Source organism: Calonectris borealis, chromosome 1 (genome assembly GCF_964195595.1).
Source record: "Calonectris borealis chromosome 1, bCalBor7.hap1.2, whole genome shotgun sequence".
NCBI lineage: Eukaryota > Metazoa > Chordata > Aves > Procellariiformes > Procellariidae > Calonectris > Calonectris borealis.
The window spans coordinates 79,682,023-79,907,586 of record NC_134312.1 but is presented as its reverse complement, the minus strand read 5'-3'; the positions used below and the strand labels follow the sequence as shown (position 1 = coordinate 79,907,586).

Here is a 225,564-nt window from a genome sequence, read left to right as displayed (position 1 = left end):
ATACCAACCAATAAAAGGCAGTATAAACTGCAGAAAACAGAAGCTAACAAAAGCCCTCACATTTATTTAAGGCTTTTTCAGACTATTTCAAGCTGGTTCTGGTCACAGCCCAACTTCTGAACCGTTAGTGCTGCTCCAAGGTCTGTCCCAAGCCGGGCCAATACCCAGTGCTGCAAGAATCACTTGATTTAGTAAGTTAATTCCCAATTTTAACACCTACGTATTTCCCCGCAGTCTGTGTGTAACAGAGCTCAGCTGATAACAAGGATCAGGGACTATTTCTATAAAAGATGTGATCTGAGCAGACAAGTTTTTCATTCAGTTTGGTTTTTCTTTCTTTCTTTTCCCCCTGAAATATACACAAACAAAATAAGCTTCTGTGCAGTTACAAATATATATTGGTTTTCTTTGGGTATGTGATGAGCTCTTAAAACGGCTTCCCCTCTTGTTTTGGCAAGGAAGCTGTGGAGAGTGAGGACACTTGTGTTTGAGTTTCCATATCGAACTTTCAGACTGCATTTAGGACGTCTGTTTGCATATGTGTACTTGTATTGCTGGTCCCTGAGGTGACATTGTACAAGTGCTGCGGTACAATTCTCAAAAGTAAGATCTTGGTATGGTTGCGGGCTTTTGCCTTGGGAATATACACATTTTGAGGGATTCACCACATTAGAGCTTCGCTGTTGCCAGTGAGAGGCATGCCAGGCTGTCTAGGCTTTAACCTAGCTCAGCTAGCTTTTCTGAGGGGGAAATAGATGTTTCATACATCTTGTCCTGGCTTGCACACCAACGCTGTCCCAAAGGCAGTAAAAACACAAAATACTTATTGGAATTTAAAATGAGTTGTGGGCTGTTCCCTGTTTGTGAGCTGTGGGCTCCCCATCCCACACTCGCTGATAACCAAACTCATAGCAACCTCCGTCTTCAGCATGGTCAGCGAAGAGAACTGTGTTATTCCAGACGTGGAGAAGAGCTCTCTTAATCCCTGTTTTGGAAGTGTTTTCTTCTAAAGAAATTGCATACATTTTGTCCATAAAATGGCTGGTGTTGCAGAAAGTATCTGTAGTGAAGGAGGAGAATGTATCCTGCATTTAAAATGTTTATCCAGGAGACCATACTGATTCCTTTTGTACCGAAAGCACTTTTTAAGTGTAGATTACTGACTGGATTGTGTAAATTTGTATCACAATTCAAATCTTAATAACATACTAAATATCATAAACATCCATTAGCTATTTAAATGTGCTTTTAGGAATCAGAAATTAGATTATTTACTAGGCTTTTAGCTGGAATAAGCTTTAATTAATGTATATTCTATTAATATGCAATAACCATATTACTATTGCCTAACAGCCTGACAGTTGCGAAACAAGCAGCCAGACTTCTGCAGTCGTTGATTTTCCATCTTTCCAGTAGCCAGCTGGCTTTGTCAGAGGTCTCCACAGTCATGCGCAGCATTTCTGTCACAAAATGTTTTCATTTGCAAAACAAAAATGCCTTTCCGTTTATTTAAAGGGCAGATACGGAGCCTCTTGTAACAGTTCTGTGGAAGCAGATGAGGAGATCCAAGTCAGCACAGGCTCATTCAGAAGTTTGGGAAACGGACTATACCAGCAAAAATTGGCAGCGCCTTCACCACCTCCTCCAACTATGGGCAAAACGCAGGAAGTGGGCTGACCCCGTGCTCAAATATTTGCTGTGGTTTCTCTCGCTGATCTGATGATAGAGATTTTAACAGACAGTGTGCCTCGTTTTTGCTGGGTCATCATGAAAGACTTTCCTGACAAAGCCGATATAATAAGTAAAATAGAGCCTTCCCGTTTAGGTATTTGATCGAACGGGAACTGCAGAGACCAAGCATCGTAGCCAGCATTTTATAAGCTGAAATAGCATACGTATGGTTCTGTTTCTCTTTGTGTGACTACTGAAGTTTTACTGAACTAACACGTACTAAATGAAAATTATTTTAATGTTATTGAATTACTCTTCTTAAAAGAATAGAAGTGGCTGGACTGTCACGAGAGAAGAAGTTTTATGAAGGGAGGTCACTAACAGAAGTATAGAAAACTATTCAAGTGTAATTTAAGACTTTTTGCGTATAATTTTGTGCATGCTGAATCCTGCCCATTTGTGCCTGGTCAAAATAAGTTGAAGCCAAAAGTCCCATGTGATAATGAACAGGAGATAGATTACATCTGATTTATTTACATTAATACGTGGGTTACATGCATGCACAGTATGCAAATTATTGTTAAAAGAGCAGTTCTCTCTCACCTAATCAACTCCCTTAAAAAAAAACAACAACTGAGCAAACTGGTGAAACAGAGGAGACCTGTGAGATTTATCCATCCTGACCTTTCATTATGAAGCTCTGTCCCAGCATAGCAGTCTTGTTACAGAAACGTCTGTGCTACTTTGCTTTGTTGTTGGTTTTAGGGCAGGTTGGTTTTGAGCGTTGGTTGTCTTTACATACACGTCTCTCTGCTGGATTAGAACAAAGCTCCAAGACTAAAGGTGATAAATGAAAACGTTTTAAGATAAATCATATGAGGCTAATCTGCCTCGTTTTAATATGACAGGTTTTGGATGGAACCAGGATACAAGTTACAGGTTTACACAAGTCTAATGTTCCACAAAACTATTTAGACATTGGATTTTTTTTTTTAAATCTAAGCTGAGATTTTATTTCCCAACAAAATAAGCGATTAAAGTTGTTACTTACATTTAATTTTCATTAGAGATGTTTACCATGTCATCCCATCAATGTAAGTAAGGTATGGACTCAGTCATCCAGATCATTTCTGTCCATATTTGAAAGTGACTTTGCTCTTTACTCTTTACTTACTAGGGAAATAATTCATTATTTGTCAGTGTCAAGATCAAACATTCCAGATGTCCATGCTTCTCTTCCTGTGTCAAAAAGACTAAGAACAGTTGCATATAAGATGATGGTGCTTTAATTAACCCTTCTTAACCCAAAATGTTTAGAATTTCTCTAATAACTGATATTCTTTTTATGCTGGTGCTGTCATCATCGCTATGGATAGCTATATTATTGGCAGCAATGTTGAGAATTGTTGAATTAACATTTTTTAAATGTGACAGTTCTCTCCCCCCCTTGTTATTTATGTCAATCTGTTTCATTTCTCCATTTTAGTAAAATGGTTCTTCTTTAAAGAAAAACTATTAGCAGTGAGCAAGCACCTTTCTTACAGTAATGCAGGATGCACACCTTAAGGGTGGACTGAAAGAGAGGGGAAAACCAGTACCCCCCCAAGCTTTTTCTGAGGGGAAGCCCACACTTGAGCATTCTGCAGGATGTGAAGGAACCATAGGGGAAACTATCAACTTGAGAACAGTTTATGGGAATAAGCAATTACTCTTAAAACTCAACTGTGCTGTTCCTTTCCAAATCCCCCCTACCTTCTCATCTGAATCATTTCTTCCTCCAATGTAAGATGCCTTTTCTATACATTTCTTTTTGTTCTGGACACTGTATTACCAGATTCAGCAGGATTTGGCACATTTATTTATGGTTTTATTGTCTCTGAGAACTGCTAAAAAATGAGTTAGACTTAGTATAATAAAATTACACAATTTTAGAAAACAAATCACTGCTCGGCATCTTGAACTAGGGAGAAGTTTTTTTAGTTTTGTTACTGGGTTTTTTTGCTCCTTCCTTTGATGCACATGGTACTTGCCATGATGTGTCACTAAAGGGACAACAGTTTCCTCCTATATGTTTGTTTCCTATTATCCTTGGAAATAGATGTACTCTTAATTTAATTAAATCTCAATTTAATTGCTTAACCCATTTTAATTTATCGATCCCTGTATTTCTATTGAAATACTGTTTCTACTGAAATTCTATTTCTGCTGAATACTCTTTGAATGTTTCCTATTTCAAAGAAAGAGTTTCTTTTCTTATCCGGGCTTTTCACTTCTTCCTACTTGTGCTCTGTTGGCTCAATGAAGTCTTTGTTGCCTCTTTTTTCCCAATCTCAGATTCACATTCGGTGTTTTATCTATCTCACTGAGATTCCCTTCTTGGGCGACATCTTTAAAATCTCTCCCTGTCATCACCACCATAACTGTGATTCATATCTTATTCATTAGTTGACTATTGCAACATCTTTTCTGGCCTCCATTCTTCCCCCTCTCCAGCTAAAGCTATCTTTTACTGTCCCTCTCAAATCTTTTTACTATTTATGTCTCTGACGTCTGCTTCCAATTCCCAACCCCTCTTTCCTGTAATACCCTGTGCTTTTCCTACTGTCTAATAATCATGCAGAAAATATGCCCTTTCCCTGAAGAGCTTGTATATTAGCAAGACATACTAAAACAAAAAAGCAAGAAAGAACGTATGGTAGAATGTGTTTTGTAATGCAATTATTAGCAACTTCTGCTTGGTTTTGTTTAAAATGTGTCCTCCTATATGCTTCTGCAGCATGTATATACTCTCTTGCATGCCTAGATTAGCTTACGCTGTAACTGGTAAATTCTCCCAGTATACTTTGATCAATACTTATTTATTCTTGTCTGGCTTTAGTTGTAGCCTTAATCTAAGCTTCAGTAGTTTCTGCGCCTTTGCTCACGTTTCGTGCACATTTCAAGAAGGAATTACCATGTAAACGTCAGCTTGCTGTGATCTCATCTCTTTGTAAGTAATTCAGTCCAAGTGCAGAAATTAAAACTGAAGTTTGCCACCATACTAAGTATGTACCCTTCAGACCAAGTTCTTCATGCACGTTTATTTAGCAAGCAGATGCAGTGATTTTAAAAGTTGTGTTATTGCCAGAGCACCCAAAGGGAGTCAGTGTGAATCATGTGCATGTATATTTGTTTTGGTGCAAAATCCGGGGGCTTTTGAAGGTGAGTTTAAAGCTAAGCTGTTTTGGTTTTATTTACTGAGGCAATTAAAGGGAAAGTACAGGTTGCGTGCTGCCTTCAGAGTGGTAGCACGTGGCGAGCAGGTAGGATACGCACTACGCGGCACTGGTACTTTGTATGCACTCCAGTGCATTTTCCAGAGCTCACCTAATCACAGTTTTGCAGTCCTCCAAGATCCTTAATGCAACCAGTTTCTTTTCCTGTTCGCTTGTACTACTGCAAATGCAGTTTTAGAAAGCCTCTACGATTCCCCCCCGCCCGGAGAAAGGGCAAGTATTTGTCTCGAACTATCAAGTAAAAATTTTGAGTTTGGGTTCTAGGGTGTGTAAATCTGAGACTTACTCAAAGCAATTAGCTGAGTAACTATTCGGCTTGAATTGTTTTCCTACGCTGCTTCCAGGCCATGACTAACACTCACTGTGCTACACCCTGTCTTTTCCAGCATTCACAACTGATACACTGAGCGTGTGCTGGAACTGCCTTGTATGAAAAACAATCACGTATTTCATTTCCGGGCTCTTTGCTCAATCATTGCATATCTACAAGACAGATTTTTAAACAAAAGCAACACACGTATAGTTGGGCTGATGCTTTGCAGGTACCAGTTTTTCCCTTACCCTTTGACTGTCCATGTTCTCGTTCAAGTATTTCTCACTATTCTTTACACTGCTCAGCTTTGCTGTGTGAATAGGAACTGCTCATAACTAAGTCCTAGATAGATTTTTTTGAAGCAAGACTGTACTTCTAAAATTGTTTAAAGTGTTTGATAAAATATTTTGCAAACAAGACATTAAATAACACAGAAAGTAAACAGAAGAGGGAGCTCAGATGAGATTTGAAAACACAGGCAGATTTAATGTGCTATAAGACATATTAACAAGCTTGCTACTTGCTAGACATTGAGGGAAGGCTCATCTCAGGCCAGTGGCAGAAAGACCACAGTTTTCTGATCCTGTGGCCTCAGAAACATCCCAACACCCAGTTCCACCTTTTTTGTCCTCATGCAATACTGCACCATTCCTCAATTTCCCCAACTCCAGCTCTTTGCAGTGCCGTGCTGTGAACCTGATCAGGGGACCTGTTCCACTGAAAAATAATAAAAAAGAGCAGCAGGAAATAAAAATGATTTCCTGATCTAATTCACAGCACAGCCCCATGTCCTGGAGAGGTGGTGTGCTGTGATTAAGGGGCGCTGGCTGAATTCCTTCCACCTGCACTACCTCTGAAATCAGCCTGGCGTCAAACCACAGTCCAGCCTGACCAAAGAAACAGAGAAGATGACTGTAGCAGGTGATCTGAGGGATAAGGAAAGAGAGTAAAGGGCTTATTTCAGTTAGAAGGCGGCTATAGGGAATCCTGGAAGAGGAGGTGATTTTCAGCTGGATCATGAGGAGCAAAGCCAGAAGATGTCTGTAGGACTGGAGCGTGGGCAAGTGCCAGTTGTTTGGACATGAGGAATGCAAGCAGCAGCAGGAGTCTTAACATTGAAAGCCTTCTGAGCTTGGAGAACTGGGGAAGGACGTCATTTCAGCAACACGAAAGCATCAACTACTAACGCTGTATTTATCCAAACCGTAAAGAACAATTTTAAATAAGAAGAGGTTTCGGAGCTGTGTTTAGCTGGAAGATCTGTGTGGGAGAGGGGTGGATACCTTTGGACTTTGTTAATAATTAAGTGGAGAAGTGTGTTAAAGCCTATGGAATGGATAGCATGATAGTAAAAATACCGTGACTCACTGAAGTTGGAGGTTAGCAAACAGAGAGAAGTAAACAAAATCACACATGACAGATCCTTGTGCAGCTAGACCTGTCTCTCTTTAGTGAAACCGTGCCTGAAATGCTCCATTCATTTCTGGAAATGGAAACCTCATGGAAATAATTTGATAGTGAACCTGCAAGAAATAAAAATTGTTGCCTTCAGAGCTGGATGCAAATCCAGCATGTTTTCCAAAGCTATCCTATAATATTTGCAATATTCAGCATATTTTCCAAACAGTTTTTTTTTCTCGTAATAATCCCTGAGCTAATGTCTGGCCAGTTAAAAAAAAATACACGAAGAAACCTTTTCTCAGATCATTTCACTCACTCCAAATGCAGCGAAAGCCAGAATAAAAATCTGGATATATGATTTAAAAAAGGCAACAGCAAGGACTTCTATAAGCAGCAGGCCTTTGGAGTCTGCTTTTCTGCATACTAGTGTCACCAGATGTTTAGTTTTTAACTGAGTTATTTTAAAGGACTTCCCTCATTTTTAAAAAAAAATTGTTATCAACTTTTGTATTTATTGATATAATTCTCCTCCTCCTCCCTTTTTACCTCCTGTTTATGGCTTGAGGTACATTTGGTTCTAGAAACTGGCAGACAAAATTCATAATGTTTGAACGTAAAGCAGCAAATACTCAAAAGCTGGTCTCCTGCCAGCTGCCTACCTCTCGGGGTTCGCATACACTTGTTGTCGGGGTTCCCTGTTTCGACAGCCATAGCTGGAGACCCCAGAGGTTCCCAAGCCACTGGGAAACGTCGAAGACGGGACAGGCAAATGCACCAGGTGGATCACTGATGCCGTTCGAGAAGAAGCTAAGTACAAGAAGCATCGTACAAGAGTGTTTAATTAGAGCTGTATCATAGAGTTTTGCATCCATTTTGAGTCGTGCTACCTGATTCCAGTTTCTTTGATTACCTAATTCATCTGTGTGTAACTCTGCAAATATTTGCTAAAGAACACAAAATATTTGCTGTTTATCTTGGGGTTCAGCATTACAAATATTTGTTTAATGTCCAGACTGGGATTTCAAATGTATCCAATAGCTCAGTACACCTCCAATTTATTTCTCTTTAATCTGGAAAGAAAAAAGTCTTGTCTCTATACCTACCCTATGTGTCTCGTCTTGAAATGTTTACATTCTGGGAGTTTACCTGTTGAAGCTATGTAAAAGATAAAGTGCGCTGTCACTCTCCCGCGTGTCAGCAGGTTTGTCATCACAAACACACAGACAGACAGACAGACACAAAAAGCCTTTCATGCAACATACGCAGAGCGAGCTACCCGTGCCACTGAAAAAGTGGGGTGATGGCAAGGCACTGTTATGTTATTATAGGATAAATGAGGCTAGATTAACCAAGGGTGTGAGTGTGCTGACATCACCTAATGGCTTGGTGGTAGAATGACAAGTGCTGTCTCTCCACTTCAGATTTTACAGTTAGATTAACTATTACATATTACTGTGCTCTAAGACAAGTGCTCTGGTGTAAGTAAAAACAAACCCAAGCCTTTTTTTTCAACCCAGTAAAACTCTAATTGCAACACAAAGTGAAAATGCGGTTTTTTTCTTATTAAGGGTAATGCCATAGGCTAATTTTAGGACTGGAAACTGAGTCAAGAGAAATCCTCAAACCGAGGTGTCGCAGGCTACAGAACCATATTTTCTGGCGTGCTGGCAGCAGAGTAGTCTTTTGGGATAATGTCGATGTAGCCACTCAGCGTTGCTGAAAACAGAAAATCCTATTCCCTCCTCCTACCCCTTCCTTCAGGCACAGGTTCCACCATTTACCTTCTTCGGGCTTTGGTATTTTTCAAACCCCTTAGTGAGTCAAAATTTGACTCACTGACCTGCCAAAAAGAATGGATAGTTTTCTGTAGGTTAGTGAGGTGAGTGAGGTGAGGTGAGGTGAGTTGACTCAGCCGGGAGCCAGCGAACACCGGAGCAGGCACAAGGGCGAGGAGAGGACCTCAGAAGAGGGCAGGAGGAAGCGAGAGCTTCCCCCTTGTAAGGTATTACATCAGTTCAGTTGTTTGTTAAACCACACCTTGGGAGACGGTGGTAAAGGCCACTCGCTTTGGATATTTAAAAGTAGATCAAGAAATGGCTGAAATCACAATTGGGTCGTTTGGTTTCCCATACCACCAATATTAGTTTTATTCCTCTTTTCTTCCCTGCTATCTTCAAACCCCTTGACTGGGGCACTGTCCCTCTTAACAAGCACCCACTGTCCTTTCCTGCCGTCTTTATATCAGTCCTTAAAGCCCTATTTCTTTTGCAAACTTTTTTTTTTTAATTAGTCAACTCTTCATTGACTGCTATCAACATAATTATACTAGAATTCTTGCTCCTGTTTACCTGCGTATTCAGTTCTTTGGGGCAAAATCTTACCATTTCACTTAATTTTGTAGAGTTCTCTTTGCCTGTACATAGCTAAAGATCATAAGACAGTTTAACAACTCTCATTTGGTCTTAGAGAAAAGACAAAGACTCGAATCAGTCATTATCCCACTATCAATCCCATGAACGATATTCAGGAAAATATGTATTATTAAGTAAATACAGGTGAACTATACATTTAAAAAAATCAGATTGGAATAGTGGAATCAAAATGTACTTAATCCAAACCCAATTAATCTCTGATTAAAAATAAAATATTAATACAGTGCTGATTTTCTTTTAAACTCTGTAATTCCTAGAAGAGCCCAGTTGGAACAACTAACCCTTTTTCGTTATTTTTTCTGTTTCTAGCTCTTACATTGTTGTTTTCACTGCAGAAACAGAAACTTTACAGCTGGTATATATATTACACTAATGATGCTTTGATTTAGAAACATACCTACAGACGTTAAATTAACCTAGTCGGATTGTAGTTGCCTTTGAGACCTAGCTACAGTGTTTTCTCTGGAAGGTATTCACATTTTATTTGTCCCCGTGGTTAATGAAAGTCAGGCTGCCTTTGGATAAATTATGGTTGATTTCATGTTTTTCTCAGGTACCCACCCATGTCCATAAATTTGAAAGATGTGTATTGTACTACCGGAGAATGTACTTTGAAATCAGTTTTAGATTTGGTTGCTAACCTGGTGGCCCGGCTTTTCTCTTCTGTAAACAATGTTAAGTAGTGTCCAATGGGCCCAAGTCCAGCAGGGCTGTTCACTAAATAGCCTCCAGGTAGAGTTGCTCCATGGTGAAGGGACAAACCTTACATTAAAAGAGAAGCTTGACAATACAAACGTATGAAAATCTATGCTGAATGCTTCTTGCAATATACATCTGTTTGCAGCTTTCTGAATTTGGATAGCTGAACTGGATACCGTTCCAGTGAGAAACAACAGGCTGTACCCAGAGCAGCCTGTACCTGATACGAGGTTTCTGATAAGCTCCTGGATACCAATAAGATTATTGAGCAAATATGTTTGATACAGTAGTCTACTATTTTATATTGTTTTTCCATTCCTGATCACAAGTCATCGTAGGGTTAGTAAAAATTAGGTAATTCAGTTCTAAGGATTTGTTGCTCCAGCAGGATTAAAACTTACTTTTAAAAAATATTCATGTGCCTTGGGAAAAAAAAACACTTTTATTTGCTGGATTAATCGCTTGGAGCAATGGGCTAAATACACTGAGCCGTTCTTTTTGTGGAACGTGAGGATCAAGCCTTCATTCTTGGCAGCCACATCCTTCATGCCGTGCATACTGTAACCCACCGTTGTTATTTTTTATTCATCAGGGGAGAGCAGAGTGCTTTACAGCAAATAAAGGGATAGCTCCTCCCGGAGGAGCTTATGCTACAGCAGGAGATAACACCCAGGAAGAGCGGGGGAACACAAGGGTCACAATAAAGGTCACGATGAAAGCTTGACGTGGCACGTATGTTCTGTTAACGCCGCTTTGGACTTGGCATGCTTCATGGATTTTTATGGGTGGTATACAAATTGAGGCTCAGGAGTGGGAAGCTGGTATAAATAAAAAAGGAAAACAATGGACTGCTGAGACGTACCAGATGCAGAGACATCGTGGAGGAAAGAAACGGAGACCTTCAAATTGTACTTTGTTGACAGTGAAGAACCTTGAGTGGAGCCTGCAGGCAGGACAGCTATCGACACTTCTGCCCTTTCGTCTCTATTAGTACCATGCAACTTGTCCATCCCATACCCTGTGAGCAGGTTTTATCTCTTTTTTGGGGGGTTCTGTGAGATAAAAGTGTTGTGATTATTTTTGCCTTGCCAGATTCACTGGTGTAGAAGAGAGACAAGACCAGAAAGTTATTAAAAAAACCCCCAACAAACAGCAAAGTTACGGTGCACCGTCTCATGCACCATCTGCACGAAATGAAGATGAGTGCTTACCTTCCGAAATTACATTCAGATTTGCTGGAAAGCACACCATGACTTTCAGATTTAATAGAACCTGTTTTCTCTCATTTAAAAATATTTCTCCTTGCATTTTTCTTACAGCATTAAAAGAATACTAATAGGTGATTTCCCTTAAATTAATATATATTTATTCCTAATAAAATTTTGTTTCTACAAATAACAAAGAATATCCCCCCTGGAAATTATTTAAACCTAAAAAAGAAACATTTTTTGTTTAGATTACTCTCTGATACAATCAAAACATTGTAGTCCCTCTTCTGAGGACGTTCTCAGAAGCAGACAAAGCTTTATGGCACAGACAGCAGAATCTGAGCAACTTAGCCATCAAAACCACTAAAGTAAACTCTAAATCCAGTTTTAGCAAACCATAAAGTAGGATTTTACAGTACTCTCTGAATAGTTTCGTATTACCAGCAGCTGGTTTAAAATAGTAACAGGACAATTATGCCATCTTCTAAAATAATGATTCTATCATAACAAAAATATTTACATGAAGTAAATGGACATTGAGTAACTGCGGACTTTTGTACCGGTGATTACGTTGCATCAACCCATGTTAAACACAAGGTGGAGAGACTAGAAAAAACCTGGACATAAAACAGCTTGCACCCTTTTTCCATTCTGCTGCTTATAAGAATATCCATTCGTCCTTTGAACAAGGACAAAAAGACTGACTTCTACTACCAAAAATCCCCGCCACCAAAACCCAACCCTTCAAAACTCCAAATAAACTTGTAGCACCAAGTTCTTCCTTTAGTCCTAAATCATTTGACTGGTACCCTAAGATTTGTGATATTTATTCTTTCTTCTGAAATCATCAAAGAGACTTTTGTAGCAGAGAAAGCAACAGTCCGTCTCTGATATTGTCTGCAGTTCTTCATATTGGGCCAGATCCTGAAAGATGTTATGAGCCCACGATCATAACATCTGAATCATAACCCTTACAAGAAAAATTGAGCGTATCTGTCTCTTGAAGAGAGGGAGACTGACATGTCCAACACAAAGAAATCTAAGATACAGTCTCCCCTTGTTTAGACCCTGAAGCTGGAACCATGTGAATTTGATGTCTTGATTCAGTTTCTGCAATGTAAAAATCACTCTTACATTCCTCTCTGGGATTGTAACTCCAGGAAATGACCAGCTCCAGGTGGCTTTTTTTTTTTTAAATGAAAAAGGCTTAAAATCTCTAACAAAATTCACAATTCACCTGTGAATATGATTGATTTTACCGCTGTCTCTAAAGCTCACTGATTGCAGAGATTTGGTGAATATCAAGGCTCTCTGAGTATTCACTGTATTGTTTCTTTTAAATGTGTAATTCCATGTAAAGTTCAAAAAGAAAAGCCAGACTCTCATATAGATGCAGTATTGAATCAAATAAGCACGATGGACCTTATCTTTTTGCAGAGCCATGGTGTAAAACACCAGTGAAGTTACAGGAATCCTTTCACCGAGTGAAAAGCAAGTTTTAAAATATAATCGGGTAACTTAGAAGAGACTTGAGCCATCAAGGGAAATGGACTGCTGCTTCTGTATGCTCCCTTGCGTCATGACGGCTAACAGCACGGTTACAGGTTTACCTTTTCACTACTGGTAACCCGAATGATGTATCGCAGAGCTCCCCTGAGCTCTAGAGCAGCCCCGAGGTTAATGAGGTGCGGTGATGAAGATTTCAAAAAATACATATATAATGGATTTACAAAGAGATTCTGAAGTGGCCTGCATTTCTGAGAAGAAAAGTACCATTTTTGGAATTACGGTCTTGAAAATGATAAAGGTTTGTTTTAATTCTGGCCTATGACTTCCCACAGTAATTTCAATCTCTCTTATGTTGTTCTGGAGCTTGGTTCTCTCTTGATCAAAATGAACACAAATTAGGAGAAAGTCTAGGAAAAAGAAGAGAGTAAGACCCTTTAAAAGCTGGCTGCCAGGTGTTTAATCAATTACTGTGTTTATCTAGTTGATGATAAAGCTGAATCTCTCCGAAGTTCAGAATCGACATGCTTTGAGTTTTTCAGTGATCATCCCTCAGCCTGGCAGGATTCTAAAACATTCCACCGAAGGTCCCCTGCAATTTTGCATGGAGGTACAAAGTGCATCACAAATTCAAATTACGTATTTCAAACATACCTGGAAAATATTTTTAAAACATAATGATGACAATGCATAAAAGGCTGTGCTCCAGGACATATATAATGATTGTTGTTCCCATCACAGAAATCTTTGTAAGAGAATTTATGCATTCTGAAAGAGGTAGTGAAGGAAAGAGTAAGCTTTGAAGATCGTCTCTGTGCAGTTTACGCGAGATATTCTGCATATCAGGTGGAATACATTTTAAAGAGAAGCTGGATTCTCTCCAGATTTTCCTGGGGAAAAATGTCTCCAGTGAAAAGCTAGCAAAACCAGAAGTTTAAAGTGCTGGAATGGCGGCGATGCTTGGGGCTGATTAGCATACACCCAAAGGGCTGCATCCGGATAGCCTAGGGCTCTTTTTTTACTACTGAATGGTTTCTGACAAACTATTGAACCCAACTGTTTTATTTAACAAGGGAAGGATGGCACAGACGATTTTTTCTCTCTTCTATAAAAAGCAGAACAACCTGCTCTTGCTTAGATCTGTGGAACAGGGGCACGTCATGAAAGGAGTTTGATGAAAGAGAAGGTCAAGTAAGGAGTAAGGAGTAAGTTCTTCCCTCTCGCTGCGCTGTTTTGGTCCTAGGTCGCTTGGATGTAGTCTGCGTGTGTTTCCAAGTGACTGTAGGGCTGCTTACTAAATACCTGTTGCACAGGCTATCGCATGCCATTGGCCTATAGATGGCATCACCAAGATCTTTTAATGAGTATTCCTATGGAGACCTGGTGTTGGGAGAGCAATAGCGTAGGTGGAGTTCTGCAGAGCTAGATGCAATTGCAGTGATGTCACCGCCTTGTGCTGGTTTAGTTAATTGATTTAAATAACATCTTATTGTAACAAATTAAGTTCTCGGTTTTTCTTCGGCACTTCTGAGCAATTGATATGCTCAGCAAATCATTATGTTATGATCCTGTATAAAAATATGTACGTGTTCATGATCTGTGAAAAGATTATATATTTGGACCTGGAATGAGTGTTCTATTTGTGTTAGTCTATATGAATATTCACTGCATTCATTGGGAAAGACCAAACCCAATAAACTTTTTACATTCTTTGCATTTTTATACAATGTAGTATTACCGATTGTGTAATTAATAAAGAGCTTGGGAACAAGCTGGAAAAATTAAGAACTTGCTTTCGTAGAACTATTTCTATACATACACACATTGTATGGTTCCTATGCTCGTGCTGCCTGCCCAGCTGGCTACTCGCATTTGCAGTGGTAAGAGACCACATCACTAGGCAAACACACTAATCTGTGTTACTTTTGACTATTCAGTTGCCAATTTTGATGTAATTTGTAAGGACTTGATTTCTTTGAATCTAATATGCCTCTGGCAATTTGGGTTTAAGTCAGACTGTGGGTTCTGTGTTGCTAGGTCCACATCATCTCACTGTTCACCTACCAGAACCCAGTCTAAATGCAAGGGAGAGGAGAATCCGTCACCAAATGAGAAGTGTATTCATCCACTTTGGGCTGATACAAATTACTGTAAAAAACTGCTGTACATGATTCAAAAAGTACAAATCCTGCATCTAACAATTATTTTCATCACCATTACTAATACGCAAACTATAGCTTCTCTGTTATTTTTGGTACAGCAATAACTCAAATCAATGAATGTTTCTTTGCGTGTTGGGAAATTGCATCTTTGTACACAGCACACTAAAACCTACAAATTTCTTACACGAAATTCTAACTAAATTTTAAGTGTTCTGATTTCTAAAGCTCGGTGTAAATTCACAATTCATCTTTGCTCTGATTTCTAATTTGTATTTATATCTACATATAAATAAATAAGGAAGAGAATAATTTTAGGCAGTTTGCAGTGATGTTATTTTCAAACTGTACAGCACTGATGGTTATTGGTGACACTGAAGAGAATGATAAACATCTGACCTCTAGTGGCAGCTATCTCATGAATAGCACGAATATCTCACGAAAGCACACTTGATGTGGAGGAAGCGAGGGAGTTGGAAAGGGGGGAAAAAAGTGGTTATAGAGTAAGCTGGAATTGTGAAGTGGAGCCTGAACTTTCATTAGTTGCTTTGTTAGTTCTTGTTTAATTATCTTTTCCATCGAGATCCCAGTTCAGAATTCAGGATATTTTTCCTTCTGAAATTTTTATTCTTGAATCTTCAGAGTTTATTACTGTGTTTAAGCAGCTTGCGCGTGGTCTTCCAAAAAGAGGTTTTCCAAAAGAAATACAGCAATATTCTAACAGGTTTTATATCTTCATATAGGAAGTTTTTGGTAAGTTTGTCGCTTCGGTTGTTTCCCCTCCATGCACACATGGTTATTCAACAAGCACATTGGGTTCCTCATTAGACTTCATTCCTTCTCCTCAACTGACACATAACATTTCCCCATCGAAAATACACACTTCGCTATCAGCACTCTGTACATCAAAGCTTTCTTTCCTATTGGGCTAAAAATACAGAAGCTATTCCATAAACAAAGGTCATAACCTTTCTAATCAAGTGGTTAATCCAAATATTAAATCCCCTCCATGAGAAACAACAGTCTTGTTTTTAACCTCCACAGGATTAAATTTCAAAGCGCTGGTTTACACAAACTTTCTCCTAAGCCAAAAACATTATCTGCGAGCTAAGGTTAAACCTACTTTTCATTACAGCATTGTGAAGCCTTCAGACCACAGATACCGTCTTTTTAACGTGATGTTGGCAAATCTGCAGGAGGACTAGAGCAATATCAGTTTCAAAAGGTCATTATTTTTTGAGTTGGAGTTAGAATAACTTACGCTTATTTCCTGAAGCCAGAATGAAAATGAAATTACGTACGACTCAAATAATTTTGTACATTAAAAACAAGTTGATACAGCTATATGAAGATATGATTTCCGTAAAAACAGCTGTGATGATAGTAAATATTTTAGCCCATTTAAATGATCAGTTTAATTGGGACATAATAGGGGTAAATTTGTGTTTTCCTTATGGCTGACAAGCGCTGATTTGAGAAGGGCATACACCAAGTACTATATTATTTAATTTTAATGTTTCTCATTAAAAAAAACATTAAATTATCATAGTTATATTTAAACATCCTTTTATGTTTGAGCCATTTCTATGTTTTCTATTTATCAGAAAGATCTCTGTAATATTTTTCATCTAGAAGCCTTGGAGAATCAGATTTTTCTTCTGTTTGTTGGGACTAGTTCAAAATCCTCTTCCTTATCTTCAGGGTGCTTTGGCATGAGCCCAAGATAGCCAATGGCTTGTCCTACACAAGATGGCATAGAATCACAGAATCACAGCATGGTTTTGGTTGGAAGAGACCTTAAAGATCATCTAGTTCCAACCCCATGCCATGGGCAGGGACACCTTCCACTAGACCAGGTTGCTCAAAGCCCCATCCAACCTGGCCTTGAACACTTCCAGGGATGGGGCATCCACAGCTTCTCTGGGAAACCTGTGCCAGTGCCTCACCACCCTCATAGTGAAGAATTTCTTCCTTATATCTAATCTAAATCTACCCTCTTTCAGTTTATAGCCATTACCCCTTGTCCTATCACTACATGCCCTTGTATAAAGCCCCTTTCCAGCTTTCTTGTACCTCTTCAGGTATTGGAAGGCTGCTACAAGGTCTCCCTGGAGCCTTCTGTTCTCCAGGCTGAACAACCCCAAGTCTCTCAGTCCATCTTCATAGGAGAGGTGCTCCAGCCCTCTAATCATCTTTGTGACCCTCCTCTGGACTCGCTCCAACAGGTCCATGTCCTTCTTATGTTGGGGGCCCCAGAGCTGGATGCAGACACTCAGGTGAGGTCTCATGAGAGCTGAATAGAGGGGCAGAGTCACCTCCCTCAGCCTGCTGGTCACGCTTCTTTTGATGCAGCCCAGGATACGATTGGCCTTCTGGGCTGCGAGCACACATTGCCAGGTAACGTTGAGCTTCTCATCAACCAACACCCCCAAGTCCTTCCCCTCAGGGCTGCTCTCAATCCATCCTCTGTCCAGCCTGTATTTGAGCTTGGGATTGCCCCAACCCATGTGCAGGACCTTGCACTTAGCCTTGTTGAACTTCAGGAGGTTCGCACGGGCCCATCTCTCAAGCCTGTCAAGGTCCCTCTGGATGGCATCCCTTCCGTCTGGCGTGTCGACTGCACCACACAGCTTGGTGTCGTTGGCAAACTTGCTGAGGGTGCACTCGACCCCACTGTCCATGTTGCCGACAAAGATGTTAAACAGCGCCGGTCCCAATACTGACCCCTGAGGAAAGCCACTCGTCACTGGTCTCCACTGGGACATCGAGCCGTTGACCACAACTCTTTGAGTGCAACCATCCAGCCAATTCCTTATCCACTCAGTGATCCATCCGCCAAATCTAGGTCTCTCCTATTTAGAGACAAGGATGTCGTGCGGGACAGCATCAAATGCTTTGCACAAGTCCAGGTAGATGATGTCAGTTGCTCTTCCCTTATCCACCAACGCTCAACTGACAACACCAATTCACGTCAAAGTGAACTAACAAAAAAAGATGTGAATTTAAAGTGAATATAACTCAAACATATATAATTTCTCTATAGACACTCATTTAGGAGTCAGCTGGCCATAATTACCTTAACTTAATTCACAAAGTGAATTAAACTGAAGTGAACTAATGGTTTATCAACATGGGAGAGACACTGTACAATAAGCTCGGTGTAAATTCACAATTCATCAGCTACTTTGCTCTGACTTCCCTTGTGGAAATACAGCGTGCCCTCAAGGAGACTTTGTATGAGGTAACTTAATTTTTTTTAGGGGGAAAAAAGCTATATATGGAAGTGTAGGCTGATTGATAGCAGGTGCAGAAGTGATTGTATTTCAATGGTGCTACGTGTAGAAAGAAGGTCAGTGTATATCATCTGTGCAGTTGAAGTTTCTCTACCGTTTTGAGACCATAATGGCACTGTCTGTGCTATAGGCTCTATTTTGAACTGAAGAAAGCCAAATAGCATTTTTGGTGTTTCCATAGCAGGGGAACAGGCAGCAGATTAGTACCGAGTACCTGGTGTACCATCAATTCATATTTTTATTCTCTGTTCAGTAACTTCACCACATAGGAGTGTAGAGAAGCCTTAACCATTTCTGAATGAAAACATCCAAAAGCAGTTATACGCTTTAAATTTACACCGTTACCCAGCTTGGTTTAACTTTACTGGGTATCTCGGTATAAATTTTCCCCTAAATGATTTCCCACATTCCTTTATTCATTAGATTTAACAGCATTTTCTGTTAGCATAAACGAAGCAAAGCAATAAGGAACACGGAGAAATATCCCTACTTGCAGTACCTCCTTTAAATTTAATCAGCATCGTCAGGCAGTCTCTGACATTATTATCCAGTTATGAAAACATCCCCAGCCCTACTCATTCAGCCATTTCTGCTCATTTTTCCAGGCACAGAAAGTTTGCGCCGTAGCATGCCTTGTCAGATTTGGAGCCCTTCCAGTACCTGATGAGCATATTAACAGTGCTCCCATTCATAAACGAGAGCCTGCCAGTTCTATCTAATTTTAGTTAAGTTGCTATTTATAGTTAGATCGCTGTGTTTTCTCTTGTGAAAGCCTTGTAACTGCTAGGCACGGAGGGAATATAGTTTTGGGCTGTTTTAGTTGGCATACAAAAAGTTCACGGTTGTAATTTACCTAAGTCTAAAATACTCTGCAGTCCTCCCAAAGTAATAATGATGGTCCACGTACCGATTTACACCAACAATATGACATCTTTGGCTATTTGTTTCTCAGTCCACTGAGATGCTTACTATGTAAATAGTATAGGCATCCCAGAAGTCAGATGATAGTACAAAACCATAGTCTTTGCTAAATATTACTATATGCAGAAAGGTTTCAAGGTCCAAAGGATGGGGAAGAGGGGGCAAAAGGAGAATTTTGGGTCAGATCTCTCTGTGCTGTAACACCTGTATATATCAGTCAATTGAACTGAATTCTTTCTGCCTTGTGTCACTGTATAAGAAAGAGCATATTAATAACAATAATAATACCTGCAAGAATACCTGCCCTTTTGCCACTGTATTTTGTTAGAATTTATTCACTAACTTTGCAATTAGTGTTAAATACCAAGTAATGTTACGGGGAGGAGATTCTCTGCTTTAGACTTGGTAGTCAAATGTGTATATATAGGTTGTTACAACTTGGGTATTTCATTAACGTACCAATAATTTATGCTCCATTATGAACAAATATTCCTACGAACATAAATACATGCCTATGTATATATGTACATATGTGTATATGTGTATATATACGGGAAATTGAGAGACAGCTGAGAGGAAATCAACATTACAGTTCATTTTATATTGCAGCAAAACATGCATATGAAAAGTGAGCACTTTGAAACTATTTTATTTAGAAATACAGTGTTCAAATCATATGTAAGTCTAGTGCTGCAAAGTTGTATAATGATCCCTGGGCAAACACAAGTTGGCCTCTTCCAATTAAAAAAGACACGTCGTTATGTGTTTTAGTAATTGATAATTTGTTCCCAGTTTTGTTGACATGACAGTATGGTGATTGAAAAATTAAATTTATTTTTTGTAAGTTGAAATTGGGGTTCATCTCATCTTGGAATTTCAAAATGAATTCTGACCTCAGTAGAGGGAGGTTCGGGTCACAGAGTTTCAGTCCAGATTGGAGCGTTTTGGCTTCAAAACAGCCAAAGTTGATAGTGTCTACTCTTGTTTTGTCGCTATATGGGCCTCTGATATTAGTAATATATGTCTCCCTTATTTGTAAATGGTGCTTGCAGGGGTCGTTTAGTGTCTTTCTGATGTCGTATCTTGCTTACATAGAATATATGTTCTGATCATCCCTCACTCTTGCTCTAATAGCCATGAAGACTTAGAGGTTGGAACGGATACAACTATGAGAGCCACAGAAAGTCAGAAAATAATCTTCGTGCTCATCAATCTTAATTGCATTCTGATTCCTAGATAACCACAAGAAAGGTGTATCACAACAAGAAAGAGGCATTGAACCAGCAGAGATTTTGGTTCAGCTGAAATTCATATTCAGCCTGGCTGGGATTAGGCCGAGGCGGAGTTGAACTGGAACTGAACCAGAAAAGTAGTTGAAGAAAGAAACAATGGTGTAAGTCTGCGGATAACATGGTTCACAGGACAAAGAATAATTTTTTCTCTATTAATTTGTAGCTGACTGCTCCACATGATAAAGTCCATACCCACCAATCCAGAGGTCACGGGCTGGCAGAGGACTGTCGTTTCTCTAACTTTCAGAGGCAGAAACGTGTTTTAGCTGCAGAGTTACGTCAGTAAGACTGTATGTCTCCCTCCCTCCTCCTCCAGCTGAGCACAGATGTTCCAGAAAAACGACCAGTTTAGATGTTATTGCAGATACAAGCTGCAGTGTTGCCTAATGAGAATTACAGGTAAAGCTGTAACACAGCTTTAAAAGGGCCCTAGATTAACAAATATTTATATTAGTTTGAGCACGATTTATGGCAGATGAGCATGTTCCTTGTGTGTTACTGGCAGGATAAAATTGAGAAACTCTTGCAGCTGCAGGCGTATTTGGTTCTTTTTTTTTTAGGGGATGTAGAAAGAGAGGCGACGCAGCACGCGGTAAGTAGGGGTGACAGCATCGGCTGAGGGTTGGGGGTCCAGAGGGCTTTGAGCTCTTGTGTCGCTGGCAGACCCAAACATCTGCACGGTAGGTAAAGCACATACACGTGTGCTTGGCCAGCCTGTGGCTGGCATCGTACCTGTCTCACTGAAGTCCTCAAAATCTTAAATGGGACCAAGAGGTAAGTAGCCCTTCTGCCAGATGCCCGCACCACAGGTTGCCCCTTGTGCGGTCTGGCAAAACCGCCAGCCCCTCACGCCTCGGTCAGACCACAGCTCCGGCTCCTCCGGCAGAAACCCACCCCTCCTCGCAGCCCACGCGCTCTTCCGAAGGCTCCTGGGCTCATACTTTGCTTTTCCCCCTCCCTGTAGCTCATTGCAATAGATTACTGACGCTCTTCTATAATCACAAATCAAGATTTTGTTTTTAACGGACCTATTTCCTAATGCTTCGATTTAGTCACTTCTGACAACCTCCTCCAAACATAGCTCTTCACAAAAAAACCCCACCACAATTGGAGAGACTCATTCTTACTGCACAGGCTGTCAAATCTCCCTCCTTGCACCACATCAAACTCTCGTTTGCTTATCTTGTGTTGCTTTGTGGTGTCTATCAAGCAAATTAATTATACTGTCCTTGTTTGCATTACTGTATTTTACATGTCTCTGCAACCCTCCCAGAATGAGCTGATGCGTTACTGCTGCTTCCATATATTGTACTTTCTTCCACGTTTTCTTGCGGCCCATGGAGACATTATGCTATTTTTCATTGTTAGATTCGGGCCCAATGTGACTTGTCTTCATAAATGCCTCTAATGAAACCTAATACATCATCACCTGTTGCTCTACACCCTGTGAGAGCGAGTAAAAAAATTGTACGTGGTGACCAGCCTTGGAAGCTTCTCCTGCCACCACCTGGTGGGTCAGGGCTGGGTTTTGCAGGCACGGAAACATAACGTCTCCATCCTTCTTCTTGCATTTTATCTGGTGTCAGTACTCCTATTCATCCCAGGCATTTAAAGCATTGGTGAGCTTAATTACAGTGACATTATGGAATGATTTTGAAATAATTGCCCAATATAAAATTGGTGACATTTTTCATACACCTGCGGCACTTGAACTGCAGGTGAATTGTACTTTATGAAGAAGATCTGGCTGATAGCGAGGCAGGGCTTAGAACTTCAGGGAAGGTTTTTACCTATGTGCTGAAATAAGACATTTTCTCTACAGCTAATCTTTGCCTTTTCTAGTTATTGTAAGGTAAAGCTTCCGTCCTTCCTATTCCCACCCCAACTCCTTAGGTTTTAGGTCTATTTGAGCTTATTGTTCCCAAACCAAGAGCAGCAGAATCATTCTGCAGAATCTTGACTGATGCTGTGTCCCTAGAAAATTTAGTCTTGCATAGTAATAACCTTCACTCTCTCTTATGGCCCTCATTTTTGGGTCTATAAGCACTAGCATCTGTATCCAAAGTAAAAGAAAATTTGAAATACTGGAAGGACCCATGGCTCCACGTCATGGAATCTTGACAGCTTTTAATTTCTAAACAATCTTTTAATTTCCTTTTGCAAGTTCCTTGCTGCTGCAGTTCCTCTCCGCCGGTATGAGCCAAAGCAGTCGAGTTTTTTTGTTCTTCCATATTTCTTAGGACAGTTTCTGATCAGTGGCAGCCAGCTGGCTGGTGACTTTATCTATCCATCTTCTCTTTCTGAGCTGGCAGCATTGCAGCTGGGCTTCCTGATCTGCCCAGACACCATGCAGCTTCCCCGAAGGTTTTATCTCCTCAATTCTGTGTCACCTGTAAGCTCATCTGGGGAAGCTACCTGCTCTTACTTTACACCTTTTTAGAAAACATCCAGCTCTTATTTAAGATTATTTTGGTCTTTTTGATTTCTGAGGGACTGTCAGAGTTTATTCTCTAGCCCCAGCAGTTAATCAGCTTTCTACGTCTTGCACGTTGTTTGCATTGGGAAGGCTAACTGATGGTGGCACAACCTCTATGTAATTTCTTTTATATAATCCTGTTTATTTACAAAGAATGTACTCAACATGCTGTTTCCCCCACAACACCTCTCTGCTTGCATTTCTGGCTTTTATCTTGGACGCATCCAGCTCCGCCAAAACAGCGCCTGGCTCCCAGATCTGCTTTCAGAGTCAGGAGATCTCTTTTTGAGGCTTCAGCTCACAACCTACCCCAGTATTGCCATGCTGATTTGCAACCCTCGTAGTAGCACCTCTACTTCAGCTTTCATTAGCAAAACGGATGACAGGAGCTGTGATACCTACAAGTTTCAGTGAGGTTTGTGGCTTCCTAAGGATCAAAGCTGCTTGTGGGAGCTACCCAGCTTCAAGCATAAATATTTATTACCGCTCTAAAATATGATGCACACCGAACAAATGACCGCAGAGAGTTAAAAGATATGACAAAAATTGACTGTAATGCTTACAAGGTATTCAGTATCTTGCTACTGTGCAGAGCATTGCTAAACATCCCAAAAGCAAGGCGGCCGGTTCAGACGACTACGTTCTGGATGCGTTATCTGGAAATAAGGCATTTTGGTTCTCCCTGCGCAGCGTTTCTCACTCCAGCCTGCACGTGCAGTTCACCTAACGGGCACATTAAACGTCGCTCTGCAGCCCTTCCCTTCTCGGTGGCGAAGCCTGTCTTTTCCATCCTGCCTGCTCTCTCTTCGCGAAAGCGCATTGTCTTTTTAGACAAGAACACCAGTTCTGTAACATTTTTCCCAACCAAACTCATTATGCATTTTTTCCATGAGCATCTAACTGCAGCTTTTAAGATTTCATGCTGTGTAATTCATTTGTGAATAAACTCTTCCCCTGAAAAGTTAAAATTAAACCAAGCAGCTTACTGCTTACATCAAAGCCAATACAAATAGGCCTCCACCGGGGACTGAAGGAAGCAGCTCTGCAACTCAGATCTTGGGGGGAAAGGAGCACAAATTTGAAACAGAAATATTTAGAAGTGCCAAAAGGGAAAGTAACTCTTCTTTCAAAGAGCGGCTTTATATTAAGTCAGTAACACTTGCTGCAAAAGAGTTGAAACTTCGTATAAAGGCACTATTGTACGTGGAAAATATGTTAAGTGAGTATGAAGCAAGGAAGGAAGATGTTAAGACAGATTCATATCGGGGGTTTGTAAGACATAACTAAAGTTTCAATGCTTCTCTTTTCTAATTTCTACTGCTCCTTTATGGATTTTCTTAAATAAAATTTCCTGATATTTTAGGTGTCTCAGTTTCTGTCTTCTGCCAGGGAGCTTCACGTGCATCTCCCAGAATCTCAGATGAGTCTAGCAGCTGAAGCTCTGAGCCAGATTCCCAATGTTTAGAAGTTGAAGTCCTCATTTTATATTTCTAATGCATCTGTAGATACAATACTTCCACATCCCTGCTGTGATCACTGATGCCCCAGTCTCATCTTTCTCCAGCCTCTCTTCAGTTTATTTCAACTTGATGTGTTATATTAATCCAGTATTTCATTTTTCATCCTTGCCATATTTAATACACACGCTGACAATTTTGACAGTGTTGAAACATTATCTTTCTCAGCAGCTTCCGTGTTTGTCTCCAAGTCCTCTCTGCCAATTCCCCCATATTTACTTCAGTCTTCAGTGGACATTTACACCTGCAAGTCAATAACAGTGCTTCTAAAATCTCTTTTCCCCTGACTCTTTTTTCCATGACTCCCTTTTGCACATCAGAAACTTAAAAGCTTCAACAGCTGCTGAATATTGAATTTCAGGAGACCCTTCTGGCTCTCGCTTGGCTTGCAGAATCTCACACACTCGAGAGTTCAGATACTGTTTGAGACAAACCCTTAGTTTGAAGACCAATTCAAATGGACTTATTTTAAGCGAATGTATACTCCGTTCACTAGATAATGCCCCGTTGAGCAGGAGGAATTTGCATTTTGAAAAACTCAAATTGGATTGATCAGGCTCAGCTTCAGACTCTCTCCAGCATCAGATTTCTATCTCCTGACTAAGCCGCCTTCTTCTACTACAGGTTCATTTTGCCTCCCAGCTCAACTAATTACTTTTCCAACCTGATCATGTTGCATATATGCAATCTCAGTTTCATTTTTGTCACCTGTTGAGTCACTCCCTACATCCTCCCTTCCTCCTGCATCTAATTTTCCATTTTCAGGATTCCCTCCTCCTTTAGGAGAAAATGGACAAGTATCATCATATTGGATTTCAACCTTATTTTGGCTTGCAGTACTTTTAGCCACTAAACATTTGATTTAGCATCAGGCTGGACACATTTCAGGGTATTGATTATGAACACCAATCCATTAGTGCATACTCAGACCTTATTCTGCTTTTCAGGAACTCCTGTTACGTAGTTAGTCTACGTTAGATAATGCAAACTTAAAAATAAATAAATGAATAGACTTTAGTACATTGACTCTATTGTTCAATCAGAAGGAATGTAAAAAGAGACAGGTAGAATTTTCTCTCAAAAATTTCCATTAAATTTTGTATTTTACAGCAAATTACTGTGCTTTGAATATTGGGACTTCTTATGATATGGTTTGAACTCATTTCCCCTGCTTTAGTCTCCATGTCACTCTACTCATGGCAGGACAATCTCATTCATTGCCACGAATAAGATGAAATAGGCAAAATAAGTAAGACGAAAAAAGCAAAATTTGCTTTAAGGCCTATCTTTTGATGAAATAACTGCTATTCAGGGTTTTTTGTTTTGCTTTGGTTTGGGTTTTTTGAGGTATCATCTTTGTATTAGTATCTTGCAACAGGACTGAGTTAATCTATGGTTCTGAACTTGTTTTGGTGCAGAAAGAAATTCATTCTGTATTTCAAAGTTGAGTTTTAGACGTTTTCAGGTGGCAGCCTTTTATTCTTTTATTCCACACGTTTGGAATTTTACTATTCTATATGAAAACAAACTTAAAGCACAGTTAAAGATAACTCTTTTAACTGTAGGCTGTATCTTTGGTTGCTTTGATTTGTATGATCACTACTGCAGTAAACAAAGCCTCAGTTAATAAACAGAAATTCTAGGGGTTTTGTTTTGTGGTTTTTTGTTCTGTTTTAAGAACATCCCCTTGCAAAATGCCATTGTCTCTTTCAGTTTAAGAATAGCTGATCAGGATATCCCTAATTCAATAATCTGCTGGAGGTCTCCTAATACATCCATGAATGCAAGATTTATCTTTATTGATCTAGCCGGGTACACATTGGCACCAGATACATTACTGTGTCTCCTCAAGAGCACAAGAAAAGTTTTGGCTATGAAGACTTCATAGTTCACTTTTGTTTAGCAATGCATCAATAGAGTGCATACCAGCCAAAACACCACATGGATGTAAGTCAACAAAGACCACTATAAATAAAATGGGATGAATAGATTAATTTTTGCTCAAAGATATAAGGCATAGCGATTTGGTCCCCAATATACATGACCTCTAATTTTTGAGAACTAGTTAGAACTGTTTATTTCATATTGTGTCAGAAGCTGTTTTGCCTCTAGAATATTGCTTTAATGTATTTTATGCCAGAACTCATTAGCGTCACATATACTTTTTACATAGTTTTATTTTCTGAGGAAAAAGTATTCTTATTTTCTGAGAAAGAAAAAACAACTAAGCCTTTATTATTCCCAAATCCCATAGCAGTTGTCATCCTCCTCCTTTTCCAATTCAGAAAAATCAGCATCAAAGTATTGTTGGTCCAAAGCCACACAAACGGCCAGTGTCTGCATGAACATACTAATTAGGCCAGCCAATGTATACGTAACTCTGCTCAGGACTTGTTAGGCTACACCTGGAATTTAATGTCCACTTTTGGCCCTGCAGCTCAAGACGTTGAAAGACATTGAAAAACTGGAGAGGGTCCATTGGAGGGCCGCCAAGATGATTGGAGGGTTGGAGAACCTGGCATATGAAGAAAGGCTAAAGGAAGTGGATTTGTTCAGCCTAGAGAAGAAAAGGCTCAGGATGGACCTAGTCAGTGTCTCTAACACCCAAAGACAGTAGTTGTGGAGAAGATGGAGATACTCTTTTCAAAAGGATTCCCAGTGGCAGGACAAGAGGCTGTGGGCACAAGTTGCTTTAGGGGAAACTCCTTCTGGACATAAGAAAAAAATAATTCTTCAGCCAGAGAACAATTGAGCATTGCAATAGGCTTCCCAGAGAAGCGTTGGGACCTTTCTTCACAGAAATATTCAAGGCTTTGCTTGACAATGCCCTGGATAACCTAATCTAAGGCACTGCTTTCAACAGCAGTTTGGACCAGAAGATCTCCAGAGGTCCCATCTAACCCAGACTTTTCTGTGAATCAACTTCAAGGCATGCAGCGTCCTGTCCAGCAAAGAGCTACAGTACACGGGGGTATGGAGGGAGAAGGGGCGAGTTCAGGCTGAAGTGTGTAGTGCTAGGATAGACTTAGGACACAAATCAACAAGAAACTGCATTTCATTAAATATTTATAGAACAGCTTGTCAAACGTTGCTAACATGAGCAGAGCTTGTCTGGTGCTAAAGCATCAGTGAGACATTTCCTCAAAGTTGCCAAGTTTACTCATAGCCAAAATATAATCTATTGCGCTAGCGCCGTCGTACCCATCAACTGCCAAATGTAGTTCCTCTGAAAAGTTCAGAGATGCCTGGCTATTTAGAGCACAGGAAAATGTTGCCGAGTCTCTTAAATTAGGCAAATAAATCAACAGCTGATATACTAGGCCTGTAAAGCAATGGGAGATCAATGCATTTAGCTAACAGAAAGTTTTTATGTAGTGTGTACACAGACACTCGCTGGATAGTATTAGTTGAGAGGCTTCTTAAGTGAAATTGAAGTCTAAATCATCCCGTGTCTCCAGGAAGAGGCCTATATATATTTCAGATGCAAGAGTGAGAGATTGCGTCAGCAGATTTATACGTATCAGTTTGCTTTTAATTAAACTTTTTGCTTGGCTCTGGAGTCTGCAGCATTTATTGCAGCTAGGGAATTGTGGTTTACTACAGCCCCTGGTTGAGATTAAGTACGCTATAGAGCCAGAAGAGTGTTTACAGGCCTTTGTTATTGATTCATGGGTATTTTCTGCTTGTAGCTAGGAAGTAGAAAACTAAAGCTATATTTAGGAGGTTTTGGTTTCTTCCACATACAGAACCTGGATCTAGATTTGCCACCAAAAGAAGAATGAACATTTTCAAAGTTTAGAACGGATCAGTAATTTCTGTAATTACTTTATCAGCAGTACGGTCTATACTTGAACCTTTGGTTGTGTAGGAAACAAGAGGCTGCATTCATCTGAAACTGTTCAGCGTAAAGCAACAGCAAGCGTAAAAGGTTCAGTCCCTTCAGCTACTGTTTGAGAGTTAACCAGTATCTGCCAGTTGTTACAACATATCCTAGCCACGCTAAATAAAAACTTCAGGTTTTGTGCCCTTAATCTTATGGTAAGTCTTGGTATATAAGCATACAGTATTATCCCTATTCTACAGATAAAGACATCATGTGCCCCTTTCTGTGGTGGTGCAGTATTTTGACCTTTCTTTATTTAAATATGCATAGCACAGCCCAGCAAGAAGTGCAATACAGTTTAAGCTATGACTTTATACTTTCATTCTATCATAAAATCTGAGTTATGTGCCCCACTGGAATGGTTATAATTGAGCATACAAATCAAGTGCAAGGGCAAAAGGCTCCCGACAGGAAGAACAGAATCTGAGGAACATCTTCATGACTCCTGCATAAGCCAAGTACATTACATTAAAAAGGTACTGAAACTTAATGCAAAAATGACTAACTTTTACCCCTAGCAAAGTCTGCTATCAACTCGAGACTGCTTTCAGCTGGATGACTACCCCTGGCCAAAGTGGGGGACCCACACAAATGCAGCAGCTTTGAGATTTATCTTCACCATGTTTCTCTCCACAATCTTCTCTTCAGGCCAAGTCACTATTGCAAAGCAAGCATATCAAAGGGAAAACCATCTAAATGAAAGCAAGTTTAGTACTGTGGCAACTTCTTGCCAAAACTCTTTCGAGGCAGTGCTCCTACCGTAAGAAAAGCCTTTCACAACTTTTAAACTTAAGTGAAAAAGTCCCGTCATAAAATTAGACTCTGTCCTTCCAAGGATCCATCCTTAGCTGAGACAGGAGTGCTACATCTGCTGTGGTCATCCACATACGTCTCTCACTCTTACTGCTCTTTGAGCTGCCAAGGGCACCGTGGTACACTCAACAGAAAAGATCTCCACTGTTTAACCATAACAGCTTGGGAAAAAGTATCTCTTTTTGATCATTTTGAATCTGCCATTCCCTAGGTCTCTTACTGCTTGAGGCAGGACGCAGTTGTTCCCTGCTCACCTTCTCCACATCATCAAGAATCAAAAACTAAGCTGAGGAAAACCACTTACCAAATACATAAGATCTTCTGATGAGGAAAGTCATGAAAACAACATTGAAGAAAAAAAAAAAAGGAGGTAGCACGTTCATATGGTACGAGGTCTTGCCATATGTCTTAGTGATATAGCATATTCAAAATACACAAGGACTGATTTAGATATTACACTTAAACACAGACTGTAGTGTTAATGTTTCAAAAAGAGGTTGTTTTTGATGCCGTCATAAACAGCACATACTGTGAGGAAAGAAGCATGAGCAATTCAGTAATCAGTTGGAAAATAGAGAGCTGGGGAACGCAAGGATCCCAAGGTTAGTGGGAAGGCAGGCATACTCCCCTTTCCGGCAAAGTTACATCACTCACCCTTCTTTGGATGCCATTTTGGAGGAGACCATGTATCTCAGGAGAAGATCCACAGCTGCCCCAGGCTTTGAGGCACTACACCTGGGGAAGAAATGGCAGCAGTGGTGAGTCACTGAGCAATGTAACAAACCTCATGCAAATTATTTCTGATAACTGGTTTACTTGTCTTAAAGATTCTGTGTTGAAAACTAAAGAGGTGCTGCTAAATTTATAAACTTGACTCACCTCTGGGCCCAGGTAAACAAATTTGTCTGCAGAAGACCCCAGGGAGGCAGTTTTGTGTTGACCATCAGTTCTGATGCCTATCTTGCGTCTCATGAGAGTCCAGACTTCCAAAGAAAAGATGCTTCAGATGTGGACTAGTGGCCAGTGAAATTACCAAAGAGTAATCCAAGGCACGACCTGTTTTAACTTTCTGTGCTTTAGAAAGGGCTTACAGCGTGACCAGCGTTAAGCAGCTGGAGAATTGGAGAGTATGTTGCTCTGGAAGTTTAGAAGAGTGGGTGTGCTATTATTTGGACTGTTGGGCGCCTTTCAAAAAAAAAGAAACCAAAAAAACCCCCACCAAAAAACACAAGCCATGGGAGCCTTGCTATAGCCCTAGCCTGTAACCAGAAGGGAGACAAATTTCTTTCCTTTGATAGCGTAACGATGATAATAAATCTGAGTGAAAGGGAGCACACCAGAGCTTGTCTTATTAATGACGGGAATGATACTGTAGCTGGAGGGGATTACAGCACTCACCTAGGAGGGAAAAAGCTCCTGCTCCTGGCTTCTGTTTCAAGACCAGGGCCTCAGCAGTAAGTGTTGGCTCAGGACTCACTTGTTGGCTGTAATTACAGCTTTCTTCCCCCTTGCCAGCTGTTTCGCTTTGCATCTTGATGTAGAGTGTTTAATGCAGGCCGTGGTCCCGCAGGTGACTCCGTGCAGCTCTGCCCTTGTGCTTGTGTCATCCTGCGTGTGCAACCAGGTCTCAACTTATCCATCTGCAGAGTAAGGGCAGTGCCTGTATTTTTCCTATGCGCTCCAGTTTTGGAATAATTGACGAATATATGTAAATAATGCTATAAAGTAGACTTACTTACAGCATTACTTTCTTTGCCACACCATTGTATCGATGCAATCAGGCATAGCTTTTGCTCTGCTTCTCTATGAAAGACTATCCCAAATTATTCTCCTTCAGCACCAAAAGCAGAGGAGCTCTGCAGGACACCATTAACCTAGAAGAGCGTAGGTCGGTGCCACAGTAAGAGATGGCACGAGACAGAAAGCCTGTACAGATGAACGTGGGATTCCTACCTACCCTGATGCTATGCGTCTTTCTGGCACTCTGTGTCTAAAATTCATTTAATTCACCAACGGTATTTTGGGATTTCCTATGGCTGCTAAATTGTAATAAAAGACATCCGCTGATGGCGAAGCGTCTCGGCTCAGTGGATTACAGACTCCTCTCCAGCCATTGGGTAGGGCCGCCTGAGACAGCCAAAATCCACTTGAGATCGAAAAGGTGTGAGCAGTAAATAAAAGGAAATCCTGGATCACCGTATAGCATTCAGCTCCCACACTTTGACCTCCTTTAGTCCCTTCTATATTTTGTTAAGATCATATTTCTTTACGTGCTGCCTGGCTTAAAAGCCGTCATAAATCTGTGGCGCGCAGTAAGAATAACAGAGAAGGCACGGTGTAATACAAGGGGCTATAACTCCATCCCAGGCACTCGGAGGGAGTCGTAAATCAGCGCGGCAAAGCTTTAGCTGGGAGGAGCGGGGGCCGAGGCTGGGAAGGCGGCGGCAGCCTGGCCCCTGCTCGCCGCACGGCAGCCACCGCACCCCCCCAGCCTCCCTCGGGCTGAGGTGCGGAGCCCACCTGCCCCGGTGCTTCCTTACCGGGGCCAGGGGGCTTGCCCCTGCCCTCTTCCCCGTTAGTGGAGAGCTGTGCCCAAAACCCCGCGCCCTCTGCCAGCACTTTTTTGAGGGAAAAGCGCACCTTACCTCCTTTGGGGAAAATAACCTGCTGAATGCAACGTACAAACCTGCAGGTTTGCGTATTGGCAGGTCGGAGCAAAGCCCAGGCGCCACTCACGTCGTGTGCGCTGAGGTGTTTACCTCCACTTGGCATCATCTGTAAAAACGAAGTCACCACGTGTTTTGGCTCACATATGGTCAAACCACACCTTGTCTTCCAGCTGCAGCCGCCGAGTGTGGCTCAAGTAGCTGTAGGCAGGAATACGCCATCATCAGCTGAGGGCGGTTTCCTTTTGTAGCTGTTTCAGCTTTATGTGAGCAATGACCAGTTCTTACCGTGTGTTCACATACTTACCCAAACTAATGTAGATGTGGCTCCTCCGTTAGAAATTTGGGAATAGCTTGAGCTATGGATATACTACCATATACTGGATAATACAATCTCTTTTTCTTTGCTCTAGTGTGAAAAATATTCTTTCAAGCGTGGAAACTTTCTGAGGGAGATTTTCCTAATTCTCATTTTGCTCAAATTTTGATAAAATTTGGGAATGATCACTTTTTCTTTTTTCTGTCAGCTAGTACCATATGATGAATGTCTGAAATGTAATGTACTTATAAGGTTTCTTTTTGCTATGGTTAAAACTTCTTAAGCTTTGGAAAAGCTGCTGAATTGCAAAGGGAAACGAAATGGAAACTAATTTGTCCATTCAAACTTCCAAACTCAGGATCTCAGTTTTGATAAGATGGGGAAATAAAAGGTAAATCATTAAATCCTGGGCCATCAATAATTTTAGTTTACCCGTGGTAAATAGCAAAAAAGGGGAGAGAAAAAGAAAATATAACCAAAGTTTTGGACATGTTGAAACTTTAGAGGGAAAAAAGTTTTTATATTGTAACCATGCATATCATATGCCTAGCCTCAGCGGAGGTCACTGGAACGAGTCAGCAAGCCAAGCCTAAATAAAAATAAGACCTATGGGATTCCCCATCTGATTTTCAAATAGTCACTGCTGCAACACCATTTGTCAAGCTCACAGGGTAGCTTTTTAACAGATGTAAGAGAGACAGTACCAAATTCAGGTTAAATCCAGAGCGAAGAGCCTGTATGTGTCCACATAGGACTAATCTGCTCAGGAAGGACTGTAAAGACCGAGATTAGCTTGAAGTCTCCCAGACCCTGCAGTGCTGCACACTGTGTTTTACTCTTAACAGTTCCACAAAAAGTGAGATGCTTTCATCACCGAAAGCGCGATGTTCGAAAGACCTGTCTTGCTGTGTAAAGGAAGGATTAAGCTGCCATTTTTCACAAAGGTAAATGCCAATTTACTTTATCAGGATTTATTTTATTTTCAGTTTAGATGTTTACATTGAGAAACATTAAGAAAGGTACTTTTATTTGTGTAAGTTCTAAGTGCATCAACTGTTTCTCGCTCTCTTCCAAGTGTTAATTAAAAACATATACTAATATGCAAACTGCTGCACACTTTCAGCTGATGGAGAGACCTTTTTAACACACTAATGCCTTTGTTTGCATTATAAAATCTCACTTCGGCTCTTCAAGGATGGAAATATGATTGTTTACATTTGCATATGCAAGCTGGATAGAGAAAATCTTAAGTAAGAGCCTCAGGCCCTGGCTGGAATACAAACATAAGCCACATCAGGGAACTTAGTTACAACTTGGTTGCCTCTTAACCTGGTTACTCATCTGGTTTTGATTCGTGCTGGAGACTAGGCATGAACTGTATTCCACAACCAGACAAAAGCCTTTATACCATCAAATGCTTAGCATGACTGGTAATCATTACTGTTAATTGTAAAACAATTAAAAGTGCCAAAGTGACTTAGGAACACAGATCTATTTGAAAATCAGTGGGTATTTTGGCCTAGGTTTTTTGATGTCTTTGTCTGGCTCTGTTAAGCAGTGCTGGAACCCAATTTTTTTTGTGAGATCTGGGCATCCAAGTCACTGAATCCCAGATCCTCGTAGACATCTTCAAAGGCTCCCATCTCCCATAGTTTTTGTAATGGAAGTTAATACCTGCATACCTTTATGGATGGTTTTGAGCCACACGGATCAGAGCCGTTGCAATCTGCAATCTGCATTGCAGCAACGAAGATCTCTGCAGCTCAGCTGCTTGCAGCTCTCCCGGTTCTGCAAAACCTGCAGTGCTGGAGGCTTTTTAGCAGGAGCCCAGATTTGCTTCCTTGACATTGCCTCGGTGAAACTCCAGCAACGCACAAGGAGAATAAGCCAGGCAGACACGACTGTGTGCTTCAGCGTTGCTGCAGGCAGGTGTATCTATGAGCCTGGAATAAAGGAGCTGGGCTGTGCTACAGCCGAAACCTAAACACAACTTTGGGTTCAAGCACTATGGAAGACAGCTGAGGTTGTACTTAATCAGGGCTAGAGGCTGTGATGAAGGCCCTGGAGCATATCCTGGGTGGTCCTAGGGGAAATCCCTCTCTGCCGAGAAGAGGCATGCCCATCTTGATGTCAGTGCAATTGTACCAAAGGCCTGGCTGGGCTGGGGGCTCTAAGAGAGGGGATATGAGCAGAGACGCTCCCTAAGCTGATCTTACACGTAATTAAACAGTCTTTTTCAGTGTGAGCTACATCCCCCTCCCCCCCCTCCAAGTTGCACCTGTGTAAAATCAATGGCATCAGCAGGATTTCCTGGGTGCAGCCAGAGAGGTTGTTGCCTTCTTAGAGCTAACATCCTAGTGAAGTCTCTGAATCTCAAAAGCAAATTGTATGGATTTTTTCCTAGTAAATTTTTGTAGAGTTGGTGCCATTCTTTTTGCTTCAAAAACCTTCCAAACATTACCAGTGAGCAGGGCACAATTTGGTGCATCCCATTATCGACTGGCCCCTGTACGCGCCTAGGTGGGCTTCAGCTCTCACACTTCCATTAAGCGTATTAATTAACGTAGTAATTCAGACCTGCGCAGGGGAGAAGCCCAGCAGAGCAAACACCTCTCGCGTAGAGAGAGACTTGAAGATAAAAACACTTCTTGGTGTCTGTAACTCCGCTCCGCCTGCAGTGACGCAGCACGTGTGGGGAGCTGCTTCCCGCGCTCCTGCCATGCAAAAGCACTTGGCGGAGTCACAGCTGGACTGCTTCTGCCCCTCTGCCTGCCTGGTGGAAAAGTGAATTCAGTGCCAGGAGGCAGCATCTTCCTGCTTGGATGATGGTTTGTTGGTATTCCTGGTTTTGTTTTTTTCCTAAGCATATATAGTTTAACCATGGAGTCCTGGTCAAATTCCAGTTTGTAAAACCACCACCCTGCTCTTACCAGTCCCTTTTGCAGTTTTAATCCAATTCTGTACCCTCCCTCCCTTCCCACCTTCTATTTGCTGTTGTATTTCATGACAGAAATGACTTTATTTCATCAGTAATCCTGGTAACCATTATTCCCATAACTGGTATGCATTCATACTGTGAGAACTGCATAGCGTTAGTTACAAAAACCCCTCCAAGCCCAAACAGGTTTTAGCTACGCCATCTCTAGGTAACTGCTGTGCGCAATCACATTCGTGGTAATTAGCAATATGCTCAGACTACCGATTCTCTGAATGGTGCATTTTGCTTTACCACAGATGACTTCTGCTACCATTTTATTTTGTTCTCATTTAATATTTGTCTCCCAGTCTGAGCATAATCCTGGGACCAGGCCCTGTGTGGGGAATCTCTCCAAGCACAAGGGAAGGCAGGCAATTTTTCTTTCCTGATGAGCACCAGCTCCCTCTCTGCAACCGTAAGTGCCGCTCTTGTTTAGCAATATGCAGTGTGTCATGTTGAATCCGTACCAGCACAGACTGGCATGCCAGCTACGGTCTTACTGCATTTTTGGATTTTCTCCCAGTATAAATTCCCCTTTGTAATTTGCCCTTTCCGTGGAGCGCCCAGGAACTACTTCTGTGTTCATTGTCTTTGCCCTCTCAAGCGCAGCCACGGAGGAACAGCCCCAGCAGCTGGCACGTCGTCGTACCTACGCACAGTCGCAATGCCAGATTTTCACAAGTGGGGCTGGTAGCACAGCCTGTTATTAGGGTTATCCAGATTGTCTGAAACATTTAATTTTGCTTTAGTGTTTTGCCACATGGAGTCAAAATTTTCAGGCTGGGCATCTGGTTTTAGAGAATATGGAGGTTTGCTCCCATTAAAAAAACCCAACAAAAACCTAACAGCTTTGAACAGGATCATGGAAGAAGAGGTATAATGCTCCACGTATCCATGCAGCAGAGATCTAAAATTCAGCAACAGTGGCTTTAATGTCAGGGATCTGCTCGATGTCTTTTTCGTACCTTGTCTCAAAACACCACTTATTTTCTTCAGGGCACAGAAGGGAAAGTAACAACTGAAATCCTGACCTCACAGAAAATCCCACGCCCACTGATTTTCACCTGGTCTGTTCTAAGCAAATGTACAGGCTTTGTTCCAGCAAGATGTATTACGCTTCTGCTCATCGATTAAAGCTGTTGTTACACTAAAAAAAAAAAAAGATGTTTAAGCAGACACAGATTATAATAAAGTGTATGTTATGATATATAATTATCATGTGTTATGTAATGCATACTCATGATTATGCTTTTTCCTCACACCTAACGTGCGCCACACAAGAGCACATGGCCTCAAGAAGAAGTAATGCTGACTTGAGTTTTAAAAAAACAGCTTGTTTTTCATCACGATTCCAGCAGCCCAAGCTACTACATTTTGATACAAACATTTTCAGTATACAGTTCTGGAAAATATTTGGTACCACAGAGTTGTGCTTTAAAGTTTCTATTGGAGTTCCCATTAGCTGTAATGACACCTACTGCTAAGGACAGACCTGATTAACTGCAGGCTTGCACACTGCTAAATATAGGCACATGTTTTTGCACTTACTGTAGATCCTAGCGAAGAGAACACTATGGATTTTTTTGGCCCTTTGTTTTAATGGGATTGCCAGAATGACTAGAATCTGAAAACTCACAGCTCATTACCAAGAACAAAATGCTGACCCAAGCAGAGCCAAAAGATTTTAAAACGACTTCAGAGACAAGCTCTAACAGGCTGTTGTAGAACATAGAGAGCGTTTTCCCTCTTGTCACCCCTTTCTCCCATACAGAACATTTGCTATGTATTTTGTGAATTTAAGACTAAGCTAGAAAATTCCAGCCAATTTTGTATCCTGGAGAGGAGCAGGATGTTTTAAGCTACACACAATGCAATCACTACTCACGCTCATCTAAGATGTTTATGCTGCAGCTGTGAGTCTGCATTTTCAGCAGAAGAAAGAGAGCTCAGAATCTGCAATGCATGTCCCGCAGCCCTTGAACATGGCCAGCATGGTAAGTATCCTTACAGCAGTTTTAAATTAAGAGATTCTCTTTAAACAGCAAGAAGAAAAGAGAAGATTAAAACCAGCCTACTCTCCTATGTTTTTCAGACACGCAGCAATTTTTCCTCTTCTACCAATGGCCTTTATCCCTCTTCTCTATGAACATGAGTCAAATAACATTCCTAACCTTTCATTAAAGGTATTAACAAAAGGCCCTGTTTTGAGGTGTTGAATGACCTCAAATACCATCTGACTCCAGATACGTGTGATATTTTTGGACCAGAGAAGCAATAAAATACCCAGTTTTGCTGTCGAGTGTAACATCAGTTTTTTCCTTTGCTCTCACCATGGATGTCTCAGCTTGCCTAGCTACAGATACGAGGGAAATGCTTTTTACATGAGCAAGGCTTTCTTTTGTGTAGCATGTGAGATAGGAATAGAGGATTATGACTAACTTATATTTTCACTCCAATCTACAGTAATGAGATACTGTATGATCAAACGGTTATACATAACCAATTCGATACCCCTGGTCTTAAGGTAATCTTAAGTTTTACACGATCCCTCTTTCCTGGTGTATTTTGCATGTGGGAGAATGATTTCTATGTACGCAACCAAAACCAGCACCTTGTTGTTATATTCCCTTTTTTCCACAGTTTTTTAGTGTAAGACTCTATAGTTTGTATTCTCAAAATGTCTTTAATGGACTTAACATTTTCTGTCCATGGTTTTGCAGGTGCAATTTGTGCCTTTTAGATGGGAGAGAATTCTCTTTTGGGGGCGTTTAAATGTCATGAAATGAGCCTGCTTATGAGAAACTGAGGGTAAAAAATCAATGTCTGGTTTTGGGTTTTTTTTAAATCTGGGCCTTGATTTTCATTGTTACAGCTTTTTATTTGTAATGTAAAGTTGACCTGCTGAAGAATGTTGTGTGACTTAATCTGGTCTTAGTTGTAAAACACTGGAAGATTCCTGAGGGGGAGGTAAGACTGAACAAAAACAGTGCATTGCTAGTAAAATTTGTTGCACTCAAACTTAGATGTCAAGGAAATATGAACATCTCGAATGCAAGGTCACCGCATTTTTGGAATCATTTCCCATGATAACTTCATTCCACTGAAATGAACCAGAAATGAAACAGATGAAGAGCAGACAACTTTGACATAAGCAAAACTTCTTTAATTCAAATTTTCAAGATAAAGACTTTTAAAAAGATAATTATTTTGTAGGAAGTTATTAAAAATAATGCAAGACACTAAATTTAGAGCTATTAGGGACAGGGGAACAACAACTGTATGTAGACTTACTTTGCTGGTCAGAGAAGTATATTCTAGCCCTTGCTTTTCTGTGAATTAAGCCACTGATGTTGTTATGCTGCTTATCAGGGAAGGCAGTAGGTTGTATAGTTATCTCCTGATTGGGGCAAAATCACTACCCTGAAACCACACAACCTACTACCTCATCCTGTTAGAGCATCAAGCGCATCTTCCAAAGAAAACTAGCATTTCACCATTTGCAAGTAAGATTCTCTTAACACTTTCTAGCCCACACATTTCTTAGCCTTAAAAAGACCATAATTATGCCCTGTTGGCCCTTCCTCACAGTTCTTCCTGGAAGTCAGTCAGAATTGGTAGGGCAACTCCAGAGACATAAGAACCGCAGTGGCAAGCACTGTCCCTCCCAAATTAGCATTATGTAATAAAAAAGCAAGTTAAATCAGCATAGAAAAACTGATTAAAGAAACCTCTTTACTTAGGGCTCAAGCATTTACCAGTTCCAGGGCAGAACACGAGCAACTGTAAGACATCCTCTTTGTTTTTTGTCCAACTCATCACTTCATAGTTTCTCAAACAGCCTATGCAAAGAGGATTTAAATAGCTGCTGAATCCAAAGTGGCATTTTCCGTTGAATATAAACACAAATGCCACAAAGTAATGGAGAAATGGGTCAGCTGTTTCCAAACAGCCACTCTCACGGCAGTCCGAGAAAGCGGGGCTTGAGCCAGCCCATTGCAGACTGGGTCGTACCTCTATGCCCTGTCACTTACATCGCACCTTCTCTGAGAAAATGACAGAAAGGAAATTGCTTTTGAACCTGAATGAGAAATACAGGAATCTAAACACTGTAAGGACATTTGTGTTCTTTTATAACCCTGCTACAAGAACCAAATCCAAGATGTAGACAGAGCCAGAGAATGTTACAGTTGAAAAATCTTTGCTTTGTCTTTTGAAGACATATCCAACGATGATATCACAGCCACTTCAGGAAAGACAGTAGATTGTATAGTTATCTGACAGGCAGGGCATAACCCTAAAACTATACAACCTACTACCTCACCCCAAAGGACAGTCAGACTCTGAACAGATGAAACACAAGCTGTATTTCCAGACAGCTGGATTGCTTGTTGACAACCTAGAAGACAAAAAACTCTGGAGACAAATATTAACAGTCTTGAGCCTGAAACAGTTTGCTATATACCAGTCGACATTTTGCTTAATGAGCTCTGGTTTCATGTTTGAAACGTTTAATAGATTTGCAACTTGTGAAGTCATGTCAGTGACAAGATACACGAGGGGAACGAGGATACAGCATTCATTTTTAATAAATGCACTTTTGTACTTCCAGCTCTGACATGACTGCGTCTTATCAAACCAGTTTTGTCACTTCAAGAAAGGCATCGCTACCACTTACGAGAGTGGATGCTGACTTAGAGGGATTGTTTAACGTGCTTCTAGATATTCCTCTATTATCCTAATCGGGAAGAGCTAAGTTTCTCTAACTGAACTTCCCAAGTTCTTATGGGTAAATCCATAAGACTGAACAAAGAATTTGTCAAGACTGTGAGGAAATGTTATGGCCTACTTAAACAATATGCTACTCCTCAGTGAACAGTAACCCAGCTCTGAATCAATGGCCAAACTAAATATATCCTACCGTACTACACAGACTTTGGTTAATATGACTAGCGAAATTGCCACTATAGTATAATCTACTCTAACCTCACACTTACACTAGAGTTTGAGGGGGTTGTTCTTCCCCACCACCTGGTTTGATCGACCACAACACTTCTCATTCAGGGCAGATCTAAGAAGTGGAAATAACTGAGATACCAGTCCATAGTGTAATATAAATACTGCTTTAATAAATAAGCAAACTTTTAAAGCAAATACCCTAACTTAATCAGCTAACTTACTTTTTGTTAACAGTTAACTAAAGAAAACAATAAATGATACATACAGCAGCCACACACAGATAAACTAAAGTGATGTTTCACTATAAAGCAGATCTCACCCCAAAAGCGGTAGGTCACATTTCAGGGTAACTGAAGTGATCTGCCACTGCTCTCAGCATAATTGATATGGGGACCTAAAAAGAGAGGAGCAAGAGAAAACACATACATATCAATTTCAGTTCACTGCATACTGAAACAATTATAAGGTGAGTGAGAGCACGTGCAAAAGCAGAGAGCAGCTTCTCTGCACATTTTCTCAAGGAGAACCATGCATAGCACCAGCTTTCTCATTCAGTTGTTACTACCACAATTATACAATGGCCCATGGGGACCCTCAATTTGAAAGTGACAGGCAAGAGGCAAAGTATAGTGGAAAAAAAGAAAAGGTATTTTTTTAGATTGACTTAAATGTTAAGAGCATTGCAGGGACAGGCAGAGAGACGTATCAGCTACTTCACCTTCAAGGAACAAACACACTTTTAAACGAAGCAGAGAAGGAAGGAGAACGCAGATGTCTAACCAAATTAGATAGCAATGTGTTAATCTATAAAAGGCAATGTTATACTGTCAACTTCAAAGATATTTCACTGTAGTAGACTCAGACCACATGTAGAAAGAGGTTAGTGGTTGTGGTGAGCTGTACATGGTGCACATTTATTGCACAGAACAGGAACGGTGCAAATCTGTCCATTCTGAGACCACTGTATTGGAGGAAATACTGTACAACCCCAGATTTCGCATCTCGTAACATCAATGCCCTCAGGCCAAAAAGCATATAAAATATTCTCTGTATATTATACATAAAGAGTAGCATGAGAGATTTCAACATCTCATTAATGTAAATGGTAAAAACTGGTAGCAGAAGCTGCTTTCTAACCACTATCAAAGAAACTCATTTGGAAAGCTCCGCAGCAGAAAGCATGATAGCTTTCTCTATGTACTTAAGGGTTTATAAATGTCTGCATTTTCTGAGCACCAGCTTTTTGGCAAGGTCAATTACTCTCTTGAAAAAAACCTACCCTGTACCTCTGTTTTTTAGATAAAATATTTAAAAACAAACATCATCTTTACACGTGTGGTCAGAGATCTCAGTATTTTTCCTAAGAGCCAAGAATTCGTATTGGAGCTTTGGCTAAAATCCTATGCAGAAGTCGGTGAATTTTAGCAGTGCTGGGTGGGTACCTGTGTATTGTGCAGTCACCTCACAGAAAGTGCTTTCAGTGTAAAATAAACCCTATCCTTATGTAAATATAACAGCGCTACATAACATAATTGGAGGAAAGCTGTGTATTGTGTGCTTTACTTCAAAGTGAGACTTTTGTATAAGCATTTGCTTTATAGTGGAAGAATAAAAACAATGTAACCTTTCAGTGTAGCAGCTCTTTATGCTGGATGGTCCAGTGAAAACAGTTCAAAGGACCAATCTAACATTAAAAGGATGTGTCCACAGTAGTGAAAAGCCTGAAATACCCACAGACCCAAACACCTCCACCCACTGGAAATTTCGGATCAAGATCCTACATGTACAGCTGACTCCAGTGACTCTAAGAGATACAAGTGAAAATATAGATCCAAACAATGGCAACATTTTGGAAAGCCTGAGTATGTTCTAGAGATTTACATTGCCTGCCTATCTTCAATATATCTTGACTTCATTTTCACTTTTAGGTGCAATGCTAAGTGGGAGATTGGAAAATGTTCACCCTTGTTGAAAAAAAGGTGAGCTTTTTTATTAACCATTTCAGAAGGATTCTCTTATTTTCTACGATGATAACAATGTTAAAGTTTCTTTTCTCTATGTGCAGTTCTGATATCATGTTGCCTTAATGTAATATTTTCCCACAAAAATAGGAGTAGTTTGTTAATTCACAAAGACATTGAGATAATTATTTGTAAAGTACCATAAACTTTGTGTAATACTATTTTCTATAAGATCTGTTATTATGGGTATTAGTAGTACTCATTAGCAGACAAAAATGGAAAAGAACGTGCTTTATCCAAAACCTAAAATTAATTAGTCTTCTGCTCTCACAAGCTGCTCATAAACTTATTTTAATTGACTAGATCACCAAACAAGACTGAACTTTAAAATACTTAATGAAAGAAAAATGCATGTTCGTTTTCCTTCTATCAAGAAGACATGCATACAAATAACTATCTGGCAAGAGTTATATTTCTAGTTTAACAACTGTTTAATACTAGGAAAAATATGACATTTCCATATTCCAACTCTCACTGCTCATTGAAAAATGTCTTGGAACTGATGTTGATAAATACCTCAGCAGTCACTTTTAAAAAGACACAGGGCCAAGCCTGCTATTTCTATGATGTAATAGGAAAGAGGACAGTTTTAAAGTAGGGTTGTTATATAATTAAAAGCTTTACTAATTAACAGACTCTGAGACAACATAGACCAAGTGCTTTGCGATTTCAGAGCACCTTCTACCCAAAAACTCAGAATGATTTACAAACGCAAAACCTCACTGGGCTCCGAGGAGGAAGGTGAGTGCCCCGGGTGCAGGCTGCAGGTGGTGCACCGTGACTACACTGGGGAAGGAGATGGCTCAGAGGCTAGTGACAAAGTAAGGATATTGCCCAGGAAGGCTGAGGGGCTGGATGCAGGCCAGATCAGTGGTTTCCAACACGTCTCCATATAATGATTATCTTCTGGCATCCAAAGTGGTGTAGAGTCACCGCTCTGCTCCTACAGACTATTTATTCACTATTAAAAATGTCACAAACATTTGCTGGCAAGAGCAGTTGTGGGGTAAATGGCTGAGGTTCTGCTAAGGTGGATGCTGAGGCCAAGGGAAGCTTTCCAATTGAATTCAACAGGCCCTGGATCAGGCCCTGGGCAGGAATTTGTACTACATCATCCTTCCAGGACAGGGTTGTGACAGAGCAGTACCATGGCAGGTAACTTTTCTGGAGATTTCAGACAGAAATTATTTGGTGGAGGGAAGGATTCGGTTTCCTGTGACCTACATGAGACAAACTTGACACACAGTATTTTCAAATATATTTTTAAATAAATGTAACAAAAATGACACACTGCCTTCATACAGCTTGCATCCTTCAAGAAGTAAAAAGTATTCTACAAACACAGATTCTGTGACTCCTGTGAAGTACGACGTATATCACGATCTTACCCTCTACTGAAATACAGGTGCGTCTAAAATGGCAAACGACAGCTCTTTCCCCAGTTGTGAAACTTTACTGTAATTTAATAATACAGGACAGATTCTGCCGGAACTTCAGGCAGGCACAATGGGAAATATTCACAGGACCAACCTTCCACGGTCTCCTCCTACATTCAGTGGACTGGCACAGGTTTTTCTAAAATTCAGTTCAGTTAGGCTCCTGCTCTAGACAGTTCTCTGTACAAGTCTTTGTCTTTCTCAGTTGGCTACAGAAGAACATTAGCCTGCGTACACTAACTTTATAATACCTTTAAATAGGCAGTAGTATAGCCAGACTGTAACTAGGAGATCAAATTTATCATTCTCTACCTTTGTGATAACATCCAAATGGGTGATCAACTTTGGTTGTGATGTTTGCTCACCGATGAGGTTAACCCGGTGCTGTAACATTCAGGTGTGCTGTTCTGGTTTCTACAAACCCTATTCACAGTTTTGCCTGGAAACATTCTCCTCAAAGTCATCAGGAGACTTCTTTTAAGAAGGGGAGCAATCCACATGCTACTGAAATCAACAGTACGCCTTCACTTGGCCTCAGTGGCTTTGAAGAAAGTCCTGATGATCCAATACAGCACAAATTATGGGGCGCAGAAGGTAAAAGTCAACACTTCTGGATCCTGAGAAATCTTACACATCAGGAAAGAATTTAGAAGCCAACAACTACGTGCATTGAGCAGTAATTCTATTAAAATCAGTTATATAATTTTTGTTCACCTTTGTCTACTTTTTTATTACATCGTAGGTACTGTAACATGGTTCTACTTAATAAATAATTTTACATATTCACTGAAACCATTGTCTTTATCTAATTGTTTGCAAATATTTGGGAAAAAGGAGCAGCTGTGAAATGAGTCAGAACTCTGGCTAAATGTCTCTGAGCTCTGCAATAATTTATGTATGTTCCTAAAATCTTGAACATTTTATGTATAAGGGAAAAAAAAAGCAACGTAACATAAAAACATACATTAGTTTAAATAATTCCATCTCACATACTGTAGCCTGACTACTAGCCCAGACCTGCACAGGAGCTTCCTTACTCTCATATGGATCCATGCAAAAGTCAAGGAAATTCCTCCATAGAAATGACCGCTCACGTAGCATGTTTCAGAAAAGGTTTACAATGGTATAAAAAAAAGGGACATGCTTAATGATAGCTGCTTCAACCTACTGAAGGGGTGTATAGAGAACTGACTAGCAGTAAAGACAAGGAGCCGCGGTGGGTATACATCAAAGGCATTCTGCACCTTCACAGACACGTTCTATACATATATGTTAGGCATTTCATAGCCTTACTGCTGTAAAATGCCTTGAATGTTAAACAGATGCTTCAAAACCGAATGCATTAGGAAAAAGACAGTTTTCCATCAAAACAAGACCTCATTTTTCTTGGATGTGGGATCGTGTCTTCTGCTTATGCAAACTGCAGGACCTACACTGACAAAATTTTATTTTTCCATTGCATTTATTTCTGAGTTTTGCTTGTGTAATACTCTGAACGCTAAAAAGCCATAAAAGATAGTATTCAAGAGAATGATGAAAACACTCAGAATTTCTCAAAGCCTCCGCAAAAAGAGAAATTAAACCAGGGCTAATCACTGGCTGCTCTGTATGTTGCACTTGTATTCTTAAGCAAATATTTAAGGAGATACATTTTTCTTAAATAAACTCCAAAAGGAACGCAGAACTGTTCAGTGTATTACAAGCTATTTGTTTTGTATGACTTAAATATTTATCTTCCGTGTTTTCCTAGCATAATCTTTCCGTCTACTTACTTCCCAGCCGAGTTGTTGTGTTTGCCCCGATGGGCTTTCTGCCCAGGTCTAAGATGGCTGCCAGGCGTGACACAGACGGCTGCGAGAGCAGCAGCAGCAGTAGCAGCAGGAACTCACACTGGGCTGCGTTTCGGAGCTCTCCGTGGCAGAAATGATGATTACCAGATCCTAATGCCCAGAAATCAGGGTGAGGCTGGCGTCCAGGGGAGATGAAACCTGTGTGGAGATGACAAATCCACCGGGGGCAAGTGAGGTATGTCTTATGAAAAAGAAATGTTACAGGTACTCTTGATATCTTACCATACCTAGAAGCAAAAAAGCAAGGGCTGGGTTATCTGGGAGATGAGTGTCTGCAGTAAGAGGAGGCGACACTGTGACAAATTAGGGATTGTTTCTCGTTAAGAAAAGAGCTAAGAATATGTATCAGTTTTATTTTCTCTTGTCAGAGATAGCTAAGAATAAGAGAGGCATATAACGCCTTTCTTACAGTAAGCATTTCCTAAACGTTCATAATTTATCTCCACACTCTAATGCAGACTGTATTCATGCAGATGACACAAAAATGAAATATTAACGACAACCCCCCCAAATATTTGCGTATTTTAGGATGTTGAACATTGGACCTTATTTTTGGAAGAGTTGAACTCGCGTAACTCAGCTGACATTATCTGGATTTGCTTAACATCTTTGAACACAAAATTGGACACTTAAATTGAGCACCCTTATCTTTGATTGGATATGTGATATCCAACTCTTCAAAATTGTGTCTTTCCCGCTTCCCCTCAAGCCCCGTGAAAATAAAGAATGCAACTTGGCACACTCACTGATGCAGAGAACAGTCAGGATCACAGTCTTCCAGTCTCTCTAGCTAAATACTCAGCCATCTCACAAGCAATTATTTGAATAGCATTTTTAAGCATTTTTGGACAGAAAAAACCCTTAATACACAGAGAATCTTAAATAAGCCATTTGACTTTTAAGTCTACCAGATCTGGCTTTTTAATATGTGCAATTCATACAATGTCACACCTAACCTATGCGATACCACTGATAGGAAGTGTTATTTATTTCAGTTCCTTACGTGAGCTAGGAAAGTAACATTAACCGGAGTCACAAGGCTGTGGAAACAATATTCAGCTGACATCTTCTTAAAAACCGCCATCTCCAATCTCAACCCACAAATTCCTTTTTTGGAAAACTGAATTTTCACTCTGAAATGGATTTAAATTCCTGGAAATGGTTTTCCTTTTTAAAAGACATGCAATAAACTAGTATGTGCAAGTCCTAACTTAATTAAGCACCAAGAGGGAATGTCTGTCAGGGTATATTCTAAGCCTCAACAAGAAACTAAAATTCATTTTGCAGAAATGCAGCTGTGCCAATAATTCTAGTTGGTAGAAAAATGTCTTCTGCCCTTTGCCCCGTAGGCTTTCATTTTAAATTTTAGCCTTTAGTGAGACCAAGCAGCTGACAAGTAGGAGTGAGGAAATTAGTAGCCTGGGCCACAGGATTAGACCAAAGGTCTGAATAACCCAGCATTACATGGATTTAGCCTATAATTCTGTATCTGTGTCAATGCACACTTACATTTGCCATCATCACAAACAGGACAAAGTTACTCAAGTGCTAACAAAGAATAAGATTTGTATTATGGTAGACAAGCAAAATTTATCATTTACAAACTGTTGCATTTCTCATGATCACTTTAGACCCATAGCATTTGAAATCGTTCATAGCATTATATGAAAAGCTGGCATAAAATCACCAATCTATGTAGGATGTTTGTTTTAAAATATTGTTAAAAGCTTAAAATTCGTCTCCATTTTAGAACGATGTTCTGAGGTCTGGACTGTATTTTGGCTCAAGCCACTGGGCTTGGTTCAACCTGACAGTCAAGAAGCAGAAGCCTGGAAGTTGACATTACATTATTAACACAGGGAAAATACTTGTACAGGCCTTGCAAACCAAAACCGCAGCAGGCTGTTTATTTCTGGTTACTTTTTTTTTTTTTTTTGGGGGGGAGGGGGGGTGGAGGGGAGGCTATAGACCTGCTCAAAAAAGTCCTTTTGCAAGAGGAAGTATTTTCGCTGACCCTGTTAGACATTTTCATGTCCCTGTTAGGACGTGGCTTTACCAGGCCGTGGCACACCAGCTGACAGCGAGAGGCCTCCACCTGCCAAGGGACACCCTGCAGTAAAGGCCTCCACCGAGCGCAGCTGGGGCGGCGTGCCCGCCTCTGGAGGTGCAGTGCCTCCCCGGTCCGTGTCCTGCCTTGCGTCCCCTTCCTCTGCTGTCCTTCTGGAGCCTGAGCCGGGCCCTGCCTCTTGCACGCCTCTAACTCCCAGGGACCTCCATGAATTTGCCGCTAACAACACTGCTCATTATTGAGATCCCTTTTTCCTTTTAGTTATTGTTTTTCTTTGGTTACCAGCAGACGATCTCTGTGCACAGTAGCAGCTTTGTTACCACCCTTTGATATTGTCTCAAGTTGTGTTATGATTAGAAAAATATACACAGGTGCTTTTGTCACGATTACTTTGCCTCTGCTCTGATCACTTGTTTTCCATTCGGAGTACTCCATGCTGTGGGCACAACAAAGACACCGACAAGAAGGCTTATACACATACTCGCTGCACGCGCTAATGAGATTACCAGCCTCACTAGCCGTCCAATGCAAAGACCCAGACCAGGTTTACACAAGACAAAAAAAAGCAAAGTAGGAACCACCGAATATTGCCGTTTTCACCGCAAGGGCCTGATCTGACCATCTGCACCCATGCACCGAGGGGGGTGAAGGTTTCTGGAGTGCCGGGGGTGACGGGGACGGTGACACCAATACGGTGCTCGCTGGCACAGGTAGCACTCCTCATGAATTACAGGCGAGGAGCTCGGGTGGCCAGAAACACAGCACTGCCTGTTTCGGCTCCCTCTGTACAATCTTTTGTTTTCTCAGGTGACCGGGGCTCTCCATAGATTTACTCTAGTGCAAGTCTTTTTACCTGAGACTAAAGCTTTCACTGGTTAAACATTCATTAACAGACTTAAAGCAGGGCTTCAGGTGGTAGAGCGTGAGCAAAGATGCTCGACGGTGTGTTAGACTCTTTGTGTCCATTATTCATGACGCTGTTGCTACAGGCCCTAATTTTACATAAATGAAAGTCACAAGAGAACTGTTAGGATGAGCAACTAGGAAGAGCACAGGAAAAGACCGCCTCGTCAGTTGGTATTAAAGACACAGTTTAGTATTACATTTTCTGATTTTGAAGCCTCTTGGGAGTGGAAATATGCAACACATTTTCTCTGAAGAGTGACAAGCTGAAACCTAAAATCTTGAAGATGGTCTTTAAAATCAATTTCTTCATGTCCTCTGCACAACTCCACTCCAGTTCCCCACATATGAAAAATACATAATCTCTTATCTCCAAATTCATATCCCTTACAGTTCCTTTTAGGTCCTCCTTAAAAACTACTAAAATCTTATCTTAGCTATCATGTAAGCTATTGTTCTGCGCCTGCTCTGGGATGCTGGAAGATTTCAGAATTTAAAATCTATCAGGCAAGGAGCATATTATACCTTCTCTGAAGATAGAAACGTGCACGCTATTAGTATCAACCCAGCAATACAGCAAGCAGCCTTGACGCAACTGAAATAATTAATTCCCCTCCACTTATCAACATAAAAAACAGAGTAATATAAAAATACCTACTTTTCTATCTCACAGCATTTATAGCAAACATACTGGACAGTATTTCAACATTTTCCTGTAGGAGAAATGACTTTGAAATAAGCTTCAGGCACAGGATCCATAACATGTAAATTAAGACATACTTCACAAGATATATCTTAGTTGTGAAAGTAGGTCATACATTTAAGGCATTTCTAGACTCTGTTTCTTGATGTAAATATTCTGAAAACATTCTTGTGTGTATAGAATAATATTTTAATTATTTATCAGATTTCATTCTCTAAGAACAGTAAAGGAATGGGTATTTCTAAGACTCCTCATAGGGTAATAAGTATAAGTACTACTTTGTAACCTTTTATAACTTCATGTAGCATATACTCAATCCCTAAGGGAATTGCATGTTTGAAGCACACCACAGAAAAGTTGATACAGTAGAAAAAGTTGATGTGTGAAGATCACACGCTGCACACGTAGGGATCCTGACTAAACAGTATCATGAAATTTTCAAATGTTTACTACCTTGTATTATTTTGGGACTCTTGGAATTTCCTCAAGAAATTTCCCCTGGTGTGGGGTATTTGTTCACCTGGCTATGAGCAAGTTATTCCATGAGCAAAGTTAAAGAGAAAAAAAAAGGAGAGAGAGAGAAAGTATGAAAGCAAAAGAGTCTATGTGTTTGTAATGTGAATTGAGTTTCCAGGCCAGAATGTCTATCAAGAGAATCTGAAAAACCCGAGGAAATTCAAATCGGCACTACTATCAATTCATCCACTAGGTGTCACAAAATAATCATACAACCAGATGAAAAGCAATTATACGTAAAATGTGTCAGTGTACTACATCAATGAAGTGCTGCTTTGAAACGAAATCTGTTATAAGAGCAGATGCAGGAAAATGTCATGAATCTCATGAATATACATACTGTCAAGAGTGTATGGGAACCTGAGCCATGATACACAAAAGCTGTTGCTAACCACGGTGTATGTCATGTAATGGATTCACATACAAGCATACAAATGTTCCATTAAAAAAAATCTTCCTAAATCCTAAAAGCAGTATTACCAGTTCTCAGAATCACAAGTTCTGTTTCTTGCTTTTTAATGCTCCAGCTACTGGACTAATGTATTATGTCAAATTCTCTATAAATATGTAAAATCCCTCAAGACTACAGGGGATTGCAAAGAAAACAAGTTCTGAAGGCTAAAATGTATGAGGAAAAGAAAAAAAAAATATTATTAATATTACTATAAAATCACAACAAATGCCAAACATTGGAATTGGCAATAACATGCTGATAGACATTCCTTAGATACAGACTGTTCTTAAGGAAGGGTATATTATGAAGGTTAGGGTAGAAAATTACAAAATCGTTCTGTAGCCATTATTCACGAGAAATTAACCTCTACACTGGAGGTATTTTTGTTCTTAAATATTCCTGGACCATTCTAAATTCATAATTACATGTAAACCTGCACTCATCCAAAACCCTGACTACATTAAAGGACCAAGGCTGGGCGTTGAAACAGGCACTTTGGTTTCCAAAATTGTTCTTTAATAACAGTAACTTTTCCTCAGAGTTGCATAAAATTTTTACAGGCCAAGTAGACTCCAGTGTGAATTTATCATTATGTGTATTCACACATAATCCACACAATTAAAAATATTGATCAATAGTATATGCAACATTATAAATTAGAATAGGCCAGTTAGATAAGAGGAGGAAACATACCCTGGACGTTTTTTATCATATAAACGTAACAGTAACAGGGCTATATACACTCTGCTGACAAGTGCCATTTCATAAAGCCAGCCTAAGCAATGTTAAAAACCCTTCTGCCTTTTCAGAAACGCAATGAAGGAACACATGCCCTAATACTGCACTGTATGTTTATACTGCATTTTATATGTTTTATCATGGTTGTAAAAAGCAAGCATTTTCAGGGTGTAATTAAGCTCACATGATAAGGTTTGGACTTCTTACATACTTCCTTTGCAAGATGAGTTTTCTAAATGTCAGAGCTGGCCAACAATTTTCAAAGCTTTGAAATACTTTCTAACTTGGGGATCATAGGAAGGAAGCTTTTCTTTCCTCCAATTTTAACTCCTTCTTTGAGCAACTCAATTAAATACTTGTGCTTATAGAAACACAGGTACAAAGCTGAGAGATAAATATTGGGGTTTTGCTTCCAATACTAGCATAACTTTATCCGTATATGCTAAAGAAATCTGGTGGTTGTGAAATATACTTTCAGAAAAACTGAAAACTATTCTCTGAAGTTCTCCCCACATTACAACCATTATCTGACTTTAAAGAACCCTCCTATGATCTCCATTTAAGCTGACAGAATTCAGAGCCTCTTGAAGTCAATGAGAATTTTATCTGACTTCAATGAAGCTGTGATTTCACTTTAGGCAGAAACATACAGAAGAAATGCTGAGGTAACTATTCATTACATAAACCCCTGACTATTTTGATGCCAGAAGGTGAATTGATCAGATGTACAATATTATTAATTCCACTCTGATTTTCAACAAGTTGTTCCTTTTTGATCTTCCAGTGCTCCAAGTCTGCAATATCGTTCTTGTTTTAGGCCTTGTTGTAATAGAATCGAAGAACCACAGAATAATTCAGGCTGGAAGGGACCTCTGGAAGCATCTATCCAACCTCCTGCTCAAAGCAGGTCTAATTAGATCAGGTTGCTCAGGCACATATCCAGTTTAATCTTGGACACCTCCAAGGATGGAGAACCCACAACCTCTCTGGGCACCTGTCCCAGCGTTTGACCATTCTTCGGTAAAAAGATTTTCCTTGTATCTGACTGAAATTTCTCATGTTCCAACTTGCGGCTGTTGGCCCTCGTCCTACTGCTGTGCACCTCTGAGAAGAGTCAGGCTCCATCTTCTCCTTACCCCTGCGATCAGGTCGTTGCAGACAGTAATAAGGTTTCCCCTTTGCCTTCCTTCTTCCAGCCTGGACAGACCCAGCTCTCCCAGCTTCTCCTTACTTACCATGTACTCCAGCCCTGACTAGATTGGTGGCCCTCCACGGGGCTCATGCCAGTATGGCGGTATCTTTCTTGTACTAGGGTACAAACTGGACGCAGTACTCTAAACGCAGTCTCACAAGTGCTATAAAGAGGGGAGGATCACTTCTCTAGAGCTGCTGGCTGTAGTTTTGCTAATGCAGCCCTGGATGCAGTTGGCTCTTTGCCGGAAGGGCACACGGATGGCTGACGTCAACTTGTGCACCAGGACCTTCAGATGCTTTTCTACAGAGCTGCTTCCTACACAGTTGGCCCCAGCCTCTTTCATTAACATCTCAGTGATGGCAGAATATACACCATTTCTCAAATTATCAATATTAAAACTTTTTTTTTAATTTGAAAGCTCATCTATCCTAGGCCTCACTTGGCCTTGAAGTGCCACAAGTAAAACAGCTTAGGAATGTGAATGTACAGCAAATGTGCTTCCCATTAGCTCTTAATGCCATAAATCTAAAATCCTTGATACTACTGCTAGAGCAGTGCTTCCACTCAAATCTTAAAGAAGCTTTAAACAAGATAGTAAGTCTCAACAGCAGCATACAAGACACTTACTTTTGCGTAGGACAGGCACACGGTTCAAAGGTCCTGCCCTTGTGCATCAGTATTTTACTTACAATGGAATAATTTTAAATTACATTAAGAACTATAATCATATTCTACTATCATTTACTTTTTCATATCCTCTGCCACTAGAAATAAGCTTGAAGAAAGACATCCAGCCCCAAGTGCACTATTCTGGGAAAGTTTAGATTTAGATGAGAACATTTATGCTGATAACTACATGATTTTTTTTTAAGCTTAATTCAATGTGAATAACTGGTTCAGCTTGGTTTCTGCTCATTAGTGAGCAGTTGGAAGGAACTGGTTAATCATTGTTTGCCATCTGCTTTGGAGAATCAACACTGTACAGAACCTTTTCTGCAGCCAATGTAAAACCACAATGCACAAAGAGCACTAAAGGAAAATCCTGTTTTCAGCTATGTTTTTTTTTTAGTGCACACTAAAATGGTAAATATTTTGTGGTTAACCCCCTCTCACTCTTTGACAGCACTTTCCTCTGGACAGTGGTCTCTGTGGTACATACCACATCATTTAGCAGTCCCTATAAAGGTACAGCAATAGTGCTGTGGAGAAGCATTAGTGGTCTACTCAGTAACAACTTACTTATGGAGAGCCAACCTATCAAACCACAAGGTCACCTTTCAGAAGGAGGTCAGAAGGCTGCAGGCCACATACAAGATGCCACCTGTGGACTTTGCTGTAATTTACATTGTTAGAATACAAACCTAGAGAAATATTAGCAACATTATTAGTTTCAGCTTCCCCCCCCCCCCCATCTTTCTTCACATATGAAGAGTAAACTGCTCCTGAGCACTCCCCACTGGATTTCCTGGCCAAAAATGAAGGCAACCCCTTTTGGATATTTGCAGTTCTCTCAGGAGAGGAATTCTCTAAAGTTCTCCAGGCTGTTTTATTAAAACCAACTCTTAAGTTCTTCTGAACATAGAGGCCAGGACTTAAAATGCCGTACTGAGTCAAAAAAAGCATTTGCCTCCTCACAGAAAAAGTGAAAATGAAAGAATAAAATTGGTTGACTATCCATGCTACTTTCTGGCTCATCTTCCCCATCTGGTGGGACTGACAAGAGCTGTGTCATAATTAGAGAGGGAAGGAAGTTTCTGTTTTTAGATTAGTTTTGGAATCCAGAATCTTCCTCAAAAAATGCATTTTCTTCAAAATGAGGAAACATATATGTGAAGGATGTAAAAACGTTCCACTTAAACATAGAAAGACTGCTGGGAAAAGACACTTCATAAACTGAGGTTTTATTAAAATATACATTGCTAACAAGTGGCAAAAATATCAGAAGAAATGCTGAGCATGAGAAAATCAATACTGCTAGGCTCACTCTCCTATCAAAGATCTAGCACTGGGGGCCATAATTCAGGTTATTAAAGTCTTTTTTCAAGATTGATTAAAGTTCATTTTAGTAACATCAGCAGGGAACCCTGGCTCCAATGATCTTAATATTGAGAGTGCTAAAGACTGCAGTCTTCCAGCAGAAAATAAAAGTGTGTTCCTCTAGGCCTTCTTGCAAATACAGAACTCACAGTGTATTCAATCATTAGAAAGGCTTGTCAGTGAAAAATATTTTTCCTTTAAAAAACCTCATAAAAAGAACATTGGGAAATGTTCCCTCTGACTTCTTCTTGCTCAAGCCATAAACTTTAATCATCCTCCTTTTCTTTGCAGATCTCCTGGGATATATAACAACTGGAGAGACCTACTCTTGCAGACTTCTGAGACCTGCCAATGGTTTGTAATTTGAGATAACTGGTACCAACAGAGGTCTTAAAAGGAGAACATCCAGTAAGCCTTTGGAGACTTCAGGGTTCAGGACCCAGTATTGTCTAATGTGCACTACGGCAGTACTGTTGGGAGTCCCGTCTATTACAGCTTGCAGCAAGAGAAAGAAAGATTTAATGAGAACGGTTCACAGAAGAGCTGCATTGTCTTCCAAAAACTCAGCAAAAGTCAGAGAAGAGAGTAAGGTGGGAGGGAGGAAGGTCCTTTGGGTATGCAGAAATTTGAGATAGCTGGATTCATTTCACAACTGTACCACATATTTTCTTTATGATCTTGGGCAAAAAATAAGTTCAGTTCTCCTGGCTTCTTTAGATGCTAAAATAACTAGTCAGACTTTCAAAGGCAAACTGCAACCTGGCTATTGGTATCCCTGAAAACATTACAAGATTAACTGACCCACGCTGAATGCTTTTAAATATCCGGCCTCAACTGTTGGGGCTATACATCTTAAAGTATTCACATCTGTGCTTCACTTCCACACCTGTAAAATATTACATTCCTACCTCTAAGAGCTGAGGAGAACAAATTTGTAATGTCCATGCACCAGCTTTGAGAGTCTTCAGTGATAAGATCATATAGGTATGTAGACTGATAGAGGGAATCTGTTTCCTGGGGACCCATCTACTTCTGGCTTTGACAAGAAGGAAACTGATTCTACAAACCCCAAACTCATGATCATGAGATGCCACAGATGACAGAATAGGTTGCTCTAAACTTTGCTGGGAGTCTGGCAAGTCATGGGAAGGAGGAGGGCACTTTTCACTCCTTTCTTTAACCGAGAAAAGTGCCCGTCTAACATGTGTCTGTGTTGAGTTCAACTGTTCGCTGTGCAGGTTAATATTATACAGTATCTCATTATAAAGCAGAGATATTTAGATCAAGATCTGACTTCCCTTCCTAAACTCAGTAATATTCTTTGACAGCAACAGGACACTCAACCAAACAATTCAGATCCTGGTTTTGAGAGATTAAGACTATGTCAATACTGACATCTTAATGTATCTTCAAACTCCTAAAGGTGTCTTAAAACAACCCCACACCTACCATAAAGGTCTCTAGCTTGCTTAAAATTTAACTAAAACATTTGGACTTGGATGTGTTAGGATTAATGGACCCACTCTCAAGACCAAACTCCTGGCATTCCAGATCACCCTTGTAAGCATTCCCTCTGAAGGAACACAGTGTTTCCTGAACTTATTTTTCCAGGACAATTTGGAAACACTTTAATTCACTGCTCATTAGGGTGAGATTGGCACAGGTAATGACTTGAAATACCTGCAAAAGTTCTCTCTTTCATCCCTCAGCTTGGTCCAGCAGAAGCCGCAAGTCAAAGGCCTTGCCAGCAGGAATTTCACACTAATTGACTCCACATTCTGCAGCCATTTTTTCTACGGAATTATTACATTTGATAAGTTTGATTTAAAAGACCTATCAGGAAGACGTATCAATAGTTTTCTGCAGATATGTAAGAGTAGAGGGAAAGCAGATTATTAATGCTAGAGTATCACCCTTAATCTGGGCAGAAATCAGGCACAATAAAACATAAAGTGTGGGCAAGTACCTTCAGAATTATCTATGCCAAGACACAGCTATATAGGGCTGTACTCTTGCAGACACAACCAAAGACAGACATAAGTCGCCTCTACTCCGATTTTTTTCCTATGGATATATCCACATGAACGTTTTTGGTTGAGGATCATGTATTTTTTATATACATTTTCCATAAAAATCAACAGCCTTTCTCTAGCATTCAACTCATTATCCACACTCCCCACAACACCACATCAACATTTTATTTGAAGTATCAGTAATAGCATCCCATCAAAATTTAATAGCCACTTTGTATAATTGAAGTGTATTAACTCTTGGTTTCACCTATGCTAAGGTCTTTCCTTCTCCTTCTTTTAAAATTCTAATGATATTAAAAATAAAATACCTTTCTACAGCATGACTCAGAAATGCATAATATTTCTTTCTTCAACTCATGGTAAAGGAAACAGATACAAGCAAAGGCAAAAGAATTCTCTATTCCAGTCTATAGCTTTGTACTGAATCTCGAGTGTCAAATGAACAGGGCTTTTAAGGAAAATGTCAACAACTGTAAGAGTTACATAAGATATAGTTAGAAAAATATTTTGCAAGGGAAAATGACAGTTTCTGTCACTTGAGAAGATGATTTATACTTCAGTTTTAGAATGCAAGCAGCCAACATGTGACCTGACATTTACTAAAGGAAATCAAAGAGACGTTCAGCAAGATTACAAAAGGAAAAGCTTTAATCGTCCTATACCAGCAGTTCCTTTCTGTACTACAGAAAGATCTGCATAGTCTTCCTCTCAACGTTATGCAAAAAAATAGAAAGAGAGGTCACAGTAACAGATCTCCCTTTTGGCATTTTGTGCTAACTTGCTCAATTTACGAAGGCCATCTGGTGCTGTTTATGCTGGCCTTTTTGCATTGTGTCTCATATTGTTCTTTATGGATGAGCATGATTCACGGTTCACATTAACTGTGTGTTTTAAGTTACTTTGCAAGAGAATTTGATAGTTAAAACTGTGCATAAAGAATGTATAGATGTTGATGTACACATTCCACGCATGACAGAACACAGTGAAAATGACACCAAATGCAGGGAAGTCCAAATAGGAAGGATGGCAGGTCAGGTGAGCTGGCTTTCATTGCTGGCTCTATTATATACTTTCTGTATGACTTGAAATGATTACACGAGCCCTTTGGGGCTCACTTTTATCACTTGTTAAATGGAGATCATAATTCCCTATCTCACAGTGATACTGTGAGGCTTATTCATTAATGGGTTCAATTCAATGCTGGGCAGATGGTCAATACAAATTTTATGCATCACTGAAGTAACATTTAACCTCAGAACTTAAGTGGCATATAGCCTTGTGCCAATCTCTTAGCAGTCACTGTGTAAATATTACACATTCACATTACTGAAAATATTTGAGAGACATGAGTTGTTAGTAGTGCTGATTTTGCATTCCTCAAGTTACAAATCTACAGGATGACAAATGTAAAAGAACATATTCTTTAAATGCAGTGCAAAACAGGTACTAGCACATCTCCTTGTAATGGTTATAAATGACAAAGAAAAGAGAAAATGGTACAACTCCTGAACTGAGTGTACAGTGATTTAAATGAATCCATGAAACGATTATTTTAAAGTCTCAAGAATGACCATTAATAGCGGAGGGATTTCAGTTTGGTGTTGGGAGAAGTGTTGTTTTTACTGGCCTCTGCCAAAAAAACAATTCATGCATGTGACTGCCATTTACCTGTAGAAATACAGCTACAATTCAGCATAGCAACGAGTTTAAAAGTGTATCTTAAAGATATTTATAAAGATATAAATACTTACTTTGCTTATTCTGGCAATCAAACAGAAGAAAAAAGTTCTTTTCAAAACATCTTTTTCAAGGTTTATGAGGACTATTTTTAAACTTTATTGCCAGAAGTAATCTACCATGAAGACCTAAGCACCAGCAAGAAATGAATCTCCAGTGTGATTGCTATGCATACCTTGTCATTTCCTCTGCATAGATGACCAATCTTCGCTTCTTTCATCTTCTAACTTGGTTTCCCAGTAAGTCATTCTTTCTGTTTCAAAAAAGAAAGAAGAAAAAATGATAAAATTTATATATTATGATTGTGAGGGAAAAAAGTGAGAAACAGACATACAGATATTAAATGCAGGCCTTCCAAAGTCTTTTCTGCATGTGACGAATGTGCTTCAATAGAAGGCCAGTGTCCCACTTCAAACTTATTTTGGAAGCGTTAATCGAGGGTAAGTGGGGCATGAATGGCACTTTGTAAAGGGATGACTTTGCCCTCAGGGAAGCACTATGACTTAAGATTTCCGAGACTACTCAATTCAGCTGCCACAAACCTTGAAAGATTCAAGGGAAAAAAGTCTCCTCTACTTTCACAGCCAAGCAATTTTAAAGAAAAGTTACCAGAAATTACTATACCAATTGGTAGTAGAAAGATTAACTGTGCTCAGACTAGTCAACGAAGCATGGACATCAATATATCAGGTATAAAAGGTAGTATTCAGCAGTTTAGTCTCAGTAGCCAGTGATACTAACATTTTTTGATAATGCATTTGTGTCAGTAACACCTTTGCATATGCTTTGTAATCATAGTTAAAGATAGAAACCACTAATTACATATAAAAATATATACAGTATGGTGAAATAACGATTTTTGTTTTCTTGTATTGTGATAGCGATAGAACTATGGGGAACGTGAAACAACACTCTAGATAAATTATTCTGGGTCATCCCAAAGAAGTGATGCTATGACTGTTCTCTGCCTATTCATCAGACCGCATGCTAAATCTATTCACTTCTTATTGCTTCTAGTCTTCTTCAGCTAATTCTGCTGCTGTTTTTTGAAGAAAGGTTACTTTTGTCCACGTCCTTAAAATTTGTATATATGCAACAGTCCATCAAATCTCCTTGGAACACTTTTCCTCCAACAAAAGACAACTCCCATTTTGACGTTTCTCAATCTGTGACCACCACAATATGCAAGTGCTTCGCAACTCCTGTTGAATGCTATCCTCACAACATCACAGAAGAAAAATTATTGCCTTCATTTATAGAATAGGGAGATAAAGAGACAGAGAGAGGATACAGCTCACTTTAACTGTCTAAATTAAGATGACAGAATCATATATAGTGTCAGTAGATACAGGGTCCTTCAGAGAGAAATCTGTAGTACATATCTAACATAGGTACCCTGAACCAACCCCTTAGGAGCCTCTCTCTTTTCCTCTCTCCATAGCAGCAGCTTAAGAATAACAATTACCTATACACGCACCTAAATTAAATCTAAATGCAAGTGAATATTCTGTTCACCGCCAAGTCTAAAAGCAAAGTCCTATAAAGACTTAAGCATCCTAAAAATTAGGTTTGGGTTATCCACTGTGAGATATCTGGCCTTGGAATGAAATACAGTAAGGCATCAGAGTTCTCCACACAATCTACAAGGAGAGCTAAAGACTTCAGACTGGTATTCCCACGCTTGGATATCAGACAGGTCTTCATACCAATGCCTATTCACTCCTCATTCCAATCCTCTCTTTCTTTGAAGATATCAATCATGTTAATGTTATGGCTTTTATAAGCTTCCTCCCCCCCCTTTTTTTCTGCTTTATGTCCTGAACTGATTTTCTATTTTTTTCCCACCTATTTCAATATTGCTTTTTCACTCCACAGTACACCTTTATACTTTTCCCACATTTTTCCTTTGGTAAGATTTTTCTCTCTTTTGTTGCTGCTTCCATAGTTCACCTAAGTAGTAGAATAGTCTGGCTTATTTTTCTCAAAGTCACCGTCTTAGCACTGCTTTATTTTGCTTTAGTGGTCAGAGACCAGCTCCTCTTCTTCTGCTCCTTTGGTGACATAATACTTCGCTCTCTATTTAACTTACTCTGCAATGTGCCAGTACATCTGTGTACCATTCTGAATGGCTGAAAGAATTTATTTTAAATTGTCACTCAGTTTATTAATAAAGAAGAAAAATGCATGTGTATATTTTTCCTTAAAATAGAATATAGGTACTGTACAAAAATGTACACAAAAATAATCTTTAGCCTCAGTGAGACATGTGGCCAATGGGAACCCACAGGCAGAAAAATGTCCAGACACAAGATGGGATAGAAACGCTACAGATAAAGAAACTCTTCAAACCTGACTGCCTTAGAGCTGTATAAAGAATATGTGTTGATACAGTGCCATATTGAGATTTTTATAAACATGGTTTTTAGACTATTCCATTATTACAGTAGGCTACAATCCTGCAGATGTTTAGACATGAAGAACTTTACTCAGTCATGTCAGTGTTTTCATGATTGGGTCTTAAATTCCTTCTCCTGAGAGTTAATAAGAAAACCTTCACTCTTAGATTTATCATAGAAGAGCAGCAGTTGCCAGCTATATTTCTGTTGATAATGTACAACAAGAAACACCATATTAAACTTGTGTCCATTTTCTGAAATGCACTATGCCCATGCTTCAAGGGCTTCAAGGACTTACTACTTAAATATGAAATTCAAATTAAAGATGTGTTTATGTATTGTTCTGAATTGGGGCATTACTGAACACCAGATATATTGTTCCCCAAGCAACAAATATGACCTTCTTTAACAAGAACTGTATGCTAACACTGTGAGTAAAAACAGAAAGAGAAGGCAAACAGCAGGAGCGTGTTAACTACCGTATTTGAGACAGCGAAGTGATACAGCCTGAAAGCCAGAGAACTAACGATAATGCATCTCTAGAACAGAGAGTAAAATTGTCCTTTGTACTTAATATCTACACATGGAGATAGTTAAGCAAGTCTACATCTAGTTTTAGCCAAAGTCACAGAGCTGGTGGTTCCTCACTAATCCAACGGACCAAAAAAGGGTGCTAAAGATAACCTCAAGGATTAATGGCTGACAGTGGAAATCAATGTACCTGTTTTAGCTTAACCTGAGTATATATTTTTGAAGGCCAATGGGATAAGCCACCCTTTTACCATGGCAGGTTTCAATACGACAGGATTGCTGTTTTAACTCATGGTTTTTTAAATGTAATTCTTACACATAATGACAGTAGTGCAATGCAAAACGCCAAACACTGTATAACTGACCCGTAATGTCCACTAAAATGGAAAAGCCACAGTTCACTGTATAGCAATGCAAGATGTTTACTTGATGGAAAGAAAGGAGAGATTACCTTTCTAATTGATTAAAAATCCCCAAAACAACATGACTGACTGGAACCCCATTGCTGTTTTTTTTTTGACCACTTGAACAATAGCATGCCAGCATTTTTTTGAGGACTTGCCACCAAGAGCAGTAGGTTTCAATCTACATTACCTCTTAGCTCACTTCCAGAAAGTGGAACTCCATTGCCCTACTTCTACATGAATTATTTCCTCCGTGCAGCAAAACGTTAGTGAGCTGTAATTTACAGCGAGCCTTAACTAGACTATTGTGCTAATTGTCACAACTTTTACAGGTTCTCCTTCCCTCCTCCTCCACCCTGTACCAGTCAGACTGCTGACTCATCTTTCTTGAGGAGTTTTAATGTTTTTCCTCTCCGATATTCAAAGATCCCTGTGTATGCCACCTGATTCATGGACTGAAAATATTTACTTTTCTTAATTGGAAAATCCGAGATCTGAAACTAGCAGCAAATTCCTACAAAGAATTAAAAGCACTTGCTCTGAGTGGTTCTCTTTAGGGAAATATTTCCTTTCAGAAACATACTCACAATACTAACATAGCTTATAGCAACTAGGTTTCAATAATCTAATATATCACATCAAACTTTCAAAGAGTCACTTCCTTGTTGATTGTCTGACCATAGAAAAAGTCTTGCTCCAACTAACTACAACTAAGAATACTATAAAAAATTCCTGAACTTACCCAACTAATAGCACTCTTGTAAAACAATCAAATGCTCATTTCTGTTTCACGTGTACTAAAGCATTTGTTCATTGAGAAATACTGTTAAAAAGCAACCTAACCACAACTGGAAGTACAGGCCTATGCTGCCCATTACGGAGATATCACCTCTACCATCATATCCAGAGTAGAGTTTTATTCCTTTAAAATGGTTAACTAATACTCGCTATCTTGAAATAGGAATCTGATTTAATAAAAACTAATTTGAGCTCTAAATGGTCCTTGAACAATCTAGTGTCCTCAGTGCTAGCTTGCTGGGTCTGATACTTTTCTTTTTAACTTTATGAACCTTATTCAACTTTGAAGAAAAGAAGTGAGTATCTCCTAAATGTATCTTGGAAAACCGTAACTCATTTCTGCTTCACCTGTTCAAGATAATCTTGGTGGTAAGAGAATATATGAAAAGCATAAAATAGCATTCGTGGTCAAATGCAGTTACATGACTGACACTTCAGAGGTGAACCCTACTGAAACACAATAGATAAGGCTGAAGTGGGATCTCTATGAAGTGGCACCACTAATCTCATTTGAGGAAAGTATTGGCTATGAATCTTTTTTGGAATAATTTCATATTTGCCAAAAGACATCCTAGGTGTGGTAACTACAGCTATTTCCTATGCCCATAAGCTCCACAGCCTGACTGTGCAATTTTACTAAAACACTTCTATGCAAAATGCAAATTTTTGTGACATGATGCCACAGAAAATTGCTTCATCGAAGTCCTCAAAACACCTGCAAAGAATAAAAGAATAGGGTTTATGCTGAAGTAATATGGAAACAGTCAAGGCAAATCAAAACCATTATGTAAAGAAGCAGGTTATTAAAAATAATTAATAGTTATTGATTGTATTTGAACAATCTTGTATTTACTGTCATTGAAGATGAATCCTCATACAATTAGATCATTTGCAAATGGCTGGATACATGGACTTAACTCCAGCCTTGTCTGGTGCTTGACAAGATGCACTGTGCAGGCCCATATACTAAAATATGTTATTGTGAATCCAATCATACAAATTGCAGGTTTTAGCATAAGAATGCTCTGGCCTATGGCAACTATAGTCCAGGGTGATTTTCCACATGCAGTGTGACTAACTTGAATAACTTCTGCCTATTTATTCCATATACATACCACTTCTATTTTTTCTATAACTACAGTCTACTAATCACTGCTGGAAACAAGACAGTAGGCCAGACAGACCCTTGGTCTGGTCCAGACTGTTAATTCCTAAGTTCTTACGATTTTTAACTAAGGAGACTGTGTTTCTCAAAGTTTAGTTTAATACACATACATATTGAAATTGCCACATTCTTCTCAGGCTATAATAATTCACAATCGAATGATGCAACACAGTATGAGCAGGAAGAATATCACTGCAGATGGAGAAGTGCTGATTCAGTTCCTCCAGTGCCTCTCTGATTCATTACAGCACATTTCACAGTAGAACTGCTGGCTACTGTTAGCCATCAATATCTAGTGCTAGGATTCATACCTTACTGAAAATTTCCATGGAAAAAGCTTTGGAAACAAAAATAAAACACAGACATTATCAACTGTGCATTGCGAAAACAATTATGGAAACTGTGAATGCAATAGCAGATGTGCCTGCTTACAGAAATTTCGCTCCGCGCATGATGTAACAGGAGCCACACAACTACCAGAAGGGTGTCCCCCGGGGACCAACCTGTGTGCAGCTAAGAGGGCGTTGCTGGTTTCTGGGCGAGAGCCTCAGAACATCACTGCTTTGCAGCATCTTTGGACCTGCTTGGGGGAACAATATACTTTCCTTGAGAGCTATGTGAAGCTAACTTACTGCTCTTCTATGGAAAATATGGCAAGGGCCTAGAAGAAGTACTGACACAGATGATTCCCAATGCATTGGTCAGGAAAACCAAGCTAGGTAGCCAGAAGGTACACGGCTCAGTGGGTATGCTAAGATCTTGTTCCTGTGCTGAATCAGCAGTTGTATCTGATACTGCTTTGGATACTTTTTTTGTCTTTAACAAAGGAGATGTGTAACTTTTGAGGTAAACCCATATTCTGGAATGTGCTGAACAAATATTTCATAAAAGGGGAAAAGTTTATCTTAGAGGCATTTTGCTGTCAAATGATTTATTAGAACTCAGAGCCAAAACAGGTAAAAGCCCTAAGGAAGTGCTGTATCTTTCAAGTAATTCAACTCTAAGAGGAGTTAAACTCTATACACAAACAGGAGGGCTGGAGTTTGGGAGGAAGGTGAGGAGAGACTTTTGCCAATCAAATAAAGATTTCCCACACATATGTCAAAGCAATTCTCTGCAAGAATACCTGAGAAGGGAGCAGGCCTTAATGAAATGCACACTTAAAGAGCCTACTAATGAGGTTACTTCTGTATCACAAAGTCTGGATTAGCCAGTGAATCTTTCAAACTATCTAACTTGAAAAATAGTGTTTGGCAAAGTCCACTGACATCTGCCACAACTTTATTTAGCCTTCTACATTCCCTGGAGGTACTGCATACGAGTTGCTCTGCAGTACCGCACTAGAGCAACTGCAGACAGAAGGGAATGTAGACAGACATGCAAAGTGTTTAAAATAGGAAACACAGGCTCTGTGCTGGGGGCTGGTATAACAGGTGTATATATATTGGGAGCTTATATTAATGAGGCTTCTGTTACACATGTACAAGGCTGCCCGCAGCCTTTTCAGAAGTAGATGGGTATTTTGGCTAAAGTCAGACAGAGTAACCTCGTAGTAACCTCTAGTCTGGCTCACAGCCACTAGTGAGGACTCTGAAGGACTGTCCCTTGGTGCTGCATTGATTAGATTTCTTCCCATAATACATCCAGTGTTTTTGCCCAGTAAACCTTACTAACAATTGAATCAAGAATAAAGAGTGAGAGGGGAAATAAAAGCTGATCTCCATGTGAAAATGGGCCATAAAATTAACAAGGTTCTCAACATCAAGTAATGCTGTCTGCTCTATTGTGGTCAGAAAATCAGAGCCTGTAAAATACATAAGCAAGCAAAGAGAAAAAAACAAGCCAAAAAATCCAGAATTTATACAACACCAAAGTCGACTATTTAAACATACAACACCTAAGAAATCTAAATGCTTAACTTTCCCTACTAACATTTAAATATTTCCTTGTCCAAGTATTGTACATGCATCATCTTTGGACACTAGTTATGTTGGCAAATGCCCATTTTCCACAATCATTTATGGTGCTGTGGAAACGTTAATATACAAGTTTCCTGATTTCCATGTCTTGCAGCATCAACAGTGCATAGAAAGCACCTTTACAAAAACAAACAAAAAAGCCACACACTCTTAAATAAAATGTGGATAATAAACTGGGACATAACAAATCTACAGTGGAGAAATTTTTCTTCTAAGAACATTGGCATCAATGCACTGGGGTACTACAATCCCAAAACACACTCTAATCTCATTGCTGGATACTGAAAATGCCCTGTGATCAGTTGGACAGTGTGGCCGATTTATTTCAGTGAAGGCAGACTGAGCCTGTCCAGTAGGAGACATTTTGAATGTACAATACTTCAATTACAATTGTAAACAAATTTTCACAGAAAATTTTCACGTGAATGAGAATTTGCAAATGCAAAGATTCAGCACAAAAGTCTCTCAGACTTGCTGAATTCTTTCATGACATTTCAGTCTTTTGCCTTTTGCAGCATGCTAATCTGCCTCCTCCAAAGATAGCTGATATTGTCTATATGAAAGGTTGGGCTAGTAGAAAACCAGGAACCTCCAAAGTTTGGTGGTGGATTACCAATATTTTCTGTTAGAATGATTCTTAATTGCTAAAAAAGAAACCAAACCCCAAATCATCATCATTGGAAAGACAACTGTATCACTGAATGTTCCAAATAAACATTTAAGAAAGGAACACCACTTTCTATCAATAATGAATCATCTAAGCTCTGAGTAACAATTATAACACTCACCTACTTGTTAATTCATGTAAGAAAAACTATGATCTTTCTAACATAAACATAACGTACCACCAAGTATTAAAGTAGAAAGGAAGAATAGGATTGTCATTACTTCAACTATTCACACTGCATGATAAATGATAAAGCAAGTAAACTAAGTATTTTGCAATATCTAGAGTAAGATGGCGACGTAATACATAGGATTGCTTTAATAAAGCATCTGAGAATACACAAATAATTCATTTATATCTTCTCTAATGACACAGGTGCTCTCAGAATGGTCTGTTATCCAAAAATGATCAATATAGATAGGAAGACTGGTATAGCATGCAATGTAATTTTTAAAGGTTTATAGCTGTATCTGGATACCAGACTAGATCTTAAGTATATCTACTCAAGCTACACATGGGACCTGATAAAGTAGAAGCAAAAAAAGCTTCTTGCTACATGAAAACAGGTGTCTAATATCAAAGGGAAACAATGGTAATGACCTTTGAATACTGGCATTTGTCTGAGGTCTTCTCCCTGAGATCTGGTAAAGTCAAGTCTCTGGCAAATTAATGTCAAGAAGCAACAATCAGACAAAAAATACCCAAGTACAAGTCATCACCACAAGAAGCCTAACACTAAAGCTGATGCAGAATGTTAGTAAGCCTTTTCGCTGCTGGAAACATGGGCAGTGCAATTTTTACAATTTTGTTTAAAAAACTGATCTGATCATTTCTGACCCTTTGACATTAACTGTGGGAAAGGAATGAAAGCCGGCCATTCACCTGGCACTAGCTTACATTCCTAGCCACTGCTGATCTGAAAGTTCTTTTGAGTGTCCAAACACTGTCCAAACTAATTGCTTGCAAACTACTTGCAGAAATTTGCAATCTAGAGGAGAGGAGAAAGGTCTTACTTAAAAATAAAATAAAAATCAATTACAAAATAAGCCCAAGCACCTTCATGAAAGAAAATGAGATTTTTCATGGAGGTTCTTTATGTGTTTTGGAGCTTAAAACAATTGTGTGGTAAAACAATTGTGTGGCAAAATGATACATTTTGCACAAATGGCACTTCAAATATTCAAATACGACTTAAGTTTTTGAGTGCGACGTCCTTCCTATATCCAACATCTCCTTTTCAGAAAAGGCTCAGAAAAGAATCAGATGCTTGATACACTCCACTGTGTTAGTTTGTCCTCTGCCATTCAAACAAGCAACGCATGGAACTCTAGGATGAATTCCAAAACATACTCTAACAACACACCCTGCTAAGAGGCCTATTAAGTCTTTCATTTATGCCATAAGTATTTAAGTATGATGAACTAAAAGCATATATACTTATATATGTATTTGACATATAAATGTGCAGTAAGTTACAAAAGCATGAGTATCAACATCACTAAAACCAAGCTGCTTCCGCAAACCTCTGAGAAAGGCATTTTCATACAGAAATGGAGACTGCAAAGTTTTGCAGGGAATCTACACAGTTTTTCATCCTCTCCACTGCCCTAGCATTTAGGGAAACTCTAGGCCTTTCCCTGGCTTTGGGCAGAACAACAGTCAACAGGCTTTCTTAGAATTACTGGAAAGCTGCAGACCTCAGCTGAGAGATCCCAAAAGAGAGTTATTAATCTATTCAGTTGTAAGATGCATTGTTCATATGTGTGCTCTGCTGGTGGAGTACATCATGTCTGCTATTTTAGAACGGGAGTATTCTGGCCAGCATTGTCCTCCAACGTTCATTATATGCTCCCATGTGCCATGAGGATAACAGAAAGGACAGTGCAAGTCCCACTTCTCTTTCAGTTTCTTTGTCAACTCTGAATACAGTTTGCAACATTATACTAATGAGACGGAGGCAGGTCATGGAAGATACGCGCAGATAACTCACCCCCAAGCACTTTAAGTACCACACAGAGAAGTCTTCCTTTCTTCTTGGAGCGTCTGTCTACAAGCCACACTCTTGTGGCTCACACACAGTAATCTGATGTACAAGAGTTCAATTAAAAATAAGATGGCAATAAAGTTCTGCCAAAAGAAGTGTCTGCTCTAGATCGTTTCACCAGCAAATGGTGTTTCCAAAAACTACGTGTGGAACCCCGTATGGCTGCTTTCCAGATGTCAGCAATGCAGACACATCTCAAGGAAGCAGCGGAACATGCTTGCTGCCTGTTAAAATGAAACATGCAATGGGAAGGGACCTAGTGGACCAGAAGAACACAAAATATAAGCCCTCGTTATTGCTACTTTAAAAAAAAATCCTGTAACATATCGCCTAAGATATGGCTTATCAAAGCGGTAAACATTTTAAAGAAGTCTTGGCATGAATGTTTGTGTTCTGCTTGCCAAGGCAGCTGTCCCTAGGATGGATGTATTTATAAGTAAAAATCACAAAAATACGCTATTGCAGGTATGAATGCATAAGGCTAAGGAAGTACTATCATAAACTGCCTTGTAGTTCCAAGGTGGTTATTTTGAATTAATGCAAAAACACTTATTAATCCCCAAGGAACACAGATGTCAGACACTGAGTAAAAAATGCTCTTCTGTAAGAAGCAAGCAAACCTTATTAACTCCTTCACCTTCAGAGTTACACCTTCAGAGAATTGACTGGAAATCCAAATGTCTTCTCTCTGTAACCTATGATCTGAGTCCAGATCATTTGCGCCTTTGTCTGCAATTTCACCTCAGCTATGGTGGATGCTACTGTTCAACTGAAACTGAAAATCTCTTTCAGAACTTCCCCCTTTATTTATTGTTGAATGTCTGAAATTAATTCGTAATTCACGTGAGATGATTTCGGGCACTTTTGGTCCAATGCGATGGTCCTACCAGCTTTATGACTGAAAACATCACTGTTTCTTGCTGATCCTTCAAAAAAAGCAAAGCCTTTGATCAGTACAACGGGTGAGGGTCAGTCTCAGAAAACGAGTGACCCAAAAAAAAGCTCACTCATGAGAAAATCCACATGGAAGTGAAAATATAGGTAATATAGAGGTATGCTCTCACTGTAGTTGGTTATTTGCTGGAATATGGTGCTGATGCTTTTATATTCAAGTTGTGTTAAAAATCCTCCCAGGTAATACACTGTTAACATGACCGAGTCATGTAGTTCACATCTTTATCACTAACAACAGATAGGTATATTGGCAGCATATTGGAGGAACTTCAAAGTAATTTATAAGCATTAATGATAAGGAAGCATTAATCCTTATTTTGCAGGTGAAGAACATATGTACAAGACACTTCTGTGCTTTTGTGTGAATCACTGTGGCAGAGGCAGAAACTGCAATTGAATTACCTACAACCTCTATTATATCTACATGAACAGCTTTCTGAAAGAGCATGGTAGGCATAGGAAGCTGTCCTGAGAAGAAAACAGAAAGAAGCAATTTTCAGTGTAATCCTCTTAAAAGAAAGTCTAGCATCTGCATGCAACTCCCACCTCAAAAGCCAAAACCAAAACCCAACAAAACCCAAGAACAAAACAGCACGTGCTGTATTTCTAGAAAGAACTTTAGTCAAGTGCGGCAATTTCTCTGTCCTTCCTCGCTCAGTCCGTAACAGCAATCCCCACGCGGCAATCGGTCTTGTTTGGAGGACTTACTCCCTGTTACGTTAATTCCAGATTTTTCTTGCAGCTTTGAGATTTCGCTGTACATGTATGGGTGAGAAAGAAAGGAAGAACGACCCTACAGAAGGAGTTTCAGATGCTTTATTTTTACTGCCGTACACACCGTTTTCTGAGGTGTTTGGCACTAAGGGCGCAATGTATTAAAATGATTGATTGATTGCATTTTAAAAATAGAAGTACTGTTCTGATACTGGGATTAACTATTATCATTAAGATATGGCAGAATTTTAAACAGCTTTGAAGCTGCACTCTAGCGTGAATGTAAAGCGTCCTTCCCCATCCCCCCTTGCCCACGTTATACACACAAAACAGAGTGTTTCATAAAGGAAGAAACCAAATGCCACTAACTTCACTTCTCACACAGTGAGTACTGTATCCATAGGACCACAGTAACAACTCCATAGTGTCCTTTCAACTCCCATCGTGCATTTTCAGTTTGCTTTCAGCAAACTTGTAGCCTCCCCCCCTTTTTTTCCCCGAACAACATTATGTGTTGCTCTATGGAAGAAGCTTAATCATAACTTATTTTTAAAAATCCTATATATTCTAGATCAACTCTTGGTTATTGAAAGGGCTGCAAATAACATTCAGAATAAATGGTGTAATTTGGTGGCCCAGTACAGTGTAAGCAGGTTCTGATTCAGAGCTGGGTGAGCGACTGCAGCTACAGGGAGACCCTGCCAGCAGCACGTTCGTGCCAACAGAAAAGAACAGTTGATGGCATCTACCCAAGGTCAGCTCCTCAAATTCGGGAGCTGGTTTTCTTCCAGACACTGTAAAGTCGCTTGTTTAAATGCAGCCAGTCGGCAACAATTAAGCGTCTAAATAAAACATGCAGATTTTGTACTCCTTTTGAAATCTCCTCCATGCCACGCTGTTTATTTTCTATTTCTCACAGTCTTCATTATCCAACAATCAGGCTACAAAATGGCGGTCAGAGTGAGGCAGACATTTTGTAACTGTCTCATTAAAAGCCTAACAGAACAATGAAAATGCACCGAATGAAAAGAGGCAATCCGAGGAGCCAAAAGGAGCATGTAGCATTGCGATGACTGAGCTTTTAAGCAAATCCTTTACCTTATTTTGTAGCGAAGTTAAAACAACGCCGCACTGAGAAGCAACCTGACCGTATTTTACCCCCGTGCAGGCAAAATATAGTCTAGCACGGCCCTTTCCAAACACTTTCACTTCAGTGAGTGCAGCTTGTCACCTATCTGAGCAAAGGCTCTTCTGTGTCCCTGTCTACTGTGTGCCATATGGACTCAAGACCACCCATTGACAGTGACTCAGTCGCTATAATCTTAACCACATTCTTGCCTTGAAAGTCCAGACACTAATGTTTTCTATTACAGCTCCAGGAACTTTACAGTCTTCAGCACAGCTTTTAAAGCACTTGCAACAAAATCAGCAAACGAACATTTAAAGAATGGAGCCTACCTCCACCTCTGCAGATAACTTTTCATTCAAATTTAACTATCTAATGTGAAATAAGCTAGGGACAGCAAAGGCAGAACAAAGTAATACCGTAGCTGATAAAAGCAAAAAACTCCAAGAATTAATAAGCATGTTCCTTTTTTTTAAATTGTGTGCCCACCAGACTGCTGCTAGAAGTATTAGCAACTGATGTATCCTAAGAAGCAAATATGCAAATCTTTAGAAAAAAATGCAAAGCACATACTACGCATTAGAGGTTTAGGTATCTGCCAAATTTCAGGTTTAAGGATTCAGACGATTTTACACTGTTCCCTGAGGAAAGAAAACCAAAAACCAAACCTACAACAACTTTTAACACAGAAAAACTGTTACCCTCCCATAAATAAAAATGGCTGAGGGAATCTTGCTTACATTTTTTAATGATACAAAATGACCAAAGAGTCTGGGCTAATGTTATATTTGAAAAGGGGTTACGGGTTTATAAAAAAAAACCCCAGGAATTATATATTTAAAAAAAAAATCATTATTAATTTTCATGCATCTCTGCTTTTGAGGGACTTGTAATATAGAACTTAAACCAACAAAATAGGTAAGGAATAATTACATAGGCATGCTGAAAACACAGGCATTACACAGATATACTGATGTTAGAAGAGATTAGGCTAAAGCAATGCATCTCTTTTCCCGCTTCTCTTTTCTTACAAAGACTCGCACTCCAGTGTGATGCTGCTACTTGATATTCAACGAACCAGGTCATGAAACAGGCAACTGAATGGGAAGAAATGGCTGGCACTCAAAAGCCAAAGTTAGGTAACATACTTTCCCAGAGTGCAGGTGGCAGAGTGAACCAGTACCTGGAAAAACAGCCTGGAGAAGCTTATTTTGAAACTTTATCTCTTGGTGGTAAATGGAAGAAAGCTGGTCTGCTTGACTGTGTTGAAAGAAAACTTACTCTGAGCTCCCAGAGCGAGCAGGGTAAAATGTTCTCAGAAACGGGAAGAATTTAGCCTGCAGTTTACATACGACTATGACGCATTTGCCAGTAATACTGTATCTCTCTGTGCTTTTACATGTGAGAAATTTCCAAGCTACAGACTGACCCTTCCCTTAAAGCAAGTAAGAGATACAGCAAGTGAAAGGTGATTTGTTTGGGCCACCTAGACCTGTAGTATATATAAAAGGACAGGAGGAGAATTATTATCACAACCTGTACCCTCGGCGGAGCCAGAGCTGCCCGGGACAGGCACATGTGCGATGCTGTTAACATATGGTGGAGGTCCCACTCCAGACTGTGCTACAGTAAGCCCTGAGAGAGACGCGTCTGAAGAGTCCAGCTGCTAAACGACCCCCTCCAGCGCTCACATGAAGGCTGTCTCTTACAACACAATATAGCCCTCTGTGTTTTATGGGAGATGTTATTTCTCCGAGACATATTTTGCAGCGTCCCGTATCTTTGTGGTGGGGCTAGCAATCTGCCGCACTGCTGTGACAACAGGTGGGACAGCTCTTTCAAAACTTGAACAAACCTGCCAAAATCCGGATGCCTGCCAAGCTTGCTACACAGACGCTATGTTCAAAGGTTATGACCCATCTGTAAAACCACCAATTTAAAAGCAACGTTGATTATAGTTGTCCTTTGCTTTTGTTACAAAACCCCCAAATTGTGGAAAGAATTCTGAGTTTTGTTACAAACTTGAAAACAGGCCGAAGTTCATGAAGAAGTTCCCTAAGGGTCGTGATCCTTCAGCGTGAAGCTAACTCCAATCTGAGCTGGAAGAAAAAAGCTCTGAGTTAACACAAGGTTTCACACCGGAAGCGTGGGAAAGGCGTGGTTTGACAAGATTTCCTTGCAAAGTCAGGTGAAGTTCAGAGCTTTCTGTGATATTTCACAAAGAGTGTCTGGGTGCCTTTGAACTTGAAACTCAAAGCAGAAGCCAGCAGCTGCAAACTTAAACACAGCAAGACAAAGATTAAGAAAAAAATGTTTGCATGAGCTCCTGGGAAGAATATACTGAGTTTCACCTGCTGACATTTGAAAAAGCGAAAGTCTACACACCTTACTGTTCAACTTCAATTTAAATAAAAACATTAGGGAGGTATGGTGGAGGCACGGTTGCATTACCCTTCTGACTTACCTAAGCGAGTACCTGTGGGTGGACTGCAGAGTCCCTGTTAACACTGCTGCCCACTGCTGCTCTTGCAACTACTCACATTGATTTCTAGAAGTTATGCAGTGCCATCCTTGCAGGCTGTATGACAGCCCCTTTTCTAGAACCACCAAAGCTACCAAGGCTTGCTTTCAACAATCAGGAGGGAATGAAAGAGAAGTTGGTTCTAGCCCTTAAATTGGCAGAACTGGAATTGAAAAGACAAAACAATCATGTGGGTTTAAGATTTGAAGCAGTATTTTTCTTCAAATAGCTCTTCTCAGTCATCTCCTCTACAACTGCAAGCTTTCAAGGCTGATGAAACAAATGGCTTGGAGTCACTTCCATGAGGGGTATTATATTAGTTCACGACAGTGTGAATCTCTGTGCTATCTGGCGTCTGTTAGCTAGCTGATGCAGAATACTTTGAGCAGCCCCAGTCTTCTGGTCACAATAAAGAGCAGCTTGTAAGCAAGAGGGGGAAAACAGTGTGGAAGAATACCATCCACATGGGCATCAGTGGTCTACAGCCATATAACTTACCAGCTTTGGTTTGCTGTATGTTATAATAGGAATAATCTTATCCTGTAGGGGATTTATAATATCTTATATTTTGAAAAGGCTTTTCTTAATAGCACTGAAAACAGGAGAATCTACACGCAGCGCACACAGTTGTAAGGGAAAAAGTGAAAAATTATTAGGCATGCAGGAGACAAAAGAAGAGTAAAGAACTGTAAGAGGAAAAAAGAGAAAGGTAAAACAGGAAAGGAAAAACGAGATGATTACAGACAGGTGAGAGTACAGATCAAAAACCAACCGGCAACAATTGGGACAAAGGTTTAGAAATCATAGTAAAAATCACGTAACGGGGATAAAAAGACTAAGCGTGTTAATTATGGCACATTTCTCTGACATATTTTTTTCTTAAGTGTAGTAAACTTTTTGAGCAGTAAAGAAATATCAGTATTGTTTAATTTTGATTCTACTGTTAAATTACTAGAGAAAGAGAAAAAATCCTAAATTTTGTCAGCACAGTTTTGGTCTTTGGGGTTCCACTTCTTTGGTGAACTATTCCTTAACCACTTGTAAATGCTGGAAATTATATATGATGATCCTAGAATAAAATCCCTTGCCCCCCCAAGTCTCCAGTTATCCTTTAACACAGCCAAAATGTAAGAAAATTAACCATTTGTATTAAATGGTTAATCAGATCACCTCAGGGTCACTGCAGTATTCTCCCTAATGTTGTAGTTTCTGCGTATCTGACTAAGTGAAGTTTTGGAAAAGAAGGGCAGAAAAATGTTTTGCGGAGAATCACAAAAGTATCACATCTGGCTTTTTATTACATAGTTCTGCGTCCATTTTTGACAAATCTATTTCCTAATATAGGAGCTTAATAGTTATATAGACAAGAGAGACTCAAATTTATACAGTTGTGAGCATACAAGTGCTGTGGTTTTTGACTGTGAACCTGGATAATACTGAAGTTGTAAAAATCATCTGGAATAAAATGAACTACAGCAACAACAAACCTCAGAATGCTTTCTTGTTAGTTTAAAAAGTACTGGATTTACCATTATGACCTAATGTATCCCTTCGTATACATTCCTCTTATCTTCATCATTTATGTAAGAGCAGTTGCCGTGACAACTAAAAGAATTGTTTTAATAAAGCCATGTCCCCCTATATTTTAAATACTGCAGGTTCCTGAGACAAAGAAATCCACGCCACAACTCCAAAAATACTAAATAATACAACACAAAAAGAAGCTGAGGAAAAAAAGGGAGAACCCGGCACACAGAATGAATTTTGCATGGAAGTGGTATTTCTGGTCCACAACTCCAAGCATAAGCTTACTGCTTATTATAAGCTTTATTACCGATACCTCCTACATCCATAACAACTTCCTTCTGTGTCCCCATGGCAAACTGATCAAAACCTGTGTCTTTTAATTGGACTCCAATAAAATAAGCATAACACAATGCACAATGCAGGTATTGTGACGATACAGTCTTAAATGCTAAGAGCTCTATACCTACTGAGACCAAGGCATCAGTTAAAATCTGATGTGAAGTAGAGATGAAAGGCTCATGAAGTGCCACGGGAAAGCAGATCCTGTACATCTGAGCAAACAGTCTTCAAACAAGACTATACAGATGGCCCAAAGGAGGTATGTCTTTGCAGGATCAGGCCCTTGCAGTGTAAGTAGCAATCCTAAAGTTTACTCTTAATTACAGAGACATGGAAGTGTATTGGTCAGTACAAATAACAAGAACCTGGTGGGAAATTCTGGGAAGGAAAACGTAAACATCTTGGTTCACTGGAGTGAAATGCTAACTCTCTAAATTCTCCCTGCATGTTGGCATTCTTCAAATAGGGACTTCTGTGTGCCTTGTGCTGGTGTGGAGTGACTTCTACCTATGCCACAAAGTTATCCAGACCACTAATAGTTAACAGAAAATGTACAAAAGAGAACAATCACACACTGTCAAGGGAGATGAAATTAAATATCCCAACAGACATTCCTGTTCATACGACATTCTGGCCAACAGGCTTCCTCAGATAGTACAGTGATAACAATACAATTAGTTTCATTATTAATGCTAATTCAATGGGAATTTAATGGAATAATTAGTTCAAATTAGCAATTTCTTTTAGGAATACTGGGCTGGCAACAGTAACATCTGTCTCTCTGTAACGCGACAACAGACAGCTTAAACTTCAGGTTTGCCTCCTCTGCAACATTAGGCATCACATTACTAACCTGGAGCTAGGTAATCATTCTCCTGCCAACCTTAATGAGTTTTCAGCTACCTAAGCAGGCTTCAAACTAACAGGCATGGGTAGTATTAGCAGCAGCGTAGCCACTGCAGCATGGTGTTTGCAAGGGACTGGTTTATCCACCTTAGAAGCTGATCTCTTGTACTGCCACATCTAGGCAGTGTCTGGGACCCAGACCAGCCAGCCAGAAGTTGGGTACGTTCCGCTAAGATACAGTTCTGGCACGGGCTTCAACCTAGTTCTTACTTATATGACAGTGACTACACCAAAAACCAGCACTTGGACTACCAGGATGATTTGATTAGTGGCACAGCATGACTGGATTAGCAGCTGATGCACTGTGTTAACTCAACTTTGAAGTCTCCCACCACTTCTCTATTGCATTACCAATTTAAACATCGGTAGCACTTGTTCTTCAAAACAGGCTCCCAAAGGACTAGCTGACTCAAGTGAAAAGCACCACTCCACAGAACCAGAGGTTTTTGTGGGTGAATGAAGTCAAAGTCCCAGTAACACTTGAGTTGGGTCTGTAGTTAACACTTCAGTGAAGACAGATCTTTATTTTACACATGCACACTCAGAGTTTATAAGATTTTTATGCTCTTTTTTTCCCCCCATAAAGCATTTATTTTCTGAAATACTTTTAGAACTCTGTAATTAACACCATGTTTCTGATTTTACATGGGAGGCTGGTTCTTAAAGATATTCTGAAGCATAAATTGTGCACAAACTATTCCATATATGTTTTTTACTTTTAAAAGCTTCCCTCTGCCACATTACATATTTCTGAGTAAGAATCGTATATAGATTACCCAGTTTAGAATCATTGTTTACAGGAGTCTTACATTCAAAGTTTCAATCTTTTATTCCTTTGCAACTGTGAAAGAGTTAATCTCACATCTTAATGGGAGTTTGCCCTTAATAAGAAAGCATTAAAGCAAGCCAACAATAACAAGCTAAATGAAGGCCATTCTTTTGCCTTTTGTCAATATTTTCATAGCGACAAATAGATCAAACACAAGATATTTTTTAAGGCTTTTATTTTTTCCCTCTTTGTAAATCATAAATGCTTTGGTATATTTAATTTCAAAATGAGTTCCCTGTGGATTAGGCTAACACGACGGATTAAAAAAACCTTCCCAAACCCTGCAATATCTTAGATGGAAAAGTACACAAAATGTTCTTTTGCTATTTCCCCCTGCTCGTTTTCTAGCTGTTCCTCTTTCCCCTACGTCTAAAGACCAAGCTGTCTGTGTTAATTAAAAAAATTTCATGGTCCTGTTATGAGACTTCAAAACACTGTAACATATTTTTCTAAATAAATGAAGGATTTTAGACTATATTCAGAGGAAAATACTCAAGTGCCTAAATATTTGCTACACCACAGATATAGCTGGCATATTCACGTGGAAGAGGTAGAAAATTCCCCCCTGCAATAGGAACTCAGCCTTTGAAAAGCAGAGGGAATGCCTGCATTTTGTGACAGTCTGCACAGGCACTACTTGGTGCCTGTTTGTGGGAGAAGGGTTTGAAATGTGTCTGAAGACCAAACAGACTGTTACTCTTGAATCTGTACCAGTTTTAAACCTTCCTAAGCAAGGTCAGAAGACAATTCTGCCCAGTGAGAGGTATTTGTTAAGACCTGACTAACTTTTCCATGCAAGGGCATTGGCCAGACTCTGAAAATATTCCTCTGCAATACTTGCTTGTCAGAGGACTTGAATGTCCTTTCTCCTGTCCTTCTGTCCTCACTGGTTATACACGCCCAAGGGCTCCTCAGTGAATCGCAGAGTACAGCTGTTAACAACCGCTTTAACATATGGACACAAGCCTTCCGTTGATGTAATAGGCTGGGGCTTGGTTCCGCGCCCCCCCGCCACCCCATTAAATCTGTTTGATGGTAAGTCCTTTTCCTGGAAAAAGCTTTTTGTATAAACTGTGGACTCTGGTCCAGTTGCGGACGGGAGTGAAGGCAGCAGTGGCAGTGGTGGCAATAAGACAATTTATGGATGGGGTTATACCATGGCCTCAATCCAGAGGGGAGGTCTAGGCTGAATCAGAGAATGGAGTCTTAAAACTAAAAGCAAAAGTGACAGAACAAGCTTTTTGTTCCATAAATCATCAACTCTTCCAGCTGTCCCCAAGCAGCTGTGATGTCTACCAGCACAAAAAGAGCCCATCAGGAGAATGCCACGAAAACAGCCTTGGATCACCACTTCCTTAGGTGTTTGGTGCCCCACCTGGCCCTCGTCCAAAGTGAAAGTGTCCCCTTTAAAAATTTTGCAAGAACGGTAATAGTAGTGATGAATTACTTACAAATGGCATCCTAAGTTTTAACAAATTTCTTTGGAGAGAGAGGCAGGCATGCAGCGTGAACACAAAATAATGAATGCTATCTCTCAGAGAACCAAAAGTCCCACTTGCAGCTCCCAAAGATTATGAATCTCAGCTTTAGCATGGACGCAGTTTTGGTTACTTACCACGTATTTGAAACAATTGAAGTGGGTTTTTTCTGTGTTTATTTTGGAGCCGGCTATTTTTAAGGTCACAGTCCCTGCTAAGGGAGGAAACTGTGTCTCTAGGGTATTGGGAATTAAACAGAGGAAAGAAAAAGGCACAGAGAAAGTAGCTGCCTTACAGAGAAAACTCAAGTGTTTTGTTTCCTTCCTTCAGTTCAGTCTGTAGTCAAAAAAGAACTTTACAGAAAACATTAACTCATTTTTTTTTAAAAAATGAATGTAATTCTGAATTTCACAGGAATTCTTTTTTAACTTTTTCCCTCCTGGAATCCCTTCTGATAAACTGCAATATAAAAGGACATTACCACTTGTCAATCGGCTTTTACAGCTTCAGAGGTTAGGCTTACCACTACCCTGTCTGTGGTGGCTTATGTCATGGGACCTACGTCAAGCCAAATATTTTGTGCAGGCAGTGTTCTGACTTGGAGATACAAATGAGGAGGTGCGGGGAAGGCAGCAAATGTTTTGAGAGCCTTGGAAAAGCCAATCAAGACATCAGCTGCTACAGAGGGCACATATTGCACTGAGACCACAAACTTCTGTGCCAGGAACCAGAGGAAACCAATGCTGAAGGAATGGTGTGGGAAAGGACGGGAGTGAGCGAACAGAGAGGCCGCGAAGACAGCCAAGGCGATTCCCCCACAGGGAATCAGCTATCAGCCTGCAGTCTGCTCTGTCCCTGCTCGAGGAGGTCACGCGAGGTGTTACCACAGCAAAGCTACACTCCATATCTGATAAAAGGAATTCACTATGCAGTCTTAGCAAAGAAGGATCAAAGCCAGCAGCTATATGAAAAGAGGCTCATTTGCAAAATACTAATGTTATTTGTTTAAGCAACTATGACCTTTTTTGATGCACTGGTAATGTAAATGCTCATGTGTTGGTGTCAGAAGAATATCATGATAATAAAATACTAATACCTTAAATCAGGAGTTGCCCAATTTATTTTGTTGGGATAGCATCCCTATAGAAATAGAGCTATATTGTACCTCGCTGAGGCAGGGGTTACAGCTGTTTCTAATCCTGTCCCAGGCTCCGCGTTTGCGGAAGGGAAATGCATTTGGATGCATTTTTCAGATGTCTCTTTCTCATGTGCGTACCATGAGAAATACACCAAGATTTTGGGAATCCCTCCTTTTAGCTAGCCTCTGCTCTTCTTGTCGTATCCCAGATTATGGTAGATGTCAGGTATGTTCCTCCAACCATAGCGCCAAGAAGCATTATTTTGAGGTGCACAAGATGGCTTCCATGGCTCTAATTAAACAGATAAAACATATACAGGCAGGGAACAGCATGTGCACACCAGCCCAGAGGCCATGTAATGTCAACTAGAATTGGTTAGGGAACAGTGTGACTAGAACTACATCAAGAAGGCTAGAAAGTGAAGGAAGACACTCCCATTCCTTAACAGTGGTACAACACTAGACATAATCTATTCCTTACTTACAAAGATGTCAGCAGTAAGATAAAATGATTAAGGCAAAGTTTCTAGTCTCTACTTATTACGTGGGCCCAACTGGGATAAAGAACACCAAGAAAGTGCAGCAGTTATTTAACCAGCAGAAACTCTGGGAAAAAAAGGGGGGTAGATATAAGAGTTCTACAGAGTGGAAAAATAAGGAAGAATTTATCCAAATTATTATTAGACAGTGTTATTTTGCTTCAGAAAGGGCACGCTCTGTCTCATATAATGCCCAGGCATTATAGTAAGAAACTATCTTTTGTTTCAGTTAGGATTCTCAAATTTGGGACATTAATAAAAATGGGACAGGAGCCCATGACAATACAAAATCTTCTCTTCAGAAATTGTCTTGTAGATGTATATGTAATTTATCTTCAGGTGATATCTATGTGTTCATATGCAGCCTGACCTGAGTAGGGTACATACCTGTACCCTACTTTTCAGTGACACAAAAGAGCTACACAGCTTTTTCTTTTAATCACCTGCATAGATATTCTGTAATATACATTAATGGAAGTATACAAAAATACAGATCAGAACTGACTGCTACTGGTGTGAAGGGAAACGGCATGACCTCTCAATCCCATTTAAGCACACTAGTAGGCTTTAATAAAGTCAAGCAATATTGTTAGCTATATTAGCACAACTAAACAGTCCTTGAGGTATAGGAGAACTGTGCATGCTAGAATGAGAGTATCAGTAAATTTAAGAACTAATAGTATTAAAGCCATATGGTTACCACATTAAAAAACAAGCTTTTAAGAGTTCAAGAAGGAGATTAAAAGCCTGTAAAGCATATTTAGATAGTGAATACACAAGAATTAGGTGTGTGTTTTGGGACTTGTATTATTTAAATTCTGCTGTAATCAATATTTTGGAAGGCATTGAGAAACTCCTCAAGCAGATGATGTTATTCAATGGAGTTAGAATATGAGAATATTCCTTCTGACATGCCGAGGGAACACAGGCTTACCAAGAAAGATGTTCTAACTGAAACATGCAAATAATTAACTTCGAAAGAATGTGGAAGCTGCATAGATAGGAAGAGCACTGTGTTACACTTGACCAAAAACAGAACATAATGCTGAGGAACTGCAAAGTTTTCCAGAAGTTTAGGCTGTGGCAGGATATTCTAACTAAGCATACCTTGCAGGAAGGTACTGGGTTTGATTTGCTAGCCTTCTAAAGGAATAAACACTTTCCAAAATGTGAACAGCCTACTGTGTTTTTAGCAATGTTTCTTAAAAGCATGCTTTAACTACAAAGGAGCAGAAAAAAAAATCTATTCAAGTGAAAGATCACTTTCGCAACTTCTTAATGCACATTAGGTGACTGACTTACCAAAATACTTCTTTTTTGAGTCACACTGCTTCTAAGTCTCCCTTGCTTGCTTTGACATCATCTTTGGAACAGACAACAGTAAGCAGACTCTGGTTTGCATGTTATCAGTGAATCTGAAATAAGAAAATAATTTTGTTCAGAATTACTTTTATTCTCCATGCCTCAAGGAACACAAGTGGTGTCAAACTTCACTACCGACATATGTGAAAATCCCACTGAGCTGTCAAAGACAACATCCCAACTCATCAGAAGCCAGTACCAAATGATTCCATACAAGATGGATTTAAGTGAGGGCAATTTTAAAATAAGGTCTCATCTACAAAAGTTTCTTACCCATAACACTTAGAATTCAGCTGATGTCCAGGAATAAGTATGAAGCTCACTTAATTTTTTCTTGTTAGGTCTGTTTTCAGTGCCATGCTGTTCAAAATACGACCACTGCTTAAACAAACTGGAAAATTTTCTATTTCTGAGTCTCGGATTTTCACTGCAAGTATTTCAAAAACTCTCCCTTACGAAAGAATGCCACATTTGTATTTATTAACAGCACAGCTCATGCACTTTCATATTGACTGGAATATGAGTTCATAATGGAATAATGAATCTCTGTCACTGCATGGCAATGTCAGACTGTATAGAAAGAATACAGTATTTTGATGATCTCTGCAACAATTATGTAACTTATACCTTCTGGTTTTCATCATCAACTGTTTTCTCAGTTGCCGTAAGATCCAGCAAAAGTATGAGAAGCAAAGAAATCCTGTTGCATTGAATGCAAGAAACTAACTGGTGGAAAAAAATAATCTACCTTTTACACTATGCTTTGTTATCTAGGAATAATCCCAAATTGCCCCACAGGACTGTTCAAGGATTCTACCAGAACGGTTCAGTGCATTTAACATTACATCACTGAGCTGCAAAATCCGATCATGGAGATAATAACGTTTGCTGTGTTTGTGATTACTCCAAGCATCCTGGTACCGAAAGCAAAAACACACCATCCTCCTCTGTTAGAAAGTTGTTGAGATGGTAGTTTTAACTTCAGGAAACTAGGACCACTCTTGTTAAGTAGGACACGTTATAATCATGGTCTTTTCTGTCACCCTCCACAAATCTTGCTTTAAGGAAGACCTGGTGCCAAAATCTACGCTGAAAATTCTAACCATCTTCTGTACAGATTAAGTTATATTCAGGACACGATACCTTCCTTCTTCAGTGACTGAACTTGCACTTTATACCTCTTCACAAATTAAGTTATGCAGAAAAATGTTTCCTCATTCTTCCCGTGTGAGAGCTGCACAAAAATCTACTGCTGACACAAGCAGCAGCATACCCAACAGTGAAAAAGCCTGTAAATGTCATTTGCAAATATCTTTTAATTAAGACGGAAAGCACACCCATGACGGAATCTGATTTGTGTTTTGCTGCTTTTAAAACTTCACAACTTTCCAATTCCAAGTAATGATGTGCCTACCATTTCGGTAAGGAAGTGCAGCTTTTTAACATATCATCAGCTAGCTGTAGTTGCTGTATTATTCACATATTCTTTCACCTTTCCCAAAGTATGGCTCATTAAAAGGGAGTTTTGATGGGGCGTGCTGTCTTGAAGAAAAAGGTTTAAATAACACTACAGCAGCAAAATATAACTTCCCTCATATTTCCGTTTCTCAGGTTTCTCCATCTCTGAAGACTAAATAAATTTCTAAAGACTAAATACTTTCTAAAGTAGTATTAATAAAATACTCCAAATAGCAGCTGCTGTAATAATTATTCCCCTGAAAAAAAATGTTCTGATACAGCTTAAAATGTATTAAACCCATTCACAATTAGCCTGATTGTGTCCTTCAAGTAAAGGGAGTAAACCAGGAAGCTGAGTTCTAAGGTATAATTCATTATATAGTTTTTATTAAGCACCTGCTGCTGCAGGTAGTGAATAGACCCAATATTTGTTGTTCCTCAAAGCACTGCACCGAAAATGCACATATGAATAAAGAATCATACAAAGTTGTGTGTGTGCCTAACTAGGCTTGCCCCCGTGCAGAGAGAGATCAGTATATTCCTCACCTGGACTCTGACAGTTGCCCATGCACAGTTATGGTTTGGCTACGAAGAGCAAAACTCTCTGCAGGGTGCTTTACTGTGATTTTATTTTCAAGGGAGGAGTAGTATTTAGTCTTGCTAATGACATTTTCCAGAAACTGCTTCAGATACATTCTTTCCCTCCCCAAAATTATTTATATGATCATCAGTACAAATTTGGCTCCCAAGAACAGACTGTCTTCTTACACATACAATGTCAAATTGAACAGATCAAAATCTAATCTATTTTCTTTTCTTCATAGTTTTTTTCCTACAATGGATCTATATGTATTTGCATATTATCTGTACTGCAAACATTACTCTATTATTTTAAATAATATTTTTAAAATATAATGTAAAATAAATAATAAAAACTTTCTAAATTATAAATAATAAATTAAAAAGAAAACCAATACTCAGCTTCCACCGTCAAACCTATCACTTCAAACTACTCTGCTTCTATAAGAAAATTAAAGTTTTATGCCGCCAGTACTGAGAATCCAATATGAGCCTGATCCTTTGCACATAAAATGCCTTGCCTTTGCTTCAAACTCTCAAAGCCAGCTATGTTCTGGTTATCTCCTGGTTAAGTACCACAACTTCTTGCCTCCTCTTGAAAAGGCAGTGCCAGCACTTACACTGTATTTTGCATGCCTACGAACAGCAAGTGCTAATTTTACAGATTAAACAGGTTTTCTCTAACTGTAACCACAATCTATGCATTGCAATGCCACTAGGGATTTCTTTCCGCTTCACTTGATCCAGAGCTTTACTATATCGCTATCCATTACAACTGATGTACATTTATCTGTGCACATACATATCCATAAAATAAGATAATACGTTCTATGTTTTTATCCTCTGAAATATGAATTAAGGAATTGTCTTTGGTGACAGTCTGCTCTTTTGTCTGTGCATTACCAGCAAAAGAATAACAATTCTCAATGGATTTCAATCAAGAATTAACAAGAGGAATGAAAAATATTTTATGTAGCTCCCTTTCTTCATATGCACAACTAAATCATGCGTGTCTTCTCGGTATTTGTGCAGATAGGCACTGTTTTCATACAGTTATAAATAATCGCAGAGATTATCATCACAGAAAGAAGTTAGCAGGGAACAAACACATAAAAAGCCTTTCTGTTTTTGTTTATTTATACACTGTATTTCACAGCACTTTTTCCTATCGTAAGTCAACCAGTTAGAAATTGCTGAAAGAAACCTTGTCCAACAACAGCAGGAAAAGAAAAGAAGCTTTGGAATTATTTTCTCAAAGAAACTAAAAGCAAACCAAAACAGGGCATGATATTCAAACGACATTATATTAGAAATTATATACCAAATTTTACCAGCTGGGGGAAAACCATCAAGCTAAGCATATCCCTTTAGCTCTCCCATTTTGTTAATTCTTCACTAGTACACGTACCTACAAAAGACTTAAGCTGAATTCCAGTTTAATCTCTCCCTAGACTGTCCTGGAGATATTCTATTTAAATATGTTCTCATTTTCTTCATGTCATGTTATGTGTTTCTTCCCTGGAAGTGCAGTGTGTTGTCCTGAGAGGGTAATACAGGTAACATTTAATATATAATTGTAAAATAATAGTAGCATTTATCAACTCTGTATTCCACCAGCACTATTAATTCTCACAGAATATACCCACATAACTGAGGCCACAAGCTCTGGGACTCCAAAATCCTGCAAACCATTTTTAGCTCCAACAGCAGGGAAGGAGGGAAGACAAGAGAAGTCAATTTGCGCAAAGACCAGTGACTAAACCAAGTCTCCGTCCTATTTCAGAGACTTGCCCGTAGAACTTTATCTTACTCTCCCAAATATACAGTGTTTGTGTAATCACAAAGAAGCAAGAAAAACAAATTATCCATAAAACGTATTTGAGTGTCCCTTTCAATGGCATCAAAGTTTTCACTTGCAGTTTTGCACTGAGCATTCATTAATTCAACAGCAAAACAATGGAAGAACCGCAAAGTCCAAGAAGAAGTCTTCAAAGTCAATTTTCTTTGTCTAATCGTTGATAAAAATATCCTCAAAGTAGACACTAATTAAAAACTACAGACTCGTATCTAGTTCCAAGGATGTAGATGAAATATGTAAACTAAATGATGTACCAACTAATATGTACCACTAATGCAAGTATAAACTTAAAAAACACAAATTCTGTCTAAAATCCAGGAAAAGTCACACCATCTTTGCTTTTTACTAGCTAATGGTATATGCTGCTTTCACCTGAAATATTGTTGCATTTTCCAGAATCCTACATTGAATTAAGTGGCTGCTTTAACACATGCACTCTAACTAATACTATTTCTGCAAGTGTCACTGGAGTAGCGCAATGCCAATAGAACTTGTATTCTCATCTCTACTTCTAAATTGTACTCCTGCCCTGCAAAAGTAGAATGCATGTGACATTCAGTGCACTTGGTACTTTTCACCAGTAACACAATGACCTGAGAAGGTTAGGCATATGACTAAAATTATGCATGTGAGTGGTTCTCCACATCTCAGAAAAGCCTATGCTGACCAGTCACCAAAAAACCGCTGAAGCCCAGGTAAGAGAAAAACAAACGTCCTTGCAATGAGTCTATCTGTCACCCAAATCCAGTTTCCACTTCCACCACTGAGAAAAGCTAGCTGTGGTGGCCTACATGGTGGTCTGTGCGTAAGAGCCTAGAAAACCACATCTTCTTTGCTTCTGTTTCTCTCAAAGGCTGCGGATTATCAGCACTCTGCTTAAAAAGCTGGGTGGCGTGAGGTCTGCAGCTCACAACCTGCGCTGGGTGGCCCAAGGAGGACACAGAAATTAACTCTGTGGCAGGTGGCTCAGAGAGCAAGTTCATACGTACTGGACAGAGACCCAATCTTTCTAAAGACTTAAGAGGATCTAAATATCCACTCTTCTTTTGGAATTTGTTTAGCAGTCACAAACCTAAAAGTCTGAAAACTACTCCTTTACACAAAAGCTAATCCACTGGCACGTGTGATAGGATGCTCAGGTTTGCTCACTTCATACTCCCAGGCTAAACAGCTTACTTGGCCCTGGCACCCAAAAAAAGACTTAAGAAAGCCTTCCTATAGTTGGATGCATATTTTCTTCCAATATTAATACATTAATCCAGAACAATACAACATGGATGAACATCTGAAAACAGTATGGCTATGTGAAAATGGTATGCCTGCATTTTACACATTTTTTTTTTTTTTTCAATTTAATTATCAAAGCTGAAAGAAGTTTAAGTATCAAAGGTTATAAGTTTAAATTCATTAAACTTATAAGTTTATTTATCTAAGCAGAGAAAAATCAGCAAACTGAAAAATAACTGAAAAATATTTTCAGTAATCAAAATTAAGTAACACATTAAGTAGGGAAGGGAAATTTGTATTTTGTTTTAGTATGCAATTTTAATATAACACCTACTTAGGATGGTATTTGAGAGTTCACATAAATATTTTAACATTCTAAATTCCATCTTTACTGAACTGTACATAATCACATTTATTATTATCATTTTCACTGAAACAGAAACCTAGTAAACATACATTTAATTTCAGTACCTTAAAGCAATAACAGAGCTGTACCTTTGCGTGCACTCTATGTCCGTCTTCGCTGTGCCCAGGACTATTTTCAACTGCAAATGATTCCTTAAGCTATAAATGCACAGTAAGATACATAACTGGCTGCACGATTGAACTGGCTTCCGGAAGGAGGATGCAAAATCTGAACTGTCACCTCCAACTCTGTTTCTCAGTGACATGGAGGCAGAGTTCCACAAATAGCTGGGAATTTATATTAAGAGGTTGTGTGATGTCCTGCCAGGGTCTTTGCTAGGCTTCTGGAGTACAAAGGTCATATATTACTTATTTATAGAGAAGGAGGATATTGTACAAACCATACAAGGTTTTAGGAAGCTTGTACTTCTAACCTAAATGATTCTGTGAAATAATGCAATGTACGCCACATTTTGAGAAATGGCATTAAAGTACGCTTATAATTGAAAGGTGTCCTCTTTAACTCATATATGGTCTTGACTCAAGAAGAAAATCAAGACACGTGCTTAAATCTTGCTCAGTTGGGACAGAGCTTACCTTGTTTTATGGTTTGAAAGAAATTTACAGGAGACTTCCGTCTCTTCCAGATAGACTGAGCAGTGCCGAGATGAGGATTCCTCTTTGTGTTTGCAGAGCATTTAGCACAGCTGTATCTTTTTCCTCTATACATAAAATGACTCTCTTCTGCATTTGCGTAGCACACTGTATGAGATGTCGTAAGTACAACCACTATGAGTCCATCCTCCTCAGCCATAACGTACATCACTTTATCATAAAGGGGTTGATTAGGATTTGATTCTCACCCCACTTCTGCCATCTAGTAACTGCAGTCGCTTGGTCAAATCACTCCTGCCTTGCCTTGGCTCCCCTGGGACCAGGTAGTAGAGCACTAATGTTTGCCAGGCAGCTGTTGTGTGGCTTAATTATCTCCACAAAGGAAAACAGAATTACTGCAAATTGTTGTTCAATGACTTGAAATGCATGCCCTGTCTGTCAATAATATCAGCAAATCAATCAGTATTTTGAGTACATACAAATACAGGCTGTTCTCTAAAAAATAAACACCTTTTTCCCCTTTCCACTTAAAGAAGGGACTAAAGTAGCCTTCAGTCCTGTGGTGAACCCTCTCTTCCCTCCCACTCTTCACTTATTGACAGGCTGGAAAACTAAAGCATATTGTGCCTCTCTCTCTAGACACTGTTTTTATTTTAACATTACTGATTTTCAAACTTGACAGAGCCTTTAATAAGACATAATAGGAAAGCTGAATGTCAGTCCCAAGAGTCAGAAAAACACTCCATTTTAACCCGTCTGAAATGCAGCAAACAGCTTCAAGAAAGAAAATGAACAGACAGAATTACTTAAGTATTCCATGTTAAGATACTTCTATTGCATCAGTACAAACCTTGAGTATACACGGGACATATATGCCCTCTGGAAGATGTGTAAAGTCACTGATTTTAGAAGTTTATATTTGAGATTTTTTGGTTAGGCTGCATTTATTTTGATTATAAACAGTATTCTGCCAATTCAATTTAGAAATAAACTGATTTCCTACCTTACCTGAAAAATACAGCTATTAGTGATCTTCCTAATACAACAAAGCTGGTCATTGCCAGCCCACACCAATCCCATAATGGTGGGTTTTATGGTGTCTTGATGGGCAGTACCATTCTCTGAATGTATTGATCCTCACAGTTTCCTTCTGACTTCTGCTCAATGGGAGCACACTGCAGGAATAATAATTCCCATTTTTTATCTCTTCTGGCATCTCAAGCTACTGTTGAAATTTCTTTTGATGGATACCATCTTTCACTGTCAGCAATGTACTGTCCATAGCATTTTCTTACATCTTCTCTCCTGTTGTCTTTATTCCTCTCCACCATTATGATGGCTTTTTATTCTTTCTGTTTCCTTCCCCTTTACTGTCTGTCTCTTAAAAAAACCCTACCAAACCCCAGAAACTTGTTTTCTTTAGAACACTGGATTAAGCTTGAGTATCCAGGTTTATTTCCTGCACTGAAACAGATTTTCAAAACAGGTTCTCTATTTTCCAGTGCTAAAAGCCCACCACTGATGTCAGATTTTCAAGCGAGCTTAGCATCAACTAGTTCCTGCTTCAGTTCTTATGGTCAGATATTTGGAATAGCTCAGGGCCAATAGAGCTGAGCATTTTTGAAAGTCCAGCCTTTTCTTCTGCTGCCTAAATAGGACTTCACAATTTTTGACATTCTGCCCTAATCTTTCAGTGCCCCAGTATGTCATATAAAAAGAAAAAAAAAAAGTATTTGTCTTCTCCCAAGCTTTATCTTTGCATAAAAGGAATTTAGGATATACATGATCAAATAGTGTACTATACACAGCTTGTCTTGAATTTTAATCTGGAACTCTTCTATAAGACTCATTTAAGAACACCACTGTTATGTCATGTAATGTCATACATTATATTTACTATAACAATTTGCCAAAAAGAAGATTTTACATTTAAGACAGCTCAGTTTCAGTGGACTAAAACGTGCAAAGTCTGTTTGCATTAAGAAACCTTCTCAAAATGAAACCTAGTAAGGAAAAAATCCCACGGGCAGCAAGACTTTATGGTGATTCAGTTAAAATCAATCTCTCAATATCATGACTTTGTATGTTTGTTCGGCTGGTCGTTTGGTTTTGCAGGAGTAATCAGCAGTCTCCAAAACTTGGAGTAAATAGTAATTTTAATACTTTGCTCTTTCCATTGCTTTCCATTTGAAGCTCTTAATGTGTTTTACAAACACAGCAAAGAGCTCTTCTTTTTATTTAACAGAAGATGCTACAAAGGGGCGACCGCATCCGAGGACAAAGAACAGCTCAGGCAGTTGCAACTTGCTCATTTCCAACTCTGCGCTATGCCCATTCTGAAGGATAGATAAATCTGCTGACTCTTTTCATCCCAAAACCTGAGGGTTCGGTGATGGGCAGAGGCAACATGGAACCTGTAGTACATTATATGTGTTCTACTGTTATGCCCAAAAAAGTTTAAGAGTCTAACCTTAAACACACCTTGTGACTTCTGGCAATGTCCTAACTCATTAACCACAGATGTGTTTATAAAACACTAAATTTACCAGGAAAGAAAAGGTACCATCAAACTCTTACAAGGTGGATAATTTGACAATTTAACTCTTAAAGTCTTTCTGATCTCCTTTGTCTATTTAAGCAGCATTTAAGCATTTATTAGCTCATTCCAAGGAGATCTTGTGTCTCAATATGTAACGGACTGATGATTCCTGTTCTTCCTATCTTCTTTAAATGGTAGGTAGGGTTCATCATGCACCTTTCCTCTCCTCTTCCCACTTTTCTCTACCATTCATCTCTTATCCCTGGAAAACTGAAAATCACTGAACACGTTGATCTCAATGAGATCCCAATTAGGATCAGTGCTCTACACAAAATGAAGGATATCCAACACATATCAAATGATAGCGAAGTCAAAAGCATATGGTGATTATCAAGCCAATATTTTAAAAAAAAATTAATATACGTGTTCCAGCAGCATTACATTTTAGAAATAGAGAGGTACCTCAAGAATAACAACCAGACTCAGTAAAGTACCTGAGCATATACTTAGTCTGAAACATGGCAGTGGATTTAAACATATGCTTAAATGCTTCCTTTAACTGGAACCTATTATGAGTTTTTCTGCTGTTACCAAATATGCTCATGCTGCTAAGACATGGCTTATTTCTCTTGAAGCACAGACCTTTTAGGTTAGCAGTTATTTCATTTACAAGGCTACTCTGTCCTGGATTACTTAACTGTGTTCTACCTACCACACTGATCTAACTTCCAAAAATGAATCACACTTCAAAAATACAATCTCAATAATCCTTTACCAGCTTTGCTGTCAGATTCCATAAAGCATCCTTCCATCATGAACTAGCAAGAGGTGGTTTCAAAACACACAAAAAGCAAGTGGCTCTTCAAAAGACATGTGTTAAGCTGTGGGACTCCTTGCTACAGAATAACGTGGACGCTCGGAGTTTGCAGGGCTCAGAGGGAGACCACGCAAGTTTACAGAATATAAATCCACTGCGGTTACTAAATAGAAAGAAACTATGCCTGGCTGCATACAACTCTGGGATGGCTGAACACCAAGGGATTACTTAGCCGAAATATGATACACAATTTCCTTGTTCTTACACACTTCCTTAGGCATTCAGTTTTGGCCAGGGCTGAGGACAGGTGACGATCTGAGCGGCTGGACAATCCACCCGCTGTTGGACGAGTCCTGGGACTAAGCTCACGTGCTCATTCTTACGCTCAGATGTTCCAGCCCTTCCTAAAGGGTACTCCTACTCCTTGCACACTGCTGTTGAGTGAATGATCAGCAATAGTTAAACAAAATGTAAAATACTAGGGACTGAGGCTTAACCAAATCCTGTTGCAGCCTACTGGCTCAAATTGAGCAAAAGTGTTTCAGCATTTTTTACTTTTCCTGTTTTAAGGAAAAAAACTATCAACTTTTTTCAGTTCCACCCCAAACTTAATAGCTCCAGAAACAGTTTTAGAATAATAGAGGTTTCATGAATTTTTAATGTAGTTCACTTTTATTTTCAAAATTAAATTTCAAGCAAAAAGTTAATGACATTCAATAAAATGGCTTTTAATTCAATCTGACCAGCAGCACAAATGTCCCCTAGTATTCTTAGCTAAGACACGGGAGCAAAAATGATTGAACTTGTGAGAAACACTCTTTTGCCTCTTCCCAATTCCTATCTACTCCTATCAGAATCAGATCTGAGAAGAAATTCCACCAGAAAAGTTTTTCTCATGAGACTGCCAACTGATTCTGCAGATTCAGCTAAATAACAGACTTCTGTGCACTTCTCCGAACAGATCCTCCTAATCACTCTTTATATACGAGATACGAGAACAAAGTTAGAAAAGGGACGGGGGAGGCAACTAAAGTAACACAGAAACTTCACAGATCTGTATGTGCCATTTAATACTTTGTGAGTAGCCAAGTATTTATTTTCATCTTTTAGGTGGAAATTTTAAGATGCTGAATCTTGAAATGGATTATAATTGTGCCAACTGAAATTTCATTCAAATAAACTTGGCAATCAGTTCCACCACTTATAATCCATAAGAAATGCTTTGGCTGCAGTGTACCATGAAGGACGTTGTTACTTGGAAACGTGCTTTCAGCTTCAGGAATGAAAGGCAAATTTTAACGTTTTAAGAAAACTACTGCATTGTTTAGATTGAAGGTGAGAATTTTGCCTCCTGTCTTTATTCTAAGGAATGCAGCAGTTTCCTTAAAATGCTGAAAATTGCCTTGCATTACCAAAATTGAAAGCATCTTTATGCAGTTTTAGCTAGGTGAGATTACCATCAAGGTGCATGGTCTCCACATACTGTTGGAGGCAGAGGGTCATCCCAACTGTCATTTCTTTGTTTTTTGAAGTGTAGTGAGAGAAAAATCAAGCCCCTCTGAGGTTTGGGATCTAACCCATCTTTGTATCATTTTTAATACTAATTTTCCTGGGGCTTAAATCAATCCTCCCACTATCTGCAAGAGGCTACTGGGATCTGTCCTGTGAACCCTCTCCTTTTCCCCTAGCATAATTCTTCGTGATGATCTCATTCTCCACTCATATATCTTCACATTCCATCTGTAGGCCGATAACTCATAAATCTGCCCCTTCTTTCATGGCTTGTCTCATTTCATCTCATCCTGTCTCATGTCTCTTCTTGGGTGTTTTGTTGTCAGTTATGAGTCATTATAACTCAGGCTTAATTCACATCTGAAACCCTCTTCCCTCCCCAGATTACTGTTCAATATATGCTACTTAGGTCCAACGAATGCCCTGCCTCCAGGAAAAAAAAGGAAAAAAAATCAATTCATGTTTTTGAACATTATCAAGGAAACCAAACTTTTAGATCACAAGTTTAGGAACTTCCAACATGAAGGCTGTCAGCTAAATCATCATTATGTCTTAGCTTTTTTTTTTCCTCCCCAGTGTCTTCATCGCATTTAGATTTTACACATCTGACATTCAACTAACCACTGCTACCTAGTCTTCATTTTGCAGTATGAGCTGCTCATGCCTGGGCTGCATAATAGGTGCAAAGCTGTCACTTTGAAACAAAGGCATCCAAACATCACCATCAACTTAACAGCACCCAGACATCACTGTCACCACTCAACGCAGAATCAACGTTCAAAAAAAAGTTACCGATACTCCTGCACTTTCTGAAACCATTGCCTTGGTTACAAGATGCAGCAAACAGGAATGAAAGAAGTGGTTAACACAATTAACTGGAATAATTCTGTACCACATTCTCTATTAGTATTTTGGCACTAGTTCTTCCTATAATCAATGCAGAGTGTTTTGGAATGAGAAGGACTACGGTTTTGAGAGTTTCGCAGTTTTCCCATTAGGAAAAGTTCCTTTTAAAATGCCATCATCTTCTAGAAATACTGACTGTGATAATATACTGATTTCAAGTTTTTCAGGTCTCAAAATTACAGAAAATTTGTGACATAGAAGTACTTCTTCTGTGAAAACCAAAATGAATTAAACTCTGCATCTCTCAAATACAGCAACAGTTGTAAGTAGCTTTCTTATATTATAATTGTAATTTATTTAGAAAATAGTGTATCGGGACAGTGTTAGAAACATGAAAGGTTTGCAACGAGTATTAAGTTTTATTTTTTCCCCAAAGAAGAAAAAAAAAAATCTTCCCTTCTAAAGTCGCTTGTTACTCATAGTTATTCAAATCATATATAGTTTGAAATTCCTAAGAGTAAAATCTGACTTTTAGATTTTTCTTCTTTTGAGGGAATTAGAAGTATTGGAATGATCACAACCTGAAATTTGAAGTTAAGCCTATTTTCCCCATAACTATGAGTTTTTAGAACATTAAGTAAGGTCAGTAATTCATATCTAAAATACTGGATATTTGATTTGACCACCACCTTTGGGTACAGAATTAGTGCTTAAGTTCAGGTTATAAAATGTTCTCAGGCACTATTCTTCCTATCTGTTGTCAATAAAATTTGTATAAGGCTCATATCTCCTGTCTTAGAGTGTTAACTCTTCTGAAGGAACTGCATAACCGAGTAGTTAAACACTTTTTAATCTCAAGTGTACTTACTTTCAAAAGGCTTAAAAGTTAAAATGATTTAGATACAATTAATCTTCTTATAGGAAAATAGTATCGCTCTTCAAAGTTGAAGAGAAACCTTTTCTACTTCTACATTAGGAGATTCTGACAGCAGTTTCCTGTTCTTACAGAGAAAACTGTAGCTCCAAAGAGAGACTGAGGATGTTTCTGAAGGCCAATGATCTGACTCAAGGTTCAAAAACACTTGGAAGAAAACCAAGATTTTTCACCACTGACATTACATTTTGCGATGCTGCTGCTAGCAACTACTTGCATTGGAGGACCAATGTTACAAAAAAAACAGCCAATGAAGACAAAATAGTGAAATGAAAAGTACTACTCATGCTACACCATCATTCACTGGTCCCATGTGTTACATCCGCATTATGTGTAGCAAAACGTGGTGCTCTGGGATTTAATAACAATTTTGCGTATGAGTTATCTGAGGCTCACTCAGATGAAGCAAACTGCACGACGTCAAAGAAGCAGTTTGGTAGCAAAATCCGAAAAAGTACATCAATACTGTCTACGAACACGCTACCAAAACCACGGGAATGCACACATAATAAAATACGCACTTAAATATCTGGAAGCTGATACAGGGTGTAGTTCAGGAATTAAAAAAATATTGAGTGACTTTGCTGTTTACTCATATTTGCTTTTCAGTCACATATGGTATAACATTTAACAAGAGTGATTTTTCACATATTAGTGACATAACTGTTAAATATCTACCCTTAGGAGGCACCTCTGCTTTTGTGGTTTTTTTTAAAATATTTAACTATGAACAATAGTTTGCAACATTAATTATAACAATTTAATGATTGTAACGAGCTAACATAAGACTGTAATGACTACACAAGTAAACGTTTTCTCTGAATGCACTGAATGTATCGATGCATTCTGCAAACACAACTCTTACCTTTCGGCCTGTTAGCAATCCCATTTGCTTCACTGAATTAATCAGCTATAAAGGGACCTAGCTGTGTACAGTCAATATCTCTACACTATTATCATAATATAAAAATGTATGTAATTACTTGTTGCTATTAAGTTATCAGTTTGCACATCTATAGCATGTCTGTCATCACCTGCTCACAAAGAGCTTTGAAAAGTAATCACACAATTGTTCTCCTTGCTTCAGAGATGCATAACATAGGCTAACCAGATCTGTATTACTTTTCCTTCTATGTACTTGTAAAACAAAAATCTATTTTCCTATAACCTAGAAATTGACAACCTTTCTCTAGATTGCCCTTGCTATCCAGCTAGAAAGTCCCATTTCTGCACTGGGAAGAACTGCAAATGCCTTATTTCCTTTCAACTGTATACAGGACATATACACTATTTAAATCTCACTAAATTCCTTGAGGCCTGGCAAGAGGTACACAGGACCTTCTGTCACCTCTGGGAACCAAAATGAATTTCACCCTCACTGTAGGCGTAACCAAGGGCTTACACAGTTCCCAGGATCTAATTCCTGAGGTCGCTGGGAGTTTTATAGTGCCTTAGCCCATGAGTAGAGGAGAGCCAGTTCACTTTGCTCCACTGAACATCAGAAAAGAATCTGCTTTCTCCACCATTCCTCAAATGGCTATCAATGCTCTGGGTAGTAATAGATGGTAAAATCTGACTCAGCTAACAGATGGGATGGAACATCCAGAAGCATCAATGTGTGTTGAACTTCGAGCTGCAACTCTGACACACTACCTTTTTAACCCTAGCTTCATCTTTAAGTTGCGTGGTGGCATTCTGACTGAACAGCTTTAATCCTTCTTGTGACTTTTTCATTTATTTTACGCCATTTTATCACCACCTTGCGTGAGTTAACAATAACATTTTCCTTCAAGTGCATAAACTGCAGAGTACCCCACATCGTGCACCAATTACTGGTATACATAACGAAAGCGCAAATACCTGAACACCTTGCAGATTAGCCTCGAATGTCTTCTCTTTGTGTGTCTTGAGTTCATTTTGCCAGATTACTACTTCATCTTTTTAGGGGCAGCCTGAGACAGATATGCTGTAACAGCAGAAGAAAAAGCTACCTGAGTATGCATTTAGCCAGAAAATAAACACAGCAAAAACCAAAACATCATAAAATAAACATTTAAGTACTGTTACCCCCTGCAGTCTGTTTTACTGATAAATGTGACATATCATGCAGAGCAGATAAACAAGAAACAGTAAACAAACCATGTCATTTCATAGAAAAGGATGGAAAATATTTGCACTGCTCCTTTAAGCAGTGTTTTTAAACTTTTTGAACTGAGCTGCGCTCACGACTATTGGCAGTGCTCAATGCTTTGCTAGATTTAGTGGCTTCTTTGCCAACCCCTCTCCTTCTCCACTTCTTCAGTTGAACCAAGGAAGCATATTAGCTCGAGTACATCATCTCCGTTACGATATACAGACACCTCACTGGCTTGGGACTACTCACCCAGAGTATACACATTATAGCAAAACTACTCTCAAAACCTAGTGAAAACTTTCCCTCTATCAGTTGCTCAGGAATTGGGAGAATGAGAAACAAACCATTTGTTGTACACTGAGGTCAAATCATCTGCCACGTAAACTGGCATAAGGTTGCATTGAGTAGAGTGATGCTGTGCCAGTTCATACAAGCAGAGAATTGGGCCACTGCGTGTGTAAAAATCTCTATGAAATATCTTTAAATTCATTAGAATAAGCACCAGAGAACCCTTTTCTCTCCAGGCCAGCAATAAAATGTTTGTTCTATTTTTGTTCACTGACATTAACATAAAGATAAATCAACACACACAAATATTGCAACTACATGTAAATCTGGATGAGAATGAAATTGTTACAGAATGTCCAAAGTATACCTCAGTTCTTCTTCTTCTTCTTCTTCTGTATTTTCCTTGATTCTCCTCATCTTTCCAAAACCCAATCCAAAAACCTGTCTTCCCCTCTAACATCCTTAGACCTTAGGCCACTGTGAGCCTTTCCCTGGCTGAAGCAACTTGGATATGGCCTCCTCAAAACAAAATTTTCAACATCAAATAAAATGCATTCTCCTTCTTACTGCTTCTTCCAAATCCTGCTAGCCTGTGGTATGGAGTACACAGTACACATACCTGGTGCAGGACAGAAACACTCCGTCACTGGAGGTCATCTGGCTAGTCCAGTTATCACGTGTATCATAACTGCTTCTAGTTTCATTGCATCAATTTACCTACATCAGCAGTTATTGCTGACATGCTGTCTCAATTTAAGGTTCATTTAAGGTGTATCTTAAAAAACAACGATCAGTATGATCCAAGTTTTAACACTCCTTACTCTCATATCTACTGCAAGTGATTGCATTGTTAAAAAAATAAATATTCTAAATTACAATTAGTAGTTGTGTACAATACTCAGTTTCTTCTACCTTCAAAAAATATCTGGATGAAAATTAGTGGTCATCAAAGATAAGCATCCTTACCAGCCAGACACTATCATAGGCCTGTAACAGGCACAAGTCCAAGTCTCCACTACCCCCTGCTTCTTTCAGGTCTCTACCTCTCCTTATCATTCGATACCGATTACAGCACCGATGGCAGACTAATGTGTTACGTGGTCAAAGGACACACAGTAGCATATAGGTCTAATTCAAATCCAGTTCCAGTAGCAGAAGACGGACATTTTAGTCCCCAGTTTCAAATGCTTCTGTTTGTTTAGTTTTGCCTTTCTGGTAACATCAGGATCTACGCATATGTTTCAAATGGGTTCTAAAATGCATCTATTGTGCATGTAAAGTACTTTCCATAAAGGTATTCTTTCATCAAATATTGCTGAGCTTGGATCTCTCATGAATATTGATGCAAGACTGAAATTTTCAAAACTTGGGGCAATATGATTTTAGAAGATACAATTTTCCCTAACAGCAATTTCTGAAGATTTTGGGTCCCTTTGAAGATTCCTGAAGCTGACCACCCAAAATCACAAATTATTTTCAAATCTTAAGGCAAGGTATATTGTGAAAAATGATGGAGTGGCCACTGTTTGGAAGAGATCAGATGATTTACACATCAGTAACATCCCACGGAGTTCGAAACCATGTCCCTTCCTAGTAGCCAAATTCTGCCATTATTAGCAAGCACATAATCTCATTAAAGTAAACTGTAAGGCTAGAGTAGAAAAGGATAGATAAAGAAGATTGTGCACTGAGTAACTGCAGGGAGCCTAAAGCTGCGAATCTAATAGTTAGTCTTATCTCTATCAAGGTGCAACAGAATAAGCTGAGAAGTGCAAGAATGCCTGACAAGGCCCTAGGGCCCTTCACAGCTGCAGAGAAACCTCATTGTTCTGGAGAATTTTAAGGACGATCTCATGTGGAGAAAACATGAGAAATTTCTTTTTCCTGTCATGCTGCTGATGTGGGTATCTGGAAGGTACATTTATCTACACACTTTTCCCTTCATACAAGCCACAGCAATGCCAAAGGTTCACTGCTGGGTTCCCCTTTGCACATCTGCTCAGGCACAGTGAGCAGTAGGTGCACAAAGAACAGCCTCTGGGGCAGCCAAACTTCTGCTGTCTTGCGGCGGGGAAGCCCAAGGGAAAACTCACTTTAAAGAGAGAGACCTCTTCCTTGAAGTTCTTACATTTCAATCTCTGCTTTGCACAAGCCTTATTCAGGACACATTAGTTCATTAGGGCAAATATTTAGATTTAGAGATTTATTAATGATTATTACACATTCAAACAGTAGCTGGCACTTCACCTTCCAAACTGAAGGAAACACCCAGGAAAAGAAGGTGGTCTTTCCTTCCCTACGCTCTAATACAAACTCAGACAAACTACTAGCAGGTAGGAATGCAGTCACACATTTCATGTCTTTCTCTGGATGACATGAAAGTGCCTGAGTAACAGGGGACTGTTCCTCCAAAAACAGAGCAGGTTCTCTCTGAAACGTGCAAATGATATGGCACCAAGTTGATAGGGATCATATATGTCTAAAAGTTAAATTTCATTGTCCTTCTATTTTAAGACATGGTCATAACTAGAATAGACATGATATGATTGCTTCTTCCTAGTGTTTACAGTTGCTCCCCTTTTGCATCAATGTTTTGCTGAACAGGCAGGGCAAATATTTTAACAGCGAGTCCTGACTGCAATGTCCTACACAGGCATTAGGCTCGTTTTCTACAGACAGCAAATTCTTGTTTTACGGGCCATCCCTTCAACTGTCTGGAAGAGTAGGGGTGTTTCAGCAATCCTTGTTACAGCTATTTTCTGCGACCAACCACTTCCATATTCTCTGAAGAAAATAATCAAGGAATTAGTTATGCTGAAACCAAAAGGGAATGTATGCATTTTACATTTGCATGGTACTATGGACTCAGAGCTTTCCTCTACTCTGACAGAAACTGCACATGGGTCTTTTGCAAATTCCCATTGAAAGCAAGTGGAATTTTGCCACTGGTTTCAAGGAGAGCTGGAATGGCTTCTGTGTTATTTTAAAGTGCAGCAAACAATATGCTTTTCCTTGGGCAGCATAAAATACTGCACTTGGGATATAAAAATTTGTTTGACTATGAAAAAAGACCCAAAGCTTCTATTTTTAATGCCCCAACCCTTTCAATGCCTACAGCCCTCTAGCCAGCTGCACTACTTTAACAGAACAGCGGTGGAAGAGAAACTGGAAAAAACACCGTAACTGAAATATAAGCAAATGACCTAATCTACATGGATCTGTAGCTAGCCTGATTCCACTGCCAGTGAAGTCCAAGACAATTTTCATCTTCAAAGAAAGCAGCAGCAGATCTTTGCTCAGTATAACAAAGCCTGAGCCATTTGCAATTTCATATAGTTTAAACATGTTGACCATTGTTGGGTCAAGTGAGTGGTTATGCCACGTGATTTTTTTTCAAGTTTCCTAATGCTCTCACAAGGTCCAGAGTTTTCCTTCTGCATTTTCTGAGAGAGACAAAAAAGAAACGGGGTCAGAGGGGAAGTAAATGGGAGGTTTGGGTTACCCTACACCTTCCTTTCTCAAGCAGATGACAAACTTTATCATTCTTACTTCATGATTAAGTTTTATTACCTGGGATATTGTTGAGGCTTTCAAGTCTAACTTAAATCACCCCAACAACAACTGACAAAGCAAAATCAAACCTTTATTTACATAGACTGCAAAAAAGTATTACTGGCAGGCCGAAACACACAGACAAAAGCAAATACCTTTATTTGTTTCATGATTTGTACAAACACACCCTTTGCAGCCTCTAGTGCACACCTAGCAATTCTGAAAATCCAACAGCTGCACAGTACCACCGATATTTACACTAGCCTGGGTGAAGAAATCCGCAAGGAATACCATTTAAGTAGAAATTCCGACCCATAAAGCGACTATCATACTCCATAGATCTGTTCTCTGCCAAACGCAACTAGTTCAAGTCTGCCATCATGTGTCCCATCTGCCTTTCCAGTGATCCTGTACCGGTAACCTCACGCAGATAAATCACCCGAGGAGCCTGTTCCAGGAAGGGCCTCTATCACTGCACGCGGAGAGGGCAGATGGGATTTGCAGCAAGCCACAGCTTGATCATCCTGAGAAAACACCACTCCTTAGCCAGCCCCTTGCCTGTAATTGTAACACGTACAAGGGACCTAACCGTAGCCATTTGTCTCCAGTCCATAAAACAGAATAACAGTACTGCTCTACCTTACAGGGTATTTTCAATCGTTGAAATGAACAAGGCTTTAAAGGCTATGAAAAACTCAAATGCTACACGAATAACATCCAAGAGCCGCAGGCACAGTCTTTATTAGTGCTGAATGCAATTATTATGATGATTTGAAAACGCCGAACTTAACATTTAGAATCTGACCAAAGGGATTCGGACCTGACTGGAGAGTTTAAGTTAGAGGATAGATCTTACAATAACAATGAGACTGTCTATATCAAATCCGTATTGCTATTTTTATTTCCACAGTGGAACTGCACTACCAAGAATACTGACTTGAGATGGCCACAAAGAAAACATGCTAGCAAAATTATTCAGGAATAATTTTAGCCGTGTAAAATGCCTACGCTGCTCTGGCATGTTCCATCAAGAAATAGTTCACAAGATTCTGCCTTGAAGGTTACACTTATTACTCACATGTACAGCAAACAGGACTTAGGACAAACTGTCTGTATTTTAAATACAGTGGACTGAGGCATGGAAGAAGAACAATGTTCATCCTCTCCCAAGAAATAGTGCAAAAGACTATCCAAAGTAAGTAAATAATTTGTGAATGATTATGCATAGGATTTCTTTTTTCAGTTAAACATTTCTTTCCTAATCCTTTTAGGACTAGAATATCATTAGTCTAATCCAACACTATGCGCCTTATTTCCTCCTTCCTCCTCAGAACAAGGCCATATACCAATCAGTGTGTGAATCTTGCAAATCAGTTTTGCCGAACGGCTGCTTTTCTCAGCAGCTGTATGCTGGCTTCATCATGGAGCTGAAGTCAGCTGCTTTGGTACTTGCCACTAAAATGCAGAATGTCAATCACTTACACTACTCATGAGAATTAGCACAACACAAGTCTAATTAGAAACTAAACACTGTGTTATCTGCAATGATTCGGAGATGGGGTAAGTTGATGCATGTTTTAGGAACCTTTCTTGCTGCACAGTAGTTCATGATAACACCCACCTCACAGCTCATTAGCGAATCAAAATATTATACTGTATAAATACTACTTTGCTCTTTTACATTTTACAGAAGCCCCAGGTCTCAAAAGCCTCCATTACGGAGTATATGTGATTTAGTTATATTGGAACATTGTAGGAAATGGAAAGCAGCCCTGACTGTCCAAAAACAGCAAAATGGAAGCCAATATACTGTATATTTTGGTCCTCTCTCTATAGAAATAGTCCCAACCAGCCTCAAGACATTTTAAACTGAAATACATATTGGCAGAACACAAAGAAATTATATACTGTATGACGCTGTACATGAATTCTCAGTACTTCTGCGCTGGGTTTCTTTCTTTCTCTCGCTCTTTTCTGCAGAAAACAATGTAACCTACTATAAATCTAGACAGCACTACTGCAAGCTTGAACCAGAAATCCAAATGCAAGGAGGGGGAAACCTGGCAAAGAACTGAAATCAAACATGTAAATGTTTAACAGCAAAAGAAGGACATGAAAGGATATGCAGCTGGTTTTCTGCACGGTTTCTCGAAATGGGAATTGGACAGCACAAACGTAGACCACGTTCTCACTTCTAGTTGAGATAAACATTTACAAGCTATTCATTTTAAACAGGAAGACATAACGTTAGGACACGACCTTTAATTTCACTGAGCCTGTGAAGGCAAACCACCACAGCTCTACTGCAATGCAGTTAAACATCCAGGAAGAGATGCATATTATTCCACGGCTTTGTTATTACAGGTGTACTTGATTTTATATTGAATGAGAAAGGTGCAATTTTACGGCTGTGTGGAAAAATCTTTAAAGTGCTTGCGGGTGGATGTCTAATGATGCCAGACTGGTGTTGCAAAACATAATATGAAGATAAAGCATCGAAGAAATTGTCTATGTGCCAATGAACGAGCTTTTGGGTAAATAATACTAAACCATACATGCACAGATTTGGTATCATTACACGGTTATTACAGATGTGTACCCTACTTTTGTTCTTTTAAAAGGGTGCAATTCTGATGCGTTATCATTAGCTTTCTAGCTGGAAGCCGATAGAACTTGAAAGACACCAACAAAAGATAGGTGAAGATTAATTTACAGAGAAAATCTGCAGATTTTGAAAAGCCGCAATCTACTTGTAGCTTGAAAGATGAAACACATTTCTTGTTTGTATAACATTCCCCACATTTCCCATATAGAAATATGTGCAGACAATTTTTTACTGTGGGAAACTATTAAATATAGAAGACATCATTTTGTATGATGTACATATATATATTTATAGCATTTTCTTATAAAAATTAAAGTAGGTCAATGGCTGAAAAATGACAAGTTTAGACTTCTGTATCCCAACCTGAGACACTTTATAGGTGGATCTCCTGCGCAGAGCTGAATGCCTTGAAACCTTTGGAAGGGGTGTTGGCGAGGTCTCAAGTTTGGTTTTCCAACACTGACATTTCCAGAATTACTAGTCATTTTTAAACCTTGGCTCACAATCTTTAAAAAAAAGTTTTGTAATATCCATATAATCCATGATAGAATCTGGTAATTCTGTGGGGAACAAAAAATATTGTACACATATACTAAGGGCAAAATTCTTCCCCATTGTATAACTGGTTTCTCATCGTTAAGGGCCTTAAATAGACCCTCTGCTTTAGCTTACTGTTATTTTCCGTCGGGAGAAGACTGAGGATCCCTTCAAGAGGTTTATTTCAGGCTTAGAAAACAGTTAGTTCCAACACAGGCTGCAACAGAGTACCAAAGCTCTGGAACATGCAATTCCGAAAGCTTGAGAAATTATTTTTAAAGAAGCACTAAACACAACCATGACTTGGAAATACAAACTAACTGCACCAAACTAGAAAAACTCTTTTGCATTATTTAACCTGGCAAAACGCTAATGCTGTATTTTATTTTTTAAAATTATAAATACTATTTATTGAAAGGCAAGTATACTGTTTTCTACGAAACAAATATACAGTGCTTTGTGAGGTTCTGTAATTTTCACATAGGTCACTTGAATAAACATGATTTTTACTAGAAAGTTTTTCTCCATTCTAGAATACTTTTATTGTCATTTAGTTTTCCTCAATAATAACATGTGCAAAACAAATATTGCCTGTGACTCTAGGAACTGACTTGGACATTGAAACCAGGATTGCAATCCACAACCACAACACACTGGACTGAAATCTCGGATCCTAAAGCATACGTTAACTTGATGAAAATCAAAACTAGTGCTTCTATCGCATTAGATAAAATGCAAACAGCCTTCTTGCACATGATTTCTCAATGCATTGCGGGCAGCAAAGAAGATTTAGGAATAGTATTTCATATTTCTGTCGTCTTCCACCTGAAACGTCCGTGTGCTCAACATTAACAAAGAGATCTTTCACAAAGTAGCAGTGTATATGTGATGGTGAAAGGAAGGTACAGAGAGATAAGTGACCTACAGAGGCCGTCAGGAAGGCTGTGGCACAGCTGAGAGCAGAGCTCTCATTGTCCCGGCCCCAGCCTTCTGCTTCAAGCACAAGGTCAGTTTCCCTGGTTGGAGAAGCACGTAGGAGGTGTGACAGAGAAGTCTTCTATCCCACCTTTTAGGAGGATAACTGTTTGAAATCTTACGAAGAGAAAACCACATTCAGCTGTTATCAGGTTTGGTTGCCAACCTAAAACTTGACAAGCTAGTTGAGAATTACGAACGTGTTTTAGAGTATCTGGACGGCATCTCATTGAAAGCTGGGGTACAGATTTCTAACTTCAAACGTTTTACACAATTCTAAGCAGGCACAGGAATTACCTGAAAGCTTCTGCTAATTTTCAGTTGACTTCCAACTGACAACATGCGATAACTGAAATTACCTAGCTTGCCATAACATTTGAAGAGAGTATGTTTCTTTGACCCAGGTCTATTAAGGGACAAAAATGAAGACAAGAATCCAAATTTAAAGCAACACTCAAGTGCTGGGAACCTATTTGAAAGCACTATGACAGCAAATATATCAGCATTAATTTATAATTAAAAATTCAGGAAAAAGTAAGGTGAAAAGAAGGAAAAAAGAGGCTTTGGGAAACACGTAACAGTCACCAAGTTTGCCTTACTCTAATTAGAGAATGGTCCTGGCTGGCATTTCCAGGCTCTGTAATGGCACTGGCATGTCTGATTTTGCTGTAAAATTCTGATCTTATTTTTGTTTAATGAAATTTACTGTCCTTGGTTAAAAGGGTTTTTTCCATAATAGATTCACCTTCTATTTATATGTAGATGAAAATGATCTAACTTGAGATGGATTAGTCCAGAGACATTAAAAAAAGGGGGGTCTGTTTTGTGCAGAAAAACTAGTACAGTCCATTTGCAGTTTAACAAAACACTAGGATCTTGTTGCAAGGTGTATAAAGCTAGATGTTCTTCTTTTAGTTCTAGGACTGCTTTCAGGTTATAAACATTATGAGCTGTTTTTTCTGAAAATTAATTGCTATGGATCCAGGCCAGTGTGGTCAGGTGAAAAGCAGCACAGGGCAAGACTGAGTAATGAGAATTTCAGTTAAGCCTTGAAACACATTAATAAAGGCAACACCTTAAAAAATATGTACATACATACATAATGTATATATGTATGTTTTAGATAGTTTTGTATTTCTGGCAATAACTGTGGTTATTGCACAGAGAACAGTAATTTGTCCAAACCAAACCATAAATAATTAAGGCCAGGATTTCGAAATCGGATCTGTGTGGGTGGATTTTTGCACCCCCGCGGATTCAATGGCAGGATCAAAGATTAGGAAAGCCAGAAATACACTCAGAATCTGAATATTGCTGAAGTACAGCACCTGGCATTTCCAGTGCTGGGAAAGGTCTGTTTTCACTGCCACCCTCCCACCCAAATGCCTGACGAACAAACACTTTCAAAGCAGCAAACAATCATATTCTTGTCTCACCCTCCCCACAGGAGCCAATTCTTACCGCATCCATTTCTTTGAGTTACGAGTTAGGGCTAAGAAACAACAGAGCTGGCATTTTGAGTTTCACTTCTCCTTACTAGTCTAGTTAAGTTTAGCTTAAAGCCCTCTTCCCCAGCTACATATCAAGCACTGATTTTTTTTTTTTTTGACTTTCTAAAAAATAAAGTGTTTATTTTTATTTCAGCTGTTCTGAAAGTCATCAGAGAAAAACTACACCCATTACTAGCTGATAGTACAGAGCAGGAGCAGATCTGCTTGCTCCTGCTGAGGAAGTTGTTGACAGCTGTCGCACAAGAAGTCACTTGATGCTGACAACTGGACCATAACTGCCCACAGACTGAACTTCCACTTTTGGACAAAATTACGGAGGATGCTGTCAGGTTCAAGCATCTGAACAGAGTAGCTCTATTTGCCCAAGTTGATCAAAGGACAGACACGAAGAGATCACAGCACTCTGTTGTTACCCTGGTATCCTCCTTAGATCTTGGTCAGGTATTACGTGATTGCAGCACATCTATGAGCTTTTAACACTGGTCATCAGGAGACACTGCAGTCACTGTCCTGTCCTCTACAAATCTTAAGAGTTGCTGACTTGTTTTTTCTCTTCTAGAAATCTGAAGAAAATAAAAATCTGCTATTCTCTTCAACAAGTCTTGGTCACATTTTCCTCTTCCTGCTCAGTATGTCCAGAAGGTAAACGAGGGAGGTTTATGTCCAGCAGGCCTTTATGTGGATGACACTCAGTCCCTTTCAACTCAAATATGTCTGTCAAATACTCTAGCAGTAACTAGAAGAGAAACAGGCTATGAATGAAGGCTATACAGCTGCAAGTCAACCTCACTAAAAATGAGGCAAATACTGGTTGTAGAAACTTAAAAGGTAATCGTGATGATGACTGCAGCTGTCCCTGGGGGTTTTTTGAGCGTGCGTACGTTGCCAGGGTGTCACGCACGTGTGTACATGTCATACTATTTTTTTTGCATTTTTGGTAAATTTGTGTTTCTCTTGATACAAGAAAATTTGTAATTTTGGGGAATCTTGACTTAAATCATCACCGGAATACAGCTCCCATTAATATGGGATAAAAGGGAAAATACTATGGCCAACATTACGGACAGAAACAGTCTAGATGGTGTCCTCCAGTTGCCTTAATTTGTGGGAGAAATTCAAAGCTGATCAACAATTCAGCTGATTTCCATGGAAACAGGATTTCAACTCATGAATCAAAATCATTTGAGGGCCAACAATCCCAAACACAGATTATAAAAATATTTTTACACATTGGGATTCTGAAAATAAAAGGCAAATATTTAAGCAGAATAGGAATAATAAATTCACAAGGGACTTGTTTTTCATCATCCACACTATCTTTGTTTTGTATAGTGCATATCTACCTTGTATCTATACACGTACATTCTTGGAAGATTTCATTAAAAGCCCTAAGGATCAACACATTTTCATGGTTTTAATATCTTAAATAACTTAAAAGCCAAAAGCACCTATATGTGGAGAAGACACATCAGCATTAAGTTTAGTTCAGCGCCACACCACAGGCCACCTCAAGATCTGGACTTAAACTCCGCTGGTTTAGGGAACAGCTAAATACATTTTTACTACCCTTCCTAGTGGAAACATTATCAATAGCATTCTCTGCTTCAGAATTATCACTTCTCCTGAATACCCACAAAAAATATATGATTATTTCTCTGGAATACATTTGGAGTATATGATTTCTCTAAGCAAACAGGGCTCGCTGTTATACTTTTCATAGAATCATAGAATGGTTTAGGTTGGAAAAGACCTTTAAGATCATCAAGTCCAACCGTTAACCTAAGACTGCCAAGCCCACCACTAAACCATGTCCCCAAGCACCACATCTACACGTCTTTTAAATACTTCCAGGGATGGTGACTCAACCACTTCCCTGGGCAGCCTGTTCCAAGGCTTGACAACCTTTTCAGTGAAGAAATTCTTCCTAATACCCAATCTAAACCTCCCCTGGCACAACGTGAGGCCATTTCCTCTTGTCCTATCCCTTTTTACTTGGGAGAAGAGACCAACACCCACCTCGCTACAACCTCCTTTTACGCAGTTGTAGAGAGCAATAAGGTCTCCCCTGAGCCTCCTTTTCTCCAGGCTAAACAACCCCAGTCCCCTCAGCCGCTCTTCATAAGACTTGTGCTCCAGACCCTTCACCAGCTTCTTTGGACACCCCAGCACCTCAATGTCTTTCTTGTAGTGAGGGGCCCAAAACTGAACACAGTGTTCGAGGTGCGGCCTCACCAGTGCCAAGTACAGGGGTACGATCACTTCCCTAGTCCTGCTGGCCACACTATTTCTGATACAGGCCAGGATGCCGTTGGCCTTCTTGGCCACCTGGGCACACTGCTGGCTCATATTAAGCCGGCTGTCGACCAACACCCCCAGGTCCTTTTCCTCTGGGCAGCTTTCCAGCCACTCTTCCCCAAGCCTGTAGCGTTGCCTGGGGTTGTTGTGGCCGAATTGCAGGACCTGGCACCTGGCCTTGTTAAACCTCATACAGTTGGCCTCGGCCCATCGATCCAGCCTGTCCAGGTCCCTCTGCAGAGCTTTCCTACCCTCCAGCAGATCAACACTCCCACCCAACCTGGTGTCATCTGCAAACTTACTGAGGGAGCGCTCGACCCCCTTGTCCAGCTCATTGATAAAGATGTTAAACAGAACGGGCCCCAAAACTGAGCCCTGGGGAACACCGCTTGTGACCGGCCGCCAACTGCATTTAACTCCATTCACCACAACTCTTTGGGCCCGGCCGTCCAGCCAGTTTTTTATCCAGCGAAGAGTACACCCATCCAAGCCACGAGCAGCCAGTTTCTCCAGGAGAATGCTGTGGGAAACGGTGCCAAATGCTTTACTAAAGTCAACATCCACAGCCTTTCCCTCATCCACTAAGCGGGTCACCTTGTCATAGAAGGAGATCAAGTTAATCAAACAGGACCTGCCTTTCATAAACCCACGCTGACTGGGCCTGATCACCTGGTTGTCCTGTACGTGCCGCGTGATGGCAGTCAGGATGATCGGCTCCATAACCTTCCCCAGCACTGAGGTCAGGCTGACAGGCCTGTGGTTCCCCGGATCCTCCTTCCGGCCCTTCTTGTAGATGGGCGTCACATTTGCTAACCTCCAGTCAACTGGGACCTCCCCGGTTCGCCAGGACTGCTGATAAATGATTGAAAGTGGCTTGGTGAGCACTTCCGCCCTCAGTACCCTTGGGTGGATCCCATCTGGCCCCATAGACTCCTGTGTGTCTAAGTGGTGTAGCAGTTTGCTAACCATTTCCCCTTGGATAGTGGGGGCTTCGTTCTGCTCCCCGTCCCTGTCTTCCAGCTCAGGGGGCTGGGTACCCCGAGAACACTGGTCTTACCATTAAAGACTGAGGCAAAGAAGGCATTAAGTACCTCAGCCTTTTCCTCATCCTTTGTCACTGTGTTTCGCCCCGCATCCAATAAAGGATGGAGATTCTCCTTAGCCCTCCTTTTGTTGCTAATGTGTTTATAGAAACATTTTTTATTGTCTTTTACAATTAGAATCATAGAATCATAGAATCATACAGGTTGGAAAAGACCTCTAAGATCATCGTGTCCAACCGTCAACCCAACACCACCATGCCCACTACACCATGTCCCTAAGGGCCTCATCTACACGTCTTTTAAATACCTCCAGGGATGGTGACTCCACCACTTCCCTGGGCAGCCTGTTCCAAGGCCTGACCACTCTTTCAGTAAAGAAATTTTTCCTAATGTTCAATCTAAACCTTCCTTGGCGCAACTTGAGGCCATTTCCTCTTGTCCTATCGCTAGTTACTTGGGAGAAGAGACCAACACCCACCTCGCTACACCCTCCTTTCAGGTAGTTGTAGAGCGCGATGAGGTCTCCCCTCAGCCTCCTCTTCTCCAGGCTAAACAACCCCAGTTCCCTCAGCCGCTCCTCATAAGACTTGTGCTCCAGGCCCTTCACCAGCTTCGTTGCCCTCCTCTGGACGCGCTCCAGCACCTCCATGTCCTTCTTGTAGTGAGGGGCCCAAAACTGAACACAGTATTCGAGGTGCGGCCTCACCAGTGCCGAGTACAGGGGCACGATCACCTCCCTATTCCTGCTGGCCACACTATTTCTGATACAGGCCAGGATGCCGTTGGCCTTCTTGGCCACCTGAGCACACTGCCGGCTCATGTTCAGCCGGCTGTCAACCAGTACCCCCAGGTCCTTTTCCTCTGGGCAGCTTTCCAGCCACTCTTCCCCAAGCCTGTAGCGTTGCCTGGGGTTGTTGTGGCCGAAGTGCAGGACCCGGCACTTGGCCTTGTTGAATCTCATACAGTTGGCCTCAGCCCATCGATCCAGCCTGTCCAGGTCCCTCTGCAGAGCCTTCCTACCCTCCAGCAGATCAACACTCCCGCCCAACTTGGTGTCGTCTGCAAACTTACTGAGGGAGCACTCGATCCCCTCGTCCAGATCATTGATGAAGATATTGAACAGGACCGGCCCCAAAACTGAGCCCTGGGGAACACCGCTCGTGACCGGCCGCCAACTGGATTTAACTCCGTTCACCACAACTCTCTGGGCTCGGCCGTCCAGCCAGTTTTTTACCCAGCGAAGAGTGTACCTGTCTAGGCCGTGAGCCGCCAGCTTCTCTAGGAGAATGCTGTGGGAGACAGTGTCAAAGGCCTTACTGAAGTCCAAGTAGACCACATCCACTGCCTTTCCCTCATCCACTAGGCGGGTCACCTGGTCATAGAAGGAGATCAGGTTGGTCAAGCAGGACCTGCCTTCCATGAACCCGTGCTGGCTGGGCCTGATCCCCTGGTTGTCCCGGACATGGCTCGTGAGCACCCTCAAAACCAACCGCTCCATGATCTTCCCCGGCACCGAGGTCAGGCTGACCGGCCTGTAGTTCCCCGGATCCTCCTTCCGGCCCTTCTTGTAGATGGGAGTCACATTGGCGAGCCTCCAGTCGTCCGGGACTTCCCCAGTTAACCAGGACTTCTGGTAAATGATGGAGAGCGGCTCGGCAAGCTCCTCCGCTAGCTCCCTCAGAACCCTCGGGTGGATCCCATCCGGCCCCATAGACTTGTGAACATCCAGGTGGCATAGCAGGTCATGAACTTCATCCTCTTGAATTATGGGGGGTTTATCCTGCTTGTCGTCCCTGTCTTCCAGCTCAGGGGGCTGAGTACCCTGAGGATAACCATTCTGACTACTAAAGACTGAGGCAAAGAAGGCGTTGAGTACCTCAGCCTTTTCCTCATCCTTGGTGGCAACGTTCCCCCCCGCATCCAATAGAGGATGGAGATTCTCCTTGGCTCTCCTTTTGTCATTAACATACTTATAAAAGCATTTTTTGTTGTCTCTCACGACAGTGGCCAGGTTGAGTTCTAGCTGGGCTTTTGCCTTTCTAATTTCCTCTCTGCACGACCTAACGCGATCCCTGTACTCTTCCTGAGTTAGTAGTAGATTAAGTTCTAGTTGGGCTTTGGCCCTTCTAATTTTCTCCCTGCATAACCTCACGACATCTCTGTAGTCCTCCTGAGCTGCCTGCCCCTTCTTCCAAAGGTCATAAACTCTCCATTTTTTCCTGAGTTCCAGCCAAAGCTCTCTGTTCAGCCAGGCTGGTCTTCTTCCCTGCTGGCTCATCTTTCAGGCGCGTGGGGACAGCCGGCTCCTGCGTCTTTAAGATTTACTTCTTGAAGAACATCCAGCCTTCCTACGCCCCTTTGCCCTTCAGGACGGCCTCCCAAGGGACTCTGTCAACCAGTCTCCTAAAGGGGCCAAAGTCTGCCCTCCAGAAGTCCAAGGTGGCAGTTCTGCTGACTCCCCTCCTTACTTCTCCAAGAATTGAAAACTCTAATTTCGTGATCACTATGCCCAAGATGGCTTCCAACCATCACATTTTGTCTCAGCAGTAACTGAGGCTCTTGCAATAAATACTTGCAGTAATATTTAACATTGGCAGTGACAAAGCTATGTAAGAATTAGGTTATTCCATAATTTTCAATATTTCACTGAAGGAGGTTTTACCATCCTCTTTCAGTTTATACAATTTCTCATAGTCTACAGAATAAAACCAAATCTGCAAATACCCAGTTCAGCTCCAAGGATACAGAACAGTGTGTGGTATTCTGCGTTATACCAAAACTGCTTAATTTGTTAACGTTTTACTGTCTAGGAAGAACTTTTTCAGATCACATAACTTGGAGAAATTTTAAAACCTCTATAAAGATTGTGTAGTGTTAAGAACATGACATAGCTCAGATTTTAAATATATGAAAATAAGAGAAAAAGTTTAGCAAATTGTTTTTCAGCTCTTACAATAATGAACAGATTCCCTTCCAAACTGAAGAGTAGCAAAAAAAAAAAAAAAAAGATAATTAATTCAATAGCTTTAACTGAAATTACTGGGAGTCCTTCCATTCCATTCAATGAAAATTTCATCTGGCACATATCTGGTGGTTTGTTCATTTGCTTTTTCTTGCAAATATCTTTATTATTTAGTCAGATCTTGAAGATGGTTGAATATTTTTCCATTAACTTTTCAGTTTTATGCCCAATTTTCTTTTCAAATAAACCACACGTACTGAAGATATATAATGAAACCTAGCAGAATACTTCAGAAATGTGTATTTGTTCTGCTATGGTTTATTTATTCTTTCTACATATTCCTGGGTTTAAGAAACCTTCAAAGCACTACCAAAAATAAGACAGCAATGTTACATGTAACTTTTTACACAAGTAATCAGGATTTCCTAAAGATAGCTTCTAATGAAAGTCAGGGTGTTTTTTTTTTTTTTACACCACCTTTTCTGATGCAATTATATTTAATCACTGTTAACAGTCAAGATTTTTAGCAGCTAAATGAAGTATACTGTATTAGCTTAATAGCCATATCTTTCTCAGACTTTTTAAAACCTGTTTTTCTTTTCTATTGGAGCAGAGAGCTAGGGGATTGCAAACTGCCAGGGATTCTTTTGTAGACTGAAATGGTTTAACTATGTCTGCTCATATAAGAAGACAACTCTAATTCTCACAGGTCAAGAAAGAGAACAAACAGAAACTACATTACCTTTCTACCTTAGCCAGAAGCACATATTCTCAGAAATGAAACAGGACAGAAAACATTAGCTGCTGTACCAAAAATATACAGACATAAAATAAAATAATTCAGGAAATTTGAGACCCAAATCTCTTCAAAATTTTCTAAAAAAGAAAGCCTGTGCATTTAGAGCTAAACTGGATTAATCCATCACTTGACTCAATACCCCAAAGAAAATGTGGCACATAGTATATTAAGTTAATAAAAAACAAACAAATGTACAGCTAATAAGTCTGAAAATTCAAACCTTAAGTTCCTCATTATAAAAGCCACAAGTGACTTTCTAAGCAGAACTATCCAAACCACTATGCTTTGTCTCTTGGGACATCAGTTTTCCTTCTCATCTTCTTTGCTGCTTTTGTACTGATGTATAAAAGTTTAGTTGTCTGGGGCCCAACCATTTTCGGGAAGCTTTGAGCAGTCACCAGTCTAGTGATGAGATGATCATACGTGATGAAAGGACAAGGTTAACTCACAATTTCTGAGTTAGTGTTAGTGTTTCATGTACCACATGATGAATAACAACATCAGAGGCCCCTATTCTTCTAAAACGTAATTGGCCTTTCTTTAGAGAACCGTGTACAGAAACACAAAAAAATGGGGGTAACATTCAGGTCATGCTCACATAGATTAACTCCCTGGTGCCTCTTTCAAATATTATCTTCCTACTTGTCCTCCTCTCTCTGAATCGCAGACAGGTCACCACAACTTTCTTTTTGACAGCTGTTGTGCTTTTCATGCAAACATTTGGTGACTAACTAGAGGTTGCTAACCTAAAGACACCTAAAGGCTGGCCTTCATCGCCACCAGTTTGATTTCATATTCCTTCACACACGTTGAACTGCAGAAGTGTCTCTTGTTTCCTGTTCTACTGAAACAGAACGTGCTTTCACCTTGCTGAAGCCCCGCCATACTGCCTGTTAGTTTCCTTCTGCCTCCTCTATCTCTGGCCGAGGACGAGAGAGCCCACGAGGCGTCAGCCAGACACACACGGCACAGTCTGGCTGCTCACTGAATTATGCTCTTGTGACTCCATTCCTACCAGCCCCTAATGTTACTTTGCTTTCATACATTGCTCACAGCCTTCATCTCACCACTGGCCCGGATGGTTGCCTCCACACAACCTGGTCGCACCCGTCCTGCCCTCTGCTTCCCAGCGGTGCCTTGCTGTCACTCCCCGCAGCAGTGCTGCTGGCTGGCTCCACGTCCTCACCGCCATGCGAGTGGCTGCTGATCCACGAGTGTAAGGCAAGTACAGTTGTTGCGATCAGTAGCTTAAAACATATGCGGCAACCACTTTCTGCAGTGGACACGTGCTACAAGATGTTGAATTTGCTTAAGCCTTGCTGTAAATTTCCTCCTGTACCTTGGAAATTTCTCTGTAACTTTAAGTACAGCTGCTTTTTCACAAAAGAGGCTGCATGCAGCACTGAGACCTCAGTAATGATGATTTCCACGCTCCTTCCAGTACGTGTTCAGAGGAGCGTACCAGCACACTACCACAGCGGCATACTTCATGAGCCTGTCTCTGCCCCGTTTCCTGGATTCATTTTAAGCGTAGCTTATGTATTGCAAGAGCAGCCGTCGTTTTGCTCCTTTCCCTGGACAGTTCAGCTGTTCTTGTTCTTTGATTCATTCCTTTAGGGTTAGATGTCTTTTTCTCAGCAATTCCCCCTATAAACTGGAATCACATGTCCCACAAATGATCCTGTCTCTAATTAGGAGATCTTTTATGTCTCTAAAGTACATGTGCATGCCAGAATTCTCAGCAACACGATGCAAGCATCTATCCTCTTCCCTGCTTCTTGCTTTTGGGATTTAGAGAAAAGTATCCCTCTGATACCTTGTGTATATTTTCCTCAAATATTTTCCTCAGCTGTTCCAGAGTTTGTGTATTCATTCCTGGCAATTTTATTTCACTTTTTCATTTTGTCCTGTGAAGATGTGAAAAAGCTGTACCTTCTCTTTGTCATTTTTATTCCCTTTGTCAGGTTCATATACAGACACAATTCTTCCACATACACATGAAATCTTCTTGGCTTGGAAGTTTCACATTCTAGTGCTCTGATTCCTTGCAGGGGACTAATTTGCCCATTTCTAGGTGCTGTTAATCAGCTTTTTTCCTCTCTGTGGGTCTCTCTCAGCCTGCCTGATGCTAACCATGTTTCTATACACAGTATGCTAGCTAAATAACATGAGGGCTCCATATTTTTGCAGCCAACTTTAATACGGGTATTTGGAGAGCGTTACTACATATAATATGCGGATATTTCAGTCAGGTGCAATGCGAATAAAATATCCAGTTTTTCAAACTGGCAAACTAGGCTCCTCTTTCCAAGTTCCAGTTGAGTTGCCACAGCCACAGTGACAGGAGGTTGTTCTGACAAGCTTGGCAGACACCTCCAAATCTTCTGAAGTATCCTCCCTCACCTCCCTCCTGCCTAAGTATTACAATTCTTTTCCTAGACTTCTAACAATAGTGTTTAAGAAAACTACAACATTCTCTAATGGAGAGTTTCGTAAGAAGAAGTGATGGTGTCAGTCAGCCCCAATTGCAGATAAACATTCCTGCTTGAAAATTTCTGGAAGCATTGCTTGAACCTAAACAAATCACCTAGCAGAATGATTTTTCTCTTCTGCAGCACAGCTCCTCGACTCTGTAGCAGACACAACCTGTGTCCCCATTAATTTGTGCCTCTAAGAGCTTCTCAGCTCCATAAGCTGAAGGGAAATTATGTCTTAATCAAGTACATAAGCTCTGAAAAATAGTCAGCGGCTCTGCTCTGGGAAGATGCTAAAACCCGTAGGAACAGAGCTCCCTCTCAGTCCCTCCTGCTGGGCTAAGTTGCTTTGCAGGTGCAGAGTGCCTCGCCGCCTCGGGTTGAGAAGCTCCACTGAGTCACCACCAAGGGTGCTCCTGCCTGAGGCATGGCATTGAAGTGCTCTCCGACCATCCACCCTCATTTCGTAGGTGGAGGTGGCCATTAACATTCACATGACAGCCAGCACTTCAAAATGGGTCACACACAACCACCCCCGGAGGGACTGACTGTAAAGCAGACACAGGATCCTTAGATCAAGTACACGAGCCAAACAACGCTACACCTCAAAGAAGTAAAAACATTGTTTAATGTACTTTAGGAGAGTAAGTGAAAATACTGCAAACAAAGACGTGAGAATTGAAATAGTTTTGTGAGGTTACTGTATGCTTAATTCAACTTGGCCGTAGAGAAATATCATCAAGCCACACCACCAAACAACGCCTCACCTCCAACTGCTCTTCTCTCAGCAGAACAAAGGTGCTGGAATTCAATCCTCTTGGAAGCGTAAGTGACAGCAAATTTTAAGGGCTAAGATCAGGGATTGGTGCAGGCCTTTCTTTTTGCAAATGCAATTTTAAGGCTCGATGTAATTGTTGCTAAAAATAAGGTAACAGAAAGGTTCCGGTCTTGCACTATAATGAACTGCAGGCTCAATTGTTTGAAGAAGTAAAATTGCATTGATGAGACTGGATCAAAGACAAATGAAAAATCAGGTATTTCCTCTTGAGGGTAAATATTTTAGGAGGGTCATGCTTGAAAAATCAAGCAGCCCTTACTGCGGTTTAAAGGCAGAGAGGTTTTGTAGTCAGATTTATTATCAAAACAACAACAAAAAAATGAAATGGGCACATAAAAATGCCAGTGTCAGAAAATGCTCAAAGAAAACCAAACGTAGCAGTTCTATTACCAAGTGGAATGTGCGACCAATCTTGCTTTGTTTTAGAAATTAGCTGCAACATGGACAACAGAACGGCATTAGTAACAGCTACAACTGTCTACCATCCCCAGGCAGTAAACCTCCTGCAAAATTTCAGAGGCACCACTCATTTTTAATTCCTTGCCAACATACACACTTGTCATGATTGTTGGGATGCCAACCATTTCATGACAGAATCCAAACAGCAAGAATTTTTAATCCGGGGAATACTCAGAGCAACTTACGTCAGTCCCAGCTCCTCATTCCAGAGTCTGAGAATAATATATCGCACAGCTGTTACAATTAAATCTAATATACACTTAAAATTATTTATTCTTTCATGCTTTTATTTATAAATAATTGTTTATTGTGGCCAGTTTACTAAATCTGAATTTTGTGGACACAGAATTTCATTGTCTAATAATACTCAAGAGAACAGAAATTAAAAAAAAGAGCAGGAACGCCAGATAATTGCTTGAACCCAGATTGTACAAAACCAGTTTTATAGATGTACCTTCTGATTATGTCAACCATCTTGGTAGCCCTAGACTCACTCGTGATTTGTGGAGCTCTTCCACAGAGAGCTGAGTGGTCAAATGGCATTGATTAATTTCATTTCTAGCTGCTAAACCATATCTAAAATTGGGAAAAGGCCACATTGCACTTTCTTTATATTATTATCCTATAATCAGTATCTGTAGTCGGAGCAGTAGTGCTGCTTGAACCTATGAATTTAGAGCAGTCTGTGCACCCATGACCACAGCAGTTCCACATTTCCATTAGAAATAACATGCCCTTAAATTTACTTTTCACCAACAGCACGCACTCTGGAGCCTTCATATAGCAGAAGCCGTTCTCTCCCATAAAAAAAGAATTCATTTAAAAAAACCCCAACAAAATAAGAATCATATCCTGTATATCACATGTTCAGATTTAATCAAAGAATACCAGATATCACCTGTAAAAGAGCTCCAATATCTTCAACGTACCACCTTCTCCTATTCTGCTATCAATCTCAAGAATTGCTACAGCCCCCTGATAGGCAGCACATCAGGCTGGAACTGTCTAAAGTCTTCAAAAATATGAGACGAGAGATAATGACCTCAAAACTGGTAGGGTTTTACCCACCATCTAAACCTGGTTTCTTAAAAGCATACCCAAAATGTCCCTCCTCTCAGGCCACCTGAAGAGAGATATTCTTCATTCAAGGTCCAACGTAAAGGAAAAATTAAAGACTAGCCTCTGAGCATGTATTATGGGCCAGGCTGTCAGAAGCAAGCGTCAGTGCTAGGCACCGACTGGTAAATGAGAGCAAAGATTAGGTTCCTAATCAAACACCTCCGTGGCTGCGTTACAGGTTGTCTGGATGCTACAGCCACACTAACCAGCCTGTGGGCTGCTCTGTAGGGCTAAGGAACTATCTGAGAGCAGTATTTTAGACCTCTAGGAAGCAGTGAAATTCAATGGTGAGTTTTAAATCAGCTTTAATAAGTTCTGTGTTCTGCAGCAGTAATACCAAAGTTGGGATGTGGTTTCATACCAGATACTTGTTCACAGAAAAGAAAACTTGCCGTATCACCCAGCCATATCACTGAGCACGCCTATAAACTACTGGGGCATGGGTGGAGAAAACCTTGGGAGCCATAAGAATCATTAGATGAGAGACTAAACGGTTAACGAAAGTTGTGCAGGCCATTCAACTGGATGTACCTGAGGTCAGTTTAGCACTAATGCAATACTATGCCTCAAGTACACTGAGGCAGAGCAGAAATCACTTTGAGATACAAGACAGCATACCCCACAGCATGTCAAATACCTAACAGAGGAATTCCTCACCACACAGCTAAGTCCAGAATGATTGTATTTAAAATTGTGGCTACTTCTTAGGGGAGAACGTAGCATGCACCTTTAAGATCCCTTTATTTATTCTCTGAGGTGCGTTTAATTTACTAAAAAAGGCATGCTTCTCAATCCATTTCCCTGAAAGTATCGAAACCACACAGAAGCCCAAAGACTGAGTGACATAATGTCTGATACAATATAAAGACAGAATTGTCTTAACAGATTCACCTGTCACTGATGAACTGCAGTGTCAGACTAACATTTCAAATGAGAATACTGGCAGCTTTTTCACATCCCCTTTCTACCCCAATTTTGACCACTCTCTGTAAAGAAATACACTAACTCATATGCATGAGAAACGATGATGTTAACAGATTATGATACTTCCTAAAAAGAGACAACTGACTTCCAGTTTTTAATCAGCTTTTTTAGCAGAGACAATTTAAAAAATAAAAAAATTTGCAACAGGAGTCAAGCTGCCATGCTGCTATTTTAAGACTGGCTCCAACAGGAATAAGCTGAAATACCAATGTGTCTCATTTAGAAGTAATACAGGTGTCCATGATGAAAGAGCTTTAAGTCCCAAAACACAAGAATGAGACTAAGCTTCGGATTTATACAGCTCTGCTTCCACTAGTTAGTTGAGGATGCTTTTGGCATCAATTGCATACACAGGTACAAAACATTATTAGCAATCACCTAAGTAATTTGATCTCCAGTGTGGCATCTGTCAGGAATAGCCACATGTTGCTAATGCTCTTCTGAACTGCAGTGATTAGGCTGCTGGTGTAAATAAAAATACAAAGCTTCAAAACCAAGACTCTTAAAAATTCAGCACGGAATAATGTATCTGGAGTATATGATGACTTAATTTTATTTCCTTCAATGTCAACGTTTTTAGTAAAACCTCACTGGTGAGGTTTAATTTTGATTTTCTGCTTGTATATATTTAATAGCTTTTAATAACTAGGCCATTCTTATTGCTGACAGTGAATTGAAGAAACTTCTTTTTATTAGAAATAATAATTCCTGATGCATTTTGCAAAGCAGGAACACAGAAGACACTTATGCATGTGACAGAGGTGCCTCCTGTTAAAAGTAGCACACCTCTTCCCAGTCAATTTAACAGGCACTGATTCCAGTCCCAAGCAATATGGGTGTGCGGGTCATCTCCTGTGAATTCAACCTGCCAGGCGTTGGGTGCCCAGCAACAGGCACTCGCCATACCTGATGAACAGGATGTAGGCACTTATAGAAACAACCCTTCCCTTCAGAGCAGGTTTTTAAAGTAGGTGGGAAAAATCATCTATCTCACTTCATCACCTACGGAGAAATTACACTCCTAGTGCTTTAATGTAGAAACTATCAACTCATCTGATGTCTACTTGTCTCAGATTTTGCTTTAGCTGGGTATGTAGCTTCCAATGATGAGAATTCATGTATGCTAATCACTGTTTGTTTAAAAATTCAGTTTCATTGATTACTAATATAAGCAAGTTATTGGAAGTACTCAAGTAATATTATGAGACTATGAAAATATTTGGTAGCCTATTTGGTAATTTGTAAAAATGTAATATCTATGGAAAATACAGAACATGACTTTTACCAAAATAATAGAAGGATTATGACTTACCCAAAATACTCTAAAGTTAACATTACTGCCTTTCTAGCTTTCTCCTGGTTACCCACGGAATATAATTACCTTCTTACGCTATTCCTTGCAAGCTCCTTTTGTTCTTTGAATCTTCAAAATAAAATTTCTTTTTTCAATGTTAGCTAGAGCTGAGCCACTTTTTCCTACAGAACCTCTTGCACAGGAATTATGTACAGAGAGAAAGAGCTACATACTGAAGACCACTGTCATATTTATTTAAGCCTGTAGACATTTTTCAGAACCTATCAGAAAAAGGTTTGAATTACAAGGAACATATATTCTTCTCACAATCGCTTTTCAGCTGGAGATTCAATCAGCCAACTGAGTGTACGAACAAGGATTTATATTTAGAGGACTGAGGAGAAAAAGATTGCAGTTAAAGCATAAAGTCCTCAAAATTTATAAAATGCCAAAGGTAAGACTGCTCTTGTCTCAGAAAAAGCTAACTGTTTTGACTGAAATTGCCCTACCACAGTAAGTCTGAATAATATGCTCCGCACTGAAAGTTCATCCGAAATATTTTAAGTTTGGCAATGCTCTAAGGAACTGAAAACAATGCAAATATGAGGCAACCAGCTTTCCCTGCTTTACTACTATCATTTTAGTTGGATGGAGAAAGACAGTACCTTTCCAGTTAATTAACTAACTTGAGGATGTGTCTTAATCTTTATGTTGCATACTGGATTTCTATTCCAGCACATTCCTTCTCTGAAAAAAATAAGATTATCAGTCATTTCCTGTGGACTGGAAAGAAATCCAGACTTGAAAGGCTTGCAAGAGCAATTTAGTATTGGAGCAACTGCATTGTCCATTTTCTGTATTCATTTCTCACCAGCCGAGTTAAGATCTCTTGTGTACAAGGGAATCTGCTTTTCACAGGTGGGTCTAAAGCTTTTGGTATGAAAAGTCCAAATTATTCAATTTCTTATGGAATTACAAAGAAAACTGCAGCTGAGAAAAGAAAACCCCACACAACTAAACCTCTTTCTTCATCTGAGCACATGTAAATTAACTTTCAAGAAATGTAACAAGCACCGGGTCAGCCTTTCCCCTCTGCTAGTTCAAGGATTTGAGAACACCATGCTCCCTAGGCCAGAAACTGAGAAATCAGAAATGAGCAAACTTAATTTGAATCTGCGTTTGCATCTGTTTTCAAAATGCCTCATTTCTCACTTCGCAACAGGTGAGACAAGAACAGATTTACTGATTTCTATTTCTATTTCTATTTCCACCTGGAGCAATGCAGCATCAGCAGCGTTGCTGACAGTCAGCTGCACCTATCAAGGACGTGGGAAGCATGGGAGAACAGTTTCTCCTCCCCCTGAGAGTATCCAGAGCAATTGTATTTGAAGGAACGTTTATTGGGCATTAAAAGACTTGAGGTATGTTCCAAAAAAATCCTCCCACAAATACACAAGAGAGAACCAACAGAAGAGTATTGAATGTTAGTTAGCCCAAGACACAAAGGTTAGTTTTTACAAAAGAAACCATATTATTACTGAGGAAATTGTGAAATAAAATAGCAGTAAAAAGAAAGAAAGTGTTACTCTACCATTCAACAGGTTAGTATTTATTGTACAGATTGCAGATGTTCTTCTGCCTACAAATTTATTTTAATTAACTCTTTGTGACAATATCATTGGGTGTTACCTGGTTTTATTGTTAGCTGGGTTTCTTCCTCAAAAAATGACCTTCAACCTGCAGAGACTTTAAACTTAACAAGATTTCATACATTAGAGATCTTGGAATAGACCACTTCCTTAAAAGTGCATGAGGAACAAGTTTTAGGAGGTTTTAATTTAGACTCTGATCTTGCAATTTCTTCTGAGGTCTAGTCCTAAAGAGACATACGTATAACTAGACTTATGTACATCAGAGGTAGCAATAATAACTCACTATTTTCTTAATAAGAACAACCATCTCTTAATCAGACTGATTTTTCCTCTCTCTCTTTTTTTATAGGAAGATTCTTATGGTGAGCTATTTATGTTTTAAATTCAGTGTAAAATATATGAACACCCAAATCTTAGCTTTTTAACAGCATTGACATAAACCAAGACAAGAATCAGCAAACTGGTAACATTTAATCAATGGAAGTCATTACTCGATACAATTATTTTAAGGCCTTGAAACTCACAACCCCCTGGTACCTTTCCAGCAGATATGCACTGCCCCAAACAAATGTCCCTAGTTGTTGCAGAGATAAATGGTCTTCACAGCCAACAAATACACGCTATTTTGGACCAAGCTGTGAGAGGAATCAAATCATAGACTCAAAGGGCCCTCAGAGACACTGTGTTGCTGGCAACTCTCTCTCTTACACCCAGCGACCCTCCAGAATTGGTAATTCAGCTGATCTCAACTGTCTCAGAACTGACACAAAAGATGCACAACCCCTCAAGTTAAAAAGTCCGTCACATATAGGGCTTTGTCCTCAGACACAGTAAATCCAAAACACATTTATGTATTTGTACACATGTATGCATGAACACACATATATTCACCCGCATATGTGTTTCCTGTGCAAAACAAAGTAATATCATCCTATGCCAGGATTCCTGTTCAGCTTTATCATGTTCTTGATTTAATCCATAGTTGGACCACGCAGGCTACAGATGAGTCCAATGGATTCATCAGCAAAAGGGTAATTTACACTTGCCATTTATAGAAATAAGACACTGATGTAATGGTTTTATAAGTCTTCGCACGTTTTCATTAATACGTCTGGTGGTCTGGGGAGTGCAGTGGTACCAGTGTATGGCTATCGTTTTTATCTACAGCAGTTGGAATGATAACAAAAAAAAATATGCATGCTTTTCCTTTATTGCAGATATAAGACAACAGGAGGATAGGGGACAACCAGATTTTAAAAAAAAAAAAAAATAATAAATCTGCATGCTATTGATTCTCCCACACTTATTACCAACTGCTATGTTTTCTACCACAACTATTCTCTTTGATGTTAACGAGAAAGATGAGATGCAAAGGCTGCAAGAATGCTTATGCCCGTTACTGTCTTAATTATAAACTTGTCTGACTATAAAAAAATGAAAAATAAATTGTTTGTATGCCCTGGCCAAATTCCTAAGGCTATTATATGAGCATTCCATTATTTGTCCTAAGAAGCATTTTATATTGCCATGAACGTAAACACCTGCAATATTAAGAACTATACCCAATATACATTTAGACAACAAGGTCTTTGGCATGAATTTTAGCTATATATATGACCTGAAACAGAAGCAGAAGAAAAAGACTCATGTGTACGAGAAAGTATTGATATCCCTTGGAAAATGCTCTTTATATGAAATACTAGGACTACAGTCACAGAGGAGGTATCCTGATGACACCCCAACAATCTGTACTAAATTGACATAGCAATAAGGAAATAAACTGGAAGAATTTAATTCACCAAATGTAACATAATGGATACCACTACTGAAAACAAAAACACTAAGAACAAGGCAACAACATTAACTGTATACAGTGCAAATATTTCAGCTATTTCTCAGGAGCTAAGCAAGCCAAAACATATCGTACTACTCAGCGATTCATACTCTCCATACTCACACTAAAAATTATTTTTCACGGTTAAACACTTCTGTACTTTGGCATATATTATCAAAAAATAAAGAAAACATAATAGATGTTTTCATTTTTGAATAGCAAACAATTTCTTCAAATATATATATATTTAATCCTGGTAGTAAACTTGGGCTTGTTCTTGTTTCTGTTTTCATTATTTTAACAACTACTGCATTGAAATTTTCTTACATGGAATTGCTCCTATAGCCATTTCAGTATAGAGGTCAATGCACAAACAGTATCTTCTTCTCTGCCCTAGAATTATACCTTCACACTTCATATCAGCTTCTATTTTACAGCTAAGTTATTTGTTCTTTTTTTTAACCTTACCCCAAGTTTCAGAAGAATCTTCTAGGAGTCCTGCAGACAATGTGATAGAAAACTTCTATTCGGCTACTTTCATCCTGTGTTTTGAATGACGGTTCAGATGAAGAAGAGCTTTTTCAGTGTTAAACCGTAGTTCTGCTGCTGCAAATTTCACACTCCTTACAGGGAGACTACATCCAGGCTGATACACTGAAAAAATAATTAAAAAAAAGAGAAAAATCTTCCACTATGTATAAACATGTAAATATGTATCAACTGAAGCAGCAAATGTCTGTAAGAGTTTTCTTTTTTCTGCTTTTGTAGCTCTTGGGCAGGGTCATCAATATTAGCTGTAAAAGAAAGGATGCCTGAACACTGCATTTAGATCTCAAACATACAAAGAAGTATGTACAGAAGTGCGAGTCTAAAAATCAAAGTTTTACAGAAACATCCGTTTTTAAAAATTGGGTCCTGTATCAGAGTGCAGGCAGGGAAGAACAAGACATTTTAAGTGTACACATTTTAACTTTGAAAGGGCAGCAATTCTCAAACAATTCCCCATACAACGATTTTATTCTTTTTGTGTCCTTTTCATCTACACGCTGCTAGATACTTCTCTATCTTAATCCATTAGCTTCGTGATTGCACTGCACAGAACAACACCCTTTGTCAGGAGACTGCACTGTACCATGAGGAAAAAGCAACAGATCGAGCAATGCGCACATATATTTCCAACCGCTCTCTATACAGTGAGACAAACTGTAAGAGAAAAGAAGTTATCTGCATTGTAAAGCAGGACAGCAGTATTGTTTTGAACTGTACGCTGCATGCATTTCAGCGACGTGAAAAGGACAAACACCTGCTTTTTGACTTACAAGTCACGTAGTCTGTAAAATAACAGAGTAAACCTGATCTGATGATTGTCCAGTATAGGAGTAACAGAACCGTTTCTCAAGCATCTTGCAGATTATTTATTACAAAGGTTTTCTAGTATGAGGAGTAACTGTGTTACCGTCATTGGCAGTACCTCACTTTGTAACTGTACAGCCTGTAAATTCACACTGGAGATTTCCTAAGGACACTGCAGTGTTCAGGAAGCCAGAGATGAAATCAACACCACAAGCTTAGATCTAAGATAAAAATAATTAATGGCTGAAGAACTATCACGCTTTTTAACTAGAGAAGGGCCTCCTCCACAAAGCTCGTCTCTCATAAAAATCCATTCTGCAGTTTGCGAGAGAGGGACCAAGCCTGGTGTGCTGTGAGAGACTCATCCCCATCTGCAGTGTGTATGTGCGAACTAGTCATCTCGCATGATTCAAATCCTGCAGAGATAGGAATTCCAGTTGCCCTGTTCACACAGATGCTTATGGACAACTCAAAGACTCCTTGAGCCGATATTTGAGTATCTTGACAATTTAATCTTCAGTGGTTATTACAGTGCAAGATTTACCTTTAAAAATGCTTGTCCCAGATAGGTTAAATATGTCATAAACCCCCACATATATTTAATAAAATTAATTGTATTTTAATATTTAAATTATATTTAATAAAATTAAATATATGAAATATTAAATTTAACTGCACCCATGTAGAATACACAAACATGCAACTTTCTATAGAAACATATATGCCATTGTACTCGGCAAGCAATTTATATAGTGTCAGGGTGATTAATTTCAATCCATACTTCTAAATGCGTGTCTTAGAGCATTAATGTATACTTTAATTACTGTGCCAAGCAGATGAGCACACAATAGCAGCTATCATTTTAGAACTTTACAGAGATGGTTCACTATTTGAAAAAACCCTTCTTAGATGAACATTTGCTTTACAAAAGCAACAGGCTCTTGATCTTATCAATGTTGCTTAATTTTAAAACCAAATCATAAATTTCATGATATTCAGTATTGTTTCTAAAGCCTTGGCTCCTGCAGTTATGCAATTACAAGGCACTTAACAATTTTTAAGACTAAGTATATCTCTAACGCTTGTGCTTAAAATGTGTATCTCAGCAGTTCAAAAACCACCCAGCAAAGTAAAAGAAACTCTACAGCATTTTAACATCTTACCGCATTTAAAATATGTCATGATTTTCGAATCCAGGCTAATATTTTTCTAAATTAATACCTGAAATTAGTAATGCCACACCATTAACCCAGGAATCTGCTGAGAAGGCCAAGGCCAGGCCAGCCAACAGCATCAGCTCCTGGCAGTGCTTCTAGCTGATGGTCAGCAAAAATACCGATATACCTTAGAAGAGGTTGGAGAGAGCAGTATGGCTCATGTGCGGCCACCAACCCTGTCCAGACTACAACCATCACGTGGACCTGCATGTGATAGCCCCAGCAACGTCCAGATAGGCCTCCTGTGTCACTCATCAGCTTGCTGAGCGTTACCGCAATGCAGATAAAGGAGGACCCCAAGACGGTCAGGGGGCTGGAGCATTCGCCCTGTGAGAAGAGCCCAAGGGAACTGAGTTTGCTCAGCCTGCAGGAAAGAAGGCTTTGGTGATAGCCTTCCCATACCTGAGGGGAGGTTATTGAGAAGTCAGAGCCAGGTTGTTTACAGTGGGGTGTGGTGGAAGAACAAAAGACAACACACATAAGTTGAAATATGAGAGGTTCAGGCTGGAAATAAGGAAAAAATTTTCTGCCACGAGGTTAGTCAAGCAATGGAAGAGGCTGCACAGAGAGGTTGTGCAGTCTCCATGCTTGCAGGCTTTCACGACCCAACTGGATGAAACCTGAGCAATCTGGTCTGATCTCACAGCTGACCCTGCTTTGAGCAGGAGGTTGGACTAGACACCTCCTGAGGCCCCTTCCAACCTGAAGGATGATCCTATGATCATTCTATGTTGCTGATCATTGCTGCCTAACCAGCATGTTTTCTGGAGCTAGTCTCTTCTCACAAGATTTTATTTACTCTGTTCACTCCTTAGAGCTCTTACCCTGACACTCTTCAGGCCCCAAAAGCGTGTCTTACCTGCCACCAGTGTTTTTTTTTTCTCTAAGAGCCAACTATTCTTTCAGGCACTTGAATCCCAAAGTATTTTAGCGAATACTCTGAAATCCCTGAGTTGATTCTGGACTGCAGTTGTTACTAATGAGTAACCTTCCTACAGTATCAACATACAAAACAGAGAAGGATACCTGTAAAAATTTTTCCTCATCATGAACAAAATCCAACTTAGGACATTTTTCCCATATCTTTTCAAAAAATACAACCCCATACCTGACCTTGACATATCCTTTCTCATGGGGGTCAAATCAACTGCTAAACTGCTGGTATAAATCTATTATTTTTTTCCTGCATATGTTCTACATTTTCAGCTCCCAAAGCATACTGCTGAGATCAAGAACAGCCCTATGCAGGCAAGCAGCTTCCACATATAACAGAAAATCAAAGCACATGCACAGCAAGACCCATAAATAGATCTCCACACATGTACCTGTTTTTATGACTACTGTAACACAGAGTGTAAAAACATAAATATGACAATATACAAAGGAACTGGGAAGCAACAGTGTTGAGCTACCTAGAACTTCAACCATCTGACACTGGAAAATGCTTGTTTGGCTCTTACATGAGGTCCCGGGTACATTTTGGTACACAGAGTTCATTAGTCAAGTCTAAAAATAGCGCAGAGTAAACTCATTGAAAAAACTTAGTAGGAGTAGTAAGAAATACATAGTTATAACAGGCCACCCCAAAGTACTTCTAAACACAGTTAGCACAAACCTATATACTATACTATACTATACACTATACTATACTTTTATTAGAAGTCCGCCTTCCTAAAGCAACCAATTTTCATCAGTTCCTGGAGTGCTTTTACTTTTTCTTGTCAAGCTGTGCCCTAACTTAATTTTGCTAACGTATATAATTTCCCCTAAGAAAAGATCGAGTGGACAAATCAGGTTCCTACTTCTGGCTCCAAGATATTACTGAGCTCCATAAGCTATTATGGAGTTCCAAACTATGGCAAAGAAGTCCCCCAAGGCTCACTTAGAAAAAAATATAAAAACACAAGTCTAAGCTTGCCAGAGTGTCTGTCTCTTGCATTCATAGAAACCTGCCTCAGAAAAAGAAAAAAAAAAAAAATCTTTATTATGTATGAGGTACAGACCATCTGCGGTGGTCTCTGAGAGCCAACTTAAGGAAGTGGGGGGGGGAGGGCCGTGTTCCCAGCTGCATTCACAGTCAGCGAAGAGCCTGAGACTCAGAAGCCGTTTGTGAGTAGGAAAGAGACGGTGGATTAGGATGAAGGATGTACAAGACCTGTCATTGCAAAGGATGGGAAAAAACTTTGCTATGTATCTAGTGTGTGTAGGGGTTCTGTGGAGAAGATCAACAACAACAAAGAAAACATGGTGAAGACAAAAAGATCAGCCCATAAAAGAAGTCTTCTAGAAGAGCTCTCTCCCTGTCACTGTGGTGGAAGGAGCATACAGAAGGTAGGAAGGATGATAATGTTATTAGTCTCGTTGCAATATGGACCATTGAACTCCTCGTGACGTGGGAAGTAAGAACGGCAAGAGCAGTAAACTGGTAGTAATGAAACCTTTGGGGAGGCTTTCTTTTTTTACTCTTTCTTTTAAAGAATTAAACACATCTTTCCATATTAGTCTTACAAATGTTCTTAATTCTCTTGACACCTCTTTTCACTACTGCCACTACACATATCTATATTAGCTATTTACCATTATACACACCATACAGCTCAATAACGTTTCATTTCTGAAAAGGAAAAAATAACCTTGTTTTTTAATTTTAACCACTGAAACTTGAGTTACATTTAAGCCTCCCACCAAAAAAAAACCCCATGAGAACATTTTCTAACTTCCAGCACCTTGCTATGCATTTATGTGTTTGCAGTTCAATAAACAGGAGATAGTTACATTAGCTATAAATGAACTGTGACTAGGTAAGTATGAGTAAACCTTTCGAAGTGACTGTTGCCGATTCTGTCAGGAAGCGAATCTATACCTCTCTATTCAAGCCAAAAGCATCACAAGTATTTGTCCTGTTATGTAAAAATTCGCTGGCTTTTTAAACACTACAAATTAAACCCTGGTTTCACTGATATCCCTGGCTAAAACTCCGCTCATCTCTCTGGGGCCAGGATTTCACCTGGAATTGAGTCTACATATGTGTAGATACTTAGCCGTGATGGAAGGGGCACTGACATTTGAGCTCTGGTGAATCTTGCCATCACACAGCTAAGTCGCTTTTCCCAGCGGTCTGCTCCACCTAGCTGCTAGAGATTTCGGCTCTCCATGCTGAATCAGCAAACACAGACCTAAGGCACGCTCCAGCAGCTTAGCAGAAAGCGAGGCATTTCGAAGGGTTTGAGCTGAACCTGTGGGTTTTGCAATGAAGCAGCTAAGGTGTGGGCACACGTTCCCTTCTGCAAATTCTGCTGAGGAAGCACTAATCCCCAATAAAAGGGTGGAGCAGGGAGTCCGGGGCAGTAGCAACTTAAACCACTTCAAGGAGGTTTGCCAGAGCTTGTCTGTCAGCGCTCAAGCTTTACTCCTGTAAAGAATCCTATCGACTTCAAAGGGACTGTGTGCACCAATGCAATTAGTGACATCCACGCTTGCAGAGAAGACTGAAGCCTAATTAAAATATGTCTTTTTAAAAATGTGCACGATGACATCACTTTCACTTTGCTAAAGTACTACAACTACTGGGAGAAATAGTGCAAGATTATTGTGCTTAAATTTGCTTATTTATTTAAAATAAGGTCAATTTTGCATACGCCAATATCCATAGAAAACTTACTAACTGTACCCCTGCAAATCTACGCTAATCTGTATACGCTAGCATGAATTAAGACGAGCCCTTGATATAAAAATGCCTTTTTATCCACGTATCTAGGAATATGCTTATGTCTAAGCAGGGAATTTTAAGTTGTTTCCCAGACTGTTCCTGTATCCAACTGCAACCTGTTTATTTTGACCTCAGTTCTTAGAAACTGTTGATGCCACGGTAGAAATATGCTGTGTGTTCCAACAGGCAACAAACAGTCCTAATGACAGAATACTCCATCTGTGCTGCCAGAGTGTACAGCCGCAGTCTATAGCTCGTATATGCTCTAACTGAGCATGAATCCTCAAAACGCAGAAAGAGCAGGAACGTAACCTGCACTGCAGCTTGTATTGCAAGGTATGTTCTGACATGACAAAACTACCCAAAACGGGCCTTTGTGGAGAGTCCGAAGTTAGCCAGTTTACATCAATATATGTAAATGCACCAGCACCACTTTTATTCTACCCTCCCTGTTCCGATTTTATTATGTACAGGCTTTTTAGGTTTTTTTTAATGTTTCAAAGCTACAAAGTAAAGAAAGATGACTTAAAAATTGTCCAGCGCTATCAAAAGGTAAGAGTTAAAGCATGCAGAACATATGGCACTATTTACAGCAGGCTAACACACTGAATTCAAGGGAATTTTCCATCAACCTCGTACTCTGGAAAAGGTATATTACAGAAAAATGCATGTGGGGATCCTTTAATTTTTCTTGCATCTTCTCTTCTTATATGATGCAGCTGTGGAGCAACACCCACTGGTATTGGTAGCATGAAACTGCGATCCTTTCCTTTTACCAAGGTCTGGTACCAATTACCATGGATTTAGAGGCACTATATAAAAGACAGTGCTGATTTGTTTCTAAATTTGTATCTTGATTAAACTGTCAGACTATAGCACAAAAGCAGAGCTTACCTGACTTTAAAATGCTACTACAATAAATTATCCAAGAAGTGCAGTACAATTTGAAAATGCTTATAAATGGATCAATACTACGCTTTATGTTTAGATTTTAAATTCTGCCCAGGCCAAATCAAATGGAATAGAAGCAGCATTTTATATTCAAACTGTAAACTCAGTATGTTCCAAATAAAAACTGTATGTGAGGAGAGACTGTGAAGCAGGATTTTAAAAATCAGCAAGTTGGCCAAGAGAATAACAACGGCATTATTATTTTCAAAATTACTTTTAACTGTATTTTGGTACACAAAAAAGCAAATATGAAAGGCTAAAACTCATATTCTCAGGAACACTGATGTAAACCTCCGTGGGTCAGAATAGTGTTTTTCAGCATTTACCCCTGTAAACAGAACAGAATTTGGTCTCACTCTGTCAAAGCAAAGTCGTTTCCCCCAGAATAGCTTCAATGATACTGAATATATTTTAACTATCTAGAATTTCAACATCTAGGATTAGTGCTGTAAACATACATAGCGATTGCGGTCTAATGAAAGAAGAAGTCAACATAAACATGGTGAAGCAAAAGCGAGATCAGCCATGCAGAACTTCCAAAAAGTAGTTTAGGAATTAAACTACTGTTATTAAAGCTTCTGTTATTAAACTACAGTTATTAAAGCTTTAACAGTATACTGAACCGTTCTGTATAATGCAAATAGTATTAAAAAAAAAAGAGATTAATTTTCAATCACAATTACAAGCCATCGCTTTTCCTAAAGCTTCTCCTTTTTCTTGCCAGTGTTCTTGTATGTCCTAACACATTTTTTCTACTTACTTTTACATGGTATCCATGTAAGAAAATAGCTATTCTAAATTAATTAATTAGCATGCACCCTTCCAGAGAGGGAATATATGATAAAAGTATTACATAGTGAAGTTCAGGCATATTTTTATACCCTCAAAAGAGAGTAATTGATCCTCCCCTCTCCCCAGTTTCAAATGTGGAACTTGGCTGCTATGGGTTCTTTCCCACACAAATCAAGCCTTAGCTCTTTTGAATTGAAACAATATGGGATGATTATTGTGGGAAATTTTTTACTGTTACTGTAATTTAAAACTTTCTGTACCCAATTTTGCATTTTCTATAAATCAAAAACCCATTTCACTTAGGGCTACAATTAAACAGAGGAAATCAAAGACTAACTTCTAAGCAAGTCTTGCTATTAATCATAGGATGAACTAGTAGTACAACTACTTTTACTGCAGTTTCTTTCTGCCTGAGAACTACATTTTAATCTAAAGCTTGAGCTCTTTAGAAGAGACTGTGTCACAGATGAGACAAATTAAATAAAGGTATACTAAATGGTATAGCATTGCATGCTATTTAAGATGGAAGAAAAAACCCCAAAGCATACCGACTTCTGTAGTAACTCCAAAAAAAATCACTAGCTACAATACAATCAATCACAGTTATTTATAGAAGCCTCTCTCACCTTTTGACACAACAGAAGCCTGCTAAAAAGTACAGCGCCTGCGATGTTTGCACTAATGCCATGCTACTACTGAGACAACTACTCAGGGTCTGATGCTGCAATTACAGAAGGTATCGTGCTTTTTCTTTCACCAGAAGCAGCCACGGAGTCTTGTCGTTTACTTTATGTATCTGATCTGAAATACATCTTTTTCTCCTTTTTAAAGAATAATTTACAAGAGCAATTGATTTCAACATCAAAATTTAAATTTAAAATATGACATACAAATGCAAACTTAAAATACTATTGAAAAATGAAACCGTGTGGAATATGTAAACTTAGGGCTTCTGTTTTTTCAAATTGGAAGTCAAAATGATGCATTTTTATTTCCTAAAAAGAAAAAATGCATCTTGATTGCTAGACAAAATAAAATACTCTTAAATTAACAGAAAGACATGTTTCACCCAGCTGTCGTGATTTTTTTTTCCCCTCTGTTTCTCAAAAAAAAATTTTTTATGTCATTACTGTTCTTCAGTGCCCAGATATTTTCAGGGAGAGGTTTAATGCCTCATGGTGTTCATCTTTGCAAAACTCCTACAGAGGTACATGTCACAGCATTATTTGCAGCAGTACATCCACAGTAAGAATAAGCAATAACAGTAATTTATTCATAAAATATATACTCAAATAAAAATTGGCTTCCAGTTAAACACAGTCTGTAATGTGTATATTCCATGCTAAAGAGGGACCTTTTACTGATTGCAAGGTAAAATTAAAATGTATTTTGTAAAAATTCCCACTTTTTTTAAATCGGAGACAAAGAAAATAGCTGTGAAGAGTTTGGGGAGTTACTGGAAGGGCTTCTTACAAAAACAAAACAAAAATCTTCCCAACACTGACTTACTATTCAAATACCGTGTTTCAATAGAACACCAACAGAAAAGTTTCCACCTCTGAGAAGAATTAAATTTTAAAAAGTGACTTACTGAGACTACAGATTGAAACATTGTTTTACTATTCTTTTTTTTTTCTAACGAAGATTTCTAATGTACTTGCAGATCTCATTATCTCTGACAATGAACTCCTGGAGCAATCAACACCTCTGTTTCTCAAGAAGTGCATTCAAAACATGTCAGTTCGTCTGTGACACAATGAGTTCCCAGGTCTTTGCTTCAGTGTGCCGAAACTTGCTCATCATTTTGAGCATACCATTTACTGAGTTGAAGGAAAGGGGAACTTCTCATTTTGTCTTCCTCTCTGACCTGAGCATCAGGTAAAGGCAGGTACTGACTACACAGGAGATGCACAAGCCAAAACAGTTCTTGGGACCATAGCCTTGCCTACCAGTAATTCTGGAAAGACTAGATGTGAATTGACCTAAAGAGTAAAGAAAGAAAAAGTGGTGAAAACCCAAAAATCAAACACAGAAGTTTTGAAATCTTGCGCAAACAGCATGAAAAAAACTGGAGCACTGACTCCATTTAGATAGTTACAAACCCTGCCCAACTTAACAGTCCAAACTAGAACATTTGTCCCTTCTCTTTTTCTCCTCAGGTTTATCACACTTATTTCTCCCATTTAATTCAAACGATACTGTAAACTGAAGGGGGAAATTGCCTACCCCGGCTAGCTTACACTCCTTGGTGCTCAGGATGCCTACACGCAGCTTGGATTGGAAGTGTTCTCACGCCAGAGAACATAAGACGACAGGTTACCAGAAGCTCTCACGAGCCAGCTGGAGACACCCAAATGCAAGCACTAGAACATACCTGGGGCCCGGCAGCACTCACCCAAAGATTTTCATCACCATTAGTAATCAGGCTATAAAGCTCTCAAACTGGGCAGAGGATTACTAGGAAACGTTTCAGAAAACTCTGGCTGGGGGTCTCCTGTATTTTCACTTTTGGATCAAAGCACTCTTTTTCACACAGCCCTTACTAGCTGCAGATGAGAGGAGGGGGAAGAGGTGATAGGAGGGGGTGAGGACACGGAAGCAACACAGTCTGGGACTACCAGTGGGTGCAAAAGTAAGTCCTATGCACGAGCATGTGCAGGATTTGATTGTCACAGGCACGCTTATTAAAAACGTAGGGGAAAAAAAAAAACCAAACAGTTTTTACAGTATTCATTAAAACACAGTTGGCCTTCTGCAGTAACTGAAGCAGTACGGCTTTAGCTGGCTTGAAGCTGTCCACATGGTGGAACCAGTGTGGCTCTCTGCGCTTAGTCAAATCCTCGCCTGCTTCCCAACTCTGTGCATCACGTGTGTGTCTGGGGCACTCTCCAGTGTAGCTGTGCCCTTGATGAGAATAGGAATTGTAGACGGGGTGACTGAGAAAGCCTGCTCACTTGAGCTGACTGTAATTTGCTACACAATGCCAGTGCTGCACAAACCAGGCACACTTGCCTGTCTTCCAGAAACTAAACTCTTAGTACAAACTAAACTCTTAGTACAAGAGGATAGGTTGCTGTAAAAAGACATAAATCCTTAACTCAACTACATTCAGGCAAGCAGTAGGATAAAAAGAATGTAATTATCAGAGAAAAAAAGAGTCAGCAAACAAAAGATTTAAAATATGCCAGTGTCTTTATTTTAAAACGTTCCCTCCCAGTTTTCTATTCTGCAGGGAGCACACAAAACGTTATGATTTGTAATTTTTAGTTGCCTTTTTCTTTTTTTTTTTTTAAGTCAATGATCTAATTAATTTCCCCATACAATCTTAAGATGCTATCAACACACTGGATTTTAATTACTTGTACAGCAGAATCCTAAACTGGAAGGGCAACAGACCAGGCAATTTCACAGCATCTTTCTATCGCGCTGTTCTGATCAGACTTAGACTCTGATTTGGGGTATATCCATGCAGATGCTGTGTGTGTTGCAATCTCTCCTATGGCTTATGAATGCCTAAAACAAGATGGTGGTGATGAAAGAAACCTCATGGCAAGTAAGCAAGAGAGCACATAGCCTTCCACTTTGGTGGAGAATACTACCGAATTTTGGGAGGCAGAGGAGTTGCCTCCTAAAGCTATGAGTGAAAGTCTCCATTCAAAGGAAGTCGAGGACTAGAATAGCAGCTGCAACACAGATCTAGACTATGAGGTGCCGCCTTGTGCAAAGCAGCATTTAACCCCTCGAATTCTGCAGGCACTGCATTTCAAAACTGTTCACAACTTCTCCCCTCTCAGCTCAGTGTTCTCCACGTGTATGTTGGACATGGTTTATTCTGACATCACGGAAGGAATCTCATAGGCAACGTCTGAGTTATCTCCAACTTACAAGGGGAGGTGCTGAGGCAGAGAAGGAGGAGGAAACTTGAAGAGGCTCTTACTGTTACACCCAAGGCTGAGTGTAAAAGAATCTCCCAACTTTTTACTCATTTTTCCAGACGAGGGCACCACGACCCCCACATACGAATGCTTCACCAAGGCGTAATTTCTGGACAATAGCATGTCTAAGATTCATAATTTACAAATTAAAGGGTATTATATTAAAGGACAGAAGAGTAACTAGACAAACTTTTGGGACTGCAGATTATATTGATCAGAAAGAGTTAACACCATTGATTTCCACGGCACAATAGAAATTATTTTGTGTATTTCTCCCAGTAGCTTCTACAGCACTAGTTCACAGTACATGAAGGACATAAAAAAGCTGTGTGCTATCTGAAATGGTTTGATTGGGACTTAAACTCTATGCAGGCCCTGAACTACTCATCTGCAAAGAGGTGAAATTCACTCTGTGAAGAATGGCTTTACTTTTTTTAATTGCCGTTAGAAGTAATACCCACTAGACAGCGATGTGAAACCCAGTCCATTGATCATCTGGATAAACCTTTTCATTATAAGCGTTTTCCAAAAATACTCATACAGAGCTGTAACGAAATCTGCAAGTGCACTGGCAAAGTAATTTTTCAGCTTGATCTCTTCATGTTAATTGAATTGTGAGCCTTTTCTATTTGTTCTTCCACTATTTGCAACTTTAAAACTAATATACACAGTTAAGGGATAGGCCTGCGTTTTCACAGATTGAGAAGCTTGTTAGCTCTTCCTGCTGAACCTTCAATGAATCTGTATTTGAGGTTAGATTGTATCTCAGGAGGAACACTCGGATGACAAGAAAAGTTACAAAATTCAGGGAATTGATACTGGCTCAATCCACCACCAGGCGGGTGTGTACCCTTTCACGTATTCAGCTCAGCAGGCATCGAAAGTAAAAAGGCTTGCGGCAATTATTTTGACAATAATGGAATTTTAGTGCTTCTGTGTCCAGCCCAGAACCTTGTATGGGTGCAAAACTGCCATATTCAACCAACAGCGTAAAGAAATCTATTTTGGGAAGAGAATTATGCTCATACTTTAAGTTCCTTCAACTTGCTAAAACTGATTGCGAGCTGCGGACTGCAGTGTCACAGACTGACGAAATATTCACCAGTAAGTACATATATATATGCGCGTACAGTACCTTCCAAAAGCACGGAAGTATCTTCATAAAGTTACAACTGTTTTGTTGTCGCTCCTGACTTCCACATTGGCCTGCTCTTTACAACAGGCACAACCACCTTTCAGTTTGCTTTTCTCCCCCAAACCAGTCCTCTGTTTCTAGAAACTCCAGACCACCCTGTTCCCTGCTGGCTGTATCTGCAGCCAAGTGCTTTCCTTACCCGCTTGCCTTAAGCAACACCGAAAGTTTTGACTCTTTGAAAGCATTTTGGGGCAAAAAATACAAGCACCTGATGGATGCCATTTTTATCCTGTTAAACACAACCCCCTGAGAGCATTGTATGTTATAGAGAAGAAAGTAATTGCCACTCTAAATAAAGTACTAAATAGCATCTTAAATGTGTACATGTTCAACTTCATTTTTATTTACACCAAATAGGAGTGCATCCATACAAAAAATACTCTGCTCTCATACGTGAAACATATATTGTAGAGTGGGTTATATTTTAAATGAAATAATTTTATAGAGACATTCAGAAGGCACCAAGGAGACAGTAGAAATAATTGTTTTAGTATAATTTAAAATGTAAATGTCATGTAGTATGTAATTTAAATGTAAATCTGCACCTTAAACCTTCAATCCATCAATGTAAATCTCCATTTAAGAAACAAAATTTCCATGTGATCATGTTAATTCCTCCTTCTATAATAATTATAGAATGAGAAATGTATAACCTTCCATTAAAAAACTGGTAACTAACTATCTTCATAACAGACTGAGTTGGAAAACTATTTAAAAAAAACGGTTACTAATAAAAATAGATTTAAAGATGTAAATGGTTTACTCACATAATAACTAAGCGACAAAACCCCCCTATATTTCACACTGCATTAAACCCAAAACCAAATCCCATGACGAACCCCCCCAGCAAAATTTATATGTTCATGCCCTTTGGGCCTGTAACAGAGTTTCCATCCATTTTGGGATAGTATGATCCATTCCTTCCCATACACCCTGCAATTCATAAGCACATGCTGGAGTAGGAAGAATACCAATGCTGTGTCCCTTAAAACAAGAAAGCAAGACTCTGATGCTCCTTGGTTTAAATTAGACAAAGTAAGAAGGTAAAAAAGCTAACTGCATAAGTCCATAAGGTCATGCAGAATGTAGCGTTCTTTAAATGCACTTTAAGAGTCATTTGAGTTCAGGCTTCCTGTATCAGGTTTTTAAATTAGTGTTACTTTGGTTTGAAAGCATAATCCAAAACTCTCTGATATCTGTGGGAGACTTTCCACTGACTCAGGACTGGATATACTATTTTGTTTCCTATAGACAAATAAGAAAATACATCTCATCCGCCAAAGGTAACAAAAATGTCATGAGAACTCTCCTTTTTTTAAAAAAAAAAAAAGAAAAAAAAAGAATCTGCAACCAGAGAGAAAAATAAATATCAAAAAAAAAGAGAAAAAAAAGAATGATTTATCAAAGAGTAAAATCTTTTGAAAATAATACTTGCTGTATATACAAATGTAGAAGTAAATATACCAAAGCTCTTTGTGTATGGGTAGCAAAACAAATACAGTGATCAAAATCTCTTGGATGCAATCAAATAGCTTTCCTACCCTTTTACACACTGAATTCCAATAAAAAGCAAGACTAATTCTGAAAATATTGCCAATGCATTTAAAAGTCCATGTCAAGGCTTTGTGTTCACCAACTCAGTACTTCCTGAACTGAAATAAGTAACTGTCCATCTAAAACGTTGTAAATATTTGTAACTTCTTTATGGTTATTACATCTTGCAGATGAAAATGTAAATTAATTCCTCTACAGCTTTATCTTCTGGCCAGAAAAAAGTCTTTTCTATCACCTATCCTATTCCGATTCTGTAAGATCAGTTACTGTGAGCAATGTATTAGGAAGAATAATGTAATTTGTGTCGAAAAATCAGTATTAAGTGTATCACACCTTTACCGAAACCCCAAACTGACCTCTCTGATAAATTAACTTCAGTGTGAAGTATCTTGGCCTACCATCGTTGTAAAACACAAATAACGCTATCAGGTATTTCTCTAAGCTACTAAGTGCCACTGCCTGCCCCTCCTCAGCATTAAAATAAATAGACTTGACGGTGCTGCTTCTTGTTTTCTAGCTCCTGAGATCAACTGTTTCCAGTGTACGTTTATATTTTTGAAATTACCTAAAACAAGAAAAAATAAAATAGAGAAAAATAAAGAAAACAAGACCAGTTTCAAATAATGCTATTTTTTCTAATTTGGCATTCTAAAAATATTTGTGTCTGTAGTCATAAAAGAATGTGAACTCTTTTATTATTAAAATTGAAGCTGCCTTCTCCTTCTGGAAATGTCCGCTTACATTGACAAAAGAATTTCAGGAGCTGAATGAATGCTACAGTAAACATATCTGTATGCAGGTATCTGAATACATGGGCAACATGCTAAGTGTACCTCAGATTTAAAGTGTTGCAAAATATCAGTCAGCAATTCAAACACAATCAATCAAAGGCTATAGAAAATGATGACTTAATTAATATTTAATAAAGGTATATTGGTTATTATAATAATAAATTCATTTTTCCTTAGCTCCTCTTCCTTCCCCTTTGCAAAATCTTCAATCGGTATCCAAAGCAATTTACTTTTCTATTTGTGTTTTAACAAGTTTGAAAAGAGCAAATCACTTTGAAACTCCAGAGAGATTGGACAGCAGCTAAATGTTTTCCTTGGCAGATAACAGGATACGACGGTTGAGGTTAATTTAAACTTACGTGTATAAAAATAAATAAGTAGTACATTGCCATCTTAAATCTACAGACTCCTTCCAAAAAGGCTGCCTAATTTAAATAAAGAATGCATAAGGTAATGCATCAACTACATACCAAATACGGAACCAACTTTTTTTTATTCTTAAAACTCTCATTTGGAGCACCAGTGAGAAGCTCTTTGCAGGCCCCCCCTTTTTTAAAAACAAAACAACAAAACATGATCAATGCTTAGACATGTATTTTGGAATGTCATGCCTGGACAATTTTTAAGGGAGTTTTGAAAAGTTTTGTGGAAGACCCTGAAAACCACTATAGCAGTCAGATCGTTATTGCAAACTATTATGTACATAGGCTTAATCCAAATCCCATTTGAAGTCGATGGAAAAACCCCCGTCGCCTTCAGAGGCCTTTGGATCAGATCCTTTGTTTCCAGAGGTACAGCATAGCAAATTTCAAACGTAGGCAAGAGGGAAGAGCGTACAACTACTAAACAACTGGTAAGACTAATCTTCTATGAAAAAAGACTGTTTTTACAAAGGGCATCAAAAAGATGAGATCTTATATTTGACGGTATATATTTTTAAAAGACCGTCTGCAAAGGGCCTGATTCTGCAAAGGGCATTTTATTCCTGCATATCCACCTACGAATCAAGGCATCTTAAACAGAATTACGTTCTATTTTGGAGATCGTAAGCCAAATTTTAATGAAATCCTACCAGTACTGGGGTCACTAGGAGATTTAAAATATTCTACGTGAGTGCAGGAATAGCTGTGCACAAAGTTCTGCATCGTTCCTCGGAAAATCACAAATTGGTTTGCTGGCTAGTGAGAAGTTATAGGCCAGATTTATCAGTGATTCCACAAATGCGGACACATACTACGTTAGTGAATATCTAGGTAGAGGGGGATTTCTCCAAATCCCATCAAACTCAGCAGAATTCATCCTATTGTGGATCAGGCACGGAGTCAAATGCATAAACAAGTAGAGATTTGCACAGCCAGTACAGTTAACAGTAGTATAAACTCAGGACTTGCAAAAGTGCATGTGCACTTGAAAACATCTACCCCGCCATTTTATATCTACTGGGATCACTCTACTTATGAATGTCTATTGTGCTGGCCACAGGGATTTCAACTTTTTGTCTTCTAGCTGCAATCATAAGTCTAGCTAGTTGCATGCATACTGAATAAATGAATACTTATGTTTGCAAAAATCAAATGCATTGTACAAGCACGCACGCTATATGAACACGTATGTAGCTATGAAGAAACATGTTCTACAGTATGTCTTATGTGAGAAACAAAGACATGCAATCATATTTCTAAATTTTTTTTTTTTCTTCTCAGACAGGTACAGGCACCATAAATCAAAATTAAAACTGCATGGCAGTATTTCTTTGTTATATATATTAGACCTCCACGACAACCACCATTGCGGGGGGAGAAGGAGGGAGGGCTGATTACCTGCACCTGTTTCAAGCTCAGAGCGACTGATGCAGTTAGTAGGAAAAATGCCTAATTAGAGCGCATTTCCATTTTCTTGAGGGAAGGTGTCACGATCACAGGCCTGCCCATGCCCTGAGCACCCATGTGCACAGGAGACTTGGAAGGCTGCCGTGCGAGGTAGAAGGCCCTGCCGAGGTTTATCACGCCACAGGAATATGTGGCACTTGGACGAAGGCCGATTACAGTGAAACCATTCTGCCTGCAAGGGAGCTGCTGAAACACTGAATGGATGTGAATTACACCTCCCTCCAAAAAAAGAAAAAAAAAAAATTTTTTTTTTAAAAGAAATCTGGATGAAACAAGGCATTTCTTCCACTCCTCGTTTTACTTCTCTTTAGCTGCTACAAAACGTTTATGAATACTTGGCACGTACTAGGAGAAGGCAGTGCTGGATGTAGCAATACAGCCATACAAAATACAATACAGTCTTAGAGTCTTACGTTATCTTCTATGTTCAACGAAGATGAGAACTCCGGACTGCACCCACAACAGGAGGTAACTCCTGCTCCATTCCCTTTCCTTTTCTTCTCTCCACCTCCTCCCTTTTCCCTCTCCTTTACCCACAATAAAATCTCCCTTAACCTGATCCAAACCTGGCAGCTTTCATCCAGGCAAAATTCCAATTAGTTTCGAAAAGTTTAGCCTGAATAAGGACGCCACACATCCCATTTATTATCTGTGAAAGTAACCATCACATCGTAACCCACCTATTTGTGTTAAATGCTGTGGACTATGCTCCTCTTGTTTCATCGCAAGCTGCTCTCTGCCTTGCATGTAACAGTGCTCTCTGTTGAGCACTCTGTATTACTCACAGGCCTAGAACATGTGTACCTTTCCCCATGTTCCCCGCTTTCTCTGCGTTAGTATCATTCGGTGAAAGCCATATTTTTAGTCCAGGTAGGTGGGAGTTTAAGAATAGACTGTTCATTTATCAGCAACGCCTTAAATATCCTTTTGGAGGATAAAAATTCATTTGGAGGATGGGGGTGGGGGAGAAAGACGGAGTTTGGAGCAAAACTAGTGCATCTTAGATTATTTTCACTGTGTTTCACTCAATTATTATCTGAAAATATGCAAAACTTCATCCTAGCCAGCTATAAAAAAAGTCTTTTAATTAAGCAAAGTATTGTCTATGCTTTTAATTTTTCATTCCATGCACCAAACATTTTGTACGAAAATCTTGGCAGTCCAACACAAAACACTTTCAAAATGTAAATGCTATAGCTCGTGTGCATAATTCCTGAAGGCATTCATCTGAGGGCCTGACTATTTCTATCAGCAGTTATATTCCAAGTTACAGACTAAAAATAATTTTAAATTTAAAACCTGGAATTCACCAATCTAATGAACACATTTTAATCCTTCTTCAGTTAACATACACGTGATCTTTATGCACTGCTATGTTCATTTTCAGCATAAAATCTCACTGTGAAATAAACCAGTAATAAGGCAATTCTGCTTCTTTTACTTTCACAGCAATCATTTCTAGCAAGCCACCACAAAATAATGAACTAATACACCAGAAGCAATTTTATATTCCTTTAAGTGCTAGTCCTCAGCAACAAAACAACCCCAACAAGTACTACAACCTAAGAAAAAGAAATCCTCTTTAGATAAACAGCATCATTAGGAGCAGTATCATTGAGCACTCTGAAAATTCTCAGTGAGGAGTGTTTAGCAGTTTGTGATTTTATAACAACGACTACAAGTTAAAACCCTCAACTATTATTTTATTTGCATTGTACTGTGCAGCTACTACAGGCCTCTAAAAAGTACTCTGAAGAAATTCATTTTAGCTATCACCAAGCCATACGTTCCTAAATTCCTTTCTTAATCTACACAGTTCACGAAAACATTCTTTACTTATTTTGAGCTTGATCGGCCAATAAATACTGCTTTACTACTTAAAGTTATGAGTTGTTTTTCAGTTTATGTTGCCATAAAACAGTTCAACTGCAATGCCAATACAGAGATGGTTTCGATACAATGCTGTCAATAGGCTGAATTACACTGTTTTTGTACAAGTCACTAGGTATTTCCTAATTATTTTGTGGGTTTTTTTGTGGAGAAAAAAAAACCAAACTTACTTGGATTTGTTTTGTTATTTACTTTAATTCCTGGATATAAATAAAATTAAAGGGAAAAGATTAAAATATTTTACATAAGCATCCCATTTTTTCAGTGCAAAGAAAAGCATTTTGTTTTACAAATATATGTGAAAGGGCTAGTTTTCTCATAAAGTGTCTTTAAAATATATTTATTTCCAGATACTTTAATTTACACATGCACTTGTCTATACAAAGAATAGAATAGGTCTGGCAATTTCATAGTAGTAGTAAATCTTAAGTGTATAACCATCTGCCAAATTGTGCCTAACTCAGTACATCTATAGCCACATGCTACTTTGATCTATAAATGACATTACTCTAATATTTAATTATTATACTTAAAATAAATTCCTTCATTAATACCCAAAGAGCAAAAGAAAGAGAGTGGGAGCGTGCATGAGCATGTGCCCGTGCGCGCATGTAAAAGATAAAGAAGAAAATACACTTACCGCACTCATAGACCTTTAAAGGCCATCAAAAACAGTATTTTAAAAATATATGATAAAAATAATTATAAACTAATCCTGAACAATTCCAGGTATTATAAAATTTAAATACGAACCCTGAAATTATTTATGTCCAAATTCACATTGCTAAGACAATCAGGAAACGTAATTGTAATGAGATACAATTACTGAAGATCATCACAGTTACCTTAAAAAAATATTAGTTGAGAAATGCGAACACGTACCCTCGTGTATACACACAAATGGCATAAAAGCCTACGTACTTGTTAGCAGCTGCGTTAGAACTGCTCTGCACATGGATGTTCAATAATGTTTCAATCGTACAGAAATATTAAATAAATATAAAAACTTGCACCGCCCAACTTTGTTTGATTCTTTTCCTGAGCTTCCTTTTCTTTTTTTTTTTTTTTTTTTTTAAAAAAGGGGGGGGGATGCCATTCAAGAAAGAAGCTATATTGTAATCAATGAAGGCAAGACTGGCACAAGTCCTAGAACATTTGCATTCAGAAATAAAAGCTGTGATCGACCTTTGTCTGCTAAGAAAATGAAGCTTGCTGGTTTTAAACAGACTAGCGAAGGGAGGGGCAGACTTGATAGAGAGGGAGAAGAGAACCTAAAAAATAGCAACAATCGCAAATATTAGTATATCACATCCCTAAGAGCCAGCGAGCGATCATCCTGAACGAGCCTAAACCTCGCCGGGCTGATCACATACTACTGGTTAATAATAAATTAATAGGCAGATGCGAGCCAATTTGCCGATACCCACGTAGTTTCTGAAACTTAATTTTCCTACTTGGTAATCACTCGCCGCTCACACCATCGTAGCGGTACATAAACACGAAATTCTGGTGCACGTCAAGGGGGAGCAGGGAGACGGTGGGAAAGCAGCTTACCCTGCACAGGGTGAGAAGCCAGCCTCGGGGAGCCGCCGATGTGGTGGTGGTGGTGGTGGTGTTCACCTTGCAGCTCTGCAGTCTCCTGGAAAAGCAGGCAGAAGGCACTGAGCGAGCTCTGTGGCATTTCTCGCCCTTGCAAGTGCATGCAGGCCTGGGAGAGGAGGGGAAGGCGGTCCTTACCTAGCAACCGGCGCCGGCTTCTCCTCCGCCCGCTCCCCTGCCACAACTGCCCCCGGCTGCCAGCGCCCGGCAGCAACAATGGGCGGCTGCGAGGGGTGGCATGAAAGGGAGGGAAGGGAAGGGAAGGGAGAAGTGAGGGGAGGGAGGAAGGGAGGGAGGGAAGGGAGAGAGAGAGAGAGAGAGACGGAGGGAGAGAGGAGGGGAGGGGAAAAAGAGAAGCGTGTTAAGCTTGTCTGGTAGTTAACAAGTCTTGAATGAAGAATGTTAGCAAACAGACAAACAGCATGTCTGATGCATGCTAATAGTCCTGGCTTCACCACTGACACTATGAATAATTCAGTAGAAAGGAGGGAAAAGAAGAAGAAAAAAAAAAAAAAGAAAAAAACACCCTCCACCCTCCCTTCACGCTTTCAAACGTCTGCAGAGAAGACGAGAATAAAAACTATGCCGCAACTTTCTCCTTTCCACCCATCGCTAAGAAAATATTCGGCAAAAAGGCCAGTTAGGCACCATCACTTTCGCCAGTGCTGCCTGTCGGAGATTTTCGATTCCTATTTTTGTTGGCTATTAATGTCCCCCCCTCCCTCTTTACCGCCTATTTTACTTCTTTTGTCTAGGAGCTGGCACCTGTCCCAGAGACGGCATTTTACTGCACATCCCCTTTTCCCTCCTCAGCTGAGAAGGAGGGGGGAGAGGTTTGCAAGGACGAAACAGCCTGTGCACCCCCTACCCCACACTCAGCTCCCTGCCTCCCCTCCCCCCCCTCCCCCCAATATTTCCATTTCAGCCATGGTCAGATTACAAGGGGTTTGGAGGGATATCATCCGCCCTATTTCATATGGCGCAGATACCTAAAGCCATTAAAAATATATTTCTGTTAAAGAGAAACAGAAAGCCAGCGAGAGCGAGAGGCTTGTTCCATAAGCAGCACTGTGCACTGATACTCGGGGGAGAAAAATCAAAAATAAAAGCCTTCATTCTCACAGCATACAAACTAGCAAAGCCCGATTCATTGGTCAGTCAAAGAAATCAATTTCTTTAAGGGAGGAAAAAGAGAGAGAGAGGAGAGAGAGAGAGAAAAGGATCAGCGGAGGGGAAAATACTTGGAGCTTTAACCTCAACACTGCGATATACAGTACAGCCGAGCACAGCGCGGGAGAGACGGAAAATGAGCCCCGTTCTTAAACGGTGGAAGAGGAGGGTTAAAAAAGCAGAGGAAGAAGAAGATCCTATTTGCAGCATTTTTAAAAGTTCTGCTCTGGCAAAGGCCGTCTGAAGGGGAGGCCCTTGCAGCAGGAATGCGAGCAGCAGCAGCAGCAACCTTTTTTTCAGAGTCCAGCCTCCCCCTTGTGAGCGACTGGAGCAATCTGGCTAAGGAAGAGGAGGAGGAGGAGGAGGACGTGAGCTAGCGAAACGCAGAAGGCTAGAGCTGATGATGAAAGAGAGGCACGGCCCTGCGTGAGCAGGCTCGTTTTCATCATACGCAAACAGAGACACCGAGAGACACGCACCCCGCACACCGCAATGAATCAAGCACCCTGCCACGCAGCGACACCCGCTCCGGCCCCCCCGCCGCCGCCGCCGCCGCCCGCCCCCCCCCGCCCGGCCCGGCGTCCCGGGGTTGGGATGGGGACGGCCCTGCCCGGGGGGACCCGGGGAGAAAAAGAGCAACTGGGAGGACAGGCGCTGCGCTGGAATGTAAATGCTATGGCAATATGCTTGACAGTGCAGTGCGGCTAATGAAGCTTTTAATTGGGGGGGGTGGGGGGGAGGGGAGAGGAAGGTCCTACGGAAATATCTTCCGGGATTAAAACGGAGAGAAGAGGGCTCCTCTTTATATTTACACATACCTAGACGTCTCTCTGTAGCAAAGCAGTCCGCAAGGACCACGAAACTGCAGCACACAAAAAAACCCACCCAAACCCACAGAGCTGAAAATGGATATTTGAAAAAGTAAATACTGTATGTGACAAAAAAACTTCGTGATTTTGTTTTCTCATGCCCTTACTTCTAAACCAGCTGCACAGCCAAGCTCAGGCTGCTTGGCCCTTATAACTATCTTGGCACCGAGTCAAAAGCTGATAAGCATTTGGGCGAGACAGCTCAACTGCTGTGCTGGAAGAGAAACAGCTGCCATGATTGCTGTTTGATTGAGAGCGCTTACACACACTCACCAAAAAACATATCGGACTGCAAAGACGGGCCACAAATGCCTGAGGATTCAGCTTCAGAGGATCTCAACACACATTTCCTTTTTAAAAAAAAAAAGGTTTATATAGTTTCTCCTCCATTCCCCCTCCCCTTTTTTAAAGAAAACGTACTGCGTCGACTTGCTTTTCTTCTTCCCATCCCCCCTCCATAACCTCAAGCAAACTCAAGGAATTGTGCCAAAAGTCCCGTTGCTAGTTACCAAGTGCATTTTTTTAAACGTCCCTTTGATACTTCTTTCCCTCGTGCTTGCCATGGAATATGCAAGTAAGATAATCTTTCCATTACTTACAAGAAATAATTAGAAAAGAAAAAGAACTTCTAGCTCAACGTTCCTTTCTCTTTTTCTCTCTTAAGCGGCAAAAGGAGGGAAACGAGGGGGAGAAGGATATTTTTTCTCTTTGCCGAGTCCAACATTTGGCTTTTTCCATTTGTGGCAGATCACTGTAACGCTATTGTAAAACAACTTCCTGCCCCTTTTGGCTCACGTTCCAGAAGCTGCTAGGCTAAGTTCATAGCACAAACTTTTTTCCCCCCTTGCCGAAGAAGAGAGACAAAAAAAAATTTCCTGCAAATTATTTCCCCCCTTTTCTGGCTAATGGACTCACAAGGTGAATTTATTGCAGCTCTTTAAGAATGTTACACAAGAGACGTCGGCATCCCAGCTGGATAATTCATAAGCTGAAAAGGTGGGGTCATTATAAATATATGTCTGTCTGTGTCTCTGTGTGTGTGCATTTTAATTTTGTAATTTTGAATTGTAAGTCTTAATACCATCAGGTGGATAATGAGCTAAGCTGCTTCATCTGTCGTACTAATTTGTATATCTATCATAGCACAGATCATTGGCTTAGTATATACAGCCTCCTACTTTCCAATTGCTTTTGTACTCTGAGGTGACCTGCATCTCTCTCGTTTTCCTCCCCTCCTCTAAATGCTCAGTCTAATGAAAATACCCACCAAAAGCTACTAAACCCTCCCTGCTAGAAACTGGAGATGTTGCAGTCTCTCTGCTATAAGCCAGAAAGGAAAAAATAAGGCCTCCACAACTTGCTCTCTCACGATCTCCCTCTCGCTCTCTCTCCCTCTGTTTCTCTCATAGCAACAGCATTTCTTGGTACGCCTGCTTTGGCATACATCAGCATTTCTACCCGTCCAAGTGTCCTTTTGCGTCACATCTCGCCATTTCACTCAACCAATGAAATCTCCTTCTTGCAATAAAAATATATATACTTTTTCTGTCATTGGTATATTCAAAAAAAATTTTTACGTGCTTTCCTAACAAAAAACGTTGTCAAGCATTTGATTTGTCCTACATGGGGGGGCGGGGGGGGGGGGAAGGAGACTGAACAGGATTCAACCTTGAAGAGTCGTCTTTGTGGAAAATATGTTACCATGAGAAAAAAGGGATTACATGGTTACTTAAGGAAAGTCATAGTTGTCCCTCTCATTTAATACTTATTTTGCTTATGCTATCATTGCTTTCCTGATGTACTTTTAAAGCAACTAGGCAGTTTCAACTAATTGGAAAAGTCAATACCATGTGTTTCTAAGCCTTTGTAAAATACTCCTCAGGAAAAAAAGATATTAACTGATATTTTATTCCTCTGAATATTGATCACGAGGTGATAGAAAAAAATGCAGTGGAAAAAGAAAACCGGTAGATGTGAGTTTCTATCCCTCGCAACTCTCAGATTCCATCCAAAGAGGCTGCTCTCCAACCTTCTGCTTAAAAATGCACTATCCTGCAAAATGGAGCAGAGGTCTGTATAGTCATAGGTTTTTTCCAACATGCATTTCCTTCTTACATAAACCCACATGATTTTTAAAAATGCACTATTTAAATGATCAGCTGTGGTAGTGGTAGTGGCAAAGACTTAATACTATTTACAATATATTACAGCTTGTAATACAGCCATTCCAAGAGCTGTACGCACTCTGCCTAACTGGTAAGACTGGCAAAAGCAAGCACTACTAACAGTATATACTGTATTTGATGGAAAATACCTTCTACCTATACATCATCAAGTATATGAAAACCCATCTCATTGTTTTCAGGCCTGACTTTAATCCCATTTGCTCTATTAAAATGCCCAATATTAGCCAAGTCTAGAAAGTACAGGGCGGCACATGTGGGTTTCTCGGAACTGGCTGGCTGTGCCACATCTTGAACGACTACTGCAGTGGCATATTTAAGGAACCTCTGTTACACATTTTTATCCAGCCTCAAATCTCAAGAAAAAGTTCAACCACTGGCATTCTGAGGAGAATAAACATTTCTTTTGTAAGCCAAATATATGTTTTATGGTTTACCCTTACCAACTTTTTTTTTTTTTAAATGGTGTGAAACCACAAAATGTTTTTAATATTTATTTTTAGGGAATTATAGTAAAAGCATACTAGAGATTATCAGGACATAGCTGACAAGATATTTAAACAGTAACTTTCCCACAAATTTTTATTTCGGTAAAATGACACCTAGTAATTCTGGCCTCTTCTAATAACTTTGATATCTATTGCATACAGACTGTGGATGCAGAGGATGCGTATGCATAAATTCTGGGTGGTTAAAAAGTAAAAGCAGACAAAATTTCTCGATAACAGACTTAGCAGCAGCCAGCCATAATGTCCAGCTAAAACTCTTTATCATTTTTGTTTAAAAATAATGGCAAGACGTTCATGATAGTATTTATTTTAACAGAACATGCACAGATGAGAATGTTAACCCTATATGGAAAAAAAGAGATTATATGCGATAGTGCATTCAACAACTTTTAATGCCAATGTAATATAAAAGACAGACTTGTTTTTTAGGGAAGGATCAGACGCAAGTATATGAATAGCTTAGTTGATAGTGTTTTACTTGCATTTAATAGGTTTTCTGAATGACTTTCCCCCTTTTTTCTCAGATGCTATTTTTAGCTCCTTATTTATTTTTGTACTTTATAAAAATACAGATCTCCTTGTTCTTTACTCTTCATACCTATCCCTTCCTTTCTCACTTTTTGTATAAAAGTGAAAACAGCTGAGTTTCATCTCTGATCTTGCCTGTCTCTTAACTGGGATAATTCTGGTGCATTTGGAGGGTTAAAAGTGCATCACCTTTACACAATTATGGCTCAGATTCATTCACTGAAAGTTATCCTTCTTCAAGGAAATATATAAATGCATTATATCTGTCACCATAGTTGTAAAATAAGATTGAAAGTCATCTAACTTTAGGTTACCACAGCACTAAAAAATAAGGATTCAGGAAAGAGGAAAACAATTAAGTCCAACTTGTAAGCTTCACTTAATAGAAATGGAATTCCAAAAAGGGAAGTGGAGGAATTATTTTAAGATTCATCATGCCTGAATAAGTTCAGATCATGTAAATAGTAATAAGCCAGTATTTTCACGCCACATTACATAATTTTATAACCTCTGTTTTTCCCCTTATCACAAGTTCTGTCTATTGGAAACTTATTATAGATACTCCTGCTATACACTAATTCGTTTGCTTGTATTTTAACTCAGAGTGGCATCTCTTGTTCTTTCCTCTCAGTTTTATGTGATACAGACATCAACACTAAAGTCAGCTCTAAACAAATTAGTGATTTTTTGTCTTTCTAAGAAAATTTTCAATATGGGGTGGTTTCTAATCTAACAACCTCCAGAAATGTTTAACAAAAAATGATCAGGTACATGATCATTTAAAAAAAATCCAATCAAACATATTTCTTTTTTAGGATTAAGCTATCCCGAAAAGTATAAATTCACATTTTTTGATTTTTTTTTAATCATATCATTAAAATAATTCCAGTACACGTTATAAAAAACATCACCAGGAATAGCTTTACTTAATATTTAGAGAGCTTTTGTTTTTAAAGTTGTTCTCCAGGGATTAAAAATAACAACAATAATTAAAAAATACATAAAACCAAACAGTCTTGTCCATCGTTCCCTAAAGGGACTGAAGGTGCTCTGTGGGATTATAGCTGGTGTACACTTCATAGAAAGGACAGTAATTACACATTGTACAGGTTACTTGGGAAAGTTCTATTCTACTGTTGAATAACTCGCATTAATTGCAATGGATCAGTGGTGTATTAAATTATGGGGGAAAAACATTTAAATACCAAATAAAGACAATTTTGAAGGAAGTGATTCCAAACGGTAAAGGCAAGCTAAACAAGGATATATTTCCACATTCTTCCCTTCAAAACATAATGAAGCATTTTGCAAAAACACTTCCTTCACTGCGCTGCATTTTAACAGTAATGTTTTATAGCAAACTTGGCATTAAACTGGTATCAACACAAATGAAACTCTGGCAGTAGGACAAGTGTTTTGTTTTTTAGTTTGGTTTTTTTTTAAAGAAAGGAGGCTTTAAACAGTGCATTGCATTAGCAGTTTTTTAAAGGGTGTTACCAACACAATTTTGTTTATCTTGCAACTATTTTTTTTCTTTTTTTACTGAGCTGTATGCTTGAAACTGATGGTATTAATATTTTGCTTATATACCATGCTTACTGATGAAAACTTCCATCAGCAGCTGCAAATCAAAGCCCAATACAAGATTTTATTTACTGGCTTCTACTTATTTATCATAAATATGCTACAAAGTTCCTGGAGGCTAACTGAACTGCAAATACGTATTTGTGAAGGAGTGCAAGCTGGAAGCTAAGCAACGGCAGAGTCACGGCTAGTTTTATGGCCAGATAAGAAGCAAGCTCCTCAGCTGTAAAATACCACAGTTTTATTTTACTGAAAATGTAACTAAACTTTACAGTACAGCCAGTTTCCCCTGGCACTGTTAAGTCATGCTCTGACAGACTGTAATTTATTCTTCACGCTGAGAGCAGACAATACAGCTCCACACGCTGGATCACTGTCTCTTGTTCTTTCCTGCTAGCCCACGCCACGCCGCTCCCCCCGCCCGGCCCGGCCCGGCCCGCCGCCCGGCACAGGTGCCGCGGCCGCGGCCGCCCCGGCCCCGGCCCCGGCCAGCTGCAGGTGAGCGGCTGCCCCGCCGGCCTCAGCCCTCCCTACTCGAGCCAGCACCTTTTCAGTCCCTGGCTGCAGCAGCAACCGGCCGGCTGAAGGGCCAGGAGCGGTCACGGCTCTTTCGTACCGCCCGCGGCCGGAGCGGCGGCTGTCCCCCCTCGGCCGCGGGACGGGGGGCGGCGCCCGCCCCGGCACACGCTGGGCTGCTCCGCCGGCAAAGCTTGCGGGCTAAAATACTCGGAGATTTTTACCGTCCGATACTTCTGCGTCTCCAGCAGTGACCGGCGTTTCTACTTCTCCTGCTGGAAAGGCTCTGCCCTGGCAATACTTTTCTCCTGGTATCACTAGGAGCACAGAGTTAAAACAAGCTATTTTAAAACGCAGCCCTCCGTTTATTTAAAAGGAACGTCTGCTTAAAATTGGATGCCCTGCAGAAATAGCTACTGGAGGGGAAAAAAAAAGTGAGAAAACTTAAAAAAAAAAAAAAAAAAAAAAAAAAAAAAAAGAAGACAGGTAAATAACATTTTAAAAAAAAAGAAAATGTTAATTTTTAGCGAATTATAAGCTGCCAAAAGTAAGCAAATGTACATGATGAAATCTGTAATGAAAACTTAAAATTTCTTAGGTCTAACAGCGGACTAAAATACCTTTATATTGTAAATGGTAAATTACTTAAAGGCTTTTAAACTAGTCAAGAGTTGTCCCGTTGCCAACTGTGTATCTGTGATATTAAGAGTATCTATTTTTTAATTACAACAGAGTGCTACAGTCCTGAACAAAGTGAATTGCAAAGGGAACAAAAGTGACATACAACAGAAATTCCTTAGTGGTTTTTTCGTAGTGACATGTTAGTAAGGATGAAAAATTTACATAAATTGTAAGAAAATAAAAAGGGATTCTCCATTATGGCAACACATTCATAGCATAGTTGCAATTATTTAGTACACACAGACATACTTAATCCAAAATGGTTGCAGATACAGAATTCATAGGGACACGATCTGTTTATGAGCTGAATATTAGTGTCATAGCTATTTTATATAGCCAACTTCAGTTTTACAGTTCAGCTTTAGCCCATTAACACTAAATTATATGGTACACAAGGTGCATCTTAGATTAATCTGTCTAGCTTGGCTATCTAAAGTATCACTGGAATCTCACACTGTAACCGAATATATCGGCACTGGTAAATTTAAATCCATCTTCTTGAAAAAAAAAATTCCTAACATGAACGATATTGACACATTATTGTTATTATCATAAAATATAACATTGAAAGAATAATGAAGTACTACTGCAAGTATTCATATATTTATCTGGACAGATAATACAGGCTTCTACATTCTTTATATCAGTTGCCGGTATAAATTATAATTGTGAAAAAAGAACACCATCCAATACTTCATAGTATTGGAACATCGGTCAATATTTCATAGAATTTGTGTTCTACGAACTGCCTTCCTGGGAATCATTTGGGTTTTTTCTTCCCGTCTGTCATGTTATACGTTGTCACACTTGCATTATTAATTTGTTACATTTTGAAGGGATGCCTAAATTTACATATTCAGCTTTAAGAGTATTCTGCTACTTCTCAGTTTTAGTAAACAAAATGTCATACACACATGTGATTCTGTATTTCCTTTGTCCAGAAAGATGTATTCCCACAGAGAGACACATTTAAGCATCCCATGATCTATACACACACGTTTCACATTTGACAAAAATGACAGAATACACAGAAAGGATGTTAGAACATTTGAAGGGACAACTGCCCCACTCCCAAGACAGACTGTGAGCAACGCACAGCATTAGGTAGCGTGCATCGGTAGAAGTTCAAACTCGCTCCACTACCAGCAGCTGCAGTGGTGGAGTGACGGCTCTGGGACTCCAAAGCAGATGCAGCAGCAGCAAGGCCTCAACTCAGAGCATCACGCTTTGAAAGGAACCGTTTCTGTTCATATAGAAAGAGGAGACCTTTACATTATATTACCTTTACATTACATGGCATGTAAAAGGGTTTTTAAAAAGAGAGGGTCATTTCGGTGTTGCCAGCAAACCAGAAGTTTATTACAAAAAAATCTTTTTTTATAATTTCTCATTTTGCTTTTTAAAAAATGAATCGGCATCTATGCAGATTAAATGTATTAAATAAAGGTTATTTTAATGAAGTTTATTACAACCTGACAAAACCAATACAAACACTCTTACAAGGAAAACATTCAATGGAGTTTTTACTATGCTAATAAAGTACACTAATAAAGAACAATATGAATGATAACAGTCGCACCACCAAAAAAAAAAAGGGGGGGGGGGGGGGAGAATTGTGAAAAGCTACTTCCAGACTTATTCAATGAACTATGTTTTTCAGCTGTTTAAAAACACTTCCTTTTCAGAATACTGAAAATTCCCAGGGGATATCAGTGACTAATTCATGGAAATTTCAAGTTTCAAATTTAACCATTTTTTCCTAGGGCATAAATGCATTTTACTGGAGATTTTAGATGGATGATAAAAGTATTGAAATGTTAAAAGGTCAACTCTTAAATTTATATTTCCAGAAAATGTTATCAACAGAAATGTAGTGCAATGAATTTTTCCTGGTTCACCAAAAATTTCAAAAAAAGTGCACAGTGTGTTTTCTAGTGCAAACAAGTAACTTCATAAGAAAATTGGGGGCGGGGGGGGAGGACAAAGAGACTTTTTGCCTCTTGGCAACAGGACAGTGAGACTTGGTTCAAAATAGAGAACTCTCCCTGACTCAGTTAGAAATACATCTCAATTCAAAAACTTTTGAAGCCAAATACCAAAATCAAAGTTGTTATCTAAAGCCCATATTACTTCCGTCATTTATTTGTAAGAAAATTAAACAATTCCCCCTTCCCTCAACAACTGTTTTAACAAAATCACATACTTCATCTCTTCTGCATGTGTGTGCCCACAAACATACATGTGTGCTGCGTGCAATATGGTAGACCTATACATGAGATAGGTATGTATGCGTACGTATGCATTTATGGTCTCATGTTACAACAGCCCAGAAAGTATGAATACTATTAGAATAAGACTGTAAATTAATATTCAGTTTACATATTACTGCTCAATAGAAATCACAATATTTCAATAATGCAGCCTAAAGATTGCTAACAAAGGGTTACATTTGAATTATAACAGAAAAATCATAGAAGACATGGTTCAGGACTAATTTTTTTTTTTTAGTTATACAAATAAACATGTCATTTAAAAAATGTCAATATATCTAAAATATACCGTAAGAACTATACAAAAGAACTTGATCATAATGCACTACATCAGCAGTAATTTTATCCCTTCAACATTATCGTAACAACTCATCACTACAATCAGAGAATATGTACAACTAACTAACTGCTCCGTGACTACCTGAATGTAAGACCTCGTTTCTGTACTAGACCTGAAACAATGAGGGAGACTGCCATAAAGATCAGGGATTTCATCTAATAAACCACTGCACACATAGACCAAAATGTTGTTCCAGCAGTCAGCTGGCAGTGCTCTGAGTTTTCAGCACAGAGGGGAAAGCAAAATAGATACTTAAGATTCATTGTGGGGACTTGCAAAACACAACTTTGCTTTAATACTGTACTTACGCACATGCTCGTATAATAAATGGGTATCCCGTACGCACAGGGGAAGATTTTTATAGGAATATCAGATTTACCGTATTTCAGCTTTTACTGGCCAGTTAATGGCCAAAACCTTAACCAGTTTAAGAAATTTATTGGAAATCTATGGGAAAAGGCCATTTTGTGCTGGAACTACTATGTTATTCCAGCTTTCGTCTTTGCCTTCCTTAACAGACAACGCCATTTTGAGGCTGTCATGCATTTTTCTTTCAAAGCGGATAACGCTTTCAAAGTGGAAAACATAAGGATGGAATCCTTGTACCACAGAAAAATATAGCGATGCAGTTTCACAGAGAAGTAGCATTTTTATTTTTACAGGTGCAACTGAAGTCTGTCTTGTATTTTCTGCTCACCCCAATATTAATTTAAAAACCACACACACATAAATGTATGATATGCAGTAATCTGTATCCATGTAGCATTTTGAAACTTTCATGTATTTCTTTTTATTCAAGTATTCAGTGGAAAGAGGCGGAAGAAGATATTTTACCAGAAGACAAATCGGGCAAATAAGCATTTACTTCAAAAGAATTTTGCCGAGTTACACTGGGCCTAAATATATATCTGGCAGTCCAGTGTTTAGAAAAATGTTTATCTTCAAAAGTAAAGAATAGACTCAGTAATTTCCATAGTACATCTGAAGCCTGACTAAATCCATGTTCTACAAGACTATTTTTTAATTTTTCATTTTTTCTCTGCTTAGATAAACTGATATACTGCAAATCATTGTCCCACGGATCAAGGAAATCAACAGGGTAATAGAAATAGCTTAATATTAAAAGCGGAATAGACAGGTGTACAACAGTTAACAGAGGAAGCTGTTAAATATGCATGGTTCTTACTTAGTTCTCGCTGCAGGGGTCACATTTGGAAACAACTTTGATAAAGCAAATTTAGAAAAATAATACAGGAGTTCATATTTCTAATTTCAGTAACATCTTTGTCTAGGAAATGAGAAAAGTCTTAACCACCATTAAGCTCTACCAGGTACAGTAGCTGGAGAAATCACTGCCAGAAATAGTAATGCTGAGGAATCAAGTTCATGCAGTAAAATAGACTATTCTCTGCCCATTCTATTAATACAAACTTCACCAGGGGTAAAGCTCTTTTTTAAACAGTAAAACAAAAAAGAAAAAAAAAATCCTGAAAGGGCTGAGTCAGGAACATTCAAAGCAAAAAATCTCCAAAAGGCTCCACTCAATAAGAAGCCTTCAGAAGAGGCACTTCTACTATGGTATCTTAGATTATCATATTGCATGTTGAAATATTTAACACACACTGAGAAAAATTAGTTTTCCTCTCAAGCAGGCACTTACTACAGTTATTGTAAGGTTCCAGTATCTTTTTGAGGAAAAAGAAATATTTTAAAATTTGAATATTCGCTGAATATTTTCTAAACTTTTTATTTTACTCTAAGCATCTATCCACATTTAAAAATTTTCCTACAGCTCATTACCTCCAAACAAAGCACAACCGTATCAATGCTTTAAGGCAAAAAAAACCCCAAAATAAATGCAACTGACGTTGCCTTGACACTCTCTTTAGTCTCTAAAATCCTGTAGATAACAGAAAAGCAATACTAGTACTGAGGAACACATGGTGAAAGGGTGTGGACCTTGTATTTTCATTAGTAAACATAACTAAGTAACTAGTGAGGAAGATACGTATGCTAACCTGACAATATTATTTTTATTAGATAATGGATATAGCAAATATACCTTTCCCCTCTGGCTTCCATTAAAATCTAAAGCTAGTGGACTTTGAGAATTTCAAGTAACAAATAAAGGACACAGAAGGGTTGGTTTCAGTATTGCTGTAGTCAGCGTCACTTGCTGCTCACGTACGAACTCTCTGCTGTTCACGTTTGGCTCAGCTTTGAATACAACTTTTCATGAAAAGGGCATGATGTTTCAGTTGCTTGGCCACTTCTTTTGTTTACAGAGCTTATTTTGCTGTATTATAGAATGCACTTTTAAATCTAAGATAGATTATTCGAAGTGTTTGTTTAACTAATATAACTTCAAGAAAACTAAGGGAAAGACGTAACATTTTACTTGAAATGACTGGAATGCACAGAAAACAAATTAAAATGAGGAAAGAAAGAGAGAAACAGAGAGAAAATTTTGCTGTCTTGCACAAAAGAGAGTTACAGCATTCTATATCGGGCAAATCGGGTAATGTGTATTACGGCACATAATCTGAAGCAGAAAAAAAAGGCTTGGAAGTCTGTAACAGTTAAAAAAAGTGGCATGCTCTCTTCTCCAGAGAGAGGAGTCTGCTACAGAAGGCAAATCTGTGTAGCAAATGCAGCAGCACTACCCCAAGCTCTCTATCCAGCCTTGCCCCGTGCCTTGGAAAAGCCTTGGGAGAAGGATGCTCTGGGCAAGGCGGAGGCGCTGGGGGTCTCTGCCCACGCACTCCTCCCAGCCCCCGGGCAGGACTGAGCCACTGCCAGCGTGGTTAAGCTTCCCGCTCCACAAGGGTGGACTGAACACGAGAGGTGCCCACAACTGCACAGAAGACACAGACTGAGAAAGCATCTATTGGATGACTTACTGCTTATTATCAGAGCAGTCTAAAAGGAGTCAAGAGAAACACAAGTGCAAACACCACAGCAGCTAGCATTTGCAGGATTGTACCTTAAGCCAGCAGTAACATCAGGTAAACCCACCTGCACTCCATTATGCCAATACGGTACAGTCTTTCAAGGATTTATAGTGGTATAAAACACGGGGAGAAGGAAAAAAAAACCCACAAAACAGCAAGCCCAGAAATACCCAAGTCCGAGAGCTAAAATTTACTGCCATAGACGTTTTTACCTTGATCCTATTCAGGTCAACAGCCACAGAAACCTCGAAGCTTACTATCGTACTACTGCTTATTTTTTGATGGCAACATTATAAGCTCCCCCAATACGCACACACACACCTTGTGCTCAGTTTTAACCCTCCTGTATTTTACACAACTTGGCCGTCATCAGCAATTAAGGACTTTTTTTTTTTTGATAGAAGGAAGAAATGTGGAAAAAGCAGTATTTTGACTGAAGATATGTGTTTACAGTTTATTATTTTATGATCTATCATTGCATTTCACAGATTTTACTGCTGAGCAAAGAACAGCATATAGATGAAAAATAATAAACATCTTTCAGTGAAAGGTAATGGTTTTCTATACACGAGTCTTCCAGATAATGTATTTCAGCTTCCACGTTTACGTATGTTCCCTGGTCAGAGCAACTAAAAATGAGATGCATCACATTCTGCCACCAGTTACTTTTGAAGCTGGGGGGGGGGGGGGGGGGGGGGGGGCGGGAATCAGCATTTTTGCACACAATTAGTGATAAATATGAGAAAGTCCTAGTTCACTTTGCCTTAAGTACCCCATGCTTCCCATGTTCGGCTTCACAGGGCTCTGCATGCACGCATGTGTATTTACTTGGTGCAACACAAAGAAAACGTTATGAAAAACGTGATGAATACAATCTGCTGGGACACAGCATCACGTTTCCTTATGGGCTGAGAAACAATGCTTATTTTGAGACCTCAGAGGTCCAACTTTAATGCTGCAATTGCCATACGGTTTCCCTCTTTATTTTAAGAGAAGAATTCTCTAATTTTCACTAGTCTAATGCTTCTTCATTTGGAACAGGCCGGGGGGGGGGCAGGGAGGCGAGAGTTTAAAGGCTGAAAACAGAGAAATCGAATTACTGGCAGTATGGGGGGAAGACCCAAGCAATATATTTAGTTCAAGGAGGGCTTAAGCGCCGCAGCCACTGGTAAGTAAAGAGCTAATACGTCCTCTTTGAAACAGTTTGACTTTTACTCTCGCCGTGACTGCTGCACACTCGGAGGTTCGGGTGAGGCAAACCTGATACTCTGCCATTCTCTGCCAGCACGTGCCTAAATTAGTTCTCCATTTTGTGGTGGCCCTCTGAGAGCAATTCCCATTGAGAAGTGAACAAAGGCCGCGACCCCGGGGTCAGAGTGTAATGCAGGAAGCATGACCTCCCCTTTGTTCAGAACAGCACTGTTTACTCTGCCTAAGTAAAGATCACCAATACATTAACTAAAGAGGATTAAAAAGGTCATATCCCTAGGGATGGAGCTCACGCAAGTGGCAACTCTCTTCAGTCACTAAATCATTTGACTTCCCCCCCTACACCCTCTTCAAAATAGAGACACCTTAAGCTGCCAAGGCTCAGTGGCACATTATTTTCAGAGCAAAAGTCCGTGGTCTTCCTTCCAAAACCAGGTTAATTTCTGCACAGCTAGCCAGCTGTTTTGAAGTTATTTTTAAAGTTATAAGAACATTTTAAGTGAAAACTATCACCTCAATACAATTTTTTTTCTTTTATATCTCCTTTTGAAAAGATTATAAATCAAAAAGTTGATTTATAAAATTGTTTGGGTCTTAAAATGGTTATTAAAACGTGTAATCTTTTGTAGCTATTATAAATATGAATCCTAAAATATCCCGTAGTACGTGGATAGGCAGAAAAGTTGCCTGTTGCTGTAGACAATTGCTAACTCCAGGATGGCTCACTTGCAAAAAAGAAACCAAGGAAAATAAAGTGGAAATACGCTGCCTATGAGAATTCACGTACGCTGACAGCTAGGCTTAATCGGGCTAAATAAGCACTTCTTTTGGCTGTTAAGCTTTCTGTTATCAACTTTTTAATAATATCTTAGAGCATCATTATTAATATGAAATATATTAAAGAGAAGCATCTCTTGGAACAGCTAAATTAATGCTGCATTGGTAACATACGGGAGGCAATGTGGCCAATTAGGCAGCATGCTGGACTGTCTCTCTTCCATTCTCGCCTCTAATCCACTGGCCTGCTGGATGATCCCAACTCTTGCTTTGTGCCTTGGTTTCCTCATCTGTGGTGATATCGCTCACTGGGATGCAGATGTTACCATCCGTTACTCAGCCAGGATGGGAGAAAGAGAGCATGTGGAAGGGAGTGGTCTAGACGAAGATATTTTCCCCTCTCCACCCTCAGGCAGAAGCACTTCAGATGAAGCGGAACATCACTAGAGGTTCCAGAAGAGAATAGTAGGAATAAGGCCAGGCAGGGGGTTCAAGCTGATCAAAGTCTTTGGCACAGGGAGCTCAGCACCGCAGACAAACCCCACAGGGGCTAAATGCAGTTGAAATCAGCACTAGATCACCCATCACGCCAGCAACTTTGAAAGGAGGACCAGCAGTGCCAGACTCCAAAAACCAAGGTCCTAGAGCAGCACAGTACAGGAGTTAGCTGCATGGATTGTATGGGGGGAGGGGTGAGAGGGTGTCCTTCAATTCTCAGCTACTTTGTGCAAAATGGCTATTTTTGAATCCACAACAATATATGCAGCTTTCTAGTCTCTAGCAACATGAATTAATGCATAAAGTGTGGCAAGCTGGGGTCTCATTATACCCAGCCTGCATGTGTACTGGTACGCTCTGCCCCTCCCCGTCTCTTCTGCTAGCCCTGCATCCTCAGGCATCAGGCAGGACGAGGAAAGAAGATTCTTTGCACTCCTCTTCAGGACATTCAAGAAGTCACTTTCCCTGTTTGTAGGCTTCTTTGCAGCAGGAACACATGCACTGCAATTTTTTTTAAAAGGATCTGAACAGATAAATGAAATCAAGAATCCAATAAAAATAACATTACGTTTGCCTTACTATGTTCTCTCTGTTTGTGAAAAGAATCACTTCCTTCTTCACCCACCACTGCTGTTCCTTACTCCTATGGTTTCTGATCTTTCCTCACGCCAGCAGGAAGAGAGGGAAACTTACTGTCATCAGGAAAACCAAAAGGAGAAAGACGACTTAGCATACACATCCCACAGGGCAGCCCAGGGTTTAGCCCAGATGGCTCACAACAGATTCCAACATGGCCAAGCGTAAAGAAGAAACTTCCAAACCATGTGTTTGCACCATGATGGGCGGTATTCCCACTGCAGGTGGGTGAAAGACTGGCACTCAGTTTAACTCTCTTCTACATTTTCTCACCTGTCCACTTCTATGCCTGAAACAATCAAACCTAGTAACGCTGTTTCCAGTGATTGCTGTTCCCCGAAATCTAATATAAAAGTATTGGGCTTTTTATTATATACCAGGAGTCAAAGAAAGAACAGTGGAGTCAGAAAGCCCTGACAGACAACAAATTTAGAAAAGCCTGTGTCCAGAGCAAGATAAGTACCTAGGGAAAAACAAAAACATAGAGCAGGTATTTAAAATAAGCTACCTGGAAATACAGTACCATATTGTCACGTTGTATGTTTATCAGATCTTCTCATTGACTTCAATGGCGACACTCTGCTTTTACGCATGAAAGATTATGCAGGCATAGCATACTCATCAGAAAAAAAAAAAAAGGGCCACAAAATCTCTAGACACAGAAGTAGGTGGACAAGGGCAATCTGAGTACTGAGGAAAGCTTTGCAATAGGTTGAGGCAAAGAGGCACCTTTTCCGAAAATCAAAAGCACTGAGCTGAAACAACTAGAACAAAGAATATACTTGGAAAGTAATATTTAAAAATGGAGATTAGGAACATAAGGACTGAACCAAAGACATAAGGACAACTTACTGACATACATTAGAAGCAGGAAGACTGCACAACAATTGTCTGGCAAGTCTGAAATAGTACTGGGAAACAAAGGGAATGAATAAAGAGGAGGAAAAACACTGCAGAAAAGATAACAGCTGATTATGACCTTGAGATATTTAGTGATGCAAAAGAGTAAACTCACCCTTTCTCACCCTGTATGACCATATTAGAATTTCTTGTTAGCTGGGTTCCTAATCTGGGGTATTTTAAAAAAAAAAAAAAAAAAAGCTGTATACCCACTACTTCTTCCAGTGGAAAGTCAGGATTATACCTCCTAGTCTTTCATTTTCTAGTTCTCTTTCACCTTCACACCAGCCAACAGCACTCTCCCTCCAAGACGGGAAGTAAAAACCACACTCTAGAAAGTTATGGAATAAGATGTCCCTTCTCTTGAACAGGGAAACAGAGGAAACACAACTTTGTGACACAAAATTCTTGCATAGTCCATTTTTTGGGGGGGTGGAGCAATATTGACCCTACCTCATATTCCCGGATACGCCTCTTTATCTCCTGATGCCCAGAAATCCAGACAGACCCAAAGGTACCTTTTAGCCTAAAAAGAAGTTATCAGGCTTAATGCAGGTGGAAAAATCTATGATATTCAAGCGATCAAATTGTCTCCTCCGGTCCCTCTAAACAGCAAATCCCATTAATCAATTCTTCTGCAAGCAAAGGGTGAAAGAGCAGTAGATGCCAAAACAGAAAGTGCTGAAATAACTGGATAAATTAAAAGGCAAGCCATTCTGAGGACTAGATATGGGTGCAGGAGTTCTGAAGCAGTTTGAGGTTGGAGGCTGGATTTCCAACAAAAATATGCACTCTCTATCTGGAATGAAAGGGTAGCATTCCTTAAAAATAGCCACAAATGATGATCCAGATTACATGCCAATGAATTCTAGCATTTAATAAACCGTCTGGAAGGCTACATTAAAAGATTGTAACTTTAATGCCTAAGCAGAGACTACATAATGGAGAGAAAAACAACATTGCTAACATAATGAAAAATATGTCTTTTTTAACTTGGAGTGCATCCGCAGAAGAAATTATTATTTATTTGGCCTTTCAAAAGGACTTTGATAACGTGACTCATAAAGACCATAAAGAAAACAGAGTAATCACGACCGAAAGTTGGAGTCATGATTAAAAATGAGCTAAGCAGCCAAAAGTAAAATTTAGGAATAAAAAGACGTTTTAAAAAGAAAAAGGTTAATAGTTGTGGCATGCAGAGGCCATGCTGGTATCAGCTTTTAACTTTAGTTACCGGTCTGGAAAGATCAGCTGTAAAACAGAGTGGCAAAACTGACAAGTGAGGGGAGTGTATTTGGATTACTGAAGGGTTTAACAAAGTTGAGTGAATGTGAAACACGATAAATGTTTTTTCGATAATTGCAAAGGAAATCTTATTGCAACATTCTCGGCAAAGGGAAAAGACCTGGGTGTCATCATAACAAGTCAAGGAAAGCTTTCACATACATGCAGCAATGTCAAATAAGCCAAGTTTTATGATGCATGCAAAAAAGCACAGAATACGGTATTGAAAACATTACCCTTCTAATATACACCTGCCAGGGAAATACCTTCATGGAGAACGCTATCTACAGTTCTTTTTACCTTACCTCATTAAAACTACAGAAGTAACAGGAGTGCAAGGGCAGGTGACTAAAATGATTTGACTTACAAAAAGACTGCCACCGACGAAGACCTAAAGTGATTAAACTGTTTATGTTAGCGAGCACATGAGCAACAGGGAACACAACAGATACACATACTTTGAAAGTCAGGAATTGTGGTCTGACTTTCTCGCCTACTTCCAGTCTTGAATGGGAAATTATTCAGTTAAATTAAATAAGCAGTAAATTCAAACTATGGGAATACATTATTTTACAAAGTGCAGGCTGAGCATGTGAAAATCAGTGCCACAGTCCATCATTAAGGGACATCAGTGGGATTCTGAAAGAATACGGTTCTATTCATAGCCTACAAAAATATAGTGTTCAATGGGGTTGTTTGCTGGAAAGATCGTAAAGACCTTTGCGCAAAGCCATGATAAAGGCATTGGCCAAGGAATCTAGCTGGCCCACTTTCTGACAAGGACAGGATATTCCAAAAGGATCAAATATTGGTTGTCTTCACCCTCCGTTCTCTTACCAATCAACCCTTTGTAAGAACTGTCAGGGTAGACTTAGCATTAATTAGACCGTGGATCTGATCCAATGCAGTAATTTCTACTTTTAGATGTTTCCTATGGCCAAGAGCAATGGCAAAAAAAATAGACAAGTTCACTTCAACTAAAGCAAAATCATTCCTCCTCTAAGCTAGCTACTGTGCCTGATGCCATGCTATCAATGCATCGCTCAAACTTCACAAAAATACTTAAAAACATGTATGCTTACTTTGCCACCTGCTCTTCCCCTCCCTGCAAATAATTAGCAACAACCTCAATAATAAGATATTTTTTTACTATACAAATGTTTTTCCTTGTTTATTTTATTATCTTTTTCCCCATTCACTCATTGTTATTTGCAAAAACCATTTAATAATTATAAGAGATTCCAGGATGTGTGTCAGATGCTGGGATATTGCCACTCGTATGGTGGTTTGCTACACTTAGCCTTCAGTCTTGTGGCTAACAATTCACCCAAACTGTGATAATACCTCACCACAACCCACACACTGCTGCTCTTCAAAGGAAAACAAGGATACATAATTAAGAGATGATGAGCTCAAATATGAGACCGGAGATGAGGGAGCAGATTCTGTAACCACACCTGTGAGTGGTTATACTACTGAAGAAGTTTCTTCAGCTCCATCTTCACTTGTGGTATCAGTAAAAGTCACACGTTTTCAAAATACAGTTGCAGCAGCAACATTGGCAGGAGCAGAGGAAAAAAATAGCTTTAACATCAAGTATTCAGAATTAAGATTGTAAATAAGCATTATTAACAAATATCCCTTGTAACAAGTGTGGAGTATGTCTTAAAAAAAATATATATATAGTTTTACTAGAAATACTGCCAAAATCTCATCCCACAGGAATTGTTACCTGAAGATATTCTCAAAGTCTCGTTCCAGCCTTTTGTGATCCTGTAACTGCCGTCATAATATAAAGAACTATAGATGAAAATATCTGTGTACATGTGCTAGTTCAGGGGCTAATGCTGCAGCAATACTGCATGGAAATAAAAATTAAGAGGTGGATACAGACACATTCTATCATCTACAGGATCAGTTCCTTGTTGGATATTCAGAATAAACAAAACATCAAACCACTTTCCTTATTACTCTATAAAGTTCGAACTAGTTTTTCTGTGTTTTGTCACGATTAGTGAAAGAGTTGAGAAATCTGGGGCAAAACAAGATGCGAATGAAGCCATCAAACTCAAGCGAGGACAACTGACCATCCTTCAGAAATATGCATTAACAGGATTATATGCTTACTTGATTTCTGATTAAAAAATAAACATTTTTGTTTTACCTAAAGAAGTCTTCATTTTGTCACGATGAAGGCCCGCACCTCCACAAGCTAGTGCCCGTTTGCAGGGCCAGATCCTCTAAGCAGCAGCCACACCCTCCTCTTCCTCATTTTTTTCCACTGACCATGAAATACTTTTTAAGCCAGGCCCTGAAAAAAAAAAAATACATTTTTAATGGACACCAGATACCACATTGCTGATTTAATTTGGCAGATTAGAAATAAAAAAATATATTTGCACACATATATTTGTATTTTCTGTTTCATTTCAAACAGATTTGATAGGCCTGATTTGGCTTTCTATTCAAATCACAGGAAACATCATTAAAAAGTGTTCTATATTGACAGCAGAATCAAGCCCTCTATCTCTTTTTAGAATTTAATATAACATGTTTTCCATTGGTACTGGAATAATTCACAAATCAGAGGCTTTTCAGAGTATCTTCGGACAAGCCTATGTATTTTGTAACAGTAATAGATGCCAACACAAGACAAGCTTAAAAAGACGTTCCAGAGGTTCTCTCTTCAGTCTGTGGGGTTCTATGGATTTGAAACTCGGCAGATCTGTTTAACTCTGACTTTATTTAGAAAAAAAAATTATATTTGAATAAAACTTTCCCAGCTTATGTATCACTCATAACCTCACCCAGAACTATCAAATGATTTGGATCACAGTATCGTTAGCATAGTTAATAATGATATTGAATAGCGAGTATCACCCAACATGTCCTTATTGTATTTCATACAATGTATTTTATCAATAATTTGGCAGTACATAGTACTATATCGAAACTGATTGTTGCTATAAACTGTTTTGCATATTGTATCGTCTGCTGGCTTTAATTCATTATTTAAACGACACTGTAATTATACTACATTTCGTATTCTATTTAACCAGAGAATATTGAATATGAACACAAAGTGAAAAAGACAACTTTTTCCAGTATCTCAAAAAATACCCACTTATTTTCAAATAACTAGCTCCAACATTCAACAACAAAGCAAAAATACAGTATTTAGGGTTCAGCAACCTAAGCTCAATTTTTTGCAAACAACTGCACAAAGCTATTATTGTTCAGCTATCATTAGGAGTGTGAAATTAATTTTAAAATAAACTGCTTGTTTATTTAAATTTAGAACTAAATATGTAACCTGAATCCACAGCTTCATGGAATTATGTTTGCTGAAAGAGCAAATTGATATTAAAATAAAAACCTTAAGGTTATATTGAGATGCATGTTTCGGGATGACAACATATATTACAGGTAGTGTATTAAATAATGCCAAATCCAAAGTAATTTTGTAATCACAGCACCTACTACATATTTATTCATGTATGATTCCGTACCCACAGAAAAACTCTCCTTATAAACACATGATACACTTTCACTATTCGTAGGGGTGTTCACAGTTTCATATAATCCTACATCCTAATAGGTTTCCAATATACAATTTTGAAATATCAAAGCCTGCATAATGCAAGGTTAGATAAAGTACACATGCTGTATTTTGCACACACAGTAAAATACAATTAACTTGCAGAATAATATCAACACTATAGTATTTGTAGACATGTTTATTCATGCAGAAATCTTTTTTCTCTAAAATGCAGAACATTAGGTGATATGTGTACCTTTCATCATACTGGAGTGCTCCAATACACAACACTGACTTTTAAATCCAAATACACAGTAAGGGAAAATGTTAGCACATTAGTATTTTACTGGTCTATAACAGTCACCCTGCAAAGCCCTCCCATCCACATATTCCCTGTCAGAAAAGCACACTTACACCAGACTGTTTGCATTCATATTTACAAAGGTGCTCTGCAAGAAGGGGAGCAAACAGAAATCCAAGGGTTAACAGGAAAAAAAAAAAAAAACCAAACAAAACAACAAACCACAACACCAAAATCCCCAGCCATACCGAAGACCTTGCACGGAAAGGAAAATGTTCAGCAGATAACAGCCCAACAAAAAGCAAACAGAGAATTTAGTGTCTCGGTATTGCCTGGATACCAGTTTGGGATTTAGGCAGCCTTGGATTACAAGATCTATTCCCTTGAAAATCTAACCCGCAGTTCCTGCACTGTTTTCTACCAATACCGCATCCAAACTGTGACTAAACACCTCATCATGCTTCTCTGGCGCTGTCTGAAGCAAACATATTGTACAATTTTATGTGGCACCTACAAGCAGAGGAAAAAAAGAGGCTATTTTCTCTACTGAACAGTAATGAAATGACAAACAGCAAGTTCCGTGCAAAATCTTGCATAATCAGTAAATGGTTTTCCCTCCCTTTTCTTTCTGTGGTAGGCAACAGGTGACAAAATACAGCCCCGAATCTTCAGCTTTAAAAATAAGAAAATTTACTTAGTCTACAAGACATCTATAATACAGTCTTTTTCTTTTCTTAAATTAAAATTGAATTAAGAGGTTTAACTGGGCCTCTACATTGGCTTCAGAAAGTAAATGCCGTTCTTAACATACATTTGTAGATTGTAGATGTTTTATTTAAAGAAAATACAGACCTCACAGTTACAAATAATAACCAGTGGCTTTAGGTAACAATGTAGTATTGACAGATCTTAAAAAAGAAAACCCAACTGCATTTTCAAAGGAACTGCATGCCTCAAATACTTCACTACAATCCTTCTTTCCAGTAACTTCCTAATTGATCTTAAATACGTAGATGAATTATGAGGCAATAACCTCCAATTTTCTTAGCTCTTACTCCAGACGAACATTATATTCTGATTTATGAATATCTAAAATATATACTTTTCTGTTCATGGCACTCAAATAGTTAATCTAATTTATGAGAAGTAAGAATATCACATTAAAGATTCCTGCTATTTTCTTCTTTAAGCTTCACCACTTCAAAAGCATTCTTCCCATCTATTATTATTTAGAAATATTCTTCCTTTGTGCACTGGACATATTACTATAGTTCAGGAGGCCATATCAGCGACACGATTCCTTTGCCAGTCTCTATGCTACTCATTAAATAATTTCACTCCCATACCTACATACGGAGCTGGTCAAGTGCAAGAAACGACTTTGCTGCATTCAGCTACAACTCATGCAATTTCACAGCAAGCCTCGAAAAAAAATCACAAGGCTACAAAAATTATCAGCTTCTATCACTGTCCATTTCTTGAGTCTTACATTGCTCACACATTTGTAAAGCAGTGATGTGCTGTAGCAGTACACCTGTATCCCTTTTAGCGAAAAACCCAATCACAACAGGGTAAAAACGTTTCAATACTGTTAATACCCATTTCTCAATTTGCAATTTAAAAGAATCTTTCTTTCAAGGCACTGTTTCCTGAAATATTTAAATGCTTAAAAATAGTTTTCTATTTGGAAAGCTTTGCAATTTCTTCCCTTTACAAAAATACAGCTTTGCAGCACCAGCGAAGAGTACCCAGTACAGCAGATGGTTAAAATTCTGCATCATTTTTAATAGCCTTAAGAGAAAGCACTGCCTTTTTTTCGGGGGAGGGCGGGGGGGGGGGTGTGGAGGAGAGGAGAGAAAAAAAGCTGAGAACAGCAATTTGCAGCCCTTTTTTTTTTCCTTGACAGCAGCTAGCCACGCCTCAGTCTGGCCCTTCCTCCAACCTCTGCTAACCTAAAAACCAGCGCCAACCTGGCAGCAGGCCATATATTCAAAAGTAAACATTATTCTCTTGCCATTTTTCAGTGATGTTTATCATATCCTGATCTCCCCCCCCCCCCCCCCCCCCCGTAGCTGAAATCCCTGTCTTTGCCCCGGTTTGTTTCGCTTTGCAACTACATCAAGACATCAAAGTCACGCTCTTATCTAACATGGCAAACTTGCAAAAACGCGTTAGAGGGATTTTACCTTCACCCAGTGAAGCAGCAGACTATTTTGGAGCGGGAAAACCAAAGTCAGACGTATCTTTACCCATTGCTGTCCCGCAGAACTGGATGGTACGTTCTTCTCCATCACTACAGGAACGGGCTCTTCCTGATACAACGCATACGCTTCTTTGAAAGCCTGTAGCTGCCGTTAGAAACCTGGCTTTTGCTTCCACAGCTTTTCCATTCCCCTATTTAATTGCTACAGGAGTGTTCAAAAAAATAAGTCAATCTGTAAGCAACCGTGAGGACGCACATCCAGCACTGCACCTGACTCTTTGTTATCCCTCACCATTCATTCCCATTCCCTGTCCCTTCCGCTCCTCGCTTCCTCCTCCCACCTTGGACTGCTCATTTATAAAGGCTCTCAAAAAACCCCAGACTAATTAAACTAGTTGCCCGCTACTGGTTTTTTACCTAGTCGTACACTGCATTGAATGGATAGTTGACATACCGGCAGAAAAAGGAAAGGAGGAAAAAAAAAGGAGGGGGCTTAAAAATAAATGAATAAAGAGAGAGGGATGCTGCCGCTTGAATCCTCCGAGCCATGCCCTGCGGCTGGGTGCCGGCGCTGGGGCGGAGAGGAGAAGGGAGAGGAGAGGAGAGCCGAGCGGCTCCGCTCCGTCCCGCCACGGGCCGGGGCGCGGAGACTAAACATCGGCCATGTTGTCCGCGCCGCCCGCCACCTCCTGCCCCGTCTTATCGGGTGAAGGGGCTGGCAGCGTGCCAGGCCGCCTGTCGCAAGGCGGGTGTCAGGCGAGGGCAAAGTTTATTGTTCGGCGCTGCTATTTGTATCTCGTAGGATGGGGGGGGGGGGGGGGGGGGGCGTGGGTTGTTGGGTTTTCTTGGGTTTTATTTTTTTTTCTTTTCTTGTGAAGAGACGCCCCCCGGCCCGGCGCGGCCCCGGCCCATCAGCAGCCCGGCCCGGCGGGAGCAGCGGCCGCACGGGAGCAGGTAGCGCAGCCTCGGGGACTTGGCCCCTCGCCCCCGCCGCCTCCTCCTCCTCTTCCCCCCCGGCTTTTTCTCTCTAGGCGCTGTAAAGTACAAATAACGTGGAGTGGCTTAGTCAAAACAGTCATGTGCAAGTAGCCTGGCAAACAAAAGCCTTTATTTATTTATTTAGCTTGCGCATAGATAAGGAGGAGCCTTTGTGCACATAAATTTCACACACATCAGAAAGGAGATGCCATGCTGCTTTCCGCGGGCTGACACAGCTTGTCTTGAAACGCCACAGGACAGCCTGGAGGCTCATTAATAATTGCGAATGGCTCGCCATTTCCATATTTAAATTGTGAAGCGGCGTATGATTAATTAAGAAGAAAAAAGGCGAAAGAGGAAAGGCCTGCGCTCGCCGTCCGAGCGGGCTCGCCGGAGAGGCTGCTCGCCTTAACTCCTTCTTTCCCAGGCGCCTCGGGGTCCGCCCGGGGCTCGCAGCCTGCCTCCCCCCGGCTGGTGCCTGGGAACTCGGCGTGAATATTAATTCTGCTATTTTTGTGTAGTTAGGCAACCACGTGGGTTCTTTTGCAAGGCTCTGAATAGCCACGAACTAATGAAGAGAATTTGCTGCAATCCACTCATCATTAGCTTTTCATTTGGAAAAAAAAATGGCTTATAAATTTTAGCGTGATTGTAAATCAATGTATTTTCATGCAGCGAGGTTAAAAGAATATTTACAAAGTTATTTACATAAAGAAATATTGCAATTAAAATCCAGTAAAATGTGTAATTTAAACTCATCTGAGTGCTCCAAACTATGAAAATATTTCACATTGAAATGCTGTGATTAACTTGCACACAGAATCTCGGATCCTCAAACATAAATGAAGACAAGTAATAAATATGCTGTATACAGTAATCAAAATATTTAACATTAATTTATCAGAGAGCTTAAACTTCAGATTATTCTCTTTCTGCCAAGTGCTTAGTTTTCAGATCTAACTGTACCAGATGCCGGCTTTGGTGGTGTGGGGTTTTTTTTTTGTCTCAAAGGAAAAGGCTGTATTTCTGCTGTTTAGTCACTGAAATACTCTGTAAGATTTGCTCTCTGGCAATTCAAGCTGTGAAAACCCACGTACAGCAACCAGCTCCCCCCGTGAGTGAGGAAGGGCATGCGAGGTCTCCAAGTTACGAGCTCCTCCTGGGCCCAAGGGGGTCACTTGAGCCTCCACTGCTTGGGTCCTCTGCTTTGAGCATCTGCCCCCTCGGGGCCCGGAGCGGCAGGGAGAGGAGGCAGGGGGCGGCCGGGAAGGCGCTCGGTGGCGGGCGAGGGAGCGGGGGCGCGCAGCCGTGCGCGCACACACACGCACGCACACACACAGACAGACGGACAGACAGACCCCGCCTGGCCCGGCGCGGCCGCGGGCGGGGGGTCCGGCCCGGGCTCACGTGACCGGCGTGATTCAGCAGTCTGCAGTCATCATGGAAAAAAATCTCCCCGCCGCCCTGCCTGCTCTCGAGATGCTGCTGCTGTCCTTATTCGTCTTCCTGCCCATCCCCAGCTCGCGTTTTTAACCCTTTTGGTTTTGCAATCCTTCCCTTGTTTTAAATCCAGTTATTCCAGACTTTCATCTGTAACTGTTTGGTTATTTATCCCAATTTAATCTTCAATTTCCTTCATTAATATTTAGTACGACACAGCAGAAGCAAAGGCTTACAATTTTTTCTGTAGATGAGCACTTTATTTGGCTGGGGGATGTGCGAAATAGATGGACCATGCACTAAACTGAAGCTATCTTTTTTGTTAAACCAAGGACATATTCATTTGACTTACTAAAAGCCTTCTTTGCAGAGTATGAATTCTGGATATTACTTGCCAGGCGGCTCCAACAAGCTGAGTTCATCCAGGTATGAATTAGGCTAATTATGCTTCACCTCCTTAGTATGGTCAGTTCGCAACCTGGTACCAAGTTTGTCCTGACGAGCTGTAATCCCATTGGTATTATTCAGCATATTAATTAATGTTCTGAGCAAGGACAGAAAGGAGAGACTGCAAAATGAAACAAATTCATTTACAGGGCCCCAGTTTTAGGACTCTAATACCATCCACTAGATGCTTGGTATTAGAAAGAAATTACCCCCTTCTACATATTAATATATGCGTGTCTAGCAGAGTTCCTCAGTTTCCTCTAAAGCATTTGGTAAATGCTCCAATGACAGTGATTAGGGAGAGAGCTGAAACACCAGTGGTCTGATCAGGGATGACTAATTTTTGTGTTTTCCTTCCTGCTATCAACATTCTATAAAAGTTTTTACTGGGTGTAATCTGTTTATCCTTGTAATACCTGAAGCCACTCTGGGCAATTTACCAAAATCATTCTGCAACTACTACTCAAGAAAATTTTCATCCCCTTCACAAATCAGAATAAAGTATATTCTGCCATGCAATATGAAGATCAACTTGTTATACCCAAATGTTTTGCATTTGAGTTGGCATCTAAAGTAAACAAACAAAAAGCATACTGAGCAAATCCGAGCCCAAAAAGGCTTACGAAGGCAGGCCTAACCTATTTAGATATGTATTTGTTATTAGAGGCTATACAATTCTTTGGAGGATATAATCTTTTAGCTATAAAAATGTTAATAAATACTTGGTTTAAAATGAATAAAAAGCTTGCTGTTCTCTCTTACGAAGTTTGCTAAGCGTAGTCACAAGAACAAATACCAAATATTTTGTTAAAACAAGTGAAAGTTGCATATGTCGAAATGTTCTTTATCATCAACATTCTTGTATATTTATTGCTTTTCTCTTGTTTAAAGTGGCATGACATTGTCAGAGCTAATACTAACCAACTAGTCAGACACGCATGGATGCAACATATCAGTAAGACTTTAGTTTCTTGTTTCTAAAATAATTTTTTAAACATGTGAAAATATATTTTAAAAATAATTAAAGGTATACTGAGGGTGTTAAAACTGGAAAAGTCAGTAACAATTTTAGTATATTTTTTCTCATTTCTTACATACATGTTCAGTTACAGACTTCCCAGTATTATGAACCTTTTGGGAATTGGCTAGTGATTCCAAACTCAACATGCTTGCTTAAAATGATCTCTCTATGCTTTGTAGCTCAAAGGAGTGGGAGGAAGCTGTACAGTTGTATCTTACTAAATTCTAATGGAAAAAATACTCCCTTAAAAATCTTCACTACATTATTAAATGATCCAAAAATATTATAGGTGGGGCTAGCACAACTGCCAACTGTTATGACTGCCAGATACCTCCTATTATAAGACTGCATTTTCAGTTACTTAAAAACTTTGCCAAACTTAAACTGTTTGGCTGAAAATTTCCCTCACCAGGTGTGTGCCTCAGGGATAACTTATTTGAAAATCTGCAGCCAAACAGCTTAGACCTTTCCAAGAACGAGCCTATCGAAGCATCAATTGTTTGGTCCATGCTGCCAAATTACAGAAACCTTTTCTTTAAGAAGCTCCTGCATCCCCACGTGTGGAGCAGAGATTAGGGCAGGAGGTAGCCTGTTAAGGAAGTGGATTTTGCAGCTTCATTCTAGCCAGGCTGTAAACATTTGAAAACTTTGGCTCACGTACACTTGCTAGGGACTCGCCGAAGTTTAGCAGGAAAAATTCCCAAAGATCCCACCTTCGCTAAACGTGCTGCTTCCTCTCACAGCAGTCTAGGTTGACGAGATGGCAAATAAACCCACTACGTGCTCTACACCAGAACTATGTAATTCAGCCCTGTAACGGCTGATCTAGGCTCAATCAGGAGCACCGATCTGGGTGCCACGAAACAAGCGTCTTTGGCTCTTAATACTTCTCCTGCTTGCATCCAGACAGCCTAGTGGAAGTTGCTTGATTTCAATATGGAAGAACTAAAGATAGGAAACCAGAATAGAACAAAAAGAAGGGAGAAGGACATCAGTAAACTGACAGAGCCCAGCAAAGCAAGGGAGGCAGGCTGGGTGCAGAAGGTGGGAGTAGACTCTCAGTCTGAGCAGGGAAGCTAAAAATATTTGCAAAAAGAAACTGGACTTTGTGGCTTAGGAAGCAAATGGGAGCAGGTAGAAAAGAGACAGTGCTGAGAAGCCAGGACACTGTCAAGAGAAAAGAGGGAATCACCAACAACTCTGTGATGTTTCTCTATGGAGGTGCTTTAAATAGAGTATTATCTTCTTAATGCCATCAGTTGGCTCAAGTAGCAGGGCACTGTGGGATGGCTCAGAATATTCCACTCCTTCTGATGACTCATTTGGATGTTAGTAGACTGCTACGAGATAAAATCTCTATTTATGCAATTTGCTTTTAAACCCCCCGTAACTTGCAAAAAATGACATGCACAAGCATGTGCATCGCACACACACACACATGCACACACGTGTTAAAAATGTATTGAAACAAGGGTTAATCTTGTTCAAACAGGATTAAAGGGTGCAAAATCAAACAGAAAAAATAGGAATAAAATCTACTGTGCAGCAACACTTCTTGTATACAGCCCCTGTATGGTACAATTCTCACTCACAGGCCTGTATTTCATCTTTTCTGCTGGGTCCCAGCTTCATTTAATGGATGGAACAAAACAATGCCAGTATTAGCAGCTACTCAGTATTTCATATTCTCCTCGCTGAATAATGTGCAGCCCCATGTCTTATTTACTGGATGGTTCTCAAACTACCCACCGGAGCCTGAATTAAAAGGTTTTCCTTTGGCACTTCTTACCATTGTGGTCCTTGAATGCTTCTCAGGGATCCATTAATTTATCTTCACAAAAATCCTGTGAGCTGAAGGAGAGATACTACCCACATTTTAAAGAGTAAGAATTTGGCACAAGTATCCCATCCATCCTGGGTGCCCAAACTGAGAGATGAAGAACCTGGCTTTTCAAGTTACTCAGCTTTATAAAGTACCGCATGTATTGGCATTGTATGTTGAAAGCACCTTTCCCCTGAATTTCACTGGCAGTGGCAAATGCTTGCCATAGTTCACAACCAAATGAGAATATGAGGAATCAAAATTAACAGACTTATAATTTCAATGTGTTAAAAAACAAAAGTAAAATACTTGACCTAATGTATTTCCGCCAAATACATACACCACCTTCTTTACAAGGCAAAATTTAAAGCAAGTAATACCATGTGCCAGGAGGCTATGTAACGTTTCCCATTATCCCAGTTTAATAAAACTTGTTTTCTTAGCATTTTAGTGTCAGAACACAATATAAAATAAAATCCGTTTTAAAAACTATTTTCTACCCTTTAATATCTTCCTTTTAAGTAAACACTAAGATTTGGGGGAGGTTTGACTCCTAAGTTTTGAACTGTGGAGTTGGCAATACCAGTAATGCCTTAGGGAGAGGTGTAATGGGTTGCTGAGCCTTCCCTTTTTTGTGTTTGAGCAGAAGACAGTACGCATGGCTGATGATTCACAGTTGCTGTAACTGGTGACTGCTCAGTGGTCTACACGGACTGGCTCAGGTGTTCTGCACTGAGGGCAAGTGCTCACACCAAGCGACCATCAAAAATACTTGCCAGGCCAAAATGCCATCAACCTCCCTAGTCATTTCTCACAAAAGGAAGACTGAAAGACCGCAGAAAGTGCTCATTTCTTTTACAGTACCAGAGGTAGGAGGATACGTGGTCAGGCAGCAGGGGGAAGGCCATAGTGCTTGTACTGGAAAGTCTGTTGATATCAGAGTTTCTTGTTATTTCGGATGACTATTGTTCTAGTAGCATTTTGTTCAATTTGTTCTGCATCTTCTGAATTTTCAACCTTGCTTCTTGAATATTTTAAGTGTTTTCAAGAGTGCCTAGACCTGAAAATCATTACTTAAAGAAACGTGTATTAACATGAATGGCAACATTAATTTTCAGAGGCATCTTTGACACTCCAATTGCTGTACTGCTTTAACCTAGGTATGGAAGCAAAACTCTAAGCGGGATAAATCCAAAAATCACGGGAAACATGAGTTGTGAAGTTAAATGTGAGGACATTTGAAAAGAAAATTGTTTTTCAAGGTGAATGATTTTGTAAGAACTGAGTGCAAAGAGATCTAACCATGAATACCTTTTTCAGAGCAACAAGAAACCTTGAGCACCAAAAGGCAGGCTGGGTCTTTGGAAGAATAAGCTTCTACATCATAGCATAATAATGCAAACAGCAAAGATCTTGAACTAAAGCGTGGTCAGATGACAGTTTCCAACGGGAGACACGGTATGCTTTAGTGAAGCAGCAAACCGTTGCCTGAAGATATGCTAGACACAAATTACTCTCAAACTATGATGATAATGGGCAAAATGTTGATAACAGGGTTTCCAATACAAGGACTAGCATCTTCTCTGATTGTTTGGGGTGAAATGTTCTTAGTACAGTGCTGTAATCTGAACTCAACCTTGCTCAGGGCAAGCTTGACCAAGGCTGAAAAAATGATTCCAGGAGAGAAACAGTTCAAATAGTCCAAACAGAATTTGTAAAGGACTCAAGTATAATTCTGAAGGCACTTTTCTGACCTGGAGAAATGAAAATTCAAGTCCTTCCGTACAAAATATTTTTCTTCATTCTTGCCTCATCTCAGGACTTCTATACAATTTCTCAAGAAATGCACTCATAAAAAACTATGCTAAAATCACATTCTGGAATCCTAGCAGTCATAGGTCAGAACAGCTGACCTACATGGAAGAAATGTCCCAAACCAACCCAAATTGTGGGCTAGTGTGTGAACATTTTCAATGAAAAAAACCTAAACAACCTGAATGTGAAAGCAGCTCTTCCATTTTCTTACAGAATGTTAGGTTACTTCCGATAAAACTTTTCATTTTTAAAAATCTGTTTCTTTGGAAAAGGTACAACTCACCTCCCTGCGCCCTCATAGGTAAAAATTAATCTGGTAAGTGATCTAATGAAGAAAAAGGAAAACTAAGACTTAAAGCTGCTATATTTACAATTCACACTGTTAATTTTGAAAGGTGGAAAAGCAAGCGGGGAAAAAAGTATATAGGAGATGAGAAAGTACTGGAGCTTCCTTCTTAATGTGGTTCCCATCCACTCAACTGCGGTTTATACTCTGAATAGAAGTCCTATTATTCTTATCTAAACCATCTAAGAGCAGCATTCACATATTCTGGAACAAGACACGCTCCTGGGAAGTAAGGCTGATACCTAAGTAGAAAACTAGTGGAAGAAGTGGAAAAAAACCCCAGAGTCTTCTGTTCAATGAATTAAAAAAGTCAAAATCAACCAACCAGAAATTTAAACTGATCCAGTTAAGTGTTAACTTATTTCCTAGCTCTTGTTTCTTTTCCTCACAACATTCATTGTTATTGAAACATGGCTTTACTTCTAGCATGAATTTACTTCTAGCATAGGACTGCTTAACAAACAATGTTTATGCATTTTGTCATATGTCATTAGTTTCTTCCACATAACTATGCGTGCTAACACTAAAAGATACCTTCCACATTTTTGTAGTCTAAATAGATTAATTTTTGCATTATTTTAAAATAAAATAAATAATGAAAAATGGGGTGGAGTAGTGAAATCAATGTTAATTCGATTGCATTTTTAAGGTTATTCTGACATTTGAAAAAGTGGCCAAGCATATTCTGCCTGCTTGTTTTTATACACAGATACATCTGTCAGAAATTCATGCACAAGCTTGTATGGGACTCCTAGTATTGTCTGCATTGTAAAATAAATCTGTATTAGTCTGCTCCCAATCTAAATATACTTCTGACTAAAGCTCTCACATGCAGATATAAATCTAGCAAATCAAAAATGTTTCCAGGAGCTGTAACTTACTGAATTTATATACAAAACCTAACAGGTGATGAAAAAAAAAATACATCAAAGATTACTTTAGTTCTACTGTAACACACTTCTACCATTAGATCTTACTTTATTGAATGATTCATGCCTTATTGGCTTTTCTAGATTTGCTTTTATATTTCTGCCTCGCTATTTTAAGATGTATTATCTTTAATCCAAAAACTGCCATCCTACCTAAACCTACTTAGAATTTTCTATGATGAAATCTCATTGAATGAAGATTAGTGAGAATTATGGATCTTTCACGGTCTGAGGGAACATACCAACCACAGCACAGCATAATCCAAAAATGTCTTACCCGCGTTCAAATTTTATATCAAGATTTAAAGCTACAAAATGTGAGGGATTTTTTTCTTCACTGAGCAAAAATAATAGAAGACACGCCGATTTGTGTTCAGCTTGTACTTCATAGCAGAAAGCCACACAGCTTTCATATATTCATGTATTATTTGTACTATGGGCAGAAGCTATGAAATGGTGTGTTGTTTCTATAGAAAGATGCTAACAGGGATTCAAATCTCAGAGTGGAAGGGAGCTTAAAACAGGACAAAACTCATCTGGAACTTGACTGCTTTGTACAAAATTCTCCTATTTAGAGCCACCGCAGATGTTTTCTCTGAATCTGTCTGCACATGCAATTAGCAGAAAATGAACAGAAAATTGCAATTATTTGGGAAAGACTAGGGCAATTATTTTAAAAAGTAAGTTGAAGTTTTTATATCCAGTACTTTCTCTTAACTTAAGATACAACACCACTCCCCATTTAAAAACTCTAAGAAGTTATTTCCCTCACCATTTAAAGGAAACTGGAGTATTCTGTGCAGGTTGAAGTTATCAGAATTACTGAACATTTATATTGCAGTAGTGTACAAGGACAGTAACTTTGGGCCTGTCTGTGTTGAGTGCTGAGCAAAGACAAAGACGGATTTTCAAGCCTTTAGGGCAATGGCCCTTTTTACAAAATAAATAAAAAAGCTATCTTAGATATTTGTAATATACAATCTCAATTTTTAGTTGAAGAAATAACATTTTAAGGGTATTCAGAGTTCAGAGTAGTTATCAGCAGCCACAAACAATTCAGTATTAATTAAAAAAAACACTCTAACTTCAGCACCTTATTGACTAAATAAAACATTTTCCTTTTTTGAAATACATATAATAGGTTACTCTGAAATTTTAGCCCCAAATTTTGAGTTAGATCATGATTTCTTTTTTAATGGAAAATCTCAATATGCCTCTTCTGCAATAAAAATGTTTAAAAGATAAAATTCTTTAAAAGTATGTTTTCTTACATTGGTAACTGCAGAAAATAAAAAAAAAGAACACAATACTTTAGTTTGGTGCTTGTATTTTGTATTCTCACAATCACCACATTGAGTTCAGCATTTTTTAAATAGAAAAACTTAAGATTAAAAAAAATCCACGTGTGAGGTTTGTTTACAAAAAATAATCCAGTTATTCCTCGGTGATTCTTTATACATGTAGATGGGGAGCAAGTTCATGTTACTTTGAAACAAGAGCTTTTGTTCTTGAGATATATTTTAGAGGCAGAAAAATACTCGTTGCTGCAGTACTATGAGTTGATATATTGAACAGTAGAGGAAATAGTCTCAGAAACTATGTAAACTGCTTCCAGCCTGAACTTAGCAGGCTGCTTTTTTGCCAGTATTTCAAAACATGTTTAGCTGAATAAGCATATTTTCGACATTACAACAGGGTGTAATCACTTTTTCATCTGATCTACTCTTCATGTACGCTTTATTACAAAAAGGTGGAAAGTTATACATGGCGAAAAAACAGGCATAAAGAAATGTAAAATAAAAAACGACTCTAAAACATTTTCCATTTCCCCCCAGCACCCTCGCCAGTAAAATGCCTGAAAAAACCTCATGTAGATGACGAGCGTATGACTCACATGGGAGTTTCATACAGCTTCCTCTTCTACTGTAAGCCTCACTGGGATTCTCTCTCTTACCGACCGGTACTAGCTACCGCATGGTGTATGGATGTTGTTTAAGATGTTTTCTTTCACCTGAAGTGAGGTAAATGGCTTAAGCAGCACTGGAGAAATCGCTCCTTTCCCTCCGCCACACCCCTCCAGCGCCAGGGAGTGGGGGCGTGAAAGCTCAGGCTTCCTAGCAGAGAGGAGAGAGAGGTGCTGGCACAGAGCTCTCCGTGAGGAGGCCTCCTGCCAAAACAGCCCAAACACTCAGCCAGAAGTAGCTAACCTTAGAGGACACCGCACGGACCATTTATCTGCTGAGGCTCAGAAGAATATTGAAGGTTGCGAACAGGATACAAAGCAAACGTATGTCAGTATGTAACTGTCACAGGACTACAGGATTCTCCTCTCCAGTCAATGGCCTTACTCCTCAGGACTTGCAAGGACTCAGGATTTCACACAATGAAACACTTGTTCAGCTGCAAAGGGAAAGGCTACTAAAATGACAAAGCAGAACCCACGTGAAGCAAACTACAACAAAGAGCTTCCCCACTCTTCTCTTTCCAGACTTCAGAGGAGATCCCTTGCTTGGCTGGCGTAAACGCCTGTAACTCAACTAGAGTAAGGTGGTTTCACATCAGCCTGGGACCTGGGCTGTGCACAGACAAGGTGGGAGGCAAAGATCACTGTGAGGGCAGGTTTGATGTAGCTCGGTTACCTTGCTGGAGAAAGACAGTGCCTGGGCTCGAGATGTCATTCAGTTTAGTCATCTGGTGTGGAAGAGCAGAGCATGTGGTTCAGGAATGCAAGCTCATACTTGTTTCTAAGTCATCTCTGGCTAATACCTATATTCAAGCTCTGTGATGAATATTTGAACACTACACAGACTTTGTGCAAAAGAAAGGGAACTGTTTAATGAAAAAACGGCTGTGTGTGTAAATTGTGGGTTAAACATTTTCAGATCGTGTCACAAGTTATAAACAAAAACCTGGCAAAGAGAGTGGTATGACAGACAGGACTGCAAAGTGCAGTACATTATAGAGCTTTTCAACTTCTGGTCACTTTTTGAAAAAAAATGGGTTTAGTTGCCATTAATTATATGTTACCTGCTCTCCAGAATTTACTATTGATACAAACTAGCACTACAAGGAGCACTTCAGATCCCTTCTTAATTTTAGGGCACTGATATGGTAGAGTATGCTTTGGAAAACTTGCAGGAATATAGATATTAATGAGGAGAAATACAATGCAGGGAAAGGCTGGGAGCAAGAACAGTGGTGGGGAGGTGTCACAGCTCATGCTCGGTCCCCGGATGCACTAACAGCTGCACGTGGGACCAGAACCCTGTCCCTAGGGAGTACGGGGCGGGGCTGAAAAGAGGAAGGGAAAACTGGATTGTCATTGTGCATCAGGTCAAAGAAACGAATCCGTTCATTCTCAGAGTAGGACTCATGTAAAAGCTGTTCACGTAGATACTAAAAAGCACAATCATAAATTGCTATGGCTTTACCACCTTTGTGTAGGAGCTGATGAGAAGGTGGGAGAGCTCTATGTCCTAGGTCAGGGATTTAAATGCATGGGTGCAGGGCAAACTGGAAGACTTGCCCGTATATTACCAGTAATTATGTCTGTGTTCTTGATCATGGTCATCCCGTGCTACCTACCTACATACTTGTTGAGCAATACACTAGTCATCGTTCCTCGTTTTCTCAGAACATATTTAGTGCCAACGGATGTAACAGGGCAGGGGGGTACAATTGCCTTTGCTCTGATGGAGCGATACCTGTCCAGCTGGGTTTACGTTTATACATAGGTTCAATTTATTGTATTTATTTGTCTGTGATACTGCAGCTGATTTGCATTTTTTCATGCTCACACTAGTAAATACCAGGGACAACAGCCTGATTAATGATGACAAGACTGAATTAGGGATGTGACTAAGGGCTGTGTGATCATACAGATTCAATCATTTTGCATGAGCAAAATGGGGAAGAAAGAAAGACTAAAAGGTAAACAAATGAAAACGCCGTCTTTAAAATAAGATCAGTAGTGCAGCAACACAACATAGAAATAAAGTAGTATCACTGACTTCAGGGCTCCCTTTAATTCCAGAGCTGTATGTTATGATTTTGTGTCATGTTGTTATTGCAATCTTAAGGTATCCAAATATTGGTAAATACAAATAAAAATGGGGAGGAGGGAGAGCAGAGTTAAAAACGGTGCAGCTAATGAAAAAGTGCCCCCCCCAAAATATGGAGCCTTTTCTTTATAAAATTTAAGTCAAAACTAATCATGAGACCATGACATATGGCACTTTCAGAACAGCTGGGCAAATAACAACCTTCTACGTTGATTGTGTGAGGTCAAGTGATATCAATGTTCAGATTTGCAACCATCACCACAACAACTGAGTTTGCTTGGGATTATCAGGAGCAACTAAGAATGTTTCATTTGAAAGAAAACTCATGCAACTCTTTATTTATTATTTAACTAATGGGAGGGGCTGTTGATCTATAAACGTTCATCTATTATTTAGAAAGGAAAATGGAATACAGTGTTTTCCTCCATATATCAGAATATTTCCTTATCTTTAAGAGCTGAATATAACCATTTATAAATGGACAAAAATGGCTTTTGAAAGATACTACAGTATTTTCCAAGTTACAGACTGTCTCTGAAAAAATGCATTATGGCATCAAACATAAATAAATAACACTATTTCACACGGGGAAGTTATGATGTTGAACCTGCAAACACCTCCATCTTCTGCCTATAAATATGCTATGTAGAAGACCTATCCTGAATCACCAGCTTTCCCCACCTCCTTGGGACCCTTACAGCTCAGGAGGTCTTGCCTATGAGTATCTTCAGCCAGAAGAACTAGACTGTCAGTATAAAATGCTTTATCCTCATAATAATGTTAGACGATGCCTACTCTGGAAAGGTCTGCTTTTCTCCTAGACCACCTGACTACTAATCAAGCTTTCCTCCCATCTCACTTTTTGGTGAATTGAGACTCAATCTCTTTGCTCCCCAGGGCACCCAAAGCTATGGAACTGTTGATGTGCTTGAGGGTAGGAAGGCTCTGCAGAGGGACCTGGACAGGCTGGATCGATGGGCTGAGGCCAACTGTATGAGGTTCAGCAAGGCCAAGTACTGGGTCCTGCACTTCGGCCACAACAACCCCAGGCAACGCTAAAAGCTTGGGGAAGAGTGGCTGGAAAGCTGCCCAGAGGAAAAGGACCTGGGGGTGTTGGTCGACAGCCGGCTTAATATGAGCTAGCAGTGTGCCCAGGTGGTCAAGAAGGCCAACGGCATCCTGGCTTTTATCAGAAATAGTGTGGCCAGCAGGAGCAGGGAGATGATCGTGCCCCTGTACTCGGCACTGGTGAGGCCGCACCTCGAATACTGTGTTCAGTTTTGGGCCCCTCACTACAAGAAAGACATTGAGGTGCTGGAGCGTGTCCAGAGAAGCTGGTGAAGAGTCTGGAGCCCAAGTCTTAGGAGGAGGGGACCGGGGTTGTTTAGCCTGGAGAAAAGGAGGCTGAGGGGAGACCTTACTGCTCTCTACCACTACGTAAAAGGAGGTTGTAGCGAGGTGGGTGTTGGTTTCTTCTCCCAAGTAACAAGGGATAGGACGAGAGGAAATGGCCTCAAGTTGTGCTAGGGGAGGTTTAGATTGGACATTAGGAAGAATTTCTTCACCAGAAGGGATGTCAAGCATTGGAACAGGCTGCCGAGGGAAGTGGTTGAATCACCATCCCTGGAAGTATTTAAAAGACGTGTAGATGTGGTGCTTAGGAACATGGTTTAGTGGTGGACTTGGCAGTGCTAGGTTAATGGTTGGACTCGATGATCTTAAAGGTCTTTTCCAACCTAAACAACTCTATGATTTTATGATTCTGAAGTCAATTTCTATGATGGTCCTTCTGTTCAAATACTGTCACCCATTACCTTAACACGTGTTCTGTCTTATCTAGGTTACAACTTATCTACAGTGTCTATTTGCGTAATTTTACAGCAGAAGAGTCCCTCCTGAGATGGCCCTAAACTCCACAAAACAGAGTTCTGCAAGTCAGGTTTCTTTAACTTATTTGGAGGCTGAACCAGGGGTGATGCCTCTATAGTTGAGTATCCTGGTTTCGGCTGGGATGGAGTTCATTTTCTTCCTAGTAGCTGTATAGTGCTGTCTTTGGATTCAGTATGAGAATAATGTTGATAACACACTGATGTTTAGTTGTTGCTAAGTAGCATTTACACTCGTCAAGATCTTCTCAGCTTCCCATGCTCTGCCAGGTGCACAAGAAGCTGGGAGGGAGCACAGCCAGGACAGCTGACCCAACTGGCCAATGGGGTATTCCGTACCATATAACGTCATGCTCAGCATATAAAGAGGGGCAGAAAGAAGACGCCTGCTTCAGCTCTGGCTCCTGCATTCAGAGTTCCCGCACCTGGAGCTGGAGACCACTGAGGACTGGAGCCATTGGGGCTAACGAGGAGGCATCCGTTCTGTGGTACTGTACACTCCCAGCTAAGGCTGCCGATACCCTTCTGTGAGGCAGAAGAGAAGGATCTATGATATCACCAATGTTTTGGAGGGGATTGATCTCACTGAGAAGAAGTCAAAAAACAGCATTCAGTGGAAAGGTGTAGGTGCTGGCTGCAATACAAAAGAAGTCATAGACACCTGGGCCACAGAGCATGACATTGAGTGGGTCTATCACATCCCCTGTCATGCACCAGCCTCCGGGAAAATCGAATGATACAACGGACTGCTAAAGACTACACTGAGGGCAATGGGTGGTGGGACATTCAAACATTGGGATACACATTTAGCAAAAGCCACCTGGCTAGTCAACACCAGGGGATCTTTCAATCGAGCTGGCCCTGCCCAATCAAAACCCTTACGTACTGTAGATGGAGATAAAGTCCCTGTCATGCACATAAGAAATACGCTGGGGAAGACAGTCTGGGTTACTCCTGCCTCTGGCAAGGGAAAATCCATTCGTGGGATTGCTTTTGCTCAAGGACCTGGGTGCACTTGGTGGGTAATGCAAAAGGATGGGGAAGTCCGGTGTGTACCTCAAGGAGATGTTCGTCTTCCCAAGTAACCGCTACGCGTGATGGAGCCCTGCTTTTCTGGAGACGGCTGAACACCTGCCTACCGATGGGAAGTAGTGAATGAATTCCTTGTTTTGCTTTGCTTGCGCACGCGGCTTTTGCTTTACCTATTAAACTGCCTTTATCTCAACCCACGAGTTTTCTCACTTTTACTCTTCCGTTTTCTCCCCCATCCCACCAGGGAGGAGTGAGCGAGTGGCTGTGTGATGCTTAGTTGCTGGCTGGGGTTAAACCACGACATTGAGTAATTTTTTCCTCATTTTCCACCTCTCCTTTACTAAGCAGAGCTTAAACATGCTGAAGGATGGCAACCTGCATGCCCGATTCACGCGGAGCTTTTGCAGAGCAGCCTGGTAGTGAAGTACCCATCAAGCATTTCCTTTGAAGAGTCTTAGTGGCTCTGAGTCCTCCCTGCCAACTACTAGTTGGAAGGCAGAAATTAGCCAAGATGCAGAAGTTTTAAGGCACATCAGAAGGCTAAAAGCATACTGATATATTCATAGCTTTTAATTCAGGGGGCTGATTTATCGATTTTGAAGTGCCAAAGGATGTTTTATTGTGTGCATTGTTTATAAAATGACATACTAGAGCATCTTCTGCCTTTAGAAGACTGCAAAGGCCAGTACACACCATCAACAGAGTCCAGCCCACTTCTATAAAGACTACCTTTTTAAATCCATAAAGATTTATAGTACAGACATTTCCAATACAGTCATTGGTGATTTTGCCTGAACTCCAATATATTGTTATATGCAAAGACAGTAGCCAGCAGCTATTCAGAAGCACTCAGAGAATGTGTTAGCAGTTAGTAAGTGAATTCATTTTTCTGTTTTAAAATCCTTTCAAGAAACGAATAAACTATGATAACAATAGAATCTTTAACAATATTACTCAGACAAATGTTTGGACATCTGACATGCCAGAGTGAAGTGTGATAGCATCTATCATCAGCCGATGCTGTACAATTACACAGCATTTCTCTGCAATCAGGAACTGCGTCAGATTAAAATGCTGTGCTGTACAGGCAGGCAAAGAACTTCCTTGCAGAAACAGAATCACACAGTCCTTACAGTTTTCCCCTACCAACGCCAGGAATGCACATTGAACAGAGGAATTTCAGGTGTGTAACTGGGGGGCACCAGGCAACTGGCCCTCACTGACTATCAGTGGGAGTCATACCTGTGAAATAATCTTTCAGATACTTAAAACCACAGTATATTTAACTACAAGACATTTGTGGCATAACCAGATTTATGGATATAAGTCTCCTTAAGTGAGTCACGCAATGCTGACAGAAATGCTGATACAAACTAACATAAAACCGTACCTTCCTAATATGCAGAAAGAAACCTATTTTAAGAATCCACTAGGGCATTCGGCATTTTTACTGGTCACTACTTTAGTTTCTGCATTTTAAAACCAGTTACTTTAGTTACCAAAAGTTTTGCTGTGCAAAGATCAGAGTGCTAGTAAGTATTAAACTCCCTAAAAATATTTTAAATGTTTCTTACGCAATGGAATGCTACAATTTTCCGAAGTCTGACATCTCGAGACTTTTATAGGCTTGAAGTCATAATTTGCATTCAAGTGAATGTCACTTGAGGAATAAAACTCCCTGCTTCTATTCCGCCAAATTATTGGACCCTAAAACTGTGCCACTGATCTGAGACTAAATACTGCAACTACTATAATTCTTCATTTAGGTACCTTCTTTATTTAGGTAATAAAACATATTTGTGGTAGATGTTGATTTTTCTGTTAGATTTCTGCCTTTCTGAGGTAACAGAAAATTTTGCGTGTTAGAGAAAGTCATGAAAGAATTGGAGTAACGATAAAAATGCATGAAAAGCAGTTTATCTTGTCGGTATCACCATACTGCTAGACAGGATAGCACACAATAAAGCCATGGCATATAACACCAATATGTATACCTGGAAGCTTATATAATTTATACATAGAAAAATCACATTCAGCAGAAAGGCGCTAACTACATTTGGTTCTGGTCTTTTTTGTTCATTTTTGCTTTGTTTAGAAGTACACTTTTTTAGGTGAAGCATTATAAAATGCTTTTGAGAGTAAACTGTTTAGTTCACCTATATCTCTCGTGCAATTTAAAATTTTCTAGCAATGCATGCATACACAGAAAGAAAGAAAATGGCTGCAGAATTAGACTCACCATCATTAAAGTAATTAAAACGCACTATTAATCTTTAATGGTAATTATTCTTTTAATAGCCCCTCCAAATTATAAGCAGCGGATAGCTAGAGCTTTCCCTCCAGCATTCTAACCCCACCAAGGGAAGAAAAGCACTCCTTGCGAGGTGTGTCAGAAGGAGCCCCAACCAAGCATTGCATCTTCCCTTGCACAGACACCCAAAATTTACACAAAGCGGTCAGAACTGGCCACATTCCAGGCCAACATTCCCTGTAAAGTGAAAATCCTTGCTTATGTCAAACAAAATCCCAGAGGTACTATATACAATACCTAACTCGGTTTCATGCCTGGCAAATACAAGTCTGCTGATGCAACAAGTGCAAATCCCTCTTTTTGTAAGAAAAAGAAATGGAATTTATATGGCTGGTAATGCCCTCACTGACTTTTCAGCCTACTTCTACCCCACATTTCTATTTACTCATTCTCAGTCTGTGCTTGCACCTTCTCATAGGCTAGTTAAAAGTATTGAAGCTGGTATTAATGTGGTGGCAACAGGAAGGACAAGGAGGGATCAGGCTGACAGAGACCTCGATACAAGGAAAGCAACAATTTTTCTCCTCTACCTCACCAGTCTTCTACGCTGGGTTCTCCTCCAGGCCTTATCATTGACTAAGCCTCTGGTACGCCACCCCATCCACTCCCCAGTGGCTTCCCGCTCTTGCACACAATCCCGCCCCCATTCAAATCTGAGTGCCACAAAACAGTGCTCTGGGACAGGAGAACCATCTTCACAATTAAAACTCATTATATTTAACTTTTTTTTTTTTTAAGTATACAACACATTTCCTTATTACAGGAGGAAGTTTGGTGTGAAATACTGCACAGCAATTATGTTAGCAAGGGAGGAATTTCTTATATGGGACAGGCTCGGGGCTCCTGTGCTCCCTTTCATTACCTCTGTCGTGGCCAGGTAATTCAAGATGTCCTTTTTCAGATTTAACTGTTATTGTATATGCTTTAGACTTGAACTTCATCAAAATGGACAAAAAAATGGAGGTCTCGCATACGGGCAATCAAAAGGAGACTGTTCTCCACATCAATTCCTCAAAGAACCCTTGCATTTAATTACTTGTGTCTGCACAAGAAATATCCTTAAACCTCTACTGTATGTAGCAGAAACGAAAAAGGATGATCAAGCAGTGCCATGATTATTGCTTTAATATAATTAAATATATTTAAAGTAGTCTTGAGTTGCGTAGAATACTCTCTACGGTTAGAGGTTGCATTTCATTATGCAAGTGGGCCACATAGACGTGCACCAAACAGTAAAGTACTATGAAAAATTCTACAGAAGTTTAGGTTTTAGATTGCTAAAAATTGAGATTAAGGCTTTCTGAAATTAATTTGATTTTTAACTTAATTGATTATGTTCTTAAGAACTTTAATTGAAAAAACCTAAAATCAGTATCCGCTTTCTGGAGCATGTGAATTCAATGAGAGCAACTGTTCAGGAGTATTTCCTATTTTAATAGATCAATGAAAAAATACTGAGATAAAATAACAGCGTGGGGGTAAGATGAGGAGTAAAACTACGCTTAGCTGTACAGTACATTTTTGTGCTGAGGCCCACATGCACAGAAAGCATAACCAAAACTTTTCATAATGAAAAATGGTCACCATTAAAACTAGAATCTTCATTAACTTCAGGCATGTTCCTTGCTTATTTAGCATAATTTTCCCAGTATGAGTGAAGAGGATTACTTTCCGTGTGTCCCGATGCAGGGGATGTAAGAGGGTACACTAAAGTTAATCAGAGCAAGAGTTTTTTCTGATCTTTCAAAGATTTGTCAGGAGGAGAATATGACTCCTTTGCAGGGATCCAAGTTCTGTTTGTCAACTGAATTTGTCCTTTAAGTTTCCCACGGTGCCTTAGTCATAGCAAGAGGTGAATGGAGAAGATGAGATGTCCTGACAATTCTTCTGTCTAAGAATTGACAGGCAAAATCTGTCATTAGCTCCTCTACCATCCACCACAGAAAAATTCTAGCAATGACCAGCCTCTGCAGACTCTTGTTCCTGGTCATGACCCTTACTGTTCAGTTTTGGACTTGAGTTGGGGAGGAAACGCAAAGAAAACGGTGTAAAAAGATCTTGGGATCAGGCAGCATCCATGTGAGCAAATTGCCACTGTAATATCCAGAGAGGTAGACAATGACAGGCTGTCACAGCTCTGTAGGGAAGCCGGGGAGGGGTCGCATACACAGCTGAGGAAGAAGGACAAGCTGTGGTGGGGATGAGGGCCTCTCCTGAGACGGGGGTAACACGCCTGGAGAAAATGAAGCTCAGTAGGCTGTTGGCAGTATCAGGGCATGTAAATACTTGTCATGTTCACTGGCTTTTCTTAATGTCTATAAATTGCATAATGACACAATGAGGAAAATAGCCATTTGTTCTAATGGTAAAATACCAAAAGCATCCTACCTCTTCAAAGCAAGGGTATGCATATTTCTGGAGTCTAAACACAGCCATCAATCCTGTTGCAAAGCTAACAGGAGGAAAAAACCACAAGAGATTCTCAGAGATAAAATCACTGTCAAGAAAAAAAAAGAAAAAAAAAGAGAACAAGTAGAAGAAAACCAAAGAACCAGATAAGAAAATCCCATCTCGTCTTCTTTTCCCACCTTAAAAGAAAGCAACCCTCAAAGATTGATTTATTAAGATTTTTTAATTTTTCTCTCTGGAAAACTGAAAGCTCACAACAACCTTAACCATGGGATCTCTGCAAATGTCCTCACACTGCACACACCTAATTAAAGGATTTGTCTTCATCCAAAATTACTGCGATATGTCAGTAGTCTTGCTCCTTTTCTGTGGCACAGAAATGTCAATAAGCAATTTCTATCTTTTCCCTCCCCTATTCACAACCAATTCCATAAAAACAAACAAACAAAAAAATCCCTCTACTAGTCAGGGCTGCAACCCTCAAAGAATCTGCTACAGTCCAGGCTACCCAACAGCATCCAAACTGTGCCTGCAACTTTTGCTTTCGCTTACAAGTAATCCAAGGGGTTTAGGAGCTGATGGAACCCACCTGAATAAAAGCACGGACTAACAGCTGCTTTTCCTACATTAGCATTTGTAGAAATAAAGTATCTTTCACAGTAGGTCAGAAAGCAGTGTGTATTTTTATAAAAATAAATCTCTATTCTACAGTGAGTGAACCATTACAGAATATAAAACTATTCAGTCTGTGTGCTTCTCACCTCCTTAAAATTCCAGAAACAACGAAAGAGCACATATGTACGTATACACAGACACGCATGTGTGAATTAAAAGAATAATGCCAAGAAATGATTAATTTGGTAAATCTGATGCACTATGAAAGAATTACTGAGTTTTAAGAGTAAAATAACTGCCAAAAAGAAAGCTACTGTGGAAGTGTATACTGTACCAGTACACTGAAGAGGATTTGAGAGAAAAATATAAGAGAAATTTTTCTTTATTAAAATTAAAATTAGAATATATTTACATTTTTGTAATGTAGTCTAGATGTTTTGCTGATCTCCGTCTATTTTCAGAGCTAGCTACAACGAGCTTCCCACATGCTCAATTGCATCCAAGATTATGAAAATATTTAAAACCACAGAAAGGATATATGACTGTGCCGACATGCTTTCTGATTTATCAAATTACCTTTTGATTACACTGAATGCTTTACAGATAGGTCACTACTTGCATGCATCCAGAAGTTAATGCTAAATGAAATAATTAGTGAATGAAAGAACTGTTTTGTTACATGCAAAGTGCTTTATGCCTTGCAAATTGCTGGGAAAAAAACAGGTAAGTGTAGTAACAAAAAAAAAAAAAATCACTGTTACAATTACTGCTAACAAACATACTATCTATGTATCCAATAGAGTCATAACTGAGATGCTTGTAAGTATGAAGCATACAAGCAAGTTAGAAAAAATGTTTGATCAGGATAAAGGGCTGCAGATAAAAACTTCAGAATTGCATTTACTTGTTCCTTTGTCCATACCCAAACCTTAGCAGTGACTGCAGTTGATGGGATTCAGCCTACACTTTCAGTCTGTGGATGGTAGTCACCCTCATCACTGTATTAAATGTTTATTTGTCCATTTTGAAGCTAAGATTCAAATTTGATTTCAGAGCATGACTACGTTTGCAGCTAGCTTATTATTGCCTCTTTACTAAGTATTAAAGCCACGAAGCAATATGTATCTAATTGCTGAAAACATTCTTAATAAATCAATTATGGTTGTGTTTTAGAAATTAATTTCTATGTGTGGTAAAATATTTTGCCTATTAAAATAGTCAAAACTGACTGAAATATTTATTTACTAAAGCAATCTTGTGACAGAACGGATTTTTTAAGAGTTGAAAATAAAAAAACAATTATGAAATGTTCTTCCTAGATGAATTTCCAACTACTGACAATTTTATGCTGTTTGCACCAGAGTAGTAGTTGTGTAGGCTAAGAAAGGGGGTTCCTAAACAACATTTTTTTGGTCCTTATTAGTATTATTCTAACTGTGGAATCTTTTTCAATTATTCGTCTGTTAAACATTGTATCTTCCCATTAATACCTTACATGATTTTTTAAATGTTTATTTTATGAGATGCTTTTTCACAGTAAGGTTTAATATTTGTAAACATTTCCATTTAAAACATGCTTTTGCTATTTGCATGTGTCTTACCCAATATGGCATTTTAAAATGAAGTTCTCAACTGTATTTCTAAAGGGTCAGATGCAACTTGGCATGGGTAAGACAATGAACTGATTATACCTAAGCATTTGTTTTGGGGTAATTGTTTGCAGCTAGTGCAGCTGAAGAGTTAAAGCCATGTGCTGAATTTAAATCTATAAACATGAAGGATGGTGCCAACTTGGCAGCGAATCGTGCATTCAAAAGTAAACGGGTCTCCCTGGCTGCTTCAAATGGAGGCATCAATATGAGGTTTAGCTGCTGCCTCTCTAGTTTACAGATGCAACCTTCCTTGCCCGTGTCGCCTTTTACTCAAAACAGTCCATATTTTGCAGAAAGGCTCTTTAAAAGAGACCAAGAAAGGTCACAGTTTGCATTTCAATGAGCATATTAAAAGGAGATCTGGCATATTTTATTACTTCTATAAGAAAAATCTCAGCTCTCGAGATACAGCTATAAAGACAAACAATTTTTGTAACTGAGTTTTAAATAAACCAAACTCAAGAAGGGCTTACTGGTTTCAGAGTAATGGGGCTACACTAAGCTAGCCTGGAAATGAGATGTGAGCTCCTAACAAACCTGCAATAGTATCCCTCGCAATGTATTCAGACACACCATTTAAAATTCAAAATGCAGTTTGGAAGGAATCAAATTACAATGGATAAATCTATATTTCATTTTAAGAACTGCAGAAGGCCAAACCTCTTCTAAAACTGCAAGATGAAAAACAAAGCTAAGGAAATGCTTTCTTTGGGGAAGACATTCTTTTTTTATATATATATTTTAAGCTTTGCATGCAAGTTGTCAAAAGATCAGGTTATTGGTGATATCCCAAGATGGTTTTCATTAGATATCTTTATATGTGACCATTAAAGCTATATGAATGGCTTCTGAAGCCTCGAATTCTAAAAGATGCCTATTCTTTGTCAGTCTATGCATAAATGAAGATCTCCACATAGTCTTTGCACGTAGCTAAGCAGGAAACATTTCAGGATGTAACTCAAATGTATCTAAATAAAAACAGGGAAAAAAGAAAACCCAAACCCAAACCAGAAGGGAGATTAAGCTAATGCAATGTTTTCTACGAAAGGACAAATGTCATCTTTTATTCAGCTGGACTCTTTTTCATAGAAGAGAAAAAAATAGCAGCAATACAGTGCACTGGTGAGCACTGCCCTCTCACTGCCTCCAGATGTACTGACATTTCATTTGCTGCTGATTAGTATGGGCAAAAGAAGGCGGGGGGGGGAAGCTGGCATCAAGTCACGTCCTCCATCTTAGTCCCAGCTGGTACCAAGTTCCAAAGAAACAAAGCGACTTCAGACTGTGCTATCATATATTCATGACCAAGAAGAAATATAAAAACCAGCACGTTTGAATTCCTGACAACCATAGAAGAATAGTGCATTGGCATGTTGAATTTTTCCAGCCAGCCTTTGCTGACCTATAAACCTTTGTGACTGGAACAAATGCAAATAGAGCTGACTTGCCTCACAAACTACTGAAGGGTATTCAAACCGAGTTGTGTCTAACAGGCTAACAATAACCCACTGTCCCACCCATGCAAAACACACAGTCTGGGAAAAACAGCTTTAGAAAAGCACTTGACGGAGACATAAAATGCAGACCACGCCAGGAAAAAAGCCATCTTTCTTCCTACTTCTTCACCTAAAATGCCATAATAAAAAACTAATTGGGAGTAAAATTATCTAACTATTAAAATGAAGAGTGCACAATTTTAAAAACAGGCTGGGAATTGGCAACTGAAAAAATCAGGGACTGCATCGTCTGAAGTCAGATCGGGCTTCAGCCATCAAATTTCATGCCCTAGAAGCAAACCTACAGTAAATAACAAAGTCTAAAAAATGGTTGTGTGCTAACGAATTACATACTAGCACTGAACTAAATTACACTTTGAGAAAGAGTGTATCCAGAGTAAAAGGCCTGCTCGACTACAAAAATCCCTGGATTACATTTCTTTTTGAATTATCATTATTCTTGCATTTTTGCTCGGGGAAGGGAGATATCTGAAGGTATTGACCTTACCAGCTTTCATATGGCCCCAAAAATAGCTACAGACAAGGAAGATCAAACTTATATAGTAATTCAGCCAAATCCTTTTTCATCAGAGAAAGGAAATAAGGCACCACTGTAGGGCATTTATTCAGTGAAACAAATAATTTCTTTTTGCGAGGGAGTTAAAATAGGAAAGTGGATGGCTCTTTTCTTGAGTATCTGCATGCCCTCGCTATCCTTTTATTTGACTCTGCATAGGCCTGTGATTGAATGGGCCCAAGTAGCTATCCCTTGGTCTGCTTCCATCAAAGGCCAATTAAAGCAGCCTTACTCCCTGTGCAGAAAGAAAGGGATGAACAAGAGCAAAGTAACATCGGGGAAAATGCGGTGCTATCTCAGTGCTCCTGCTGTTTGTTAGGCAGAGTCATTAGTGATTAAGTCTGACCCTAGACTTCATCCTGTGCTTGCACTGCTTGAACATTCATTAGGTAAGCCGTATCATTTTCATCTTAACACTATCAAAGAAATTCAGCTATCTAATTTATCACACCTAAATTCGGGTATCCAGACATCTAATTTTCTGAAGCTGTGTATGTAAGCAATGAAGAAAAAGGGGCACCTCCTGATGAGCATTCAGATCATCGACTGACTTGCTGGAAGCCTAGGCTGAGCAAACTCCTAATCTGGTACTTTAATTTAGTCCCCAAATCTAATCTCCCTAAAGCAGGAAGAATCCAGGCCAGAGTACAAGCAGCTGCCATCAGTCTTTTTGCATTCAGCAAACTACTTGCGTGTATAAAATTGATTGTGTGCAAGCTCTTAGATTCTGAGCATGGCAGATACATTTTTGAAACCTTTTCAACATCTGGCCTTTAAGGACAGAGTGTTAAGGAAAGTTGAGAAGATTTGTCTCAAGTTTCCATTAACGCGCGTATGATATACACCCATTTCATAAACATTCCCCCGTGTTCATAAAAAATGCAGAGGCAACAAGCACTCAGAATAGCTTAAAAGAAAGCGCGCAAAAAGAGAAGTTCACATTTCTATCGCCTAATAGCAAAAGGTAAGGCATAACCCTTGTAAGAAGCTACTGAATTTGAACGGGAAGGGGGAAGCCCCTTCTGGACCAAACTGCTATGTAAACACACACTAGAAGATTTAAAATGGAGTTTAGCCACATGTGGAATCACTTCAGAATAACTGATTTACATGCAGTGACAGACGCAAAAAATGTCGCAAAAAGTAACGTATCTGTGAGGAATTCCCAATGATGAACTAAAAATCTGCCATTATGCCACGTTCTCTAAGAAAGGAGACACGTACCCTCAACTCTCTTGGACATTTGGGAGATTTGGGCCTGTAGCAGCTTACAGGGTATTTAGGCTGGAATTCATCCCAGGAGTTGCAGCTGCCTATGTTAGGTACCAAGTATGACTTGCTTTTTGGGCTGCCTGTACAGCCAGCAGAACAAGGCAAGGCGACAGGAGTTGTCTTCTGCGGTGACAGAAGGCCTTCTCTACCTCTACAGTTATTACAAGAGGATCCTTGATGACCTCAAAAGACAAGACATTTAACATCTAGAGGCTGAAGTTTTCTATCTTTAGTCTTCTGTTATAAAGCAACAATACATCCCAAAAATAAATTAAATTCCACTATGCTGAAATAACAAATGGTTAAACAAAAGCAGGTATTTCATTAAAACTCACTGATACTCGCCTCTTCCTTGCACTTCTGCATAAATTTTGTATCTTCTAATTTTATTTTGCTTTTAAATACTTTTTCAGTGGCATTAGTATTGATTCTAATTTGTCTGGATTTGCAGTGTTTATAGTCATTGCATGGCTAAAGCATGTAGAAAGGCAAACATGAGAATAGGAAAGACGCTGACTTTGGCTTTTTTAGATCAATGTTTGCTAAAGGTGTTAGTGTTGCAGAGGGTCGGCAATATTCTGCCATGTGATGAAATTAAGTATGAAGAATGAAGCCAAATTACCAATATTCTAGCTTAGAAACAACTGGCAGATAGTTTTGCAGAATTACAATGGTGTGTAAAAGGTCTCTTTTAGATTTCATGGAATGCAGCAAATTTATTCTATGGATTAAAAGAAATTTACATTTAAAGAGTACATTAAAATGCACAGAATTAAATTTTATGGACTTTTTTCAATGTGAAAAACAAGTTGTTTTTTTTTTTAAATCTTTTCCTGCTAAAGTTCAAGAACTTAAAGGGTCAGATGGGTTTTAAAGCCATATAACTTCCCTAAAACTCCCTTCTTATCTTGTTAAATTCTGAAAATACTAAAGCAGGCAAAACATATACATAACTGAAAGCTGAGCTCTCAACTCTGGTCTCTAGCTATGATGTTGCCCTGGTACAGGGCACAGGGCACAAATGTCTCACACATTTGTTAAATGCCTATCGTAAATACACAGACCCTGTCTATCCAAAACAATCAAATCAGATACAGAAAAGCCTGCCTTAGTCTTCCTTGGTTCAGGGTACTGCTCAGTTAATACAGCCTACTGGTTTTAAACTCACATAACCTCCAGCCATTTATTCATATTATAGTTTACTATAAACTGTAGCATACAATACATTTTCCAAAAGATCTGCTAATTACAACTAAAACTGCTAATTTGGCAGGTGTAAACAACACAAGTTTCTTCACTCTATTTTTCCTGTCCTTGTTCTTTTTAAAAAGCACTGAAAATTCTTACTGCTGTCAAAGAAAGATGTGACACATCCGTTTAGGCTTTCATGAATGGTGATAAGATAGACTTGTGCACCCACAGTGGATGCTAAGAACACCCAGCCAGAGGAGTATAACTTACATGACACTTCACACATGTCACGTCTTACATAAAGCTCAAGAGAGGGAAAAAAGAGTTTCATAGCATTTTTGGAAACAGCAGGTTTTTTCAGTGATCCCATTTGCCATTCTAAAAGAAGAATACTTGAGTAGGTGTTTCAGTCAATTTAACTTTGAATCCAGACTAAATGGCCTTTTCAGTCCAAGGGTTCTTTAAATAAATTGCTTCCTATCAGATGGGGAAATCATCAACAGCAAAGATTAGATATAATATAAAAAGGTATTAATCGGAAGGCTTTAAATGCTATTAAAACCTCAGCAAGCTAAGACAGCCACAGATGAGACAAAAGCAAAAATACAGCACTTGGAGAAGGACACTCACGTAGAAGGTGAGCTTACGTACCTGTAAGCTTAAGAATGAACTCAGAAAGCCTACCTTTTAGCTCTGCTGTTCTGAAATTCTTGGCCAGTGGTTTTCTATTTCTAGCAGGCTGTTGCCTTTTTTAATCACAAAAGCAGCACGGATTTTACACTCATGGCTATATGAAAATGGCACAGGGTTTGTTTCAGCCAACTCCCTAGTGCAGTGATCTCCAAGGCTGAAACAGGGCACAGAATCATTAGAGCAGCATCGATTGCTGCTTTCCTGAAAAGCACTTCATATTAGCAATGCTGAAGCACAGAGGCTTGAAAAAGATAACTTCCAGACAATGAGGAAGTTTGTTGTTGGCAAGGCAAGGCAAGATTTACTGGAACCAATATATCAAACAGTTAACAGGAAAAAAACAAAACCACAAGCTTTTTGGCATGCAAGCTCTTCTCCTGGCTTCACAGCTACAACAATACTACCATTTCTTGGTTAAAGACAGCTGGACGGGCCTTAAGACCTTAATTCAGTTCCCGGCCTTGATTCAGATCGAGCACATGATCCTTGAAAACCGAGATAACTGATCCTAAGATCTAAAATGGGGATACTGCTGCTTCCATTTTCCAAGCCTGTTCATTGATACTGACTCCAGCCCGTAATGGTCTCTCAGTGCATAGACAGCCATACCGGCCAAAACGGATCCTGACTATAGCTGGCCCTGCTGTTACACAGTTAGAGCTGAAATGATGTTTCCATGTAAGCAGATACACCAGTTAAATGCCCATTTGTCAGAGGCTCAAAGTACGGACCTGGAGTGGTTGACCTACAAACTGTACAGCCCAGCGGGAGAGCTTCTTCAGATTTTCTGAAGCAAGAGGAGCACGCACACAGCTAAACATCTTCAGAGACTGCCAGCCCTGATGTGTCTGTACTTCTCTGGAGCAATATGTCCAGTTCTGTGGTCCCCATTACAAGAAAGACATGGAGCAGGTCCAGAGGAGGACCATGAAAATGGTCAGAGGGCTGGAACATTTCTCCTATGAAGAAAGGCTGAGAGAGTTGGGGTTGTTCAGCCTGGGGAAGAGAAGGCTCCGGGGAGACCTTACTGCGGCCTTTCTGTATATAAAAGGGGGCTTATATGAAAGACAGAGAGAGAGACTTTATACCAGGGCCTGCAGTGACAGGATGGTTTTAAACTAAAAGAGGGTAGATTTAGATTGGACAAAAGGAAGATATTTTTTACGATGAAGGTGGCAAGACACTGGAACAGGTTGCGCCAAGAAGTTGCCCCATCCCTGGAAGTGTTCAAGGTCAGGGGATGGGGCTTTGAGCAACATGGTCTCATGGAAAATGACCCTGCCCATGGCAGGGGGGTTGGACTAGGTGATCTTTAATGGTCCCTTCCAACCCCAACTGTCCGATGGCTCTACAGTCTTTAACCTCTTTTAGACAATCGCAATCTGTATCAGTAAAGTGGAGAATGCTGTGTGATCTCTACTGCCAAGGCAGATTCCACATAAATGGCAGTAAGCTCCTCTATATTTTCCATAAAACAGCCAGGCACAATTTAGCCCTTTTTATGCATCTTCTGCTCACTAGGTTTTTGTACCTTAGTATAACCAGAATCAGGACAGATTATGCACAAACTTGCTTTTAAACCACCTACCTCCTCACATCTATCTTTGTATTTTACTATCTTGCCTTTCTTACCCCATTAAGATAATACATAACACATGGTAGGTATGCACTGATATTTCCTTTTAGAATTTTCTGGGCTGCAGGTGTGGAAGTATCCTTTCTTTATGAACAAAGTTGTCACTGCTAGACAATTTAAGTATGTCTGATTAGATAATGTGAGAAAATATCCCTGTTCTTGTGTTGCTGTGAGCTGGCAAATTTTCTCATCCACTGTTGAGTTTTAGTTTAACTAATCATTATTTGAACAGAGGAGCATTACCCCACATTGGGACAGAAAGAGCAAATCTTGCTCTCAACACAGTATTTTTATTCCAGGATAAAAAGTTCAAATAATACATCTCTGAAATCAGGAAGTAATATTCCAGTATTTCTGCTTGCAACAAACAAGATTTGAATTCTGCATCTAAATCTGTGCGGACGGGCTTGTTGAGACAAGGTGTAAAGAACAAAATAAACAAACAAAGACCATAGAGAGGATTTCGTCCAAACTCAGCCCCAGAAATCGCCCAGAATTTGGAGAGAATGCTTTTGATTGAGTTGTTAGCACTAACGTGGTTTGGTTTCATTTCCCAATCTAAAAACTGTAGGCTATTTGTATGAATTCTTCCTGGAGAGCGGTCACCTTTCCATATAAAATTGTATACATTTGGTAAGTCTTTCTTAAGATTTACATGAAAAGATGCAAATCTTTTGCATAAAAGGGACAACTCATATTGACATTATGTTTCTCAGGATATTATAAACAAACAATGGATAGAAGTATAAGAAGTGACTGATTAATTTTAAAAGGACAGTGAGAGAAGGTATTCTTTCAGGATGAGTGCCACGGAAGGCTTTTGCTATAGGATTTGGGATGTGCAGGTGTTCTGGAACAAGCAGTGTCAGTGAAGTTCTGTCACTAAGTCACACATGGTTATAGACATAAAAACATGGATCTAGATATAAAAAATAGATTTTTATTAGGTGCAGCTGACTTAAAAGCAGTAATTTCCCATTAATTTAAACAATAAAACTTAGGGGGAAAAAATTAATGTTGACAGTTCTGATCAGATCATCAAAATTTAAACCTTTGATAGTTCTAACACGTTTTAGTAAAAAGTCTGGTTTGGACTTTTGTTTTGCATTTGATGCAACTTCTATGGCTTTTGCTGTGTCATAGTCAGTATTTTCCTTAAAGAAAAATTAAATTGGTCAATTTTTAGTTTAGTTTAGTGTATTAATTTCCAGTAAACGCTTTTCCCAGTTACATTTGCTAGTATTTTTCTAAGAATATGTTTGTTCTTCATAGTATTATATATAGTGTTTCCCTTGGGCTGTTTGTCCTTATTTTGTAAGGCAAAGGGGACAATGTAATTCTTTGGAAAAACGAATTGCTGCATCTCCCCAGAACAATTTTACAGCTCATTTTCTTATTTTCAACACAGCAGCATGGGCAGCAGCACAGAAATCCTATGCCACTTCAGTCAGATCACAAAAGATCTAAAGGATCTTCCTCTTGACTATACTTTCTTCCACTCCAAATATAACCTAAGAATCCTTAATTAGTCAACCCAAAGGTCAATTTTGGGAATGGTAATGCAATGTAGACTTGTGAGTGCTGGACCTAAGATCCATGCAGGCCCCAGACCTATTACAATAACTTACCAAAATGTACTTAACTATTAATATTACACTGGTGCCACCACTGCTACAGTTCAATACTTGAATCACATGATCTTGGGAGAGAAGATATGAAAAATGGTTTACGCTGAAAATACTGATGGATCTTGAGGAATAGTGCGTTGTCCTACTACAGTGAAGTCGGTTCAAGTTTTGCTGTTGCCTTCGATGAAAGTAGGATCCATCTTCTCAATTTCTGGTCTTTGCTGTAAATCAGGTTGTTGTCATGAATTATAGATCAGAGCTTTAGGAACTTATGGGTAAATGTTAAGAGATTTGCACAATTAGCATGAGACTCACATACGTGTGACTAGGGAGACGGAGTCTTTCTGATTATTCATTCTGTTAATTTAAGATGCTTTCTTGTGTTCAGATACTTTCTCTAATATTCCCATGAGTAAGTTCATGAATGAGGTAAAAGGCTGCTCCCACTTATTTTTAGAAATACCGTCAAAACCAGCGTAACAAGAATACTATCTGTGATACCACAAAATGGGAAGCAACACAGGGTTGTATACCTAGTTGTACAAAAGGGTTGCCTGGCCAAAACATTTGGAATGGATCATTAGGAAGTCTCCAAATGCTGAATTGAACAGCCAAGCAATACAATTACATCAATTGTTCTGCACTGAGGCAGTCTGTAGCATGCCTGTGAAGTGGGAGGCATTTCCCACGCCTGCTCCAGGCTGCGGTAAATCACCTAGGTTGTTCCACAACATTGTGAGCTTACAGTTTGTCACAGTGTACTGTAGATGTCATGATGGCAGAGGGGGGAGGGAGCATGCATTTGATATGCCTCATTTCCCTGACAGAGATGGCCATTATCAAAATACTGTAAATTAATCTCACATTTAAGGGAAGGATTTTCATTTTTAGCTGTTCACTCACAGATGATAACGTAGAATAAATTTAAGGTCCTTTCTCTGAGGTTGTGGCAGACCACGCTAGAAACAACTGAATCAGGAGAAAAGAAAAAGAATTCACATACTGTCTCAAATTGAATCCCAGAGTAAATACATGGAGTTACACCCTTACTTATTCCAAGAATTAATTTATTTAGTTATTGCCATCACTGAAAAAAGCTAGCACAATAATATGCTCATGCTCCAGACAATCTTCTTCATTGTTTTACATGCAGACTTGCAGACATTCATACCCTTATTTATTCCAAAAATGAATCTACCTACCTATTTCCTTTATTTGGGAAACTAAAACAATGGTATGCTCTTGCTGTAGACAATCTTCTGGATGGTTTTAACTGCTGACTTCTTCCACCTGCCTTTTAAATTAATATTTCTGTATACTGCACTAAGACCATTTTTAAAAAGGCATTAGCTAAACTGGGAACCACAGGAATGATCAGAGATCTTCTATGTTAAATATTCCAGTACTCTCAAAAACTACAGTAGTCTCAAAAATCATTCTACATTGATGTGAACGTATCCTCTTCAACAACTTTTGTTCTAGAAAGTTTATTCATCCTTTCTTTGCTTATTTTTTTTGTAACATAATAGCAACACAGCATTGCCTTCTCTCTGAGGCCTGATTATTTTAGTTTAACTATCCATTCGGCTTTTTGTGCATTGATTTCATACTACTATATTTATGTTTTGTCATATTTTCATTTCTAGCACAAATATAAAAAATACATGGATATATGAGACAATTCAAAGTTGTGCTTCAGGAACATCAAAATGGGCTTTGGACCAGACTCTTTGTTTATATATGTGAAATCACTGCGTATGGATATCAGGTCCATGCATGCTGGTAAGAGTTTTCCAGATGTAGTCTCTCTCACTTATCTAGACTGCTTATCAGATACCCAGATAACAATAGTTTAATAGTGAAAGCCTACAGAAAGAAAAATGAATTCTGTTCATTGTGAAAGTAAGAGTGTTTGTAATAAACTGCCACAATATTCTATCTTCATTCATGCATAGCGGTATCCTTTGTGTTGGAATGCTCATGATATTGATCTGAGAGAAAGAAGGATGGTTAACTTACCTCGTATAAGAATATTACAGTAAGTGTGGCACAGGGCAAATACGATTTCATTATATTCTATTCGTAAATTACAGGTTCAATCTGAAGGCATTGTAATAGCCCTATATTCCATATATATATATATATATCTCCCATGCTACTTGTGAACTTCATTCTTTGGTCTAAAACAGATGAGAAAAAGCAACACAAACAAGGTAAATGTCTAACATCCTTCTACAGCATAATTTCTTCCAGCAAAAACCAGCATTAATTTATGCTAGAAATATTTCTATCTGCCCTTTTTTGGATCATGGAATGCACTTTATTTTTATTATCTCAATGCTCTTTTTGTCAGGCCACACTCCCTTGGGTAGGAGGGGCTGTTTCCCAACACAAGAACAGACAACTCAAGAATTTGGAGCTCTGTGCTATAAGTGGAATAGATATTGCCAAGCCCTTTAGGGTCACATTTTTTGAAGGAGATCATCTTTCTTAGTCAAGGCCTGCTTTGCAGAAGCACCCAGCTCTCACACACACACACGAAATAGAGTGGCCAAATTTTTAAAAGCACTGATCTTCTGGGTGTTGATCTGTTTTGCAAATCTTGCTCTAGCTGCAGGTTTTGAATACTATAGATACTTAGCTCTAGGGTTTTTGGCCTTAGCATACAAATGCTGTCAAATTTCAGAAAGCCATAATTAGATGAGGGCAGATCATGTGGGACTAAACACACCAGTGGAAAAAACCTGAGGAACTGAGCCCCTGGTGAGCTACAGTGTCAAGGGTATAGTCATTATTATCAGATGAGCATACATCTACATGCTATATATGCTACACAAACTATTTTTGTAGTGGCACAAGATTATTTACAAGTTTTGTAAAATCCTCCAAGGACAACTTCTGCATTGCCTGATGCAAAGGAGAACACTGGATGAAATATAACAACAGCCTTCTTAGCCACACATTTCTTTGTATTTATTACTGTCATACAAAAAAATACTATTTTTTTCATAAGTCATAGAGCAGATTTCAAGGATCTGTATTAATCTGTGACTTCTATTTCAGTTTTCATAAGCAGCCACAACAAATACCTGCACTATATTTAAGTGCATGCATTAACGTATTTAACAGACTGTCACTGGAACTAACTGAAATTTGTTTTGACTTGGAGAAGAAAGCTCACAACTGAAACACTTCTAACACTTAAAATGTTTTTAAAATACCCCATCAAATGCCAAAAACATTTAATGCATGGTGGGTTATTGAGTACTTACATGGAATTTCTGTTCAGGCCAACAGTAAGAAAGCACAAGAAAATTTAGATAGTACAAGTACTCATGGAGTTTTGCAAAAAAAAAAAAGACAACGTACTCTTACGAGAGAAGACAAATTCTTCATATTGATTCCTCTGAAATTGCCTCTTATAAAATAATTAATATACAGAACAAAAGGTATTGAAGTTCATCTGGCACAGTATGTGTGCTCTAGTGTTTATATCACAATATTTATATTCTGATATTTGACTTGAGCAGCTGCTTCTTAAATGTCACTACATGAATGTCCCTTTACTTACACTTCTTGGGTTTTTCTCTCCAGTTTTAAAATGCAGACATCTGAGGATGGGGGAAAACATTGTTTCACATTATCTTTAATGAAAAGTTAGTTTCATGGCCTTCCTAGTTTAATACAGGATTTAAGACAGGATTGTTTCACTACAGGCAGAGATCGCTAAATATAACAAAATGACAAGATCGTTACTTCTGTAGTGGCAGTTCCCTTCATATAGATCACCTTCGTGCAGTCCTTGTGCCGTATGATTGCAATTTTAAGGTGTTTTACTGCCCATTAAAAGTTTGGGATAGTTTTTGGTGCATTTCTAAAAAGAGTTGCATGGGCCAAAATCCTCTGCTGTGTAGTGAGGAAGAAAAGCTGCTACAAGACACAGACACTTACAAGAAAAGCTGTTTCATTCCTGCCTTGTTAGTATAAAACTCCACATACAATTGACTTCTTAGTTAGGGCACTTAGGAAAATAATCACCATCTGCATTGGGCTGTCATCCATATTTCAATTATTAATTTTTATCCCTTTACTTCCAATTAAGTGGGTAAAAAACCTTCCTTCCTGAAAAATGTTGTGCATATTTATAATCCAGTTTATAAATAAATCTTTTTCATTGCTCTTTGTGCTTAAAGATGGAAGAGATGTAATTTATACAGTAAATTCTATCTGCACACTGTAAATATACTGCAGAAGTTATAAAGAATGGAAATGCTGTGGTATAGCAGCTTTATCTCTATTATCCTGCTAACCACAAGACCCCTAAACTGTAAAGCCAAGAGCAATAAAGATCATCAGAAATGAATGCCGATAAAATGTTAACACCACACACAACATCATTATATATTCTGCATATACAATGAAAATATCATGAACGTTGTTATTTTTTCGCTATTTCTACACTATGGTACGTCTGCCTCTAAAATCCTCAGAGGTGAAAGGAAAAATAGAAATAATATATCAAAAAATCACTAACTATAACCCAGTATAGCTTTTTCTAATGTGCAAAACTCATTATTTTAAGACTCTCTAGAGGGTACTAGTAACAAGTGCCATGTGTCCCAAAAACTGTGACTTTCTCCTTTCCAACAGCATAAAGACTTGTTTCATGCAGATCTTGAACATGTCACTGAACCGTTGACTGTTGTGGACTCCTGGGCACCGGGCCAAAATAATTTGGGGGAGAAATTCCACATATGCAAGGGGGGAAAAAATGAAATAGCTCCCTGGCAGAGATATGTGTGTGCGTACATATGCATGTCTTGTTAAGAGTAGCATTAAGTTACTAGAAGAGATTATGAAAGCTCTTCCAGAGAGCGTGTATTGATGAACCAGCTACACAGTCAAAGGTCCATGACCAATAATGGTTTATTTATGGATATTGTCCAAAGGTGTGTACATATGTACATGAGGACATTACATGCCCACACATGAGAATAAACTGTCATTCCAGAACTACTGAGAAAACTACATGATCCCCTTATTATGGCTCAGGAAATAAGTGCTTCCTTCTCCTGACGGTGAAAGCCTTAACTTCGGGACAAATCAAGCCTGATGATACTCAGCGAAAGACTTGCCCTCCAAGAGCCTTACCTGCCAAAAAGCAGCAGTGCTGAGACTGAAAAACGTAGGCAACATTCCTAGATGTAGTTGGTCAGTCTCATACACTCTGTCCACATTGAGGGACAGCCCGAGTTTCCTCATCATCCAAGCCCGAGGAATGCTGCTGATGTGCTCTGCAGCTCCTCCTCCACTTGTATGCCCAGAGTTTTCATCAGAAGGAAAGCAGGGTCTGCCAGGATTATGGTCATGACAAGCAGTATGATTGCAAGATATACAACTGGGAACCAAGACTGTGGGATACAAAGCAAAGGACATCTGCCCTTACATAGATAAACTGCAAAGATCTGTTGGCAGTAGCTGACAACAGACTGGGTTGCGGTTGGTGCTAGGCATCTCAAACTTGTATTTCTTAACTAACTCCTACCATCTCCATGCCCATACCATCTACTTCCACACAGGATAGAATGAGCTAGTCAGACAAACCTAATTAGTTTCTTCTCCTATACGCATAAGCACAAGATTCATCATGATCACCAGGAATACCATGCGAATTTGCCATAAGCATCATATCACAAAACTTAGACAAGTACCAGAGGGAAAAAAAGATGTAAAAGTTTTAAAGCAGCGATCATCTTTTTTTCCGTTTGTACACTACTTACAATAAAATAATGGCTCTAGTTATGCATATGAGAAATATAGAAGTAGCTCTGAAATCTCCACTGGACTAAGATGGGAAGTTCTGCTTCCGAACATTAGGCTGCATTATAGTAATATAACAGAATACACATAACATTATGAATGCTTTTGTTTCCCATGTTTCTTCATAAATGTTTAAATTAGAAAAACATAAAGGAAATGCAGAAGGAATAGGTTTGAGAATTAAATTTTCATTTTAACTTTCTAAATATCTACAAAGTAGTATTAGTCTCATATCTGATTTTCAAAGGCAATCTAACAAGTGATGCCACAGGTGATGCAATTAATTAATTTATCATCAACACTGTCAGGGATGGTAGTTTTCTGTTAGATGAGCAGAAGATCATACAGTGCCAATACTCACTCCAAGTGGGTATCAGAAAACACTCCTCTGGCTCCTAATACTCTGCAAGGCTAACCAAATTCTTCTGTGGTTATGAAAAGTTTACATAGCTCTGATTTTGCAGAAGTTACCCTTAGACTCCATTCTGAGACAGGAAAAGTTTACGTACTAAGAACAGAGAGTGAGAAAAAGTTGCCTTAATGTACTGATTCTTGTCTGTGTCTGAGTAGTGTGGTTGATCAAAACGTCCTGCCCCTAGCACTTTCACTCTCAGGACAGCGGAAAACAGCTCTAAAAGGGGCCAAAAAGGTCCGAATGCACATATCTGATATTGTCCAAGTCGGAAAATGCTGTCCTTCGACATTCAAATGTAAGAAAATAGCAATCTTCTACACAAGATAGTGGGTGAGAGAGAAATAGTTGTCAAAATACTCAAATTGAGTAAAAGGACTAATGTATTTGCTATGTTCTCTCAGCTCCACATACCCTTAGGACCACATTTAAACTGAATAGCCTTCACTGTTATGGAAAAAAGGAAAATGCCAGAAAAGACCTATGAAATCAGTTACAGAAAGAATTATATACACAGAAAGGGGAAATCAAATGCTAAAGCACAAAAAAAATGCATGAGTTACCTAATTCAAATCTACCTCTTCAAAAACTTTCTTACTTCCAGTGCACGAGGAAGAATGACAATCCCATTTGTGCCTTCCTGTCTTGTGTTTGTTATAGGCTTGCGCACAGCTTGCTTTACTTCTGGAAGACATCAGACCGTATAAAAAGTCAATGCTTTGATTTCCTGACTTGCCTGATACTGTGGTAAATTGTTCTCCTGTCTTAATCAAATTCAAAAATATTTCCTAATACTGAAAAAATATGTTGACTCTTTTTGATTATCATCACAACAGATATCACGCTCTGAAAAAGTTAAGTATGTGCCAAATACAAAATATGTATATTAGCTATGTATAAGTTGAAAAAAGAAGAGCTCTTGTAATCTTTTCTTTAATTTAAATAGGTTCCTAAAATGGATTTTGTTTGTCAAAGTCCTATAGAATGTATCTAACTTAAAAAATAGTGATAAAAAATAATTTGCCTTAGGCTGAAACCTCTTTCTTACATTATTTTTCTCATTAACTTCAGTTTAATAACCACTCACACAAGAAAGGCTTTGCCGGACTGGGTCTGCCTAAGTTTGGCACAGAATATTGTACTAAAGAATCTGAAAGATGGAAAGCATAGAAACACCAGGAGGTAGATTAACTAAAGATTTTTCATTTGGGACTCTGGTTGAATGAATACATTTTCTGTGAGTCAGAAGCACCCTTTGAGAGCTTGACCTTGTCCAACATCATTGGGTAGTTTGCTGCAGGAGGAGCTAAGAAAAGGGAGGATCGTGATCGGGAGGCGAGGAAGGTACAGAAGAGAAGAAAAGTTTAAGCCTGTCTATTCTGGCAGCTACTAAACAAGGGCAGAAGTCAGGCAGGTATGTTTACAGAGCTCAGTATTTTTGTGCACAAGCCGTGCCAATGCAATGCTGTGATTTCTGACTTAGTGGTCTGTATAATACACTGACACATTATCTTCATGTTTCAAAAACAGCTGAATCTCATACAGATTAAACAGAGAAACCAAATTTCTTCAAATGTACTCTAAAAGCCAATTGTCAGGTCTCAAACTTTTGCTCAGAAAGACGTATTTTATCAAGTCGATTTTAAATGTTTATTTAATTACCATAATGTCAAATAAAAGCAGTTCTGTTTCTGCAGTACTCTGAATATGCCATATTCCAAATACAGGCACACGTCATTTAGGAGGCTTGTTCATTCAGGTCAGGTAGGTGCAGGTGCATGCACTGGATGTGAGAGCTACTTCTTTGCTTCACGCTCAGGAGGGAGCAGCACCTCTGCTCCTCTGCAAGCACTCTCCTTATATTGCCACTGTGCTGCATATTGTCAGATTCCCAGAGGGAACAGGTCTCTCTGGAAAACTTCGTAAAGTGCTGCCTCACAGCTCAGCCTCTATAAGATGAACTATGTTCAACAGTACCACGAAAACCCAAGTTTTGCACGAAACCCAAGTAGGTTCAACCAGGAATCATTTAAAAAAAATCCAGTGTAGCTACAAATTTGATTTCCCTCTTAAACATAAGATACTCGGATTAAAAGGTCATGAGTCCTGCTAGCTCTTCTTCATATCACTCTTGCAGAACAGAAGAGATATGAAGTGGCCTCAGGCTTTGGCCAGAACTTGAGGAGAGAGGGAGAAAGGGGGAGAGAGACCTATTTTTTCAAATGCACCATTTATCATGCTTTAATTAAATACAGCTTGGGAATCTCCCCAGAGTTGTAGAGGGAGGAGCACAGAGCTTGCGACAGACATTGAGGGCTTGTAGCCACGGTACTGTATCTTCCTATTGGCACAACATTCTGTAAACAGGCCACTCTAAATTAAGCCAGGTGCTAACCACGACTGTTGTTTCACCCAGGTTTACAGCACCCTGCTCTGTCCCACCTAACGGTCTCAGTCTATAAAATTATATATGCTCTGCTCTGGGCTTCTTGGTACTTTAAGTTGTCCTCAAGCTGCTTATTACCTAAATTTTCATCTTTATGAAACACAGAGAAAATCTTGTGTCAAAAAGACTTGTAAACCCTGCAAATTACTACTTTGAAATTCTCATATGCTAAAGTCATGTATAATTGCAAAGACTCTGAGAATGCTCATTCACGTTTAATTGTACCCAGCAGCTCAACAGGACTGCTTGTATGAGTAAAGTGAGGCAGGAGTAAGAGTTGGCAAGATCAAAGGCCTATGAAACTATTCTCTTTTTTCTAGTTTACAGTAAAGGCAGAGAGGGACTGGCTTCTAACCATCATTGAGATCTTTTCTTGAAGAGACAGATTAATCATGTTCTCACCAGGAAAGTTGAGAGCTGTGGCTGCTGCAAACTCCACTTACTTTCTCAGGCTCTGCTCCTCAAGCTGTCCATGCATGCTTCTCTTGGCTTGCATTTGCCTGGACCTTTTTCATGTACCAGCTGGTATTTACCCCCAGTGTGACACATTGTAGATAAACTGACACAGACTATGCTCTCTCCCCAGTTTTACACAGATTACAGACACTTACTACAAATAAACAAACAAACCCATGCTATGCAACTGATGTTCATCTTTTTTAAGGACTGCATTTGCAGGGAAAAGGACTCTTAAAAAAAAAAACAGAGAGGATTTAAAAAAAAAATTTCTTTCAGTAGTTACTAAGTTTATTTAATAATATGGTTTTAATATGTTTTTGTACATACTGAATTGTGATGCAATTTCAGTTTCTGTCTCAATAATATTCTGTTTCCATAATTCAGGTTAAATTTCACCTGAAGTTAATAGGAGTCTTTCCTTAGCAAGAAAGGGAGGATTGGCCTTAAGTCCCCTGTGCTCCTGAGTGATATGAATAGCAGTATTCAGTGACCTCCAGTTTTGCCTCAGCACCTTATTCTTACAGCCTTCTGCAATCTTCTCCTCCCTTTAGCAAGAATGTTTTTAAACTTGAGCTCTTCATTTCCAGTTCCAGTGTCGAGGGACTAAATTTGAAAGAGCTTTGGCTTTCATTAGCAAATCATCAGTACCAACAAAACCACAAGCAACAAAAAAAGCACATCAGCATGCTTTTCAGCACTGTCGCTAACTGACATCTTCTCCTTCCCTGAGCTTTTTGTGTTTTGGGGGATTTTTTGTTGTTGGTTTTTTTAATCAGTGAAACTAGACTATTGAGCTTTGAGAAGGAAAAGAGAACCGGTCCTTTCATTTTATAATTAGTGGAAATTCAGTAGTAGCATTAACAGCTGTCTCTTTCAAAGAAGCGCTTAGCATCGTCTATGCACAAGTTATAGCACAGATTGGGAAGAAATACTAGCAACAACATGTTTCACATCCATACTGGTGACACACTAGCAATTGGTTTTGACTAAAAGATGGTCCAAGCTTGTTGTTCAGGCAGGCTAATGGCTTTGTTTGGCTCTTTTCGAGAACTAACTTTTCATTTTTTACTTTTTGATTAACAATGTGGAGGAAAGAACGCACAAGAGAAGCAGACAGAAAGACAGACAGAGTGTCCCACATGATGAGATCAATTAGGCAATCATTTTGGACATGTTCAGACAAAGAAGGTGGTCTCCTTGGAAACTGCAATCACATGCACACACACTCAGAATAACTTCTCCCACATTCTATTCTCTGCTCGGTACAACAAACTTGGATGTAAGCTCTGAGGGACAATTGCACATCCAATGTCGACAGACTTGTCAGCATTTCAAATTCCACAAAACAGGCCCCCTCGTCTCCTCTCCGACAAATTCACCACATATTGGAGATTAAAAGGTTTATCAGGAGGGTGACAAGGAGGGGGCAGGCATAGCTTCCAATGTTTAAAGACAAAAATTATGACTTTCTGGAAAGCAAGATGGTGTAAAAATACCTTTTAAAATCTTGAAGGCTTCCGAAAACTCTCAGACATAAAATAAAACAGTTGGAGAATGTTACCTCCCTAAAATGAAATAGTAAGTTTACTACTGGGACAAGGAAAAACCCCAGATACTTAGCAGATTTTTTTTTTTTTCCAATTTGAAAAATAAGGGAAACAACATTTTATATCCACATTTGCAAAAGATTCTTCGGACCACAGTGTTCTTATTTACCAAAAGTATTTTACTACTGAAACAAAAAAAACCCCACCCCCATCTTCAAGACTGTGATATAATCTTTAATGTTATGAGTGATAAAGTCAGACTTACAAAAATTGGCATTAACTCTTATAACTCTATAACTATATACTGACAAAAGGTGGCCATTTAAAACAGATGAGGGCAAGATTAAAGTCTTTTTTCAAGAAAGTACAATCACATAAGGTTAGACTCCTTAAAAATAAAATGTTTCTGAGTATTCTATAACATTAGCATACATACTGGAGTTTTTACCATATTTAATAGCCTTCATTGTATGCATTTCTTTGTATTAAAAATGTATCTCACCAGAGTGTAGTATAGCTTAATTAATGTAAGAGAGACTTGCTACACAGTACTCAGACAAAACACAAACTGGAACATAGTTTTATGTAACAATAGGTGAAATATCTTCCTTAGCAATCCATATATAGACTTCAATTAACCTTAAAATGAACTTCACTTTTTCAGGCAAAAAGACAAAATTTTCTAATTGGAATCTTTTATAACCAAACGGTGCCAACATAAGCACTGAAAGAGCCAACTAACCCTGGAAGAAAAAAGATAACTTACCAGAGCTGCCATTTCACCCTGTACAGAAGTTCCACACTGGAACTCCTACTACAGCAGCTTGAAAGTTAATGTAAAGTAACATGGTATGAGACACACATCAGGACTATAACCATCAGTGGAGCCCATACTGCTTGAGTAACTGTGAACTCTTCAGCTGTTCAATGCCAAAGGCATTATTAGTATTGGGACGAAACAATAAAGGAAGATGAATTAGTCCCACATACTACACCAGTAATTAGACTGGTAAGGACATTCCTTTTTCAAACAGACCTCCAGATGCCATAGTAAGTTTCTCCTTTGCCATCTGAAAGAAGATGCAAATTGGAGCACAGTATAAATCATCACAAATGCTTAGAAAAGGATAAAATACAGACAAATCTGATCCAAATTTAAATTTTGAGCTACACCCGTGTTTTACAATAATAGGATCCTCTTCCCAAAGGAAGCGTTAAAAAGGAAGGAGCACACTTGTCCTCTCCTTCTGCCAGCTTTTTGCAAAAGGTACATGTTGCAATGTATTTTTTAAACTTAGCCTCAGACTTATAACAAGCACATTTTTCTTGCAAGAAACTGAATCAAACTGCAAAAGCTCTGCTTCTCTAAAGATTCAGCTTCATGACTTCATCTATTTAGTTTTGCAACTACAACACATCCTGCCTCTAAACTATAAGTGGACAAGATTAAAAGCATAAATTCCTAAGTTCATAAAACTACAAAGAAAGCTTTTTCATTAAAAAGACCAAAGATAAAGAGCTCCTGCTGACTTCAATGTGAGCCTTATGGGCTTCTGAGATACCCCATTTCTGCAACAGTCCCTGAGCCAGCCTTTGCCTAAACTCAGTACGTGTCATTTGTAATCTCAGATTAAGTACAGGGCATTACTGTGTAAGGATACACAGAAGGGGATTCTTGGACCAATTTTCAAAGTTACGTAGCTAGCCCTGCCAGCAGAAAGTAAAACTGATTTGTGGATCTTGCTAATCAGATCTCTGTGGGCTTTTAATAACAGAAACTTCAGAAAGTGAACTACTAAATTCTTATTTTCAAAATTCAGAATTTTTGGCATTTTATTCTTTTGTCCTGATTTCACTGAAACATTTTTCATACAGAATGATGGAAATAAAATCTAAAAATTATAGCGGTCCCCCTTAAATCTCTCCAGTGCAATTGGTCATATGAAGTATTTGAAGTTTTGCACAAGGGTAACCCACCCATTTTAGAGATTCTTCAGTTCAATCTACTGCTTAGAAATGCTCACAAGCCGAGTCACACAGACAGTCAAAGTATCTAGGGCATTTTAAGAGTTCTTCTTGGCAATCTGCTACCTTACATTAATCAGGATGTTAACATTTTGATTCTAAATCCTTGCATAAGGGTGATCCCACATTTAAACCAAGTGGCTACTACCTAGGAAGTTACAATATATCACATATTCTCTCATGACCCTATACCCATATGTTTAGGTACTCTAGGTCTCGACATATGGAAAAAATAAAGAATTCCTTTTTTACTGCCACAAATTTTTATACACTTTCCATTCTCTTCTAAATGGTTGACCCACACAGATGAAAAGATGACATAGATACTGTGGTGGGATCACTGCTTTTTCTAACCACATCACAGACACATGGAGAAATGCTAACTGGGGCTTAGCAGCCTCTTGGTGTTGCCAGTCAATTAGATGCTTTCTTGGACAACCACCTATAGAGTTTGTGATGAGTCTGTGATGAGTCATCTGGACATGGTTTCACTCCCATCCTCTAGCATAAGCCTGCTAAGAATTTGGCAACATGTAACCTGATCAGGTTGCTTTCTGCTACTTTCATTTTCTTCGATAGAAAAAATGAAGACTATTCTGATTTATGTCCGAAAAAATATTTGTGTTCTTCCCACAGAAGAAAAATTGAAGGTGCTTCATTCTGGATTGCTGAGCTTGTGTTCACTGAAGCCAATGAAAAAAAAAATCCAGAGGTTTCAGTAAACCTTGGATCAGGTGCTAGAGGCTTTCCAAAGTGGCAATATCAAACCAGAAACATGAGGTGATATTTTTCTTGTAAAAAAGATAAGCTGTGAGTTAAATAACACACCGACAATTGTTAGTTACAGAAAGCCACTTAACAATGCACTTAAACAAATAAAAAGATGGAAGCTGAACCCCAGAAGAGCCGTGTACCTTTCATTTTAAACAGATACGGAAAAAAATACACCTAAAATTAAGGAAACTACATCTGAACTCAAACAAATTCTATACACATTACTAAACTTTAGAATCATCACAGTAATTTCACATGCCAAACATGCTGTCATTTTCCATTCTATATTGGCAACAGGGCATTTTTTGCTATATTTTTCTAGCCATCAAAATATATATATGAATTTCTAAATTTATAAATATTTAACATTATTAGAAGAGGCATATTTTGAAAAAGAAGTACAAGTCAAAATATACAAATCAGGAGAGCAATTCGGGTATCGAAACAGAGCCAGGAAATGGCTTAAAAGCTGACATGCTCTTTGACCCAGCTCCATAAGATCGTATCGCAACGTGGTAGCACACACCCAGAAATGAAAATGCAGTCTTAGCAGGTGCTCTTTACAGTGCCAGCTGCCCTTCATGCACTTGAATTTGGGACTCTTGTTCAAAAAGCCTATCTCTTCAGCCAGGCATTTTACAGTGTCCTGAGGCAGACAGAATAGCTGAGGACAGACTGGGTCGCAGCCCGTGCAGCATAACTGGAAGGAAGGATGCTCTTTGGCCTCATGGTAAGATGGGCTCAATTTTTCTCCCCCATGAGAAAGTTGCTGAAGCTTGTGCCTGAGGCATGGATTTGTATTGAACTTGCAATGTGGTATAGAACTAGGCTCCAGGTTTTAACTCTCTACCATATTTAACCTCTTTGTTAAGGCATTCTTAGTAAGCTCATATATTAAGCAACAACTCAGAAGGCTTCAGAAGCAACATCTCCCCAGCACAGAGGAAGAACGATAAAGTAGAATTCCTCTCCAGCTGTGTATAGCTGTGCCCATTTCAACCAGTTATAACAGAATCAAAGAATAATTGAGTTTGGAAGGGACGTCAGGAGGTCTCAGATCCCACCTCCTGCTCAGTGTAGGGACAACTATTAGGTTAGACCAGGTTGCTCAGGGCTTCGTCCAGCTTGAAATCCTCCAAATGCGGGGACTTCACATCCACTCTGGGCAACCAGTTCCATTGCTTGACTGACCTCATGGTGAAGAAGTTTTTCCTTATATCCAGTCTGAACCTCTCGTTTCAATTTATGTTCATTGCCTCTGTATCCTCTCATCATTCACTGCTGGGACTCCCATCATCTCAATAACCTCCTTGTGGATATGGAAGGCTGTTATTAGATCCCCTTGCCTCCCAAAGCTTTCTCTTGTCTGGGGTTAAGAGACGCAGTTTCCTCAGCCTCCCCTTCTAGGACAAAAGCTGTAGCCCCCTGAACATCGTGGTGGTCCTTCGCTGAATTCTCTACAGTTTATCAATGCCTTTCTCATACTGAAGGGCCCTAAACTGGATGGAGTTTTCCAGATGAGGTCTAAAGAATAGTATGTAAGGGGGATAATCTCTTCCCTCAACCTACTGACTGTGCTTGTGTTACAGCCAACGATGCCGTTAGCCACCATCACTGCCAGGGCACAGGGCTGGCTCGTGCGCAGCTTGCTGTCTGCCAAGACCCCCAGGGCTGTTCCTGCAGAGCTGCTCCCCCAACCTGTATCACTGCAGGGGGATTCTTCCCTCCCAAGTACAGGACTTTGCATTTATTTCTGTTGAATTTTGTAGGGTTCGTGTTGGCCCACTCCTCCAGCCTGTCTAGGTCATTCTGGATGATTTTTCTGCCTTCAAGACTGGTCCCTCCGATTTGGTGTCATCTGCAAACTTCATAAACATGCAATCCATCACCTCCTCCAGGTCATTGCTGAAAGTGTTAAACGGGACAAGTCCCAGAAGAAACCCCTGTGGTGCTCCCCTTGTCACTGACCTCCTGCTAGAGTACGACCCATTAATCACTACCCTCTAAGCCCAATCATCCAACCATTTTTTAATGCATTTATTTGTCCACCCATCGAGATCATAACATTCTAAATTGGACACAAGAATAGAATTTGCCTCCTCCAAATGGAGGCACTGTCCAAAAAGTCTTGCTGAAGTTAAGATAAATGACATCTACTGCTTTCCCTTATCTACAGCCTCATCCAGCTGTTTTATCATAGAAGGCAATCAGTGTAACCTTGGTAAATCCATGCTGGTTGTTTCCAGTCGCCTTCTTCTCCCTCCAAATGATGTATTTATGTTTATGATTTACTCAGTGCCCCGAAGTGCTATCTGTAGGCTGTATGTACGTAAAAGATACCAGCCCACAGGCTTTGTCATTGAAACTAGCAGCATAGAGGTTTCTCCAAGAAATATTATCACTCCTGTACATACTGTGATCAAAGCCTGTTCCTTTGCACCATATAAAGCTTCGCTGCACAGCGTTTGCTACAGCATTCAACTTCAGTCACAAAGAGAGTGTATGCATACGTATATATGCATATCCACGTATGCATATATTTATAGATGTATATATAAAGATAAACCAGTCAGTCATTTTTCATCCTCCATTTTCTTCTTAAAGAGTTGTCAAAATTCACTCATGTGCCTTTTAGATTGCTGGTCAATTCTGATTAGCTGAGATATTTCAAAAATGCTACTGCACTATGAAATCTAACTGAAAAAAGTAAGACAAATAAAACATTTCTTATTGCTTCCAAAATAATAAATATTAATAACATGTATATACTATATCATACAATACATACTGCAACTCTTATGAAAATATTCTATGGCATTTAATATGATGTTAACAACCAATAGTTAAATGAGGTCGTCCTGCTACAGAATTAGAGATGATCAATTAAATCTCTCAAAAATAAAAAGCCTGGTAATGAAACATATATGCTTTTAGAATAATTTCTATAGAAAAGCACACATTTATTTAATCCCAATGAATTTCTACAGCCCTTTTCCACAGAGGGATATTGCCCGAGATGAAAAATAACACATTCAACCTTCTTTTAGCAAGTCTCATACCTGCATGCTCTTGAGACTACATTCTTGTTTCTGCTGGTAGGTGTTATATAAATTTGTAATACAGACCATCTGATACACATTTTCCAAGACTGCTTCTTCCACATGAACAGAAATAAATTCTCAGCACCTGGATGTCACAGCATAAAGACGGTAATTGAAAACCATGCTTAGATGTACAGTAAAGTATCTAGAAGCAGCATAAACATAATGGAAATCTTAGGCAGAAGCAAAAAACTCTATAGGACCCTATACCACATCTGACTAGGATAACAATTGCTGCCAAAAGTGATAACCTGACCGTACTATGAGAAATGTAATATAAAGCAAGAGAAAGCTGACCTTACTAAACACACACAGTTTTTCCAAATGTCTGACACTATCAGTAGGGTTTGGGTTGCCTTTTTTTCAGTTTACATTTATAAAATCACTGTTGCATTGATAAAAAAATAATTAAGATAATTCATTCTCATAACTGTATCACAATTGTGAAAATCCCAAATTTTGCACCTTCAAATACTGGGGAAATTAGAAGCACTACGTTTTGAGACATTCACCACGGTTTCTGCTCTACTGATTTGAAGGAAAACATGTCTTAGAGTGAATTGTCTTAAAGTCCCATTTTAAATTACAGTCATAGTAATGCAATTGCTGATAAACAGATAAATGTTAGTGACTTTTGATGCTTCAAAACTATAAAAGATGGAGCTGAAATTTATTCTACCTTACCTACCTTTTCTACTATGTATTAGCTTACTTAAAAGACACTGGTGACATTGGCTGCATCCTGATTAATGGCTATGGCTCGATTATCAAATTTTAGATTGCCTTTGCACTCAAAAGAAAAAATAGTCCCCTGTTGATCTATAACACAAAGGAGTTTTCATGAAGTGATTGAAAGAGTTAATAGAGAATCTGAATGAGATACAGCAGTATAAACTGTTGTTTGCTCAGCTTTTCCAGAAGCTTTTTTTTTAAAAAAAAAAGTGTCATTAAATTCCACTTACATCACTCAGAACTCAACTTCAGACAAAGTTATATTTAGAAAAATGTGTACCATTTAAACATATAAGAAGCCCTCCTCTACTGTGTAGTGTAGGTATGTTTACATTAACATCACAGAAATTTGCGATAGAAAGATCTAGAAAAAACTACATGAGGTAGTATTTTCTGTCTATAAGCAAAATTTTTAATACTGCAATTTGACAAGAATGCCTTTTAGAAGTTTGATTGTTAACAGACCCCAGTAAAAATTTTTATTCCAAAAATGACATCAAGTATTTCAGTTTGTAAGCTTTTAAAACACTTATTTAACGTTTGAGAATCTTCAAAATGGGAAAGGAAAACAGGAAATAAAAGCAACTGATAGATAAAGAATGGTGGGATTTAGTGGGGTTTTTAAAGTACAGTTCAAATGACACAAGAACAAAACCAATTTAACAGGAGCCCTTTTATTTTCATGAAATAATACCATTTCAGCAACCAGTATATTTTTTTAGTTTCCTACATACTCAAAAAAAGCCATCCATTCCAATGTGGAGGAAGTTTCTGAGATCCTAAATTGTGAAAGTATCTCCATGGATAGCCTTTCTGATAAAAATTTCACAGAAACCTGCAGTAACATCTCCCAACCTTTGCTGAGAATAAGGGAGGATATCTAAAGCAGACCATAAAAGACCACCTTCCAAAGCAATCTATTACATTAAAGTTAGTTGCATATCACACAGCTCTCTCAAGCATGTGGCATGGCCAAGAGCTTATTGCATAAAATATTTCTTTTCTGAAGTCAAACATTTCTCAAAAAATAAACCTCTGTTTGTAGGCACACCTCCTACTTGCAGCATTGTTTTTGAGTAACTGGTATTTTTACTCCTTTATAAAGTCAAAAGTAATGTGGTCAGGAGAGAGAAGTCTGCAAAACACGTAAGTAAAAGGCACAATATAAACTTCATTCCAGTAGCACAAAGAGCTGGAAGGAAGGATTAGCAATAGAAGAGCAACGCAGAAGAGCAGCGTGTAGGAAGAACAGAAAGAAGACTGGAAACAATACTATAGGTAGCTACAATAGCATCAAACCTGTATCCATTAAGTAACTACGATTACATAGTGCAAGATTAAGAACTATGTTGTCAGTCTCCCAGGACCATAATTTCTCCTTCTGATGTAATGATCTTTGCTTCTACTTACTGGCACGCAGCAGAATTCTTCAGTTAAATAGAGCTACTCTATTTTATGCCCCTTCCCTGTGAAACATCATCAACTCCATTTCAGTGACTCTACATGCTTACTGACCAGATTCATAACAGAGCTATTGAGAAGAAAACACGCTTAAGTGAGTTTTCAAAGCTTTTACCCATGCAACATGGAATCTTCTTCACACCCCGGGAAAGCCAAGATATGTTTAACCCCTGGGACATTGCAGAAGCCCCTGCTCGTCCTGACAAGACCACATTTTTTTCAGAAAACGGTATGAGGCTATTGAATGGATTCTGGTTTCAGATTGGCCGTGATTTTGGATTAAGAATTGGCTTTAGCCTCACACAAGAGGTTAATGAGGTTGACAAATTACAATTTATATATAGCCTTAGGTACCACATTTAACTGTAAGATGCTTAGAACCCAAAGTAAACTTCATAGTCACTCTGAATTAGGCCTATTCTTGTTAGTCATCTACAGCAAAAAGAGGACCATCCAGGCCACGTTTACTTCAATGGAATGTAGGCAGTATTCTCACAATTCCAGATGCTACACCCTTCCAATTTTTCACAAGCAGTAATATTCTTCATGCCTTCATCAATTACCAGTGCTGCTTAAAAATCTTATTCTGACACCTCATAGCCTGTCTTCTATTCTTCTAACTATACTGTATCCTGAAGTGAATTCATATGGTTTATTTTCTAACATAACAATGACTGTCACAGTTTCCCCTCAAGTGCTAATACATGCTTTAGCACAAAAGATGTGGACACAGGTTCCAGATTAAAATTACATACAGGATTAAACAAACAGGAGGTAAATTCATTTGAAAATCCTGATAACTTCCTGCATATACCTAGAAACACTTACTAGAGTAAATATTGAAGAGAGTGCAGGTCTGGTAAAAGTCCTTTTTGTCCACGGGGAATTCAAACGAGATGTGGAAGAGTCAGACATAGCACCATCATGAATACTGCAACTTCATCCTAAACTGCCTGAGAACTTCTAGCCACAAGGTTCAAACTGATATAAACTGGTTATTAAAAAATCCTCTCCCCTTTTCAGACAGCTCTAATAGTGGCTCCACTTAGTGCCAATCACCTGGAAACGGCCACCACAAAGAATTGATTGGATATTTTTGAAAACTGGAACCGCAAAATTTTGAATTTGAGAGATAAAGTGTGTAAGTATACAGATGAGAGACTGACTCAGGTCAACTAACGTCTCACTGATCAGAATTCAGGCCTGCTCTGAGTGTAAATGTCTATCAGCTAATGACATACAGCGTAAGTCTGAATATGAAACTGCAGAACATTCTAATACACATATTTACAGTCGTGGCATTTTAAAGTACAGAATAGTTGGAAATATCATAGCTCTCAGTAAAATTTCCATTGCTGGTTTCCAACATGCCATATATGCCGCATAAATAGATACTTAAACATGTGTCTTGCCCTGCCAGCGGTCCTCTACATCTCTTAGAACTAGAAATGCTAACCATAGAGATTTGTCCCAAGTGAATAGGGAAAGTCTAAGCGCCCTTTGCAGAAACTTTTCACTAGCAAGTTTTGCCAGTATGTTATCTAGCAACTTGCATATTTCCAAAAGATATGGTATTCCATTCTGCCAGGATGCAATTATCTAGGAGGAAGGGACCATGTATTTCAGCAAAGTATGCGTTCAGCTGAAATTAACAGTAACTTTTAACTCTACACCAGAATTCTGTACACTTAGTTCCCCTTAGTATCACTTCCTCAATAACACAAGGGACAGTTTCAAAGAGTAAGAAGTTAAGAGCTTTACCTTTGTCTTTTCAGAGGTGAGTGTTTTTATTCCACATTGCTATATTTATTCAAACATTGTCAGGGAGCCAATGTAAAAAACTCCAGCCATAAATATTAGATATAAAACCTCACTTACAGTATGTATTTTGAATGCTATCCCATACTGGAAGCAATTTTCTGCCTCAGAAATTCATCCTAATTTTCTGTAAGTATTACAGAATCATATATACCTATAAGAATGTGAGAGTAGAACTGAACAATTTTACTTTCTTTTAGTTATTTATATTTCTGGATTTTTTTATTCTTCCCAGAATCACCACCACTTTGGCTGAGGAGATTATCTTTGCTCTTATCTCATGTTTGAAGTAGGAATCCATGAGGTAGCCAATTCATGCAGCAGTGTTCATGGCACACATCGAGTTCAGCATGAAACACAACAGCCTCACTTATTATCACTAATAAACAAGATGTGTGGTGCCACACATCTTTACATAATATGTTAGCACCCAACTATGTGCACTCAAAGTGGGAAAGCAGGTTCTCAGCTTGAGCTGGGCTACATTGTACCTACCAGTACAGCAACTTTAACCAGGAGGATACCAGGACACTAGCAAGGTTGTTGAAGTCATCCTACTATTCAGAAAGAGATGTGAGATTCATGGAGAAGAGTGTAAAGAGATTACTACGAAAACATAAGATTGCTGCCCAGTGAATAAGAAACTCTCCAAGAGGAAATTCCTCTAGCAGTTCTTGTCCTCATCCCTTACCTTAAGTCCCCTCTACATACGTAGGCATTTAATTCTATCATTCAAGGACTTATTGGAGAAAATGAAAGTGAAATAGAAAACAGTTCTGGGATTGCAGAATGTAGAGAATATGAATGAGTCCTAAAACTCTTTGACAAACATGAACCATAAGATTACCTTCTAATTTCCTGCAATAGACATATATATACTGGCAAAAAAATCATGGAATAAATGAAAGACATTTTGCTTTTAAAAACATAGCCCACTTGATGAGGTATTGCAAAATCACAACTCATTTTTGTCTTGTCCTTAAATATGATATTTAACTGAGTAATTATTCAAGTCCCATAGACTGCACGCGCACAAGGAGTTGGATAGACTTTTGTGTTGATTAAATCGTAAATTTCCTCATAAAAACACTGCTTTACTAGACCAATAGAAGTATAAACTCCACTTCTGAGGAAAAAAAAAAGAAAAAAAAGGCGAACTCTTGCTTCCTGTTATGTTTCATGTTATCTTTCAAAAGTTCAGCAGCTAAAAGCTACCATGAAAGAAGCCAGAGTATTTAATGAGACAGAAACTGGCAAATAATGCTTTTCACAGGACCAAGTTGTACTTTTTCTTCAAGCTAGTCAATAAATTGTATTTAATGCAAGAAAAGTACTGCCTATAGCTCTTAAAATAAATATTAAAGGACTGGTAAAAAGCAGGAATGTATTCATTTGGGAGAAACCTTTACTGCTTATGCCTTAGAAATTACTTTAAAAACTAAACTAGTTGGAACAAAGAGAGTCTCTGCACTTCAGCTGAAAGGTAAGGATAATTTGAAGAACTAGTATCTATATGAAATATATCCTACGCTGTTTTATGTAATTGCTATTGCAGTTTGGTTTTAAATAGAGTAAAGCCAATAAAAATCTATTCCTATCATTTAAAAATTGCTTATTTGGTATCTGAGAGATTTTTCATCTGAATGTTGAAAAAGATTGTTCTCCCTCTATTTCTGCATCAAACTCTCTCTTCTGATAGTGGTGTCACTGAACAACACCCTTAGATTCATTCTTCCTTCTTTATTCCTCGGCATTCATATCTACTGCCACAATTTCTGTTAATCTTTCTATTACTGGTTCACAAACTGTAGCTTTCCATATCTTCCCCTTACAGTCTTCATTCAGTTCTATATTACTTAATGCCTTTCCACTGTATCACCCTGGATGCTCATGTAACCTCTACATGGTAAAAAACGACTCAATGTGGTGAGTTCACCTGCATCAATATTCTTGATGGCCACCAAACTGCCATTTCAGTCGCACATTTGATTCCTTCTTCGTCCTCTCCCTGCACATAATGGAGCTCTGTAATTTGGCTTCTTTCTAGGCTTTTCCATGTATTGCCAATTTTACATTTGTGTCTTACAAGCTAAAATACATGCTTGTGTTTTATCAAGTTGCTCTTTAGGAAATCGTGACATAGTGTCTCACCTCCTGCATTGCAGTCCCTTTGCACACAGCAGCGAAAAGTTTTTTTTCCTTTCCCTCCCTCAACTCAGATTTCAGTCCTTTCTATTCAATCTTCTGGTCCAAAGTACATTTAGTCTTGAGTTCAAGCCACTGAATAAATCCACCATAGGGTAAAATAAAGGGCATCTCTTTAATCAAATTCTTAATTCTTAAAACGACCTTGGAATTTTTGCTTGTGTTTTATTATGATATCCATGTAAAATGGAAAACAAAACTATGTATCTTGTTTTCTATAAATGTTCCTGTTACTATATTCATATGTAAGGTATTTTCTTATTGGCATATTTCTACTTGCAACTCTAACACACACATTGCTATTTGCCTCTCTACAAGACTATTAAGGTTTATCTAGGAAGAAATATACTTTTAAAAATAAATAAAAGCAAATATTGTATAATCTCTGCCCAGGCTGATAAGTAGTCATCCACTCTAATCTATTAGCATTTTACCATCATTTTTAACCAAATCAATACTATTGTATCTAAGAGAAAAGAGACTACTTAAGAAGTCATCTGCAAAAGAAAACTGTAGACTAACAATTCTGTTAGTCTTTTAAGCCATCCAAAGTCCGGGGCTATCAGTTACACAGTTAGTACTGGAAACAAAAGAGGAAAATGCTATCCAGGAAGACTAAAATTGAACAACTGTGTAGCTCTCTGTGCACAGTGAAGATCCTCAAGGAAGAAAGTACTTGTGCAAATGACAGAAAAGAGATTTTAGGAGCACTCATACAAGCTGACACCTTTTGCTCAGATGTTTTACCACCAATCACTGGGGAAGTGTTCCACAGAAGTTCCGAAGTCTCCACTTCTGTACAACATCACTTGCAATGATTCAAGAAAAGCAAATCCCAGATAGCCTCTAGGCCACACAGCAGTATATAAACTTATAGTTTTGGAGGAGGAGAAAAGAAACACTGCACAGGCAAGTATCTCGTAATGCAAAAGGAAGGGGTAAGAGGAGCATGTTTTTCTCAAGCCTCTTAGGTTTTGTTTTGTTTTCATTCTTCTGTAGTTTTATTGTTTGGGGTTGGTTTTTTTAAATTATTTTTATGTACTTCTATTCTTTTGTTTTTCTAAATACTGAACCTCCTAGATTCTCTTCCTCTTCAAGTTGAGCACTGAAAAAATTTGTCTAACAAGAATGAACCTGTCCCTGGACAAATTATTCTTGCAAATTCAGAGGTTGTATCCAGAAACTTCTCCCTTTAGCCACTGAAAGCTGAGTGAGTGATTCTGCCCCTGGGAAGGTGTGGTCATCGGCAGTCACATAATATTAGCATTCAACATATCCATGAGTGATCTCATCTTTCTACAACCCCAGGGTATTATTGTTCTTCCACTTTTCCAGCACTCTTCTCTGTCTGAATTGGCACTGCAGTCATTACCAGTGTTAGCCAAGAATTTAAACCTTCAGAAATCTTGTACATGTATACAAAAAGGATCACATATACAGCCTCTATTGGAAAGCAGTCACAGAGATCTTCTGTCTGCAGACATCTTCATGTATATATAGCAGAGCTCAAACAGACAGTTGGATAGAGTCTGTGTCTGGTTTGATTGGTTTTGAAAATATGAACAAGCAGTTTTAGCTTTACTGAAGAAGCATTTACCATGGACTCCTCATTACGAATTTGTTTCATTCAAACATCTGCACTGACTGTTGAAAACCACTAACAAATGTCCAACTAAGATCAAAGGAAAACTTTTAAGTGAGATTTGAAGTAACAAATGCTAATTTTAAAAAGTTAGTGCATGTGCATGTCAGACATGCTTATACAGTCACACCAGCTGCATGAGTATCTATATTCTTTCTTAATGTCATTTGTGTTATAAGTAGGTGTGAGTTTGGGATCTCTGGACTCACAATTTATGCTGTTAACTTCTAAAGTGGAATGCAACTTTTGCTTTGGCATTGGACAGTTTATGTCACAAAGCATTCAAGTCCGACTGCAACAAAAAGTAGAAAGACAGAAATTAGATGATGATTTCTGCAGTAGCAATAGACTTGCTTTTATGGTTTTGCTTATTATCCACATGCTACTGAACTACAGAAATACCAAGGAGTTCCATGTACAACAAGGTGCCCCATCACCATGCTTATGTGATACAGCACCATTGATATCGTTAAAAGTAATGGTAAAATGTTCATCAACACAATGAAAAACATGCTGATATATGTAGAACTCCTCCATTCAAGTATTGGCCCAATCACAATATGCCCATCTTGTGCTATCTAACGGGTACACAAAACAAAGATGCTATATATGTGAATACTGAAAAATTAACACCTTTGCTTTCAAAATATCAATATGGGTTTTCTTCTTAAATTACTTGATTAATAGCAATTGGTCACAGGTTCTTGCACTTTTCTTAACTACGAAGTGGGCCATAATAATCTGAATTTTAATTTCACTTGTGTTTCTAGCAGAGCTTTTACAACCATTACACACGCTGGCTGGAATACTGTGTGTAGGTTCTTTAACAGCATATATTCCAGTTTGGACAGGAGTTTGAAACCAGTTCCCAGAGATGAGAAACTAACACTGCAAAGCGCTGCAGGAAGCTGTATTTCACCCATCTATCTAAGGGGATGTGTGTCTTCTAAGAGCTTTATTTGTCTGATTTGCTGAACTTCATTGGCCGTTTGATGTCCTTTATCAGATTTAAC

The 225,564-nt window shown here is 39.3% G+C and overlaps 2 long non-coding RNA genes across 5 annotated transcripts; one reads left to right on the top strand and one right to left on the bottom strand.

The window, feature by feature from the left end:
- Nucleotides 1-39,927: 39,927 nt before the first annotated feature.
- On the bottom strand, nucleotides 39,928-152,112 carry LOC142087681 (uncharacterized). Of its 2 annotated transcripts, XR_012675558.1 has the most exons (10): nucleotides 151,489-152,112; nucleotides 145,894-146,294; nucleotides 144,044-144,129; nucleotides 143,861-143,945; nucleotides 123,499-123,684; nucleotides 95,536-95,641; nucleotides 80,826-80,938; nucleotides 57,644-57,721; nucleotides 45,007-45,222; nucleotides 39,928-40,171 (listed from the first exon to the last, which is right to left on the bottom strand). It is a non-coding gene; the product is annotated as an uncharacterized LOC142087681 (long non-coding RNA). The 2 variants fall into 2 exon arrangements; XR_012675559.1 differs by lacking the exon at nucleotides 151,489-152,112 and having other exon boundaries at nucleotides 146,218-146,294.
- Nucleotides 146,437-162,356, top strand: LOC142087680 (uncharacterized). Of its 3 annotated transcripts, XR_012675557.1 has the most exons (5): nucleotides 146,437-146,518; nucleotides 146,878-146,940; nucleotides 155,603-155,654; nucleotides 157,995-158,056; nucleotides 160,374-162,356. It is a non-coding gene; the product is annotated as an uncharacterized LOC142087680 (long non-coding RNA). The 3 variants fall into 3 exon arrangements; XR_012675556.1 differs by lacking the exons at nucleotides 157,995-158,056; nucleotides 160,374-162,356 and having other exon boundaries at nucleotides 155,603-157,979; XR_012675555.1 differs by lacking the exons at nucleotides 155,603-155,654; nucleotides 157,995-158,056; nucleotides 160,374-162,356 and adding an exon at nucleotides 150,786-151,534.
- The last annotated feature ends 63,208 nt before the right edge of the window (nucleotides 162,357-225,564 follow it).